Source organism: Trichosurus vulpecula, chromosome 4 (genome assembly GCF_011100635.1).
Source record: "Trichosurus vulpecula isolate mTriVul1 chromosome 4, mTriVul1.pri, whole genome shotgun sequence".
Taxonomy (NCBI): Eukaryota; Metazoa; Chordata; class Mammalia; order Diprotodontia; family Phalangeridae; genus Trichosurus; species Trichosurus vulpecula.
This window is the reverse complement of record NC_050576.1, coordinates 233,012,586-233,259,749: the sequence shown is the minus strand read 5'-3', so window position 1 is coordinate 233,259,749 and position 247,164 is coordinate 233,012,586. Positions and strand designations below refer to the sequence as shown.

Here is a 247,164-nt window from a genome sequence, read left to right as displayed (position 1 = left end):
CCAGCCGCCGGTCCAGTGCCACGTCCACAGTAGGCACTTCTTCAGGGCCTGTGAATTGAATCAAATGCACTTCTCTCCCCAGTTAGAGCATAAAGCTTTTCAATATCATTGACCGTACTTTACATCACTTTCTGCTTTCCAAAGAAGTTAATATGGCACGTGCACACAGTAGGCCCCATCGTTGTTCACATTCTGGTGGGATGGGGCCATTTTTAGGCTCGCCTCCCTGGCTGGACCCTTCTGTGATGCTTTATCCTTCAGTGGTGGAGAATTTGATTCTTATCAGAAACAGTTAGTGACTTGAAAATTCAGGCTATTGTGGTACACTCCTCAGTAATGAGCTAAATATGTCATTGAGAGTGCAGTGGGAACTGTGTTACTCCTTGTTTCGTTGGAAATTCATCTCCCCAGACTGGAAGTTCAGTGGCTGGCCACTCAGGGGCTCAGCATGAGAGCTTCACCCGTCCCATTTTTCTGACCTGGCTTGGTCTAACTGCTCCTTAGGCAACACCCCCACTCCCACCTCCCAGGGTCTCACAATCTTGGTGCCAGACTCAGTGAACACACCCAATCACCTCACAACCGCTCACAACTCCTGAGCTCAAGAGATCCACCCACATTGGTCCCCCAGAGGCCGGGATTACAGGTATGGGCTACCAAACCTGGCTGAGAGTCCATTAAAGATAAAGGATTTATATTTGATTCAGTGGGATTAAGGTCTTTAAAACACTTGTCAAAATAATTGGAGAAGAATCTGTTCTGTGATTCCCAGAACATGAAGGGACTGCCACGAAATGTTTTCTCCTTAAACTCAGAAAGTGTCTGGGTTAACTTTACAACCTTGGGCTGAAAACATTAAGAGTAAGAACACTTGGGCTCCAGTTCCCTTGTGGGCAAGGCCCACACTTCCTGGCTTAGTGCCCTGAATATAGGATTTTGTCGCTAGATGGCAATACCCTCAAACCAACAGCCAATGGGCCCTGTCAGAGGTTATTCAGGACACACATAGTGACTTTCCCAGAAACTGAAAGTATCCCACGGCTCACCAAGGGGGGGGGTTGGGATGTGAGCCCATAAGCCCAGACTTCTTCCTCCCATAGCCTACGGCTCCTAGCCCTTCAGTTACTCCTCCAGGTTCAACACAGATCTAGGAATATGGTCTATAATAGGGATGAGGGCTGGACTTATGATTTCACTAGCATAGGGAACTCCTGGGTGAGGAAACTCTCCTCTACAACTTCAAACACTGAAAAGTTAAGTGACTTGCCCAGGGTCACACCACCAAGCACATTGGAACTCAGGGCTTCCTGCCTTGGAGGCCAGCTCTCTTTCTACTCTATCCAGTGGCCCTCTCATGGCCGAGTTTATGCTCCAGATTGACTAAAATAAGAAAATCTCTTATCTCCATTGTCTGCACCCAACCACACATTTTAGAAATCTCTTGCTCTCTTGTTGACTAACCTTATTTATAAGCCTTAGATGATGGACTTTTCAGTTGTCATATAACCTATTTAGATTATAGTAAACAGCCATTAATGGAACTGTGACAAAGTAAAACTCAAGCGGCTTTGCACAGTTATTTCCCTTCCCCCACAAGTCCAGCCAGTACCTGGGAGAGATAATAAAGAAGGGGACTGCACCCCTGGAGCTCACCCAGAACAGCTTCGAAAGCAGAGGGAGTGTGGGAGAAGTACTTCACCCACTGCCTGCCCAGTTTCAGCCCAGATCCGGTTCTGTCCAGCCTGGCTTTGGATGCTTTGGATGCCGGGCCATCTTGTATCACCCATATACTGGCCCCATCAGCCACAACCACCCTCACAGCTCTCCAGGATCCTCCTGGCTCTTTCACGGCAACCCCAACAATCACATAGCAGGAACTTTGAGCAGCAAGCAGTCAGGGGCCCCCAGTGGGGTTGGCCATCTCTCCATTTCTGGCCACGTGGACAGAAAGGAATGGAAAAGGGGACGGAAGCCCCTCTCACGTTGCCCTCCTCTAGGCGGAATCCTGCTCTAATTCTCAATCTCTTGAGAAGCTCCATCCCAGGCTGCGATTCATCATGCCTGAGCAGTCCCACTTTTTGGAGGTCCTACTGACTCAGTTTCCCCTGTGGCAGTCCTTGGGACTCCTCACATTGCTACAGAGATGAGGCATGTTGCAAAACCTGCTACAATTGCTTTGCCAATTAACTTGAGCTCCTTTCCACCTCTTCAAAATGGGGAACAATTATATCTACTTCACTGTACCCAAGGGGTGTGCTGGAGCCAGCTCAAACTGGCTTAGGGAGCCAATCACAGGGCAGCTGGGTGGTGCAGTGAGTAGAGCACCGGCCCTGGAGTTAGGAGGATCTGAGTTCAAATCTGACTTCAGACACTTGACACACTTACTAGCTGTGTGACCTTGGGAAAGTCACTTAACCCCAATTGCCCTGCCTTCCTTCCTCCAAAAAAAAAAAAAGAAACATAGAGAGCCAATCATTAAATTTTCAGTGTATTTACACCTTGGAAATCTGTAAACCCTAAAAATCAGGGCTTTATTTATTGTTTTGTTGTCTAGACTTAAAGCATTAATGATGCAGATCAAACCTCAGAGTGTGTCCTGCTTATGTATTTTTACAGAGAGATGGTTGTTAAACATCTGCCAGCGCATCCCTGCCATACCCATGCAAGACATCAAAACCTGGGTGAACCAATAAACCCCACGCAAATTGCAAGGTATTTTTATTATGGCACCAGCAAATGCAGTAGTTTGAGAAAGCTGAGCTCTTAGGCAGGTATGTAGCTGTGTGAACTTGGGGAAATCACTTAACCTCTTTCTGCCTCAGTTTCCTCATCTGTCAAATGGGGATCATTAGCACTTGCCTCCCAGAGTTGTGAGGATAAAATAAGATGCTAACATAAAGTGATGTGCAAACCTTAAAGCTCTATATGAATGCCAGCGATTAAAGTGATCTTAACTAAGCCAGTGCAGTCTTAGAAAGGACAATCAACCTGATGACCAGGAGGTGGAGCTGTAATCCGGACTCTGACACTCCCTTTCAGGGAGATCTGTTAAGACCAGAAGCAAGCCACACTTGGAGCCTCTTTCCTCATTTGTACAATGAACGTGATTCTTGTACTCTGAATAGGTCATATAGGAATAAAATTTTAAAATACTGTATAAATATCAAACTTCTTTCTGAGGGTCAATTGGGGCTAAATAGGGCACTTTCCACAATTAATACCCATCTTCTGGGTGGTTTGGGGGCCACCACTCTGGGACCGTGCTGCACCAGTAGAGTCAGCTGCTGAAATACCAATGACCCGCTCTATCTCACTGGTCCAGATGATGCTTCTCATCCCAAGCTGGCCATCTACCCTGCTGAAGAGCGTACCCCACCTCCACCCCACCGTCTCCCCCTCCACCTTCTGTTCCAAGGATGATCATCAAACCATCGCTTTGGGAAGAGGCATGTCCGCTGACTCCCTTATGATGCCAGTCACCATGCCTGTGACTTCCCAAACCAAAACCTGATTCCTTGGCCACCAGTCCCTTATGTGAGAATGTAAGCTCTTTGAGGGCAGAGACAGTCTTGCTTTTGTATTTGTATCCCTACTTCTTGGCACATCGTAGATGCTTGTTAATACTTCTCATCCCATTCATTCATCCATTCGTTGGAAGGAAATGCCAAGTTTGTCTAGTCTGATCTGTACCTGAATAGGTATGTAGGGAGTGTAGAGTGGAGTTGCTTTTTTGTTTGCCCAGCTAGGCTGTGTGTGTGTGCGCGCCCACATGGGTCTGTCTAGATATGGCTCACAGGGACACAAGAATAGATATTTCTGGCATCTCCACCTCCCACCATTCTCTAAGGACAGCTTTGAATCCTGCCAGGAGAAGTAGCAGGAGGTTGGGCCAGTCTCTGGCCAGCCTCTCTGTTCTCCTCAGAGACAGGGGAGGTGTGGGAGAGAGTTGTGTCTATCTGCTCCCTTAAAGTCTAGAGGAAGTAATTTTTAGATTCAAGCTCTCCTCCTATTATTCCTCAATGGGAAAGGAGGGCCCCAAGATACACAGCCAAGGTATGACTTCCTTCTTACCGATGCTAGTTCCACAATGAACATATACATAGCAAAGAAGCTCGTTTATCCAGAGTGACAGCAAAACAGAAACCGGAGAAAGGATACGCATGAGAATATATGCTAGACAACACGGATGGAATGAGATAACTTGGCTTAAGAGACAGAGACAGAGAGAGAAAGAAGTGGGGTGGGCGAAGAGGGGGAGAGGGAGGGAGGGGGAGAGAGACAGAGAATGAGAGAGAGAGACAGAGAGAGAGAAAAGAGAGAGAGAGAGACAGAGAGAGAGTCAGTCCCAGGTTTTATCCAAAACTAAACTTCCCAAGCAAACTGGGGATAGAGATTTTCAGCTTCTCTACTTGTCAACTCCTTCTAAGTCTTTTTCCCTTCATAGACACGAAGACAGATTGGAATTGTGGGTCTTCTTGATGCTGGAAGTCAGAAGAGCCTGGATCTCTCTTTTCTCTGGCTCTCACCAATGCCCGTCTCTCATGGAGGGGCAGGGCACTGACCTCCACCAACAAGGAGAGAGTCGCATTCAATGGGCCCTTTGAGTCTAGGGTGACATTCCTGGGCTGAAACACTGCAGAACCTGAAAAGATCGGCTAAGTTTGTATGTTTGTGCTAATACTTTTGGAAGTAAATATTCCTTTGTAAAAATAAACATGACTGTTAACAGATGGACATGGGGTGCAAGGGACGCTGGAGGCATTGACAAAAAGCCAAGATACCCCCAAGTCCCTGCAATGGTACCAGAGAGCACTGGGCAGAGGGATGAAATGGAACTCACCTCTTCAGGCCCAATAACCTCAGGGCCTTGGTGGGGGGCAGGGTAGTCAGTGTTACAGGTGTAATAAGGAACTCAGCTCCCAAGGAGCTTACTCATCGTTGCTCCTCCTGGTTCCAGTTGACCACATGGGAGCCGTGGGGCCTGTTTGCAGTCATACACTGCTGAAGGACTGGCATTTTGAGAGGATGACACTATCACCTTATTGGCTACTGAGCCAAAGGACTCACTGGATCTTTTAAAAGGAGAGACAGCTTCCAGTTGGATCTCCTGGACTGAGTCATTGGTTTGTTTCTAGACCTTCCCTGTGAGGAAGGTGGCAGCGGGTGGAGGCGGTGTGTTCTTGGCCTCAACCCCACTCCCATGTGGAGTGATCTAGGCCTCAGCTGCCTTTCCCAGTTTCCCTTCCTCAGTAGGTGACTGGGGATCTACCCCAGGGTGTGTCTAGCCTTAGCTGATAGGTCTGAAGGGCCTGAGTCAATTGTGGGAGATTCTTCATCTGTCAAGACTAGCATAGTCCCAATCTTGGCCTCTTTTAGAGGCCATCAAGTCCCAGGAATTGTTTGGACCTAGCAGAGGCAATGCCTAATCAGCATTCCTGCTAGCCGATTTATATTCTGATGAGGTTTAAGTATCTGCCTCCTCAAATACCATAACAAAAGTCTTGTTAAATTACTGAATCCCATTTTAAGTCATTGTGTCTATGTGTGCTGGTGACAGGATTTTGTGTTTTAGTATTTCTGTTATGTGTAGGAATAAAATATCTGTTCATACCTGATTCATATTCTACATCGAGTACCCTTCTACTTGGGCAGACACGAGCCAACCACCCAAATCTTAAGCTTAAGGGGCCCTAATGAGCCACAGAGACACAATGAGAAAAAGGAGCCTTATCCCTTTTTCCATAGAGGCCAGACTCTCCTCAAACTGAATCTGGTCTAACTGCAGGCCTGAGACTAGAGTGCAGGAGTTCCTTAGGGACAGGGAGTGGTTGCAGGACCCCAGCCTTTATGGGTCTCAAAGTGGATCCTTAAATTAGACCAGAACTGATTATCTCTTGCCAACAAGGAGACATCCAGCTTCCTCTTGAAGACCTGGTACTGGCAGCAGCCTGTTGCGCTTTGGGGCAGTTCTCTCACTACTCAATTTTTTCCTTTTGTCATGTCCAAGTCTGACCCTTTGTCCCATACACCCATTACTCCTAGTTGTGCCCTGGAGCCAAGGGGAATAAACCTAACCTTTATTCTGGGTGCTGGCCCCTCTCATACTGGGGATGGAGAACATGCTCCCTCTCCTCCAGATGAAACATCCCTAGTTTCTTCAAACAACCCTCAGATGAAACCACCTCCACACCCGGTGCTGTCAGGTTTTCTGCTCCAAACACTGCTCAAGCCCTAATTCTCCCACCCATCTCAGGGTGCCTAGTGGACTGGGCCAAATCTCTCTGTTGGTTAATTTCTCTTACCTGGCTGCTGGTGAGCCCCACTATGGAGACACCAGTGAAAGGGAAGCCCCTGAGGAGGCCAGCGGTCTTTGTACCTCCCAGGGTCAGCACAGTGCCCTGCACATAGTAGGGGCACAATAGATGCTTATTCCATCCATCTTCCATCTCCACTGTATGCATCTTGTAGGCCCCTAGTTCCACAGGTATCTCCCGCATTAGAATAAGAAGAGCTCCTTGAAGGCAGCTACGCGTTTTGAGCTTTCTTTGGATCCTCGGTGTTCACTAAGCACAGTGCTTAACTGATAGGCTCGTCTAACGGGAAACACCTGAGGCCAGGGAGGCAGACGGCATCGATTCAGCACCCGGGCTCTCAGCCTGGGGTCCTGGAAATTGTTCTCTATTTCCTTAATTTATAGCTAGAGCCTTCTTCGGTCCCGGCTGAAATCCCACCTTCTGCAAGAAGCCCTTTCTGATCCCCCTAGATATTTGTCTCCAATCGATCCTTCGTACATTTATCGGGCTGCTTGTTGTCTCCTGCCTCAGACAGTGAGCCCCGGAGCCCAGGCTCTGTCCCCGCCTTTCTCTGTAGCCCAAGCACGTGGCACCCCGCCTGGCACGTAGTATGTATGAGCTTGAGAACGTTTGGTGCATTGACCTGACTGTTGCAATAGAATCGGCCTCCTTCATAATCCTGGGTCTTATACTTTATCCACTAAAAAGCCTGACTTTGAGGAGGGGACCAAAGCACCAGCCATGGGGAGAGCCCCTGGGCCATGAGCAGCAGCGACAAGGAAGGAAGCAAATATTTGCTATGGGGTTTCCCCTGGGCCAAGCACTTTACACATATTAACTCAGGAGGCGGGTGCTGTTAATATCCCCATTCGACAGCTGAGGAAACTGAGGCAGGGGCTTGGCCTGGGTCACCCAGCTCACACTGGCCGCGTCTGAACTCGGAGCTCCCTGCCTACTAGCACTCCATCCAGTAGAAAGAGTAATAAAGAGACTTAATGACAGCGGCTGGGATGAGAAGCGGAGCACACCGACCAGGGCTCCGCGTTCCAGAGCTCAGGCTCTGCGGACGTGGGAAGGCGAAATTAATCAGCTGCTCCCTGCGCAGGCGCCGCCGCCAGCACCTTGGCGCCTGCGCAGTCTCCTGCCTCCGCTCCCGCCCCAGCTGCGGCCGTTGACGGCCGTTGCCTTTCGAAAGACGCGCGCGGTTCGCCGGGTGCCGCGGGAGGGGGAGGGGGAGGGGGAGGTTATCTCCAGCGTTTGAAAAATGCCGAGGCGGCAGCGTCTGCGTCCTCGAGCCCTGGAAGCCCCGCCCCGTCCCGTCCCGCGCACCTCCCTGGCCCCAGACGGGGGAGGGACCGGGGGCGGGGCGGAGCCGGAGGCGGGGCTCGGGATCACCGGATAACCGGAGAGCCCCGAGGAGCCGAGCGGGTCAGTGTCCCCCGCCTGCGCCGGGAAGGAGGGCGGCCGACCTGGGTGAGTGCCGGTGCGGGGGGCGAGGAGTGGGCCGGGAGCGCACTCTGCACGTGGGGAGGGGGAGGAGAGGGGAGTCCCGGCCCCACCCCCTGCCTCGCCTCCGAGCAGCCCTTGGCTGCTTTACGCCGTCCTCCTGCCTCTGTTCCCCCTCTCCCCCTGCTTCTGTTCCCCTCTCCCCCTGCCTCTGTTTCCTCTCCCCGTCTTCTCTCCCTACCTCTGTACCCCCTCTCCCCCTGCCTCTGTTTCCCCCCATCTTTCCTCCCCCCTCTATTTCGCCCCTTCCTCCTTTTCTAATCCTTCACACCCCTTCTCTCCCTCCGGTGCCTGGATTCTCCTCCAGATGCTCCCTCATCTGCTCTCTGCTCACCCCGGCCCCCAGCCCCACGATCCCACTCTGGGCTGGGGGCCCCCCCACCCCCCCCCCCCCCGGTCCTTCGTGCTTCAGTTCAGCTTCAGCACTTGCCTTTCCAGGGAGAGAGGCCCCTTTGGGGGCGGAGGAGCCAGGGTTGGATCTGGGGTGAACACCCCTGGGCTCTTGACCCCGTGGGTGCCTCCTGAGCCCCGCCCCCCCCTTAGACCAGAGGGCCTCTAGACCTCTGTTCCTGACTCCTGGCAGCTGTGGCTTCATGGGCTGCCGGACTCTTGAGGAGGAGGTTTGTACCCATTTGGTCAAGGAGAGTTGAGGGGTCAGTGTTGTGAAAACCAGGGACTGTGGAGTTTGAGTCCAGAGCCTGCTCCATCAACACCGCTTGTTACCCAGTGTGTAGCACCCAATGGGCACTTCATAGTTGTTCATGGAATGGGGTAAGGCAGGTGCTCTCTGGCCCAGGACGTCCCGCAGCCCTGTCCTGCTCTTAGTGCTGGCTTCTTGGGGGACAGGATCTCTGCCCCTGGGGATGTGGGATGGCCTGGTCTCTCCACTCAGGACTGGTTCTCGAAAACTGATGATGTTTCATTTTCATTTTAGAACATGAAGAGCTGAGAGGGAAGAGGCCATCTGAACACAGGAAGGCTCCAGCCTGGGTGAGGGAGAGCATTCTAGGTCAGTCAGGACTGTGTGAAGGAGGTGAGTTCTGGGGAGCCTCCCAGGGAATGTCTGTGTGTGGTCGGGAGGGCAGAAACTGCTCCCTGCCTGAGGGGGAAGGGCTTAGGCTCCAGGTCAGGGGCAGTTTGGACCCGATGCCCAGAGCAGGGCACTTTGTGCATTAAAAAGCAGAACAGTGAAAATGTCAGTTTTCTATTTGATTTTACTGTTCAAGCTTTAGCTTTTGGGGGGTTGTGGGTTTTTTAAAGATGAAATAAGGTTACAGTCAGATACAAACAGAAAATACTTAAAAAGAATCTTGAAGGACTTTCCTGTGAGCAGTTTTTGAGCATGTTGAAATTATCATCCCATTGAACAACAAGCCAGCAAAACTTTCTCCCAAATAGACCCATGGCAGAATTAGACAACAGTTTCTTCCTAATACCAAAAATGTGTTTTGTTATTCTACACACAGATATTCCTAATAGAACAGTGGCAGATGAACAATTCTGAAGGAGAAAACCTTGGGTGCTCTAGCTTGTGTGGGTTGAAGGGAGCAGGGTGTGAGCCCCAATCTGGGGGTGGCATCTCCTGAGTCTGTTCCCAGGCCTCTTCCTCCTTAAATGTCCCCGGACATTTCCCTGAGACTTTTAAAATGTGGCCTGTATCATTTGTCTTCCTCTGGAGGCTATAAAATTTAATTAATGTTTTATAACTGCCCGTTTTTATAGATGAAAGGCAATAAAGTACTAGTATATTAAAATTTACAAAGAAGTTTTACTTTGAACAGAAGAGTAGGTAGTGAAATATTATTGCTCAAGCCTTTTATGTCCATTGAGTTATCATCAGTGAGTGTTCAGCCACATGCAGTGTAGGTAAGCATTATAATGTGTAGGAAATCTGCCCTTTTGAAGAAAGATTCCACCTGAGGTTCTGATCTGAGAAATAGAGGAGATTTTGTCTTGGTGTTGCTTGGTGTGATTTATTTGTTTATAGGACTTACAAGCCTGGAAGATCTTAGGGATCATTTTACAAATGAGAAAACTGACCCCTCGGGAAGCTGAATCATTTTCTCCCGGGCCCAAAGGTGGTGGGCAAGAACAGCTTATGTTCAGGTCTCGTGACATCCAAACACAGAGCTGTTCAGTGGGAAATCTGGTCCCACCACCATTGAGTTGTCAACAGAGTAAATAGAGAAGACATTTTTGCACAGGCCACACTGAACAATTATAGAAACATTCAGAATTTTGAAGTAATTCTTTAATATTACCACAACACTTAGATGCTGAACTGGTGTCCAACAAAATGGTTTAAATTTCCATGATGGCATGAACAATTTATACTAGATATCTCTATTTGAAACTGGTCACTGTTGTGGTCATGGTATATTCTCAGTCCGTTTTCTTTAAGCTACATGCTTGAAAAATTGCCATCTGGAAATCTGGCTCTATGTGGGGGCAGAGGAATGAGTTTCAATGACCCTCGTTTGGGGTGGGTGCTGAGTACTGTCTTACTAATGATGTTGTCCAGTGCATATGACTAGAAAGCATAGCCTTTAATGCGTTACTTAGGAAAAAGATACAAGACCATGTTAGTGACTGCCCTCCTAGAGTAAAACTAGAGAAGGAGAGTTAAAAAAACAACTTCCATCTAGAAGCCTCTGACTATAAGTCTGTTCCAGCCCTGTGAACTATGATTCTGGACCTAGTCGTTTGAGAAACTCAAGTTCTTCCAGATGTAGTGAATTTACTTTATATTTGTAGTATCCAAGGGAATTGTTAGGGATCTGTTAATGCCAGTTAGCAAAGAGTTTCTGCCCCCAAATTGGAAGCTTCCTGTTAAGAGCTATTTAACTTTCTAAAATAACAGTCGGTACCGGGTTATTAGCCCTGCTGTTTTTCCTCCTTTTCGCAAGATGGATTTTGTGGCTGTAGAGATTTGTGCCCCTGCTGCCCTGTGTTTGTTCTCTTGTCTGAAATCGATTTTAAAGACAGGTGCCTTAGCACAGCCACTGAATCACCTGACTTGCCTCTTTGTGCCATATGGAAAAAGTCTCTAACAAAATTATTTGAAAACTAGACTCTGGATTTTAAATTATGCTTTGTGAATGCACAAAAGCTTTTAAGGGTGTCTTTGTTAGCACTGATTTGTAACCTTTTATGTCAGAGTTCTAGCAGCCCTGCTTTAAGAAAGAATCTCTCATATTCCCAGAACTCATTATGGGAAAAGTAAATAGGAAATCTGGAACAAATGAGCACAGTCCTAAGTCATAGTAGCATAGATCTGGAGGACCTTAGGCATCTTGATAGATCAGATCCTCTTATTCTACAGATAAAGACAGGAAGTTACTTTCTTTGAGAGCAGGGCTCTTTTATATTTGTGATTTTTGAGGGTGTGTGTGTGTGTGTGTGTGTGTGTGTGTGTGTGTGTGTCCCCGTGTCCTTGCCAGAGTATTTTGGCAGGCAATAAGCATTTATTAAGCACATACTTTGCCTTTAGTTTCCAGGATGACAAAATCTTTCTTGAACTAAGAGGCAGAAACTTGCTCCTTCCAAGCCAGTCCCAGCTCCTGCCAGAAATTAGCCTAAGGCAGTGGAAGCTGTGTGTAGAAAGTGGCTCTTCTTTGCCTGTTTGAAATCTTGGAGAATCCCCAGTGGCCCAGCTTCATTTCCAAACATCACAGGCTTGACTTTTTTAATCCTTTAATCCTTGGGACAGATGATAGGATTAGTTGTAATCACTGAGTGAGGTCACTTTAGAAAAGGTAATTGCAGGGATCCCCAAACAAGACCCATTCCCCAACAATCTGGCCAAACCTGGATCCAAAAAAGGGCCGGGACAGCCACCAGCCAGCCTGGTTTTTCGTGGGTGGTTTTTCTTTAACTTTTCCACTGTGTAGGAAGAGTTTCAGTTCCAGCGTGTATTAACTTGCAAGTCTGTGAATGTCATGCGTTGTGGTGCCCGGTTATGTAAGCTTGCTAGCGTGCCTTACGGAAGGGTTGTCTTGGATGGACCGGGCTGTTAGCTTGTCTGTTTTTGGCAAAGTGTATTTTACTGCCTTTTAAAACCACCAGAAAATTCATCTCACCCTATCAGGTCCCTATTCCTGTGACAGCCCTGACCCTTCTCCTTGGCCAGCACACCTGTTTGCGTTGACTTCCCAATTAGAGGTCAAATGGGACCTCCTTGAAGGCAGAGACTAACCCGCTTTTTGTATCTGTATTCCCAGCTCTTAGAACAATGCCTGGTGCAGAAGAAACACTTAATAAGTGCCTGCTCATTCATTCACTAGTTCCCTTCATTGAAGTTTTAAAAGGCATTATGAGAAATATTTTGAAATCTCAATAGCTTAGGTTTTTATAAAAACAAGTCTTTTTGTAATTTCCTTTAGAACTTTATTTCTTCTAAATTGGCTCTTGGAATAGATTGGTTGGTCTACACTCAGAGTTCAGCAGTGTAATTTTACTGGACCAGCGTGTAAACATGGTAGAGTGGCAGCACATCTGGAAATTTGGCTGGCAGGGATGAGTCCCAGAAGCTACTTTTCAAAAATAAATTATTACTTATTTATTTTTAACATTCTTCCAAAAAAAATGGGGCTCTGAATTCACTACTTCCTGTACTCATTGAGAAGGCAAAAACTGTGATATCAATTATACGTGTGAAATCATGCAAAACATTTCTGTGTCAAGAAAAAAAGAAAAATCAAGAAAGTATGAAAGAAATGATGCTTTAAAGAGAAGCTACTTTTAATGCTCTGACTTAATAGTATCAAATTGCAGTCTCCCACCCCTCAAAATTATAAATCCCTTAAGCAAAATGGTTATTTTTCACCCTCGTTGGTTCTTTCTAAAACCTCTGTCCTTTAAATTTATCCACCCCATTTGATCCTTCTGGGAGTTAGATGCTATTATCACCCCCACTTCACAGACGAGGAATCTGAGGCAAGCAGAGGTGAAAGGTCTTGCCCTAAGTCACACAGCTAGTAAGTGTCTGGGGCTGGATTTGAACTGGAATCTTCCTTACTTCAGGACCACAGCTCTGTCCCCGGTACCATCTAGCTGTTTCAAAGCAATACCTTACAAAGATACTTGCACGGTTGTGGGAAGGGGGGATTACAGAAAGAATAGACCCTGGTCAGGAAGAGGAGCCTTGGACTCTGATTGGACAGAGTTGGGGGAGGGAAAGAGAAGTGTTAAAAATGACTAAGTTTTAGCACTTGGGTGACAGAGGACGGTGGTGATGTCAGCAGACATAGGCAGGTTTTTGGAGAGAAAAGAGCAGTTTTCAGGAAATCGAGAAAAGATTTTCCACTTTTGGCTTTAGTACCGACCCCTACGCCTAACTTGCCAATGAATCTGGCCTGTGTTTGTTGTGAGAAAACCAGGGTTTGACTCCAGGGCCACTTAGGAGACCTTGGGTGAATTTCCCCTCCTCAGGCCTTCATCTCCTCCACTGTCACAAGACTCCTTTCAGGCCCAGGTCTCAGGACCCCGTGGGTGAATGTTGAGCACGTTTCTGGGGTCTTTTCCCTTCTGGCCTCAGTCACTGGCTGACTAAGAATGGTCCCTGATGGAGGAGGCAGGCCTGCCCCAGAGGGGCCTGGCTCAGGCACAAGGACCTTTTCCACTTGTTGGAGCAGCCCTGGGCTTGGGCAGCATTGGAGAGAGAGAGCAGGGGCTGGGGCTCCTGGGGTGCCCTGCTTCCATGCTCCTCTCTGGACTGGCCAAAGACTGGTTAATCCGAGCTTGAGCCACACATTTTGTTTACTAGGAAAAGAGGGAGTTCTGGGCTCCAGGGTTCACCTGGGAGGGGCAGACAACTCAGAGGACGAGAGGCAGTGGTTTGGAAGGGAGTCACTCTTTTGATTGATTAAAGGTAGGCCCTTTTGTCTCCAAAAGGAGAGTAAACCATCATCCCTCCAGGTGAGGTCTGAATGCTTCACTTTAGCTTATTAGAAACCTCCCAGCGGATCATCTGGCTTGTTCGTCCACAGCTTTGTTAAACCAAGTCAGCTCTTCTTAGAGGGCTATTGAATCTAGCACATTCTGCATCTTTGGGACAGTTTTGCATTTTTCTGACACCAGTTTGAGAGCACCTTGGAGGTAACGTCAGAGACATAAGAGAATCTTGAATTCACCATCTCATGGACACCTCCGACCCATCTTGGCCAGAACAGGTGCAGTTACTGTTGAGAATGAGCATCTCTAGCCAGTGGCCTCCTGTGCAAACCGCAGCCATCATCCAACCTTGTCACTCCACCTGCACATCTCCTGTCTCTCCCCTCTGCCTGGACCATCATCATAAGCTTCTGATGAGTCTCCCTGGACTAATGGAGTGGCATCCCCCTGCAAGCCACCCTCCAGGCTTCTGCAACAGTGATTTTTTCCTTAAGTATATAAAGGTCTGTGCCATCCCCTGCCCACTCCCTCTCCACCTGAGGCTCCCAGTTTCCTGCAGGATCTGGCCCTTTCCTCCCTTTGCAGCTTCTGACAAGTTATTCTTCTCCTTCACACCGTGATGCAGCTTCGTGGGCCCACTCGCCTCCCATCTTGGTGCCCTGGCCTCCCTCTTCACTTTGGCCCCTTAGGATCCCGGGCTTCTTTTGTGGCTCTGTTCCAAGACCCTTTTCTGTCGTGTGCCTTTCCATGTCCCTCTTGCTGCTCGTGATTCTCCCTCAGAGGTTACTTTCCATCCACTCTCTAAGTCTTTTATGTACCTGATTGTTTTCATGTTCTATTATAATTAGTTCCTTGAGGGCTGGGATGGATGGTCTGGCTTTGTGTCTCCAGGGCCTGGCACATAGTAAATGCCTAATAAGGCTTATTGACTTTGATCCTTGATTGTCAATTTAAAATGCATATCTCTCCCCCACCCCCCATCTGGGTTATACAGGAAAACAAAAAATATTTAGGTTTAGAATTTTTAATTTCATTTTTAAAATCTGATTGGAGTATTGTTAGTTTGATGGACTTTGGTCCCACGGTTAAGGTTAGATATTAGCTTAAACTGGCCTTAGGTGATGATTGTCTCTATCTATCATTAATTGCTTATTGTACTTGGTTCTTATTAAATACTGTGTCTTTTAAATGATTAGCAGTTGGAGGTGAGTTCTGAAATTTGTTGAAATATTTAGAAATGACTTGATAAAGTTGATTATTGTTTTTTTCTTTATAGGAAATGCATAATTTTGAGGAAGAACTAACATGCTCCATTTGCTATAGTATATTTGAAGATCCTCGAGTATTACCATGCTCCCATACGTTTTGCAGAAATTGTCTGGAAAATGTTCTTCAGGCATCTGGTAACTTTTACATGTGGAGACCCATAAGAATTCCTCTGAAGTGTCCTAATTGCAGAAGTACAGTCGAAATCCCACCTCCTGGTATTGAATCGTTACCTATCAATTTTGCCCTGAGAGCTATAATTGAAAAATACCAGCAAGAAGATCACCCAGATGTCGTTACCTGTCCTGAACACTCGAGCCAGCCGCTCAATGTTTACTGCCTGTTAGACCACCAGCTGGTGTGTGGCCACTGCCTTACGATAGGCCAGCACCACGGTCACCCCATAGATGACCTGCTAAGTGCCTATGTGAAAGAGAAGGACACTCCCCCAAAGCTTCTCGAGCAGTTAACTGACAATCACTGGAAAGATGTTTGTCTGCTGATTGAGAAGTTAGAGGAACAGAAATCTCATTTAGAGGAAATTGTCCAAAGTGATAAAGAAGTTGTCCTCCATTATTTTAAGAAGCTTAATGATATATTGGACCTGAAAAAAGATGCTTTTCTATCTGCCTTGCATGATGTTAAGACCGCGATTGATGAAGAATACTCTCCACAAATTGAAAGAATGAAAGAAATAAGAGAACAGCAGCTTGAATTGATGTCATTGACTACATCTTTGGGAGAAGAGGAATCGCCCCTTAAATTCCTGGAAAAAGTCCATAATGTTCGTCAGCGGGTACAGGCCTTGAAACAAAGAAAACTCCCTCACATGAAGCCTCTTGAAATTTATCCACGGATTGGCCAGGTGTTGAAGGAAGAATGGTCAAAAACGGAAATTGGTCGAATAAAAAAAATTATGGTTCCAGAAATAAAGCTTTCCCCCCAAAGGACACTATGTGACCCAGCCAACAAAGAGGAGAGGAAAGCGGAGTTTTTGAAGATTTTAAGCATTTTTATATTGACAATTTTTTCAGGGATGTTGATGTTAATATTTTTGTTTAATGAACATATGCTGCCCATTTTAAATGACATGAGTTCAGTGTATTTCTCAGAAGTTTCTCAGTCTCTGTATCACACTTTGTCTAGCAACATGTATACAGTTAAGGAAACAGTATGCCACACTTATCATATGCTGAAGGGATTGATATGGGACAGCCTTTCTTGTTGTTTCTGAGAATTCAGATCTGAATTAATTATGTTTGCCTCTCTCTAGCCAGTTCTTAATTAGCTGTGTGAAGTAGGAGTGGGGACAGTGTGATAAAAAGCTCAGCCTTTTGCCAGGGCTCCCAAAATGGCAGTGTCACCTTTATTGCCTTGTCAAGGCTTGATGAGTCATGTTTTGGGAGGAGTGAAACAAAGGAGGGAGGAGGAGAATGCTCCAGGATCAACTCTTGAGTTACTCAAAAGTTGACTGTACTTTTTCATTATTTTGAGTCAAGATTATTCAAAATTTATTCTTCCATTTTGGCTAATAAAGATTGGCTTTTATAACATTGTGGCCTTTGCATGTGTTTCCCCTTCTCAGAATGATATATTCTGAAGTCCTCTTTTTTTATTTACCACTGTGGCCTTATTAATGTATGATCCATCCTCGCCATGACCCACAGGCAGCCCAACCTTGGCTTACCTGCTGCGACAGGCTTCTTTGCTCCTGTTTCCATGTCTCTGACTAGGATCATGGGTCTCGAGCTGGAGAGGACCTCAGTCTGTCTAATCTCACCACCTCTTTTTGACAGATGAGAGGAAATGAGGTCCAGGAACTGACTGCAGAAGCCAGTGTTCTTTCCACCGCACCCTAACCTCCCCTGGACCCTCCTCCTTGATTGAGTCTGTCACATTCCACACCACTGTTACTGTGATCTGTTTCTTCTCAAGGCTCCCATGTTCACCCTGTGCCTCCATCCTCAGCAATCTTCTTGAAGAAATAGAATAGAATAGAGTAGTCTTTTCTGCTAGTCTGCACCTTAAAAACCTTTATCACCCTCATGTCTTTGCTTTCGTCTCTGATGAAGTGGGTTTTTTCTTCAATTAACAAAGATCTATTTTCTCTTCCTCCCTCATTGGAAAAAAAATCCTTGTCAGAAATATGTATGGTTAAGCAAAACATTCTTCCCACGTTGGCCACATCTAAAAAAATAGATGACTCAGTCTGCATGCTGAGTCCGTCATCTCTGTGTCAGGACGTGGGTAGCAGGCCTCATCATGGGCATTCTGGAATCAAGGTTGGGCATTGTTAGTCTTTACTTTGTCCTTAGAGTGTAAATTGTTCGGGTTCTTCTGCTCACTTCACTCTTTGTCAATTAATATACATCTTCCCATGATTCCCCAAAACCATCCCTCTCCTCTTTTCTTAAAACATAATGTATTCCTTTGTGTTCACATGCCTTAATTTTTTCTCTGTCCTCCAGCTGATTTTCATCTGCTTAGTTTCCAGCTCTCTTTGTCACAAGAGCAACTATAAACATTTTTTGTGCACACACACACATGTCCTTTAACTTTCTTCTCAAGGCTGTACTTCAGACTTTCTATCGCTGTGTTTGTATTCTGAGCTCTTAGCTCAGTGTCTGGAACAGTGAAAACAATTAATGCCTATTAACTGATTGAATGACTTTCTTTGATCTCTATAGGCTTGATAGAGGCATTGCTGGGTGGAGGGCCCCACAGTTTACTAACTTTCAAGGCATAATTCTGGTGGCTTTCTAGGGGAATTCATAACTCCATCAATATGCCTGTTTTCCTCCAGTCATTCCAACATCTGTCAGCTTTGCCGATCTGTTGGATGTGAGCTGGAACCTCAGAGTTGCTTTAATCTACATTTCTCAATTAATGACTTGGCGCCTTTTTTTCATATGGTTATTAATAGCCTGGATATCTTCCTTAGAAAATTTCCTGTTCAGAGTCATGGTATGTATATATGATGGAATGCTGATGAACTGTAAGAAAGGATCAAAGGAATAGTTTCAGAGACACATGAGAAGACTTGTGTGAACTGATGCAAAGTGAAGTGAGCAGAACCAGGAGGACAGTCTATATAATAACAGCAATATTTATAAAGGCAAACAACTTTGAAAGTCTTAGGAACTCTGATCAACACAGTGACCCACCACAATTCCAGAGGATGCAGCATGAAAGGGACAGTAAGAAAATGATGAAAGGTTACAGCATGAGAGCTCCCTTCTTCTGAGAGAGATGTGATAAACTCGAAGTGTGGCTTGAGACCTTTTTTTTTTCCCCAGATATGGGCTATGCCAGAATTTGTTTTGCTTGATTATATATATTTGTAAAAGCAGTTTTGTTTTTCCTGCTTTCTTTATTTGAGGGAAGGGGAGAGAGCAAGGAAGAAGAGAATTTGGATCAGAAAACTTTTTTTAAAAAGAAAGAAAATTGCCTCTTCATTGTCCATTTATCAAGTGGGAAATGGCTTCCCTTTTCTTGTAAATTTGAATCAGTTCCATATACATCTTGGAAGTGAGATCCTTATAACTGAAACTTGCTTCAGAGATTTTTTCCCCCATTAACTGTTTCCCCTCTAATTGTAGTTGCATTGGTTTTGTTTATGCAAAAACTAAATTTTAAGTTATCAAAATTATCCACTTTATCTTTTGTGATCCTCTATCCTTTGTTTAGTTATGAACTTTTAACTTGACCATAGATCTGGAAGGCAATCTCTTCCTTATTCCTTGACATTTATGTTGTCACTGGACTTTGATAACTTTGAAAGAGACAGTGAGGGTGACTGCAACTCTGCCTCACTTAAGTCCAATTTGCTTGCAGGTCAGTGTCATCAGTCCTTTTTGAACACAAAGGACAATTTGTTTCTGATGTCACTCTTTATGTCTAGGCCACATATCCTTTTGGGGCTTATGGTGATATATAATGTGAGATGCGGGTTTATATGTAATTTCTGCCATACAAACTTTACACTTTTCCCAGCAGTTTTTGTTGAATAGTGAGTTCTTACCCTGGTAGCTCAGGTCTCTGGGTTTATCTGACCCTAGCCCTTCTTTCCTGCTTTTTATTTTTTTTCCCTTGAGATTCTTGATCTCTTCTTTTAAGTTGAATTTCATTTAAATTTTTTTTTTCTAGTTTTATAAAGTAATCCTTTGGTAGTTTGGTATGTCACCAAAAAATGAAATGTAGGTAGTATTTCAGTTTTCATTGTGTGACTGAGCCTATGCACAGTTACTATTTCTCTATTTAGGTTTGCATTTCTGAAGTGTCTTGTAGTCATTTTCATATAGTTCCTATGTCTTGGCAGAAAGACTCAAAGGTGTTTTATACATTCTGCAGTTATTTTTAATGAAATTCCTTTCTACTTTCATGGGGAGAAAGGAATCTCCTTGCCAAGGCTAATCAGGTTTCTTGTGGTCTTGATGCCTGGCCTGTTCCATCAGACTTCTCTTTTCGACTGCCTGCTAGGTGTCAGGCACTATGCTAAGTGCTGAGGTTACAAATAGGAAAAACAAAACAAAACTATACCCTCAAAGAACTTACAATCTAATGGAGGAAGACAACACTCCAAAGGAAGCTGACAAGTGGGGAAGGGTGGCCTACCTGGCAGGAGGCCGTGATTGTAGAAATCCAAAAGAACAAGGGTGGGAAATGGAGTGGCTGGCTCAAGAGCCCTCCCTTAATGGAGATTTTGGGGGCAGCTCTGGGCTCTGGCCTCTAGTCAGAGGAGTAGAGGGTACTGATGAGGTGACTCAGACTCTTTTTTTTTTTTTGGTAAATTTTAAAAATTTATTTTAAACTTAATATAGAAAATGAGAAAAGAAAGAAAAACACATTGCCATGTACGCAGCAGACCTTAAGAGAGGATTCAATAGAAAACAATTTCTAATTCAAGAAAACCTGTATAGTAAATACTACACATTGTTTTCAGAGCTGCTCAGCTTTTCTTTGCTTCTTTGTTGGGTTTCTTTTGTTCTCTGCTGTGTATTTTTTATCTTTTTCCCCTCCCTCCCCCTGCCCCATCCTAAACAAGGCTACAATTAAGCACATATATATACACACACACATATGTGTATATATATATATATACACACACAAGTACATAGATACCTATAAACACACATATACACTCATGCACATACGTGTAAGACCATACTATGCTTATTTCCTCCTATCATCTGTTTCTCTGAAAGTGGATAGCATCTTCCTTCCAAAGTCCAAGTCTTTCCATGTTTTTCTAAATCAACCAGCTCTATCATTTCCTACAACACAGCAGTGTCCCAACCCAATCACATCCTATCTGAGAAATTGTTTATGAAAGTTTTTCCCTCCAGTTTTCTGCATTCCTTCTAGCCTTGGTTACAGGGATTTTATTTATATAAAAATTTTTAATTTAAAATAATCAAAATTAGCCATTTTACACTTCAACAATGCTCTCACCTTATAATATAGTTTAAGGTCTGATACTACTGAATCTGTTTCCTTTGAAGATCCTAACCTTTTGTTCTTCCAAATAAACTTTGTTAATTTTTTTTCATAACTCAGTAAGATAATTTTTAGTGATGTAATTGGGATGGCATTAAATAGATAGCATAGGTAAAATTGTCATTTTTTATTATATTGGCCTTATCTACCCATGAGCAACAAATATTCCTTCAGTTACTTAGATGTGAGAGATGTTTCAGTCTTGCAGGAGAATGAAGTTCCTGGGACCATGATGGGAAAGTCCAGAAGAGTATAATGAGATGGGAATCCTGAGCAGAATGTAACCGAATTCTGTCCCTTTTTATTGATCATTAAGTTTTCATTATAGAGAAGTTGGTTATAAGCTGGAAAGTGTCCGTGGTGATCTAGTAGTGCATTGGTGTTAAACTCAAATAGAAACAGATCTCTGTGCATGATGACTTAGAAAACCACAAATTAATATCATCTAGGTTGTATTTTTATTGATTTTGGTAAACATTTCCCAATTACATTTTAATCTGATTGCTGCATTCCTTACAGCCTGGGGACTTGGATAGCTCTGGTTTGGTGACTTTGGTCCAATCATCAGTTGGAAGAATTGGGCCATGTTTAGTCTGAAGATGCCGGGGAAAGGCTCTTAAGCAGGAGAAAAATGGTTGTGTTGAACACAAGTGGGCAGAACCAGGAGCAGTGGGGGCTAGCTCAGTCGGTGCCATCTCTCTTCTATGTAAGTGACAGGGACTGGACCCCTGATTTCATTAGCACTGGGAATCTTGGGGTGAGGAAACCCCCTTTACAGGGCAGGTAAGCAACACAGTCCATGCCAAGAAAGCTGCTTAGAGCAGGAGCAGATATGGAGGAAGAGCTGGAACCCAGGGTTTCCTGGCCTTGAGGCCCAGTCTGCCCCTCCTCCTGCTGCTGCTGCTCTGGGGTCAAGGTGAATAAATCAGGGTGATCTTTCCTGTGGCTAAAACCCTCCAACCCTCCCAGTCTAGCATGGGGCATCTCGAAAGCCATTAACTGTTTGGTATCAAGTCAAACTGTGCACCCTGGGAGGAGTGCTTTTCCTTTGCTGGAGGCAGCAGGGCTGAGGCTGGGGAGTTAGTTGGGGGAGACCTCAGTTTGACCCCCAGAAGCATCACTTCCTAGTTGCATCCATGGGCCAGTCCCCCACCTGCGTCTTCATCCCTCAGACAGGCTAGAACAAGATCAGACACTTTCCAGTGTTAGGTCAGTGTCAGCCTGTTGAGGTTTAGGGGTGCTGAACCCCAAAACATCACGCTGGGTCCTGCCCGAATGAATTCGACCCAAGCCTTTTTTCAGCCAAAGTAAAACAAAGCTTATTAAAATCCACCATATTGGGTAGATTCTTACGGAGCCTGAGCATTTGTATGGCTAATGCCAGCAGTCAGATGGAACCTTGAGCCTCCTAATGCTGATGTAAACTGGCTAGGGAGAACCTGAGCACGGCCATGGAGACAAGATGGATCTTATATACAGCAAGGCTGAGGAAAGAGTCCAGGGCTGGCCTTGAAGCCTGGAGAATGGGAAGTAACCACAGGAAATCCAAAGATAACAGAGAGTTGGGCCTAGCCATAATGAAAGGATCAAGTAGGGAAATCCAAGGACATTTCAAGGTGGAGTTTTCCAGGGCCCTTTAGACAAATGGGACCTAAACTCTTTTGGGGTAAAGGGCAAAGGTCTTGGCTTAGGCCCATACCCTGTGAAACCCTGAGGGTCTGGAAGAGCAGGAACCTGTGTGTCATCTCTCCTAATATTCTCGTCCATCCCAGGGCTGCTTGAGTCAACTCATTTTGATGTTTTCTCTTGGTGACATTGCTAAAATGCAGGTAGGTCGAGGATGGCTTCACTAGTGGGTTCCAAGATACCTGCCTGGAGATGCCACTTTGAGAAGGTTCCCATTGTTTCAACAACACAAGACCAGTTGTCCATAGAGGATGAGGATAAGCACTAAAATGTGTATTTTTACCATGGATAATTCAATTAAAGGTTCATTATGGAATGACTGGGTTGTAGAAAATGGATCTGAGTTTAAAAAGGACACTTGCAACGTAGAATGTACCACTTTGCTAGTTATAGTAAATCAAACAAAAAAAGCACTGCCCCCCTTCCAAAGAAAAAAACCCAACACCACCAGAGGGAACTAGTTGGCTCTGGAGTCAGAGGCTCTGGGTTTAAATCCTACCTCTGGATGCTAAATTAGGAGAAATTAATCCACTTTCCTGGACCTGTTTCTCTGTGTAAAACAAAGGGGTGGGGGCTAAATTGGCCTCTGAGGTCCCTTCCAGTTCTCTCTCTGACCCACAAGATGGGAGCTATAAGCAGCCTGGTAGACACTGAGAGCTCAGGGCAGATCTCTTCCTGCTTTCACTGTCTCCCTGGCTGGGTCAGGCTCCTCTCTGCTGCTCAGGGGGGTGGGAACCTAAATGGGGCTATTCTTCCCCTGGCGCTGAGGCTCACTACCACTCAGGCCTGCTGCCCAGGTCCAGGAAACTTCTATATTAGCCCCTCCCCGAACATGGCCTTTCCCCAGAGAGGGCGGGTCTGTTGTAGGCTTTTTTCAGGTCTTATCTTAAAAGGAGAACTCCCATAGCTATCACTGAAGCCTGACAAAAAGCAAACAATGAAAATCAGATATATAAACAGTTTATGAAAATATATTTACAAAACTGGAAGACTATAAAAACCATAGCTCAGTAATACACACACACTGATTCCAAGTTGTCACAACAGACTCAGGTTCAGCTTTGGATTTGATGACTTTGTGGGTCTTGTAAATTCCAATGAGCCTAACGGCAATCTCAAAGAAGTTATTTCTTATTTTCTCCCTTCTCCCCCCTCCCCTCCCCTCCTCAAGACAGCAAGCAATCTAATATATGCTATAATGTACAATCATATTAAACATTTCCCCATTATTCATGTTGTGAAAGAAGAATCAGAACAAAAGGGAAAATCCATGAGAAAGAAAATAACAAAAAAAGAAAATAGTCTGCTTTGATCTGCATTCAGACTCCATAGTTATTTTGGAATTGTCTTGGATCATTGTATTGCTGAGAAGAGCTAAGTCTATTAGAGTTGATCTTCGAACAATGTGGCTGTTATTGTGTATAGTGTTCTGCTGGTTCTTCTCACTTCCCTCAGCATCAGTTCATATAAGTCTTTCCAGGTTTTTCTGAAATCCACCTGCTCATCATTCTTATACCACAATAGTATTCCATTCCATTCACATACCACAACTTGAAGTTCATCTCTTCAATTTCCAAAAAGAGCTGTTATAAATATTTTTTTGTACATGTAGGGCCTTTTCCCTTTTTTATGATCTCCTTGGGTTACAGACCTAGAAGGGGTATTGCTGGATCAAACCGTATGTACAGTTTGGTTGCCCTTTGGTTATAGTTCCAAATTGCTCTGCAGGATGGTTGGATCAGTTCACAACACCACGACAGTGCATTAGTGTCCCAATTTTCCCACATGTTCTCCAACATTTATCATTTTCCTTTTCCATCATATTAGCCGATCTCATAGGTGTGAGGTGATACCTCAAGAGTTGGTTTAATTTGCATTTTTCTAATCAACAGTGATTTAGAGCATTTTTTCATATGACTATAGATAGTTTTGGTTTTTTTCATCTGAAAACTGCCTGTTTATATCCTTTGAATATTTATCAAATGGGGAATGACTTATATTCTTATAAATTTGACTCAGTGCTCTATTTGAGAAATGAGGCCTTTATCAGAAACATTTGCTGTTAGAATTGTTTCCCAGCTTTCTGCCTTTCCTTCTAATTTTAGTTTCATTGGTTTTGTTTGTGCAAACCCTTTTTAATTTAACATAATCAGAAGTATCCATTTTGTATTTTGTAGTGTTCTCTATCTCTTGTTTGGTCATAAATTCTTCTCTTCTCCATAGATCTGACAGGTAAACTATTCCTCTCACCCTTTATGCTAAATCATGTACCCATTTTTTACCTTATCTTGATATATGGGCAAATGTGTTATTTCAAAGTGAAATGATCATAAACTGGGCATTTTTTGTTTGTTCCAAAAGAAAAAGAAAATAAGTGATTAGGTTTCCAACTTATATCAGTGACATTTGGCATGCATTTATATAAGCTAAAATTTTCCTAAATGTTTTCATAGCAGCTAGTTGTAATAAATATCCAAGCATCTGTCTTTGTTCATCTCCATTAGCACAGATGACATTCCAAAAATATTCTTAAACCTTCTGACCAGCCTGAAAACCAAAAGAATGCAGGACACTTTTCATCAGTGTAGGGTTACTAAGTAATTTACTTTCCTCATGATGAAACAATGAAATTTGTGAGCTTACTGGTGAAATTTTGTTATTGACGCATACATCTCATTAAATATAAGAGCTGTTTCATACTTCAAACATATTTCTCCTTAAGCCCATGGCTTTGAACTCTTTTCCCCCCACTCCTAATAGGAGATCAATGTCTGCATTCTCTTTCGAGTTTATTTTTTGGCCTTTATTAATAGTTAACTGATTGCATATTTAAACACAGCTATATACTCAACTCTGGAAAGCTGGCTCACCCAAAATAGGATTTCACTATTTCTCAGTGAAGAAAAAATGGACAAGAAAAGACTAAGAATGTTCTTTATAATTTTCTTCTCTCCCTTCATCCCCATCCCCATCCCCAGTAATCCCCAGGGGGACCAACAAGGAAGGGCTGGAGAGGTCAAAAAGAAATGACTGGTTTCTAGCTAAATTTTTAAGAGATTGCTACTGACTATTCCTTGGGTATCATGTTAGAATGCGTGTATTTCCAGCTCGGAAGGAAACCAGGGACTGAAGACTCTTCCATTTGTTAAATGTAGATTTAGGCTAAGGGAAACTGGTTACTACCACTTGGGTTTTCCTTAATCTAGAGAAAACATGGTTGTGACTGCAGTTCACATCTTAGTTATAGACATGAACTTGCTTTAAAACAACAACGTAGATAGGCTAGGGTTCTTTGAACCTCTTAGTAATATCTCCTGATCTCTCCTTAGTCTGTCCTTCCTGCTGTCTTCCCCATGGGGGAAGGGGTGGGAAGAGGGAGCCTTTTGCGGGAGGTGAGAGGGGCAGGAGACAGATTATAAGTGTTTGGGAAAGTCAGGCATCCATTTTAGCCTGGAAAAAGCTGAGTTTTTGAATGAAGAAACTAGGCCTAGAGGAGTGACCACTAATTAATGGCAGAATTGGGTCTAGACTGCTGACTAGGATCATGCTATCCCAGATGAATTCAGAAATGTCTCCTCTGATTTATCTTGTCCCTTAAAATATGAAAGACTTCGTGCTAACCTCAACTTAGCAGAAATATATTTATTTTTGGTATGTTAATATAAGGGGTGCTTTTACTTCCCTTTTATGGCACCACTTTTGGAAGGGTGTTAACAATAGGTTCCTTGAACTACAATCTCATTTAATATCTCCCTTTTGGTAATGGAAGACAATCTAAATGATGGTAAGGCCAAGACTCCAGACTAGCATCTCTACACAAATAAAAGGAATATTCATTCTGAATTGTCATGGTTTGGGCCCTGGTGAGAGCTGATGCTTCATTTGCTCAGCTTAAGAATGGAGCTGTGGCCTGTCCTCTATATAGGAGGTAGAGAATTTGGGCAATACCACGATGGCCAAGTATATTTGGGGCCTGGAGCAGCCAACCTTGCTTTTTAAAGAGGATTTTTAATCTGCCCTGAACCCATATCGATCAGGAAAATTCCTGGAAAGGTAGATTGGTTTCTACCCTTAGCAAACCATGGTGATGATACATGATCCCCAACCAAGCCAATAATACCTAGACACTGGATTACCCTACTCCCTATAAAAGTAATGACCTTAAGAATTTCATTGAAAAACTTAAAATGTGAGGGATCTGTTTTTCAGTCCCTCTAAGACCTGTTAAAGACCTTAGCTTAAAAAGACCAAGGACTCCCCCTGCACCTTGGGCCATCTTCAGTTCTCCTGACATATACCTGGCCACTGGACCCAGATGGCTCCGGAGGAGAAAGTGTGGCTGGTGACTTTGCATGGCCCTCCTTCACTTAAATCCAATTCGTTTGCATGTCATAGTATCTCCTCCCTGATGTAATGGAGTATAGGATTTAGACACTAAAGAATGATGAGATAATGTTGGATTCAAATCAGCATGTCTGCATGAGGTCATTTGGTTTGCTTGAGGGAACACAAAAAGTGGAGGCCAGCCTAGGCAGCTACGGAGCCCCTCCATCTGACCCACTTCCCTCTAGGGAGCTTCTGGGATGGTCAGCATGATTTGTAGAAACTACTTAGCTCCTCATTCCCCCCTTCTGGTTTCACTGGTTGCCTTACTAACTCTTGGAACAAAAACCAATGGATCTTGTTTGGGGTGCTCTGCAAGCTCCCCATTTTTTGTGACTCCAGACTTTTCCCAGGGATCCTGCCCCTTCTAACTTAAGTGAGTTGTGCCCTGCAGTCCTGGCCTCCATCTCCTTTGCTTCCTGGGCTTTTTTTCTTCTGTACTTTTCAGTATGCTCTCATCACCTGGGGTTTTTCAAAAAAAGGACCACCCTGAATTCCCCTCCCCCACCAGTGCTTCTTGGTTTCCCTGTGACCTTCCTCAGTCTCTACATTTTTCAAGTGAACGATTTATAGTTGCTACTTGACTTTGAGCACCAGGCTGATAACTAGTACCTAGTGCTTTGAGGTTTGTGAAAGCCCCTCTATCCTTAGCTCATTTGAACTTCAAACAGCCAATGAAGGTATTGCAAGCATTAATTAGCCCTTTTTACAGATGGGGAAACTGAGACAGGGAAGCTGGGACTTTGCTCTTGAAAACAGCCAATAAGTGGCAAGGAATTTGAACCCAGGTTTTCCTGTCTCCAAAGCCAGCACCAGTTGCTGTCCCTGCAGCCTCTTGAGAACTAGATTCAAATCCCAGCCCACCTATAGACTAATGTGGCCATTTCTCTAAGCCTCGGTTTCTTCATCTGCAGAATGGGGTCTGGCACTGTGTCCCGCACAGGGCTATATTGAAAGGCTTAAGTCAATGTCACCTACTCCTCTGAACCAGTCCCCACTAGACTTTGCCTTTCCAGCAGCTTGAGGAAAGTTGTCCCATGTCTAGTTGCTTTTGACACCTCATACCACCATGGCTTCTGTGGTCTACCAACCTACCTGTCCTAACAATTTTTTGATATTTCGGATTCTACCTTCATGCTTTTTAAATATTCCCTGGGGATTTCTACAGTTCCCACCCCCACCCCTTCCCAGTTCTCGATCCATTCTGCAGTGGACTCTGAAAACAAGTTATCATTGTGATGACTCTGCTAGGTAGTGGCCTCTGTATCTTATGATTCAGATATCTCTTTGCTCTCAGTCATAGCCTCAATTTTGTTTTCAGCAAAATGATCTTGTCCTATTCTACCTTTTAATTATGTTGCTGGAGTCATCATGTATATTGTTCTGCTTAATTCAGAAAATCAAGCCAATTAAATGACCCAGGTCAAGAAGAAAGAGAAATCTGAGTCTGCTCATGGGGGTGATCCTCAGAAACTATGTCACTTGGTGAGTCATGAGTTTTATGTTGTGGTATTGGCATAGTCGACACCTGCCAGTGATCCCTCCATGAGAGACTGCTCAGAGTCTGACCTGGCAGCATGAAAGGCCTTGCTCATGCCTCATGGTCACTTTCAGGTTCACCAAGAAACTCCAAGGTGCCAAGTTTTAATCTTTTGTAACCCGTAATTGTCACTCCAGTCATCACCACCTTTCATCTTGAAAACTTTGTCCTCAAATGCTGTTGATGTGCAGCTATTGTTGATTTAGGGCACGTTTCGATGTTCTTTGATTTTTGTTCCTGGGGTGTGTGTGGATGTGCGTTTGTCTCTTTTCCCTTCCTGGAATCATCAGGGCTTTTTGAGACATCACCTCTTTGAGCTCTGTTGAAGCTTTGCTTTGCTTCTCATATACACTGGGTTTATAGTGGACACTCATCACATCAATGCTCAGCCCAGCTTGAAGGGCATCCTGGCTTGTGGGTTCTTAGCAATACATACAGTGAAATGTTAGCCAGGGGTAAGAGTGGCTTAGGACAAGCCCATTTACAAAACATTACAGAGTTGGATGAAAAGAGTTTATAAGAAACAAACCTGGAGACAGCTTGATCTGAGACCATAGGTCTGCTTTATCCGCCCAAGGGTACCTATAGATAAAACTGGAAAGAGGACAATAAATCAACAGGAGATGGAACAGCGCTGCAGCGTTTGTGGCAGTATCGTCTCATAGCCAATAACTGATTGATCGATTGGAAACTCTCTTAAAGAAGTAAACCTTCAGGAATTCCAGGAAGATGGCATACCTTCTCCTCAATACGGCCTTTAAATCTGTGAACAGAAATACCCTCACTCAGAATTAGAATAAGAACTAACATTTCCATAGCATTTGAGGGCTTTCCGAGAGCTTTATATAGATTGTTCCTTTGTATCTTGCAATAATCCTCTGAGGCAGGTGATATTGTTTTCCCTTTGGAGGAGAAAGTTTCAGAAAGGTTAAGTGATTTGTCCAGAGTCACACAGCTAGTAAGTATTTGTGGTGGGACTCTAACATAGGTTTTTATGGCACTGTTTAGCGTGTTAGCTACTATATACTGGTTGATTTTGTTGAACTTCTCTCTCTCTCTCTCTCTCTCTCTCTCTCTCTCTCTCTCTCTCGCTCATTTCCATTCTTCATTTCCCCCCTTCCCTCCTTCCTTCCTTTCCCTCCCTCCATCCCTCCCTTCCTTCTTCCCTCCCTCCTTCCCTTTCTTCCTTCCTTCCTTCCTCCCATTTTCCTCCCTCCTTCCTTCCTTCCTGCTTTTTTCAAGCATTTATTTTCTCTTCCTCCCACCTCTACCTTTTCCCCAAACCCCACACCATTGAGAAAGAAATGTGTATAGCCAAACAAAGAAAATTCTCACTTTTTATCATAGTTTTTAATGATGTTTTCTGTTTCCTAAATCATTGGTTATCCCAAGTATCCTCCCTCTCCCTCCCAGAGAGTGATCTCATACAACAAATAGTATTTTTTAGAGAAGAAACTGCCTTCCTCCCCTCCCGCAACTAACTGATACGTTGACGAAGTATGAGAGCACATTCAATGGTATCACCTATGGACCTCCTATCTCCACAAAGCAGTGCCACATATCATGGAAGGCTAAGACATTTATCCAAGATGAAAATAGACATGCCCCAGTGGTTTAGAAATTTGCTTGAATTAAATCCCATTTGAAAACCTTTAGGTGATCATTGGGCAGCTAGTTGGCGCAGTGGATCAAGCACCAGGCCTGGAGTCAGGAGGACCTGAGTTCAAAACTGGACTCAGACATTTACTAGCTCTAAGACCCTGGCCAAGTCATTTAACTCTGTTGGCCTGTTTCTTCCTCTATAAAATGATCTGGAGAAGGAAATGGCAAACCACTCCAGTATCTGTCAAGAAAGCCCCAAATGGGGTCATGAAAAGTCAAACACGACTGAATAACAAGCTTATCATCAAGGTTACACTTGGGAAAATGGACTGTTTTCCAAAAGTGTACTTAACTGTATTTACTGTATTAAAAAAGAATATGTGCAAAACGTGGTGAACCCAATGCCAAATCATGTACAATAAATAATCAAAACAAAATCAGGATACGTTGGATAGGAAATACTTTTTTAAGATGTAAAAATTTGTAGAGTTTATTATATAAGTCCCAGGTAATATATATATATATATATATATATATATCACTGTAATTCTACCTTTCTTTTTGTCTGTTGATGTCACTGTATTTACAATGCTCATTTCTTAACTCCTGAGTTTCATCATCTTATCCCAAGATTCCTTCTTTATTTTCCATTACTATTATTTTTTTCCTATTCTAACTCTTCATTTTATTTCTTCAGCATGTATGTTGTCTGCTTTATGGTATCTTGAGGAGTTTTCAGCTTTTTTTGGGAAGGTTGATGTAATTGTGTCCTTATTTAAAAAGAAAGAATTCAAAATGTTTCAGTAGGTATTTCTTCTGAATTTTTTCTTTCTGTTCTTATTCCTTATTAGTTTTTCATTGTGTTATAGCATTTCACCAATTAGTTCGTTATTTTTGATTCATTATTCTGAGGATTTTTAAGTGTTTTCCTACTCTGGGGGTATTTCTATTCCTAGGTTTAAAGGAAATATTAAGGAGAAGGTACATCATCTTCCTGGAATTCCTAAAGTTTTACTTCAGTAAGAGTTTTCAATCAACCAATAAGTGATTGGCTATGAGGACACATTGCCATAGACCTTCTGGCAGAACTGTTCCATTTCTGTTGATTTGTTGTCCTCTTTCCAGTTATATCTACAGATGCTCCTGGGATGACAAAACAGACTCTACAGACTCACAGCAATCTCTGTCCAGGCTTGTTTTATAAGACTTCCCATACACTCCTTTCATCCTGCTCTGTGATATCGCATAAATGAGCTTGTTCTAATTCACTCTTGCCCTTGGCTCCCGTTTCTCTTTAGACTTGAGGGAGTTTAGATGTTATCTGACTCAGCAGCTCTGGCTTGCATGTTGTGCCCATCATTTGGTAGTAGTGAAAGTTCTCTAAGGCCGGTGAAATGAGGAGTTGGTTCTCATGCATTCACCGCTTTGGGGGCCTCAAGTGCTTGTTCAGACAAGTTGGCTGAGATTTCCTGTGTCATAGTTATTGAGTAACGAAGACAGTCTGGCCAGCCCGCAAGTGTAACAGGGATTTCAAGATGGAGTTACGATGCCTCTCACAATCTAAGAGGAGACTGGAGTTCCACTTTTGTAGATAGTATGAGCGTTTTAGCAGCTTCATGTAGCAGGGGTGGGGCTGGAGTAGGGTGGATCTATGCTGGCCAGGGCTGGACATCATCCCCCCCATTCTTCTATCTTGCAGAAGAGTATGGGGCTGGGAATTGCATTTGTCTATCATGCAGCAAATGTTTGCAGTCTGGAGTTAAGGATAAAAGCCACTTCTCCTCATTCCGGCAGGGGGAAGGAAAGCAGTCCAGCCCCAGACCTGGAGTGCAACTGTGACTTTAATCTAAGCCATCTTGGTTTTTCCTCCTGCCATATACTTATTACACAAAAGACAATCAAAGATAATGAGCGAGCATGTTTATCAAAGCAAGCAAGACAGCAATCAAAGATAACATACAGGTTGGTTTATGTGATAGAATACATACAAATAAAGGGGGCTTTGTGGTCTGGGAATGAGATGAAGTAGCTCAACCAGGGAGAAAGTGATCTCACCCGCGTCGTCCGCTCTTAGCAGCATCTAGAGGGATATGTATCGGGAATCGGGAATCGACAGACAGGCTAGAGTGCCCACTCTTCCCCACGTGCCTGTGGTTCTCGCCTTGTCCCCCCCAGGTCTTTTGCCCAGACATCACAGGGCTCCGAGGTCTCTCAGCCGATCAAAAGTCACATTTCCCTAGAGGCACGCAGCCATATGAGTATCGTGGAGCTATGCTTGGGGAGGGGGCCACAGGCTTTAATCCCACCTTTTGGCTTTTGCTGTAATGACACGATGATCTGACTGCATGGAAACATTTGATTTCTGAAATTACAGCCATGATGTTAACCAGTTGTCTCTTATCTAACGCCAGGAGGCTCTTGTAATAGTCCAGGTGAGAGATGAGGAGGGTTCGAACTCTAGTGGAAGTAGGGTGAGGACAGAGAGAAGGGGATGGAAGCAAGATATCTGGAGACAGAAACATGATTTGGCAATGGATTGTGCACATGGGTGAGCAAGTGACTAGGAGATGGTGATGCCTTTGAAAGAAATGGAGAAGATTGGAAGAGGGCTGGCCAAAAGTGCAAGAGAATCGGTTCTGTTTGGGGCATGTTGAACTGGAGATGGAGGATTGGCTAATGTGGAATAAAGTTTATAACTCCCATTAGGAACCAAAAAATGTCGAACTGTTTCCAACTAATGTCTAAGGACACATAGAAAAAGTCTTTGAAAAAAATGTTGAGTCTAACACCACCAATGACTGTTTTGGAAAAAAGAGATATCTTTCTAATAATAATAATAATAATAGCAACTAATGTTTATATAGCACCTACTATATGCTAGGCACTGTGTCAAGCACTTTATAATTATTATCTCATTTAATCCTCAGGTCAACTCTGGAAGGTAGGTGCTGGTATGATACCCATTTTACAGATGAGGAAACTGAGGCAAACAGAGGTTAAGTGGCTTGTCTAGAGTCACATACCTAGTAAGTGTCTGAGGCCAGATTTGAACTCAGGTTGTCTTGACTCCAGGATTGGTGCTCTATTCACTGTGCCACTTAATGTATATAATTCTCAGTTTTAGCAATTTCAGCAACAAAATATATATGTATGTATGTATGTAAATATATATGTTGAACTTGCTAAAGCTACTAAATACATATATTACATAATACATTATATAATATGTACATATGATATATTTTATATATAATAAAGAATTAATTATATAAATTATTTTAATTGATAAATAACTGTAAATATCAGTTAAATGATGAATAATTATAATATATAAATAATTATAAATGTATAAAATTAATATCACCACAATATGTTAATATATACTATTATATAGACATATACATGATATATATTTTCTTGTTGAAATTGCTAAAACTGCTAAATGCATATAATTGCTAAATACACATATATTAAACACCTACTGTGTGCCAGAAGGCATTGTGCTCAGTGCTGCCCTGAAGGCTCTTACATGCCAAGTGGAGGGTGGGGTGGGCATATGCAAAAGTAGAAACTTAACTGCAAATAAGCAAGGCTATTTGAAGAGCTAAAGAACCAGTATCAAATCCCCCCCCCCCCAGGAACTCCTTTCTTCTTTCTATCTCTTTTCCAGTGGCCACTAACATTCTAACATTGCTATATGAAGTAAGTTTGGCTGAATAGCCAGGGAAGCCAATAATCATTGTAATTATTATTTTTATTTATTTATTGATAGATCTATATAAATTCATTGTATTTATTAATATAAATTTATTATATTATTGTAAATTAATATTTATTATTTATTATATTATTATTGATTAGCAATCTTTCTTCCTCTTGTTAGTAATCGTAATGACCATCTAATAAAGAGAACAGAGCAAATTACTGAGGTGGAATCTTAAATGGTGAGATCAATCACTGAGAATGAAGTTGTATTGAGGAAAACATGGGAGAGTTCGGTGGGAGGCAGTGGGAAGAAAGAGGGAAGGATTTGAGTACACTGTGATCAATTTTGGTTGGACTTCTCAGAACAAAGGCTCAGAAAAAAGTAATTATTTAGGATCTAAATGCTGAGTAACTGTCATAATCTAGCTTACCCACAGAGGACTCCAAGTACGACATGGCAGCTGCTATGCTGACTGGTTTCCCTGTTACCAAGGAGGGCTCATCCTTGCGGTGGACGTGGAGCCAGAAATAACTTCAATGTAAAAACAAAAAAGTAGCAATACAACTTTTAAAAAGAAAGTTGTTATCTGTAAGAAATGGGAGGAGGAGTTTTGTTTCCACAGAACTAAAGGTGTACTTCCCTCCCCTCCCCCACCCCAGCTTTAGCAGAAACCAGGCCTCAACGTCTGTCAGGTGAGAGGTCAGAGGCTTGTACCCATGAGTGTGCTTTTTGAGAAGGCAGTCAGGGGAATTAGAGAGGCCAAACAGCTTGAACCAGTTCAAGCTTATCTAGAGTCTGGTCTTGGTCAAGAATCCAGGCCTACTGATTTGCATAATTTGCATATGTTAAAGAGGGAAAGTAGGGGAAGTAAAAGAATGTAGTTTAATCCTGAACTAAGACAAGGAAAATCTAATTAACTTCATTTTTGCTTCTGTATCCTTATTATCCTATCTATATAAACTGTATAACCTAGGAAAACTATGTAAAAAATAAGATTGTAAACTAACCATAACTCTAGCAGGAGTGGAGGAAATGGTTACCCCTGCTCCTACAGCTGTAACAGGGTGAGTGTTCCAGTGAGCACTACACCTGATCTCTCGAGGAACATAATAAAATGCCTTCCTCTGCCCACTCTGGTCCTGAGTTCTTTGGGTGAGAATGGGCAAATCACATGGATCTTCCTAAGGTCAAGTGAAGGGAAGCAATAAGCAGTGGAAGCTCATCTCAGGCTTACTTCCTGATCCTGCCTTGGGGTGTCCTGTGATTCTCACTGTGGTGTTAATATTTAGAGGGCTACCACTCTGGATTCCCTTGGGGAACCCTGTGGTCTGCAGTCTTCTTCAGGGGATATCACTTGGGACTTCTGGCCCTATCTTGGGAGCCTTGTGATCTTACTGCCATCCTAAGGGGCCATCACTTGGGTCCTCCTTAGGGTCTGACCCCTAGGAGGCCCTGTGATCCCCACAGATTAAGGGGGGGGGGGGCTACCACTTGGTCTTCCTCTGGGAGTCCTGTGGTCTATACAGCCTTCCCTAGGGATTATCACAGGGTTCTTCCTCAGGACTTTGGCCCTGCCTAGGAAGTCCAGTGATCCCCAAAGCCGTGTTTTCTCACAATTTGGGGAAGTCCAGTGATCCCCAAAACCATGTTTCTCACATTATCCATCTGTATTTCTATAGTTCCTGCATGAAACAATATATAAATGCTAGTTATTATTATTGGTCCAACTCAGTTTAATTCAATCTAACTCAGTAAACATTTGGTAAATGCTTCAGAGCCTGCGGATGAAGTAAGACCCAGGACCTTCCGTCAAGGAGTTTATACTGTATGTCAATCTCCGTTGTATCACCCAGTGCCCACAGGGGTGAGTATGGCGTAGAACTCCCCATTACCTATAACTGTTTTCTACTTTGATACTCTGAAATTCTGAAATTTCCGGTTCTTACCATAATCTCCTATTATCTCTCCTTCTGCCTCACCTAACCTAAACCTATCTTTTACCAAATAATCAGAAAACATTAAGTGCCTACTATGTGCTAGGTATGCACTGGGTATACAAAGTCAATTCCTATACACAAGGAGCTTACATTGTAAAGGGGAAGACAAGAAGTACATATAAATATGTACAGTTTGCTCCTTGGTTTGAGTTCAAATTCAGCCATAGTCAGTTGCTAGCTGTGTGATCCTAAGCAAATCACATAACCTCTGTTTGCTTCACTGAACTATCTAATGGGGATGGTAGCAGCATTTACTTCTCAAGGTCTCTGTGAGGATCAATTGAGACAATATTTGTAAAGTGTTTAGTACAGTGCTTTGCACAGAGTAGACGCTTAATAAATGTTTATTCCCTTTCCCCTTTTCTGGTCTATCATTCATACTCCAGCCTTACTTTCTCCCCTTTACAGTCTTGACCCCATGGTTGACCAGCTCAATTGCTATATTATTAAGGCAGAATTCATGATTTAAAAGAAAATCATGAATATGCCTGAATGGTCCAGAATCCCAGGATATAAGAAATTCTCTAAGCAGAAGGCAGAGGAGTTAAAGCATTTGTTGAAGCTCCAAAATAGCAGACCCATGGACCAGTGTCCCCAATTCGATATCCTGGCAAGAACCTTCCAAAACCAATAGGCCCATCTCACAATAGTGACCAGGAGGTTACAGAAAAATATTACAGCAGCAAGCCAAGCCATACTGGTGCTTCCCCTCAATGCTAGGGCCCTCCAGTAAGATTACCCACTGGCCTCAAGCATTTACTCAGAACTCTCTGGTCTGCAGGAGGGTCAGTCCTGTTTCCATACTGCCTGCCGCTGCTACTGCTTCTCCTGCCTCCACTACGTCTCAATCTCCAAGCTGTGTTCTCTCCTTTTATATAGTTGTCAGCCGTCATCCCATTGACTAAAATGTCATCTGAGCGACCAGAACTCAGGAGCCTACCCTTGGCTCCAGTCTTAGCCACTCCCCCAGGACCCTGAGAGGCCCCCTCACCCCCAAGCCTATTCAAATGGGTGGGAAAGATCTTCTCATTTACTGATTGCCTTTACACTACACATTCTCCTTGCATCCATTGCCTCTGTAAGCCATGCTCATGTATGCCCTGAGCCCCTTCTCCTTGGTCATCCCCCTTCTCTGCTTTTACCTCTATGTTGCTGAAAGCCTACAGAGGAAATCACCCCACTGCTGAGTCTACTACAAGGCCACAGCCCTTCCCCTTCCCTGACTGGCCCCCACACCCTCTGTAGTCATTTCTCTCCTCAAGCCCCCAGAACCACTTCACCCCCAATCTGAATGAGAAGAGTGCCCTTGCGGGCTGCGGTGTGTCTCCTGGTCCACAGCTCAAGGAGCCTTCCTGCCATCACTCTGGTCTGGAACATCTCTACTTGTGCCCTTGACCCAGGCTTGTCCTGTCCTCTCTGGGTGACTTATTCATTCTCTTTCTCTCTTTCATCTCCAACCTCTCCCTTTCCATCCCCTTTCCCGATAACCTACAAAAACGTCCAAGTTTCCTCCATTCTTAAAAAACCCTCACCTGAATCACCATGCCTTGGAGTCATCATCCCACACCTTTTCCTTATTTCTCCTAAAAAAGGCATCTATACTCACTATTTTACTTCTTCACCTCTCATTTGCCCCTCCTTAAAACATATTTTTAAACAAAACTATAGTTTTCTCTAATTCCCCTTCCCACCACTGAAAGAAAAACCCAAACCCAAACCAAACTCTTATAAAGGGACCACGATCCAAATGATCCTTGGTGCGTGTTGCCTCAGACTGGGAGCCCCCGAACTACTGTAGCCCAGGGGCACCCCGCCTGGCACGTAGCAGGAGCTTGAGAACGTTTGGTGCATTGACCTGTTGCAATACAATCGGGCTCCTTTGACTCCTGCGTCTTATACTTTGTTAACAGCCTGATTTTGAGGAGCGGTCCAGGGCACCAGCCACCGTGAGAGCTGCGGGCCTAAGGGCAGCACGAACCTAATTCAAGCCCCAGGTAAAGATCGTTCGTGGATGCATGGATTGATTTACAGGTGCTGTTCCCTCCCTGCCCTGTCCCATCCCGGCCACAGAAGGCACCACCCAGCGGTCCTCGCTGCCTGACAGCGGACCCAGCAAACCTAAAAAAGAGAAAGTTGGGAGCAAGGTGGCAGTAGGCTGGCGTTTCTTGCGCAGGCGCACTCGCCTCCATTGCCACAAGCACCTTGGCGCCTGCGCAGTGTCCTGAATCGGCTCAGACTCGCGGAGTCTAGGCCCCGCCCCTCTACCCTGGCCCCGCCCCTCCACTCCGGGTGGGTGGTTGCCGGGCGGTCGAAAGATGCGGCGCCTGCGCAGTGGAGCTCCAGAGGGGCTGGGCAGTGGCTCAAACGAACGAGGACCGGGGTGGGGCGCAGGGCGCGGGGCACGGGCATGAGCCCGAACGGGAGGAACCCGAGCAGGCCCAGGGCCTGGCGGCTCCGGGAGCCGAGGCAGCCGGGCAGGGGCCTTCCGACGTGAGTTTGTGTGCCGGGGCCAGGAGGGGATGGGGGAAGGAGGGGGCACGGGCACGCCCCGGGCGGGGGGCGGAGGGGGTAGCTCCGGCCCCCCTCCGCTGTGGATTCTCTCCCAGACTCCATCCCCCTCATTCCTCTATCCTCCCCCGTGCCTCCATCCCCCCATCCCTCTATTCCCCCGTGCCTCCATCCCCCCATGCCTCTATTCCCCCCCGTGCCTCCATCCCTCTACGCCTCCATCCCCCGTGCCTCTGTTTCCCCCCATGCCTCTATCCTACCCCTCTATTTCTCCTCCCCCACGTGCCTCCATCCCCCCATGCCTCTATTCCCCTCTGCCTCCACCCCACCGCGCCTTCATCCCCCTTGCCTCTGTTCCCCCATGCCTCCATCCCCCCGTGCCTCCCCCCCCCCCGTGCCTCTATTTCCTCAGCTCTTTTCCTCCCATGTCCCCCACCCCCATGTCTTTATTCCCACCCCCTTTGTTTTCCAGTCCTTCACTCCCCATCTCTCCTTCCGGTACCTGCATTCCTCTCTTTTCCCTCCAGCTGCTCCCTTACCTGGTCTCTCCTCTCTCTCCTCCCCATCCCCACCCCCCAGTCCAGCACTCCCAGCCTGTGCTTCCGAAAACAAGTCCTCCGTGCTTGGTGTATCAGCTGAGCTAGCTGGGGGCCAGAACCCTGCTCTGTCCAGCTTCTGTTAAACATTGACCAGCCCATCAGCACTTTCCTTTCTAGGGAGAGAGGCCCCTTTGGGGGTGGGGGAGCCAGGGCTGGATCTGGGGTGAACACCCCTGGGCTCTTGACCCCCTGGGTGGCTCCTGAGGCCCCTCCCTCCACCACCACCCCCAACCCCCCTACCCCCCAGACCAGAGGGCCTCTAGACCTCGGTTCCTGACTCCTGGCAGCTGTGGCTTCATGGGCTGCCGGACTCTTGAGGAGGAAGTTTGTACCCATTTGGTCAAGGAGAGTTGAGGGGTCAGTGTTGTGAAAACCAGGGACTGTGGAGTTTGAGTCCAGAGCCTGCTCCATCAACACCGCTTGTTACCCAGTGCAGCACCCAGTAGGCGCTTCATAATTGTTCATGGAATGGGGTAAGGCAGGTGTTCTCTGGCCCAGGACGTCCCCCAGCCCTGTCCTGCTCTTAGTGCTGGCTTCTTGGGGGACAGGATCTCTGCCCCTGGGGATGTGGGATGGCCTGGTCTTTCTACTCAGGACTGGTTCTCGAAAACTGAAGATACTCATTTTTATTCTAGAACATGAAGAGCTGAGAGGGAAGAGGCCATCTGAACACAGGAAGGCTCCAGCCTGGGTGAGGGAGAGCATTCTAGGTCAGGACTGTGTGAAGGAGGTGAGTTCTGGGGAGCCTCCCAGGGAATGTCTGTGTGTGGTCGGGAGGGCAGAAACTGCTCCCTGTCTGGGGGGGGAAGGGCTTAGGCTCCAGGTCAGGGGCAGTTTGGACCCGATGCCCAGAACAGGGCTGCTGGGCACTTTGTGCATTAAAAAGCAGAACAGTGAAAATCTCAGTTTTCTATTTGATTTCACTGTTCAAGCTTTAGCTTTTGGGGGGTTGTGTTTTTTTTTTTTAGAAGAAATAAGGTTACAGTCAGATACAAACAGAAAATACTTAAAAAGAATCTTGAAGGACTTTCCTGTGAGCAGTTTTTGAGCATGCTGGAATTATCATCCCATTGAACAACAAGCCAGCAAAACTTTCTCCCAAATAGACCCATGGCAGAATTAGACAACAGTTTCTTCCTAATACCAAAAATGCATTTTGCTATTCTGCACACAAACATTCCTAATAGAACAGTGGCAGATGAACAATTCTGAAGGAGAAAACCTTGGGTGCTCTAGCTTATGTGGGTTGAAGGGAGCAGGGTGTGAGCCCCAATCTGGGGGTGGCATCTCCTGAGTCTGTTCCCAGGCCTCTTTCTTCCTCCCTAAATGTCCCCGGGCATTTCCCTGAGACTTCTAAAATGTGGCCTGTATCATTTGTCTTCCTCTGGAGGCTATAAAATTTAATTAATGTTTTATAACTGCCCGTTTTTATAGATGAAAGGCAATAAAGTACTAGAGTGGGTAGTAAAATATTCTTGCTAAAGTCTTTTATGTCCATTATAATAAGTGGTTGCTTGAAATGACTTATGCTGGCTTCTGAGAGCCTATTGTTAAATCTCCAGGAATTTTGTGAGCTAGTTGTTAAATGCAGTCATTCTTTGAAATTAAATGATATGTAAACTTACAATTCAATAAATTATATTAAAAATAAAGGTAATAAACAGAACTCATCATTTCCTAATTATTTTACTGTTTCATTCTTATTTATGCTGTTGAGGTTACTTACATCTCATTTTATGGTGGAAATACTCTATAATGATGTGGTATACTGCACGACTTCCCAGCTCTGTGTCCAGAGCGATGTCACATTGGGTCCTTCAAATAGACCACAGCAATAGTATTTACGTGGTAGAAATTGATAACGTTACAAATCAGGGCTTGATTTATCATTTTGTAGATTGTCTGGAAAGTGACGAGGAGACATGAATCATGCAGATTAAACTTAGATGTGCTTCGTAGCTGTTACGTTGTAGCATAAAAGCATTTGGAAATGTTCATCGGGGATTCACAGACTGATCCAGTTCATCAGAGAATTGCTCGTGTCACTGACATGACACAACACTGACATGTCACTGACAAGTGAAGGGTCCAAATGCATTTTCATTGTCTCTTTCATCTTTCTCATGAACGTAAATGAAAACATGCCCCAACCTTCCTGTCAGACCCATGCTCGTTCAGCGATGACATGAGTGACTGGATTGTTGCATCAGGCAGTGATCTAGTATCTCTTCATGCTTGATTTGTATGAAGCTCTTTATTGTTGGTGATAAAATTATCAACACCAGCAGTGGGTTTTTGGCAAGAAATAGCAAGTTACACTGAAGTTACACTTGTAATATGAAAAAGAAGGTAAATATTTTAACCTAAAAATTTGTTATTTCTGAAATTACGTAAGGAAATCATTAACATACATTTTTACCTACAAGTGGATTTTACTAATGTAGTGTAAAATTAATTTTCAGATTCTGATCCTAAAATGCCAAAACGACAGAGTGATCTGTTCAGTCTTTTAAATGTGAAGAAGGTGAAAACAGACACAGAAAATGAGATGAATGAAAACCATTGTGGAGCGTGGAAGCCCAAGGAACCCACTTTTGAGCCTGTTGAACAGCTTCTTATTGAAGAAAAGCCATCATGTTCATCAAAGGAAGAAATCGAAATCGATAATCTTATGCTTCCAGATTGTTGGAACAAAAAGCAAGCCTTTCTATTCACACAGCAGTACAAATGGCTTGAGATAAGAGAAGGTAGATTAGGATGTAAGGATTGTTCGACCGTTCAGCACTTAGGGATGAGAGCAGAAAAGCATGTCCATGTCTCCAAAGAGTGGATTGCGTACTTGGTAACCCCAAATGGAAGTAATAAAATTACTAGACAAGCTTCTTTACGAAAAAAAATGAGAGAACACGATGTTTCTAAAGCCCATAATAAAATTCAAGATTTGTTAAAAGAATCTCCTTCCAGTGACTCAGTTTCCAGTTTTCTTCCTAAACCAAGTAACAAAAACATTGATGCTACTGTAAAAGTTTTCAATACTGTTTACAGTTTAGTAAAATGTAACAGGCCTTTATCTGACATTGAGGGAGTGATAGAATTACAAGAGGAAAAAGGAGTCGATATAGGCAGTTGTTTACATACAAGGTACAGTGCAACAAGAATAGCAGAACACATTGCAAAAGAAATTAAGACGAAGATATTTAAGAATATTATAGAAGAGAATGCCAAAATCTGTGTCGTAATCGATGAGACGTCTGCAATTTCGAAGAAAAGCTCCCTAGTGATTTATCTCCACTGTGCAGTCTGGTCAGCTCCATCACCTGTGGTGTTATTTGTTGCTTTAAAAGAATTGGTGTCAACCACAGCAGAGTGTATTTTCAGTACATTATTGTCTGCTTTAAATGATTGTGGCTTTCATAATGAATATTTGAAAGCCAACTTGATTGCGTTTTGTTCTGATGGTGCTAATACGATGTTGGGAAGGAGGTCTGGAGTAGCTGTGAAGCTGTTGGAGAACTTTCCCAAGGTCATCATTTGGCACTGTCTGAATCATCGATTGCAGTTGTCACTTGATGATTCGATATCTGAAATAGAACGAGTTAATCATTTTAAAATGTTTCTTGATAAAACGTATTCCATTTATCACCAGTCTAATAAAAATCAAACTGAGCTAGAAGCTATTGCTAAAGAACTTGAACTTGAAATTATTAAAATCGGTCGAGTCCTTGGACCAAGATGGGCAGCGTGTAGTCTACGAGTTGCCACTGCTGTATGGCGCGCATATCCTGAATTATATAGAAATTTTTCGCGTTCTTCTTCTTATTCTGGTTTGGCAAAGAGATTAACTAACATCAGTTTCTTGCAAGACCTTGCGTTAATGATTGACATTCTTGAAGAATTTTCATTACTTTCAACTGCATTGCAGTCAAGTTCAACTAACATTCAAAAAGCTCAACAATTAATCAAACATACCATAAGAGCTTTGGAAAATTTAAAGATTTGTGCTGGAAAGTGTGAATCTCAAATTGAAGGTATGATTAAGTCAGATAAGTTTAAAGGCATTCCATTTAATAAAAATAATAAATTTAATACTCTTCCTAGAAACATGTTATTAGAACATATAATTCAGCAGATGAACTCACGTCTTTTATTGGAGAGGAACAACGATGAAAGCATTTTAAGTTATTTTGATTTATTAGAACCATCTACTTGGCCTCATAAAGAACTAACTTCACCCTGGATAGCTGGTGAAAGAAAGTTGTCTCATTTGAATGAGATTTTAAAATATGAAATTGATTTGAATGATTTTCGGGATTTTGTAGATAATAATGTAAAATCAAACAATGCTCCAATCCCTGAAACCATACAAAAAGCTAAGAAAATAGTTAGCAGCATTGCTGTCAGTAGTGCTGAAGCAGAGAGAGGTTTTGGTTTAATGAACATAATTTGTACGAGGGTAAGAAGTAGCTTAAAAGTTGATCACATATCAGATTTCATGACAATAAATTTACTGGGAAAAGAATTAGCAGATTGGGATGCAACTCCGTTTGTCAAATCATGGTTGAAGTGCAACCACAGGTTAGCTACAGATACAAGAGTTCGGAAAAAATCAACAAAAGCATTCTATGAAAATCAACTAGCTCTGTGGAATTCACAGTAAGAGTTTTGTATAGCTTATTGTTATTTGTAAATGTATATACATACTTTATATCAGTAAAATTTATAATAAACTCATATGTATTTATGATACTTTTTTTTTCTCAGCCAGTTGTTAGACATTTGCTAGCATAATATTGATTATAAATTATTTTAGTGAGTATTCAGCCCTGTGCAGTGTAGGTAGGCATTATAAAAAGCTGTAGGAAATTGCCCTTTTGAGGAAAGATTCCCCTTGAAGTTCTAATCTGAAACCAGAGTGCATTTCATCTTGGTATTCCTAGCTTCTGGGATGTAGAGTTGAGGAGACCTCAGAGGTCTAGAGAGGTTGAGTCATTTTGTCAAGGGCATCCAGGTAGCAGGTGAGAAGAACCTGCCTTCAGGCCTGGACTGTCTACAATGGGTGGGCCAGTTCTCAACTCCAACAGCTGTGCATTAACGTACCTGTTCCCTATGACCCCTCCAGAATTTGTCATTTTCCTTTTTTTGTCTTAGCCAATCCAGTGGGTGGGAGGTAGTACCTCAGAACTGTTTTAATTTGCATTTAGAGCATTTTGGGGGGTATTATTATTGATAGTTTGGGTTTCTTTGAAAAAAATGCCTATTCATACCCTTTGACCATTTATTATTTGGGGAATGACTTTTATTCTTGTTTATTTGCCCCAGTTCCCTGTATTTCTGAGAAAAGAGACCTTTTTTAGAGAAACTTGCTGCAAAGATTACTCTTCCCCCTCTCCAAATCAATCTAATCAAACCTCTGCTCAGATTCTCAGGATTGACAAGCTCCCTGAAATAATCTAGAGTTTAGCGCTCAGTTTATATACTCAAAACATGAATGGCCATGTTTCGTTACTCCTTTTACCTCCTGTGAGCTTAATCTCATTTGGTCATGAACCCTTCCCCATCTATAGATCTGTTAGGTAATTTTTTTCATGCTCCACTGATTTGCTTATGATATCACCCTTTATGTGTAACTCATGTACCCATTTTTGAACTTCTATCTTGGTGTGAGATGTTAGTCAATTCTTAGTTTCTGCCAGATTCCTAATTTTTTGCTGAATAGTGAGTTCTTGCTCCAATAGCTGGGGTCTGTGGTTCATCAAACACCAGGTTACTGTGCTCATTTGCTTCTGCATGTTGTGTTCCTAATCTGATCAACCACTCTATTTCTTAGCCAGTACCAAACTGTTCTGATGTTTACTCCATTGTAGTATAATTTGAAATCTGGTACTTCTGGGCCCCCTTCCTTCACTCATTTTTTCCATTGATTCCCTTGACACTCTTAACCCTTTGTTCCTGGGGATGAGTTTCCTTTTTTTGCTTCTAGCTCTATTCAGTAATTCTTTGATCGTTTGATTGAACATTACTGAATGTCTACCTACACTGCACAGGGCTGAATACTCACTGAAATAATTCATAATTTATAATCAATATTATGCTAGCAAATGTCTAACAATTGGCTCTCTGAGGAAAAAAAAGTATCCAGGTCCTTTTCCTATTTGTATGATCTCTTTGGAATACAGCTCTAGAAGTGGTATTGCTGGGTCAAAGGGTATGCACGTTTTTATAGCCCTTTGGGCATAGCTGTACTTGTTTTCTCATGGGCCCCTCCGACTCAACTTGGCCAGAACAGGTGCAGTTACTGTTGAGAATCAGCATCTTTGAAGGCTCCCAGCCTCCCAAGCCAGTGGCCTCCTGCACAAACCCAGCCATCATCCAACCTTGTCGCTCCACCTGCACATCTCCTGTCCCTCCTCTCTGCCTGGACCATCGTCATAAGCTTCTAATGAGTGTCCCTGGACTAATGGAGTGGCATCCCCCTGCAAGCCACCCTCCAGACTTCTGCAACAATGATTTTTTCCTAAAGTATATAAAGGTCTATGCCATCCCCTGCCCACTCCCTCTCCACCTGGGGCTCTGATTACTTCCAGAAGCTAATAAAATCCTTTGTTTTGCATTTAAACCTTTGCTGTGCTGGCCCCTTTCTACCCTTCTAGCCTTCCTCCAAATTACTCTACGTGGCTACTGAGGTCCTTTTCAATGCCAATTCCATGACCATTTGGGGTAAGAGGCATCCCAGCAATGTAACAAAGTCTAGATGGTGCAGTCAAATGTCATTCCCAAGATCTAAGCCCAGGTTCAGAAATTGGGAATAATCTTGGTGCACAACCTTGATTTAAGTAGGTTCTATTTCATGACCTGAAACATGACCATCCATATTTTGTGCATAGAAACAGGACCAAAATTATTTCAGGGGGATCGTCAACCCTGAGAGTCTGGTTAGAGGTTGCGCACTAAATTTACAAAGACTTCCATGCATAGAGATTCCAGGGAATCTAGAGGATCTATCTAAGGATGTGAACCAAGAGCCTGTCTGGACTACACTAACTATGCTAACACCAAGAGGACTGGATGTGTACACAAATATGTGCATTAATGGAACATCTTAAAGTACTTATTGCTGTGTCTTTATTGGCATTCCCTCCATCAATGCAGATTACAATGCCCTTTTATACGTTGGTGGACAATGATATTATAATTAACAAGTACATAGGAAACCCTACAAATCTATGTTTCTAAATTTGAACATTTTACTATAAAACCATCATGAATTACCATCTTAGGGGGTGAAACCCTTAATTCCACAAGTCATTTTAAGTGTAAATTCCAGGTAAGAAATTTTAATGATTGGCATGATATAAAACATCCCTTAGTTATATTCTTCAATTCTGGTTGTGTTGGGTAATTCTGACAACTGAGTTTATTATATCAAAACATAACAAATTGTTTCCTTATTTTTATAAGCTGAAATAGATGAAATATGCTTCTATAAATTAACTACCTTAAAAACCAAGTTTCAACAACTGCAGGAAGAGTCTTAATGAAACATTTTAAAATGCTCAGAAAAATATAAATTTAGAAGGGGGCAGAAAGGCACAGAAATATTGGTACTAATGTGTTAGATTTATTTTAAAAATAAACTATAATAGATTGTTTCCTATGCAATCTCCATTTTCTGTCATTTGTTGTAATACTAATACAATTTGAAAGATCTTCCCTGCCCATTAATTTGCCTCATGTGGAGACCATTAAGGGAAGCTAGATTAGGGGAGGCTTGTGATACCTCTGGCTCTAAAAAGTCTATATATACTCAGAGGTTAGCATTTTGCTTTGGCCACTCACTTATTGAGAGAGCAGTAGCCAGAGGAGACTCTGGGTAGTCATTAAGGAGCACCCCCCCCCGCCCCCCCACTTAAAAAACCCAGATGTTGGTGCTTCTCTCTCTGGTAACTGTGTGTATTGCCTTGGTCAGACAGTTAGAAGTCCTGTCTGTTGTTCTGTATTTGTTTGTAATTTCTACTTACAAGTAGAAATCTCTCTATTTTCTTTGAAGTTCAGGGTGCTGACTGTCCCCTGAACTAAGTGAATGATATATGTTTAATGAAAGTAAGATTGTTGACTCCTTTAAAGTTGCTTTCCTTTAGAAAAGCAGATTGAAGAATCTGTGCTAGCAGCCCTCCTGTGTGCAGGTGTTATTGGTCTTACCCCACCACAGCCACAGCAGTTGCAAGTAGCATTGTCGTTATACTTGCAAATGATCATTCGTTATGGTGTCTAGTTCATAAGAAACGTAAAAGAAAGGAGAAGGAATGTCTTGGAAGCCAGTGGTTGACCATGAGGACTTGGCTATATATATATATATGTCATTCAGTAATGGTGGCAGAAGGTACAGTCCATAAGACAATACAGCAAATGGCTGTCCCCTGTCTTTGTGTGAAGACATCCACTTGTTGCTGGGGAGCCCCTCTACCTCATGGGCTGCCCTAGCTACTTGGAGGCTAGCTCAGCCGATGCCATCCCTCTTCTACATAAGTGACAGGGACTGGACCCCTGATGTTATTAGCACTGGGAATCCTGGGGTGAGGAAACCCCCTTTACAGGGCAGGTCAGCAACATGGTCCATGCCAAGAAAGCTGCTTAGAGCAGGAGCAGATATGGAGGAGCTAGAACCCAGGTTTCCCTGGCCTTGAAGCCCAGGCTATCCTCCTGCTGTTGCTCTGGGGTCAAGCTGAATAAATCAAGGTGATCTTCTCCATGCTAAAACCCTCCAACTCTCTCAGTCTAGCATGGGGCATCTTGAAAGCCATTAACTGTTTGGTATCAAGTCAAACTGTGCACCCTGGGAAGAATGCTTTTCCTCTGCTGTAGTTGGGGGAGATCTCAGCTTAACCCCCAGAAGCACCACTTCCTAGTTGCATCCATGGGCCAGTCCCCCACCCCATTCATCCCTCAGACAGGCTAGAACAAGATTAGACACTTTCCAGCGTTAGGTTGGTCTGGAAGAGCAGGAACCTGTGTGTCATCTCTCCTAATATTCCCGTCCATCCCAGGGCTGCCTGAGTCAACTCATTTTGATGTTTTCTCTTGGTGACATTGCTAAAATGCAGGTAGGTCAAGGATGGCTTTAGTAGTGGGTTCCAAGATACCTGCCTGGAGATGGCACTTTGAGAAGGTTCCCATCGTTTCAACAACACAAGACCAGTTGTCCGTAGGATGAGGATAAGCACTAAAATGTATTTTTTTACCATGGATAATTCAATTAAGGGTTCATTATGGAACAACTGGGTTGTAGAAAATGGATTTGAGTTTTAAAAGGACGCTTGCAATGTAAAATGTACCACTTTGCTAGTTATAGTAAATCAAACAAAAAAAGCATCTCCTCCCCCCTTCCAAAGAAAAAACCCCATCACCACCAGAGGGAACTAACTGGCTCTGGGTTCAAATCCTACCTCTGGATGCTAAATTAGGAGAAATTAATCTACATTCCTGGGCCTATTTCTCTGTAAAACAAGGGGGCAGGGGGTGGGGGGCTAAATTGGCCTCTGAGGTCCCTTCCAGCTTTCTCTGCCCTACAAGATGGGAGCTAAGCAGCCTGGTAGACACTTAGAGCTCTGGGGAGATCTCTTTCTGCTTTCACTGTTTCCCTAGCTGGGGCAGGCTCCTCTCTGTTGCTCAAGGGGCTGAGAACCTAAATGGGGCTATTCTTCCCCTGGCCCTGAGGCTCACTACTGCTCAGGACTGCTGCCCAGGTCCAGAAAACTTGGCTTTTTTCAGGTCTTATCTTAAAAGGGGAACTCCCATAGCTATCACTGAAGCCTGACAAAAAGCAAACAATGAAAATCAGATATATAAAACAGTTTATTAAAACAGTTTATGAAAATATATTTACAAAACTGGAAAAATATAAAAACCATAGCTCAATAATACACACATACTGATTCTAAGTTGTCACAAGAGACTCAGATTCAGCAAAGTCCTTTGGACGCGATGACTTTGGGATTTATCGCAACACTTTTTGTTATGTTGTGGGTCTTGTAAATTCCAATGAGCCTATCGGCAATCTCAAACATATTATTTCGAAGTGAAATGATTATAAACTGGGCATTTTTCGTTTGTTCCTAAAGAAAAAGAAAACAAGTGATCACAATGCTTCCAACTTATATTGGTGACATTTGACATATATTTACTAAGTTAAAATTTCCCTAAAATGTTTTCATAGCAGTTCTAAGAAATACCCTAGTATCTGTCTTTGCTCCTTTCCATTAAGCACAGATGATATTCCAAAAACATACTTTATTTGATTATGACTTAAAAAGAGATGGAGAAACCAATGTGAGTCAGTATAATCCCCAGTGAATGATTAAAAATTCTCAAAGAAAAAGCAAATCCTGCTCATTAGTACTTAATAACAGTCTGTGAGAAAGACAACCATGTACAAGCCTACTTACATATATGTAAAACGCCACAATGGACACATTTTTAAAATCAAGGGCTGCATCAATTTCATCCATGAAATAAAGGGGTGTGGGCTTATAATGGTGGAGAGCAAAAACCAGAGCCAGGGAACTGAGCGTCTTCTCTCCTCCTGAAAGATTAAAGATCTTCTTCCAACTCTTTTTGGGCGGCCGAACACTAAAACAGTGACAAAACGTCAGACAAGTGAAAATGCTGAGCCCCCAGACTGGTTGAAGGCACCCCAAGCCCTCCACCCATATGCCTGCTCTTGTTCACAACCTAGCTGGAACACTGAAAACATGAGGATGAACCCCAGGTCTTGTCACACTTGGGCCACACAATTCTCTCCTGGCTTCCTTTCCCTCCTGCCTCTGGCCTCTGTACACACTGTTCCCTATGCTTGATATGCCGAAGACCATTGGGGCTGGACCAGCTGGCTTCTCCAGAAGCCTGCCTGTGTTCCCAGAATCCCTCCTTTCAAGGCTTAGCTGCACCCAACCCAGTGACAACCCCTTTGGTGCCTTCTTAACGGTTACAGTTTTGTGCTGATCTACCACCAGGCTGAGGCCATCATACTTTAGACTTTACATCTTGATATTTAAAGTAATGAGGAGAGTGAAAGGGCTCAACAGGAGTAGTCATGACACACAGGCAGATCTGCCTTCATGCCCAAAGCCTGACATTTGCTCTCTTGCCATTTTGTCACTTTAAATTTGCTGCAAATTAGTTTACTGACATTTATGCTACCCAATTTTCCTCCTACTATCCTTCCAAAGATAAGGAAGCCTAAGCTGTGAGGGTTCAGAGAGAGATAGGCACGCTCTGCTGGTGGCATCACAATGACACTGACAAACCTAAACATGATGCCTTCAGAGAAGGGGTCCAAGCTGTCAACCAGCTCAAGTTCGGCGTCGCCTCCCAGAGTCAGCATCTGGTAATTCTCCTTCAGCTTGTTGGTTATGATGTTAAAACCTGCCATGAACTCATTAAGCCTCTGCTTCCGAAGGTCTTCGTAGGCCTGTCTGAAGCGCTCCCGTTCAGCAGTGATCTTGTCCAGCTCTGCCACTCGCTGCAGGTACAGTTCTTCCTGTAAAACAAAGGAGAACCACAAAAGCCAGGAAGACAAGGTAAAATATCACCTGGGTGGCAGCTAACGGCATAAACAACCATCAGTAAAGATAGGAAAAGTCACCTTCTTTTTATACTCTGCGATGGAACCGAGGTTTGGTTTCATTTCATGACACTGGGCTTCCAGAAGAGCAATTTGATTGGTTAGAGAATCAGGACTTTGTATTGCTTCGAGATCCTCTTGGCTTAGAACAGAAATCTCTTCAACTGGATTATCTTCTATTGGATGCAATGATATTCTTGAAATCTAAAATTTTGTTTTATTCAGGAATTTTAGAGAAAGCACAATTTTAGCATGTCAACATTTAGTAACAATCAGTAATGAAGACATTTATCACACTGACTCAAGCCACTAAATGAAGGACCTGTTTACAGAGATGTTTCCTTCTGAACAGACTGTTTTAAATTTATACGGTCTGTTTTACAGCTAACTGGTGGGGAAACAGCTGGGTACAGCAATTCATAATGTGACTTGTGAGCCCATCACCCCACATGTACGGGGGTGACTCAAAAGACTTACTGGACAGGGTTTCTCAAACTTCTGTAATGAGAGCTGAACACGCCGGGCCAAGGAATTCCTTTACTGGCTGATGTGTGTATATAGTGAAGATGGGAACCAGATCACATAGTATTTGTGTGACCCAAGGTTGCCTTCTCACTGTACTGAGATAACTGGTGTAAAAGTGGGAAGCTCGAAAGTTGGACAAATCCCAAGTATTTAAAATGAAGAACTAACAATGGAGATAATGTGATACTCATACTCTATGACAAGAGCTATCTATCATTCTCTTTTTTTTTGGTTGGGGGGGGTGGGGGGGGGCACGGCACAATTTTTAAAAATTTTATTTTTTTTTTCCAAAAAATTCCTATCCTACTCTGTCCCCAATTGAGAATGGAAGAAAAACAAAACCTGTTACAGATATGTATAGTCAAGCAAAACACAACTCTTCTTTTCCAGGAATGCTTGCAAGTCCTTTATTTCATCAATGTCCATTTACTCCTGTAGGATCATACTCAGTTTTGCTAGGTAAGTTATTCTTAGCTAGAAGCTCATTTTGTTTGCCTTCTGGAACATCATATTCCATGTTCTCTGCTCCTCTGTATTTTCATTTTAGGATTTCTTTCAAGAAGTGACCAATGCATTTGCTTTCTGGTTCTAAGAGAGATAGGCAGTTTTAAAGATCTCTTTATATAAGGTTCTTTTTTTTTTTTGTCATGGTGTTCAAGAAGTCTAATTATTTCCTCTTCGGTCTGTTTCCTAAGACAGCTGTTTTGTTAGGTGATACCTTATACTTTCCTCCAAGTTTTTAGCCTTTTGACTTTGTGTTGATGTCTCTTGTCTCACAGAGTCATTGATTGGCTTCTATTTGGTCCATTCTAATTTTCAGGAGATAGGTTGCTTGTATAAGCTTTTCTACCAAGATGTTAATTCCTCTTTCAAAGCTTTTTCTCCCCTATTTTTCTCCTCTAGCGATCACATTTCATTTATAAAAACACGTGTCTTGAATGTCTGTTACCATAGTAGTTTTTTTTATGTCTGGTGGGATTCCATTTTTAAAAGCTGCTTATTCTCCAAGTCTCCATCCTTGACTTCAGATTTGATGTTAGGACCTTTGGAGGGAAGGTCTGGGGTGGGCCCATTGCTGCTTTTTTTGGAGGACCGAGTGCTGTGTTATTTCAGGATTTCAGGGGACAGCTCAAGGCTTTTAGTGCTCCTAAAGCAGTCAGATCCAGGACCAAGTCTGATCAATGCCCACTTGGTCTCAGTCACGGCAGTCCCCTTTGGTCTGAGATCTTGCCCATGTCATTCCTCTGCAGGCTTGAGAGCTGGCTAGAATCTGGGCCTGACACCCTTCTGAGCCACATGGCTGATATTTGCTTCTGTACTTGCCTTGGGGGTGGCATCGTTCCCTCCCATGGTACTCCACCCTGGGCATAGACCTCTTTCTCACAATCGGCCATGAATCTGAAGCCAGAAGCTGTCAGAGGTGCCATGGGATGGTCTGGGATCTCTTGCCCCGGTGCACAGCTTCTCACTGGGCACTCTAGTGCTCTGTGCTAGGCCCTAGCACTACATACTTTTCTAAGCTTCCCTGGAAAAGTGACTTCTTATGGCTTGTTACTGGATTTAATCATGAAGGTTTGGCCTGGTGAATTTTCCAGATCTGCCTGGAGGAGTTTTGGGGAAAGAGGCTTGGCTATACTGCTTCTTCCCACTGTGCTATCAAGATTCTGCCTCCATCTGGATATGCATCTGTAATGATTATGATTTATACTTTGCAATGTGTCATCAATTAAAATTTAAAGTGAAAATTATCAATTGAAGATCCTCAAAAAAGGGGCTTAAAAAAGATGAATATGAAAATGCATTTATGAGTGATTATATTCAACACAGTTTTAATTAAAAAGTACTTATTAGCAGCCAACAATCAACCTTTTCACTAAAAATGTTCTGTTTGATGGTTTGGTTGAAAAGGGGCTTTCTTTCTCTCATTTAGTCTTGAGTGTTCGGTCTAGCCTGAGATTTTTGGTAAGAATATACAAATAGTGACTATGACTAGCGAGGCAAGGACAAGACGCATTCACCTGTGGCGCAGACTCACCTCCTTCTGCCAGTATTTTACTTTAGAATGATGCTCAGCAATGTGGCTGTCCAGCTGCTCCAGTTTTAACTTAATGCTCAGCGCATCATTTTGAAGGGCATGCTCATTGTCTTTTATCCCTTTTATTTCCTGAAGCAGGTTGTGATGCTCCTTTTGGATCTCGGGCAAGGACTCCTAAATAAATAGATGGTAAAAGCACAAAACCATCATCTGTTAAACAATCGTGATGTGCTGAGTCCTCTTCACAAACATTTTACATTTTTGGATTAAATTTAAAATCAGGCTTTATTATTCTTCTCCATCCCCTACAGAAATGAACCGCCAAGGGAGCACTCAACTGACCCCGGCTTCTTTGGAATTGTTCATGACTTCCGCTGCCTTCTCTTCGAGGTTCTTGAGTTCATGGGCTAGGTCTTCCACTTCCTTCTCATTGTCCTTTATTTCTTTCTCTGTGCGAAGGACAGAATCTTGTGCCTTTTTAAGATTTCTAAATGCAAAAACAATACCACAAGTTTCCATGAGAGCTACCACAGTACTCACAATCCATCAGTTTGTTCTGACAGGTGCACTGAGGAACATCTGGTGCAACAATTATAAAATATTCTTCTTTACAATTCCAGATATCTGTGAGAAACCCTTCATTTTCATTTACTTCTCTTCCAAAGAGCTCTTTGTGTATTTACCAAACCCTTCTCAAACACCCTGTCACTGCACAGGACAGAGGACAAGAACACAAACGTGTACTGTGTATGGCCTTTCTGCTTATACAAATTCCATGGGTCAACAACCCAAAGTAGAGAGAAAAGCAGACCCTCTTGGCATTACTGAGGCAAACACAGAATACGAGATAGTTCTACCTTGATGCAGACCCCACACTCTACAGGTCTAAAACTAAAAACATCACATCTTACTTCACCTTGATTCCTGATTTCTTTTCTCACTGCAGCTTTTCAGCTGTGAAACATTGTAAACTCTACCCCCAAAACATTTCTATTTAAATGACCCTAAGTTGGAGGCAGCATGATACCAGGGCAAAAAAAACTGGGGGTCTGGAATAAGACCTAAATGCAATTATTAGCTCTACTGCTACTTTATTATTCACGTGTGTAAAAATCTCATTATTAGCTGAACAAATAGCATTAAAACAGAACATATTTTTGCTAAAGCAGTTTTTGTAACTAAGACAGTGAAAAGGGTAAAACTGGATAAATCCTTTTTTTTTTTTTGTTTGCAACCAACTCCTTTTGATCTGAGGCCTGGGAGGTCAGGTCTAGCAGAGGTAAATGAAATCTAAGTCCTTACTTTAGCAATTTTCAACCTCCCTTCCTTCTCCTCCTCCATCAGATCATTCATTGAAATTGTTAACCAAAAACTGAGATTATTTTTCCTCTGGAGGAGATGCCAATGAGCAACCGAACACCAAAAGGTAGGCGGTTTGTAGGGAAAGAAGAAGCAAGGAAGCTCAGTTATGAACCAAGTTATACAACTGGCACCCAAACAACTTAGCAGGTTTTACTTGACGATTGTATGAACATTATAAACACCATAGAAAAAATTTAGAAATAATTTTAAAAACCACCATTGAAAAAGTTAAAAACTCTTTAGGAGGCATTTCTGGAAGAGTATGTGCGCTGGTCAATCTATTTCATTAATTTATATAATGTTAATGTAGTTCCTCCCTTTACATTTCCCCTTGGTTCTCCCATTTGTGCACTAGCATCTCGTCCCTCACAATCTCTATGGTACATGAGATAGTTACAACTTTTTCAGCCTACGATAATACTGGAATAAATCCCAGGACAACGGAAGAGCTTTGTTCCAGGGCCTTGGACGCCAGTTACTGGAGTTTTCCAGTTGGTAAAGAGCTAGAGAACAGTGTTAATATTTTGGTGTTTCTCTACAAACTTGCCATAGGCCTTTTGGAATTTGTGGTGTATGATAAAAGTGTACTATTGAGTAAGAAGGATTTAGAGAGAACTGGTGAACACCTGGACATACGAGCCAGTGGATGGCCTCCAGGCCCCACCCTGGTCAAGGGATGGTCCCTTTACCTGTCTGCTGTCTTTATTGCTACTTGGGCTTTCGTGATGGCAGATGCACATTTGTCCAACTGTTGGTTGATCTTGTCAACTTTGTCTTGCTGGGCTTTAAGTTTATGATTATTGATCTCCACAATTAAACTGTGCAGCCTTTTAACTTCGGCTTCAACCTTGCCAGCCTTCTCAGCTACATGTTCATACTCTGGGGAAGGAGAAAAAAAAAAAAAGAGCCTGAGTTTGAGATTCTAAGTGAAGAATACAGTGAGTTTTTTTGTATTTATGAATGTGAATATCAACCAACATGTTAACTTCTGTCATGGTTGCTTAAAAAAAAAATCTAAGTTAAATTTAACACTGTTGTAAGCAAATTTCAAAGGGCAAACATTTTCATTCAAAGTAATCCAAGCAAAATGGTTTAAGGACTCACAAGTAAGACTTCTTAGGGTATTTTATGAAGCTAAATAATCCTCAAAGGAATGCGATATGCTCAACTCTTTTTAACTTTTTCTATAGCACATATTTTGGTATTTAATTATACAATTCTATTATTCTGATTTCTCCATGTCTGTAAGTCGTTGACCAACTAAATTAACTAAATTGACCAACTAAATTAACCACCCTGAGGGGAGATCATTCCTCCGATTTCTTTTGTAAAGCCGTCAACACCTAGCACAATGTTATGCATGTACATCTCCAAAATATACTTGCCAATTTGAAAATAGTCACTTGTTCCAAAGAAATACAATTTCTGAACAATGCCTTGTTTTACTTTTCAAACACTTTGGATCTTAAAATATTACCTTGTGGTTTCTTTCACTTAATAGCTATTGCAATACCACCCTGTGGTCTGAAGGTCACTTGGCATTCTTGGAAATACTTCTATTGGAGCGCAGTCTCTGGGGGGTTGAGATGGCTTCAAACACACCCAGTTAACAGAACCAACCTAAGCCTAAGCTCATGAGAAGTCTGGCCATTAGGAAACAACTGTAATGTTGCCATAGCAACATTAACATGGAGGATTTGCTCACTCATTGCCAAACAAACAAAAAAAGTCACTTATCTCAAAGTAAAGAATTCTAAATTTGACATTTTACTTTTTAAAAAACATACCTTTCTTGAAAATACTTATATTTGTTTCTAGCAATTTCTGCTTTTTTTTGTCAGGGGCAGTATCACGGACATTGACTTCGAGCTCCTTGACTTGTACATCCAAGTACGCTTCTTGTTCTGATAGACTCTATGAAATAGAGAAGTCAGGTGATACATTGGAAGGCTTAATCTTATTTAGGTGAAATACAAAATGTAAACTGTGTTTTAAAAATAGGCAATAGATATGCAAAATGCTTTGCACACTGGAGAGGCCAGCTGCGCTACTGGCAAGGGTTAGATGAGACAAAGAACACACACAACATTGTCTGAGAATTCATCTGTTTGCCATGGCAGACACTCATTGAAAGGGGCACACCTGGATGCTCGCAGTAAACTTTTCCAGTGTGTTCTTCATGTCTTGCACGGTGTGACGGAGTTTAATTACTGCCTCTTCAAGCTGTGCTTTGCGTTCTTGGATTTGAACAGCTTTTTGGGAGTCCTTCTGCAATTTGGATTCCATTTGGGATACCTGTAAAGAAAATCAGTAGCTCTATTTCAGACCTTCTACAGACACATTTTTCTTCATTCTGTAAGTTGTGAATGCCTCCCATGAAGTTCTCCTTTTCTGTCTTTTGGGTAGTCTGCTGGTGGGGTGCCAGTCAGAAAGTCTTTAGTACTGTATAGTCCCTAGTCTAACTCCTGGCACCCCATTTGACAAACAATCAGCTGACATACTACCAAAAGACATCAACCACCCCCCCGCCCTTTTTATTATAAATCAAACAAACGAGAAGACTACTGAAGTGTAGCTTAATGGAAAATTCTCCCCAGAGAGCAAAACAAAGAGTGGGCAAAATGTATTTCACTCTGTGCTAAGAGCCAAAAAGCACCGCTTCATGACATGTGCTGTCCATGAGAAGGGTCAGGAAAAAGATAATGATAAAAACAATCACATCTGCCCAAGAGGATGAAACGGCAGAGAAACCAATCTCGTGAAGCATTGGAGATCTCTCCTACTATATTAATAGGCCATCTTAATTCCTGGTAATTTCAATCTGCAGGTGGGCATGGGAATGTGGCAAAAACTGTGTCAGAATAGGACACATAGCCTAGAAATGAAAGACCAAATTCTAGATGCATTTAGCAGCTTTATAAGCAACTTTCTCATGAATACTGACTTTAAATATTATGATACTGCGGCCAGGACAACACTGGGGTTGGAGCACATGACCATTTGCATGACATCCTGAGAATGACTGAAGGTTATACACATTCAAGTCCCTCACAAAATAATAAAAGATAGAGAAAAGTCTACAGGAAGCTTAGAATGAGATCCCTTAAATCATATAATCTAGAATACAGCTGTGGATGAGAAGCAGGGAGACATAAAATGGAAAAGACTTGATCTATTTTCCCTTTACTGAAAAGATGAAGTTATTAAGGGAAAACTGAAATCTTATTCAGCTTCCCTATAAGGGAGAACGACTGGAAAGGGTGCTAACAAAAATGGATAAAAGGGAACTGACACCCAAGATAATTAGGCAAGACATAAGGGAGCACCTAGCCTATCTTGATGAATTCAAGTTGAGAAAGGTAGAGAGGAAGTACAGGGGAGAAGAGAGAAAGAGAGGAGAAAAAGGAGCGAGAGGCAGAGACAAAGACAGAGAGGGTGAAATAGACAGAGAGGGAGAGATGGATGGCGACAGACTTCCTCTTTTCTTCCAGAGCATAGGGTTCAATGTCCCCTAGGAGGCCCAAGGGAATCCTGTATGGACACCCCTCTACTGTTTAGGTGGTATGTCTCTCAAATGTACAGACGGTAGGGATAAAGCTGTTGGGCTAATGCATCTGTACCATGGAGGAAAGTCAGAATTCAAAAAGATCTTTATAAGCCAGAAGCTTGAGCTGAAACTGCTAAGAGAAAATTTAAGAGGAACAAGGTAAAATGATTGACAAGTTAGAAAAAATCAACTTCCTAGGCACAAGGGGAGGGAGACATGGCTGGAAAGTATTCTGCCTGAAAAAAAAGTGGGCATTTTATTTTTACACTTCACACCCTTATACTTATATACTACAAAAAATGCTCACTGTTTTATCTGCCTGGACAATAGTTCATAGACCATGAAAAAGAAATAGTGCCAGAGGAGAAGAGTTGCCTTTCCTACAACTGCTTCTATCTCCCCAGGGATACTGGAAGACTACAAACTCAGTGCATTAAGACTGAGTGATGTCATTTAAGAAGGCCACACCAGGCTGCCCTATGGGAGGGATCATGTCCAAGATCGAGGAGCCTGTACAAGCCCATGGTATGCTTTCTTCAACAGAATACTGTGTTCAGTTTGCTGCTGCATTTTAGAAAGGACTTTGATCGACAGAGAACAGAAAAGAGAGTGCTGGGAAAAATGAGGGAGCTTTCAAGAGAATCAGATGTTTGCTTGATAGAAGCAAAAACTTCTGAACTGTTGAACTAACCCAAAGTTCAAAGGGCTGCCTTGAAGGTAATGAGCTTAAAATCCCTCCTTTGAGGTTTTAAAGCGAAACCAGGATCACCTGTCATCAGGACTTTCAAAAAGTGACTCTTGCTCAGAGTAGGTGGCTGTGTCACTCTGTCACTAGGTAAGTGCTACAGCATAAATAAAAACTGAGACAGGGCTTAGAATGTGAAGAAAGATTCTTATCAGTATATTTACACTTATGAAAAAGAAAAATTAATCCAATCACCACTTCAACATCCATCATGTGTACAACTTCATCTATACCAACCTCTTCTTCTGAGACTTCAACGACAAGTGAGGAACCCATTCTCCCTTTCATCTGCTTGCTTCCACCGCCAGTCATGGTACCTGGAGAAGAGAACAGTCAGTTTTATACAGAAAATTTAAAATTGTTTCTTGGGGATTTATGAAAGGATTTTTTTTTACCTGACTGTTCTATGATTTGTCCCTGTAATGTCACAACTCTCCATCTCTTATCTTTTTGAAAGGCTACTCTTGTTGCTTGGTCCAAGTTGTTAGCTACCAAAGTATCATGTAAAGCAAAGTAAAAGGCTTGGCGAATCTTCTCATCTTTTACTTTTACTAAATCAAACAACCGAGGTGCGTTTTCAGGAGTTTGGATTGGGTTCATATTTTTTTCTAAAACTTTAATCTAAAATGGAGTAAGGAAAATTAAGAAACATTTTTAGAAAAGAAGTCATAAATCAAAAACAGTCATTGTTCGTGCCTTAAGATAGTACTTTGATAATTACTGATGGAAATTGGAAAGAAAGGCTATTATAGGAATTCGGTTTCTGAAAACATATGAACTAAAATCGTAAGCAACTGGCTAGTTTGAAAAGCAAACAGACCACTTTTCTTTTGTCTGCATCTAAGGAAGGCTGCTGAATTTATAAAGGAGGCATTTCAAGATATTAAAACTGATTTCTTCCAAGGACTCACCTTATCTAACCCAATAAATGTTGCCACTCCTATATTTTGTTTCTTCAGGAAGTTCACACAGACTTGGGCTGTATCAATAGTATCAACAACAATGTAGTCCAGGGCGCCACAACAAGATGAAATGGCAATGTCGTATTTTTCATCAATGGCTCCCAAGTCTCCCTGAGAGGACAGAAGACATCTTGTTGCAATGAACCTAGGTCTTCAGATCTATCACCTCAACCACACTTCCTCTTGTAAATATATTCCATTTGTTAATCTTGAAAAGTTATTATTTATAAAAATCAAAAGTGTATACTCTACTAATTAAAAGTGTATTTTCTCTAATGGATTCTTCTTCAAGTAGATGACCAAAAAGAAAAGACAATTTAGGCATTTTTCCTGCCAAATCTTCTCTACAAATCACATATGTAATTAAGTGTTGCTTGATAATTTCAGTTTTATTTTTAGTTAATATTTCCTTTTTGATTTTTCCTTTTCCTATCTTACTTTGAACTTCAAATAAGTAAGCACATACAGTACTATGCAGAAAGCATTATGTAAAGTACAAAAAGGGGAAATGATTGATCCTGATCCAAAGGAGCTTATACGCTCCTGGAACTGACACGTGTAGCCACCCCCCCCCATATGCTCAGACATGTTTATCACAAGGTAGAGGGTGACGTAGGGAAAAGATATTCCCTCTAACTCCTGCAGGAGTGGCTGATCTCCAGCCATGGTTTTCATCCTCAACCTACAGTGTTTTCCAAACATGGTATACTCTGGATAAGGGTGATTAAGGCAGACTGTGTACATGGATCTCCAACTCCACAGAGTTTCTCATTATAACATCACAACTTTAAAGCACTATATAAATGCTTCCTTATTTTTAAGTCACAGATAATATTAGTGGAAGACTGTATCAACATAAATTTCAATGATTTTTAATGATTTAGAGACTTTTATGTCACTAATAAGTCTAAAACTTAAACCATAAGATGTTTATCAAGATTTGTTCTATAATATAATGAAAATTTTCCTCCAAGTCATTTCTAGAAAATAGCCTAACGCAAAGTTTGCTTTCATAAACTCCTAAATGGAGATTTTAATTTAGATCTAGTCACAGCTGATGCTTTTCCACCTGATGCTGAATCTGTAAAACGAGCACAAAATAATACAAACTGGCTACCAGAAGCCTTAACATTTTAAGGCACAGAAACAAAGCTTATGATGCAACCAGGTGATTGATAAGCAGATTATGCAAATGGACAAAAAAGTCTAAATTTGTTGTGATAAATATTTTGTAAATGTTCAACAAATATGGGCAAAATTAAACAGCATGATGTCAATTACAATATGGATAGACTTAGATGACAGTCAATTCAACGTAGAAAAACCAAAGGGGAAACCACCAGGAAGGGTTGACAAGACATTCATCATCACTGGACCCAAAAAGTTCAAAGATTTTGTCATTATAGACATAAAACCTAATTATCAAGTATTTTAAATTACCAATCTTCCATATATTCCTGGAATTTTGCCAGATTTTTTCTGCTGAATCAATGCATTAAGAACTTTTCCTCGACTGTGATTTGTTGCAAGAGAACTTTTTGCTTCTTCAACTTTTTGAAGAAGATCCCGAACTGAATTTTCAATATCTGCTGCTTCTTTTGTAAGTTTCTGAAGTTCATTTTCTTTCTAAAAAACAAAACACAAAAACCCCCTAACAAAACAAAATGTCTGAACAAATGGAATGAACAATTGAAAATTGAAAATAATGCCAGAATTACATCCTAAAAAGAGGTACAATTGTCATTAAGAAGGATGATGGAATATTAATCTAATTTCTAAATATACTACTGCATTAATGTAAGGAAAGAATGAAATAAATAATATAAACTAACAAAGGAAAAAAGAGCCTTTGTATAAGATACAATAATAATGTAGAAGTAGTAGTAGTCTGAATCCTCCTATTTAAAGAACCCGAATAAGGGAGTAGCTAATTTCACAATCAACAAATGAAGCTGAAACCAAAGATTAAGCCTTTAAAATTTATATCAACTTTTCAGAAAAACCGGGAAAGACTTACATGAATTGATGCAAAATGAAGTGAATGTAACCAGGAGAATGTTACACATAGGTAAATGCAATACTGTTCGATGAAGATCTGTGAATGACTTAGCTATTCTCAGCAATACAACAACTCAAGAAAATCCCGAAGGACTAATGATCAGGCCTCCAGGGAGAGAGGAACTGATACTATATGAATACAGACTGAAGCATGCTATTTTCCTTTCTTTCATGAGAAAAATTCTTTTTGTATAAAATGACTAATATGGAAATATTTTACATGATGGCACATGTATAACCTCTTATCTAATTGCTTACCATCTCAGGGAGGGGGTAGAGGAGGGATGAATAGAATTTGGAACTCAAAACTTAAAAAAGTTTTAACATGTAATTGGAGGACAAATAAAATACATTAAAAAAAAGAGCGCCAAAAATTACATCATAAAAAATTTTTTTATCAATGCTCTTTGAAATTGTGATCGACAGACCTGACAACCATATATTTAGCTACAAACAAAAAGCTTCTCATTTTGGTAGCAAAAATACATTTGGAGAGAAGAAAAATTATGAAAATAAATAAAAGAACAGTATTTAAAAGAGCCAAAGTCACTTATAAGTGAGTTATGAAAAACAAAACTTACCTCCCTTAGGTCTTGTTCAGTAGGAGGCAATTTAATTTCAAGATTTCTAATGGCAGCCTTCCTTTCTTTCAAAGTCTCGGAAGCTGTAGTTAAGGCCTTTTTGGCCTCACTTAATTGAGATACTGCAGTATTGTGGTGACTGAGGTAGATATCAAGCTCAGATTGGGCGACATCCATCTTAGACCGAGCTTCATTTACTGTTTTACTAAATTCCATGAGTTCTTTTTCTCGGCTCTGTTAAGATTTCAAAGAATCCATTAAAACTGAAATAGTTTTAAGCCTATGGTTGAAAAAGCCTATACATTTTTACATAAGGTCCGACAGTAATAGATCCACCCTCCAGATCATGTTTTAATACATGAACCGTGTATGGTAGTAATATCTGTGTAACTAGACATATTCCCCCTGGAGAGTGATGATTATTTAATCAGACACATTTTTGTGAATATAAATGCAGTACAGCTAAGTATAGAGTTTTAAGAGTTTACTTGGGGCTATGATTTGACATCAAATATTTCATATTTCCACATTACCTTCAAATATCTAAACATTTTAGGTTTCACCCAAAAGTTGTAAAATTGCAAATATAAACACCTAAGGAATATTATAGGAATCATTTGCAGCACTGGTTTTCAGACAGATGGAATGGCTAGCACCCAAAGCATTGTTCTCAGTTCCAGAGCTGAAGCCATCACAGAAATGTTCATTGATGGCCTTTCTTTGTATTCAATTCCAATGAACGCACATCAAAGGAGAATCTATTTTATGCCTGGCACTATTCTAAGTGAAGGGATTAAAAAGTTCATGTAACAATTTTTAGGGGCAGCTAGGTGGCAGAGTGGATTGAGCACTAGCCCTGGAGTCTGGAGGACCTGAGTTCAAGTCTGAACCCAGAACAGACATTTGACACTTACTAGCTGTGTAACCCTGGGCAAGTCACATAACCCCAACTGTAGTAAGCCCATGGAAACTTTCTGATTTGGGATCGATTCTTATCATATTAATAAGGTCCCAGACAGATGCTTGCTTGGGTTTTTCTTAGCAGAAATCAGGGTTACTGTTTACTTCTACACCTATGGATAGAAGCAAATCTTTCAGAATTTTTAAAAAAGGTAAATGTTACTGTTTTTCTAATACTGAACAAGCTCCCACTTCCCTGGTATAAATCCAACTTGACCACAGTGAACAGCTGTTCGGATATATTTTTTGTTTTGCCAGAATTTTTAAAAAATTTATATATTTATAACATCCAACAATGATATTGGCCTATGGTTCTCTCTTTGTCCTTCCCTGGTTTAGATTATTAAGACTATCTGTGGAGTGAAGATGGTGGAATACTAGGCACAAGTACAGCTCTGCTCTTCCACCACAACTCATCCATAAAGATGTGGAACATGCAAAAGACTGAATCCTGACTGGGAAATCCAAGCTAAAAAATCACAGTGAATCATTTTTGCAGTCCAGGCTGGCAAAGGAAAATAGGGTTGTGTGGATACTGAAGACTGGATCTAGTCGGGGCGTCTGGTCTGGGGTGTGCGACGCTGCTCCAGTAAGAGCGAGCTGAAAGAGGACTAAGCTTGTTCACCAGAGCAATAAGAGGCCCCAGCACATCCATTCTACCAGGGCAGAATGAAGAGGGGATCTGTGCACTGAGTGAGGAGTGGTCATGGGCTCTGGCCTGCGAACGGTGAAGGGAACAAGTTTAGAAGCAAATAGTGGCAGCTGTGTGTTCTGACCTCAGGAGGAGAGCAAGAACTTAGGTCTAGTCTCTACAGCTTTCCAGCTGGCTGAAAGAGGCTGAGACAGCCACAATCTACTGAAACTTGTACAATCAGGGACAAGCCCTCAAGTGTAGAGCTCAGATTATGAAGGTAGGATAAAGACTTAACACTGGATCATACCTCCTTTTCAAGCACCAAAAGCCTGCAGGTCCTCAGTCTGAGCTCTCCCTAAGATCCTGGAACATAAGTCAATACCCCAAGATAAGCAGGACAAAAGCTCAGCTTGGATATTCCTCCTAGAGGTGTACAGAGCCCAGTCCCAACATCCTGTGTGAAGTCAAGGAAAAGGCCAGAAGAATGAGAAAACAAAAGGGTTTCACAATAGAGCTGTTATGGTAACAGGAACACTTAAAGACACAAACCCAGAAGAAGTGATTGATGCCAAAACACCTATAAGCATAGCTTCAAAACCAACAAAAACCAAAACACAGGTTGGGCACAAATCCAGTCAGAGTTCCTACAAGATGTGAAACAAGAATTTTTAAGAATAGGGCTGAAAATAATTTTAAAAAACTCAACGAGAGTGCTTGAGGTAAAACATAGGAAACAAAACGAGCACTATGGAGGAAAGGACTGGAAAGTAAATTAACAGCTTGGCACAAGAGGTACAAAACCTTATCCAAGTAATAAACTTCTTGAAAGTTAGAATGTACCAGAAATAAGCCAACTCCACAAGAAAAAATGACAAAAACCAAGATAAAGAAAAAATAAAAATAGAAGATAAAGAATCTCCTAGTAAAAACAACTGTCCTAGAAAACAGAAGGTGGAGGAAAAAAAAAATTAAGAATCACTACCTGAATATCATGATTAAAAAAAGAGCCTAGACACTGCATGTCAAGAAATCTCAAAAGACAACTGCCCACATTGCTTTGAACCAGAGAGCAAGGTAGAAATAGGAAGATTCCACTTGCTTACCTCCTGAAAGAAACCCTAAAATGAAAACTCTCAGGAACATAATAACCAAAATTCAGATCCTTCAAATCACAGAGAGAATAGAGCAAGTATCCAGAAAGAAATAATTAAACTACTAAGAAGCCAAAGCCAGGATCACACAATATCTAACAGTCACCATTGCAAAGGGATAAGAGAATGCAGAAAACATTCCAGAAGGCTGAGTTAGGTTTGCAGCCAAGAAACATTTACCTGCAAAACCAAGTATAATTATATTGGGGGGGGGGGAGAGGGGAAGAAATGAACTTTTTAGTGAAATAAGATGACTTATAGGTAATTCCTGATGAAAAGAGAGTGGAGTAAGAGCAAAAAGAGAGAAACATGAATGAAGAATCTTAAAAGACTAAACAAAGAGAAGTGATTTACATTTAAATAAATATAGAGGCGATGCATGTATCCCTTCAGAACTCTGTCATTAGACGGTCATGAAAAGAGTCCAATTAATTAGATAGAGGAATTGTATGTTATGTTCTGATGACCTTACAAGAATGGAAAGGGAAGGGAGAAGGAATATACTGCGGGAAAGAGGGAGAAAGGAAGACGGAGAAAATTATCTCACTTAATTGGGACGTACAAGTTTAAGATGTTATGCAAACAGAAGGGTAGGGAAGGAAGATACAGTAAAGGAGAAATTAAGTTCCGAGACCATACTTGTCTCACAAACTGAGTTTGGTAGTATCTTCTCATTTTGACAATAATTTCATGTTCTTTAAGTCTGACAAAATTCTTGAAATTTGCCCAGTCCAGTTATTTTATTCTATAATGATTTCTTTATATCTAGTTCAATTTCCCTTAGTGAAATCCTCGTTGAGGTCTCTATTGGGTCTTCCATTAATTTGGGTATCTTAAATTTATGTAAAGGATAGTTTTCCACTTCTTTTAAATTATTTTACTGGCAAATAATTCTGCATATTAGGTCCTAATAATTCTTCTTATTCCCTCTCTATTGTAACCTCTTCTTGTTCATTCTTTGCTATTTTGATTTTGTTCTATTTTCTTTTTAGGTTAGCTCAAAATTTTATCTGTTTTGTTTCAAAGAGCCAGCTTTTATAGTTTTTGTCAGTTCTATAGTCTTTGTTTTTCAGTATATTTGTTTCTCCTGTAAGTTTCAAGACATCCTCTTTTATACTTGTTTCCTTATTTTAAAAACTGCCAATACATGTCATGAATTTTTTCTATTATGTGTATCCTAGAAATTCTGTTTTCTCATTGTCATTCTCTTTGTCAGTTTTTTGACATTTTTGGATTTCATTATATTAAATCCTAATTCAAGTCTTTATCTTTTGCGTATTTCCCCTATCTTTGCTGCATTGTACTCTAGAAAAAATATGTTTAACACTTCAGATTTCATTTAGCTCAGCAGTGTCTGCTTTTGTGAAAGTATCAACCATAGGGTTCTAGGAAATATTTATATTCTTTGATGTTCTCATTCAGAAGATACTATAAATCTTTCAGTTCTAGATAGTTTTCCCCCATAGAAGTGGCCATGGAGCTCACTGGCAGCTCCCACTACCGTCTCTGTGAAGGAGGCCGTGACTAGGTATCACAAGGTAAGGACCTGCAGAAACCACTGAGCTCATGGAGGGTCACTGCTACTCCTGCCTGGTCTCAATCCCTGTAACTAACAAACTCATGCCGTATTTCTCTCCCAACCTCTAAACAACAAGCTGCCTGTCACATCCCTCCTTTAACAGCCACTGTCACTCTCTCATGACTCTTCTGCTCAACCCTACTTTAAGTCCTTTCCACTGCACCCTCTGGAGCTTCTGTTACAGTGACATTCAGTTTCCCTTTGTTTTGTATTTCTTCCTCTCCAGCTCTTTCCAACTACTCACTCAGACACCTGACTATGTTCCCAGCCACTCTTTTTCTCCACCAGCTGAATTTTCTTTCATCCCTCTAAAATATCTCCAGAGAAGGGAAGCTGGAGCTCTCTTTGCTATCTTATGTCACTTCTATACTTTGCCACTGCGACTCAACAACTTCATCTTCTCTGGTGTTGCCCTATCCAGATCCTAAGAGCAGTCATTTCCTGGCCCCAAGATATTTCCCTCTCCTTTCTCAAAAAGTTCAGTAGCAGAAACACACCTAAAATAGTATCCTCCACACTGGACTTGACACCTAGACTTCAACACACCTGGCTAGGCTTTAAAAAAAATCTAGGCCTCAGTCTGTGAGAAAATTTCTATTATAACATTTGGTATTCCTGCCCTAGGGGCCCAAACCAGCAACCTCTAAATCCCAGACCAGGACTAATTTCCATATTCCAATGAACAATTTACTCAAATCACCTCACCCTCCGCCTGCTACTGCCAGTGTACCCTCAACTCATCTCCAGCTTTCTACCTCTCCAGAACCAAACACCGCCCCCTCCCTTGTCACTGGCGTTGATTTTACATGTTGTCTTTTCTTATTAGGACATAAGCTCCTTGGTCACAGTACCTGATAAATAGTAAGCACTTAAATTCCCCTTTGCTCATTTGCCCCAAATCAAGGATGTTGGTTTCCCATTGAACACGCTAACTTTCCAATTGCTCAGCTCTAATGACCTATGTCTTCTACTCTGCCTTGTCTCTCTACAGGGTAGTCAAACACTCGAGCTTGTCATCAGCCACCAGCATTCTACTTCAATGGTCAAAGGAAAAGACATGGAGAGTGGGCTTTGGTTTCCTTATTGGGAAAAAAAAAAAGCTGGGACTAGATCACTTATATGGGGCATTTCAGTTTGAACTGATGAATTGTTTGATTCACCATAATACCGATTCAGCAGTTATTATATGCAAGGTATTACATCTCAATTTTCAGCAGGCAAAACCAAATTGGCCAGATCTAAAGCTCTATAGAACCAAAGACTGCTATCACTAATACCCCCTACTCATTCTGTACTATCATTCAATTCAGCGGATTCTACTACCTACCCCCATGGGAAAGCATTCAAGTAAGTAAGTAAGAAAATGGAAAGCACTTTAAAAACAACTATCAAAAAATTCCGACTTCTTAACATGAGTTTTAAGTGCAGAATGCTTATAAAGCTATAGCAAATTAAAGAAGCCAAATGGCATTGTAACACAAACCCACAGCCTAATAAGATTAACAGAACATTTTACACAACACCCTTTGGCAATCATTTCAATGTAATTTGACAGATACAATATAAATGTCTAAATCCAAGAGATACTTTAAAACACCACTTTTGGTGAAACAGTACTAAGGAAGGCTGTCAGTTCAGCTCTAACATTAGAGAATAGAAGATTTCCCAGAGTATGGGGACTGAGTTAGATGGTTGTTGGGGCCCTTTTTGACTCTCAAATTTGGTGATTCTTCAATTCCAAACCTCAACAATTCAGAGAATAAAGGTTAAAATCTGTCTTTACCAAGATCTGAGATAATAACAGGGTTGAGATTGCAGCTAAAACATTACCACCTATAGCCCAACTCAGAACTATCATGGAGAATAGCTAGTGTTAAGTATTACACATAGCATTTGGTAAATGTCAAATGGGAAAAGTATTGAACTTTTGGTTAGAAGAGACCCAGGATCAAATCTTGCTTTTATTTACTAATGTGACTAAAGGCAAGCCATAACCTCTTGGAACCTAAATGTCTTCATGTGTAAAACAGGGACAGTCGTGGTAAGGCCCAACAAGATAAAATATAAGTAAACAACTTTGAAAACCCAGTTGTACCACATGTGGTAGCAACTACTATAATATATAGATAAATTTGCAAAGTATTTCTAAAACAAAATAAAACCAAAGGATAACAAAATAAACTGTTCACAGGGCTACTGTAAAATATTGAACCCTAGTATAGTGTTGGAGACAAAAAACAGGATAAAGCAATTATGGCTGTCCAAAGAGACTGGCCCAAAAGATTCAAAACGAGAAAACAAAACCAAAACAACAAACTCATTCAGATTTTCTGCTTTTGTCTTGAGTTTCAGAAACGAAGACAGCCAACTCTGTGTGTGTGTGTGTGAGTGAAGAGAGCTATAAGGATTGGCTTTTTAAAGTGAACGGTTTGTGTAAAGTGTCTAAACTCTTTCTAAGATATTTAACAATGTAAGTGAAAACCAAAATAAAATGATCACTAGGTCTGAGCTGGTCAAGGGGACAGTCTAGACAAAGTTAAGGACACTTAGAGATGAAGCTTAGTTATAATGTGTTCAATTGAACCAACATTTACCAACAACTTTACCATGAAATTATTAGTGGCCAGAGTACCTTCACCTGAGGGCATGACTGTACCTCTTTTCAGACAAATTTATTTCTTCTTTCCAACAGTTTAGCGTCTTCTACATCATTTGCACGACTTCTTCCATCTAGTCTTTACAAAAATGTTCCACAGGGCAGTAAAACTAAATACTATCAAGTCATATGTACCTCTTTCTCCTCCTGAAGTCCCTTTGTTTCCTGTTTAAGGCTGTCCATAACTTGCTTTAATTTTTCCTCCTCTTTCTCCTTTTCCTTTTCCAGAGTACTCTTTCTAGCTGTTGTTTCAGTGATTAACTTCTCACTGCTGGCAGGTATACCTTTAAATTCTTCAACCTGGAAGAGATATCAGAGCTATGATGATAAATATCTTAGGAGGCACATACAATCCCATCTTTCACTCTCAACAGAGAGATGTATGATTTATCATGTCTAGTCATTTACCAGAATAAATTCTCACCAATGAGAAACAATTCAGGCTGATTCAGTACCTTTATTTTTCAAGTGAGCTTTCTTGAGAAGAACATACCTTAGCTAGTTGAGCACATAAAAAGTGAGAACGAATCATAATAAGTTTTTATGTAACAAGAAAATGGGTGCATCTTATCCAACTATTTATTTCTCTAGACTTAAAATTAGGACCTGTACAGCACCCTCACCACTTCTTTTTAAAGTCTGGCTCCAGGATTTAATCGGTGTGGAAATTCCCTCCAGAATGAAGATGGGCAACTCATTTGTAGTTTAGCTTAGAAAACTACCTGAGCCTGAGGTTAAATGACATTCACAGCCAAGCAGCCACTAAGTCAAAGCAAAGTCTCTGAAGTCAGTGTAGATTGGTCATTGCGAAATCCACCTCCAACATGGTATTTGCAGAGTTTTATGCCACATGAAGGAAATCTAGGCTAATAGGTTTTCTTGCCTAGACTTTAGGATGAAGCTTGATTATAATGTATTCAATTCAACCAACATTTATCAACAACTTTATCATAAAATAACTGTTGGCTGAAGAAATTCATGTGGGAGCATGACTTTTGTTTTCCAAACAAATTTATTTCTTCTAGGTACTTTGTAACCACGCTATTAACTGTTTATGTGAAATATCAGCAGTTTCAATTATATGTCCTCAGTGATTGAAATTGTGGAGGGCAGTTACTTTCATGATAGTTTCACTTTCTCTTAACGTTTTATCGCCTAGTTAAACTCATTATTTGCATTCCAGCTTTTGAAAGTAATTGAAAGCAACGTGGAGAAAAATTAAGACAGACACAAACACACACACACGTCCTAACAAAATTAAATTATATACTTATGTGTTTTATAACTGAACTATCTCACGTAGTACTTACCTTTTCTTTATCTTTTTGGAGCTGCTTCTCAAGTTTCTTAGCCTTATTTTTAGCATGTTTCATTTTTTCCCTAACTTGAACATCCTCCAAATCCAGCTGTGTAAATTTCTCTTTGTTTTCCTCAATAAATTTTGTAACTTTATTGAGTTTCCTAGCAAGACCAAAAAAACCCAAGCATTTGTAAAAACAAAAAGTATCTCAAGCATAATACTACACTGCTATCTTCCAATATAAAGCTTAACTCAACTCACACAACAAATATTCTTATTTCTTTGCTCTTAGTCCTTCAAGTAAGTTTTCCCCAGAAGGAGAAAATTCTTGGAAATCACTGTTTGGCTTGATTTACACAGAGATCTCCTTTATAGGGTCATTTCCCCAGTAGGACTCCAGGGCTAATTTCTGGTTTGTGTTTTTACTTTTTACTCAATAGAAAAACTTTTCTCTCTCTTCCACCAGGAAATTTAGAACACTTTCATGACATGAAGTGACTCGTGAGAATGCTTTCTTTTGGTTTACTAATCTAGATGGGCTATATGGAGCTCATTTTATCTTGTGAATGAGCCATTTAGCCATAGCTTTAACATGAATTTAAAGCTAAGCCAAACACTTCTTAGAAAGAAAGAAAATTACTTTTCAATGTCTTTTAAAGCTTTAGTCTTGGCTTTCATTTCATCTGCTAGTTCACTGCTCTTCTTGTTAATATCTTTTGTATCTTCATGAATTTTTTCCTTCTGAGTTTCCATTTCAGCCATTCGTTTCTGCAAATCATAACTAAAAAACAAACAAAAAAAAAACCAGAAATATTTGGGATCACAAGATATCTCATCTAAATTTAACACAAATTTATGTACCTTAAAATGGTAGAATGAAAGGGCATCTCTCCCAAACCTTTAATATTCAGTCGACTCTTACTCACTTCTACTCCTTTCTTCATAAAGTGTATGTATACAATACATATAATTTGACATTTATTAAGCGCCTACTATGTGCTAGGCATTGTGCTCACAATTTGCTATCTTAGATAAATCCTGATGAGGAAATTCTTTTAGCCCCTGCAATTTAAAATGCTCTCCAGCCCCTACTTTTACATGTATAGAAACAAGAGCGCTTATTTTTGATATTGCCTTTGATCCCTAATGACTGGCTTTAGACACTGCTTTAAGTCTTAAGGTATTCCAGTACATTGTCACACATTCGATCTCATAATTTGATTCGCATTAAGTTCCACTTACAGGAGGCACAGAAGGGTTCACTGATCTGCTCGCAGCCACATGACCACTATGGGTCAGTGGGGAGATTTAGCCCTTGGTCTCCTGTGACCCTGTTATCACCCCAAGGGGGCGCCCTTGTCACCACCCAGCCATGGCTGTAACAGACACTAACACTGAAAGTCCACACCCAGCTTTCTTACATATAAAATTGACAGACGTGATTCTTCTTCTTGAAGACTTCATTTTCTAGGGTGAGGAATTCGATGGCTGTATTTTTCTCTCCTTCTAAGGCATCTTTTTCTTTCTCTACCAATTTAACTCTGTTTAACTACAAGGAGTAAAGTTTGAACTATGTGAGTCACAAACCAAATGCTCCCAACTCTTAAAAAATTAGATGAAAATGCAGTACAACATAAAAGCTATAATTAATCAAGGACTTAAATGAAATTACAGAAGTTTTAAAAAAATGATACTGTACCCATATTTGAAATGTCTAAGCTAGATGCTGTTCTTACTTTTAAGATAAAAATAAGATTGCAAAACATTTACCTTCTCTCCTCTTTGCTCATTTAATATTTCAACTCTTCGACATAAGACTTGAATAGGCTCTTTTAGCCGTCCACATCCTATTATATCTTCTAAATATTCAAGCATACCCTCATCATGTTCAGTCTGGCCTTTTGGTTTCATCATAGCAATCTGTTCAACTTCGCCCTTTAAAAAAAAATTCAAATTTCAGTAAGATTTAACACGTGAAAAGTCAGAAATGGGAGTTCAAGAAACCAAAGAATATAAACAAATAAGCACACATACTGCTGAAGTCGGCTTAAATAGCTGATTAAAATGAGGAACAAAAAAGGTTTCTAGCTACTGTGTTTGACAGCAACAGTATTCACTGACAGAAAGGGGCAAAACAAGCCAAAGAAAAGCCCGGTTTTCTTAATTTTTGAAAACACAATTTTCTAACTTCCCTTTTGAACAGTCTTCTCCAATTTGCTTTCTGGCATAAACCAAGGTTCTGCTGTTGTGTCGTCATTATTTAACGTCACCCACACACAAAAGTTGAACCATCATGGCATTGCTATTTTAATAATCATGCCATGTTTGGTGAAGAGGTCCCCATTGCCATGTTTTAAAAATAAGCTCAGTCTAAAGCAGTTTTAAAAAGTCAACGTACTCATTTGAAAAGTGTTTATGTGTCATATTTGTAAAAGTAAAATTCCACAAACACCTGATTCGAAGCACTTTCATGTTTAATGTACTTCAGCTTCTGTAGTATACTCTAATTATGTTGAAAATTATTCATCTTATCACCATAAAACACTAGCTGCAAATGGCTTTACCTACAATTCAGATGGAGTAAAAAAAAAAAAAATTTAAACCCAGGACTTAAATTCATTTTTAGTTCAAATGTAGCCTTTATTTCATTAAAATGCTAGTTATGAGAAAAAAAAATTTAACTGATTTAGCTTAACAGAAAATACCATCTGCCAATCATCTTACACATTCTATGAGAAATGCTAAATTCTTTATTAATTCTGGTTTTAACTTTAAAAAAATAGTACTTATGTTTTTCTTCTAAACAGCCAACTAACAAAAAAAGGAAGCTTTCATTTACACAATTGTAAGCCACCTCAATGCCCCTTCATGGCAGTTTTGCTAGGCAGCCATTTAGTCTGTTTGGGAAGAAAGATTATAGTTGAACATGTGCAGGCCTATTTCTCCTGCAGGGCAAAAGGCCTGCTGCAGAACAGGAGAGTGCCAAATATAGAGCAAGTTCCTCATCTTCAGACAGCACCCACTAGGTATGAGAACACTGAACCTTTAACAGTCATTTGATAATATATAGGTCTTCATACGTGTAACGTGCAATTGTCTCCCATCCCAGGAAGTACAAGAACCTCATACTGAGCACATCTAGTGAAAACGAAGACGGATTTGAAAATAGAGATTAACTATTAAAAGCCTCTCAAGGTAGTCTTAGAAGACAGGCCTTCCTTGAAGCAACAATAAATATATTCCTCATTTTCTTACATAAAGTCAGAATTTTATTCTTATTCTTTTTTCTTCTTCTATGTGCTTTAAGTAATAGCTTTAAAAATAGGTAAATAGTAGTGTATTGTGAATTGCTTGTTTTCCTGTCTCTTTAGAGTAAATTTGACAGGTAAAATAACTTCTGAAATGTTATCTACTCAAAAGCCTTTATTTCTTTCTACCCTAAATGTCCAGGTTCTCGCAGAGGATTTTGTACACACTTCTTCCCCAACACCTGCATTTGAAGCAGTCACACCATTTTTCAGCTTATGCTCCCTCTAATGAATAACTTTTGAGATAAGAGTTTTGGTCTCACATTACGTATCTGGACTAAATGAAGTAAACTGGATAACCAAAATTAACCAAACTTTAGCTGTACTTCAGAATAGTACCAACAACTATGAAAACTCCTCTCCACTGTTCCTCCCCAAACCCCAGATCAGATGTGAAATAGTCTATAGGGAAGAAAAAGCAACATGGCCATGGAAATTCAGCAGGAAAAAACAGGGGGCAAGAGCCCAAATTGTTTTAAAAAAAGGTGTGCGATGAGTCTGCTAGAGGGGGGAGCATACCCAGGTTTTAGGGAATAAATGCTCAAAACTGTGCTAATTCTTTTGGAAAACCATGCAGAGACTTTAGTAAAGCACTTTATTGAGTCTGAATAGTCCAATGAAATATGTCTGTAACTTTTCTTGCCTATTTCCTTTTATAAAATATAAATGCATGTGTAAAATTGGTATGTGAGGCATACATGATGATTTATTAAAATATATTTAGGCTGTACATAATTTGTTTATATGTATGTGTACTCTTTAATGTCTAAACAGTTTAGAAGTGTTGTGTACTGGTGGTCTTCTTTGGACTTCAGAATAGCTAATCCACATAATAACAGCTTACTTTATGGTTTACATAACATTTTAGATATTGGCCCTGATTTTGAGTAAATCTGGAGTTACGGAGGAAGTGGGATAACTAGAAATAATACAAACACTTATAATTTTAACTGTCCTTGGGATACTAATAGAAACAACAGACTGAAAATGGGAGCTCATCCCCACACACCTCATAATATCAATTTAAGATTCAAGTCATGTTTACAATTAATTGAATAAATTCCAATTATTTTAGACAACGCATGAGTTTGCCAGTGCTGGTAATAGACACATCAGGAAAATAAAATGCCAAATAAAGGTGCAAAGTATCATATAAGAAATGTAAATGGCTTATCATAAGAAGTATGCACAATTAATGATAGAATACTCCTTTCATTCAAAATATCACTTTAAAAAAATGGACAGGGTGGTTTGGTATGAGATGATGACACCTAGTGGCCTTTGTTCCTCCCAGCGCAAACACAAAGACAACAAGCGACTAAGGATGAGGGCTTCTGGATGAACGAATTTTCCAGATGGCTGAAATTTAAAGTGCTAAACCTTACGATGAACTGGTATCTGAAACACACTTTCTTAAAAAGACCTAGATATCAGTTTGCCTATTTCTCAGAGCCACTTGGACTCAATGGTAGTAATAAAACATGCCCAACTTGAGGGAAGTGCTTATTATTAATGACTTTAAGCTTAAGCCCTGAGGACACAAACAGAAAACTAACTCTCCCTTCCAGGGGCTCACATCCTAATGTAATGGGCAAGGCAGCTAAGATGGAAAGGTTCAACAGCAAAGTGGGTCAACAATGTGCCTCTTCATGTGTCCTTCCCTCTGATACAATCAGATCAGTTTCCGATTTTGAACTTTTGGACAGGGCCAGGATGTTGGTCATAAGAACTTTCTTTTCAGGATCTTCAAGAGGTGCCTGTGGCATCTGCAGGCCAACTGTCAGGCTGTCTCTCCACAGGGGCTGGAATGACAGCAGTGGGCACTCAGGTAGACACACTGCCACCTGAAAGCTCTCGGCTCCTGAGCTCTCTCCCATCAGGCTCTGTCATGGTGGCTGGACCTTCCCAGCACAAGCTGCTTCCTGTTTCTCACTCAGTGTGGGTTGCTGCCTCAGCTAGGCTGACCAGCCTGCCTTAGAGATGGCCAGCCTCTTCTGCAGAGGAATTGCTTCCCCAGATGATGACTATGAGAGCTTGTCTACAAGCAGGTCTAGGAGTCTGGGGGAAACTGTGCAAAGTCAGTTACTCTGAATCAAGAGTTTTGCTCTTACCTTCCAGAAAAATAAATGATCATTCTTCTCTGTGTTCTCTGACTTGTCAGTAGCATTGTTTTGTATTCTTAATACCTCCTTGGAAACATGACCATTTAGTATTATTTTTTAAATGTGCAGAAAAATACTATGGTTTGCATGATTAGTTTTATTTTATAATTTGAATGTGACCCTAGTAACTGAGTTGAATCAATGAAATAACTTGGTAGGTGAATGAATGGTAAAAATCCTGAGCCCCTATAAGTTTTGCAGTAATAATGTGTTGTCTGTTCAAGAACAGAAAAGCCTGTCAACATTAAGGACACAGTTCTAAAATGTTGAAGTACAAAAATTTCGGGAACGAAAAAACCCTTTTTATCCATGTGCATGTTTGTACCTTTTGAGAAAAGACATAACTTTAAAGAGAGCCTCTACCTACCAGCAGTGCAGGCAAGAAGACAACCTACCCTTAGTCCCGTGCCTCAAGCTCATTAGGATACAGGGATGGGGAGGGAATTGGCTGGCAAAAGGAAATTATTCAGGGGATGCAGTTTGTTTAAAAGTAAGTTGACAGAAGTCAAAATGACCAAATAAGAAATTGTGTAATGAACATCTTATATTGAAAAGCCAAAATACCCTCAGTTATATAACTGATGCAGAGCTTTTTATTGGGGGGTGAGGGGGCAGGGGAGCATTTAAAATTTCAATTGGATCCTACCAAGGGGCTCCCTCATAATTTTACAGGATTCTCCAAGCCTAATCACTGCAGTTTCTCCTCAGAGAACCCTGTCCTCTACACCTCAAGCACCTTTTACATAAAGCCTATCCTGATGCTAACTGCTAGAGTCCTTTCCTTGTTAACTACTCTGTAAAATGACCTGATAGTTATTATGCCCATATTTATTTATGGCCTTGCCTCTCCCATTAGAATACAAACTCCCTTCAAGTAGGAACTGTTTCATTTTACTGCATGGCAATGCTTGGCATCTGCTACTTGGAGACTGATTAGGTATATAAAGCGTGTGGTACTGAGCATTTTTAATAAGGAAATTATGATGTCATTATATAAATGGACAAAATTTTTCTTTTCACTTTAAAAATCATGCGTAAAAGAAAAATACTTACATATAGTGAGAAATTCAAGCTCCAGCTGGGACTACTTTGGGAACTAGTTATAATATTAAAATGTTAGTCCAGTTATTTAAGTATTTGAATTAAAATTGTAGCAAGCACGAAAATAATATGGAGGGTCCCTGGAAATTCTCTATAATAGGATTTAAACTATCAATCTACCTCTAGAATTCCATGACTTGATAAAACTAGATTACTTGGGAAAATTTCTAAATTTCAAAGTTAGTTAAATGGACTGAAATTCTATGGAATATGGCAGACAGCCTTTTGGATAAATGACAACATTTTGTCAACTCCTTATTCTCCTGAACTGAAATTGTGTGTATCTGTAGTTTATTATTTCAAAGTATAAAAGTAAAAAGTCAGAATGAGTCCAGGTAGAGGATGTAGTTGGACTAAGCAAGAAGGAAAATTTGGATTTATTTAGCTGTTGGCCCCTCCAAATGCTCCTATAGCTTAAGACTATTTTTCTTCAATTTCTAGACCCAACAGATACTAAAATGTACCACTTATTCAAATGATCTCAATGAAAAAAGACTTAATAGTAATTTAGAACTGTTCTGAGATAAAACCATTTATTTCCTTAGCATTAACAGCAAAGAGGTATATCTCAAGAGTAGATAAAAATGTATACTTGTAAATACAAAAAAATTTTATTCACACAGGCATGTTCATCATAAGGCATTTCACATAAATTACTTTAGCCAAGTTAATAAATCATTGTTATGCAGGAATAAGAAAGAGGATCAAGCTTGTTGGAATTGTACTTCAACCTGCTTTGAACTATGGGGCTCAGGAAGAGCTTTTTCAGCATGATCTTGTGACATGTATCTTGGCAGCAGAAGCCCTAAATTTCTTTTTTTGTTTTCAACTGTCAAAAAGGTGCCTTCTGAAAAATTAAGTTGTTATATAGTCAAAGGCCAAGTCCTATCTTTTTTATCAGTACAGATTTGCTTTTCTACAGACAAAATGTGGACATTGTTTTCCTCAAGTTGGTAGACTTTCTTCAATGACTTGTAGCTTTCTAAAAGCCACTATAGAAATGAATGCCCATAGAAGTCAAAGAAACCATTAAAGAGTATATGCATTTATCAGCATTCCTTAAGCACTTAAGTTAGGGGCCAAACTGGACAAGGCATTAAAATACCAGGAAGTTTACAAGGGTAATTAAACAACTAAACGGGCCCAACCCTAACTGGATAAGTGCTCTAAGTCGATCAATTCAAACTGGCCACAAGTTCCAAAGTTTAATGAGCACCAACCCGACATCCCCCGCAAAGGCTTGTCCACCAATCAGTTCACTGCCTCAGTGATCTCATCTTTTGCCTATTTCCCTGATGCATGTGTATGTTCTGCAGTTATTCTAAATAAAATAATGATCTCTAGGGTCCCTCTCAACACTTAGATAAATTTGCTTCCAAGTTATTGTTAAAGTCATGAGATCAGTCCATCTTTCATTTTTAATACATTGTGGTGAAAAATAAACTGCAGACTTCAAGATGCTGAGACCTAGGTTCAAGACTTGGCTCTGTGACTAAATAGTTGTGACTTTGGCCAGGCTTTTTCTCGCCTATAAAATGGAATTAGGATTAAGAATCAGATTGGGCAAGAAATTTTAGGTGTGTGAAATATTTCAGAAATTTGAGTTAACAATTGTTTGCTAATTAAGTCCATAAACACAACAGATTCAGATATCTCTAAGGCACTTAAAAATGCTTATTCCCTTCCCCCTAAAAAAAGCCAACACATGCCCCATAGTCACTAAAATTATCTGTACCAAATCTTTTAAGTAGCAAAAAACTGGGGAAAAATGTCTGTTTGGTGAATGGCTAAGTTGGATATTATGAATATTGGGAAGTACAGGAAGACAACTTGTATGACCTGATAATAAGTAGGCGGAACTAACAAAACAACATCCATAATGGCCACAATAGGAATGGAAAGCACAAAACAACTGAACCAAATGCAATGAAATAAGGTTAGCCCCAATGAAGAACCAGACTGGGTACTTTTCAGAAGTGGGGTACTATGGGTGTGCAACATTAAGTCAGATTCCCCCCATCCCATGTTGGTTAGTTTTTAATTCAATTGCCTTAAAAATTATTTGTTAAAGAATGCCAAGAAAAAAAGATTGCAAATGTAAAGACAAGATTATCCTTGACCTTGCCATGTTAGAAGAGAGTTGGAGAACATTATTTGTCCAATGTGTGTATGAGGGGATCATGGAGTCAGAAAATGAAAAGTGGAAGAAATCTCTTGTGAACTGAGGATTAGGAAGGTTAAGCAACTTGTCTACAAGTCATTTAGGTGCTAAGGCAAAGAGCTGAAGGACTTCAAACCTAGTTCCTTGTGACCAAATCGTGTTCTTCCCACTGTAACATGCTATTAAAGTAACCAAAACCTCTCCACGCAAAGACTTTGTTTTTTAAAACTTCATCTTTTAGAACACAAGCTTAAGCTTTTCATTAAATTACCAGGTAATTTACCTTAATTTACCTGGTTAAATTACCTTAACCAGGCAAGAGATTTAAAAGCTTTATCAATTATTTCTTCATTTGTAAGATGGGGAGCACATTCACTCACTTGACAAGGTTGGGAATATCACTCTCTCTCTCTCACACACACACACACACACACACACGCGCCCACTTTCTCTTTTTGAATTTGTATTTCATTTCTACTTCTCTCAGACCTGAGAATTAAGATTTAATTGTTAATCTGCCATTGATATATAGAACAAAGAAATACTTTGTTATTTGAAGATGACACAAAAATTCAAGTAAGCAAGTGAGACGTGAATATTAAAAAATAGTTTTTTTATAATTTAGGTGCCTAAATAAAACTTCTCAAAAACAAACTCTTTTATATGAACTAGCATGTCTTTATCTTTGAGCTCGATTAAATTACGCAAGCATTTATTTATTGAATTTATTTTAAATTAGTATTTATTAAGCTTATTAAAGCACATAAAGAAAGGCCCTAAGACTTTTGGAATAACTTGTATAGGGGGCTTTGCTAAACACTGGAGACAAGACAAAAAAAAGACCCTGCCCTCAAGGGGTTTATATTACTCTAAGAGTTATTTATATATACTCGAAACAAAAAAATCTTAAATAGCACTGAATTATTCTACTAGGAATCTCATGTAACTGAAAGGTAACATGTATTCTAAATTTTTAAACAACACCTAAATTCCTCAACATCCACCATGAAAATAAAAAACTCAATTCACTAAAGCAAAATGTGAGTTAGTAGAAGACTTCCTAAATCTGTAATCCTGAGAAAAATTTTTTTAGAATAAGTCTATTTTTGGAAAATCCTCCAAAAATTGAATGTCATAAATGTCAATGTTGCTCTACATATTGCCAGAAAAAAAGCAGGAATTTCCCCATCACTTTTAAAAATGCACGTGAAACTTTTAGGTTTTCCAACAAATTTATAAATCCTAATTTTTTGAAGTTATGTAGCTAAATATGCAGCTTGTGCTAGTAGCAGCATATATTCAATTAAAAAAGATCCAAATCCCATAGATGCATAGACTCCACAATGAAATTAATTTTTGTTGTTTCAGACCTCAGGTTTAAAGTTTTAAACAAAAAAATTCACTGTCAGGCAACCTACAGAAATATAAGTGAACTTTTATTAGTTATCTTCATTAATCTGAACAATATATTTTATACTATATCCCGATTCTGAAAAACCTGCCAGACAATTCAAACCCTTCCACGATCAACTCAAATATTGCTAGAAACATACAAAGAAAGTACACTTGTTTTTTAGACAACAATATACACAACAGAGGCAAAATAAATTTGGTTACATAATGCATAATAAATTAAGATTTAACCTTATATTCGTATATTGAATAACCTTTTACAAACAACTTCTCAAAGCAATCATATTTGCTTAAAACTGCCATGTACACCACAGACCAGCAACATTAATAAAAGCCAGAAAGCAGCACCTTCCTAACTACAGTACATTCTAGTCATAATTTCTTATAAAATGTGTGTGGGTGTGGGGAAATCAAGCAAGTGAACACTGTACATTTTACAATAATAATTTTGAGGCGAATTTTACTATCATGGTGATGAGATCACCAAAAGGAACCCATTCAATTATACAAATGTTTAACAAACACAAACCTAACAAATGGAAAGCAAAAAGATTATGTCCTTTGTGGCTGATACTAAATTTTATTTTCCTGAAATTACTAAACAACTTTTATTATCTTAGCTTTATCGCCACTTACAAAATAGTTGGTATAATTCATTCATTAGTCAAAAATCACCAATTCTGAGTGTTACACCTCGGGGATTGCAAGTTTGAAAAACCCAATTCCTGGCTTCTTCTCCCCCTAAATTTTGGGAATGATACCTCACATATACTATTTCCCCTCCATTTCCCCACTGGTTACAGTTTAGGCAATGTTCCCAATTCATTCGCTGTCACGTGTCCCCAAATGGAAATTTTTTCTAGTGATAATTAATAATTGATGAATTTCCCCTTAAAATTTCACCCCTCCTATCTATACTTAACCTCACCTGCAGGGGAACATTATTTCTTGTTAGATCAGGCCCGACTTCTAAGAAATACAGTTATAGTACTGCTGATTTCATAATAGCTTTGTTCATTTTTAAGACTGTTCTATTGAATGTCTAGCCCTCAGAAATCAGTTTTGTACAATGTCTTCAAAAATGAGACCTACAAAGTAATCTTCTATTACCAAAGGAAAAACTATCAATGTACATAAAGCCCATTTTCTTCATTCTACATGGAAAATAAATACCTTAGAATTAAACATATGGTCTATCAGGTCACCAGGCAGAGAAAATGGACTATTAATCAGCTATGGCACACTTTCTATAAAATTTAATTTACAAATTACAATTTAATTTACTCCCATTTTGGAATTTGTGATGATTTAGGGGGGATCTGGGGGTGAAATTGACCTTAGTACTGTCATCTAGGTAGGAAAGAGTTTATTAACCATAAAACTATCATTATGAAAAGCACTTACATGGATGTATATACTATTTGGGAACAAACTCGCTAAGTACCTTCAAGTATTTAGAATCACAGTAACTAAAACATTTATTCACTCTAATTTTAAAGTTAAAGAACAACTATTTCTGACATTTATCCCGTCCTTAAAAAAAGAGATGATTTTAAAGAAAATGGATGGTATAATTTGGACCAACCATCCTACAGAAACAAAATCATAGTGAAATTGTGCCTTTTGTTTTTATTAACTATAAATTTTGTTAATTTCTACCTTGTAAACAAGCTTCATATATTTACTCCTGAGTGTGTGTGTGGGGGGTGGGGGTGCTTAACCTCTACACAATTTATCTGTCCTACGGTAGTATTTACCACTTGTCACAGGATTGTATACATCAACAACAAACTAATATTTTTTTTCTCCACTTCAGACAGGCTAACAGCTGGGGGGCGGGAAGAGACAGGGACAGACAGACAGGGAGGGACAGTTCTTTTTATTTAGAATGGCTAAAATTAAATTCTAAGGTTTGCTTATCTAAAGGAATCAAGTACTAAATTAATGTAAAAGTTAGAAAAATATAACAGATTTTTAAAAAAGTGGATGAGAATAATGCTCATAAAAAATTAGTTTAAGAACTGAAATTTGTACCATGTTGTAAGATTAAGTATGAAAATTCTTTCTAAAAAATTTTAAAGCTGGTTTGATAACATTCTCACCTCATTTTCAAGTGAGGATAAGGAAATAACCATTTTATAGATGCATATTTAGACAAGGAAAAAAAATGTTAGTTGATAAAATTACATTATTCAAGTAAATAGATTTTATACAAATTCTACCAATCCTAGATCTGCTTTCCCTCTTTTAAAATCATAGTATTTAGTGGCAGGAATCAAATACACTATCAAGAGAAGTTTTACATATTTCCTCCTGGGGGCCCTCTGTCATTGTTTAAAAGAAACCCCATTTCCAAATCCAAAGAAAATGGAACCACACCGCCTGTTCAAGCCTCCCTAACTTAATTCAGAATCACCAAATTTGAAGGGTACCAAACAGCTACACTACCACAAATAGAGGTTTGGGGTTAAAAATTCTGTTCTTGTTATTCTTATTAGAAATGAATTTACAAGTAAGGCTGTCCAGGCAAACAAAGTATGGAATAAATGCTGAGTCCTTGGCAAAGCAACACAAATACACTAGACCGTCATTTTCTTCCAAACAATTTTAGGAAAGGAATTTCTCATTTTAAAGGAGAGAATGGAGATTTTAAAAATAAAAAGTGAAAAGAAGTTCTATTAAATATTATTGCATACTCCTTTCTGTCAAAGCATAAAAATTCCTAGCAATTTTCATGACGCTTTAAATCATGAACTAGCAAATAACTGCCCTAAGTTCCGCAGAATCTTAATTTTAGAACTGAATGAGATTTGAGGAAGTTAAGTTAGTCAAGTCTGTAGTCCTCATTTAAAAAAAATGCTCTGAAAGTCACAAGGGAAGAGATTATACAAGTCAGTTTCAGATGTGGCTGCCTTAAATGTCAGGAAATTAAAATAAAATTTCTGTCTGCCTAATTTAAAAAGCAGGCTTATTATTTTAAAGCATAATTACACACTCACGATTATCTGTTAGGGACGAATTCAGAGATTTTATATTTTACGATGGCTTTTCAAAAACAGACAAGCAAAAATAAAAGTAAGAAATGTTCCAAAGTTAACTCTAAAGTGCAGTGTAAAAATAAACAGAGAAATACAATGGTTAAAAAAAAAAGCTATTGCTGTTGTAGGCCCGCCACACTAAAGCAGCACAATAATATTGGGGTTTAAGATTTATTTCACTACGCCAATATTTACGTGCTGCTAGAGTGGAACAAGCACGTCACAGTCCATCCAGTTACATGGTTAAAAAAACTGTTCCCTCATCGTTTCAAAAACATGGAACACGTCCGTCTTGCATGGCTTTTTCCCCTTAAATTTCTAAAGCAGCAAATAATGATTCGCACCTTGTCACTAACATGTAAACCATGATGTGCTGCTATAGCACTTTAAGGTCCAACAATTGAGGCTTCTCCCCGGACAATCCACATCTTTCCTGCACCACCCCCGGGCCCCCCCAGGGTCCGGAGCCGCCGGGCCGCTCGGACTCACCTGAAGGATCAGGAAGCGGTTGTGGTCCAGGTCGATGCCGTGGCTCCGGAGGAGGCTGCCCACGTCCCTGAAGGTCGCCTTCCTCCCGCTGATGTGGTACACCGACGTGTTGTCCCTGTAGGCCGTGCGGGACACGCAGAAGGCGCTGTCAGGGATCACGTCGTAGTCCTCCTCTTCCTGGCGTGAAGGAGAACAAGAGCAGAGAAGCTGTGAGGGTCGGGCCACGAGTCTCCCAGAGGGGGGAGGGGGTGCCCTCAACCCCCCCCAGTCTGGCTCCCCGCACAGGCTGCGCTTCCACCACAGGGCATTAACCCGAGTCGGGTGTTAAAGTGCGCGGCGCGGGACTGGGAATGAGGGGTAAGAGGAAGGCGGTGGGCGCGGGCTGCGTGCGGGAGAGCCGCGTTCAAAACTTCCGCAAAGTGGCCCGCGGCTCCCGGAAAGGATCCTCCCCTCCCTCCCCGCCGCCCCGGCCGCGCCCCCACCTTGTCCACGATCTTCTGGAAGTGCACCTCCACGGTGCAGCTGTCCAGGTCGGGGTGCTCGTCCGAGTTGTGGATGAGCACGGCCAGCTTCTTGGAGCGGATCTTCTGCGCCCGGTAGCCGAACACGAAGAGCATCGAGTCGATGACGTTGGACTTGCCGCTGCCGTTCGGGCCGATGATGCACGAGAAGCGCTGCGGGGGCACAGCGCGGCGGGGGCTCGGGGCGCAGTCCCGCACGGCCCCCGCCCCGCCCCGCCCCTCCCCCGCCCCGCCGCGGACCCGCGCGCACCTTGTGGAAGGGCCCCAGCAGCTTGCGGCCCGCGTAGGACTTGAAGTTGAGGTTCACGATGTGCGTGATCATGAGACGCGGCGCTCCCAGCTCGTTGGTCATGGCCGGGGGCGGCGGCGGGGGCACGGCCGACAGGATCTCCTCTAGGCTGCGCGTGTCAGGCTCCGGGCCTGGGGGCTCGGCCGGGGCGTCGGGACCGGCCGCCTGCGGCTGCTCGGGCTCCTGCCCGTCCGACCCGTCGGGCGGCGGCCCTGTGTCCGCGCTCGGCTGCTGGGCCGTGGACGGCTTGACTCTCTTGCGGGGCGGCATGACGGCGGCTGCGACGGAGGGGCCGGTCAGACGCGGGGCTCCCTCGCCCCGTTCGCCCGGGAGGGTCCCGCGGGGCCTCCTCCCCCACCCCGGGCCGCCCGCCCCCCCCACCCCGGCCCCGACCAGCCCCCGCGGCGTCCCGGGCCCAGGCCCCTGCGCTCGCCCCCTTGAGCGGGGCCGCTTGCTGGGCTGGCTGACAGGCGGGAGCGGCCGCAGCTCCCGTCGCCCGAGGTCGCCGCCGCTGCCCGACCTCCAGGCGCGCGACCCGCCCGGGCAGCAGAGCGGACCCGCGGCTCGGACCCCGGAGCTCGCTCGGTACCTGCCCCGAGGCTTCGCTTCGCTCCCCGCACCTCCCCGCTGCTCGGGCGCTGCCGCGGCTCCGGCTTCTCCACTCGAAAATGGCGCCTAAAATCCAAACTCGAACGGAAATTCGTTACAAATGCGCGCGGTGCCTCCTGGGAAACGCCGATTTGAAAAAAGTGCGGCGCCTGCTACCATAGCCATCTTCTCCCAGAGGCACCGCGCACGCGCAGGTCCTGGGGCCAGGGGAGGGAAGGGCGGGGCCGGGCGGGGCTTGCAGCCCTAGACCTATGAGAGCGGCTCGTCTAGGGCACCGCCCTTGGAGGCGCGAGCGGCATCTTATTCCCCACCCCCCCTTTTTTTTTTTCAAATGTTTGAAAACGGGAACAAGAAATGTTGCAATTGGATTGGAGGCTGGGGGCGGGATTGGGCGGAGCGGGGCTGGATAGCCCCGCCCCCTCCAAACCGCCCACATTCTTTCAAGACTGAGCAGACGGAGGAAATATCGCGAGAAGAGGCGGGCGAGGTCGTAGGAAGTCACTATGGTTACGGGGACCTCTGGAGCCGCTTGCTGTGGAGCGGGCCCGGCCCAGGGCTGCAGCCGCTCTGGAGCCACAGGTACGGGGGTGTGGACGCGGGGAACGGCCCGAGACTGGGTCGGGGGCACCAGCCGGGGCGGGGCGAGGAGGGCAGCCCGGGGGAGGTGCCTACGAGGCCCTGGGCCAGGATGGGGACTGGCTGGGCCCGGGTACCCCGCGGGAGGGAGGACCCTGGACTGGCGGATGCTTCTGCCAGCTGCCCGGCTCCTTCCACCCTGTTTGTTCTCTCTGTACTCGGGCTGCCCCCGGCTTGGCGACCTTGGCTTGTCGAAGGGGTCCTTGAAGATCTTCTGTGTGGGCTCCCCCAAACTGCTTCGGGGTTCCAGAACATAAAATGGGGTAACAGCTCCTGGTCTAGAGAGGTCAGCCAGCCCAAGGCCCCTCGTTTTACAGATGGGAAAACTGATGCCAAAGGGCGAGACTTGCCCGAGGTCTTCAGCCCCCCACCAACCCTCTTGTCTCTCCATTTCATTAAGTTCAATAAGCATTTATTAAGCACTTGCTGTATGCCAGGCACCAAGAAGACAGAAGTAAAAATGCACACAACCATAAGCCTATAGCCCCCCCTCTCCTTCCCTAGTCTGTAAAGAGATCATCCTGAATTTGGTGGGGGGAATCTCTACCTAAGCGTGCCAATGCCAGAGACTAAACACGGGCAGGAGGGGCAGCAAGAGGCTGGTGGAGCGGGGAGAGTCTTGGGGCAGACAGACCTCGCCCCCACCCCCCCCTTTGCAGGAATCCAGACTTGAGGTGATGAGGGCCTGCACCAGAATGGTGGTAGTATTTTTGTATTCTTTGTACATTGAATTGCTCACGTTTGATTATTCAGTTTGTAATAAAGAACATTTTAAAATTAAATCGAATTGGATTGAGGCAAAGATGAGGGTTTATGTGTCACTGAGGACTGGACAAGAACTTTTGGATACCCGTGAAATCTTGCTTTGTTCTAGCAACTCTGCTAGATGCTGAGGATACAAAAGACAAAGATGAAACTGCCTTTGACATTGGGCTTATTATAGTCTGTTGGTACAGAACACAGATAAGTATTCGAAGGGAATTTGAAGAGGGATTAAGCCCTCCCGTCTGAGCCGATGAGGATTCTTTTCAAAGAGGAGATGATGCCTGAGCTGAGCTTAGAAAATGAGGATCCTAAAGGGGGAAGCGAGGAGGGGACAGCCTGGGCAAAGACCCAAGTGGAACCTGGTTGGCTGAGCTCGGGGAGCAGCTGCTTGGAGGAGTAGAGAGTGATGGAGTGATGGAAATGTTTGGAGCAGGGTTGTAGAAGACCTTCAGTGCCACTGTTACTCATATGGAGTTGGATGACCTGTATAGAACTGGCGTGTCCTCAACAGACATTTTGGGTAGGTAACGACCTGGCCCCAGAATGGTATGGGAAATGCAGGGCAGTCAGGTGGCACAGTGAGTAGAGCGCTGGTCCTGGAGTCAGGAGGACCTGAGTTCAAATGTGACCTCAAGACACTAGCTGGGTGACCCTGGGCAAGTTGCTTAACTCTGATTGCCTCAACAGAAATAAATGAAAGAATTGTATAGGAGGTAGAAAGTAGGCAGGGTTATATTTGGGGAACTGCATGCTGCTTTAAATGAGCCCTGAACTTATTCCTGAAATAAAGGCCCATCTTTTACACTCTGGTATTCTTCTGATATTGCTGCATAGCCACAAGTCACAAAATACCATGATCTCTGGAAAATTAGTCACCAAAGGGCAGTGGAGAGGTGCTTGGTAGTCGTGAGTGGGCTGTCCAGTTTGTGATCGCGCAGAATGAGCCTCATAGAGAGATGTATGACTAGAAAAGGAGATGGGCCTGTGATGCAGTGGGAATGAGGGAGCTTTGTGCTCCATTGGTAGACAAATGATGCAAATTCATGTGCAGAAGGGATTCTTCCCCTTTTTGGGTTCTGAACCCCTTTGGCGGTCAGCCTGGTGACACCTAGGAACTCCTTGTTTGAATCACGTATTTAAATGGGTAAAATGTAGTATTACAAAGTAAATCAATTATGTTGAAATACAGTTATCAAAATATTTTTTTTAAAAATGACTAAGTTCTCGGAGCCCAATCCCAATCCCAATCTAGAGGAAGCCCTGGAGTTTATAGGCTACGCTCTGTGGAGAATTTGTGAGAGGACATAGATAAGAACCATGGAGAATGAAATGTTGATGGGTCGTTAACTGGACTTTTGGAGGAAGTGCCCATATTGATAAAATTACAAAGTGATCAGAATTTTGAAGTGGAAAATGAATTGGAAATGGAAGATACTGAAGTCTGGGATTAGGAATCCATTTCAGTAGGCTAAGTGAAAAATGGAGGGAAGTAGCCATGTGAGTGGGAAAAAGGGGAAAGCAAGGAGAGGGGTTGTGAAGGTAGAATAGACAAAACTTGTTAAATGATTAGATATAATGGGCCAGAGAGGAGGAAAGGTAAAAGATGTCTGGGTTTGTTAACAGTGGTACCTCAACAGAAATAGGCAAGCTTGTAGGAGAGATGGGCTTATGGAGGAAGGTAATCAGGTAGATTTTGGGTGTACTGAATATGAGATGTTGGTCTTCAAGCAGGCAGTTGGCAGTATTTGTCGTCTGGAATTCAGGAGAGAGTACTGCCTGATATGTAAATTTGAAAGTCATCAGTGTAGGGACAATGATTGAACCCATAGGAGTGAATGATATTACAGAAAAGAGCCAGTCCACAAGCTTTTATTAAATCTATGTATGAGGGGTGTTTGGGGTGTTCAGGGTGGACTAGCACCTCTGGTGTGAGGCCGTGCTGAAGCCTTTTCAGGGCTGCTCATCCGTCTTTGGGGTCTGCCTGTCATCCAGCTCTCAGTTGTGGCTCCAGGAAGCTGTAGCATGTGCATACCTGCTGAAACCATCTCAGCAGACGGGCTGTATCTGGTTGTGGGCTTCAAACCCATCGGTGAGTTAGAGGGGCATCTACCCCAAGCATATGAAGATTTCCTTCTGTGGAATGTGTCCCAACAGCCATGAAGGTCACTGAAGTGGGTGCTGTCTGTGGAGTGCTCGGAGCTTGGTCAGACAGTGAAGATGCCAAGATTGTCCACTGCATCATGGGCCGTACCAGTCATCTTGACTTTTCCTCTTGCTACTGAACTTCAGGGACTATGGAAGAGAGTTGGGCTGATGACTTTGTGAAACTCTGCCTCACTTAAAATCGAAGGACAAATGACAGCAATATTAAATGCTGACCATGTGTCGAGGGCTGTGCTAAGTGCTGGGAATAGGAAGAAAGGCAGAGACTTAGTCCCTGCCCACAAAATAACCACAGACACTCAGGTTAGCTAGGGTAAGAGGAGGGTGTCATCAGAAGGTATCCTCACATCCATGGGCCTTGGGAGAGGCCTCCTGCAGAAGGTAGGGTTTGAGTTGAGACTTGAAGGAGACTTAGGAATCAAGAGGCAGAGATGAGGAGGAAGGCTTGTCAGGACAACAGCAAGGTAGTGAGTCACTAGAGCTTATTGAGGAGGAGGGTGGCATGGTCTGAATTACATTTGAGGAAGATTACTTGGGCAGCTGAGGAGGGTGAGTTATAGTTGAGACTCGAGGCCATTTCGAAGATAATTGCTGTAGTTCAGGAATGGGATGCTGAGGGCCCAAAGTACAGTGATGGCCGTGTGAATGGAGATAAGATATGGAAAAAAACTGACAAGAATTGGAAACAGTTTGGATGTTGAGGATGACACCTGGGTGACTTGGGAGGATTGGGGGGAAATTGGAGGCGAAATGCTGAATTCTGATTTGCTCCTGTTATGGTGGAGAGGCTTCTGGGAGTCTAGTTCAGGATGTCCATGGGGCAATTGGTGATGCAGTTGTGGAACTGAGGAGAGAGACTAGGCTAGTTGCTTAGATCTGGGAGTCATCTGCATAGATATTGGGAGCCAATGGGATCACCAAGTGGGAGAGCATGGAAGGAAAAGAGAAGAGGACCCAGGAAGGAACCTTGGGGGATACCCACAGTCATGGGTGTGACCTGAATGAGGAACCTGAGGAGGAGTGGTCAGACAGGTAGGAGGAAAGCCAGGAGAGAGCAGTGCCCTGAGAGGGAGGGGTGATGAAAAGGTTGGCAGTTGTCAGATGTTTCAGAGGAATCAAGAAGGAGGAAGATTGAGACAGTGCATTAGATTTGCAAATTAAGACATCATTGGTGACTGTGGGGAGGACAATTTCATTTGAAAAATGAGGTCAGAAGCCAACTGGCAGAAGGTTTAGGAGTGAGTGAGAAAAAAGGAAAAGGAGGCCCCTAGTATGGTCACTCAAGGAATAATGTGGAGAAGGCTTGGGAGGAATGGGGGGAGTGATGGAAGCCAGTAACTAGATGGTCAAATCTAATGGAAGTTTTTTTTAAAAGGTAGGGAGCAATGGATATGTTTGTGGGGAACAGGACTGGAGCTAGTAGTGTGGGCAAGAGTGGGGATACTAGTGAGGAAGATCTCCTGGAGGACATTGGAGGGGGTGGAGCAGCTGTGCATGTGGAAGGCTTGGCCCTGGAGCGAAGGAGGAGATTTCACATTATTCACCCTCACACACTGCATCTCCCACCAAAACTGGCTTCCTTATTGCTTCCTTGTGTGGGACATTTTGACTCCGGCCTCCATGCTATCTCCTTGTGCCTGGAATGCTCTTCCTCTCCACGTTTGCCTTTTAGAATGAATCTCTAGAGTCTTTCCAAGGGCAGTCTAGGTTCCCTGATTTCTCCAAGTATTGACCTCCCTCTCCTATTATTTTTGTGTTTACTTTTCTCTATCTTTTGTATTTAATTTCTCTGTGGATATGTTCTTTCTTCCCAGCTCCTTTAGGGCCAGAAATGTGTAGTCTTAGAGTCAGATCAGGGTTCTGTGCTGTGCCAGAGGTGGCCCTAGTCAAAGCAGGTGACGTCCTTGTTGGTGCCTTCTTACTTGGCTTTCTTTGTTCCTGCATCCTCAGCCCCAAGGCATTCAGTGCTTTCTAGCTGTCCAGAAGTCCTCTTGTTCTTACAGTGCCTTTCCCTGAGCTGATCTAACTAGAAGTAGCCTGCAGCCTCAAATGAAATCTTATTCCCTCCAATAATGAGACCTCTACTGCCTTTGGTTTAGTCATAGCAGCAAGGTGGAATTTCTGTGGCACTTGTGTGGCTTTGCTAGTCTCCTTAGGTGCCGCACCCCCTCTCCCCCATTTCCTGCTCCAGCATAGGACAGGGATCAGCAATTGAACATTCTGCTAAACATTTAGTTGACAGGTGATCAGCCTGGTGCTTTTTCTCTCAACAGAATATGTTTCACTGATCTGGCCTTTATTGTGGAGGGGCTGGGGAATATGTAAATGTGTATCTATGTGTCTGTATGTGTGTGTATATACGTATACACTCGTGTATGTATGTACACATACATACTCATATGTCATATTTTATATGTATGTATACACACACACACAAACACTCAACATCTCTTCAAGTGAAGGCTACACTTGAACACGTTAAGATGTTAAACAGGTCTTAGTGTTATCTGTAGGTAATATACTGAAATTCGTTGATATCTTCAGCCTGTTAGGAAATTTGTGATTTTTGTCATCAGTCATTCAACAAACATTTCTTAAGTACCTTCTGCCAGGTCCACAGAAATCTTCAGAATATTAGGAAAGACTATAATTCTGGTCTTGGTGAGTTGTGGTTAAAATAGATTTTTGCCTTATCCCAAAATTTATGAATAGAATTGATCAGTAGCATACTTTCAAATATTCGTCAATAAACACTCAAAGACATAAAACGGTATTCAATGCCATCATGATTACTGACTTGGAAGACTCTTTGAATGAGTGAATGAATAAATAAAACATTTATTAAGCAATTACTGTGTACAAAGCACTGTGTAAATGTTGAGGATTCAGATAGAAAAGCCAGACTGGCCCTGCTCTCAAAGAACCCACATTAGAATGGAGACAACACCTTGGAAAAGTCCAGTGGTCCCTAGGGTGTAGCAGCTAAGGAAATGTTCATGTTTCTTTTTTCATGTAATTTTCACTAAAATAATTCTTATCAATATCTGATATTGAAGTACTTGAGTATAGACTCAGTTAAGCAGTAGCTTTCCACTTGGAGGAGAGGCTTTTTTTTGTTTTTTTTTTCTTTTGAGATTCCTTTTTTTTTCACATTCTATAGTAATTTTATTTATTTTTTACAAGATTTCGAATGCCCATTTTTTTTCCTCCCTCCCTTCCCTCTTCTGAAGATGGTAGGCAATTCGATATAGTTTATACGTGTACTGTCATGTAAAACATTTCCATATTCATCACTGTTGTGGAAGAATAAACAGATCTAAAGGGAAAATAAAAATAAATTTTAAAATAGGAAATAAAAAGGTAAGTAAAAAAATATGCTTCGATCAGCAGAGTTCATCATTCTTTATCTGGACACGGATAACATTTTCCTCTGTGAGTCCTTTGTACTTGCCTTGAATCATTGTGTTACTGAGAAGGGCTGAGTCATTCATAGTTGATCATCACATGATGTTGCTGATACAGTATATAGTGTTTTCCTGGTTCTGCTCATTTCACTTTGCAACAATTTGTACAAGTCTTTCTAGGTTTCTCTGAAATGCGCCTGTTGGTCATTTCTTATTGTACAATTACATTCACATACCACAGCTTGTTCAGCCATTCCCCTATTGACGGGCATCCCCTCAATCTCCAATATTTTGCCACCACAAATAGGGCTACTATAAATATTTTTGCACATATAGGTCTTTTCCCCGTTTTTGGGGAGAGGGTTTTTGCACTAGGCTATCATTTGAGGGATCATTTTGTTTAATTAATTTTCACTTTGATGTCTATTGTTAGTCAGATGTATTTGTACAAATGTAGCTTTGGACTGAGGCACTTTAAATACTGCCTTGATTTTGGGGAATGTTAACTAAGTAAAAATCTTCTTTGTTTATGATGTTTTGTGATGGCTCCTGTGTTTAATGAGTCCCCCCTCCCCCTGCCCCATCCTGCCCCCAGTCTGTCCTTCTGCACATGTGTCTCAGTGACACTACCAGGTTCCTGCTAGGGCTCCATTGGTTTCTTGTTGCTACTTTGATCAAATGCAAGTGCCTCTGTTTGTGTTTAAGTCCCTTTCCATACTGGTTCTCACACATCTTTCCAGGCTCATCGCACAGGACTCTTCTGAACTTAATCTTCTTAACTAAAGCCAGACTTTCTTGCCGTCCTAAATGTTGGGCATGCCACCTCTTGCCTCTTTGCTTTCATCTGTTCCGTCCCTTGTGTGCAGTGGTTATTCCTCCTTTTGGAATTCTCTGGGTTTCTTCAGAGCTTCAGTGCTCAAGCACAAGTGCCTACATGACACCTGTCCTGACTCCTCACAGCTGCCATTGTCACCCCTTGGAAATAGCCTGTGTCTGGGTGTTCTGTGGTCATGCTCTTTTCCTTTAGGGACCATGGCTTCTTGAGGGCAGAGGACTTGGAATCTGAGTCCCACCTGTGCTGTTTCTGTCAGCAGGAAGCCATGGGGCTTGTCCAGGTCTCCATTTCCTCAGCTCTAGAAGGAGAGTGTTGAGCCAGAAGACCTCTAGGGTCTGGGGTATCGTTGTTAGGGACAACAACATGGTTTCCTTAAGTGTCTTGTCACCGGATAAATGTTGAGCACTTTATCACCTTTACCCCGGGGGGTGACACAGATTTGTACTCCTAGGCCTGAGCAGGTCTGGAGTCATTTAGAACCCATGAGAATCCAGTTGAGGGCAATGGCCAGCTCATAGAATCTGGCGTAATCCATAGGTACTCCAGTGGATCTGCTTTGGCCTGAGATGAGGTGACTTCTTGTCTGTATAGTAAAATTCTTTTGTGGGTTTATCCCATGGTGCTTCTGGGAAATCTTTTCTCAAGTGGTGACCTAGGAGATTCTAGTAGAAATAAGCCCTCTAAAGACTAATAAAACAGAACCCTTAGGGTTCTCCAAACCTCAGCCAGCATTCACTGTGAGATATTCTGGACCCTCAACATTGCCCAGGGTTGGCTGTGAATGGAAAGAGATCCCTGAAATAAATTGCTTCTCTAAGTTGGCCCATGAGACTGCGAGATCATTTCATTTATCTTGTCTAGGGGCAAGATTGGAACACTTAATATTAACCTGAGAGGCACTAGCCAGATTTTGTTTTCCTAGTAGCTGTCAGTATGGCTTAGTAAAGCCTCATGCTATAGGTCAGGCTCAGTGCTGATTCAGTTGTTTCCCTCTTGGTGTTACATTGTCCTTAGCCAGAGTTTGCACAGGGAAATCTAATAGAGCTTGTGTAGCCCATGTCCAAATCTGCATAAATATAGGTAAGAGCGTCCCCAAATCCCTTATAAGTCCTCATGGTAATGCTAAATATTGGATATGGGACAGAATTTATTCCAACCCACAGGAAAATGATAAAACAATATCAGGGGTTCAGAATAGCCCATACACAGTTGAGACAATTCTCCCACTGGCTCAGGTACACTTCCATGTGTTACCTCTAATCCCCAAGAGGGGGTGGGGAACCTGTAGCCTCGAGGCCACATGTGGCCCTCTAGGTCCTCAGGTGTGGCCCTTTGACTGAATCATGGTCTCAAGGCCACAGGTTCCCCACCTAGGTCCCATGCAATCCTCCAGAGTCATAATGCCATTCTGTGGTTTGAACTCCCCTTGGAAGGAAGCTAATGTGGGGTTGATAGGGAGGTGCCCCCCCAACATTCTAGTGAATCCCTTTGTCACCCTCAAGAATTCATGTAGCCTCAGCCTTATGGCGCTGCCCTAGGGGTGTGGACCTCCCCAGAGGGAAACATCCTTCTGGTTTTTTAGAAAGGTACTCTTCCCATTGAGCCCATACCATCTGAATAACTCACAGTAATGGCTGAGGGCAAAGTTTGGGTCTTTGGTTTCACTGTGTCATGGCTGTCTCTTGTGGGACTTCCAGCTTAGGGAGTCATTTGTGGGAGCTTCCTCCCTCTAAGAGGCCAGTCGTGGGGATTTTCTCTGTTTAGAAGGCTAGACCCCGGTTCATATTGTAGGGTGGTCCTGATTTAGGCCAGTCTGGTGCTCCAGGTTCAGAAGTGAAGCAAAGTAAGACCATGAAGAACCATCTAACAGTGAGAAAAAAGAGGTTTACTTTTATAGCACAGAACGGATGCTTAGCAAGGACCAGGATTGAGCCAGCTGAGCATTGCTCTCCTGTCTCTGCTGCCATGGTGATGTGCTGCCCTAGCCTGTACGTAGGTTGTACTTCATCTACCAGGAAGCTGTGGAAGTGCTCAGGCCTCAGGAAGAGTGGTTACTAACTTCACCCACATGGCAGGTGTTGCTCCCACCATACGTGTCCTCGAAGGCATCACTAAGGCTGGCTCTGCTCATGAATTTGTCCTTGTCTTACAAGAAGTCTAGATCTCTAAACTCTCAATACTCTTCCAAAAATTTGAGCTTTAGGATTCCCCACCATTTGGTGATAAGATTCCCTTCTTCGTACTTCCCATCTCTTGGGTTGAAGGTTTATACCCCTGCCTCTCTAAGGGGGTGGTTAGGGATTCATAGTCCAGGAACTCTATCTTTGCTCCAAGGCAGCAATTAATGTCTGGGAGTCCTGGTCAGTTTTTATCTCTGCTGCTTTCCTGTCTCTTCTGAAAAAGGAAAAGGCAAAAGTGGCTCGCTAGGCCTGTTAGCTCATTTTTTTTGTAGATCTTGCATGAAAGGGTGGCTATGACCCAATATTCGCTGGGTTTAAATGATAAGGTTAAATGATAAGGTTCCCATTCTATAAACACATCTAACTGACCAAAGAACTCCTCCAGTGTGTGTGTCTGTGTGTCTGTGTGTGTGTCTGTGTGTCTGTGTACTTTGCAGTGTTCTGGTGCTCCCTAGGGATAGTGGAATTGGACATAAGAAAGTTTTTACAGTCTTCTTATTTTATTAATTTATGTGAATGTATTTTCCTTTTATGCAGATTTTTGATGCTCTTCATATGTCTGTCTCTACGGTGGATATAGCCAAGCAACTTTTACATTCATTTGGAAACGGGAAATTTTGAGAAAATGAGACTGAAGATATCACTTCTAAGAGAACCAAAACATATCCTTTTTCCCTTAATAGAACTTATTTGGACCTTATCGCTGAATTATTTTACAGTTTTACTTTAATTGTTCTCTTATAGTTGGAAAATTAATTGTTTTTTCATGTCTCTTTAGTGATAAAGTTTAACTCAAATATTGTCAAATATTTATGATTACTGCAATCTTGACATAAGATTATCAACTCTAGAATCTAGCTTTCACCTTTTCATTGACATTTTCACCTGTTTCACTTGAGCACATAAATAGAATTTTTGTTTAGTCTATCAGGATCTTGAGAAAACCTTTGAAAGTAAAACAGTTATCTCCTTGTTCCAGGGAAGGTAGGAACCAGTAAGTTTTCAGTCTCTATCAATGATGGAATCTGTTGCCAAGATGCAATAGGGAATGGAGGAGGGGAAGCTGAAGAATCTGTACAGTCATAATTCTACAGTGCGGTTTTATGATTTTACACCATGATTAAGGATCTGCCATGCTGAGCTTAGACCCTGACTTCTCCCTCTGGCTCTAAGCATCAGAGGCGCCGAAGGGGATGGCTTCCTCACTGACACTAACTTTCTTTTAGTGGCCATTCAGGAATCTGTCCAAACTCTTTTTGTGTCCATTCATATTTAGTGATTGTCTCCCCTTAGAGCAAAGAGTGCGTCTCTGCCACATGAAGTTACTTTGGTCAGGTTACGAGGAGTCTTCCTGAGGACCGGTGGTGCTGTCAACCCTTTATTTGCCTCCATCACCAGCCCTGCTCATGATTCCTAGAGTTTATAAACAGGGAAGATTTAAATCTCTGCCTTTACTTTCCAGATGGAAGAATCCAAGTCTTTTAATTTGTTCCATTACAGTCGTGCCTCACTCCCTAATCTCTGCAGTGTTTTAATTGCTCTTCTCTGGACCTTCGTTTCATTATGTGCAGAGTTTCTGAAACAGAAAAGGGCATGTGTGATTCAACAAGACTGTCTTTTCCATAAAACTGGAGACTTAGCCTGTGATGGGACCTTGGAGGTCATGTGGTCCCCCCATGTGACTGGTCTCTTCTAGGATAAAGCACAGATTCTGCTGGTGGCTGCTTGCTGGTCTGGCTGCCGCCTTGTCTGGCCAAACTGGCCTCTTGGCTCTTCCCTGACAGCGCCATTCCATGTCCTTCTTCCTCCCAGTTCTCCCCAGTGCCAGAAAGGCTCCTTCTTCACCTGGTTATATCCTGAGCTCCATTCAAGGCTGTGTTCCAGACTCATCTTCGAAGAGTCCTTTCCTGAGTCTTCTGCTTGTTTGAGCTTTGCTCCTTATGTTCCCCTGCTATTGTAGTGAGTGACTGATCTGTGTCCAGCACTTGGGGAGCAAGAGCCTGGCATCTCATAGGGACTTAATAAGTGCTTGTTGGAGTGAATTTGCATTCTTTCACCCCATTTCCACTTCCTTAGTAAGATCTGAGTGCTTCAGATGTGACACAATGAGCCAATTGGTTGGAAGAAAATGAATGGGTTCAGTGATAATGAGAGAACCAAAGATTCCAGATAGAGGGGAAGGACAAGAGCATTTTTATCAGTGGCAAGATACTGAAAGGACTGAATGTTTACAAATAGGAGATTTGGGGTTTGGTAAATCCCCGCAATCACAGAGACTGGTGCTCAGGACAGTGGAAGATAGGGGCTTTTCTTCCTCCGTCCTTGTCACCTCTAGATAAATACCAGGAACTGGTCCATAGAGGGAAGCCAAGAAGCTCCCCCAACTGAAAGGGTGTGGCCACTGGTCTTTAGATCTTTTGCCCTGAATAAAGGGTTATCAGTCTTTTTGTTCTCTGCACAGTTTTCCTAGAGGCGCACAGAACAGTTAACTTGGCAGTGCTAGATATGGCAAACTCGTCTATCGGCCCCCTCACTTCAATGAAAGCAGCTATTTTTCTTTAGTTCTTAGCAAGTTCTAGTTCAAACGTGACTCAGTGTTGGTGCATACCTGTCTTGGGCAAATTGTATTGATTTTGTGAATATTGTACTTAACCTTTCTGGTCAAGTAACACATGAAGCAAAATCATTCATTCATTTTCTTTTTCCTTTAGTAAATGACCTCTAGAATTTTCACTGCATATGCAGAGAAACAAAGGGAGTCTGCCCTTTGGGGGCTGCTATACCCCATTATCCAGCCTTAGGTCATTGGGATAAGCAGATGCTGTGCTTATGCAGCGTTCAAAAGCCTTCAGATCACCCCCATCTCCTTTCCTCCATCTCTCACCTCATTTGCAGCGCCCTTCTTTATGGGCCTTCCTCTAGGTGTTCAGTGTCTTGCTGCTGCTGAGCTCTGTGCTTTCTTCTTGTCCAGTCAGGTTTGATTCGGCCAACATTTATTGAGCACCTACTCTCTGCTACGTTGACTAGTGATAGAAGCTCCCACGCAAGCCTGTGCCCTCAATGAGCCTGGGCGACTGGGTGTGCTGCGAAACAAGGAGCTTTTAGTGGCTGAGTATTCAGAAGTCATTGATCTGCTGGCCGTGTAGCCTCCAATGCAAGGGGAGTATAGCAGAGGCAGCTTTTGAAGTCTCAGGAAGCTGGGTTTGATTCTGGTCTCTCATGTACTCCCTGCGTGACTCCGCTGAGCTTCCGCAGAATTACATGCTTTGTATGATCCCACATTAATGGGAGTATTAGAATTTTAAAAGAGAAAGCAAATGTTCATTCCTGGTAGAATTGAGATACTTCTGAATGGGAGGTTTGAGTGTTGGGGAGGCTCCTGGATGCCTCTTGCTTAGGCTACTGCATCTGCTCCTCTCCACTTTCACCCTGCAAGCCAAAAAAATAAGGGACAATAGCTTGGTATTCCTACTCTCTGCAGTAGTAAGGCTTTGTATAATGCTTGAAAGGTTGCTCTTCTTATTACTTGGGAAGCCAGAGATGGTCAGGGCGTGTCTGGCTAGTGTCTAGGAGTCTAGGATTCATACATAGGCAAACGACTTTGCCAATATTGAAGTGCTGTATTGAGAAAGTTATTGTTTTTGTAAGTGCCACTCATTTAAAAAGTTTTCAGTTTACTTCCTTTAACGTGGATAATTGATTTACTTAAATTCAGGTGTTAAACATCTGGATTCAGGTTCTTTTTTTTTTTTTTAATTTTAAATCAGTGGACATTAAGCACTGACTATGTGAATTATTGGCCTAGGTTTTGGAGAGACAAAGATAAGAAATTCATCAAGTGGGGAAACTATAGAGACACATAAGCACCCCCTGGTAGGGGAGCCTGAGAAAGATTTTGTAGTGGGAAGAGCACTTGGTGGTAAGGATGGTTTCGACTTATGGCCCTATGTGTCACTTCTCTAGGTGGGCTTCTGTTTCCTCATCTGTAAAATAAAGCATATGAATGAAGACAGAAGGTTTTGCTGTGGTGGAGGTGAGAAAACTAGGATGTCTGTAGAGTAAGAAGGTCATCTGCTGGTTGTTTGAAAGTGGGAAAGGGAGTAATAGGTAGTGGCTGAGCTTTTGAAGGTTCAACATTGAATTGGCTGCATCAGCCCCTAGAGCAGGAAATGAGTGCAAAGATACCCGAGTGGTTGCATTTTTTCTTCCAGTTCATTTGACAGATGAGGAAACTGAGGCAAATGGGGTTAAGTGACTTGGCCAGGGTCACTCAGCTAGTGTCTGAGGTTGGATTTGAACTCAGGAAGATGAGTGAGTTTTTGCACCATGGCACCATTTAGCAGCCCTGAAATGAGTGCTGGTGTGGAAGAATCATCTGTAAATCATCTTAACCAGGAAGAGTTCAGATCATGGGAACTGGTCTACAGTAAGTGGACCTGCAGCTTTAAGATGTTTACTGCTTTAGTTTGACTGTGCTTTTGTGTGGAAAATGGAGAGAGTGACCTTCCTTATACGGTCTACACTGAACCATAAAACTGCAGATCAACCACACTGTGAAGTGGAGTCATAGTGCGGAAAGGGAGTATACATGCATACATACATACATACATATATATATATATATATAATATATAAATGCAATATATGAAAATGTATGTGTGTGTGTGTATAACACATCTAAATGGTCAAAGCCTACCAAAGCTCTTGGATCATGTATGTACTGAAATATATAACTTAGCATTTAACTTAGTAACTTAGTTGGATTATCATGTAAATACTTTATCATAAAATTGTAGAGTTTAGTTTTCAGTTAAAAACTGTTCTAATCGTGTGTGTTACTATAATAATGTCCGATACAAAGGTCATACTGTTTGGATATTCTTTGAAAATTACCATATTATATTTATTAAATAGGGCAGTTAGGTGGATCATTGGATAGAGCCCTGGCTCTAGAGTCAGGAGGACCTGAATTCAAATCTGACCTTAGACACTTACTAGCTGTGTGACTCTAGGCAAGTCACTGAACGCTGTTTGCCTCAGTTTCCTCATTGGTAAAATGAGCTGGAGGAGGAAATGGCAGATCATTCCAGTACCTTTGCCAAGATAACCCCATATGAGGTCACAAAGAGTTGGATACAACTAATTCACCGAAAGAATTTTTTTTAATCATATATTACTACTACTATTCAACTTTTTGTATGAAAAAAATGATAGGATCATAGGATTTAGTGCCTTAATGGCTCCTAGTTCTGATGAGGAAAAACAGCTGTAATAGCCAGAATTTCCCTTTTTAAAGTCATATTTTGCTTTTATTTCTTACTAGCCTATATAACCTCCAATTATTTGGTTTGTTAAAGCTTCTATTTCCTTGACAAATCACACATCAAGAACTAGTAAGTTGTGTGGGCTGGACCACTGCTGAGGAGCTGTATTCCTGTAGCGACGATCATCAGATTGTCAAATGGAACTTGTTAACAAGTGAGACCAGCCAAATCGTCAAGCTCCCTGACGACATTTACCCCATTGATCTTCACTGGTTCCCAAAGAGCATTGGCGTGAAGAAGCAGACGCAGGCTGAGAGCTTTGTCCTCACCAGTTCTGACGGTAAGGTTTTAATGCACTGGGGCCAGGATTGAAGCTTTGATTTGTTTTTCATGTAGCACAATCTTTTATAAAAGTTCTTAGGGTACAATTATCATTTTTATGAAGATGTTGCCAGTGATGTATCCTGGGACACTCTGCTAGAGGGTTTTGGACACTCTGCGTCTTTCTTGATCAGCTCTCAAACTTGTTATTTCTTATATACCAGGCTGCAGTGCTTAAATCTTCTCCATGTTTTTCAGTTGACCTCCCTGTATTATTTTGTGGGGAGTCTTTTAAGGAGGGGTTGGCTTTTTTTTTTTTGGTGGTCCAACCAGACCTTGGCTACTTAAGGGCTATTCCTAAAAATCAAGCCATTTCAGGTTATGAGCTTTTGTTTCCTCATCTGTAAAATGGGCATCTGCCTCACAGGGCAGTTATGAAGATCAGTTGGGATAAGATATGTAAAGTGCTTTGCAAACTTTCAAGTTCACATCGTTATTAAGATACTTATCTGATTATTAATGCTATCTATTACTACCAGCACTTCTGACTTAAAGCTATTAGCTTGAAAGTAACAGTCGACAGGCAGGCTTATTGTTAATATAATTCAGCAAACTGTCATTAAGTCTAACAACAAGGTATTGTGTGTATTTTATCTAATTTTATGTATTCATTTTAGGATTTGTGTGTTATTTCTTTTATAACTCAAGTGATGGTTGTTGGTAGAAACAAGAGGAGTGCTTTGCTCATACTCAAGTGGAAATCGAGCTCTGCTGTGGCTTATAATGCCCATTGGAGCTAAGCTGATGGATATCATATGTGCAATGTTACTGTCCGTGCGCTGAGGGTTCTTGTGGAAAGTTGTCCCTCTGGTGGAGACTTTAGCCACTATACGTGGCCAGTCCTCAGAACTAGGAGATGATATCATTTCATTCACCTTGCACCTATTTGATTGCCTATGAGCAGTTTAACAGACTTCACTAGGAATCCTTTCCTAGTCATCTGCTTACCTTGAGCCCCCAAGGCAGCTTGATGTTGTGGGAGGTGCATAGGCTAGGTAGAAGGCAGGGCCTTAGATGTGAGTCCAACCTTCATCATTTAGAGGACTTGTGATGTTTGATAAGTCACTTAGCTCCTCTGCCTCTCCTGCTCGAGGGCAGGAGTTACCCTTGGATTCCCAGCACTGGTTCAGTGGCTGGCAGTAGCAGTCACTGAAGAAAGGCTTCTTTATTGGTAGAGTTGTCATAAGGGTCAAATGGAATAATGAATATGGAAGCATTACTGTGTGATTGGAAAGGATCATATAAAGAAAAGGAGGTTGCTGGAGGGGATGATTACAGGTAGGAAACAAGATTCAAGGTTGATTTAACTACATTAATGATCTTGAGTTTATACAATAAATTCTTAGTATTCTTGTTAAGGTTATTGTATGGCTTCAAGAAAATGCCCAGACTATCCCAGCCTCCTGTTATGTTTCAAAAACTCTCTTGTAACAGATTCTATTTTTTTTTAAACTAGAAAAATATTTTACACAAAACATTATACAAACTTGTGGTTCTCTTCCACTCAGATTAGAATTATTTGGATTTCAGAGTAAAAAAATATCCTATAAGTGTTCCAAGAAAGTAGAAGAGTCAATCTGTGACTAGCTGGGAGGGGTTTAGAACCACTCCCTGGTCTAGGAAGCTTCACTGGGAGAACACAGAGAAAAGGGCTCCAGATCAGCAAAATTAAGGAGAGTTGAATTAAAAACAAGAAAATTAAGAAACTCCTCCAAGTTATGAAACTCATAATACCTGACGTTTTCACAGCACTAAATATGTTGGCCAATATTGTCTCATTGGGCGAAACAACCTTGAGGTAGATGGGCTGGTTGTGAAGTAGATGGACAGTTGAAAAGGCCCTTTTTTTCAGACGAGGAAATCCAGAGGATTTAGGGAAATTTAAGTGACTTGCCTAAAATTCTACTAACTAGGGAGTGGTAGAATCTGGCCTCTTTTGACCAAGTTTAATGCCCGTTCTCCTGCATCCTGCTGCCTTCTGTATTTGTATCTGAGAGAGGAGAATCAATGTGCGGAGGACAGGAGTTGGTTTCGCCCAGAGGCCTAGTTGATTTAATCCCATGAAATAAGGCAATATAGACTTGTTTTGGCTAAATCTGTCTGACATGTTAACGTCCAAGCTGCTGGATGAGAAAACTTTCTAACTAATAGAATTTCTCCTCTTCAATTGGAGAAACAGTTTTCAACTCACATTTTGTAGTAACACAGAAACAAAAAATGAAGAAATTCCAAAGCAATAATAAAATAACACAAGGACAGAAGTTCAGTTGAGATTTTTAGAAATACTAAACAAAGGCCAGCCCCTTCAAAATAAATGACTTTCCCCTGTAACAAATAGGTAGAGTCAAGTAAAGCAAATTCACAATGGTTGTGTCTGAAAATGTGTGTCTCGTTCTGGACCTACAGGCTCCGTGCCAGCTCTCTGCTTCATTTCATCATCAGTCTTCTGGAGTCTTCGTTAGTCATTGATGAGAGTTCTAAAAGTTTTCAAAGTTGTTTTCCTTTCCATCATTGTGGTCTTTCTATAAATTGTTCTCTTGGTTCTGCTCACTTCACTCTAAATCTGTTCATACAAGTCTGCTCAGGTTTCTCTGACTGTACCCCATTTTGTCTTAAGGAGCAAAAAGAACACTCCTTTCTATTCATAGACCATAATTTGTTTAGTCACTCACTTTGTTTTCAGTTTTTTGCCACTGAAGGTGTTGCTATAAATAATTTCTATGTATGGGTCCTCTCCTCTTTCTTTGCCCTCCGGGGATGTAATTCTGGCTCATCTGAGTATGCTCCGTTTGGGTAACTTGGAGGCCTCTGTCACCTATCACTTGGGTGCAAGTAGCCTGCTTTGGTTGCTTTTTTCTCCTGTATCCAGAGGATGAATATCCCAGTTCAGCCATCATGAGGATGCCATGAACTGAACTGATGAGAGAGGATGGACTTTCTTTCCCTTGCTCCCTTTCTTTAACCCAGACTCTGAGAAATGGGTCTGGGCGGTATTTATTTCTGTTCTGGGTTGTTGTTCTCCTCAGTTTCAGGTGCTGCAGGTGATTCCCACAGATCTGGAAGTTTGATGTCTGGGTACTGTGGCTTCTCAGGGCTTCCCTGCCAGGCTTTGAGGGCCACCCCACCCCACCTGCAATCCTGGCTCCAAGGTCCCTGGATCTGGGAAGGACAAATAACAGAACAGAAACACCTGAGGCCTGTTTCTTAGAGAGAAGATCAAATCCCTCCCCTCTCACTGATTCAGTTCATGAAATCTTTGCTGTTGAGGGAGCTGGGATAGCTACCCTCTGGATGCAGCACATGAGAGCCAATGAAAAGAGCAGAGCCACAAAAACCTGACTGGCTTCGTCTCTCCAGTTTTATAGATGAAGTCAGCCAGTGAAGCAGGCTGTCCCCATCCGTGTAATAGGGTCACAGGCCTCCACGGTGCTTCAGCTGGTGTGAGGTAGGACTTAAGGGTTGTTTTAACTTATATTTCTTTTACTGTTAGTGATGTCGAACATTTTTTGAAATGGTTGTTGATAGCTTGAATTTCTTCTTTTCCATTCCATTCTATTAAATAAAGTATCTGCCATATGGCAGACACTGTGCTCAGTGCTGGAGATACAAATAAGAAATAGACAACCTCTGCTCTCAAGGACCTTTCGATATAGTGGGCGAAGACAATACCCAGAAGGAAGCCGAAAAGGGGTGGGATGGACAGCAGGAGGTATTGGGTTAGAGGCATGATGTTTGTGGCATTGCAACTAAACAGAACTGCTGATGGAAAATGAAGAGTAACCTGGAAAGTTCTGAACCCTCTCGAAAGGAAGGCTCTGGGAGGAGCTTATTCTTCCGCCCTTCAGCCCTCTAGTCAGAGGGGAGAGGGAACTGTGAAGGCATGAAGTATCAAAAGCTAAGTAAATGTGCTTGGTCATCTCCAGATATCTGCTTCTGTAGACACTGTGTCCTTGGAGCCATTGGCGGAAAAGGAAGAAAATGAAGTGATGATAATAACTTCTTCCAGGATGAGACATACGAGGAACCCACTGTTCATATGAATGGAAAGGATGATCCTGGGGCTTCAGCATCAACCAGATAATCAGTAAATGTTTATTAGGTACCCACTGTGTGCCAGCCTCTGTGTAAATACTGGGAATATAAAAAGAGATAAAAGATGGTCCCTTCAAGGAGCTCACTGTCTAATGGAGGAGACAGCCTGTAAACAAATGTATACGAGGATAAACACATAATTAATAGAGGAAAAGCACTGGAATTATGAGGGATTGTGAAGGCTTCCCGTAGATGGTGGGATTTTTGTTGGGATATAAAGGAAGCCAAGGAGATGAGTAGTTAGATCAGAGGAGGCATGGGGGACAGCCAGAGAGAATGCCTGGAGCTGAGAGATGGAATGTCTAGAGGATTGCCTGATCAAATCCTTTGACCATTTATCTATTGGGAATGGTTCTTGTTCATGTGTATTTGTATCAGTTCCTTATGTATTTTGAATTTTAAGTCCTTTGTTGAAGAAATTTGCTGAAAAGATTTTTCCCAGTTAAACTTTCTTATCAATTTGCAACTGCATTGATTTTGTTTGTATAAAAATTTTATTTTATGTAATTTTATGTATTTTATGTAATTATCTTTTATAATCATCTCTCTTCCTTGCATAGTCAAGAACTTTCCACCACTGATATACTTGTGAAAAGTATATCTTTCCTTTCTTATCTAGTTTGTTTATGATATGTCCTTTTTTATCTACATCTTTTATCTCTTTAGAGTATATGGTGTGAGGTGTTGGTTTGTATGTGTTGCTTTTTGTGGTATAAGGGTTTTTTTCCCCTACATAATCAAATTCATTTTTTGTATCCTGTAATTTCTTGGTTGAGTAGGTAAGAATTTTTACCTTTCCACAGTTAAAGGTATATTATTGCATAATCTTCTATTTTTAAGAAAATTATTTTGAATATTTAGGTCAGTGACACTTTGTAATTTAATATATGGTGTGAGATAAGGATTTAATCCTATTTTCCTCCTTGCTGTTATCTAATTTTCCCAGTAATTTGTATTGAAAATGAATTTCCCATGGTTTTTGAATAATTGTCCATTACGTGCTTTTGGATTTAGTTCTGAGTTGTCTGTTCCCCGCATCTTTTTTTTTAAATTTGGTTTCAGATAGTTTTTATAATTATTGTATTATATTAGTACGCTTTTTTAGACTTTAAATTCAACTCGTTAATGTTCTCTCTTTCTCTATTATTAATATAATATTATAGGGATATAAATTTGCCTGAGTACTGCTTTGGCCATGTCCAGTAAATTTTGTTGTTGTATTTATATTGTTATCCTTAATGTAGTGTTTTATTGTTTCTCCGATTTGACCTTTAGCTGAAAAATTCAGTGAACATTTTTGGTCTCCATTTAAGCTTCTGTCTTTTGATCAGATTTTCCATGTTAATTGCTGGTTTTATTGCATTTTAATCACATTTTTATCTTTAATTCTTATTATAATGAAATTCAAAGACAAAAGTTTTTAGCTAAGTGAAAGACTGTCCATAAGATTCTCTTCAGAGAAGAAAACCAAAGAGTCGACAGAATTGATTTCATGTCATACCCAAGGGCAATAGAAAACACTTCAGTGGATATTAAGATATATCTAGGAGCAGAAGCATGAGAAAAAAGATCGTGGTGAAGATAATTGCAGTTTACGGAGAGATACTGAATTCCTTGTAGAATTTCTCTTCAGATGCTCTAAACCAGGGCTGTCCAAAATGCTGCTGGCTTGCACATGTGGCCCGCAGTTGCATTTATGTGGTCCATCAACAAGCATAGAAATTTATATAAATGCTTTAGTAAACGAAGCTGAGCTGCTGCAGAACTCTCACTAAAATGGCAAATCAAAATATATTGTGTGTTGTTTCAGTAACAATGTAAGGTTGGACAGCCCTGCTCTAAACTGTGACCGTGTCTGTTTATACTTTAGTCCTTAATGACTTTACTGCAGAGGTGAGAATAGGGGAAAATGGCAGAAAGTATGTTTCTAATTTAAAAACAAAAGAAACCAAGAAGCTTGAGTATACTTAGAAACTTCATTCCTACATGTCATGATTACTTTTTAAAAATACATTTTTATTGACATTTTGTTTTTGTGTCACCTACATTTCCCCCAGTAACTTTCCCCTTTACCGTTCCAGAGAGCATTCATTATAACAAAGTATAAAAAAAAATGGAAAAAACCCAACTACTTTCAGCAAAACTAACAAACCCAGCAAAAGCAATTTGACATCTTTGGTGTTTCACACTCAGTCTCCCTCCTCTGCATTTCTGTTTTAGGGCTACACTCGGACATTGTGATTTCACATTGTTTGGTTTCAGGTTTTTTTTTTCTTTTGCAGTGTCAAGTCATTAACTGTGTTGTTTACCTGGTTATCTCTCAGTGTGTCAGTTCTAATAGGTTTTCTTGTGCTTCTCTGAATTCCTCACTTTCATTGTTTCTTACAGTGCAGTAAGAATCTATCATTTGCATGTGCCACAGATTGACTTGTTTAGCTTTCCCCCAGTTGATGGATATCTACTCTGTGTCCTGTTACTTGCTGCTATAAAAAGTGTGGCTAGCATTATTTTGTTCTATATGGGACTTTCTTTTTATGATTGCCCTTCTTGGACTATATGCACAATAATAGAATCTTTGAATTATAGGGTGTGGACATTTTAGTCAATTTCTTTGCATCATTCTAGATTTCTTTCTAGAATGGTTGAACCAATCCACCAGCAGTGCATTAGTGTATCTATCTTCCAGATAGGGAAAGAATAAAAAAGAGTAATATTTAGAATTAGCTTTTTGCATTTTGTAATGTTCCCTATCTCTCATTTGGTCATAAATCCTTTCCTTCTCCATAGATCTGACAGGTGAACTGTTCCTTGCTCTCCTAATTTGCTTATTGTATCAATCTTTATATCTAAATCATGTACCATTTTGACCTCATTCTGGTATATGGTGTGAGATGTTGCTTAGTACCTAGTTTTGTCATACTATTTTCCAGTGTCGCCAGCAGTTTTTGTTAAATTGCGAGTTCTTATCCCAGAAGCTGAGGTCTTTGGGTTTATCAAACAATACATTACCATAGTCATTGACTGCTGTGTCTTGTGTACCTTACCTATTCCACTGATCTACCTCTCTATTTCTTAGCCTATACCAAATAGTTTTCATGATTGCTGCTTTATAATATAGTTTCAGATCTGATACGGCTAGGCTACCACCTTCCTTTGCACTTTCCGCCATTAATTTAGGGCAGTATTGCAAGGATATTGAAGTAGCCCGAGTGAACAGTCATTTGCCTTATTTGGGAGGTTGTGTGATAGTGACAGGATCAGGAGGTATGTTCCATCTCTGCAAAGGAAGGAGGGTGGCGCATTCTCTTTTCTCTTTGGTGCTGGAGTCATTATTACTACCCAGTGTTCAGTTTCTTTTTGTTGTTCTTTTACAGTGTTGTAGTCATTGTGTGGATGTCCTTTCTCTGCTTATTTTGATTTGCATCAGTCCTTGTGAATCTTTTCATATTTCTTTGTATTGTACTCATTGTTTCTTACATTATATTCTACTGCATTCATGTACCAATGTTTGTCTAGCCATTCCTCAATTTGTGGCTCTCTACTTTGTTTCCACTTCTTTACTACAATTAAAACATGCTGTCGTAAATATTTCCATGTATATGGAGCCTTTCCATCATCATCTTAGATAAAGGTGCTCCTTTATCTAGCAGTGGAATCTCTTGGTCCAAAGGTAGGAACATTTTAGTCAGTTTCTTAGTATAATTTCAAATTGCTTTTCAGAGTGGTTGGAGCAATTCATTGTTCTTACTGTAGTGTGTTAGTGTATTTCCACAACCCTTCAAGAATGGACTTCTATTGGGGCAGCTAGGTGGCTCAGTGATTAGAGCCCTGGCCCTGGAGGAAGCAGGACCTGAGTTCAGATGCTGAGTTCAGACACTTGACACAGTAGCTGTGTGACCTTGGGCAAGTCACTTAACCTCAATTGCCCTGCCCCCTTCCCCTCCCCCCCCACCCCAAAAGAATAAACTTCTATTTTTCACTGGCTTTCACAATTTCCTGGGCGTGAAGTAAAATCTCAAGAGTTGTTTGGATTTGCATTTTCTCTTACTGATTAATTTGGAATAATCTTATAGAGTTTAATAGTTTTCTTTCTTTTTTTATTTTTATTTTTTTATATTTAATTTATTTAATATATTTAGTTTTCAGCAGTGATTTTCACAAGAGTTTGAATTACAAATTTTCTCCCCATTTCTACCCTCCCGCCCACTCCCAGATGGTGTGTATTCTGGTTGCCCCGTTCCCCAGTCAGCCCTCCCTTCTGTCACCCCATTCCCCTCCCATCCTCCTTTCCCTTCTTCTCTTGTAGGGCAAGATAAATTTCTATGCCCCATTGCCTGTGTATCTTATTTCCTAGTTGCATGCAAAAACTTTTGTTTGTTGTTTTTAAAACTTTGAGTTCCAAATTCTCTCCCCTCTTCCCTCCCCGCCCACCCTCCCTAAGAAGGCAAGCAATTCAACATAGGCCATGTGCGTATCATTATGTAAAACCCTTCCACAATACTCATGTTGTGAAAGATTAACTATGTTTTGCTCCTTCCTAACCTATCCCCCTTTATTGAATTTTCTCTCTTGACCCTGTCCCTTTTCAAAAGTGTTTGCTTTTGATTACCTCCTCCCCCTGTCTGCCCTCCCTTCTATCATCCGCCCTTTTTTATCTTCTTCCTCCTTCTTTCCTGTGGGGTAAGATACTCAATTGAGTGTGTATGGTATTCCCTCCTCAGGTCAAATCCGATGAAAGCAAGATTTACTCATTCTTCCTCACCTGCCCCCTCTTCCCTTCCTACAGAACTGCTTTTTCTTGCTACTTTTATGTGAGATAATTTACCCCACTCTATCTCTCCCTTTCTCCCTCTCTCAATATATTCCTCTCTTATCCCTTAATTTGCTTTTTTTTTTTAGATATCATCCCTTCATATTCAACTCACCCTGTGCCCTCTGTCTATATATATATATACACCTACATATATATATATAGAAACACACATATGTATATATATGCATACACATATATATGTGCATATTCCTTTCAGCTGTCCTAATACTAAGGTCTCATAAATTATACACATCATCTTTCCATGTAGGAATGTAAACAAAACAGTTCAACTTTAGTAAGTCCCTTAAGATTTCTCTTTCTTGTTTACCTTTTCATGCTTCTCTTGATTCTTGTGTTTGAAAGTCAGATTTTCTCTTCAGCTCTGGTCTTTTCACTGAGAAAGCTTGAAAGTCCTCTATTTTATTGAAAATCCATATTTTGCCTTGGAGCATGATACTCAGTTTTGCTGGGTAGGTGATTCTTGGTTTTAATCCTAGCTCCATTGACCTCCAGAATATTGTATTCCAAGCCCTTTGGTCCCTTAATGTGGAAGCTGCTAGATCCTGTGTTATCCTGATTGTTTTTCCACAATACTCAAATTGTTTCTTTCTGGCTGCTTGCAGTATTTTCTCCTTGACCTGGGAGCTCTGGAATTTGGCGACAATGTTCCTAGGAGTTTTTTTTGGGGGGGATCATTTGAGGAGGCGATCTGTGGATTCTTTCAATTTCTATTTTACCCTCTGGCTCTAGAATATCAGGGCAGTTCTCGGCAGATGATACCTAGCCTCTTTTTTTGATCATGGCTCTCAGGTAGTCCAATAATTTTTAAATTCTCTCTCCTGAATCTATTTTCCAGGTCAGTATGAGATATTTCACATTGTCTTCCATTTTTTCATTCCTTTGGTTCTGTTTGATAATATCTTGATTTCTCATAAAGTCACTAGCTTCCACTTGCTCCAATCTAATTTTTAAGGTAGTATTTTCTTCAGTGGTCTTTTGGACCTCCTTTTCTATTTGGCTAATTCTGCCTTTCAAGGCATTCTTCTCCTCATTGGCTTTTTGGAGCTCTTTTGCCATTTGAGTTAGTCTATTTTTTTAAGGTGTTGTTTTCTTCAATATTTTTTTCAGTATTTTTTTGGGTCTCCTTTAGCAAGTCATTGACTTGTTTTTCATGGTTTTCTCGCATCATTCTCATTTCTCGTCCCAATTTTTCCTCTACTTCTCTAACTTGCTTTTCCAACTCCTTTTTGAGCTCTTCCATGGCCTGAGACCAGTTCATGTTTTTCTTGGAGGCTTTTGATGTAGGCTCTTTGACTTTGTTGACTTCTTCTGGCTGTATGTTTTGGTCTTCTTTGTCACCAAAGAAATACTCCAAAGTCTGAGACTGAATCTGAGTGCGTTTTCGCTGCCTGGTCATGTTCCCAGCCAACTTACTTGACCCTTGAGTTTTTTGTTGGGGTATGACTGCTTGTAGAGTAGAGAGTACTTTGTTCTAAGCTTGAGGGGATGCGCCTTTGATTTCAGAGCTATGTACAGCCAGCTCTGCCACACCAGCACTCCTTCTTCCCCAAGAACCGCCAACCCAGACCTGATGCAAATCTTAAGCAGGCTCTGCACTCCTGCTCTGATCTGCCACTTAATTCTTCCCACCTCGTGGGCCTGGGGCTGGAAGTAACTGCAGCTGTAGTTGCTGTAGCTGCACCACCCCTACTGCCCCTGGGGCGGTGGCCTAACTATGAACTTCTTTCACTCTGTCCCCTGCAGCTTTTCCCACTAACCTTCTCTGTTGTCTTTGGTGTTTGTGGGTTGAGAAGTCTGGTAACTGCCACAGCTCACTGATTCAGGGTGCTAGGGCCTGTTCCGCCCGGCTCCTGATCTGGTTGGTCCTGGCACCGCCTACGCTGGGCTCTGCTCCCCTCTGCATTGTGCGTGATAGACCTCACCCAGCGACCATCCAGGCTGTCCTGGGCTGGATCCCTGCTTCCCTCTGCTATTTTGTGGGTTCTACAGTTCTAGAATTTGTTCAGAGCCATTTTTTATAGGTTTTTGGAGGGACCTAGCAGGGAGCTCATGCAAGTCCCTGCTTTCCAGCTGCCCTTGGCTCCACCCCCCAGAGTTTAATAGTTTTCAGGTTTTTGTTTTGTAAGTGTGTGGGATGAGATTTTCAAATAATAGGAGAGACATCTTTAGGAGAAACAAAGTAGATTTATTTTACAAACCTTGCAAGATTTGGGCACATCTCCATAATGGAGGAGGCGAGGTAAAAGGGAACCTGCCTTAATTTATACTCTTAATGAAATGATTCCCACCCGCCTCTATCCCTTCTCACCATTGGCTGGGAGGTGGGCTTACAGTCTAGGCACAAAAACTAGACAGAGGACCAAGGTTGATCCGGTCCATTCAGGTTTTCCGTATCGGAACTCAACTGCCAGGGTGGTGTCTGAAAGTCTGGGAGAAGAAATGGGGGTGGGGGGTGGGAGGAGAGACCTTCCTGGAGCAGAGAATAGATAGCTCACAGGAAGTTCATTATCTTCTAACATCCGAGAGAGAGGGGGAAGGGCATGCCCACAGCTTCAGGCCCTGACCTTCCAGAGTCACAAGGCCAAATCCCAAATCTTTCCTACTCCCTTAGACATACCCTGTGAAGTCTTCACAATTATCCATCCCATTCCTAAGTGTTTGTTCATATCCTTTGACTATATAGCTCTTGGTGTTATGTATTTGAATTGGTTCTGTTAGCTAACCATGTTATCTGTTTTACATTTTTTGATTGTCTCTGTTAGGTTAAGGATCCTCCCTATCCATAGCTGTGAAAGTACCTGATTTGATTCTCTTCCAATATTTTTATGGCATGATTGTTGATGATCAGGCTCTGTATCCATTTTGAGCTTGTAGTATGTGGTTTAAGATGTTTATTTAAACCTGATTCTTGTTAAATACTTTCTTGTTTTCCCAGCAGTTCTTATTGAGTAGGGAGTTCATCACCAAGTAATTTATGGCTTATTGGATAGTCACCTGTGGAATTATCTCTTTGTTATTCAAGCTTATCTAGTCTCCTGTGGGCTGTTTTTCTGTTTTTTAGCCAGAATCAAATAGTTTTGATAACTGTTTCTAGGAAAATCTGATGTTTGCAAGTTCTTTTCATCCTTTATTGTCTGCTTTTTAAAGTTGTTTCCCTTGAGATTCTAAATGTTGCATTCCCCCAAATGAATTTTGTCAATATGATGTAAATTTATGTTAATATATTGTCAATATGATGTAAATCATTCTTGTCTTTGAAATTCTCACACCTTCTTAAAATCTGCATTCTTCCATCCCATCACCACATTGCTACATCGCAGTGTCTAAAGACCTGGCTTCGCTTGAATGGTGGGTTTATGAATGCACAAGTCACAAGAATTCCTTTGCCGGTGGCCTCGATACTGTCAATTACAACTGCCAGGAGAGTCTTTTTTCTTTTATTAGCCGTTTGTAAGATTTGTCATAAGTAGGAACTGTTTCCAGAGTGAGTGAGGGCACCTTCCTGCTTGTAGGATCACAAATGAGCACATCAGGAGCTGGATGGGACCTTCAAATGCCTTCAGTCCATGGAAGAGTCCATTGCTATAAAAATCTTTATGGCTTTTTTCCTCATCCATTTGTTGTTCTCCTAGTGTCATCATTAAATGTTCTCCAGATGATTTTGTTTATGTGGGCTCTTTACTAAACTTTTTTCAGTGTTTTTTTTTTTTTTGTGATAGTGCTCATGACTTCCCACCTTCCTTTTGTTGAAGATCCTACAAACCAGTTAGTACTCAACACTTGTATTCTTCTTGGCCGCTATAGCACTCTACCTGATGGGGATCCAGTGTTGGATAACTGAGGTCATTTCTACACTCTCATTTTTACCTCTTTTCTGTATTTGCTATTAGCAGATTATTTGGGCCAGGTTGGAGTTGCCTCAGTTGTATAGCATATTTCCTCATGTGTAAGATGCACCTTAATTTTGGGGCCCAAAATTTGAAAAAAAATGTATTACATAAAGTTACTGAACTCAAGTTTTATTCATCTGTCCATAGCTTTCAGGCATCTTTTGGGCAAGTCTGGTGCGTGTACATGTGCTTAGTCTATTCTGTTTCATGAACCTGAAGCACCAGTTGTGTCCTCCTTTGAAATTAGTAACTTCTTTTTCATCAGCAATTCTCCTTGCCTCGTGCTGAACCATCTTTGTGGACACAGGAATTCCAATTGCCCTTTGCTCTTCAATCCATATCTTCAATTCCCTCTCTAAATCAGGCCATTTTGCTGACTGCCTCTCATGGCCTTCTTCTGCCATGGCATTTTCAGTAGGGTTTCTTCCCGTAGCCAGACTCTGATTGTTTTCTCAGTTGGAGAAGGGTTCAGCAGCACAATTTCCATTCACTTTTGCTAACTGTATCACTTTTAACTTGAATTCAGCACTGTATGAAAATCTTTTCTGAGCCATTTCTGGGCAGAACGTGGCAAAACGTAACCTAATATACTGGTAACAAATGTGAGACAATGAGCACAAAGACAAGCATGAAAAAACAGGAAATGCAAGTAAAAAAATCTACAACAATGAGTGCAAAAAGAAGCGCAAAAAAGCGGGAAATGCAAGTAAAAAAAAAACTACAACCGCTGTATAAGATGCACCCAGTTTTTAGACCCCAAATTTTTTGCAAAAAAGGTGTGTCTTATACATGGGGAAATATGGTAACATGTCTTCAAATGTTAAGTCTTTTAGGTTAATACTGATTTCGATCTTTGTTTTGATAGTCAGTGGTCTGACTGTATGCCTGAGCCATCACCATCCAAAGATGGAGATGCTTTTGTCCCCTCTTTTGTTAGTGCTTATTAATTTTTTTTTTTTACAACATCACAGAAGTCATTATTAGTGGTTCATTGTCAGTATGGCAGGAGGTCTCCATTGGTGTCTCCCAGGGAGCTGTCCTTGTCCCAGTGCTGTTTAACATTGTTACCAATGACTTGGATTAAGGAATAGAGGGCATGCTCGTCAGATTAACAGATGACACAAAAATGGGAGGGTTGCTAGTGAGAGTCTAAGAGAGTATTAACAGGCTAGAGTATTGGGTTGAATCTAATAAGACGAGATCTCCCTTCTCCTCTTCCTCCTCCTCCTCCTCTCTCTCTCAGCTGGAGATAGTTTCCAGAGGAGGGCAGCTGTGATGGATGGAGGAGGTTCTTAAGTCTATGTCATACAAGGATTAGTTGAAGGAACTGAGTCTATTTAGCTTAGAAGAAAGAAGACCCAATGGGGTTATTTTATGGGAGCTACGTTTAAGTGTTTGAAGGGCCATCATAGAGAGGAGGTTCTGTTTGGCCCAAGATTCAGGAGCAGGATGTGCAAGTTACAAAGAGGTAGATTGAGGGTTATTGCCAGGAAAAGCTTGACAACCATTTCCAGAGCTGTCCAGGAGCTTGATGGGCTGCCCAGAGAGGCCGAAGTAGACAAGTAGAGCGGTGACCATTGAGCTCCCTTCTCCCCTCCAATTCTGTAATCGTAGTGAGGCAGAGACTTGTCATTGGTATGCTTTATAATATTTTAATATGAGGTAAAGCTGTAGTTTTTTCAAGTTGGTATTTTTGGAAGACTTTATCTGTCAACATAACCATTGTGGCTTTTGTTTTTGTTATTGATGTCGTGCTGACAGTTATATTAGTGTTGAACTCCCATTATTTTCGCAGGGAGATTACCTTCTTAATTATACTTTACTGAAACTAATATCAAAATTAATTTGGTTTCCATAATCATATATCAGCTGATGGTGAGAGAATGTAACTCCAGTGAATTCTGCGTGACACGGGAAGAAATTTGGAATGAAATATTTGCTCAGCATAATTCGGAATTGACTACGTCTATTAAATCATTATGTCATATAGAAGAATGGTAACAGTGTGTTAGTTTCATAAAGGTTTCTGAAGGATAACTTTTTGTTCAGGTAAATTTCACCTGATCTCGAAATTAGGAAGAGTGGAAAAAAGTGTAGAAGCTCATTGTGGAGCTGTCCTTGCAGGGAGATGGAATTATGAAGGAACGGCGTTGATTACAGGTAAGTTGTCTAACACAAATAGTATGTATTTTCAAAAAATAAGTTTTATTGATTCTTTTTGTTTCTCTATTCAGTAATTTCTAGAAGTATACCTTCTTCCTAGAATGACCCCTTCCTTTTAATGACAACCCCAATCCCCAAAACAATGAAGTGAAATCACAGTGGTTAGGTTTGACAACAGATAAAAAGAGAAAAGTAAAGAAGTCATCTTTGTGCAGTTAATTAAATATATTACTGTAGGGATTGTTTTCTTATTTGTGCTTTAAAGACTTTTTTCCTAATGTGTACTACTGATTTTTTTTTATTATTTAGAGATTAACTTGTGATTATTGTAAATGTTCTTTTAATGCATATTTTTTAGACTGATTCTGAGATTTTTTTTAATGGATGAAAGTCTAGTTATGATATTTAGGATAGAGATTGGATCTGTGATTTCACTGATGAATTCTCAAACCAGTGGTGGTTGGTACCTTCCCTATAACTCAGGGTCTTAAGAGAGTTGCCTATAGCATTGAGAAAGTGACTTGCTTGGGGTTCCACAATGAAATTTAGATTATAAATTACGTTTTAGATTAAATTATTGTTTTAAATGTATTTTGTAGTTATTTTTAAAGAAATTCTGGCAAAAGCAATGGTGCCTGAATTTTTAAAAAGGAATGAATCATTTTTGTTGCATCTTTCATTAATGTATATATTTAAGACTTTTCTTTCAAAAATTGGAGGTTATCAGTAACTGAATCATAATTTTTTACAGTTGGTGAAGATGGACAAGTAAAAATTTGGTCAAAGTCTGGGATGTTAAGATCTACTTTAGCTCAGCAGGGTAAGTTTTACCAGCAGCCAATCACTTTATTTTTTAAGTTGTACAGTAGAAAAGTTCTATAAGAATTTTAACAAAAGGCAGTAATTTTGTACATTAAAAGCTTAGGTTGATCTGATAAAGAAAAACCCCTTAATTTTTTTTTCATTTCCCTTTTAATCTGCCCCTCAGTTTCCTCCCAGCTTCGTTCAAATGCCATGAACATTTAAAATTTTTGCTTGAAACTGACAAGTCCTTTTAGAAGCCTTTTTGTGAAATGATATTTGCAGCAGTTTTTGAAATTCAGTGGTCAAGAATAGTTAGGCATAGTAAAAATATCGAAGTCAGTTAAGATTCAGAGTACATCTCCCTTTAGAAAGAAAATTTAAGGGACCTTCATCCCTTCTCATGTTTTACGAACTTTTGAGTATCCACAATGGCAAGGGGGAACAGACATGTTGATCCAAAATAATGGATAGTGGAAAAAACCAAGTAGAGTTGGTTTTTAATGACATCTACCTGTGAAAGGAGACAGTAATACAGAGATCATGCAAACAGCAATAGACACAATCCCAAATTCAGAGAGTTAGCTCTAGAAGGCATTGTTTTATTTGTTTATTTACTGTCCTTTGTTTGACTTAGAAAATGTGAACCAGTTATAATACTGACCTGAGTGCAGAGCACCTGATTTGGGGATTTCCTAGTAGATTAAGGTGGCAAGATAGCTCCTGAATATGGTCTTAACATAGCTGGCCCACAGGCTGTTCAGAAATCTGGGCTGCATAGGTAGGCACGAATGTTCTTCAGCAGTATCACTGAGTTCACAAAGTGACAGTCAGCAATTCCTAGGGTTGCTTTGCTGGATGTTATCATCAAGGCCCTGCCATTCCCAGTTCTGCCTCTCTCATCAGAAACTGTGCGGTCAGGGTCACTCGCCTGCTTGCATAGTCCAGGTTTCTAAACGCTCGCTGGGCCAGCTGTGGATCACATCCAGTAGCTTTATGCCCCTATTACACTCACTAGACTCTCTGGAAAGTAAGGACCCCTTGGGACTCAACAGATATTTCCCATTCGCCTTGAACTTAAACCATGTGAACCATTCACATCAGTGTTGTGGAATGTTGGCGTGTGCCCAGCTCCCGACCGCACACCAAGTAGCTTTAATTCTTCATCCGTCTGTTGGAGACTTCTGATTCAAATTCTCCTGTCTCTGTTTAGAAAACCTCTGGGCAGCGGTGCTCAGCTCATGGGCTGTAGAACTCAGAATTGTTATGAGGCTAACCCCCAAGTCTGGAAACATCCATTCTCAGGATTTCTAACCTCTCTTATGTGCTCTGAAAAGAAAAGAGGCAGAAGGAGGCATCCAGGACCAGGCTTAGGCTTTCCCAGGCCAGCATGGGCTGTGAACCCTGAGCTCTCTTTCTAAGCTGCCTTTCTTGGATCCCAGGGTTGGATGGAGGCGGTTGAAAAGATCTCCTCCTCACACCTTTAACTGCCCTCCAGTCTGGAGTGGACAGAGGGTAACTCTCTCCAAGGAAAAAAGAGTGTAACAAAAAAAGGGCAAAAGGAGTAGACATTTCACTATTGACCCTTTTAGACTACATGGAGGGCTGTCACTCTTCCTGAGCTGCAGACATTGAATCATCAGGATGCCATCCTTGGCCCTGGCACCTCCTCAGAGGATTTCCCTGCAGTCACACAGCTGGCTCCATGGGAAGGGTTCTCCTTGACAGTGGCCCACTCCTTATAATTGGGGTGCTCCTTGAAGTGGTCAAGGACCTATAGTCCCTCTACAGGAACAAAATCATTTGCTAAATTGGAGATTTTCTTTAATAATTGGAATAGGAAGCTTGGTATTTTGTGTGTGGGATGCTGGAATCTTCCAGGTGCTTGTGTATCCTGGATTGTGTTTGGCTTTTAAGGCCCTTCACAACCTGGCAGTTTTCCTTCCTCTCCAGCCTTCATCTGCTTCTCTCCTCTGCCTGTTCTCACAGTTCCTCCCACACCATGCTCTGCCTCTTTACTGTGCTTTTTCACTGGCTCTACCCTCACCTGGAATGATCCTTTTGCTTCTTTCTGCCTCCTGGCTTCCCTTGCTCAAATCCCATGCACTACAGGAAGCCTTTCCTGGTCCCCTCTCAGTGTTAGTGGTTTCCTGCCAAGATTACCTCCCGTTTATCCTGTATATATTTGCATGTACACAATTGTTTGCATATTGTCTACCCCATTAGAAGGTAAGCTCCTTGAAGGCAGGCACTGTTTTTGCCTTTCTCCTTTTCCCTGGGGCATTGCACAATGCCTTGAACATATTTAACATTTAATATATACTTGTAGACTGACTGATTTGTGGGCGGAATTACTCTCGCTCACTTCTTTGGCATTCCTATAGTACCTAGTGGTAAATGTTCAATAAATATTTTTTGCTTTGTTATTCTGTTTAAATGCTCTAGAAAAGTGATTTTCCAATTTTTTTCCTTTGGCCAAACCATTCCCTTGAAATACAACTTTCCCTGTAGTAAATAAAACCTTTGAGACTTGGGTGCTCAGAAACGGAAGGTTCTGTGGCCGGTCCCACAGCTAGCATGTGTCCTACACTCTTTACACTTTCTTCCACTGTGTGATTCTTGTCCATAGTTTTGCAGTGAATCTTACCTAGAGATTTTTAACAATCGTAAAAGTGCAGTAACCAATCCACATAACTCCTTTTCTGTGGCCTTCTCGTGGTAGAGAACTGACTTGTTTCCTGAAGGACAAGAACATGGCAGTGATGCATAAGTTTTGGCACATCCTGCTATTCTGCTGTAACAGCAATTTTGGCTAGCAGCTGCAGTAGGGGTGTAAGACCCAACAAGACCAGCAGCAAGAGCTGCCAGCACAGGTTCTTTGATCTGCTTCACTAAGGAAAGTAACTTTAAGGGGTTAACAATCTCACTTTAGTTAAACATACAAACATCATTCACTTAGTTCAGGAGGAAAAGCCAGCACCCTGAACTTCAAAACAACTACAAACAAATTACAAACAGAGACAATATAAACAGACCAAATCACAATACCATAGGTACCAATAGGTCTGGGTTAGCAAAGCCGGGAAGGGGAGGGGTGCAGTTACTATTGCTTGCCCAGGGTCCCACTCCACTCTTCCAGTGACTGAGAGCCCCCAAACAAAACATCTGGGTTTCTCCAAGGCCGGGGAGGGGTGGGGAAGCAATGATTGCCCAGAGTCTCCACATCAGCACTCCTCCATGAGAGAGAGCCCCAGACAAAATGCTAACCTTTGGGTTTTTATACCCTGCTCAGGCCTGCAGAAGGAGTCACACCTAATCAGCAAAAGGGTGTGAGCCTGGGGTTTAGTACCTAGTTAGCAAAAGGGCTCCTGGGGCTTTGCACCTAGTAAGACTAATCAAAGCATTTGATTACTTTAGCATTTCTAAAAGAGAAAACAATAAAAAAAAAAAGTCCCACCTTAATTACGATACATCTGGAAAGGAATCAGTCTTGGGCCTAGACATTGGCTTACTCTCTTCTCACCCAGGACAAATGTGGCTCGGCTTGGGCAGTCACATGACCAGGCTGTCTGCAGTATGATGAATTTACCAATCCATATCAACTCTTGACCATCATCCAGGGGCCGCTTTCTGTGTTGATCAAGAAAGCATCCACATGAACACAATTAGACATCCCTGGAAGACTGAAGCAGCTATCACTGGGGATGTACAAGCTGGTTAAAAAGAGGATTCATAATCATTTTCATTTTCTTTTAGGATATTGGTTTCAGCGTATCCCATTTTTGCATAGCAAATTCAGTAGCCTCAGTTGTTTTATTTGTACAGTCCTTCAGCTGCACCTTGGTCTAACCCCATGACCCTCTGTTTTTTCCCAGGCCATCATCACTGCTGCTCTCACTAGACTGGCCTTCCTTCCTTCCAGATCTCCCTGGTCTTGCCTCCTTTGTCCCTTTGTTCCTTTGCTGCTCACACCTGACAGCACCCACCTGGATAACATTCACTCTCTGCCCTTGTTATCTCCTCATTGGACCGTGAGGTCCTTGGGGGTGGTGCCTGGTTTTTTGTCTCTTTGTATCCCCAGCACTTAGCCCAGGGCCTGGCACACATTAGGTGCTTAATCAATGTTTATTGACTGTCGTATTGACAAGTAGCTGAATGGAGCTGGGGGAGAGCTTCCTGACTCCACTACAAATTTAGGTTCTTCAGTCTCCCCAGGGCCTGCAGTGCCACTCAGCAAGCTTTCTAGTCCTCCTCCTCCTGTTCCTCCCTAGCTGGTGCTCTGTGCCCTTCACGGCTGTGCTGGTTCTAACTGTGTCTCCTTTCTTCAAGCGCTCCGTACCACCCATCCCCCACCTGCTCAGTTCAGATGCCACCATCTGCCAGAGGCCTGGATGGGTCAGCTCCTCATATCTTTTCCAGACCATGTAGCCCACACTCTGGCCATCCTTGTGCTCTTCTCTCTGGCCCTGGAACCACCCTGGACTCTGATGGGTGATCTTTCTTCTAACTTAGCTTGCCTAGAACCAGGTATCCATGGCCTTCCTAGTCATCATTGCCAAACCATGCTTCCTTCACTGTCCGTTAGAATGTAAACTCCTTGCAGGCAGGGATGACATGCTTTTGACACCCAGGAGTCTGGCTGCCTGTGTCCCCTATCTCCTGTGCTCTTTGTATAGATCTGCACATGCCATTTGTGTTCATCTTGTCTCCCCTCTAGCCCTTAATCAGTGGAAAAATGGAAGGAACAAATAACCTCCTCTTGGTCACATGGCCCGTGCCAGCGCATCTCTGGTGGTCCTCCACATGGACCAAATGCATTGCCTCCCCCTGTGTGTGGCTCATTGGCTGTCGTACTCTCTGCAGTGTTTTTGTGGACTGCAGTAGAATTGCCATCTTAGAGCATAAGAGGCAGTGGGTCATAGTGGTTTAAGCAAAGGCTCTGGAGTCTGGAATTGGAAAATCACTTTTCTAGAGCATTTAAACAGAATAACAAAGCAAAAAATATTTATTGAACATTTACCACTAGGTACTATAGGAATGCCAAATAGGTTCAGGTCCTATTTGTGACACTCCCTGCCTGGGTAACCTTGGGCAGGGACTCTTTGGGTCTCAGTTTTGTCATCTGTAATATGAGGGGTAAGACTGGATGGCCATGTTTGAGGTTTCTTCTGGCACTAGGTCTGTGATCTAAGTAATGTAGCTTACAGACAGCGATATTAAGATTCTGCTTTCCTCGAAGAAAGAAACAGGTGCAGAGGGCTGTTTGTCATTTGAGGTTGGTGTGTTGGTAAGCAAAATGGGCTCCTTAGCATTTAGTTCAACCAAGTGCCCTTGAATAGTTGGCCTTTGTCTCCTTTGAGTAATTCAGTATATTTCATTGAGCCTTACTAGGTGCTAAGCCCCAGGCCCAAATCCCTATTAGGGGTGGAACCTATGGGGGTGTGGATTGGTGACTGGGGCGGGGCCCAAGGTGGGCTGGCTAAGGGGAGCTGCTAACCCCTATTAGGTGTTAACCTAACCTATGTGGATGTGAACCTCCCAGGGTCCTAAGGGGAGGGGCTAACTCAAGAGCCAATCACAGCAGCCTAAGTTCTGGTCATTCAGATGGCGTTTGATGACATCTGAAGAAGGGAGGACAGAGCCATTTGTGCAGGGCTCTCTCTCGAGATGGTGTTGATGCAAGAGACTCCAGGCAGCTGTAGCTAAGGGCCCTCCAGCTTGTAACCTGGATGCTGAGACTTTGTTAAACTCTGGTAACTATGTATTGGGATTTGAATCAGACAAGATCTGTCTGTTGATGTTTGTAATTTGTTTGTAATTTGCTCTGAAGTTCAGGGTGCTGGCTTTTCCCCCTGAGCTAAGTGAATGATATTTGTATGCTGAATTAAAGTGAGCTTGTCAACCCCTTCACGTAGCTTTCCTTAGTTAAGTAGATCAAAAGAACCTGTGCTGTTGGCAGCTTTCTGGGTGCTGGCTGTGGGTGGATCTTACACCCCCACAGAAGCTGCTAGCCAGATTGTGGAAACAGTTGGGCTGCTTCTGCAGGGACAGTCCTGGCTCTCAGTGACCTGCGAGGCCACGCAGGCTGGGAGTGTTGTGGTCAAGCAGTGACCTCCTGACCTCCCCAGAGCAGCTTTTTTATGTTCCCGTAGATGCTTCAGTCAGGTTTCTCTGTGATGAATACAGTCATCTTGGAGTAGAGCTTCCCTGTGAGGAAAAGGAAAATCAGGCAGTGATTTTTTCACTGCTTAATTGTTGCTAAAGGATTTCAATCTTGTTCTAAAAAGATTCTTTTCGTAATTAACCTTGCAGTCACAAAAGCAAAACAGTTTATTTCACCTGCCTTAGAGATTTCAGTTGCTATCATGCCCATGTCTACTGGATGGCAAACTCTTTGAGTTCAAGGACTAGGGGTCACGTCCTAACGGTTTTCTGCCTAAATTTGTTGATACGTGTCATGGAACACAGATACTAATGAAGATATCTGCCAACATTGAATACGACGGTACGATGAGACGTTTTTTAAACAGACAGGCAGTGGTCTCCTTACAGTCAAGGAAAGTCTTGGAGATTCTGACTGAGCCTGTTGTTTCATACATGTTTTACAAAAATACTAAAAATACTCTGGTCTTTTACAGACTATGTTAGGGCCTTTAATCAAATGTATGAAATGCTACAATTGACAAACAATTAAACTTAAGTTTTCAATTCGAGTTTGCCTCTTGGCTAAATTGAGAATTTGATTTTTTCACCCTTTTTGGCTGCTAAATAGCTGTATGATTTTGTATACAATTGTGGCATTTGAATTTTTCAGAATTTATGCCACTGCAGTTTTGAAATATGATTTGGATCCTTTTTTTGTTGTTTACTTTTGTGAAACTATCACTAGAAAGTGATCTACTAGCCAGATAAGGGAAAACATTGATTGGATCAGAAGTTTAGTCTAAGGCAAAACTGAAAGAAATTATGGAGAGTAAAATACAGAAGTTTGTGATTGGTTAAGTGTAAAGCAAAACCTTTGGAGGGGTGAATCCTGGAGGCTTCAGTAAAGAGGAGGGAGAAGAGACCCTTCCTGTAGGGGAGAAACTGTGAAATTTGGCATAAAATGAAATAACATGACCAAAAATTGTTACAAAACTTAAAATTGAGTAAACAAAGGACCCTTGTAATATTTATCTCACATTATTGTTTTTACTGGTGTCATTTGAGTCAAGAGGTCAGGACCAAATTAGAGACTTTATTTCTTAAAAATTGGAATCAGCTGTTGAAATAGCAAAAATTACACGGATACTTTCATTCTTTCTTGAGGGTTGTTGAAATCTCAGCTTTTCTTTTGTATTAGGGGGAGCTGTAATGCCTATTATATTTGATCTGTCTTTTCCATAAGAATAGAAATTTGTGGAATACTACTGGGATATAAGAAATGACAAGCTGGTTGATTTTAGAAAAACATGAAAAGACTTCCATGATATAATGAAAGGTGAAATGAGCGGTACCAAGAGAATGTGGTACATGGTAACAGAAATACTGTCCTAAGAACAACTTTGAATGATTAATTCATCTTAAGTATCATAAAAACTCAAACCAACTACAAAGGACCTGTGAGAGAAGATGCTATCCACCTCCTGAGAAAGGACTGATAACAAATAGAAGGATGTATAGTAATGATATATGTGTGTGTGATATGTGTTACATATGTACATATATGCACATACACACATATATAATATGTATATATGTGTTTAATTGTAGCCTTCTCTAAGGCGAGGTGGAGAGGGAGAGAGAAAAAAATAGAAAGTGTACATCAGAGAATAAAAGAAAACTCAGAAGCACAGAAGAACAGGGTAGCTTTGAAAACAATGTATAGTATTTATTACATAGTTTTGAAAAAAGTAAACAGTCTGAAATGGAAATTTATGGTTTTATATTGAACTCTCTTCTCTCTTTATGTTGTACTGTGTACATGGAAACATTGCCTTTTTTGTCTTTCTGCATTTAAATTAAAAATGAATAATAAAAAAGAATAGGAATTTGGCATTTGGCATTAGATTTTTTTTTTCTATCCATGTGGCTGATTACTTCTTTGGATTATTTTACTGCTGACTTTTCTGGTGTTCTTGAGGCTAAGAGGTCTTACTAGAAAGTACTCTAGACTCCTTAGATAGCTATAGTCACTCTTATCTTGTTGTGTTTTGTGATTTTATAAATTTTACCCTTTAGGTTTAGGTTTTTCTGTGCCCCAGAACGGAGTAATCACATAATCTTAAAAGGATATTTTCTAGTGTTTTTTTTTTTTAAGGCAATCAGGGTTAAGTAACTTGCCCATGGTCACACAGCTAATAATGTCTGAGGTTGGATTTGAACTGGGGTCCTCCTGATTCCAGGGCCAGTGCTCTATCTACTGCATCACCTAGCTGCCCCCCTTAAAGGATATTTTCACAGTTGTGTTAATTTTTTTAAAAATAAAGAAGCAGCCTTTCACACATATTCTCTCCATTAACATGCTTATGAGTAAATATGTTAAGTGTTCAGAGAATATTATGAATAAGTTCCTCCTTTTCCCTTTGTGAAGAGTCCTAAAAGTCTTCTCCAATCAGTTGCTAAGTCTTGTCTCTGCCTCCATAGCATCTCTTGCCCCGCTTCCCTTTTTTTTTGCTCTTATACCTACCCTATCACCTCATGCCTGGACCATTGCAGTAATGGCCCATGTGGTCTCCCTGCCTCAGGGGTCTCCCCACTCCAGTCCATGCTGCACACAGCTGCACAAAGGATTTTCCTGAAGCATAAACAAGTCTGACCAAGTCTGCCCCGGGACCTCTGGGATTCGATATAAACTCCTTTTTGACATTTAAAGCTCTCATTACACAACCTTTGTGGTCTAGCCAAACTGGCTTGTGGCCATTCCTCATATTGGCGATCTCATAGATCCTTGTCTTTTCCTAGCAGTCCTCATCTCTTCTTTTCTTCAGAATCCCTGCCTCAAAGGCCATCCTGGCCACAAAGTCTTTCCCTATCTCCACCCAGCTGCCAGTGCTCTGCTCTCCTAGTTGCTGGGATAGATTGACTCTGTGTCAAGTGATATATGTACTTGTTGTGTCCTTCTGGGAAAGTGTGAGTCCCGGGAAGGTGGGAACTGTGATTCTTGTTTCTTTATCTCCAGAGCGCTAAGCACATACGTGACGGCAGTTTAATAAATGCATAGGAATTGATTGAGGAGAAGCATTTATCAAATGCTTTATCCCCAGTTTTGGATAATAGCAAGGTCTGGAAAAAGACCTCAGTTTTTCTGAAAGAACACAAGTTGACTTTTTAAAAATTTGGTCGGTAGATTATGTTTTGGCAAATATTAGAACAGATGACTGTTGAAATCAAGGGCTGGCTAAGTAGATTTGAGAATCATCAGTATGAGAATGGTAAGTGAATCCATGGGAGCTGATGAAATCAGCAAGTGAAATAGTACAGAGGGAAAAGTCAAGAAGGTCTAGGATCATGCCCCATAACACACCCACAGTTAGAGGATGAGACCAGGGTGGAGACCCAGCAAAGGAGATTGAGGAGTCATCAGAGAGGTAGGAGGAGAACCAGGAGAGAGGGGTGGGCTGAAAACTAGAGAGAAGAGAGGATCTGGGAGATGAGGGCCATCAACAGCATCAGAGGCTGCAGAGAGATCAAGAAGGGTGAGGATGGAGAAAAGGCCACTGGACTTGGCAACCAAGAGATCAGTGGCAGCTTTGGAGAGAACAGTTTCAGTGGAATGACCAGGTCAGAAGCCAGACTGGAGAGAGTGAAGAAGAGAGTGAGAAGAGAGGAAGCAGAGACAGCGACTGTAGATGGTCTTCTTGAGAAATTTCACTATAAAAGACAGGATGGATATAGGACAACATAGGGATAGGTGGATCGAGTGAAGGTCTTTTTGAGGATGGGAAAGACACAGGTGTGTTTGTAGGCAGGAGAGAAGCAGCCACTGGATAGGGAAAGATTGAAAATAAGTGAGAGGGTGGGACATAATAGAGGGGGCATTTCATAGAGAAGATGGGACAGAATGGGGTTGCCTTGGCATCATCAAGCCAGACAGGTGAAGGACGAGATCATGGCAGAAGATGTGTGAGTGATAGAAGTTTAAGTGAGAAGAGAAGGGGGACCAGAGTTCTCAGCTGAGAGGGTGGGGGAGGGAGAGCCATAGTACATTTGAGGAGGGATGACAAGGTTTGGAAGTGCCCCTGTGGTGAGTGGGCTGCATAAGGTAGGTATAGCAGGATTGCCTAGTAGTGGTGAGGGCCCAGGGTGAGGATGTTTAACACAAATCTGTAGTGGATTCAGTCAGGGTGGGTTTGTGATTTTATTCACCTTCATTCAGCAACATGTGTAGGAGTGAAGGCAGTAGATGGTGGGAGTGATCCAAAGATGCCGATTGTATAGATAAGTTGAGAGAGTGATGGTTGAGGAGGATGCCTGGGTTGTGAGCCTGGATGTACCCTTGACAGTAAATAGGGAAGTTAGGAAGAGAGAGAGAGTTGAGGAGAAAGATAATGAGTTCAGTTGGGGACAAGTTGAGTTTGGCTCCTGGATGTTCAGTTCAAGATGTGAGAGTGGAGCATGGGAGAGAGGTGAGGACTTGATAAGTATATCTGAGAACTGCATAGAGATGATATTGAAACCATGGAGCTGATGAGATCACCGAGTAAAGTATTCTAGAAGGAGAAGAGAAGAGGGCCCTGAAGTTTAACAGGTGATCATGGAAAAAAGTCGTTTAGACATAGGAAACAACTTGTAATAGTATGGAAGTGGCTTATGCTTTGAAAGGAGGGAGAGTTTCAGAGGTTCATCCAGTTTGGCTGAAGTGTAAAGGGCATGCAAGAGAATAATAAGGATATGGAAATGTGAGGTGGCATCAAGATGTGAAGGGCATTGAATGTCAAGCAAAGAAATTTGAACTTTATTCAAGAGGCAGTAGGAAACCACTAAAAGTTTTTAAACAGAAAAGTGAAATGACCTGATCCAGTTCTTAAAAAGATTTTTCTGGCAGTGGTGAAAGGTGGATTTGAGCAGTGAGGCGGGAAGAGCTGTGAGGAGGCTCTTGTAGTTGTTGAGGTACAAAGGTGGGGGGATCAATTGGTGAGATATTGTAGAAATAGAATTGATAGGAAAGGATAGCATGTTTTGGGCTAGTCTCATAATTCAGGGAGAAAAATAGGAGCTAATTCTTAATATGTCTGGTAGGCAGTAGCGTGCTTTTAAAATATTTAAAATAAATTTTGATTGTTCTCTTTTTGTTTTTCTATCACTCACATTTCCCAGTGTGTTCCTCCTACTAACAAACAATGTGGCAAAACTGACCTATATACTGCAAAAAATCTAACCCACTCAGTGTTGTATATGTATAGATTTGAACATCACATGCATAGAGGTGATAGTTGACCCCATGGGAGCTGATGAGACCATTGAGAGGGGACACAGAGAGAAGAGGAGGCCTAAGGCCAGAGCCCCCTCATCAGGTGGGACACGGGTCACGGTCCTGCAAAGGTGACCGAGGGCCAAGCGCGTCTGGAGAATTCAGGGAGGAGAGAGAGTCCCTGGGGGATGGGGAGGCAGCCATCCGGGTCCAGAAGGTTAAGGCCCAGAGGAAAGGTCCTAGGATTGGGCAGTTCAGAGATCATTGGTAACCTTGAAGCGAACAGTTTCGGTGAAGCCAGATTGTGAAGGAGGGATTGAGAACTGAGTGGGAAGTTCCTGAAGTGGAGACAGTTTTTCTTGTCCTGTGGCTGGCCTAAACCTAGACCTAGGATATTGTCCTCTAATTCCATTTTACTGTATAGATCCTTTCCTCTTCCCGTCTCTGATCATGCCCAGCACATTTGCCTGGTGCTAGAGCAGGAAGACTTGGATGTTCCGGTCCTGTCTCTGGTCTGACTTCACCTCACAGTACTCTTAGACAGCTAAGACTGTAGGGGATTTGACAGGCCTTTTGGTGGAAGGGGTTTCCATTTCATGAATTCCTCATAGTGATGGATTTTTTAAAAAACAGAAAACCCTTTGAACCTAAGAGGGTGGTGGGCCCTTCTGGAGAGCCAGCTGAGAAGAGGGAACCCAGGAAACAGGAGGGTGGCAATTTTGGAAAGCCAGCACTGGTGTTGGGTAAGAGGAACTCAATGTTGGGCTTCAGGCCCTGGGTGGGGCAGCAGGGTCCCTCTCCTCTTCCCCTCTTCCAGCCTCATGGTGTCATGGAGTCATAGAGAACATCTATAATATACTATTGAAGTGCCACACCACAAGCATTCTCCCTGCTCGTTAGGGCTGACACATGCTTGCTTACTCATAATTTTCTATAATAAAAGTTGAGCTTTTTAAAAGAATACGGCTTCAATATTTATACTTACTATTACTAGTGAAATGGACATTCATGTAAAGCGGCATTGAAACCTTTTATGAAGAATTTAGCTGTTTTAAGAGCTAAGAAAAACTATAAAATGCTATTTTGCTCATATATAATTTCTCTAACATTCCATAAATTAAGGGTTATTGTGTGAACTGTCACACAAGGCAAGTCACCCCGCCTCGTGTCCTAGGGAATCTTCCAAGAGCTCAAATAGCAGAAAAGATGCTGAGTGTCCAGCACAGGTGAAGGGGGTAGCCCCAACCAAGAGTCAGACCTAGGTCTAGTCCCAGTCGCTACTTGTATGGATTTCACATATGGATTTCCAGGTCTCAAAGAAGTGGTTTTTCAAGTTCTGCTATGTATTATTTAATTTTGGGACCTTGGTGTTATGAAGGATATCCCTCCCCTCATTTTAAAGGTGAGGAAGTGAAGGTTTCCTCTGATGATAGAAGGGTCTTATAGTGTCGAGGGTCAGTGTTAGGAGTGTAAGAAATTACTAGAAATAGAACAGGCAAAAGATATTGAGCTTAGGCAGCCATGGGTGTGCCAGAGAAGTTGCTGTTTTCAGTTGCATAAATTCATCTTAAAAAAATCTGTCATTTTTGAGATCTTTTTTTAAAAACTAAAGTAGAATTCAGGAAAAAAATCTGGTTACTTGATTTTCTCGTTTTTTGGATTCTGTATAATTAGTCAGTGAATATTTATTGAGCATGTACTGCTTAAAGGTTCTAGGATAAATAGATATTTGTTGCATTATTAAGCAGCAGCACACAATATTGTATTAAAGACTGAAAAGTACTTTATGGTATGTCTCATTGTATACATTTACTAGTAAATAGTTCATTTCTGGTCTCATAAAATTGAAAAAAATTGGGGGCTTTCTCTTTATAGTGTGTATGTGAAAAACACAGCATATTTGAGTTATGTACTTCCTTAAAACAACTGAAATACATTTTTTGCCTCCACTCCTGTGGTTTAAAATGCCTTCGACAGGTTGAAAGAATTTAGATAATTTGTTTTACAGAGAGATAAGGGTCTGACATTTAACCCAACCCCAGGTGCATGTGGTTTCTTAAAAAATGTCAAAAAGGTCACATGATTTTAGTGTACAAAGTTAGAAAAACAAGATCTAGTTAAGTGTCTTAACTGAAATGGAACGTAAACCAAAAAGAAATTCCTAATACCCCCAAAAAGTTAAGAAAATTTTTAATGATTTTTTATAAATGCCAAGTAGTTTTCCTTTAAAATGTCAATATCTGATTACTATAAACAGTAGTTTAGCAAGTTAACATGAAAACTTGATCGTTTTTGCATTATATGACTGTGAAATTGGGAGTATGATATTTTAAATGAAAACTGTAGGTCAGTTTCTCATTTTGGAGAATTAAATTCCCATCGAGTTAGAAATTAGCTCTATAGTGTATGTATATCTTTTTTATCTAAAGACATCTCACCATCTTCGAAATGACTCTCTTCAGTGTTGCCAGTTGAGGTGCAATTTTTATGGCTATTTTTTAATCTAAAATCTATCTCTGCTTATGGGTAGCAGTGCCAACTTTTTGACTTGGTGCTCCTTAAAGCATAGACTCATGGTTATAGCAGGAACAGGCTGGATGTGGAGTTGGGAGATCTGGATCGAGGACCCAACTTTAACATCTCATGCCTGAGGGAAGAGAGAGGCCCAGGCTAATGACTCAGAAAATGGTGGTAATGGCACCACTCTCTACCTCACAAACATGTTGTCAGTTTTAAAGTCCTCGATAAATGTGAGTTTTTAGCATTGTGATGTAGCTGGCGCTTTCCTGAAATGTTATTGGAAGTTGTGTCATGGATATGGCACAGCAATAGGGAGCCACAATGCCTTTCCTTCTTCCTAATGGTTTGTGAATGTCCTGTCAGTGATGCTGAATCTTTGTGCTCTGCAGGCAGACGTGTGGCAGTCAGTGTCCTAACAAGATCTGAGATCTCTTTCCTCTCTAGGCTGTTTGCTCTCATACCTCAGTTATGCTGGGACCTTTTGCTCAGAACATTTTTTTTTAAGATTCATAATCATGAAATTAATTCTCATGATGTCATGAAAGAGAAAAGTGGCATTAACTGCCAGAAATTTGTGAGCTAGGTAAATGGTGACATGACCGACTATACCTGTCAAAGGTAAATTAAAATAAATGAGACTCTCACTCCTCTTCCCACGCTGAGCCAGCCCTTTATTGCTTCTGAAGGGCTGCATTCATTTTGTGGCTCGTTCACTGGGGGAGGCATTTTGAAACCCTTTCTTTGTGCAGGTGCTTCGTCAACACTGAATATAGGCCCACGGAGAAATGCTTGCTGAGGTTCAGTCACTGATGCTCAGAAGTTCACTTTTTGTCCACCATGGTATAGTTTGTTTTTTTAAATCTAATTTCATGTGTGAACATTGCATTTTAAATGCCTAAAATGTTGATTTGTGTCTTGTGGGAAGTCTGACAGAATGGAACTCTTGTATCGGCACTTCCTCTTTGAAAGCCTGCTTAGCTCCTGGCCCTTCCTTTGCGGAGAGTCATGTGTAGGTCAGAGCAAGTCTGTCAAATAGATAAGGGAGGGCTGCTTCAAGGAAGCCTAGCACTGATTTTGTTCCTGCTCCCAAGATCAAAGATTATAGGGAGATCACAGAAGGTGATCCTGAGGGTCATAGCCTGGACTTGGAAGCACTGTCTAGCCTGGGCCATGCTTCCTTAGATAGACAGGGCCTTATGACATCTAGTCTTTGGTCTTGACTTTTGTCTGTTTTTGTACAGCGCTCAAATTAGAATTTTTAAAAAATATTTTTAAAAGTTTTGTTTTTTTGCATTTAAAGGGGCAGCTAGGTGGATAGAGTGCCAAGCCTGAAGTCAGGAGGACTCATCTTCCTGAGTTCAAATCTGGCCTCAGACACTTACTAGCTGTGTAACTCTGGGCAAGTCACTCAATTCTGTTTGCCTCAGTTCCTCATTGGTAAAATGAGCTGGAGAAGGAAATGGCAAATCATTCCAGTATCATTTCCAAGAAGACCATAAATAGGGTCAGGAAGAGTTAGATACAACCAGAAAAGGCCTGAACAGCATCAGCTGTATGCAAAAACCATGCTCACACTGCAGTATGTTTGGACAGGATCTGGCGCTAAGGCTAGAGTTTGTCAGCCACTGCTTCTTTTTTTTCCCATTCCAATAACTTCTTATTCTATCCACTACAAATTATCTCTCTTCTTCACTTCATTCCCTCTACTCTGTAACCATTACCTATCTTCTCCCATAGTCTTCTTTCAGTCTGAGATGACTGTTGAAATCAATTTCTTTAATTTTTATCATGCTCTTTGAAACACCAGGCATTCCCAGACTAGTAAGCCAGAGGAGTTTCAGTGGCTTTAGTCAGAAAAATACATTCAATGAGGCAGATTGGTTATTAGTCTTTGAACCAATCATTTGTGGCTTGGCAAGTCTTCCAGCCAACCAGCCATTTAGTGATGGACATGCAAGAGTCATCGTTTTAATTAGATATATAAACTAACTTTTCTCAAAAGTGCCTACTTTGGAATACATTTTTTATTCTAATGGAACACCCCTTTGTTTACTTTTAGAGAGCAATCATATTCTGTTTTTGAGGAATTACTGTAACTGTACACAGTAGTGTTCTGTATCCCGCCTGCTGTAGTTGTCGTGGAAGAGAGCTGTCTAATCAGCTGAATGATCAGTCAGTTGATGGAACAACAAAACCTGTAATGCACTCAGTGTGCTCTTAGACTGGCTGGGAAAACACCTGGATTGTAGCAAAGAGCTAAGCATTTGATCCAAAGAATTTGGGCGAATGAATCCCGAATTGCCAGAGAAGTATTTAAGGTGGAATATGCCATTGGGCCCATAAGGGAGATAACTTTGGGGGGCCTCAAAATCCATACGTGCAGGGGTTTTCTCACCCTATACGTGAACTGGCCTTGGGACTGCAGGAAAGGGTGGGGATTAATGAGGAGGGGAAAATGAGAGGGGAGAGAAGGGGGTACCAGCCTTTGTCTTATTAAATTCTGTTCCTTGTTTGTTCAGTTATCAGCAAAACCCTCTGTGTGATTAACCCCCATAAAACATTTTAGTCTTGTAATTTGGCCAGAAAGCCCCAAAACGCTATAATTTCATTTAACCAAAAGTAAAGAAATTTTAGAAGTGTTGGTACACAAGAAAAAATTGTCTGTTTTCTTGCCCTCGTGTTCATATTTAGTAATCATTAAAGAGTTCTGGACAATTTCCAAATAAATATAACAGATTTAAGGTTTTATATGTTATATCTAGTACTTTGAATCAACCTTCTAAGGCACAGGTGGCAAAGGCAGACTTTGGAGAAAAACTAGCCAACTCAATGCTGAGCATCCTTCCAGCAAATGTGATAGTAATTTTTAATCATTGGAGTCTGTTAGTTTATCTTATTAGCTCTCTATGTGTCTCAGCTCCAGCCAAAACACAGTAGCAATTGAGAAAGTAATAGGTCAGTCAAGGAGCCCTTATCAATACCTGTTCTGTGCCATGCTGTACTGTGTGTGCTATATGTTGGGGATACTGACATCAAAGGGGTCAGAAGACAGAACTTGGGTGAGACCTGAAGGAAGCAAGGAGGTAAGGGGAGGGGGAGAGAGAGAGGGAGAGCATTCTGGGCACCGGGGACAGTGAATGTAAAGTAAAAGGTCACAAGCAGGAGATGTGGAGGAGCAGTGACAGAGGCCATTGTCACTGGACACAGAAGACACGAAAGGTTGGAAGGGGGCTGGCGAGGGAGACTTTGTAAGGACTCTCCTATGAAGTATGATCATGAAGCCTCCAATGTGAATAAATAGAAATCATACTTACTAGATCATGCTATACAGAGCATAGAATTTTAGAATTAAAAGGAAACTTACTGATTATCTTTTAATGTTAAAACAAATAAAACAACCTAAATCAAAAATCTTTCCTGTGAAGTAGGACTTACACAGTGGTGATATTTGCCATTGAGACCTCCCCCTGGCTCCCACCTTGGTCAAAAGGTAGAGTTCATAGGGAGCAAAACTCTCTTCTGTTATTTTAAGCAGCTGCTCATGATTTGGGAATGGGAGGGGAATGGAGTGGCAGTCTCTGCCCATTAGAAGAAGGTTAAGCAGTAGCTTGGGAGACATACCGCTATCCTCTGCCATTGAAAGCAGCAGCCAGAGGAGAGCCAGCCAGTGTGGTGAGTGAGATCAAGCTGTGTTTTTTACAGGAGAATTTAGCTTGAAAGTCAGCACATCCTGCTCCATGTGGTAGAGTGCAAAGGAGGAACAGGCATTCCAACAGCATTCTTTGGATTGTCATCAAATTGAACATAATTTAATTTTGACAAAGTTTCATTAGGAATCTCAGAATCTCGAGTAAATCTTTAGGCCCTGGGAACCAAACAGGAATCATTCAGATACTTGTCGTCTCTCAGATGCTTGGGGTAGACCATCACTTTCCATTCTGGCAGTAGCTATATCAAAAGGAGGATATAAGCCAATTTGAAATGAAAGGAATACAGATGACACCACTGGTTGTTTTTCCCCCACCATAGCCTTTTCAATCATGAGCAGTCCTGTTTTATGGGCATAGCCAAAAAAAAAACCCAAACCCTCATCAGTGTTTTTTTCTTTCTTCCTACAGGCACACCGGTCTACTCAGTAGCATGGGGCCCTGATTCAGAAAAGGTCCTTTATACAGCAGGGAAGCAGCTGATTATTAAACCTCTTCAGCCAAATGCTAAAATTTTACAGGTACTTTTTAGATAAAAGGAGAATCACAGTAAGGACTTGACTGGATTACTGGGCAAAAAGCCATTGGTTGTTGCTGTTGAGTCCTTCTGGGTGGTCTCTTCACCTCTGCGGGATGGATACTTTATTGCAATGATTTAGTGGCCTTTATTGCAGGAATGGACATTGCTGGCTCTGGTTTTCTCTTACTCTTACTAACATGATGGTAGTAAAATATAACTGTTCAGTTCGCAAAGCTCTGACAGTTCGGCACAGTGGGAACTTAACAAAAATAGGCATGAGTTAGGGAGCATCAAAATAGACTTGCCTAAGAAATTTCTGACAAGGCTTGCCTAGAATTCCCACGTGCTCTCATCATCATTGTTGGTAGCTGCTGCTTAGATTTGAGCCTCTGGCAGGCAGAAATCATAACATGTGAAGCATCTTCAGGAGTATCACCGTGTTAACAAGCATGGCGTCAGGATAGATAATATATCAGGATTCACTCAGCAATTATGTTTAAGCACCTACTGTGTACCAAGCACTGTGCTGGACTTGACCTACAGAGACAGACTGAAACCAGTGCCTGCTGGTAGCGAGCCTTGTGCTTTTTGGTCAGAGACGTGCTTCCCAAGTATGAAGTGAGTAAACACCAGTCCGTACCAAGCAGTGAAACACAAGAAGTTGGGGGATCAGGAAAGGCTTCATGCAGAAGATGCTGGCTGAGCTGCATCTCTTTGTAAATAGACATATTTAAAATGTAGTTTTAGGAAAATATAAGCCATATTTTATTAATCTGATTTTAACTTGAGAAAATTGTTTTGTAGCTCTATAACTCATTTGTAATGAGAGCCATTATTTTTATTTTTCCATTTTCCTCTTACAAGTAATGTTGGGATGTTTAACTGTGACAGTTTATTATACACATCATAGTTTTTAGAATGTGATATCAAAACAGTTGTGTTGAAAAAAATTCTTTCTTGAGGGGGCAGAGCCAACATGGCAGAGTAAGAGCAGGGACTTGCTTGAGCTCTCCCTCAAACCCCTCCAAATACCTGTAAAAATGACTCTAAACAAATTCTAGAGCAGCAAAACCCACAAAATGACAGTGAAACAAATTTCCAGCCCAAGACAATCTGGAAGGTCAACAGGAAAGGTCTGTTACACCAGTCTGAGAAAAGAGCACAGTCCAGCGTGAGCTGCGCTGACACAGACGGGGCCAGAGCAGGCCTTGGGGGACTAAATCACTGGCAGTTGTAGTGGTTTCTCAACCACTTAGAAGCATCTTCAGACATCTGTCATTACATCTTTCAAGGAAAATTGTATGATTTTGACATATGTATGAAGACATCTTGTTGGAGAAGAATCTTTAAGGTGATGCTTGACGACACCAAATCAAGTGAGTTTTTGTAGTCAACAATCGATGAACGCAATAATTTCTTGGGTAAGAAAAATTCTTTCTCAATGTTTGCTTTCTAATGAAGAGACATGAACAAGGCTTTGAGAGAATTAGGACATGCAGTTAGGTAGAGGCCATGCCAGTGGACTCTGAGCCCATGTATGCCGCCCCCATTGAGGTTCCTGGCATTGGCCCACACCCTTAGGGAACTGATTCCTGAGATGTGACTGACAGTGGGCTTTGGAGTGGGAGCTGGTCATTGTTTTTCTTTTATTCCTGGCTGTATTCCAGGACCGTGTCTAGCTTGCTGTTTGGGTAGATTTGGAAAATCGTTTCCTATTTGAAAGATCCTGTGGAGAGCTATTGTCTTGAAGCGAACAGGTGTGACCTGAATTGGCTTCGAGGTGTTAAATGATAAGATGATTTAGTCTTTTTGAAGAAGCCCTGCTTCTTTAGCTCAGCAACTCTGCCCAGGTTTCCCTGGAGCAAGAGAAAACATTTGATTATGTCCGGGTCCTCAATGGCTTAGTGCAGCTTGAAGCTTTAATAGCTTTAGAAATATATATTCTACAAATTTGCAAAAGCAATCATTTGAAAGTTTTAATTATTTCAGATTCTTTCATAATGATTTGGTCTTGTAAATTTTGAATAGCACATTTTAAATTTTAACAAACAGGCACCTTGTTACCATGCATTGCCTGTGTGACAGTTTCTGGATGACACTTCTCAGTCCTGTGGATCAGGAGAGGAGGGCTTCTTCCTAGACCCCTGTGGCCCCCTGACCACTTTCTATTAGACTTTCTTGTGGGATCCTATCCAAACTGGCACCTGTGCATCAAGCCTCATTCTCTGGATGATCTTAAGGCTAAGGCTAGGATTACAAATGTGGTCCCTTCAGTGCCTGAGCAGAAGCTGATGAAAGTTTTTACAAAGTTCAAAAATTAACTTTAGTGAGGTATAGCACAAGACAGTAGTTATGGTGAAATTTAATAAGAAACATCAATATTTTAAAATTTTACTTAACCTTTTTAATGTTGTTTTTGTTAAGTTTATAACCCTTATACTTCTGAAGTTATTAAAGCCTAAATTTGCACTAAGACTTTTGGGACACTTGGTATATATGATGAATGAGAAGCAGTAATGAATGGAGAGCTGACCTTGGGGCAGGGAAAACCTTGGTCCAAGTCCTTACTCTCAACCCATCCTGTCTGTGTGATCCTGAGCATTTGACCCTCAGGCCTCTAGGCAACTCTAAAGCCAAGTTGAAGAGAAAGTGTCAAGCTGCATTGGTGGAGGGAATTTCCTATATTATAAAAATTACAGTTCTAGTTCCTGTCCCCTATGTCATAGATTTCTACCTCTATGTCATGGACCCCTTGAAATATATATGTGCATATGTGTATATACATACATACAGAATACATACATATGTGTGTATGCACATACATACATATATACATACGTATGTATGTGTCAAATTCCCAAAGGGGCTGTGGAGAGATCTACGTGTGTGGGTGTGTATGTGTGTGATAGACACACACACTCTGCTCTCTCCTTATGCAAAGTGATGCTCAGTGATTGTGTAGGACACCTTCTGAGGCAGGGTGGGCTCAGGAGAGGGGTGATTGTGGTCGGCCTGTCTGGCACTCCTGACCAATGAGATGACTTCCTCTGAAAGGGGATTGCTTTGTATCCTCTAGGCCTCGTAGTCAAATAGGCAGGAGAGGCAATGAGGGGCACAGACACCCTCCCAGTCTAATCACATGTACGTGTGAAGGCCTTCCAAGGGTTTCCCGCCCCCTAATCCCCAGTTCTCATGTAACTTTCGGCTTTGCCCATTTTTCGTTTCCTTTTCTTTGAATGGAGGATCTGGTTCCCAGCTCTGCTCATGAGATCAGTAGCTTAGCCCAAGGTTGTCAGCAGTGGTTTACATTCCGTTGCTTTCGCAGCCTCAATCTCAGCTCTGTTTGCTCTCTGATAGAAATGACCTCCTTTTAAAGGAGGTCCCCTTCCCCCCTTCCCAGCTAAAACTATTTAAAGATGCTGTATTTTTAAAAAATCAGGGCTTTAAAGGGATTTGCAAGTCATTTTGACCATGTGAAATTTTCGCCTGACTTTAAACCTTACTCCTCCCATAAAAGTTCTCTTCCTTGTTTGGTACTGTACATATAGGTGGTCTTTCATTACTAGCATGTGACATTAGGGTGTGAGGAGCAAAGAGCTGCTGATGAAGTGAGTGCTGTGAGAAGGGCATGATGAACAGGAATGTGTGAGGAGAGAAGACAGGAAAGTTACCCATTCACTCCAGAGCTCCTTGCCTACGGGTGGTGGTTTGTCTTTATCTTTGTATCTCCCTTAGCACTCAAGCAGTGCTTAGTGCTTAAATGGATGAAGTAGAGGCTGAGCAAGACCAGTGAGATGGAGGAACCGATAAGGAGCTGTATCAGCAGGGGAGATGAAAGGGCCACGTGAAGCAGGCCTTGTGGCGAGGTCTCCCCCAGCTTCCTCTTTGATCACTTCTGAGGGCTTGATGTTTGGCAAAAGGGCGCTTTTCATAGACCGAGCACCAATAAAACACACAAATCTTGAAAGACAGGAACTGTTTATTGATCACATAAGACTGAAATGTACATGGATTACTTAGGGAAAATACATGCAAACTTCTGGCCTGTGCAGTTGAGACAGTTATTTTATAGTGTTTATACATAAAAAAAATTGCTGCATGCACATTCTCGCAAGAAGAATGGTGATTTTTTACGGAGGCTGGGACCAGAGGCCTGAGAGCTCCAAGGCTTCAGGCATGGGGATAAAAAAGCTAGCAAAGAATAAAAAATGGAAGGGGTTATGTTAGGTATAAGGAAAAGAGAAAAGAAATGAAGCAGAGAAAGTAAATCTCAAGGGTTAGGTGATTGACCGGTCAAATGGAGAGAAAAAGGAGAGCCATAAGGGGAAAAATGCCTGCTCCGGGGACTGGTGTCCCTCTGACAAAAGAAGACTCTATCGGACCTAGGCCCAAGGGTTGCTGCCTGTGGTTGTGTCTAGCCCATTGGCAGCCATCCTTAATGAAAGAGAAACGTTTGTACTTTATTCTTCCCAGTCTTTTGACCTGGCCACAAGTTATATGTAGGAGTCTAGTTATTCAGCTCTTTTCCCCTTGACTCCTTCTTTATTCTAGTACTTCTAGAAGACAGGTATCATAGCCGTACTGTTAGCTGTGGCCCTTTCCTGGAAGTCTGAACACCACCAAGCCTGCCAGGTCTGTCTTCACTGGCTTCATTTTGGAGACTGCTCCTCAAGTGAGTTTGGGGCAAAAGTTCCTTGCCCTGTCATCCAGAGAAAGCAGCCCCTTTGACCTACTAGAGCCTTGCATCCTCGGCCTATTCTGGAGAGAACAAAAGGCTTTATGGTTTGATCCAGGGTGCCGCTGATGGTGGGTGAATCAGCATGGTGGGTATGGATAGAAGACAGCGAGCCAAGATGACTGTGGATGGAAAGGAGCAAGGGAGAGCCTTGTTCTTTTCCTCCCTTTTTCCTTTTAGCAAGATGACTAATCTACTGCAAAATACCATTTTGGAAACTGTCCTTTTCTTAAAGTTATAAACCTCTTATTTTTTTTTTTTCACAGTGGAAAGCTCATGATGGAATTATTTTAAAAGTGGATTGGAACTCAGTCAATGACCTCATCTTGTCTGCTGCTGAAGACTGTAAATATAAGGTGTGTAACAATTAACTTCACCCTAGGATCGGAAGTATTTAATATATCAAAATATTTAGCACATAAAAACATCCTTAAAGGCCCTAACTTTAACCATACCCATAGCTTTAATAATTGAGTGAAATTCTGTTCCATGCTGTAATAAGTATTACCTTAGCAGCACCTCTCAGTATGCCAAATTTATATTCACAAACTTATTGATGTAAAAAATTGGCCTAATAAAATAGCAGTGTAATTACTGTTTCCATTTTTAGTTACTGTTTAAATCAGTACATTTGTGTTATTAAAGTCAAACCCACTGAGACAGTAAACATAAGGAAACCTTTAGCTTTTGACAAGAATAAATGTGTGGAGGAGAAGACTGACTTTATGTATAATTAGAGGAAAAGTAATCAGAATAAAACCCCATTGACAGAGTACTTATTAAGTAAGAGAAATGAATGTTTTAAGCCACAAACTGAACATTAAAAAAAGAGATTATAATCAAATTTAACGAGGCTTTCTTTTCTTTCAAGATAGGTTTCATTCTTAATAACAGTTAAATTTATATGAAATACTTTTAATTCTTTATGCTTTTCCAAACCTTTTTAGTAAAATGATTTTGCTTTTTGCTGTCATGAAATGTTCCTATATGTTCAACATTTGTACTTTTTTTTAACATTCCACAGAATGTAATTGGCTCCACCTGTCTATTTCTTGTATGTGCTATAAAGTCTATTGATAAATATGAGTTTTATAAAAAGATAACATTGTTTCTAAAGCTTAACTTGATAACACATTGGAAGAGTGCTTACATTTGTCATGGGGGGGGAAGTGAAAAAATGGACCTTGTTCCTTGTTTCTGACAGGTATGGGATAGTTATGGCCGTCTGCTGTACAGCTCCCAGCCTCATGAGCATCCTATTACCTCAGTTGCCTGGGCTCCGGATGGAGAATTATTTGCTGTGGGATCATTTCATACTTTACGCTTGTGTGATAAAACGGGGGTAAGTTACATTTCTGAGAAACCACAGACATACTGTCACATACATTTCTTGATAATGTGTAAAATATACAGAGCTTAAAACCATTTTTAGTGCATGCATCTGGTTGGATTTCTTAATTTAATGCTTTATTTAATTCTAGACTTCATGGGACCATGTGAATTCTTTAAAGTTTTAGGAATGGGGAACATTCTTTAGTATTTGCCTCTCTGGAAAGATTTTACTTTGAACGTGTTTAATCGTGAGGGACATCCTTAAAGGCTATTTTTTCAAAGGCACTATTACTCAAAATTCATGACTAGATCAATGTGTAAAATCCTTTTATTCCTTTAAAAAGTGTAATCCTATTTTTAAGGCAGTTCCTTCCATCATAAAGACTTTTTATTCTTTCATCTTATTTTTATTTATGCCTAATGTTTTCGTTTTATATTCATTTCTGAATGCCCTACCAGCCAGCCCCGCTCTGTCTCAGAGTTTAAAAAAGAAAGAAAGCAGTTCAGTGAGACTGAGGGCACATTGTCTCTCTGTGATGGTGCGTGCAGTACTGCGTGCTTCTAGTCCCCCACCTCTGCACTGAGGTCTGTTTTCTCAACTCTTGTTTAAGATTGGGCTTAATCATCAGAGGGCATTTGGTTTCTTTTTTGTTGTCACTATTCTTTCTGTTTATTTTTATTGTATGTATTGTACACATCTTTTTACAATAAAGATAGATATTGTAGTAAATTAATAAAATGGTTCATCTAAGTCTAAAGGACTTCTGGAATTTTAAGGTGGACAGTGTAAGAATTTTTCCACATGAGCACCCTCCTTTCACACAAGTTCCAGTAAGCTTTTGAACAAACCATCTCAGTGAAACGTGCTTAAATGTAAAATCTCTTTACCCTCAGGGAGTCAGGGTAGGCCCAGCAGCAGCAAGCATTCACCCTAGTTCTGGCTCACCTGCCCCCCTGTCTGGGTGACCCCACACCAGTCACTGGACCTCTCTGGACTTCATCTTGCTTGTGTGTAAGACCCCCTCCCCGTTATCCATGTGATTGTCCAGTCCAGATTCTTGTGGTCATGATCTGCTTGTCCCCTGGCCAGGTGCTGGGGATTCAAAGACAAAAGTGAAAGATGGTCCTTGCCTAGGATCATGCTGCTGTCCTCTGGCCTGGTGGGGCCCCACCCCAAGGCCCTGGGGCACTTAGAGTGTCCGGATAAGCAGGACTCTGGAGGGGAGAGGGGGGCTGATGCCTTTGTGCAGCCCTCCCTCACGCCCAAGTCCAACGTGTCCCTTGGGAGGTCATTGGTCCTCTTTGAGAATGGAAGATGAGCATCCACCAGTGCCGTGAAGACCCTGGCCATTGCCATGAGTATTGGAGCAGTGCTGCCCTTGCCTCAGGTCACCGGGAGATGTTGCCATCTCACTCAGGAAGTTCCTTCCATTTCCAACTCTAGTTGTGTCAAATACTCTTTTAAACCCCCCTCCCAGGGTTGTGAGGATCAAATGGGGAAATAATTGTGAAGTGCTTAGCACAGTGCCTGGCACACGGTGACCACCACCCCAATGTTAGCAGTCGTCATCATCGCTGTTATTATTTAACCGTTTTTACAAATTCCAGTTCTGCTTAGGCCCAAGGGATACTTGTGTAAATAGATTTTATTGAAATTCTTATGTAACTGCAGAAGTTTGACATTCTACCTGCTTTACCTTGCCCTGACAATTTAATAAAAGTTTTAATGGTTAAAGGAAATTAGAATAGATTAGCTTCTAAAGATATTTCTTTTTATGCAGTTTTTTTACCCTCAAATGTTTAACACAAACATTTCCAAAAAGAATTAGCCCTCCTAGAACTTGGAGAAGAGAGGAACCAGATAATTTAGAATAAGTCACTTAGCATCAGAGGGATTTGGAAAAAAACCGGGCTGACCTTAGCAGTCACGTCAGACATCGTTATTGTGTCCATTGTGTGTGAAGAGGCTGAGTTAGCAAATCGTCCATCTGGGAACCATCAGGAAGCTTTGTCCTCCCTTCGAGAATATAGCAGTTGAAGACATTTAATTCAATTAGATACTGTAGTTTGTAAATTAATAAGAAGAAGAACTTTGTATATGTAGGATTTCAGACAAATGTCTGACTAACTTGTTTTTTATTTTTTAATGTGTAAAATTCAGCTCATTGAAAATGGACTGCTCGGTTTAAGTAAGATGAAATTTTGAAAATGTTCAGGTTATATAACATCTGGGGAACAAAAATATTACTTGATACATAAAGAAAATTTAAATTGCAAAGCACTGAAATTGTAAACTATAACTTAATTTCCTGTTCTCAGATTGTGATGCATAAAAGTAATTTGAGAGAAAAAAGTTACATACAATATTACTTCATTGAGTATTTGCTTCACAGCGGGAAGACATTTATTTTCCGTATAATGAACTTTAAACTGTGTTCCTAGAGTTCAAATGTAACACAAAGATTTTTAAACACATGATTTAATTACAGAGGAAGAAGAAATCATGAAGTGCATTTCTGAGCTCCTTACGTTAGGTCAAATAAACCACAGCTGACACTTTGGAAAGAATTACGCTAGAAAGCATCAAAATCAGAACGCTTTCAAACTAAATTAATGGTTTAAAAATTTTGTTAATTTGCTTAATCCACTGTTCCTCAAACTGGGGGTTTAGCCCCTCCCCCCCAGACTAATAGGCAGTTTTAAGTTCACAAAGTCTGCATGTGCTGAGCTCCAAGGAGCTTTTCAGGGGTGATCTATAGAGTTTATACACACAGGGGGTTGAGTTGACGTCTCTGTCAAGTTTGGCACTGGGGCCCAGCCCAACCTCGTTCTAAACCGGCCCACCTGGTTGTTGATTCTCTTCTCCCACCTTCACACCTAGTCATTGCCAGAAGGTTCTCCATCCTCATCTAGCATCTCCCGGCTTCCTTGGCTTCTTTCATGACTCAGCTCAAAGCTCCCTTCTGCAGGAGGTCTTCCCTGGTCTCTCTTCCCCCCGCCCCCCCATTACCACCCATTTACACACTCTCTCCTTTTTAAGGACACAGTTACTTATGTGTTTTTTCCCAGGTTTGAGAGATACTTAGAATGAGTAGTGAGCAAGACGCGTCAGCTGGAAGAGATGCATTCACTTAAGTCAGCTGAGGAGTCAAATGGAGCCATCCAGGGGAGTGCAGGGCACTAGGGTGGCCATGGTGCAAGGGCCCAATGGTTGCTCTGTGGTGGTGGGTGCCTTGGGGACCAGGACCCTTGTTTGACCTTTGTGTCCCTGAATCAGCGCTTGTTAACTTTGAGCTGATGGAGTTCTCCTGTTTCTTAGCCCGCGTTTCCTCGGCCAGCTTCCTGTCTTCTTGGCCACCTTAGCTGACTCTTTCCAGGTGCTTGATGCCATGAAGCCCTCTTCTTTTTTTTCTCCCTTCTCTTTCCTTTGGCGTCTCCATCTCATTCATTCCCACAGTGTCAACTTTGACATCTAGATGGATAGTCCTCAGATTCCTGTCTTCAGACCACTGCCTGCCTACCAGCGTTTCCCTTTGGATATCCAATGGCAGCTCCAACTCAGGTTGTCCAAAACGGAATTTTTCTTCCATTTTAAATAAAATCTGCCCTTTTCTGAAACTCCTCTATTCTGGTCACTGAAACCACCATTTTCCCATGTCCAAAACCTGGGCTTCATCATGGTTTCTTCCTTCTCTCTTACCTCCTATGAGTTTTCAAACGTGTAGATTTTTACTTACTTAAATTCTTAAAGCACTGATAATTTTATCAATCTGTTTGTATCCTTTGCCAATCCCAGTCACTAACATTGTACTCTCCCTAGTTTGGGCAAAGAGTTTGAGGAGTTGATATGACATCTTTCTGGTGGTGAGCCTCTCTAGACCTAGCTAAGTCTGATCCCTTAGATGGCCCATATTCATCTTGTCCTCCAGCCACAGTGCTGGGTAAGTGACCCCCATCTACTTTCCCAGTGAGGCAGACACCAAGGTGGCATTCCAGCAGAAGTTCAGGGCCGCTCCCTCCCTCTGTGTTTTTTGTATCCACCCACTGCTTTGAACTGCTTCTCCTGTTGCCTTCTTGGAGGCCATCCTGCCACTGATGTGGACGATCCTAGGAGCTGGCTCCTATCAGGGCCTGCTGCTGCCTCCACTTCTCCTAGCCTGTCCCGCCAGGTGGATCTTCTCATGCCAATGTGATCATGTTACCCCAGGGCTCAGAATAGTTCCTTATCTGCTTGGTGTGAAATTTGGTGCTGCCCTGGCTTTGTAGCCCCTCTCCTCACAAGACAGCCTTGCAGACTCTGTGGAGTCCCTCACTTTCCTGCCCTCTGTGCTGTGGCTTATGCTGTTGATTCTCCTCCTCCCTGGGGCTTCACTCTCCCTACCCTGACCCTATCAGTCAGGAAGGAGCTTTTCTCCCCCGTTGGACCATGCTTAGCTCTTTGTGTCGATAGTGTCTTGTGGGACAAATGCTCCTTCCTGTTGGGGGAAGCAGTAGGAAGAGGTCAGGATTGAGGCTGATCAGGAGTGGAATTCGTTCCATCCGTGGCTCCTGTCGCCTCATTTGTAATTCTCTGCCTCCATGTTGAGGTGCTTGATTTTCCCCATTGGATTCATTGTAAACTCCCTGAGAGCAGTGACTATGTCATTGTTCTTTTTTGATGTCCCAGCCCTCAGCACTGTGCCTTCTCTTTGTATACCAAGGGTGCCTTATGCATACATTTGTGAACAACTTCTGTGTGACCCTGGGCAGGTCATAACTGCACCCCCCTCCCCCCCCAACAGTTTTCAAGGACTGCATGTGTTAGAGAAGAGTTACTCTTCTGCCTGAGGAAGGGAGTTCTCTACATTGATGACGTCACCCACCTGGCACTTCCTCCCATACCTCCCCTCCCAAAAAGGGGTCTTCCATTGAATTGAATGTATTTCCTGGGCCCTCTTTGGAAAGGGGAGCGAGGTCTGCAAGCATTGAATGGTGGCAACATTGCCCCCAAATTGTGGGTGGGTTCACAAAAAGTGAATGTTTTAAAAGCTGTTCATTAAATTATTGATAAGTTGATCACTGAAAATAAAGGGACTTTGAAGCTTAGTGATGGCTAGCTTTTGTTTATGAATCCATGCTGTCTTGTTATAGTTAATCCCGAAAGCAAATCCAGCCCCACGCATGAACTAGATGGATACTGTTTGTAAGGTCCACTTTGAGCAATTCCTTTAAATTATGAGTTATTATTTAGTATTTCCTATAATTACCTTTTAACTCATTTTGCTAGTGATGGCTATTCTTGCCAATCCTTTGAGACCCCCTAGATTTAGAGAGTGGGGAAGACAAGAAGGAAGAGCAGTAGTTTAAGGTAGAGGAACTAAGTCATCCCTCCACATTTTCGGGTTTTATATTTGAGTTTTGGTGATTTGAGGGTTGGCCAATAATAATTAAATGGGAATTTTTGGAGAATTGTGGCATACTTTGGAAAATCACAGATGATATGTGAATGTAAAGAAAACAAAAAATCTAGTAAGTCATAAATGCATGAATACTATATATTATTAATCTGTACTTTACTACTATAAGTATATATACATAAATTTATTATAAACAGTTAAATTTTGTTTAAAAATTTCAGTGTGCTTGAGAACTATGCAGGGCTGTGCCCTCTCTTTGGAAACGTCTCTTTGTCTCCCCACTGTCCTGATGCAGTTGTGTGATGGTTGTATCTTGTGCTTTTTGTAGGAGAAGGAAATCTGTGAAGCAGCTGCTGCAGCTATGACAACTTGCATGGTGTGCTAGATACTAATCTCTCTTGCATAGAATCGGTGACTCTTTTATGGGCGCAGTGTGCTGTTTTATTTGTTTTGTTTGTTCCATATGTTCAGAATGATTAGAAATAAAGGTTTAGGTGGGGCCTGTGCCTCTGGACCCCCCGCCCTCGGATGTTTACTGTCGTCCAGGGATGACTGTAAATGGATGGAGTTTTCCTTTCCCAAATGTGACCTAGTCTGTGTTAAGGATTTCTTCATTTTCTTTTCCATCACAAAGAACCGTATTTTCCCTCTTTCAGTGTGATTGTGAACTCCTAGAAGAGTGAATTTGTGTCCCTCTTCCCATTGTCCGCATTACATTAGGCATATTAGCTAGTTCTGAAACCCCTAATCAGCTGTTCGGAAACCTGCTTTTAATTTTCATTTTCATTTAAAATTGATCTGGGACCTTGGTGAAAGTATTTATTCCTGAATGCATTCACTTCTGTATTTCATTTCATTGGGTTTCCCCCTCTCTGATGACAGCATCCTTAGTCTAGGCCCTGATACTCCTCCCTTCTTGCCCCCTGTGCCCTTCTTCATGCCACACATTTCTTGTCCTGCCTCTTTCACCTGGTCTGTTAGAAGTACTCTTCTAACTCGACTTGACTATATCCAGGCTTGCCTGGTCAGCTCGTCCACTGCTGGCTTACCTTCCATGGTCTTTGATTGTTCCTGCCATGCTGATATGCAACCTTGCTTCATACCCAGTGTTGCCCTCCTCTGCATCACTAGAGAAGGGTGTAAACCCCCCCAACAAACTATGGAAACCCAATGCACGATGACTTCATGCTATCAAACCTCAAGTAAGTATTTGCTGTTGGTTGGCATGACCTTTGGCTCATTCCCTTAGCATCTCGGTTGGAAGTTTATAGGTTTTGGTTGGAATCCATAGTTTGCTCCAGAGATCAGCTCAGATGCTGTGTCCACTGGGAAACTTTTCCAGATCCTCCCTGCTGCCAGTGTCTCCCCACCCAGATCACCTTGTGTTGTTTCCCTCATTAGCAGCTCCCCGAGGGCAGACTTCCTTTTCCTTTGTCTTTGTACCCCCAGCACTGAGCAATGTGCATAGGCTAAAGCAGACTACCAGACTAAAGGGATAAACTCAGTTAGGACCGTGGAAGGGACCATAGAAGTGATGGAGTCCAACTCGCATCATTTTACAGGTGGGGACACCGATGCATGGAAGGAGCTAACATCTTACTAAAGGGTAATAAACGGCAAAGTTGCTATTAGAATCCAGATCTGCCGACCCAATTCAGCGCTTGTTCTGCTTCCTACAGGGCCTTCTCTCCGTAGATCTCACCATCCTGCAAACTCCACTGTATCTGTTGTTCAGAGGCTTTAACTGACCCGGCCTGTGGTTTGCTAAAGTGGTCAGCAGGTGGTGCCAAAGAATAAAAGCTTTACATTTTGATCTTTGTCTCCATGGCCCTTAGACATCTCTGCTGTTCTGGTAGATTCTTTCCAGAGCTTTGGATGACAAAGAATGAGCCGTGTCATGATGCAGTTGGATTTGAGATGCACTGCCCATGTGTTAGAAACCATAATTATAAATAGCTCCTCCTGCTGGTTTTTGAGATTATTGATGTTTATGTAAATAGGTATTCAGTTTTTAAATGTCAGTAAATTATTCTGTTTTGTTTTTGGATTTGGTCTCTCTAGGCAACTTGTATGGATGTTAGTGATATCTTCAGTACTTTATCCTGAGATAATTATACAATTAATAAAAGCCTTAGAGAAAAACAGTAGTATAAATTAGTTTGTAGATCACAACAAAATTAAGACTTTCTCTCTTCTGCTTTGTTTTAATTATTTTCCTGGAATTAGCGTTATAAACTAAATTTAGTGTACTTAGCTGCAAATAGATTTACACCACTTTTAATGGTGATATGAAAGGAGTACTAGAGGAATGAAATTGGCATTGTTAAGTTTGGGGAAAACTGAGAAATTTCTAGTTAGGTGGACACGTTTTGGAAATTATCAAGTTAAATAACTCTTCAAAGGGGAACAAAGAAAAAACAAACAAAACCCTTTTTGAAAGCTTGCGTCTTGCTTTCTTCAAAGCAGAAAAAGACCTAGTTTTCTCCTTTGAACAAATCAGATGCCTTCGTTAAGACTCCTTAATTGTGGCACAGCCTGGTGCGATGGAAAGGGGGCCCAGTTGGTATCAGGTCAGGGTTTTGTTATTGTTCAGTCACGTCCAACTCATTGTGGCTCCATTTGGGGTTTTCTTAGCAGAGATACTGGAGGGGTTTGCCGTTGCCTTCTCCCACTAACTTTATAGATGACAAAACTGAGACAAACTGGGTTAAGTGACTTGCCCAGGGTGATGGGGCAAATAAGCGACTGAGGCCAGATTTGAACTCAGGAAGAAGAGTCTTCCTGATGCCAGGCCTGGAACTCTATCCACTATGGCACCACCTAGCCCATTTATTAATTTAGATCTTACTTTAATAAACTAGCTCTTTCCCCAAATTAGTTTGCTATTTTTTACCAGTTTGGTTATCTGTTTTGGAAGCTGAGTTCAGGGCTGGCTTTACACACTGGCTGAATGAGGAAGTCCTCCTTCCTGAAAGATCTCCTTTATGTTCTCTTGAAGATATTTGTATGCTTGAAATTCTACCATTAGAGAAACATTCCTTTGAACGCATTTCAAATTTATTATTACTATGAGTGGAGCAGTAGTATTTTAGTGACTGTTAACTCAGGTATTAATTCACCTTAGTTTTAATTAGTTTATTAGAGCTTTTCCAAAAACTTGGCCAGTTATGAGCAAATGTTGATAGGGTAGCTGAAGAGAGAGGTTAGAATTCAGGAAGTGCAGAGCTGGAGGGTGGGGCCGGCTTAGCAAAGGAGGAGGATGGGAAGGTACAGAATTCTGAGCGTAGGAAAGCATACTAAGAAGAAGGACTCCAAAAAGAAGAGGGGAAGCTGCTGTGGATGGTTGTCCAGGGGACTGAGTGTGCCTAACATAGGCCAAATGTTACTCATGAAAGAGCTCTTGAGACTTTAAAAGAGAAAAACCTCTGTAGCCTTGTTTGATGAATGATGCTTTCGTATTCAAAGTCCAAATTAATTGTTGCTATCATATTGCAAATAAAGATCTCTTATAATAATTATCCTTATGCTTTTTCTATATCATTAGTTCTATTCTATTTAGATAAGTATAAAAGTCTTTTACAAGGCATAATTGTATTTTATGAAGTATGTAATAATTTTGATTTATTTTTTCATATTTTAAGTTCTAGAAGTGATGCTTGCCAGAAATACATGACCCTAGAATAGGGAAGTTAGAGTGGTGAAATTTAAAAATTGTATCAGCACAAACAAAAGAAATAAAGCTATAATAAAAGAAACATTCAATTAAGAAAAATATCTCTGATAAAGTTCTAATTTTCAAGATGTGCGGTGATTAGTACCATTAAGAGCCCTTCCTCCACGGATCAGCGGTCCATGGATCTTTAAAAGCTGTTCTCCAGATAAGACCTGCAGACTGTCAACCACCATGTGAACGATGGGGATGTTGTAGAATGAAAACAACACTGTGGCTGCGTCTCACACTTAGCAGTTGGCAAAGCTGACTCAAGATGGGCATAGCCAATGTTGGAGGGGTTGGGAAAACACAGGCACACTGATAGGCTGTTATTAGAGCTGGGAATGGGGCAGTTGGGAATTGTGGGGGATAAAGTATCTGAAATGCCAACACTCAGGGATCGTCTTGTTAAGAGATGACAGATACAGAGGTCACATATACATGAAAATATTGATAGCAGCCATTTTTATGGTAGCAAAGAGCTGGAAAAAGTAGTTGCATGTCAATTAGGGAATGACCGAATAAATTGTGGTGTGGGGATGGAATGGAATATTGCTGGGCTGTAAGAAATGATAACTATGAAGAAATATAAAATGCTTATAAGAATTATATAAAGTTAAAGTAAGCAGAACCACAAAAACAATGTTCACGATGACTACGACAATATGGCTAGAAAAAGAATAGTAAACCTCGGCCTCCAGGCAGGCTTTCCTTGCTCTTGGTGGTTTGGGGGTGGAGGAAGTGATTTCTGAATCAGTCACATTGATGTGATTAATGATAAGATGGGTGATGGTGTGACCTGGTGGAGAGAAGGCTGGTTGTAGAGTCAGGAAAAGCTGGGGTCAAGCCACTGTCTCTGCCATGTGTTGTTTGGACAACCCTGAGTCAGCCCCTGAATCTCTCAGTGTGCTGGGCCCCATCTAGGATGGGAGAAGTGGCAAAACTGTCTACGATGGTAGACCAAAGGTCCTCCACAGGCATTCCTTACACCAGTGCTATCACAGGTCTTAATAAATACAGTTGTAAACAACACAAACAAAACTGCAGAAGTGAAGTTAATGGAGGGACACTCAAGAAGAACAGGTTTGTTTTTTTTTTTTTTTTTTTTTTTTTTTTTTTTGTGCGAGTCACCAATATTCAGCAAGGACCATAGAGAGGAAGCATAGGGCCAGGTTTTTTAATTGCATGTCATGAACCCTTTTGGCAGCCTGGTGAAGCCTACTGATGATGGCATTACAGAGGAAATGGCCAGAAACCCTTGAGGTTCTTCCCTTCCAGATCTTTTTTTTTTAAAAGAGGCCATTCTCTCCCTCATTTTTAATTAAGCCTTAATCACTGAATGGATTCTGCCTCAGTCAAATTGAGACCTGTTAAAGACCTTAGCTTGAAAAGGCCAAGGTCCCCTGCTACATCCAGGACCATCTCCAGTTGTCCTAACCCATATCAGGCCACTAGACCCAGATGGCTCTGGAGGAGAAAGGCTGGTGACTTTGCACAGCCCTACCTGACTTAAATCCAATTCACTTGCAAGTCATGGCATCACCTCCCTGATGGCATGGTCCTCTTCAGGAACAAAGGACAAACAGTCAGACACTATGCTAAGTGGTGGAATTGTAAAGGTCAAAGGCAGCCTTGGAATCGTCCTCAAGAGTCAGGCCTTCTGAATGAGAACTGGCCTGATTCTCCTCATTGTTTTTCTCTCCCTGGCCCCCTCTCAAAGGACTGATCCCTTTGCATTTGTTGTGTAGATGTATATTTGTCTGGGACCTTGCTTTATCCCCCAGTGGATCTGTATCCCCGGTACCTGGTTGCTGCTTAATAGAGTGTTGTTGATTGAAATCTATTCAGTTGTATGTCTGTTGGTCTTCCGGTTTCTACTTCAGACACCCTTAACCTGAGCCAAAGTACTAATGTGAGAATTAAAAGAATTTAGAAAAGCATACTATTTTAAAATTAATATCAATGGGTTGCTTTTACTGTAGAAACTGCATTCCTTTGAACAATATAATTTGTAATTAACAGTAATATCCTTTTCTTTGCCATTCTTGAGCATGTACTGGTTTTTTTATATTCTTTCATTTTAGTACTTTACAGTTATGATGATATCTGTTTTTTAAATAAAATGATGCCAAGGTGAAGACATTGTCATTACTCGGATTATTTTCTTGACCAACTTGTCACATAGTAGGGGTCTTCAACTAATAGAATCTCTTTTGTTTTGTGTTCCCAAGTGGTCATATGCTTTGGAGAAGCCGAACACTGGCAGTATATTTAATATTGCTTGGTCTATCGATGGCACTCAGATTGCTGGAGCTTGTGGGAATGGGCAAGTAGTGTTTGCGCACGTGGTGGAGCAGCGTTGGGAATGGAAGAACTTTGAAGTGACCTTAACTAAAAGAAGGACCATGCAAGTATGCATTCATGATTGCTTGGAATGGTTGGTTTTCGGGTTATGGAACTGTTCCGAGATGTGTATCTTAACACTGAAAGACCTCAGAACTTGAGTCATTGTAGTGACTGGTAATGACTCTGAAGGACAGCATCCTTGAGGCATTGTCAGACATAAGGGGGGATTGGGATTGGGGTGCGCAGTCACTGGGAAGGGACATTGATGTTTAAAAAAAGTATTTACAAAATATTTATCTTAGGAAAAGATGATCGATGTAGTTCACAAAATAGACTGGTTTCAGAAAAACGGTAAATTAAATTTTTATCCAGGCAGTTATATTTTTTACGTGCTTCACTTGCACATCGAACATATAATTGTTTTTTAAAAAAAGATTTAATTTCTACACAGCTCATATACTTATTTACTGTGTTTATGTTTACCAGTCATTGCATTTTCACAATAATGACAATACTACTTGCAAATTATGCATACTAACAAATGACCAACCTACTCTGCCTCCTTTCTGGCCCCTACCCAGTGTACTGCTCTCTACTCACCCAGCCCTGCAGAGTACTCCTTCACTATAGCACCCTTGCTTTGGTGGGGAAGGCTTCCTGGTGCAAAAAGATTTGTTTCCCACCCTCTCCATTTCAGCCAGATGTTAAGAGGAAAGTATACAAATTAATTAAAACCAGATTATAAATGACTAATACTTTTTGAACTTTCTAAACATATTTTCAATTTTATAAGAGGATGCATGTTGATCAAAATCTCTAATTGGTGGAATTTCAGACAACATACCAAAAAAGAGAAAAAGTTAGGGCAATGTAAGGTAAGATGTTTTTGACCAAGAGAAGAGTTTGGAGACACATTTGACCAGCCATGTATTTTGCCCCAAGGTCTAGGTTTCCTAGCTTCTTCCCTTCTGCCATAGATTCTCTAAAAGTTCTGAGGTACATGGCAGACGATTCTGCCTCAGGGGATGGAGAAGACCCTGACAGGCAGGGCCTCTCAGGCTTCTGTACATTAGAATTGCCTGCATTTCTTCTTAAGCTTGGGCCTTACAGCTCACGTAACTAGAGACCAGATGAACCTCAGTTCTAGGAGAATAGCTTCGTAGACACAGATGATTAGCTCCCTTTTGTGATCAGGTTTTGTTTTCTCCAATTAAAACATTAAAATATCTGTAAAGAATTTTGTTACAGTAAAAAGAATGCTGCCTTGCAAACAGTAGGTTGCTTTAAAAGTTTTTGCTGAATCAAATGGTATTGCTGATTAAAGTTATTCATAAATAAACATAAGTTGGTACTTTTATCACAAATTTCCGACTGTTACCAATCACAACTGACTGAACCCTGGTTTTCATTTCATTGAATATAACCAGCCCTGAATCTTCCCGGGTCTGTGCAAGCCTGTCTACATCTCAGACTGGAAGCAATCTCTGACCAGTGTTAAACCCCTTGACAGCCACTTTTCTGTTACAGGCTTTTAACTCAGGGGTTTTCAGCCTTTTTGGCATCCTGGACCCCTTGGGCAGTCAGTCTGATGAAACTGTGGACCCCTTCTCGAAGTAGCATTTTTAAATGCATAAAATAAAACAAAAATAATGAGGATGGCAAAGGAATACCTTTGAGGTTCATGAAAATAAAGATGTAATCTTTTTTCACATCCAAATTCACAGACTACCTGAAATGTATCCATGGTTAAGAGCTCCTGCTTTCAAAAAGCCTGGATGGCCACAGTTTGGTCACTCTGACACTCTCACAATTGAAGTCCCCAGCCCTCCTCAGTCCCTTGGGACAAGGAAGAAACCTGTGTGGTTTAGCCAATGCCAGAAAAGAGATTGTGGCCTGTGGCCAGCACGAATCTTTGTTACTGTCCTTTCCTAAGCAGTAACATTTACTTAAAAAGAAGGATCTGTGCCTCCCTCATTGTGGATTTAGCTTCCACATGGTCACTGATTAATTTCTCATCTCCTTGCTTATAACTCCAACTGGCTTCCCTCTCAAACCTTTTCATTTTTAAGGGATTCATGGTACTCTTTCTAGAAAATACCATTTTAAACACATTGAAGCAGAATTTGGTGTGCTTTCTAAAAAGAGATGTAATGTAACTTCTTGATGATGTCAGAATTCCCAGGCCCATATATCATATTACTTTGGTAAATCCCAAAGTGTGATCTTGGCTTTTAACTCCAGTGGCACTAGTTTAGGGATGCTTTTTCCCCTTGTGATCAGCGATGACTTCTAGCTTAGACTTTTGCTATACATAAATATACCTGGGCAGTTTTTCGGTTTCTTATATTCTTATCACTTGTCTTTTATTGCTCATTCCCTATTGAATTTCCTTATGTTCTTAGAAGGTGATTTTCCCAAATTATTATGGTCATTTAGAATTTTTCCCTGTCTTCCAATTTGTCGTAGACCCTTCCTAATTAAATATTATTTGCACATTTAATGTGTATTATATGTTCTTTAATGAGATTTATTTTATTTTACCCACCTAGGTTCGGAATGTTCTTAATGATGCAGTGGATTTATTGGAATTCCGTGACAGAGTCATCAAAGCGTCTTTGAACTATGGACACTTAGTTGTTTCAACATCTCTTCAATGTTATGTGTTCTCGTAAGCACCGTGAATTTCTGAATAATTTAAAATTTCATTTTGCTATAGGAATTTGTACTAATAGACTTCATCTTAAACATAGTTTAGTTGTAAGATAAATGAAAAGTCCAAGAGACAGAGTTTCTGGATAATTAATGAGCCATTTATTAATTAGACTAGCAAATAATAAATTGATGGTCATTGGTTTCTCTCAGTGACCAAAGACAAACTATTGAGATGATTGAATGCTTAAATGCCTTTGGAAAAGTGGGTGTCCTTGACAGGTGGAGGTCAACCCTTGATTGGTGAACAGTCAAAGGTGGGGTGAACATATTAATGAGGAGGTGACCAAAAGTCTTCTGCTCTTCCTGCTGAGAACTTGATCATGAGACTCAGCTGCCTCCTTATCTGGACAAAAGGATCCATCTCTACCCAGACCTCTCAAATTGAATGATGGGTCAGGATTCATCTAGATTAGATTCTCTTTATACTTTAATCAGAAATAAGCTTTTCCAGTTGGGTGGAGTCCCCCAAGGTAGATGTTCCCGGGGTTAGGCCAGTCTCATTGTCAGCCGTGGCCTTCAGAGGATGCTTTGACCTACAAGGTGAGGGCTTTGAATGAGGAAGCAAGAAGAGAAAGAACCCTGGATCTTGATATTAATAATTGGTTATTAATAATCATTCCTCTCATTTGCCATTTTTAATACTTATGATATCATTGTCGTTATTGTAAAAATCTTAATAATTTTATAAGTATAAAAAATAAAATGACTCGTCTTTTGCTTAGAGTTCAGTGTTACCCAAAGTAGTCTATGTCATCTATTATCAGAATCAGTAGATAAGTACTATGACCACATCAAACCTGGCCTTTGTTGTATAACGATAAATGTGCATCTTGTGTCAGTAAGCCTGCTGCTCTTCTAGGGATGGAAGTTGGGTAACCTTGGCCACATGGAAGTTGATGAAAGAAATAGCAATTCAGTAAAGGAGGAGAGAAAAGAAGACAACTTCCACGCGACTTGTGTTTCAATACTGCCCTAGTTCAGCCCATGGTATTCACTTTTTCCTCACATTGAGGAAGAAGCAAATTGGCAGTGAAATTTGAGTCCCCATGAGACAGCATCTAGGGATTTGTAACTGCTGGGGACAGAGTCAAGGGCATTTAAAGAGACCGAAGAGTCCTTGAGGAGTCTGTTCCTGAAAGCAGCTATCCCCTTGGAGACTTGGAGCAAGTTTTCTGACTCCAGGCTTCTGTTCTTCCCATCCTACTACTTTTTCCTCGTCAACCAATGCTTTAATGCATGCTGTACTCCAGGCTCTACCATAGGCATGCTCTACCACCAGGAAGCTTTGAGTCTATTTGCAGGGTAGGGAGGGTGGGGTGGCAGTTCAGCATGCTCACAGGTGGTTCCTTTAAAAACAGCTTGTGGACCTATGTTCTGATTTCCTCTTATTTTCTATAATGGGCTAGGATGAAAACTCTTCTTTTGAATGTAGGTTGGTTGTCATCACCAAAGGGTCTTAATAAGCACACATTATAAGATTGTGCTGGACAAAGTATGGAGCAGATTGAATGAAGGAAATCATTGCCCTTAAGAAATTTAGAATGAAAACTTCTTAGGTCATCATCATCTTACTATGGATTTCACAAGGTAGCTGTTCTCTAAGAATGAAATTGAGGCCCATTTTAAAAAGGAAATACCAATGTGCAACCAAAAGCACTGCGTTTTCAAATTGTACTCTTGAAATAATCTATTACATCAACATGCCAGAAAAAGTTTTATAAAATATAAACTTACATAAAACATCCAAGTGAATTATTTGATTGTTAATTATTTTCTGCTTTTGAAATATTAACAAATGTATGTTTTATTTCTCTTTTAGTACAAAGAACTGGAATACACCACTCATATTTGACCTGAAAGAAGGAACTGTTAGCTTAATTCTGCAGGCTGAAAGGTAGTTTATTTATTTTAATATTTGATCATTCAGATTTGGGTTAAAATATGTATGTTCTCAGCATTCTTCTCAGACAGAGTGGTTCTTTAATACTAGGACCAAATGAAAAACAACATACACTTTTAAGAGTCTTAATTAAATTTCACAGACTGCTCTGTGAATATTTTACCTTATTGAGTATGGTACAGTTTTCCTAGCAGAATGTTTTTAAAAGGGAAGAAAATGAGCTTCTCAGAGCTATTTGCCTTTGCTTTTGACATCTCACATTAGAAAAGAGAATGATTTCATTTAGTTACCAGTTATTTTGGTAAAAGCTTAAAATAAAATACCATGAAACAGAAAATACACAGAATAAGCAATTATATTCTATTCTAAACTGTGTATGGTATGTTTTTGCTTTATTTGCTTTCAAAAAATCCTAATTTGGGATCTCTGTAACTTTAAAACACTGAACTTAGAAATAGAAGAAAAAATATTTTTCTTCAGGTAAGAGTTTTCTCAGTCCAGAAAATATACTTTTTATGTTGCTTCTGTGTTTTATAATGTAACCTCTGATATACACAGAATGCCAAAAGCCATATCTCACATGAATCCATTATTATTCTTAAACAGTATGTGCTCAGTATGTCCATTTTTCAATGAGTCAGAGAGTCAGAGGCCAAGTATGAGAGTAGCCCTATTACCTGGGGGTTATCAGGGACCAGTGAAAAAGACCTCTTCATGCCTAAACTTGCTCTCATACAGCCCTTGCTTTAAAGGCACATCTTGGATTCCTGGAATTCTTAATAGACTTGGCCATCAGGTTTTCCCTCCTATACTATATGCAAAACACCAGTCCAGAAGAAGAAGATTGTGAGGAACTTCTGAAGGATGGCATGGTATATTTTCACCATAGGGAATCATCTTGGCAGAGGTAGGGGTAGGGATATGCAGGATAAGTTCATGAAAAAGGGAGCAATTTGGTTTCATGGAAGTTTACTATAAATAGCACAAGAGTCTAGAAAGGAGGGGTGGACCCAGATTGTTGAATGAACTCTCTATAATATATTTTATGTCTACCAAAAGTGATTAAAATAAAGAAATAAACTTCATTTATCTGGAAATTTCACTTACATGGAAATGATGATGAATTCAATTCAAATTAACAAACATTTTTTACAGAGGCAAAAGTGAAACTTTTTGTCCTCAAAGACTTTGTATTCTACTGAGTTGATAATTGAGTTGTGACTATGACCAATGCATAGAACTTTTCCGTGTTTGTGGATTTTTAGTCAGAAGTGGTTAATTAAATAGTCTTAACAACATGCCTATATTTGTAATATTGCTAGAATTTTGTACAGAAATTGATTTCCTTTTTGTGGGATGACACACTGATTATATCAAACCCCAGAAGATTACAGGACTTTGTCAGTGGCATCCATAATCACCCAAAAAAGGTAAACAATACATACAGAAAATAGTAAATGGATGAAAAATGCCTTTTGTTCAGACTGTGACATGTAGTTGGAAGTTAATTTATTGAGGTAAGAGTATATCAATAAATATATGTGGAACATTCACCCCAAGAAGGCAGGTTAGGCTAAAAAAAGGAATAAGAGCATGCTAGATTTCTCTTAAGAAAACACACAATAGAGGCTGGGACAAGGCAGAGCCAAGATGGTGGAGTACATGCTGGGGCCCAACTCCCAACATTCCCCTCCAAACAACTTTAAAATAACACCTCACATCAGATTTTGGAGTGGCAGAGGCATTTATCCAGCCTATGACAACTTAGGAGGTCTGTAGGAAGGGTCTGTAACACCAGGGTAGGTGCAGGCTTGGAGCGCAGCAGAAATAACAGTGGTGGGCCTTGGGAGTGGCACCAATGGCAGCAGCTATGGGAGCTCTCACCCCAGAGATGGTAAGGTGGTCAGACAGCTAGTCAGAAGGAGATTACCAGGGACCTGGCACTAGGTGCAGCTGGGACTGGTTGGCAACTCTGTTGCCTATAATCATCTCTGAGTCACAGTACCATGGAGGAGAGGAGTGCTCGTGATGAATCACAAGGGAGCAGGGGCTCTTGTCATAGTTCCTGGGCCAGGAGGAGCACTAGCACTTGGCAGCTGCAGGAGACTAGAGGCCCTTTCTAGGTAAAGACCAGAATGTAGAGTGGTAACCACATCTCTCTCTAGATCATACTACCCTGGAAGCACTGAAAACTTGCAGACCCCCAGAACTAGCTCTGAAAACAGCATCACGATGAAGCCTGATGTTTGGGACAGGTCCTTCCCACCCTAGGTGAGCGGAACCCAACCGTAACATAAAGCTCAAAGTCAAGAAATTGGCTGGAATGAGCGAACAGCAAAAAGAAGAGGTCGACCGTACAAAGCTGCTGTGGTGGCCAGGAAGACCAAGACATAAACTCAGAAGAAGACAACGATGGGAAAACAGCTACAAGCAATGCCGCCTCCCCCTATCTTCCCTCGAAGAACGCCCAGCAAGAATACCTGGAAATGTGAAAAGGAGTTGAGAGAGGTAGAGGAAAAACTGGGAAAAGAAATGAGAGTAATGCAAGAAAATTATGAAAAGAGAATTAACAGTTTGGTAAAAAGAGGGGCCAATAAAAAATACCAAAGAAAATAGCACCTTAAAGGACAAAATTGACCTAATGGTAACAATAATTAACTGAAGAAAAGAACTCCTTAAAAAACAGAATTGGCCAAAAGGAAAAAGAGGCACAAAAGCTCACTGGAGAAAAGAACTCCTTAAACATTAGAATTGGGAAAGTGGAAGCTAATAACTCCATGAGATTTCAGAAAACGATAAAACAGAGTGAAAATGAAAAAGTAGAAGAAAATGCGAAATGTCTCATTGGAAAAACAACTGACCTGGCAAATAGGTGGAGGAGAGATAATTAAAAAATTATTGAACTACCTGAAAGCCATGATCAAAAAAAGCCTAGACATCATATTTCAAGAAATTATCAAGGAAACCTTCCCCGATATCTTAGATTCGGAAGGTAAAATAGAAATCGAAAGAATCTACTGATCTCCTGATAGAGATCCCCAAATAAAAACTCCCAGGAATATAACAGCCAAGTTCCAGAGCTCCTAAGTCAAGGAGAAAGTATTACAAGCAGCCAGAAAGAAACAATTCAAGTATCATGGAGCCACAGTCAAGAACACACAAGATTTGGCAGCTTCTTATTAAAGAAGTGGAGAACTTGGAATATGATATTCCAGAAGGCAAAGAAGCTAGGATTACAACCAAGAACAACCTACCTACCCAGCAAAACTGAGTATTATCCCTCAGGGAGAAAAATAGTTATTTAATGAAATAAAGAACTTTCAAGCATTCCTGATGCAATGACCAGAGCTGAATAGAAAATCTGGCATTCAAACAGAAGACTCAAGAAAAGCATAAAAAGGTAAATGTGAAAGAGTAATCTTAAGGGACTTGATAAAGTTTACATTTCTATATGGTGAGATGATAGATGTAAGTCCTAAGTACTTTAGCATTATTAGGGCAGTCAGGAGGAATCTACATCGACAGAGCGCACAGATGTGAGTTGATTCTGTTGACATTATTTCCAAAAACAAAATTGTAGGGGTGAGAAAGAGGGATGCACTGGGAGAAGAGGGAAAGGAAAAGTGGAATGGGGAGAATTTTCTCACATAAAAGAGGCTTTCCAGGAAGAGCTTTTATAATGGAGGGGAAAAAAGGGAGGTAGAGGTGGTGCCCTAGGGTGATACCATAGGGTGGTGGATTTTGGCCCGACATGGTCTTTGCAGAATTAGGGTTGTTGGTATACACACAGTCTTGGAGGTGTTATCATGTATATAGCATAATTTTAGTGACTTTCTCCACATGAGAAGCAGCATGAGGGACATCATTCAGGAAGTATATGATGTGAACAGGAGGGGCACCCACCCTGAGATATCAGATAATAGATCCAGGACTCCCTCAGGGTCCACTGCCTTTCCTTGTGAGGGCCCTTCTGTGGTGGACAGCTCATAGGCCTGCTGTGGTCCTGATTGGTTTGTACAGAATAGGGAAGGGGCCACCTGTGGGGAACGATTACAGGTCATCTCTGAAATGATGCACACACATATACATGTGCACACGCATACATAAGTGCACGTGGGCAGACATACGTCCCTGCTCAAGTCCAAGGTGAGGAGGAACTATTCTAAAATGAATTTAATGCTCCTGTTCCTTGGGGTAGGATAGCGTATGGCCCTGTGCTTTGAATAAAGCTATACATCTTTAAATGAAAGTATTAAATGAGCCTGGGATTGTGTTGTGAACAGAAGTGGAAAATCAGCAGTCACTGCTTCATTGAGGAATTATATATGGCTTTACAGGAGGAAGATCAATTATTGGGCTTCCCAGTGTAAGAATAAATGGGCTGGTTGTTTAATTTTCTAATTGTTCTCATAGAGGGACTAAAGCCCATGCTCTGTCAGCCATGATGTATTCAGATACATCAAATGTAGTATTCAAATGTTTGTTCGGTACTAACCCTGCATTTAATGAGCACCTTGAGGGTAGAGAGAAACATTTATTAAGCACCACTGGGGAGTTACACCCTTTTAGATAAGACAAGTTTATTTGAATACAGAGTTATGGGAAAGACCTTTGGATCTGGAGTCAAAAGGCCTGAGTTCAAATCCTATCTTTATGTGAGTGGGGGCAAGTCTCTTGGCTTTTCTGTGCCTCATGTAGACTTAAGGGGTTGGGTGAGTTGCTCTCTGAAGCTCCCTTCTCTCAGTCTCTGTGTCTGCAGTGGTGGCGGATAGGTCGAGGGGCTGGGAAAGGGACTATGGAGCATGTGCTGTGTGAATTGGCCATTGTGAATCCAGGGAACAATATGAGCAAAAGAAGGAGACAGTAAACTGGCCTCTCCCAGGTCCATCCTAACATATCTGATCAGCCGCCTCTAGGACAAATCATGCATCCATCCCTTTCCTTCCTCTCCCACAAGGAGCACTCTGACACTGACCCTAGCACCGCACCCTGGACTTGTAGCTCCTGGACGTGAGTTTGGAGTATATGGTGATGCCTCTTTTACTTTATAAAATAACAGTGTCATCCTTTCTGTTTCCTCGTACCATTCTGTCAGAATAACAAGATAATTAAGTCTTTTTATTTAACTTTTGCTTTCCTCGTCCATCAGGCCTGTCTCTGGCACCCACATGCGCACACGCACGCAGAGTTGGTGCAGAGCACACCCCAGGGCAAAACCATTTTCATTTCTTTATTACAAACAGGAGGGACAGGGAAGGTATGTACGTATAAAAATGTAAAATAAGTGACGCCCTCATGTTCTCTTCCGGTGGGTCTCCCACACATCATTTCCACCTAGAGGAAAGTTGAGACTTTGTCGTAGGCAGCAACAGCTTCTGTGACACTCTGATCCTAGCCCTGCCCTTGTTCATTGGCAGTGATATTAATGAATTCACAGTGTTTCTGAAAGCACTGTCTTCTAGGCAGATGCTCTGCTCTTTTATCTTCAGTGATTCCCTCTTGCCACACTGCTTCGCTTGATTTGGGGGCCTGCCTCAGTTTACCTGCAGCACACCTTTGCAGACTGATGGCCCATTTTCCACCTAAAGGCCCTCTGCTTGGCCATCCCTGTCGTGCCTTCATATCCTCACACTTCCCTCCAGATAGGCTGTATCCTTCCAGTTGAATCTAATGTTCTGAAATGGAGGGAATCTTGTTCATTGTCTGTGTTCCCCAGTACTCGTCACAGCAATTAATAGATATTTAATAAATGTTTGTGAATTGGATTTGGAATATGGAATATTTGTAAGGGAATAGTATGTTGTAACTCTGGCCTGATTGAACTGAGGGGCCTTGAATACCAAACTCTGTGTGAAGAAAGTTCAAGTGGCAGTGATGTGAGGGATCAACTGGAGGGTCGCCATTGTTGGGTAAGGAAGTTATTGTAGCCATACAAGGGGATGGCAGGGATGGCCTGTATGAGGACATTGAGTTATGGGGAGAGAAGAGGTGACCAGGGAAGGGGAGTCCTGAACTAGAATCTAGAGGGCTTGTGGATTGTGGTTGTATATGAGACAATAGGGAGAGAAAAAAACAGATAACAGCGAGATTTGCATTGTGGGAGACTCAATAAATGATGTTTCCAGTGAAAGAAGTCGTGATGTCAGAAATAGAAACACGTTGAGGAGGAAGATTAGGTTAGGGACCTATTGAGTTTGAGGTGCCAGCAAGTCTGCCATGTGGAGATGCAGACAGTAAAGACTGTGGCCCCTGGAGTTGTCAGGTTTAGAGTTAGAAGTTTTGGAGGCATTCACACGGGTGAGAGTCAAACCAATGGAGTGAATGACATTAGGAGAAAATGCTGAGAAAGAAATGACAGGAACTGAAGATAGAATTTTGGGGAACAGCTATTTGAAAGGGTTGGAAAAATGGAGAAGGGCCATGGAGGACACAAAAGGGTTAGCAGGAGAATGAACTTTTTATGTTTCAGAAACCCAGGGAATAGAGAACATCCAGGAGGAAAGAGTGGTGAGTGTTGTAAAATGCTATTTGGAAGGAGAATGAGGCTTGAAGAAAAGATGTTGGAGCTGGAGCTGTGGGAACAAGGGCGCAGAACTGAGGGGACTTCTATGGAGAAGGCTAACGCCAGCTCTCCCTCATCATTTCAGAGCAGCAAAACACAGCTCCAGATGATGTAGAAGAACAACATCCAGAGAGAAATCTGGAAAATTGATTTGTCCCTTTTTGTGTTTGTAGGCATTTTCTTCTTGTAGATGGAGGAGGCATCTACTTATATTCTTACGAAGGACGATTCATTTCCTCTCCCAAATTTCCAGGGATGAGAACAGATATTCTGAATGCCCAGACGGTGTCTTTAAGTAATGATACGATAGCAATCAAAGACAAAGCGGATGAGAAAAGTAGGTGTATTTTCTTTGTTTACCCACATTCAAGTAAGTTTCACTGCAAATGTGTTATTACTATTGAAGAATTACTTCTTGGGTTCCAAGGACCTGTGTGAGGACCCACAGATTGCAGACACTCTGTGACTTGGTGAATATTCGTCAAGAGTTGCTGTGGCCAGCCTCTCCAAATTTAGCTCTACTGGCCCTTGGACAGCAGACCTGCAGATCAGAGCCTTTCCAAGGGGTAGGATCCGTGTTGGAGTAGAGAACTTCTAAAAAAAAATGAAGTAACTGAAAGCATTATTTAAAAAAAATCCCCAAGTTTGGACTTGAGTCATAGGCAACAACAAATAGTAACAATAGTGGTAATTTTCTTGATTTGGGTTTAAAATAGATTAATTTTCAAATTTAAATGTTTACGTTACAACTCTTTCACTAAAATCACTCCTTGCAGACAAAGATTGTAAATCATCGTTCCCTTGCCAGCCTTACTGTGGTGATGAGTAGAGGCCGACAAAGGCTTTGTTAGCACTGCACATGCTGGTCAGTTCTGTTGGGTCAGAAAGGGTCGTGCAGACCCGGCAGCGGACCGCGCTACCAGGGACCAGCCTGGGGAGCATCACTAGGCCGACCACTGGATGTTGAATTTTTAAGCCACAGCAACTGGCAGAGAGACAGTCATTCCTACTTGGCTTTGAAATGTGTTAGTGCTTAAATATATGGAAGGGTTTTATATTTGTTAACTGTTTGGGGAATCTGCAGTATAGTAAAACTACTTTGTAAAGGGGCTTACCGTGTCAGAGAGTTGATATATCGTGGACTAACTTGTGTCTCATTTATTTAGTAACATGTGGCTGTTAGTGCAGCAGAGAAAATGTATCCCATGAAAGTTAATCTGGTCAGCCAAGCTGACATTATAAAGGTTCTTCAGATAGAATCTAAAGCTGTGTTGTAGGACAATAACTCCACAAAGAATTAGAAAGTCTCCCCTTATGGCCAGCTCCCTGCCAGCCCCCTGCAGCTAACCTGGTGATGTGACAAGGTAGCGTGAGATGCACCACTCAGAGCGAGGAAGTCGGGGGTCTTTAAGTACTTTGGTGTACCTTCCTGATAAGCTTTGGAGTCTATAGGAGTTGGAGTACATAAGAACAAATGAAAGTTATGCCCAGGGAGCACAGAATGATCCCAGAGGTAATGTCATTTGTCATGTACCTGAGCAGGAACCCTTCTTTAAACATACCTGACAAGTCATCCTCCATCTTGTGTTTGAAGACACTCCTCTTGGCGACTGGTCCGCTCATTAGCAAAGTCTTCCTGACCTCAAGCCCACATCTGCCTCTTTGCTCCTTCTCCCCTGTGCTTGTGGTTCTGCCCCCTTGGGCCAGGTGGAACAGGTCCAATCCCTCTTCCATGACTGCCCTTCACATACTTGGAGACAGCCCTTTCTGAGTAATCTCCTCTCTCAGCCTCAGGCTAGTCACTAACTGTGCTGCTCTGGATTCTCTTCAGTGCGTCAGCGTGGGTCCTTAAAGCACGGTGCCAGAATTTTACACAGTTTTCCAGGTGTTGTCTACCCAGAGCAGAGCAGGTTGTGAACACAACCTCCCTGATCCTAAGCGCTGCACCTCTGACAGTGAATCCTGAGACATTCCCCTTGTTGGCTGCATCCTCATGCTTTTGGTTCAGAATTAGCCTGCAGGCCACTGACCCCCAGACTAGCCACCTAGCGGCATCTTTTATCTTGGACTTAGGAAGTTGATTTTAAAAGAAAAAAAACCTAAAAGTCAAATGTAAGCCTTTATTTGTATCCCTATTAAATATTATTAGATTCAGTCCAACGTTCCTGTCAAGATCTTTTGGATCCCTACTCTGTTGTACAGTGTGTGAGCTGTTCTTCCCAAGTTTGTTATGTGCACATTTGGGAAGCATGCCAGTTATGCCCTTATCTAAGTCATTGGTAAAAATGTGAAATAATACAGGGCCAAACACTGTTCTCTGGGCACTCTGGTGGAAACCTTCCAACTCAGCAGCGAATCATTAATGTGGCTACACTTTGGGTCCAAGCATTCAAGTTTCAAATCCTTCTAATTGAACCATAATTCAGCTGACAACTCACCATCTTTTCCACAAGAATAAGAGACTCAGTCAATTGCTTTGCTAAAATTTAGATTGACTCTATGGCACATTTTTATTCTCCATCTCTGCTATCAAAAAAAATGAAGTTAATCTGGTATAATTTGTACTTAGGGAAACCATGCTGGTTCTTTGTGAGCACTACTACTTTTTCTAGGAGTTCTCTAACCACCCCTTTAATAATATATTGTCAAATTTTGCCAGGTATTTCATCAAGCTCGCTGTCCTTTAGTTTACAAATTCCATTAGCTTCCCTTCTTTAAGGATCAAAATATCCATCCATTTCTAATTCTACAGTACCCTTTAAGTTTATTTTATTTTTTTTTAATTAACGAAAATCTGTTGTTTCTGCTTCCCACTTCCCTGCAACTCCATTAGTAAGGGAAAAACAAAACAAAACAAAACCCTTGTCACAAACATACATAGTCAAGCAGAACAAATTCCCTGCGTCAGTTACTGCTCTGGCTGTCTGTTTTGTCATGAGTGCTCCCGAATCATGGTTGGTTATTGTGTCAAAGTTCTTAAGTCTTTCAAAGTCTATGATACTTTTCCCATTCTCCACAGTCTTTTAAGATCCCTGACAGTGGCTACTACTCACTCCCTACACTGCAGTCCTGTCCTTTCCTTGATTCTGTTTCTCTGATAATCAGAACTAAACTAGTTCCCAGGATAGTTGTATATGTCCAGAAAGCAAGGAGATTTCTTCTCCACTTCTGTTAACTTCTAGGTAACACAACTCTCATCACTTCTGTGTGTATGAGCCAGTGCTTTTAGAATACTCTTCTAGATTTTATTCCTTGTAGTGAAGTCTAGGGAAAACAGATCTATACTTATGGTGAAAGATAAATATTTCATGTGGCTTCTTTAAATATATATGTATATAGCTTTAAGGTTTACAGAGTGATTTACAAATAACTCATTTTCTTGTCACAATAACTTTGGGAAGTAGGTGCTAATTTTTAAAAGCACATAGACAAATTTTCTCTTTCTCCCATCTCTCATCCAATGAAAAAGCAAGAAAAACAAAACCCATTACAAATATGTATGATCATTTAAAACAAATTACCTCATTAGCTATATTCTCCTCCTGGCCTCTGCAAAAAAGAAAGAAAGAAAATATACTTTAATCTCTGTTTGGCATCCATCAGTTCTTTATCTGGAGGTAAAGAGTGTGTTTCATCATGAGTCTTTTGGAATTATTGTTGGTCATTGTATTGATCATAGTTATACAATTGATTATTGTTACAATATTTAAATTGTTTTCCTTGTTCTGCTTACTTCACTTTATATCAGTTCATACAAGTCTTCCCAGGTCTATCCAAGATCATCCCTTTCATTGTTTCTTACATTGCAATTCTGTTACATTCATATACTAAGACTTGTTCAGCAGCTTTCCAGTTGATGGGCATCTCCTTGGTTTCCAGTTCTTTACCACCTCAAAAAGAGCTCTACTGTAAATATTTATGTACATAGGGGTCATTTTTCTTCTTCCTTTGATTTTTTTGGGGCATAGACCTAATGATAGTATTTCTAGTTCAAAGGGTATGCACAATTTAATAGCTTTTGGGGTGTGGTTTACAAATCGTTCTCCATAATGACTGGACCAGTTCACAGCTCTGCTGATTGCTCAGTATGCCTGTTTTTTCCTACATCCTCTCCAGCATTTGTCATCTTCCTTTTTTTTGTCATCTTGGCCAATTTGATTGGGGGTGTGGTGGTACCTCAGTTGTTTTAATTTGCGTTTCTCCAATTTTTAGTGATTTAGAAAAATTGAAATTTTTTCATATAGTATTGATAGCTTTGATTTTTGCCTCAGAAAAACTGCCTATTCATAGCATTTGACCATTTATCAATTGAGGAATGGCTTTTATTCTTGTAAATTTGACTTAGTTCCCTATATATCTTAGAAGAGATACCTATACCAGAGAAAAATCTGGCGAAGATTTTTTCCCCCAGATCTGCCTTTCTTCTAATTTTAGCTGCATTGGTTTTGTTTGTGTAAAACCTTTTTAATTTTATGTCAAAACTATCCATTTTACCTCCTCTGAACCTCTTTATCTCTTGTTTGGTCATGAACTCTTCCACTATTCATAGATTTGACAGGTAGTTTCTTCCATGTGTCATTAATATGCCCTTTATATCTAAATCATTCATCCATACCTAGGTTATCTTGGTGTTCAGTGTAAGATGTCAGCCTATGCTTAGTTTCTTCCAGATAGCTTTCTAGTTTTCCTAACAGTTTTCATCAAATAGTGAGTTTTTTCTCCAATAGCTAGGATCTTTGAGTTTATGGTTACTGTGCTCATTTGCTTCTGTATATTAAGTATCTAATCTGTTTCACTGATCAGCCTCTCTATTTCTTATCCAGTGTCTAACTGTTTTGACAATTGCAGCTTTGTGATATAGTTTGAGATCTGATACTGCTAGTCTCTTTTCTCTCCCATTTTTCATTGATTCTCTCTTGATATTCTTGGCCTTTTGTTCTCCCATGTGAATTTTGTTATGCTTTAGCTCTATAAAGTAATTCTTTGGTACTGTAGTTTGGTACTTTGGTACTGTAGTAGTTTGGCACTGAATGAGTAAATTAATTTGGGTAGTAAACTTTATTATATTGGCTTGGCCTAAGCATGAACAATGAATATTTCTCCAGTTATTTAGATCATCTTTATTTGTGTGAAGAGTGTTTTGTAATTGTGTTCACGTAGTTCCTGTGCATGTCTTGACAGATAGACTCTCAAGTGTTTTATACTGTCTGGTTATTTTCCTTTTCCTTTTTTTTTTGAGGGGGGAAGGCAGGGCAATTGGGGTTAAGTGACTTGCTCAAGGTTACACAGCTAGTAAGTGTGTCAAGTGTCTGAGGCCATATTTGAACTCAGGTCCTCCTGACTCCAGGGCCAGTGCTCTACTCACTGCACCACCTAGCTGCCCCTGTCTAGTTATTTTAAATGGAATTTCTCTTTCTATCTCTTTCTCCTTGGTTGTATTGGTAATATAGATAAATGCTAATGATTTATGTGGGTTTATTTTATATCCTGCAACTTTGCTGAAGTTGTTAATTGTTTCACTTTGTTTTTTTTTAATTGACCCTTTAGGGTTCTCTAAGTAAACAGTCACATCATCTGTAAAAAGCAATAGATTTCTCTCTTCATTGCCTATGCTTATTCCTTTAATTGGGTTTTTTTTATGTCTTATTGCTATAGTTAGCATTTCTAGCACAATACTGAATAGTAATGGTGACAATGGACATCCTTGCTTCGCCTCTGATCCTATTGGACCGTCTTGTCCTTCTCCCCCAGCTTTTAGGTGGGTAGTCTGGAACCTAGTAAGGTCAAGTGAAGATTAAGGTCGGGTAGCTCAGAAGTGGTCAGGCCAGGATTTGAGCCCCATTCACGGAGAATAAATCAGTGCATGCGCCACTACTTCTCTACCAAACCAACCCACTGTCTAGTTCTGCTTATTCAGCCCTATTTACCAATGTTGCTAAAGCACCAGGAGTCAGTACGGCTTAGTGGTTAGGGTGCTGGCTTTGGAATCAGGAAGATCTGGGTTCAGATTCTACCTCCTAGCTATGCGAATGTGGACTAGTGACTTAACTTGTAAGGGCCCGAGGCAACTCTCTAAGGCTGTAAATGACAGATAGATCGCTTATCAGCCTTGAGAGGTTGAAACTTCGACATTTGTCATTTCCTACCCTGGTAAAATCAAATGTCTGTCCTCTCCAGAAAAGGACAAGCCCCCTAACCATGCGAGTGTCTGACCCATATCTCTCCTTTTTGTTTAATGTTAATCATTCTTTTGTAGCTAAATTTTTATTTGTGGAAAATGACTGTGGAAAAGTAATAGAAGATTATAAGTGTCTTCTGGCTATAACCTGAAGAAAGATAATTAATGTACTTTATGTGAGATAAAAACATAAAGGAGGGACTGGTCTTTTCTCTGGATTTTGTTAGATAATTAAATTCATTCTCACCATTAGGATATGGGACTTGGTTGTTTTTTTTTCTTAATAATTTCTCCTAAACACAGCACAGTCCACAAGCTAGATTTGGATTATCTGCTGTCTTCCTTGTGAAACATTGTCACCCTAGTTTTTAAAAAAAAATAGTTTAAATTCAGAGGATGTATGTTTTAGGAAATTGTATTCTACCCATCATTATTTTTATGTGAAGACTTGGACCATATTAGTAAATTTGAGGAGTACACTCAAAATATTTTGTATCTAGAAAGAGTTAAGGCAATTTTCATTAAGAATATGACAAGTAGGAAAATGACAAATGTTGGAGGGGATGTGGGAAAATTAAAACACTAATGTATTGTTGGTGAAGTTGTATACTGATTCAACCATTCAAGAGAGCAATTTGGAACTATTCCCAAAGGGCTAGAAAACCATACCCTTTGACCAGGCAATACCTCTATTGAGTCTATATCCCAAAGAAATAAAAAACAAAAAGAAAAAGGACCTATATGTACAAAAATATTTATAGCAGCTCTTTTAGTGGTGGCAAAGAATTAGAAATTGAAGAGATGTCCATTAATTGGGGAATGGCTAAACAAGTTATTGTATATGATTGTGATAGAATGTTATTGTGTTTTAAGAAATGATGGACAGGCTGCTTTCAGAAAAAAAAAACATGGAAAGACTTACATGAACTCATGCAAAGTGAAATGAGCAGAACCAGGAGAACATTGTACACAGTAACAGCAATATTGTATGATGATCTACTTTGAATAACTTAGCTATTCTCAGCGATACAATAGTCTAAGACAATTCTGTAGGACTTATGATGAAAGGTGCTGTCCATCTCCAGAGAAAGAACTGGTCGAATCTGAATGCAGATCAAAGATTCTTTTTCTTTCTTTTTCTTTTTTTGTCTGTGTTTTTTTTTTTCACAAAATGACTTACATGGAAATGTGTTTTGCATGGCAACACATTTATAACCTATGTCAAATTGCTTGCCTTCTAAATGAGGGAGGGAGGGGAAGGAAAGAGAGAATTTGAAACTCAAAATTTGATAAAAAAGAATGTTAAAATTGTTTTTACATGAAATTGGAAAAAATAAAATATTAAATAAGAAAAAACAAATAAGGATATTTGTGAAAAGCATAAGCAAAGGCAAAAAAGAACATGACAAGTTATTGAAATTTACAAGTGTAAGAAATGTTACATGATACATTAATTGATGTTATGTTTTTTAGTCATCTTCTTATTTGAGGCATCATCAGGAAAACCACTAGGTGATGGAAAAATTCTTTCACATAAGGTAATGGACAATTCTTTCATGTAAGATAATGGGTGTTAAAAAATTCTTCTCTTAATAAAATGTATTGTTTATGTATGTGAACCTTTAAAATACTAACAGTTTTGCAAAGGAAAATGAATATAGTTGAACTGTACAATTATAATCAGTGTTCCCTTTACATGAAATGTTTTGCCTAGTAAAGTATCACAGTTTAAAAAGTCACTGACCAATGTCTGCAATAGGGAAAACAAATTAGAAATTAAAGAATTGGGATCTCATTTATACCTCCGTTGTCCAGGCTCATAATTTGTTTCATGTAAGTGAAGTATTCTTGACTTGATTAAAGTGGTTGGTTGTCATCAGCAAATGAAGCTGTTTGAATATCAACATGTCTTAACATTCGTTAGCCTTCATTTTCATACTATGGAAAAGTTGATTTAAGCTAGAAAACGAGTATCTTCCTCCACAAAAGAACAAAACACTAATTTTGATGAATTTACTAACTTAATTTAGTTGCTACAGACTTTTGGTGTGGTCAGTCTTTAGCTTTTAACTCGCGACTGTTGTGTGACCTCCCAGGGACTCGGTTTCCTCATATATAAAATAGAGACATTGGACTAAATGACCTCTGAGATTAACTCTAGTTGTATCACAGTATGGTTGCACACTCTGATAGATCTGATTTCATCAGTGTAGGTGCTTTCCTCTCGGTTCAGAACACAGTGAAATTCTCCATCTATACAAATCCTCCACAGAAAACCCCACCATGATGCTGGATGCCTTTCTTGAGTCTATTTTCCTTCCCTTTCCCTTTCCCTTTTTCTGTCCTGCCAATTTTCAACTAGTTGTCATTGTCAGTAATATGATGTAGCACACTTATGCCCACCATGTTGAGTACCAGCAGCTCATCTGATGTTTATAGATGGTATAAGAATTGTGTGAGACATAGTACTCACTGCCCTCTTTTCTCCATTTTCTCTCATTTGCTGCAAAGTGGAACAGAATCACACAAGACTGAGTGTTAGTGTGTAGTTTTGTGCATTTGATGGGTCATCATAGCTAAAATAGAACTCATGAATTTTCTGGGGATGAGCTGCTCCCTATCTAGCTAGATTGGCCCTCAGACAGACGACACATGTTGATGTGTTCTCATTCATGACTTTCTTGTTTGGTAAAAGTGGTCCAGGAGTTTCCAGTGGAGAACTAGGGTTGATGAGAAAAATCATTTGTTCTCTTGAGGGATTCCTCTAGTAAAAGGCTGGCTCTCTCTTCAGGATGCCCCTTTAGTTCCTTGACCTTGTCCATGCAGGAACCTGGATTTAGAGCTAGAGCAGATCTAGAGATCACCTCTGCCTATCCCTGTCATTTCCCAGGTAAGGAAACTTGGCAAAGTGACTTGGCCAGTGGGGAGTGGCAGAGCAGAGACTAGAGGCCAGATCCTCCCTCACTCCTCAGGGCTCCAAGTGTTCATCAAAATTGTATTTCCTCTGGCTTACGACTCTTATAGATATGGTTATGCCTGTGTTTCCCCTTTCATTGGAGCTGATCTGGTAACAGAGGAGCAATTCTTTTGGGCCATTAGGATTGAATTAAAAGATGAATTGCATCTTCATCTGTAAGTGTTAATAAAGTGTATTTGCATTATAAACCTCAGTGCCTTTGAGGGAGTTTTCCCCAAATGATTGGAAAAATGTAAGTAAGTTCTTCAACCTAGAAGTCTTCTAGTTCGTTCTTCACTTAACTCCATTAATGCTCTCACGCCCCTTTACTTACACATATATCAGTTTTAAACAGTTTTTGCTTGCATATAATTTTAAATGGTAAAGTCACACAGTGACTAGAAAGCTGGCCTTTGAGCAAGACGGACCTGGGTTTGAGTCTTGGCTCTGACCCATCTTGACTGTGTGACCCTAGGCTAGTCACTTCACTTTCAGAGCAGATGCTAGTCTGCATCATTCAAGGGCCCCTTCTCAACCAGGAGTTCTCCATATCCTACAGCAAATCGCAAATCTAATCACTGTCCCATAATTTAAATAATTGTTTAATTTGATGTTAATGTGAGAAAGTTTGCAGGGACTGTGAGGAAGTAGCAACACTAATGAAACTGCAGATCTCCCAAAGGCATTTAATTTATATCCTGAGTGTCTTGTTATGCTGTAGTATTGCCTGTGATATAACACTCTTCTCCCTAGCCACTTCAGCTGAGTATGTGCATCCCACAGAGAGGAGCTCAATGCAACATCCTGGCTGTTGCAAACTCCCATTGGCCCGTCTCCTGTCTGCTGCTGATTCCTACACCTCTTAAACTCTCTTCCCTTCCTTGCTATCAGTAACCTCATCTTCTCTGTGCCATTAATTTTCCTTTAGACATCTCTCCTCAGTATACCATCCAAGGTGGAGGGCTTGACCCCTCCCCCACCTCCATCCCTCCCTAGGCAGGGCAGGTGGAAGCATCAGTCTCATGCTCACCAGGCTCTTCCCTGCAGACCAAGCTGGACCACCTCCAAATGGAGAATACTTGTTTGCAGGATCAAATTTTAGCCACAAAAGACAAAGGCACTGTTCCTGGCAGTAACTGTAGCATCCCTTCCAGTCTCATAGCCACTTGAGTGAGTCTACCAGAGAAAGTATCCACTCAGGCTGAAGAGGTACCCAGATTTGGAACCCATGACTAATTCTCCAAACTGGACCCACTGCTCTGCTCCCAATCCAACCAGGATGGAATTTATGCTCCTAGCTCTAGAGGAGGGAAGGACCTCAGGCCATTGAATCCAGTGTCCTCATCTCACCAAGCAAGAAATTAGGAGGCACTCTCTGAAGGTCACCTAAGGACAGAGTGGGGGCTTGAACCCTGCTCCTCCAGCCCTTGACCCAGCACTCTTTTTTTAAAATTTAATTAATTAATTATTCTAGTTTACAACACTCAGTTCCACAAGCTTTTGAGTTCCAAATTTTCTCCCCCTTCTTCTCCTCCCCCCTGCCCCCCAAGACAGCATGTAATCTGATATAGGTTCTACATATACCTTCACATTAAACTTATTCTCCCAATGATCAAGTTGTGAAGAAGAATTATAACGAATGGAATGGCTATGAGAAAGATGTAACAAAACCAAAGATAAAATAAAATAACAAAGAAATAAAAAAAGAGAGAGCAAATAGTTTGCTTCAATCTGCATTCACACTCCATAGTTCTTTCTGTGGATGTGGATAGCCTTTTCCATCATGAGTCTTTTGGAGCTATCTTAGAACCTTGCATTGTTGAGAAGAGTCAAATCTCAAAGTTAGTCATCACAGAAGCAATGTGTCTGTGGTTGTGTACAGTGTTCTTCTGGTTCTGCTCCCTTCAGTCGCCATCAGATTATGTAAGACTCTCTGGGTTCTCATGAAGTCCATCTGCTCCTCATTTCTTATAGCACAATAGTATTCCATTACATTCTTATACCACAATTTGTTTAGCCATTCCCCAGTTGGTGGGTATCCCCTTGATTTCCAGTTCTTTGCTACCACAAGACTCAGCACTCTTGTCCACTGGATTATTTTGTCTTCCTGAAACTCGCCATTTCACAATTATCCAGGCAAGTGCTTGATGTGTGTCATAATCTGCCAATCATAAATTGTCATTTGCTGGGGAATTTAAAAATTTTATCTTAAATCTCAAGAAAACTTTTGAAAACCTAGTATTTCCCCAAGCTAGATATAAGTCCTAAAGCCCCAGCAGAAGCATTCTCAGTGGCAAATATTCTAACACTCTGGAAATCAAGTCAGTATCTAGTTTGGAATGAAATCACAATGATCATGCAAGTCTTTTTTATTTAAAAAAGTTTTTTTCAATTACCAATTAAATTTTTCCCTCCCACTTCCCTCCACCCACTGGGGAAAAAGAGAGAATCAGAGAGACAAAGAGAAATGAAGAACCACTGAATCATGAACACAGCCAAGCAAAATATTCCCATATCAGTCACGTCCAAATATGCCTTTCTTATTTTACATATTAATCCATCTGTCATGAGGTGGGCAGCATTCTTCTTTATCTATTCTCTAAAATAGAGTCGAATATTTAGTTGATCAGAGTTCTTCAATCATGTTAATATCATAATATAAACTGTTCTTTTGGTCTGCTCACTTCCCTCTGCCTGAATTCATATATTCATCTTTCCATGTCTCTTAGAAACCATCTTTTTCTTTATTTCTTATAACACAATAATATTCCCTGACCTTCATATACCACAATTTGTTTAGCCATTCCCTAGCTGATCTGCAACAAGGCCAGACTATATACTCCTACCAGGACAAACAAGTTCAGATTCAGTTGAACCCTGCAAAACATGCCATTTTTATTCAACCTATGGATTTTGCTATTGATTCTTTCCATCTTTCTGCTTGACTGCTACCTGGAGTTGAAGGTCAATCAGAATGGAATTCAGGACTACACTGGACATCTCTGCAACTGCATATAAACAGGCCCCTGACTGCCATCTGACCCCTTAAAAGCCCCTTCAAATTGAAGAATGGCATTGCTTGTCAACTCAGTCTTCTGTCTTCCTGGACATCTTTCAGTCTAAAAGGCAGAGCTGATCAGCTGGTGATCCCCCAAAGGTGGTTTTTTTACCTGAAACTTCCCAACACTTGGTGATTCACAGAGTTTTTCACTGGTTGCTGCTCTCAAAGGCCCATGGGGACCCAGACTTCTACCCTCCAGCCCTGTAACCACTTCTTTTTTGGTCAAAACCTGGAGGGATGTGTAGTCAAGGAAGTACACAGCTTCCAGGTAGAATTGGGGGGTCAGGGGTAGAGGATAAGACCTGCAGGCTTGAGTGGGTTGGGGTATCTGTGAACCACACATGGATAGATGGAATTTTCTTTTCCTAACCTGGAATTTGTCTGTGCAGGCCCCAGGACCAAAGCTGTAGGGCCTTTCTGGACATCTTAAGTGGAGGCAGGTGCACTTGTGAGGGCTTGTGGTAGCTCTGCCAGCAAAGGCTCACCACATAGCAGCCATTGCCAGCTCTCCATGTTTCCAGTCTCCCTTATTTGAGCAGTTTTGTCTTGGGCCCTCACTTGTTTGTCTTGCTTGGGTTCCATCCATGCTCCTAGAACCTTCTTGTCTGTGACTTGGCTCCCTGGAACACTCATTGACAGTGTAGCTTTGACCTCAGCTTAGCCCTCTAATGACCCAGCACCTCTCCCCACCATTTGCCTCAAGTATAACCTTTTCCATGAGGCCTTCCCTTGCTCTCCGGCTGAAATAGATCTCTTCCCTCCTAATGTTTCTGGATTTCTGAGTTGCCTACAGTGGAATGTTAATATATTCTACTTTGTATCAAACTGTTATGGGCACCCCCCTCTCACTGACAAGCTCCTTTAGATTGTAAGATCCCTGAGGGCAGGGAGCATTTTGTCTTTCATAATGTATCTCCAGTTCCTGACCATGTTAAAACATTTGTTGAATTGAACAGAATTAAAATGTTAGCAGTACTAAAAAATTATTTGATAGAAATCTTGTGATTGTGAATAATGAAGTAACATCTAGTTGTTCACATGTTTAATTGGGTCATGATTGTGATTTTTCCACTAAAGTCCTGCTTTGATGCCTGATTGTGATGTGGAGGTAACCCTTGGTTGAACAGACTCCACGAAGCTGGGAAGGCAGGCTTGAAGGTAGACTTCGTGGCATCTAAGGAGCAGCCTAGCTAGATTCAGAGAGGCTCAGCATCAGTCTGGCCACATGGCCAGCCCCATGAATTTTTTGGTCATAGAAATCATTGCAGACTTTCTACCAAGTCCTAATGAAGTTCAGATACGAACACTTTCAGGGGAGAAAGTGTCCACATCGGTGAGCTCTGGGATCCTTGAAAGGTGTTTATAATTAGAAAGTCAATGAAATTTTCTTCTGCGTAAAAGTTTAAAATATTTTTCAAATAAAATTTTTATTGATGTCTTATTTTTACATCACTTATGTTTCTCATCGTATCTACCCACCCGCCTCCTCCCAGAGAGCTGTCCCTTATAACACAGAATTTTTAAAAGGGGAAAACGTTTGGTCAAACTAACCAACATATTAACATTATAAATTTGTCATCATGTATAGTGTACATAAAATATAAATTGACATTTATACTCCAGGGAAAAACTCTAATCATCCTTTTTTTCCCATTTTTTAATCTTAGAATGAAATCTTGGAAATTGCTTTGGATCAAAAAGGACTTACCAATGAAAGAAAAATTGCTTTTATTGACAAAAATAGAGATCTTTATATCACTTCAGTTAAACGTTTCGGGAAGGAAGAACAAATTATTAAACTTGGTAAAAAGAACCTACTTAAACTAGTTACCATTCTTTCAACAACTGCTTTATCATATGGAACATAAACTTCTCAAGGGCAAGACTATTTTGTATTTTTGTCTTGGTATCCTAGTGTCTGAAACATTGCCTTACACATAATTAATGCTGTTTTAATTTTGAAAAGTATATGTTAATATCTGGCTTATTCCAATAAAAATGTGAATTAAGTGACTCTTAATTTTAACTAAGAGACATTTGGCTCAATTCACAAGGCTTGTTTTCTGTTTCTGTGTCCCAGAGTTTGGCCTTGCCAATTGAAAATGTTATGACTCAAGACAAAACAGCTCTATTAACTATCATTCTAATTTTTAAGGAGGAATCATTCAGAAAATTTATGTTTCATTTATCATACAGTTGTGAGATATGAGGAGCACATAATAGGATGGGATGGGGAGGATGGGGATTGGATTTGAAAAGGCAGATACTGTATATCTCTTGTGCATGGCTTGCTTTTCTTTTAAGGATACAATAAATTTAACCTGTAACTTTCAAAAAAAAAATACTAGGAGATCAGGACATCGCTGACTTCAGCTGCTTTAGAAAGATAAAAAAAAAATGCGCGCGCACACACACACACACACAGATGGCTTTAAAGCCCAGAAGCTCTGGGTCTGAATTCTGCATCTGCCATATGTTGCCTTGGTGATCCTGGGTGAGTCGCTTAACCTCTTACTGCCATAGGTAACTTTCTAAGACAAGCCATTGTGAAGAAGGTGCCAGCCTGAGGTCATGGAACATGTGTCCTCAGCCAGGAGTTTCTGTGCCATTGAGACCAAGCCAAGGCTTATCCTCATAGCTCCTGCTCCCCCACAAACCTTAATCTTCAAGGAAGGTGCTGGATAATTTTAAGTGACTGAAAATTTTTTCATAAAGTCGCTTTTAATAATTCATTTTACAAACATCTCTAAAAGAATGTCATTAATGATAACTAACAAATAACAATTACCCACGTAGTGTCAGTGCAAATCCCATGTAGCACAGTTGTAATTGTCTTCTCACACGCAGGTACGATGGTCCATACCCTGGCATGGTGTGACACGTCCAATATACTTTGTGGGCTCCAAGACACTCGTTTTACGGTTTGGTATTATCCCAATACGGTGTATGTTGATCGAGATATTCTGCCCAAAACGCTGTTTGAAAGGGATGCAAGGTAATCTCTCTTTTGCACAAATTAGTATTTACTATGGCTAAGAAACATACAAAAAAGTGCTACACCTGTGTCTTTACGTAGAATTCTAACTAGGGAAAATGTTTCACCTGTCAGATTCAGCTAAATCATTCAGCTCATCCCACTTTATCTTACAGGTAGAGGACATTGTTTTGGGAATATTAAATTGGAAAGTGTTGGGTGATATATATTTCTATATATTTATGTACGTGCACACATGGCTATGAAAAATTAATACATATTTACATTTATAAAAATATCATGGGTATATGTAAACACATTTCTAGATATAGACACATATCCCCATGTGAAGGTAGATAGATACATGTAGATATATACAAATAGATTTTCCTTCCCCCACCCTGAGATGAGGAACATAACTCTCTAGATTCCCCATATCTTTTTTATTTATTTAATTTATTTTATATATTTAGTTTTCAGCATTGATTTTCACAAGAGTTTGAATTACAAATTTTCTTCCCATTTATACCCTCCCGCCCACTCCAAGATGGCGTATATTCTGGTTGCCCCGTTCCCCAGTCAGCCCGTCCTTCTGTCACCCCACTCCCCTCCCCTCCCCTTTTTCCGTACTTTCTTGTAGGGCAAGATAAATTTCTGTGCCCCATTGCCTGTGTATCTTATTTCCTAGTTGCATGCAAAAACTTTTTTTTAACATCTGTTTTTAAAACTTTGAGTTCCAAATTCTCTCCCCTCTTCCCTCCCCACCCACCCTCCCTAAGAAGTCAAGCAATTCAACATAGGCCACATGTGTATCATTGTGTAAAACCCTTCCACAATACTCATGTTGTGAATTACTAACTATACTTTGCTCCTTCCTAACCTATTCCCCTTTATACAATTTTCTCTCTTGACCCTGTCCCTTTTCAAAAGTGTTTACTTTTGATTACCTCCTCCCCCATCTACACTCCCTTCTATCGTCCCTGCTTTTTTATATCCTTCCTCCTACTTTCTTGTGGGGTAAGATACCCAATTGAGTGTGTATGGTATTCCCTCCTCAGGGCAAATCTGATGACAGCAAGATTCACTCATTCCCCCTCACCTGCCCCCTCTTCCCTTCCTACAGAACTGCTTTTTCTTGCCACTGTTATGTGAGATAATTTACCCCATTCTATCTCTCCCTTTCTCCCTCTCTCAATATATTCCTCTCTCATCCCTTAATTTGATTTTTTTTAAGATATCATCCCTTCATATTCAACTCACCCTGTGCCCTCTGTCTATATATATATACGTGTGTGTGTGTGTGTGTGTGTATACACACACACACACACACACATAATACACACACACACATACATGCACACATATACATATATTCCCTTCAGGTCCCTAATACTGAGGTCTCATGAATCATACACATCATCTTTCCATGTAGAAATGTAAGCAAAACAGTTCAGCTTGAGCAAGTCCCTTGTGATTTCTCTTTCTTGTTTACCTTCTCATGCTTCTCTTGATTCTTGTGTTTGAAAGTCAAATTTTCTATTCAGCTCTGGTCTTTTCACTGAGAAAGCTTGAAAGTCCTATGCTTTATTGAAAGTCCATATTTTGCCTTGGAGCATGATACTCAGTTTTGCTGGGTAGGTGATTCTTGGTTTTAATCCTAACTCCTTTGACCTCTGGAATATCATATTCCAAGCCCTTTGATCCCTTAATGTAGAAGCTGCTAGATCTTGTATTATCCTGACTGTGTTTCCACAATACTCAGATTGTTTCTTTCTGGCTGCTTGCAGTATTTTCTCCTTGATCTGGGAACTCTGGATTTTGGCGACAATATTCTTAGGAGTTTTCTTTTTGGGATCTTTTTCAGGAGGCAATTGGTGGATTCTTTCAATTTCTATTTTACCCTCTGGCTCTAGAATATCAGGGCAGTTCTCCTTGATAATTTCTTGAAAGATGATATCTAAGCTCTTTTTTTGATCATGACTTTAAGGTAGTCCAATAATTTTTAAATTATCTCTCCTGTATCTATTTTCCAGTTCAGTGGTCTTTCCAGTGAGATATTTCATATTGTCTTCCATTTTTTCATTCCTTTGGTTCTGTTTTATAATATCTTGATTTCTCATAAAGTCACCAGCTTCCACTTGCTCCAGTCAAATTTTTAAGGTAGTATTTTCTTCCATGGTCTTTTGGACCTCCTTTTCCATTTGGATAATTCTGCCTTTCAAGGCATTCTTCTCCTCATTGGCTTTTTGGAGCTCTTTTGCCATTTGAGTTAATCTATTTTTTAAGGTGTTATTTTCTTCAGTATTTTTTTGGGTCTCCTTTAGCAAGTCATTGACTTGTCTTTCATGGTTTTCTCCATCCTTCTCATTTCTCTTTCCAGTTTTTCCTCTACTTCTCCAACTTGCTTTTCCAAATCCTTTTTGAGCTCTTCCATGGCCTGAGCCCAGTTCATGTTTTTCTTGGAGGCTTTTGATGTAGGCTCTTTGACTTTGTTGACTTCTTCTGGCTGTATGTTTTGGTCTTCTTTGTCACCAAAGAAATATTCCAAAGTCTGAGTCTGAATCTGAGTCCATTTTCGCTGCCTGGCCATGTTCCCAGCCAACTACTTGACCCTTGAGTTTTTTGTTGGGGTATGACTGCTTGTAAAGTAGAGAGTACTTTGTTTCAAGCTTGAGGGGATGTGCTGTTGTTTTCAGAGCTATTTCTATACAGCCATCTCTGCCACACCAGTGCTCCTCCTCCCCCAAGAACCGCCAACCCAGACTGGACTCAGATCTTAAGGAGGCTCTGCACTCCAGCTCTGATCCGCCACTTAATTCCTCCCACCAGGTGGGCCTGGGGCCAGAAGCAACTGCAGTTGTAGTTTTGTAGCTGCATCACCTCCGCGGTGGTGGCTGAACTGGGAACTCCTTTCATTCTGTCCCCCGCAGCTTTTCCCACTAACCTTCTCTGTTTTCTTTGGTGTTTGTGGGTCTGATAACTGCCACAGCTCACTGATTCAGGGCGCTAGGGCCTGTTCTGCCTGGTTCCCAGTGTGGTCAGTCCTGCCACCACCCATGCTGGGCTCTGCTGGGCTCCGCTCCCAGCTCCGTGCATGATAGACCTTACCCATTGACCATCCAGGCTGTCCTGTGCTGGAGCCCTGCTTCCCTCTGCTATTTCGTGGGTTCTGTAGCTCTTCTCTGTTGTCTTTGGTGTTTGTGGGTTGAGAAATCTGGTAACTGCCACAGCTCACTGATTCAGGGCGCTAGGGCCTGTTCTGCCCGGCTCCCAGTCTGGTTGGTCCAGGCGCGGCTCACGCTGGGCTCTGCTCCACTCCACTCCCAGTTCCATGAGATAGATCTTACCCAGTGACCATCCAGACTGTCCTGTGCTGGAGCCCTGCTTCCCTCTACTATTTTGTGGGTTCAGAGCCATTTTTTATAGGTTTTTGGAGGGACCTGGTGGGGAGCTCACACAAGTCCCTGCTTTCCAACCGCCATGTTGGCTCTGCCCCACCCCCACCCCCCAAATCTTTTAGGTTTGGCCATTTGGTCATGAGAAATACTAATAAAAATATTTTTTCACTCCAAAACTTCTCTTTTAAAAAACAGATTTCGAATCTGGTTTCTAGTATGGTTTTCACATCAAAGTTCCATTTATTAGTAGAACTCACCAAAATGTGTAATTTGTTTCAGAGTATTTTGGAAGTTGGGCAACTAGGTGGCTCAATGAATAGAATGCCAGGCTTAGAGTCAGGAAGACTTATCTTTCTGAGTTCAGATTTGGTATCAGGCACTTACTAGCTTTGTGATCCTGGGCAAGTCACTTAATCCTGCTTACCTCAGTTTCCTCATCTGTAAAATGAGTTGGAGAAGGAAATGGCAAACCACTCTAGTATTTTTCCCAAGAAAACCCCAAATGGGGTCATGGAGAGTTGGACATGACTAAAATGACTGAAAAATAACAAAAAAAGTTTTGGAAGTTATTGAAAATCCTATTGAACTTGACCTTTTAAAAGATTTTGTGGAATATCAGTCCAGAATCATCAAAGTCACCCTTTGTGCATCTCTTATTATTATAAGAAGGACATAAAATTTGCAGTTCTCTTATTTTTATTAGTTCACATTTTAATAACTACGTTTTTCTCGAACTCGAATGATTTAGTGTTGAAGTAGTAGAAGCTCAAATGTTTTGAGTCCCTAATCCCAAATGCTTCTCAGGCTGAACCCCAAACATGTGCTGGTATGTACAGTAAGGTACCTTTGAGTTTGAGGGTTCTGAAGGCAGTTAACCCTGTGTGGATAAGGCAAGATGGACAATTACCCCAGATCTGTAATAGTCTTTCGAAAAGTTTGTTCTTGGAAGACAGTGCCCATTTTTCATTTTGAAGTAATTTAACACATCGACTCTTTTAACAGTGAGTTCAGTAAAAATCCCCACATCGTGAGTTTTGTTGGAAATCAGGTGACCATAAGAAGAGCAGACGGCTCTCTGGTTCACATCAGCATATCACCATATCCCGCTATTCTTCACGAGTATGTTAGCAGTTCAAAATGGGAAGATGCTGTAAGACTGTGCCGATTTGTCAAGGTACGTTCAGTCGAGTTAAGCTCAAATGAACTGCATTGATCATGTCCTGTTGGTGACTAGCAAAGCTCTCAGGGCTAGAGCAGAGCCGACAGTAGAGGGGCGAAAGACGGGACCCGTGTCATCAATTTCTCCTTCCCCAAAAGGGGCTTCTTGGAGTCTTTCCTTTGGGCAGCAAGCTGGTGCTGGGGAGAAGATCCCCCTTCAGATCCTTGTTATCTCTGTGGCCTTGGAACTCAGTTTCTGCATCTGTAAAGTCAGGTTGGACTCAGTGACTTCTGAGGCTCCTGCCTAGCAGCAGGAGCAGTAGCAGCAGCAGCAGGAATAGGGTCATTTTTAATTCAATAAATTAATTTCTTTTGTAATTCAGAAAAAACTTTTTTTCAGAAATTACTTTTAATTAAAATGAAAATCTGTATTTGGTGTTTCTACACTTGTCCAAAGAGACTCTCCATGAACTAAAATTATTTTGAAGTTTGCCATTTGACACACTTTGTTAGAGAGGTTACTTTTCAAACCCAAACAGAATTTTAGTTCTGGTGCTTGTTTATTTTAATACAACGCAGCCATTAAAAACTAAATGTCTTTTTGAATTCTCATTCTCTTACTTTGCTTTAGGAGCAGACAATGTGGGCTTGCCTGGCTGCCATGTCAGTGGCCAATAGAGACATGACAACTGCAGAAATAGCCTACGCATCCATTGGGGAAGTAAGCTCACAACGCTCTGTACTTTGGCTGGATTTAAACCATCCGTCTTTTCTTCCCCCTTTCACATATGTCTTCTTCTCTTTTCCAGATTGACAAGGTGCAGTACATCAATTCCATCAAAGACCTTCCATCCAAAGAGTCCAAGATGGCCCACGTGCTGATGTTCAGCGGCAACATCCAGGAGGCCGAGATGGTCCTCCTTCAGGCAGGCCTCATTTACCAGGCGATCCAGATCAACATCGATCTTTACAACTGGGAAAGGTACTAAACAAAGCAAAGGGAGTTGGGTCAGGCCGATGGGGATCCTCCCAGTTGAAGCAGTGATGGGATGAGGACTTGGGAGAGTTAGAAGAGACTCCCCCTAACAACAGCAGGTCCCCACCTTCTCTGCCACTTGCCAAGGGCAAGCAGAGGTCAATGTCTTGCAGTGCGTCAGAAGCAGGACTTGAACCCAGGCCTTCCTGACCCTGAGGTCAGCTCTTGATCCACTGTGCCATGCTGCCTTCTAGGCAACTCTAGGAGGCAGAATCTTTATCACCATTGAGATAACAGATTTAATAGCTAATAACAGCTCCCATTTGTATAGTGTTTACTGTGTGCCAGGCACTGCGCCAAGAGCTCTCCCATTATCACATTTGATCCTCACAACAAACCGAGGAGGGAGAGAGGTGCTGTTATTATCTTCATTCTACAGTCAAAGAGACTGAGGAAAACAAGTTTAAGTGGCTTGCCCCGGGTCGCACAGCCAGTGATAGGCCAGATTTGAACTCATGTCTTCCTGACTCTGTTCGCCTAGCACTCTATCCACTGTGCCATCTAACCGCCCCTGGATTTAGGCTTTTACTGGGAGGCAGTGGGGGACCTCATACAGTTTTGAGCAGTGATAGGAGTGATGATCATGTTAACATAGTGGGCAGCTGAGGGTGGATTGGAATGGAGAATGACAGGAGGGGGTGCTAGGTTAAAGGCCAGGGCAGGAGGCTGGAGGTGGTTGGATCCTAGTCAAGCTGACTTTGAGGTTTTGAGCATAAGTGGCTGCGACAGTGACAGAGATGGGGAAATCACAAAGACAGAATGTCTCAGGAGAAGCTCAGTTTTAGTAATTTTGAGCTTGAAGTAGTAAATCAAAGTGGGACCATCTGAGAGGAAGGTCCGAATTAGTGATAATGATTTGGAAAAGAACTTCTTATCTGTATTGCTAATGTGGTAGTTGGCTGTCTCCACAATCCTGCTCTAACATCATTTTCTAGCTTTCTCATCATGCACTTTCTGAGCTAATTAAAACTGCACTGTTCATGGAGACCCGACCCCATGCCTTGGTGAATGGCTCTGTCCTGCTGAAATGGAGAAGGGTGGAAGACGTGGGGTTAACATTTGAAAATAGAATGAGCCGATGCAGGGTTTGAAGTGTGTGTGCAGGAGAGGGAAGAAAGTTACCTGGGAAAGGAGCAGGTGAGAGCTCTAGGCAGAACGTAAAGGGAGAAGAGAACCAATAGCTAAAATAGCTGACAAACAAAATTGTGGTGGTGTCATCCTCCCTGAGCTCTTGGCTGTTCAGCTTCTTGTTGACAACTTGGTTTGGGTGTGTTTTGTTTTTGTTTGTTTTTTGTATTTCTGTAAGAGGACAAAAAAAAGGTATTTCTTAGTTAATTAAGGATGTTAACATACAAATAGAAATTACTGAAATTTCTCCAAGGTTTTCAACTGAGAATCTTTTTCCTGTAAGTAGTTTGTTACAATATGGGTTATGGTCTATTTGTGAAAAGTATGGCTAGGGAATGTGCCTCTTGCCCAGCTCCAAATGGGCTAGATGATCCTACTCAAATGCAAGTAGCATTTAGGGCCATTCAAAACCATTAGGATTGTTGGCTCTGACCTCAGATTTGCAGGATAGACAAACCTCTTGGCAGGAACTAGTTCTACTTTTCTCTCTGTTTCTGACTCATCATAGCTAAGTTTTCAAAACCTTAAGGTTTTCACTGTTTTCTTTAATATTTTTTACTTAAGTGCCAGAAACTTCACACTTACATTGCTCATTGTCCTCTTTTAAAATGTTTTGACACTTTTTTAGCATTTGGTTTCAGGACTTAAAGGGAAAAAATACATATCCTACATATATAAGTTAATACATGTACAATATTCATAAAGATGCATCTGCCAATTTGTATTTGATCAGCCAAGACCTTATTAACCTTAATTCACAGTTACTCAATATAGAAAGGCATTTAAATGTTCCTTTTGGTAATTTGACAGTTTGCAAATAAACTAAATTTAGAATATTGGAAAAAGTTGCTTTAATTTTTAAAATAAAATATATAACACAGCCATCTGAATTACTGGATAAGCACTATTGAATCTCTGGATAGAATGGCTCTTTAAAGTTTAAAGCTGTTATTCCATCCCTTTGGCGCTGTCCTAGGTCTCAGGAGCACCTCCCCAATCAATGTTCCTGCATTTCTTCTTTGTTTTCTTAAAATGTGAAAACTAGACTGTTGTCGTAATGGGAAGAGTACTTTAAAGTTTATTTTTAAGTCTGCTTTTATTGAGGGAGAGAAAGATGGAAAAAGTTACATGGAGTTGATGATTATTCAACATAGAGTAGTGACTAATAAAGGAAATCATTTTTTCTTGCTAGTATCTGAAAATAAAATGCATTTGTATTAGATAACACTTAAGTTTATTTAATTAAGTCTGTAAATTATTTAGACTAGACAGATCATTCCAAGTGTAGGCTCTGTCTTGGGTAAATGTGGGTCTCCAATCCTTTTACCCATCAGAAGGAAACACTTAAATGAAAAAGAAAACCAGAAACAACATTTTTTGGGGAGTACTTTGCTAATTCTTTGTAAGCTTACAATATTTTCTAGTGCAAAGTGCAGTGGAAAGTACGCCAGATTTGGAGTCAGAGAAGGTTGTGCTTAAATCCCATGTGCTGACTGGCACCTGTATGGCCGGATGACCCCCAGGCTCCCAGAATTCTCCAGCTTGGCCTTTAGGGTGTTCTGGAATCTGGCGTGAAGACCTTACATTTGTTGGGGCGCTGGCTATATGATTTCATTGAGGTAGGAATCGCTGGGTGAGGACACTCTCTACCAATGAAGATTTGCAGCTGTTCTGCAATTTATCTATTTAAGCAGTTGCGTAGGGGGTCCTTGAAGTTCTAAGGGATTTGGTGGTGTCAGCCAGCCAATAGGTTTCATCCATCACTTGACCCCTGAGTCCAGGGCCAGCTTTGTGTCCACCCTGTTGTGCTGCCTGTCAGCCTTAGTAACTGACCTCCCCAAGATGCCTGTCTCCACTCCTAAAACCCCAGCCCCCGGCCTCCCCATCTGCTGTAGAAACAGATTTTGGTTGTTTTTTGGTTGTTTAGCTGCCAGATAACCATTTTTAGGACTGGAGACGTACTGCTTCTGTGACTTGTGCATAATTTGGAGTTAGCTGTCTCCTAAATGTGGTATCATTGTCAACCCAAACTAGGCTTCTAGAGAACATTTTAAGTAGCAGCCCAGCAGGAAAAGAACATTCTATCCTGTCCAGTTACTTTGTTTCCACATGATGCAAAGTATACCTTCGTGACAATTTTTTAAAAATCTGGGTTCAAACACAGCCTTATGCTTAAATCCATATCTGGTACGGGGAATTGAGTGCTGTGTTTTCCTACTTGGAGAACTGTAGCTAAAAGGTTGTTCCATCAAGAACTCCCATCCCTCCCCTCCCCTCCCCTCCCCTCTTCCTCCCCTCCCCCCCTTCCCTCCCCTCCTTTCCCCTCCCCTCCCCTGCCCTCTCCTTCCCTCCCAAACAGTAGAGGCAGAGTAGGGAGTGGAACATATATGAAATCAAAATCTCAAAGCTCACAAAGTACATTTTCCTGGCCCAAAACCATAGGACTGGACTCCTCCTCCCACTGGTTAAAGTAGGAAGGAGGAATGATTCTCTTGTTTGGCACCTCCCATCTCAGGCCCCTACTTCAGAGCCTGTGCAGACCCTCTCCCTCCTCATGGACAGTCCTCCTCCTTTGATCTCCTCTTCCCCTGGGGCTTAAGTGTTGGATGGGTTGGGTTTGTAGAGTAAGAGGGAGCTGTTCCAACTCCTATCAGATGCCCCTGAATGGTTGTATATTTATTCGTGAATTCACATAAGCAAAATGTGAGCTCCTTGAGGATAGGGATCATTTTGTATTTGTTTGTTTTTTCTTTATGTCCCAAACTCCCTGCACAGAATCCTGCCCATCAGAGGGACCTAATGAATCTTTGGTGAGATGAATAAGAACGTTTTATCTGTCTGGCCATGTTGTTAAAAATAATATACAGTAAGAAATGAAGGAGCATGGTTTTTTGTGTGTGTGTGTGTGTGTGTGTGTGTGTGTGTGTGTGTGTTTATTTCACTAATGAAATGCCCAGATTTGGGCCATTTAGTTAGATTTATTTTTTCATTAGTGAGTTGCCTAGCAAATACTTAATTTCTATAGCGTAAATCTCTGGAGCCAGACTTTTGTTTCTTCCTATTTCATAAATGTTTTTTTTTAAATCATAAGCCACAGAATTGTAAAGATGGAAGAGAACTTAAGAGGTTATCTAGTCCAGTCACCTTTTTTAATAGATGAGGAGGTGAGGTCTCAGAGACTGGCTGTGACTTGCCCAGGATCACACAGGTAGGACCCAGGTCCTTCAGCTTGAGAGCTTTGCCTCCACGGTGGAGTAGAAAGAACCCTGGCCTAACAATGTGAGAACTCTGCTGCTTGTGGACTGTGCAGGGTGGGCAGGCTGCTCAGCCCCTCTGAGCCTCCCTTCTTCCACCTGGGAAAAGGCCAGGCTGCCTAAGATGATCTCAGCTGCCAACTCTTGGCCCTGGTGTTCTAATAGATCCTCTAAGTCTAGAGATTTCCGGAGACCAGATGTGATCAGAAAACAGAATAACGACTTCTGGGGATAGAAAGGAACTTATGCCTGTATAAAGGTTTGCCAGCATTTGAGAAGTGCTGGGGTTTGTACAGTATAGACCCTCTCCTCATATTGATAAGAGAGATTATAGTGAGCAGTGCTAACATTCTGTAGACCATAGTGTTACATGGAGCTGTAATCGACGCCTTACTTTTCAGTAGGTAGCACCATTTTTAATGTGGACCAAGACCCAAACTCAGGTGCTATGTGGAAAGGGTGCTGGTTCTGACTCAGATTCACCCACCCACACACACACACACATGACCTGGGTGGTCTCAGACAAGACTCTTGACTTCCCTGAGCCTTGGTTCCCTCATCTGTAGAATGAGGGCAACTGGACTATTGGCTGTATCTTAGAAGGGCCGTTCCTGTCCAAAACCTATTCTCCCATGATCCATTTAGTTCCCCATTTTCTGTTTGATAAAGTGTCCCTTAGAGAAATAACTTCGTTGTTCACATATGCTAGATGAAGTCCTTTTAACTTGAAGGGATTTTGTTAGTTATTGGAATAGCTCAGTGAATATTCATTCTTTTTCAAAGAATTTAGATGAGGATTTTGATTTTAGAAGGACAGTTTTGCCATATCCATTTTAACCTATTAAGGCTTGAAAAAATTAGTTAAATTTGCCTGCTTCCAAAAAGGCTTTGAAGCTGCTGCCGAATTGTTACTACATTATAGACCGATGGCAAGAGGTTGATTTTTAAAAAATTAAAGTAGTTGAAAAAGACCTGAATTTAGAGTTTAGCTGTCTACTCAGCAGGAGAAATTGGCCCAAATTGATTAATTATTTACCACATGGAAGAAGTACATGAAATGACTCAGAGTGATCCAGCGGTTATGTATTCCAGTCTGGTAAGTCAAAGTGAAAACAAACAGGGTTGGTGTGGGCAGGGGCTGCAGCCTTGGTGGGCTCAGCCTGGGCTCTTCATCCTCCCTCTCTGTTTCTTCCTGCAGGGCCCTTGAGTTGGCTGTAAAGCACAAGACACACGTCGACACAGTTCTTGCGTACCGGCAAAAGTTTTTGGAGACGTTTGGTAAACAGGAAACTAATAAACGATATTTACAGTATGCAGAAGGGGTAAGTATTAGTAGAAATTAAAATGCTGATGATATCTTATATGAATATAAGTAATAATTGGGTTAAAAAGATAATTTTTCATACCTGACTATAATGTATGTCCTTTAAATTTAATTACAGCCTTTCCTTATGTCATGGCCCCAATTTGACTTGTTTCTCCTGATATTCTGGAATCTCCATTATACTGTGACTAACCCTTATTTTTAAAAATCATCCATTAGCCACATCCAGACTTAATTTGTCATTAACCCATGCCCTCAATGCAGCTTTAGAGGACTTTGGGATGATTCCCTGAGCACCTAATTCCAGAGTGCCTACAAGGAGTCAGTCTCTCATTGAGTCAAAGGAAGAAGTTACTACGAAGCTGGGGTCAAAGTGGGACCATTAGATTGTGGGCTGCTTGAAGGCAGGGACTGTCTTTTGCCTTTCTTTGTGTCCTCAGCGCTTAGGACAGTGCCTGATACTTCCTATCTGTTGGCTGACCATTAGTACATGAACGACCTGAAACCGATCTCTTTAGGAAGGGAGACCTTCCCCAGCCCGAATTCAGACCCTCAAGATAATTCATTAGGCTCAGAACTCAAGGCACTTCCTAATCTGTCAGGTAGATCAAAGTTCCTCATTGCACTGCAGTGCTAAGCATCTAGAAAACTCCTGGCCCACAGGCTAGAGGGGAGTGGGAGGCTACGAGGGGGCACCCCCCCTTGCGGAGAGTGGTCTGCAGTTGAGTGTGCAGTGCTATTATTCTTTTCCATTGTGGTCGACATTTATCACTATATTGGTCTGAATGTAGAGTGCACCCCCTCCACCCAGAGCTGCTTGTGTAACACCTGAGCACCACCTATAACTTGTGTTATTATTTTCCTTTCAGAGAGATTGCATTTTAGTGCACATGGCCTACATTCAGAAATGTCTGATCAGTGTTATGTTATGCCCTTTAGAGAAAGTCTCTGCCTTCCAGGAAATTGTATTCTGTCTAGCAGAAGCATGCATTCTTACTTGGTTTTCTGACTCACAGCGCTACAAATCCTTTTGAAATAGAGGGCTTCTTAGTATCAAGGATTTATTTTATTGATTTTTGTATTTGTCATTAGTAAGTCAAATGAGAAGTTAGGAGGGAACTTTTTAACACAAGGAGTGTCTTAAGTATTTTCTGTCTGTGTATCTTTTAAGTATAGGTGTTACTTTTATTCTTTCCACCACTGTGTTTCAACTTCCTACTTTTTCACAAAAATTTCAGAACCAGAAGACATCTCAGGCTTCCTGTCTTCCCCATTTCCTTGTTTCCCATTGGAGAAAACTCAGTTTTGAAGATAAAGGTTTTATTTCATATCAGAACCCAAATTGAAACACAAATAATTCTGAAATTAACTTAAACTATAGTCTGTTTCAAAGACCCTCTGTCTGAGAAGCAGTCTGGAGTCGGTTGTTTGATAACAATGACAACCTTGCTTTTAAGGTGGGAATGGGTAGATGATTCCATCTGACCCACAAACAAGGGGTTACAGAAGGATATGGAGGAGAGGACTAATCTCTATACCATGTGGGCTTGAATTGATCAGTATAGAAATGGAGACTTTTGGTTTCTTGTCTGATCAGCTTCTAACATTATTTTCTGAAAGCTCCATGTAGATGCTTCTTCTAAGAAACTCACTGTACTTCTGGGAGTCAGTGACACCTGGGACAGCAGAGTCTGAGTTTGGCACAGACCAGTCCCACTGTTCGTCTTGCTAATGATTATTATGTGACATGGTAGAGAAGGTGTTGGCCTTGGATTCGGAAGGCCTGCTTGGGGTTCCGGCCCTGGTGCTTCAGCCGTGCCTTGGCTCTGAACACATCATCTCACCTTTCTCAACTTTGCTATTACATATCTATTATACAGATATGATAATGGTTATGCTATTTCAAAAGTTGTGAGAACCTTTGTGAAGCTTGAAATCCTACAGAAAATATGCTGCTCTAGTTGTGACTTCTCCAGAATTCACCATTAACAAGATTCCTTCCTCCATGGTCTTTAGCAGTGGTCCAAAATGGGGTCCATGGAGTCACCCGTAAGGGCTCATGGCCTGATCCCAAGTGGGGACCAGCCAGTCAGAGGGTGAGAAGATAGGTCCCATCCCACTTTCCCTTCAGCATCGCTAGACCTGCCTCTATGCCCCCAAACACCCTCCCCTTCTTCTCCCTTCCATCTCCCCATTTCAGAGTCAGCTGTGAGCACTCCCCACGGACAGCTGTTGCTCAGGTGCTTTGGGAGCATTCTACCCTCAGATCACCTCATGACTGAAGCTGTCCTGGTGGCAGTGATCAGTGAGCAAGAACTTCATGCCTTTTTGTTTTGCATAGGTTAGAGTAAGCCATGCAGGCGGAGCAGGCTTAAATGGATTGTGAGCTGGACCTTTTTCTCCAAAAGCCTGCCCCTCTTCCAGACTTCCCTATGAGTGTCAAATAAAACCACTGTCCTCATGGTCACCCAGGTTTTTACAGCTTCCGTGTCATATCCAACCATGTATCTATCCTGTTAGCAAATCTTGCTGCTTCTGTCTTTGCAACATCTCTCCCATACACCCCATCCTCTGCCACCCCCTGGCACATGCCCTTACCGCCTTATACCTGGGCCACAGTGATAGCCTCGCATGTTGGTCTTTCTGCCTGAAGTATTTGCTCACTCCAACCCATCCTTTGCTTGGCTGCCAAACTGATTTTTCTAAAGTGGACTGACCACATCACTCCTGTACTCAGTAAACTCCAGCTTTGGCCATGGTACTCCCAGTAGGGAGTCCACACTCCCTGTTGACCATAGGAGTGAATATTATTTCATCTTTATGTCATCCTTTTAATTGGCTATTTTGTGTAAGTGTTATAATGTACATAATTGTTAGCGCAGTAGGACATGTATATAATTAACGTGTAAGTATAAATAATATACACATTGGAGGCATGTGCTCAGAAATGTTAAATGACAAGGGTTGGTGATCAAAAACATTTAAAACTGCTGGTCTGCAGTGTCAATAAAAATATCTTTCACAAACTGGATAACTGCCAGGGTAAAACATTTATTTTCAATAATATAATGGCTTTCAACTGGCAGCCTTATTTGGAGGATATGAAATGCCTCGTGTGGATGTAGGCAATTTCCTTGATGACTTCTGGTGAGCGACAGGTGTCTAGTGGACCATCAATAAATGGTTTTATTGTGATTGATTTCAGAAACATTGGTGAGCTAATTTAGATCTGGAGGATGACCAAGAGGTTCTGTCTCCCTCTCACAAATGGTTTTGTTTAATGTGAACAAAAATAATTTTGCTATTTTTAAAAAATTGTCACAATCTCAGTGAAAAATGAACCTTCAGATACTTTAGTGTTTGTTGCCCCTTTCCATGAGGTGTCCTTATGTCTTGGCACAGACCTACATTTAGTACTAACAGTAATGGAGCCCTTCTAATTCCGTTCATTGGATATAATATGCATAACGTATATGGAGAATATTTTTTTGTCTCATAAAAGGTAAAACTATTAACCTTTAACTTGGTTCTATCAGCATACAACATGTATTTATATGTGCGTATATACTTAGATATGTACATACATCATTTATTCATTCATTGACATATACATACATGCAAACATGGCTGTTGTCCTTCGTTCTCAGAGAGGACCAAAATGACATCAGTATGCTAGAGTCAGATTTCCTGGTGTCTGACTGGCTGATTAGACCAACATGAGCTCAGAATGCTCCACCACAAGTTGGCCACAAATTGTCCATGTACGTACATACATACATACAGTCCGATCAGCCACAGTCGAACACACTGAAACTGACTCTGGCATAGTGATGTCATTTTGGTCCTCTTCAAGAATGAAGGACAACAACCAACCATATACATATACATATGCATATGCATATGCATGTTCTAGAGAAAGTGCTGGGCAGTCAGCAGACGCGGGTTTGAGTCGTCTCATGAGAGCTCCATGACACCTGGGTGATTTCTTCTCCTTCTCTTAGCCTAAGCTTCCTCAGCTGTGAAATGAATGATTTGGACTAAATAACTCCTAACCCCCTAAGGTCCCTTCCCATATTAAATCTAGGATCCTGTTCAAGTGAAATTTTAGAATGTAACTCTTAAAAAGCCATCCTGACTCACCCCTTTACCCACTACCTGGAGCCATCTGCCAAAGTGATTAGTAAGTAGAGCCAGGAAACACCTGCCTAGGCTTCTTCGAAAGCTAATAAGGCCTAATCTGCAAATAGAATCCCCTGGCTATCATAAATGCATCTCATAATTATTATTAAAATTCAGAAATTCAATTAAGCAAATATTTATTAAACCTCTGCTCTATGTAGGGCATGCCAAACTCTAGGGATGCAGAATAAAAAATCAAACCCTCCTTCCCCTCAAAAAGCTTATATTACGCTAGGCTTGGGGATTACATAAGTGAATATAAGGTGATTTAAGGATGGTGCTAACAACTGGAGGGAGTCAGAGAAGACTACTAGAGGAGATGACAGCTGAGCTGAAGCTTGAGGGATTTGGAGAGACGGAATTGAGAAGGGAAGGCATTCTAGGCATAGACAAAGAACAGCTCTAACTTGGATGCACGGTGAAATCAGGCTAAAGAAGTAGAGGGGACCCAGACTGTAGAGGGTGTTAAAAGCCAGGCTGAGCAAGTTTGTTTTTCTAGCAACTTACAGGAAGCCCCTGAAAGCTTCTGAGACTTGGTCCAAGTTAGATCCTTGAGCTCTAGAAAGATTACCCTGGCCCCACAATCTACTAGACCATAGAAATGCAGCCCCTCAGTTTGCAGGAGTGTTTTCCCAGAGGATAGCTATTCTGGGTTCAAGTTGTGCACCTTGTGTATTTATACCCCTCCAATGCGAGCCCAGGAGTGCCTGCCTATGTAATAGCAGCATTTCTGTAGCGCTTCAGGCTTTACAGAGGACTGACAGTTGTGATTTCATTTGATCCTTGCAATAGATGCTATTATTTACCCCCATTTTACAGATGAAGAAACTGAGACTGACAAGGTTAAGTGGCTTGCTCAGGGTCACATGGCTAATAAATGTGTGAGGTGGAATTTGAACTCAAGTTCTAGACTCCACCTTTAACTCATCAGCCAGAGTCTAAAATTAGCTCAAAGCAAAGACGTTCACTGGAATAGCATCATAAGAACATTTACAAAAAAACATTTCTCACCGTAAAGGAACGATGGAATGAAATAAGCCTGCATGGAGTCCTCGCTATGTGCCAGGCATGTGCTAAGAGCTCTACAATTATTATTTCACTTAACCCTCACGACAACCCGGGAGAGAAGTGCTGTTACTATCCCCATTTACAGATGAAGATACTGAAGCAGACAGGTTCAATGTCTTGTACACTTTTCCACCAACCTGAGTGAGCCAGAACAGAGACTGCACCTAAGGGCCCCCAAAGGAACATTGGGTTTTTATAGGCTTATTTAAATAGAGTTGTGACTTAGGTTACACAACCTCACTGGGCCCTCACTGCACCCAAGCAATCCTACCAACCCTCCTTTATTGGCTCACTGTCTCAGGCTCTGCAGAGCCTCCTCCAAACCTTCTCCCTCCTCCCACCTCCCACGGCTCCCCTTCTCATCACATGCAGAACACTTCTGGCCTGTTCCATCTTATGGAGTACGCCTTCATTCCTAGGTATGTCTCATTGGCTTGCCCCATGGCATGAGATCCTAGGAACCTCTGCCTTCCACCCACACGTGATGGTGTCCTGTGATGTCATTGAGACTGACAAGTTTCAGGAGTGGAGAAAGAGATCTGGAAAGACTTTTATGAAATAATGAAAAGTAAAAACCAGACAGGATGAAGGAAGGATGCTCTTGAGTGTGGCCTGCACAACCAGAGAGGAAAAGCAGATGAAAACAGACATTAAAGCATTCATCTGGATAGAAGCCTGGGAAGGAGGAGGCCACTGAAAGGTTGTGCTTTATGCATTGAAATTAAATGTAAATGGTTCCTAAGCAAGATTAGTGGGTTGGACTAATGTTCAGCATCACATCTTCAACAAAATGTTTTTTAAAAACTCTCCCCACAACAAGGGGGGTGTCTCTTGAGTGTGTCGTTTTCCTACATTGAACCTGGTGTCTGGTGATCTGAGAGCATGATTTGAAAAGTCACAATTGCCTCTGCCTCCCCAGTCACCACCAGCCCAGGCCAACTTGGTGCAAATGACTCTTATTCTCAAGAGATTTGTTGTTATTTTGAGGTACAATTACTACTCACTATGCAACTGCACCAGAAATCTCTGTTGCCCCCTGGGTATAGCCTTGAAGGTGCTGCTCTCTGGGACTCTGTCCTTTCAAAGACACAGCCCTCCCACGGTCAGCTTGCTACGTGAGGGAAAGTGTAATCAAAGGCAAAACTAACATTCTTCACCTCTCCCTTTCTGCAGCTCCAGGTCGACTGGGACAAAATCAAGGCCAAGATTGAGATGGAGATCACTAAAGAGAGGGAGCGGTCCTCCAGCCTCTCCGGCAAAAGCCTGATGGCCAAGCACTGAGCACTCAGGGTCGCTGTCCATGGTGGGGAACCCATCAGAGGGAGGCTGCTTGTTTCCTGTGAGCTTTCGGTCCCCCAGGCCACTCATTAGCAGAGGGTTTCTCTCCTCCCATAGTTCCAAGGTGCCTACCTAGCCATCCCTGTCCCAAGAGTGGTTGGATGTTGGCCTTCTCTCTGCTGCTGTTCCTGACTGTCTGTGGCATAGAAAGCATTGATGCTCTTCTTCAAGTTCTGAACTTCTTGAAAAGAACTATCATGAGCCTGTTCATTCAACTCTCCAAAACTGTACAATCCTCCAAATTGTTGTTAGAGTGAAAATTAAAGGAGATGGATTTGTGAAAATGCCAGGTGGATCATTAGCATTGGTGCTTAAGGTTTTCCTCTAAAGTAAAGAGAGTATCATATAATTTTTCTCATATATACACAGTTTTTATTGAAATCACCAAGAAGGGATATGAAAAAGCTCTAAAGCTATGTCTGGACCACATTAATGTGAAACACAGGATTCCCAAATCTGAGACTTTGGAAGTGGCCTGTGCAATGGGTGCACTAGATTTGGCATTCAGTATAATTTTCACCATTGTTTCTTGCAAGATGTTAGAATGCTTTTGGAAAGTGTTGTGAACAACAGTGCTGCTAATTGGGCACGTTTGCCTCCATGCCTAGCCCCTAGCATTCTGTGCCTCACTTAAGTAAGATTTTACAGTGAACTCTTTTTGATTAGTCTATCACAGTAACTTTTCTTCAATTATTATGGTCTTATGAGTTGTTAAAATTTATATAAATGAATCTTTACATACTTATTTCCTATGTTAGCACTAAATAATTTTGTACCTTTTGCGAACTTAAATGTGATATAATGATTGCAAATACTGTTAAATACAAATATTTCTTCACCTTTCATAAATTTATTAAATAAAAGATAAGTTTATCCAATAAAGTGCATTTATACTTATCACTTGATGCTTTCACCAAAGAGACCTAAACTATTTTAGCTAAGTATCTTTAGGATTCTTTTTCTGAAAACTTGTTAATGAATGGTGTTAAAATACTGAATGTAATATCACAGAGGGCTGCGTGGCTTGTGCAGCTGGCATATTTAATCAGTGACAGCTAAGTTTCTGTAATAAAAGAAATATGTAAACAGGTTAGAAATCTGAGACACTCCACCTATTTCTAATAATATCCCTTCCCCCACAAAAGTGAGCTGTTTAAATGGTAGGGGTCAAGTCCTTGTGCTTAGATAGGGCTTCATCCCCTCCAAGTCACTCTTCAGCCTCTTTGGTTCTAATTTCCCTCTTGGCCCTATTCCTGACTTCGCAGACTTCCGTCTGCCTCTGCAGCTGGCTCATCCTCCAATTTCCCTCAGCACCTGGGGCCTCACTGCTCCCACCTTAGGAGCCCTTCTCACTCTGTGATGGCCCTTTGCAAGGCCCCTTGCCCTTCTCCCATGGGGGATCCCAGGCCCACCAGCCTTTCTTCATTTCCCTTCCAGCTCTACCTGACTTTTCCAACTTCAAAACCATGCCCACTGTGGGAACCTCCATTTCTATGTCTCTGTCTCTCTCACCCCTTTTCAGTTCCCTTTTGTGGGTCGCCTTCCTCCAAGAGAAGATAAGCTCCTTGAAGGCAAGGAACGGTCTTTTTTATTGTCTTTGTATCTCAGGGACTAGCAGAGTGCTTGGCACATGGTAAACATTAATAAAGGTAACCAGGGGGTGCCACAATGCACACAACTCAGGGCCAGGAATCAGGAAGATCTGAATTCAAATGTGGCCTCAGACACACTGGCTGTGACTCTCAGCATGTCATTAAATTTCTGTCTCAGTTTCCTCAACTTTAAAATGGGGATAATAATAGCACTTCCCTTCCAAGGTGGTTATGAGGATTAAATGAGATAATATTTGTTAAAGGATTTAGCACATAGTAGGTGCCTAATAAATGCTTGTCCACTCTCCCTCCCTCTTCCTTCCTCCTTCCTTTCTTCCCTCCCTCCTCCCTCCATCTCTCCCTCCATCCTTCCTTTCTTCCTTCTTTCCTACCTTCTGTGATGACATTCTACTGTTCAAAGCAGTATTCACTGTTGATGCTACATAGAAATCTGATAATTTTCCATTTTCTGAAAATCATGAAGAATTGTGTGCTGGAAAATTCACCAAATGTATATTTTTTTAAGAATAGAGACTTAAATTCAGTCTAACCGGATTAGATGGGCAGAGCCTTTTTTTTTTTTTTTCAAATTGTAAGGGAAAGGGCTGAAAGTAATTGCAATGTAATTCCTCTCAAGGAGACATCTTTTTAAAATGTTTCGGGTTATTTTTATTGACATCTTCTGTTTTAGCAGCACATTCATTTCCACACTTCTTTGTCTCCTACCAATGAGCCTTTCCCTGTAACAAAGATGTAAAGAGAAAGTGGTTAGACGTACTTACCAATGCATCGACCATGTTTTCCAGCATAGATGAGATTCCACACCAATGTCCCCTTACCTCTGCAATAAAAGGAGCAAAGTAGGTTCTCTCTTCTCCAGGGCCAATGTTCATTGCTATAATTATACAGCATTTAATTTTGTTTTTATTCATTTCCTCCATTCATCATCCCTTCAAAGAAACAGAGAAGCATCCCAGGGTCCTTCAAATCTTTTCCTCCATCCTTTCTGAGGGCACAGAAATATTCCATCGCAGTTATGTGCCATAACATGTTTAGCCAGTCCCCAACCAAGGAGCGTGTGCTATGTTTTCAGTTGTTTGTTGCCACAAAAAGCGCTGCCATAAATATTTTGTTCTATGTGGAGACTTTCAGTCTTTGAGGTCTTTGGTAAGACAGTCAGTTAACAAGCATTTACAATGTGCTAAAGCACTGTGTAAGTGCTAGGAATACAAACAAAGGCAAAAATAAAAGGCAGAAACAGTCCTTGCCCCGATAGAGCGTACATTTTATTTAACAGGGCTTGTAACATGTAAATTTGTATGCAGTTGGAGTGAGGCTCACCAGCTTCATCCCCACAGCACCCAGATGCCCGCTTGCATTGTCCCCCTTCACTGTTTGAATGTTTCCTTTCCTTGGGTGGAGCCATGACAAGACTGATTGAATATGGAAGACAAGAGAGTAGGACAGTAAGAAAAAACTTCATTTATTAAGTGCCTACTATGTACAAGACAGCACTATAACCTACTAATAATAGCTAGGATTTATGTAATTCTTGAAAATGTGCAGAGCTTTACATATGTTATCTCATCTGATCCTCATAACAGCCCCATGAAATTCCCATTTCACAAATGAGGAAACTGAGAAATTAAATGATTTGCTTAGGTCACACAGCTGGAAAGTGCTTGAGGCAGGATTTGAACTCAGATCTTCCTGACTCCAAGGTCATCACTCTTATCTTCTAGAGATGTCAAGGATGTCAGACTTAGCAGCTTGCATTGCATGTTAAACAAACTTGGAGGTCTGAATTACTCTTCCATATTGCCTGAACCCAATTAAAGTATATTTATCAAGTAAAATAAAAATATTATATTAACATAGGTAATGTTAATATGTGATTTTCTAAGCCAAGATGCAGCCTGCAGGGATCATTATGTATGGTTTAATGACTCTCATTTCTATTTGTTTGACACCAATGTTCTATTTTCTTAGTTATCTCCATCTCCATTTCAAAGGGAACCAGGAGAAAGGAGTGTCCTGAAAATCTAGAAAGAAGAGAATCAAAGAGGAAAAACTGATCAATAGTGTCAAAGACTGCAGAGAGGTCAAGGAGAATGAGGATTGAGAAAAGTGCATTGGATTTGGCAACTAAGAGATCATTAGTAACTTTGGAGGGAACAGTTTTGGTGGATAGATAAGATCAGAAGCCAGATTATAATGGGTTAAAAAGAGAGTGAGAAAAAGCAAGTTGAGGCACCTTGGCTAGGAGTAATTGGTGATTGTCTGGGGATTTGAGAGGAAGATAGAACAGATTGAATTGTTCACCAAGGGATCAAGATAAGGAAAAGAAGAGAGAGTGGCTAGTGCAGGGGAGATGGCCGGAGAGAGAACTGAGGTTTCAAGGGATTGGGGGTCATAACGCAGATGAAGAGTAGGGCTAAAAAAAGGAAGGCAGAGGGAGAAGTAAAAAGCCAACAGATTATGGTCAGATGAGCATATTTCTTATGGCACAGTATATTTATGCACCAAAATTGTTTATTCTCCAACTGATTAAAAATCCATCTTTCTAATACTGATATTCTTCTTTGGCAATGTTATATGGTTGTGACTTATGGAATACTGTTATCTTGGGAAAAACAAAATTAAGGATAACCCAGGAAGCAATGGGATGGTACATGGCAGGGGCAAGTAGGTCCCAAAGGTGACTTGTGAGGACAGGAAGGACTGGAAAAGAAAAAATCATATAACAAGGATGAGAGACAACAGATAGACAACCTGAGTGGTACTTTGGTATCCTCAGGATACTAAAAGACCAAGGTCTTCATTATATTGGGAAGATCTTCTGTGTAGGATTAATGGGAAAACGTAGACAATCGCACATGGAACTGATCCAACCATTCTGGAGAGCAATTTGGAACTATGCCTAAAGTGCTATAAAACTGCATACCCTTTGATCCAGTAATACCACTATGAAGTCTCTATCCCAAAGAGATAAAAGGAAAAGACCTCTATGTACAAACATATTTATAGCAGCTCTTTTTCTGGTGGCAAAGTATTGGAAATTGAGGGGATGCTTGTTAATTGGAGAGTGACTAAAATGATTGTGATGGAGTACTATTGCACTGTGAAGACTTACATGAACTGATACAGAATAGAGGAAGCAGAGCAATGTGCATAGTAACAGCAATATTGTTTGATGACCAAGTGTGAATGACTTAGTATTCAGTGATCCAAGACAATTCCAAAGGACCTGTGACAAAAAATGCTAGCCATCTGTTTCAACAATCCGGCTAGCGGCTGTTGTGGGGGTGGAAGACCAAGCCAAGCCCAACAACAAGAATGCTACCAGCACGCTGCAAAAGCACAGGTTCTTTTGATCTGCTTAACTAAGGAAAGCTACGTGAAGGGGTTGACAAGCTTACTTTAATTCAGCATGCAAATGTCATTCACTTAGTTCAGGGGAAGAAGCCAGCACCCTGAACTTCAGAACAAATACAAACAAATTACAAACATGGACAGACAGACCTTGTCTGATTCAAATCCCAATACATAGTTACCAGAGTTTAACAAAGTCTCAGCATCCGGGTTACAAGCTGAAGGGCTCCTAGCTATAGCTGCCCGAGTCTCTGCCTCAGTACCACCACGAGTGAGAGCCCCTGCACAAATGGCCCTGTCCTCTCTTATAGGGCTTTAGACATCATCAAACGTTATCTGAATGACCAGAACTTAGGCTGCTATGATTGGCTCTTGAGTTAGCACCACCCCTTGGTACCCTGGGAGCTTCATACCCACATAGGCTTAGCACCTAATAGGGGTTTGGGCCTGGGGCTTAGCACCTAATAAGACTCAAGACAGGCATAGCTCTGGAGTTAGCACCTGCCCTTAGCCAGCCCCACCTTGGGCCCCACCCTAGTCACCAATCCACACCCACATAGGTTTTACCCCTAATAGGGGTTTGGGCCTGGGGCTTAGCACCTAGTAAGACTCAATGAAATACACTGAATTACTCGAAGGAAACAAAGGCCAACTAAGTGCTAAGAGCCCATTTTGCTTACCAACACATCCATAACCCAGATGCTGAGACTTTGTTAAACTATGTATTGGGATTTGAATCAGACAAGGTCTGTCTGTCCATGTTTGTAATTTGTTTGTATTTGTTCTGAAGTTCAGGGTGCTGGCTTCTTCCCCTGAACTAAGTGAATGATATTTGTATGCTGAATTAAAGTAAGCTTGTCAACCCCTTCACGTAGCTTTCCTTAATTAAGAAGATCAAAAGAACCTGTGCTTTTGCAGTGTGTTGACAGCTTTCTAGGTGCTGGCTGTTGGTGGATCTTGCACCCCCACAGAAGCTGCTAGCTGGATTGTTGAAACACCATCTCTGGATATGGAACTGGTGAAGTCTGAATGCAGACCAAAGCATATTTTTTTAAAAGCTTGATTTTTCATGTGGGTTTTTTTTGGTCTGTTTTTTTTACCTGACTAATACAGAAATGTGTTTTGTATGACTTCATATGTATAATCTATATCAAATTGCTTGCCTTTTCAAAAAAGGGGAAGGCAAGGGAGGGAAAGGAGATAATTTGGAACTTAAAATTTTTTAAAAAGTGTTCATTTTTAAAAATATGATTGAGAAATATTTAATGAAATAAATAAACATATATTGGGGGGAAAAAGAATCACACATGATGAGAAGGTATAGCAGGAGTGCCCAAACCAGTGGAATTATGCCAAATGCCAAGTGTCACTGCATGATAAGCTAAGATATTGTGACTTGTTCAAATATGAAGACAGGGAAAATCAACTATCTTGTCATTTGTCAATTAGCAGCCAAAGTAGTCATTATGGAAAAGCAATTATCAAAATCATTAAGGATATCTAATTTATGCTTTGGTTATTGAGACTAATTTATAATTGAAGGAAAATGTTCTTCCACAAATCCCTGTGAGTATATAAAAATTATGTTTGAATTTCCACTGAAAATTTGAATTCCATAGTGGGGCTCCAAGAGCTTTAAGACCAGTGCATATTAAAAATTGATACTGAGGCATAAAATAGTACTTAGTTTAAGATATTATTTTCCAAAATAGAAGTCTCAATAGAATCCAATTCTTTAATTTGGTATTTTTCTTCCCCATCATGTGCTTGGGCCTTTTATGTCATAGATCATAGGGCCATAGAATTAAGTACATCCTCTCTCATTTTACAGATGAAGAAACAGCCTCAGAGAAGGAAAGTGACTTACTCGAGGTCATAAAAGGAATAAATACCATTGACAACAACAAATTCAATAAGCTGGAGAATTCATTTTTATCCTTAGAATAAAAGATTCTTGTTTTTTTTCTTTCAAAAAGGGATCACAGTGTAGCCTCCCCCCCTGAGCTCATTCTTCCAACTTGCACTAGCAGACTAGGTCACCAGCGGACAATGACCACCTCTTCTTCCATCAGAGTTCTATGGGTAAGCCTGAGAGGTTGGTGCGTCTAGGACTTTTGCTCTTGGGCCTCCATCCAGTGTGCTTTATTGATTATCAGCTAGACTTAATGAGTTTTTAGTAAGGGCATTTGCTATAGTAAGAATAGTTGGGACAAAAACATTTCCCCCAAAAGTATACAAGGGAAGAGAGGACTTAAATCTCCATAGTATTATCAGGTAGCAAGGCACATGGGTAGAGAACATGTTTAGCCAAAATATAAAGTCACAATTCCTGGTGACTGGAAGCCCTTTCTTAAGTCCATAGCAAAGAGTTCTTTTCTGGTTCAAGGGGTCAGGTGTCTTGAAGCTATTTTCTTGGGCGGTTATCTTTCTGTACCTATCTGAACCTGTGTTTGTCCTTAGCTTGTGTGTCTCTGCTGGGCTCTGAGGGTTGGTGCCCTTGCGAAGTCCTGAAACTGCCTTTCTCAGTGTGCTTCATTTGCCTCTGGCATGTCTTTCAGCTTTCGGTGGCCTTCAGCCAGTTGCTCCAGAGACACTGTTAGCAGATTCAGTTGTTGGTGAAATCTTTCTGATGGCCTTGATGGATCTCCTGAATTCACAAAGTTGCCTGGTGTAGGAGGTGAGGGGGAGGAAGGAGATAGAGACTCTCTCTTCCTCCCCCCATTCCCGACCAAAGAGATTCCCTCCCAGGGGTTTGATTGGACCCACTACACCACTAGACTGTCTGCTGTTGGAACATGGTGTTTGTCTTGTGTGTGTATGTGTTCATGCATGTGTGTATGTGGGGGGTGGTATCTAATTCTTTCCACCAGCCTCAAAATCTTTCCTGTGTGGCATCACCTTCTTCCATCTAATGATCTAAGTACTTCACTCCTCTCAAAGTAATTAAGGCCTCATTTTCACCTACTTTATGCCTTTGAGTGACAGATTCAGTGGAGAAGTCTAGGTTGCCTGTGTTTATATTAATTGGGGCAGGGGCACAAAGTCCTTCCCTTACAATGGTAAGGTAAATGTAGATTTAGAAAGGAATCCAGAGGCCCTATAGTCCAAGCCCCTCATAGAGGAAGAAACCAGGGAGGTTACACAAATTACCCAAGACTTCACAGGTAGAAAATGTCAGAGGGCACTGCTGAATGCGGGTCCTCTCATTACAGAGTAATGTTCTTTGTCTTCTTGTTGGAGTAGAAAAGATGTCCAACATTTCCTTTTTTATATTTAAAATTTTTATTTTAGTTCCCAATTCTCTCCCTCATTGCACCCCCACTCCCCACCCATTGAGAAGGCAAGAAATACTATGCCAATAATACACATGTTCTTTAAAGGCAATGAAGCTAAGTTGGGAAAGAGGCGTTTCTGATGATGCTGATCATGGCAGGAAACTAGTTTCTGAGACACCTATGAGGACCATTTTATCTGTGGAGAGTTTCCACACACACAGAAAGACTTTTTTTTTTTGAGTGGTGTATGCAGGTCTCCAAGCAAGGTGCTGTTGTATTATTGGTAGTGGCTCCTTTAAAGAGTAACTAACAGATCAGGACTCATTTAGCACATGAAAGGCAAGAGTTGATGCTGAGGCTTGTAGAACACACACAACTCCTGGGCACAAATGGGAAGCGATTAGGTCTTCATTCCAAAAGGTTGAGTAGCCTGTGACAATAAGTGAAAATGGCACCAGGAGGCATTTGAGAGCTTATGACATTTAGAGTTATCACATCAGGGAAATATTCTCTTCTCTGAAAAGGAGGGCCTGAAATGAAAACTGGACTCATTATAAACTTGCATCCCTCGAAATAGAGGGACTCAGTCATAGGAGCCAGGTCTGAATAATAGCTCTATTCTTTCTGGCAGCAGGGTACAAAGTAAAGGGTGCTGGTCTCTGGATTGGAGACTGAGGACTCAAGTCTGGACTAGATTGCTTTCTACCTATGTAATCTCAGAGCAAGTCATCCTCACTCTAAATCTATGATTCCCTCTGAGTGACCTTGGACAAAGCCATTTCACCCACTGGGACTCAGTTTCTCCATCTGTAAAATGAGTGGGTCAAGCCAGATGGTCTCTAAGGACCTTTTTAGATCCCAAATGCTGTGACTCTGAAAAAATAAAGTGCCAGGATTTACAAAACATGTGAACAGCACAGAGGGCACATGGACGAGTAGGGAGCCTGCTACTTGAGGCTGGAGCCGGGTTCTGCTCAGGGCCAACAGTAGTGTGTGGTAGGAAAAACAGAAGAGGGCATCGGAGGCCCTCAGTTCTAATCCTTGCCTCTGGTGCTTACTACCTGTAGTAATCACTTAACCTCTAGGGATTTCAGCTTCTTCATCTGCAAAAAGAAAGGGTGGGCCTTGGAGTTCCCTTTCACCTCCACATCTATGATCCAATGGGCCCAAAATGGAATCTTAGTCAAGTCACTTAGTCCTGTGCTCATGCATAAGAATCATAATACCTTCCCTCTCTTTCTCACAAGGCTGTTGTTTTGAGGATAAAATAAATAATATGTGATAACGTTTTGTAAACGGTAAAATTCTAAGCAAAGCAATATTAATTTATTGAGCTTGAGATAATGAATAGAGAACCATCTTGGGAGCCAGAAAAACTTGGGTGCAAATCCTGCCTCTGACACATACACTCTATGTGAGTCACTTAACTTCTCAAGGTTCTAGGCCAGAGGTGTCAAGTACACAACCCACAACACTTTCAGCCTGAACGAAATTAAAATGTAATTGGGAAGGAAATACTTAATAAAATAAATAAAAATACAATAAGACATAGATAATGTTAATATGTGGTATTCTAAGTCAACATGTGACCCTTTGGGTCAGTGACCCCTTTTTCTGTTGAGTTTGGCCCCACTGTTATTGGTGACTCTAAGACTGGAAGTCTCAGAGAAGTTATGGATGCCATTGGGAGAGGAGGTTTCTTCATAGAAGGTGTCCTTATGAATGAAATCACAGTCCCATCCTAGTCCTTTCTCTGGCTACATAGACTCTAACTCCAGTTCTGACCTATCCCTTGAGCTCCAGACCTAAAACTGCCTGGAGGACGTCTCCATCTAGGTCTCCCATTGGCTCCTAAAATTCAAAATATCCACACCAAGCCTTCTAGCTTTGGCCTCAAAGCAGCACATCTTTCTGATGTCACAATTGCTGTCAATATTTACCCTTTGTCCCACCCTTGAACCTTTGGGGTTACCCTTGACCCTTCCCTCACCACCTCTTACATTCAGAAGCTTTGCTTCTCCAAGAACTCCTGTATGCAGCCCCTCTTCCCTATTCCCCCCTCCCCTCCATCCTTTGGTTTATATTGTAAGCTCCTTAAGGACAGGCAGGTCTTTCTTCCTCTCATTTGTATCCCCAGTGCTTAGCACAGTGCCTGGCACATAGTAGGTGCTTAATAAACATTTAGTGAATGGAATTGAATTAATGCAGGACTTATTCACCTGTGTAATTGGAGTTATCTTCTAATAAATTGGCCTGATTCCAATCTTCTCCTGGTCTAGTCCATTCCTCGTTTAGCAGCTGCACTTGTCTTTCCTGTTGACAGTTCTGGATGTGTCACTCTTCTGCTCACCTCCTTGAAGTGGCTCGTCATTGTCCACCAAATAAAGTTCAGATCCCTTTGCCTGGCATTCAGTGCCCTCCACTGTGTGATGATACTCTACCTTTCTACAATCTCTTACACCAACTCCTTCCATGCATGCTATACCCCAGGCAAACTGGCCTATTTACCATGTTTTACGTGCATCTTTGCTCATACTGTATCCTAGAGCTGTAACCAGGGTAGGGCAACTGGGGCTGTGCTCCAGATTATTAACACCTGTTGGGGAAGTGCTCTTCCTACCCTCTAAAGTCTTCCAGTTATCTGTACTTGTGCCTCATAGTTTCGTACCAGCTCCACACCATGTAGTATCCTATCTCTCTATCTGGACCTGCCTTTCTCCCTTCCCCACTTTATTTCCTGAATACTATTTCCCTTCCCCCCTCCCACCTCCATCATGCACTTCCAAAGTTAACATCTGTGCTTTGGGGTTGGGGTTGGACTCTGGAAAGGTACAAGCCACTCCTCTTCCCGATGTTACAGCCTCCGACTGGGGTTTTGTGCACAGGTTGTCTTGTGGGGTCACAGGCTTTCCATGAAATCGTCCATTTAGAAAGCATTGGTGGTAAAGGGTGAATCAAGAGACCTAGAAAGTTGGCCCATTTCTTCTGACCCACGGAATCCTCCAATCTTAGGGAGACATTGTCAAGCTCCTGAGTTCCAAGTTCCAAGTAAGAAAAATAAGTGAAGCAAAGGCTATACGGTCATAGTTATGTGGATAATGTAGCGGTTCGGCTGAACCTATGCTTAGAGTACCCTCCATCTGTCTCACCACTGATGATTCCTATCCAATCTTTTAAGTCTAGGAAACATTGTGAACTTCTTTATTAAGTTCTCCCTAATCCTCCAGTTGCTAAAGACCCTTCTCTTTTCCATCCTTGAACTGCACAAACATTTTACTTAAACCTCTCTGGTGTATCCATATCATAGTTGTTTATGTATGTGCCCAGTTGATTATAAAGCACCATTTACTCAGGATGACATCTTATATAAACATTGTACAAACCCTCCACCTTCACCCCATCATCTACCACAATTGTCTGTACTCAGTAGAAGCCTAATAAATGCTGAATTCAGTTGAATTCTATGACACTTTTAAATAGATTGTGGCAATGTAAGATGAAATCATGTAACAATCCTGTAACAAATATATTGATTTATGATTGTCGTACTGGCCTCATTTCAGTTTTATTGCTTGTGTAAGCATGATCATAAAAAGAAATTTCATCTCACCTAAACCATTGTTATCTCTTTCCTGTCATTAACCTCATGAAATAAATGTCAGTTGGTTCTTTATGGTTCAGGTAGCAGACTATATAGCCTTCGCTTTGCTTTTTTTTTCTTCCTTAATTTTTTTTATGTCTTATGCCTCTGACCTATGAGAACTAAGGTAAAATTCAAAACCAGTGAAGCTTCTGAAGTAGGCTTGCCAAATGCTTTGGAACTTGGAACTCGGGAGTTTGACAGATTTTATGTTGACTAAGATTGGAGGATTCTGTGGGCCAGAAGAAGTGGGCAAACTTTCCCTTTACCACCAATGCTTTCTGAATGGCTGATTTCATGGAGAGCCTGTGACCCCACGAGACAACCTGTGCACACAAAACTCAGGTGTCCTAGAGAAACTCAGCAAGTGGTATCTGTTAGCCAGCTGGGGACCACAATAGGAATCAGAGGCCAAAGACACAGAGGCTGTGGGTTTTCTCTGAGGAATGTGTATGTGTTTTGGTTCAGATCTGTAGAGTTAGTCTCATACTAACCATCTGTGTGCTATACATTGTCAGCATCCTCAGATCACACACACACACACACACACACGTGTGTATATACACACAGACATATATACAATACACATACACACAGACCTGTCATGTATACATATATGTACACACCTATACATTTATATTTCTATGTATGTATGGGGCAACTAGGTGGTTCAATGGATAGAAAGGTGGACCTGGAGTCAGGAAGACCCACCTTCTTGAGTTCAAATTGGGCCTCAGATACTTGTTAGCTATGTGACCCTGGGTAAGTCACTTAGCCTTGTTTGCCTCAGTTTCCTCATCTGTAAAATGAGCTGGAGAAAGAAGTGGCAAACCACTCCAGTATCTTTGCTAAGAAAACCCCAAATGGAGTCATGGACAGTCAAACATGACTAAAAAGCAACAACAATAAAAAAGTATGTATATGTGTATATGTGTATGTGTCTGTGTGTGTGTGTAGTATATATATATATATATATATATGTACACACCTGTCTGTCATCTATCAATCTAACATCAGTGCCATCTCTGACATGGATCGCTGACCAACCCCTCCGTAGTTTTTTCACCACACAGGGAAACGAGGGCAATGATAAAGTATTATCCATTCCCTCTGTTCTCAGATTACCTTTAGGGGTTTTTTTAGCCTCGTATTTCATTGAGGTGGTAAAGGAGGAAGAGTGAAGGGTAGAGAAGAGTTTCATTCACCTCTAAACCGATACTGAACTTTTATTCTTCATCACATGGCAATGGCGACCTCTTTGGGGCTTGATTGGGGCCTGTACAACATTCCTATCTGGGTTTTGCCAGAACTAAGGAACAAGGCAACAGCCACAACAATGAGCATGCCGTTAATGGCAGCTGTTCGTAGCATAACTGTAGCATTGATAGCTACTAAGTTTTTCTGTGACATTAATTTTTTACATAATTTTCAACTCTCCCAAGTTACTAAGACTAAGAATAACTAGCATTTATATAATGCTTTAAGGTTTGCAAAGCACTCTACATATATTAGCCCACTTGATCTTCACAACAACCCTGTGAGGTCAGTGCTGTCATTATACCCATTTTATAGATGAAGAAACTGATGTTGAGAGAGTCACATGGTTAGTGTGTGAGGGAGGAGTTGAATTCAGATCTTCCTGAATCCATGTCAACCTCTACACCCTAAAGAAGGGGTTCTTAGTTTAATCTCTGTGTTTGTTTGTTTCATGGATCCCTTTGTCAGTTTGATGAAGCCTGTGGATCCCTTCTCAGAGAAATATTTTTAAATGCTTAAAATAAAATATATAAGATTATGGAAAGGAAACCCATTATATTGAAAGAAAGGTGTCATTTTTTCCAACCAAGTTCACAGACCTGCTGAAATCTACCCAGATTAAAAATCTCTGCCTGAAGCATGCTCTCAATATAAGTATGATAAACAGACTAGCATTTACTCAGGGCTTTCCTTTAGTATTCATATTTGCAGCGTGTCTTGGGTCAATGAAATCGATCAGTAGGTGAGTACATGGGGCCACCAAAAGGCACCAGCACATTGACAGAACTAAATATTAAAAAAGAAAATGCGAATTTTATATCCTTGTTCCTTTTGATTGGAGAACCAAACTGAACTTGCTGGGATCTTGTGGTATCTTTAAAAATTCATCGAAGAACATTGTGTTAATCTAGAGAGCAGCGAGGTTAATAAAAGATCCTTTTTCAAATCAGTGTTTATCTTTTCCTCTGATTTCAAGTTTACCTCCCTTTAAGAGAAATTATATATAAGAGCATTAATCAGCCCATCAGCATTTATTAAGCACCTGCCATATGTCAAACATTATGTTAGGCACTGGGGGTAAAAAATAAAATAAAAGAACCCCGTCCTTAAGGAGGTTACATTCTGTCAGGGGAAACGATAGGTACTGCTATAAGGGTATCAGATTTTGGACTTACTCTCAGCTCCCATTTGTGATGACTCACCGGTCAGGTCCCCAGAGCATGACAGGATGAGGCACTCCTGAGGAGTTAGAGCATCTTTCTAATTCTATTGGTTTGAGCTCTTCTCCAGGGTGTTTCACCCCAAATTCAATTTCCAGTCTAACTCATGTTTCCTCAATACCAATGATGCCATTAATAATGCCCCATTGTCAATTTAGCCAGTTACTATTAATTAGTTTTTACAAAGGGATATTAACTGAAAAGAAATAGCAAGATTAGAAGTACAAAGTATCTTTCCTAGGTTTGGAGGCACCCTCCAACCTCCACATTCTGGGGAAAGTGGATTCAAAGTTAAAATGCTACAAAACATTCACCCACCAAGTCCACTTTTGAATGCAACATTACCAGTGGTCAGAGTCACTCCCTTACTTACAGATAGAGCAGGACTTCATCCTGCTAGGCTATCTCCTGTGGGTCACTCCTTGGGACTGAGCTCTTTACCTGCCATCTGCTTCTAGCAAACTCTGGGATGGAATTAACTTCCTTAAATGTTGAGAGCACACGAGACCAATCCCTGACATAGCCTTGCCTCGGAGGTCCTGCACTCATTGGCTCTCCTGTGGAGGGAAAGAGACCCACCCTCACTGGCCCCCCAGAGCTCAGACAGCCATTCTTACACTTGTGGCCATAAGGAAAGAAAGAATAATCATTTCTCCATTGGAGTCTGACTCTCAGTTCCTCTCCGACGGTCAACTGAAAGGCCTTTTCATCATCATTTGTCAGAGACCTTCACTTGAAAAGGCCAAGGTCCCTACTGCACCATCCAGGGCCTGATCTACGTGTTGCCATTGGACCCAGATGGCTCTGGAGGAGAAAGCGAGGCTGGTGCCTTTGCACGGTCCTCCCTCACTTAAAACCAATTCACTTGCATGTCATGGCATCATCTCTCTGATGTCATGGTCTTCTTCGAGAATGAAAGACAAACAGCAGCAGCAAGCTGAGAGGAAACGATCCGAGAATATCTGTAGGTGCTCTAAGGCAGGGCTGTCCAACCTTAGGTTATCTTAGGGTCACTTTAAAATAAATTAATTATTCGAGGGCCACACTCAGAATAAAAAATACAGTACACTAATAGAAAGGGGGGAAACGTGTGTCATCAATACGACAGGTGAGGGTGCAAACGCGAAAGCAAACACAAAACAACAAAGCGACAACACAACAATATAAAGGTAGGTGCATACTGACTAGTCTTCATCGGACAGACGGAACACATCCCACACATTGGCTGAAAATTCCATGCAATATTTTCCGTCTGTAATACTGCTTAAAAACACCAAAGAAAATTAACATCGAGATTATTTATTAGTGATGGAATTAAAAAAATTCAATACGCATTCCTTTCAAATTATTGTTTTATTTTTTCACTCATGAAAATTAAAACCCACAGGCGGGCCCCATAAAATTGCACTGTGGCTGCATGCGGCCTGCAGGCCGTATTTTGGACAGCCCTGCTCTAAGGAGTGAGTTGAGCCCCTCCATCCCACATTATCATGAACTTCCTGAAGCAAGTTCATCAAATATCCATGTGGGTCCTACTGGCATGCTCCCAGGACTGGGCTTTCATTTGGGGGTCAAATGTTAGACAAGAAATTCAACACAAGGGGGTAAAAACTAATAAATTTCATGTAGGCTGCTAGGTGGCACCGTAGTGCACAGAGCTCTGGAGCTGGAGTCAGGAAGACTCATCTTCCCAAGTTCAAATCTGGCTTCAGACACTTACTAGCTGTGTGACCCTGGGCAAATTACTTTACCCTGTTTGCCTCAGTTTTCCCATCTGGAAAATGAAATGGAGAAAGAAAAGGCAAACAACTCTAGTATCTTTGCCAAGAAAACCTCAAATGGATTGACAAAGAACTGGACACAACTGAAAAATGACTGAACACACATAGGAAGCCCTGCTTGAGTTAAGCCCTGAAGAAAGTGGGAGATTCTAGGCAGAGGTGAGAAAAGTGTATTCTAAGCATGGGGGACAGTCTGGTAAAGGCACAAAATGGGAGATGGAATAGCATAGAGGAGTAACACCAAAAAGGCAGATTTGAATGGAGTTTGAGTGCATGAAGGGGAAAAATGGATAATAACCCTGGCGGTAGGTTGGAGCCAGGCTGTGAAAGGCTCTAAAGGCCAAATAGAGGAGTCTGTCTTGGATTCTAGAGACAGAAGGAAGCAATTAGACTTTAGTGAGCCAGGGACTAACATCATCAGACCTTTGCTTTAGTAATATCAGTTTGGCAGTGGTGTGGAGGATGGATTAGTGGGGACAGGGTTGAGGCAGGGAGGCCAGTTAGAAGGCTACTGCAATAGTCCAGAGGGTGAAGGTCTGACCTAGAAGGATGGAAAGTGAATGGAGATAGTAGGACTAACCAAGTGCCCTTTAAGATGTAAAGTGAAGACCTTTCCTTCAGAGTCTCCTCAGTCTTTGCAGATTTGTTCTGCAAATTCTGTAATTCTGTAGGGCCGGGCTGGGGAGCTCCATGAGAAGAAAACCTATAATTTAGTGTAGACCTGAGCTGGACCCTGGCTCAAGCAATAGAGGCATATAGCCAGAGGGGACTGAGACCAGATGGTGTAGAGCTGGCAAATAAAAGAGTGGTCTGAGGTGTTTAGTTCATGGAAATCAGTGTGTGGCATCCTGTCCAGAGGATGAAATAGATACATGAATGAATGAATAAGTAACATTTATTAAGCAATCACATCGTGTTAAGCTTTGGGGATCTAAATACAAAAGTGAGACAAGCCCCGCTTACACTCTAGGGGTGTAGACAACATATAAAGGTCACAAAGAGCAAAAAGAGACATGAAGCTTGAATTTTAGCAAGCAGACTACCCTCAGTGACTGAGAAATCTCCCTTTCCACTGTGGTGAAGGGCTAAGAGACTTGTGGCAGAATTATTGGCAGCCTGGCTTTTCCCATCCCTCTCAGAAGTAGCAAGAGAGTGGCAGCATGTCCCTGAGGAGTTCTGAGGAGGCTAAGTGGCTTGCTTGGGTTATGGGTGCCAGAAATGCTGCCTACTCATATCTTTTCAAGATTGTACCAGATGTGCTAATTTGCTTTCACCACTGGGGGGTGAGGAACCTGTGGCCTCCAGGCCTTCTAGGTCCTTGGGTATGGCCTTTTGACTGAGTCTGAGTTTTACAGAACAAATCCTTTTGTTAAGGGGTTTTGTTCTGTGAAGTTTGGATTTAGTCAAAGAACCACACTTGAGGACCTAGAGGAACCACATGTAGCCTCAAGGCTGCAGGTTTCCTGTTCCTGGCTTAGGTGATTTGTGAACTCCATGCAAGATCTAAGAGTCATTCCTCCCTGGGCCTTGTTTTCTTCATCTGTAAAATAAGAGCATTGCACTAGCCAGCCCCTGAGTTTCTTTTCAGCTCCAGATCTAGGATTCTACAATTATTAAAGGGGGGAGGGAGTTGTAATGAGATGGGGGCACATGGACCAATGAGAGTAGAACCTGGGAACAACAGGGTCTGCGCTCCCTATTGCATTATAAGGGGGTCCCCATTCAATTCATGGGGGAATCCTAGTTCATTATTTAGGTAGAACAACCTCTATCCTACTCTGTGACTGAAGCTTCTTCACTTTTGCCAAATGCTGGTGATTAATAGGCCTTTTTATTGCTCCGTTAGGGAGACATTTTCCTTAGGTTGATGATACTGGTCAGGAACAAAGAAAGGTAAAAGTACGTGATCATATTTGGGGGATGGCATATTCCTAGATATCAATAGCATTTTCTTTGTGGTTGTTGTTCAGTTGTGTCCTATTCTTTGTGACTCCATTTGAGGTTTTCTTGGCAAAGATACTGGAGTGGTTTATCATTTCCTTCCCCAGTTCATTTTCCAGATGGGGAAACAGAGGCAAACAGGGTCAAGTGACTTGCCCAGGGTCACACAGCTAGTAAGTGTATGAGGCTGGATTTGAACTTGGGAAGATGAATCTTCCTGACTCCAGGCCCAGCATTTTATCCACTGTGGCACCTACCTGCCCAGCATTTTCTGAAGGACCCAGATAGAGTTCTGGCAGAGCCAGGAACACTATTTACCCACTTGGAACTAATCTCTGAAAATGTTTAGGACTTGAAGTGTTATAGGATTATGGAGGAGAGATAACTTGCCCAGTGTCACAATAGTAGTAAATAGAAGGGGTCAGGATTTGAACCCACACCCTCCAACTCTAGATTGAGTTCTTTTTCTGCTGAACCATGAGCCTCCAGCATTTTCATACTTTGTTTCTTGAAAATCAAGGCCAAAGTGTTACTCTTAGGGAATTTGGACCCCAGGTGTAGGTTTGGTTATTGTCAATCAATTGACAATTATTAAAAGCACCTACTCTGTGCCAGTCATTGTGCCAAGTACTGGGGATATAAAAAGAGGCCAAAGATAGCCCTTGCCCTCAAGGATCAATCTGTGTATTTATTAACCTTGCAATCTGTCCTCTTGCCCACTCTCATCCCTCTACCCAAAAAAATCCAAACCAGCTTCCACAGTCTGCCTTATGGTTATTGGCATCCTGGACAAAGCAAACATTGGAACCCTTCAACTGCACTGTCAAGGCATCCCTTAACACAGGGGTACCCTCACTAGTTTCCCAGGGCTTTGAGTTGATGCTGCTTTTACCAGCCTGTTTCCTCATGATATTTTAGGAGGACAGTCACCCACAGTGTTACCCCCTAGAACCCTGAAAGAAGTAATGATCACTCATCCCACTGAGGGTTCTACTTGTCAGTGCAAGTTTATAGAGTGAACCCTAAGAAGAGCATTGCTCTACAGACGTTCATTTCTCCTGAGACAAAGCTGCAAACATTGCTTTATTTGAATTTAAACTTTTATCCACAGTACTTGCAAAATGAGTTACATTTAATCAATAAAATTCAGGGAAATATCAAAATTAGAACCAAATAAAAACATCTTCATTAATCAGAGAGCTCGGCAGAGGTAGCCATCTGGAAAAACCAAACTCATCTCCTCAAAAGGCAATAGGATGTTATGATACATCTGGTGTCAAGGAATATAAATGGCATTATGTGTGAGATGGGAGGAGGAGAGAAGAAGCATTTATTAAGCACCTACTATGTGCCAGACACTGTGCTAAGCCCTTGAGAAATCTGATCTCATTTGATCCTTACAACAATCCTGAGAGATAGATGCTGTTATCACCATCTTACAGTTGAGGAAACTAAGGCAATCAGAACTGACTTGCCCAGGATTACACTGCTAGTAAATGTCTGATGCTGGGTTTGAACTCAGCTCTTCCTGACTCCAGGCCCAGTGTTCTGTCCAGTGTGTCACCTAGCAGCTATTTACATGGAGAAACATAAGATCATGGCACTTAGCACAGGAAGAGACCTTAGATCCTTCCCCTTGCCCACCCCTACCTTTTTATACCTGAAGAAACTGAGGATCTTGCCTGAAATCACATGGGCGAGGAGTAATAAGACCAGGCCAAGGACTCTGGCTCCAAACTCAAGGTTCTTTCCATGCTGCTGCTGACCTAACCCACATCATAATACCGTAAAGTATGAGGAATAATTTAAGTGCTTTATCACAGAACCATAGGGCTGAGAGAGCCCTGAGAGGCCATCAGAGCCAATAGACATTGTGGCTAGGGGGCACCACAGTGCATAGAGCCCTGGACCTAGAGGCGGGAAGACTTGAGTTCAAATCCAGTCTCAGACAGCCTCAATTTCTTCATCTGTAAAACAGAGATACTCATGGCACTTACTTCCCAGGGTAGATTTGAGGATAAAATGAGATGATATTTGGAACATCTTTTGCAAAGTGCTAAATAAATTTTGGTTGTTTGTTATTATTGTTTAGTCATTTTAGTTGTGTTCAACTCTTTGTGAGTCTTGGCAAAGATATTGGAACAATTTGTCATTCCCTTCTCCAGCTAATTTTACAAATGAGGAACTGAGGCAAATAGCATTGAGTGACTTGCCCAGGGTCATGTGGCTAGTAAGTATCTGAGGCCAGATTTGAGCTCAGGAAGAGGAGTCATCCTGACTCCACGTCTGGGACTCTACCCACTGCACCACCTAAGTACTTCTTGTTGTTGTTATACCTGAATAAGAATCCCCTTTACAATGTACCGTTACTGATCCTCTAATTATTAATACTCTCTTCCTCTACAATCATAACATATTTCCTTATCGGTTCAAGTGTGAAACCCTTCCCATATGATGTAAGCTTCTGGAGGACAGAGACTGGTTTTCTGGCATCTTTGTTTTCATCTCTATTCCTAACACAGTGCTTTCACATAGTAGGTGCCTAATAAACGAGTCCCTGAAAAGTAGTCAATCAATCTTTGTTTGAATGCCTCTGGCGAAGGAAAACTCACTAGTCACTAAGGCAGCTCATTATGCTTCTGGATAGGTCTAATCATTAGGAAAATTTTCCTTGCATGACAGTCAATTTTGCCTCTCTGAGAATTCCCATCAGTGTTCCCAGTAATGTCCTTTGGAGCCAGGTAGAAAAATTTGAATCCTTCTTCCAAGTGACAGGCCTTCTAATAGTTGAAATATTTGATACCAGTCATGTTTCACCCTGTCTTCTCTTCTCCAGGTTATAGATGCCCACTTCCTTCAATCAATAGTCCTATGGCATGACTCTATGGCCCTGAACCACTCTGGTCACTGTCCCCTGGATGCTCTCCTTTTTATCAATGTCCTTCCTAAAAAGTGGTGCCCAGAACTGAAAACAATACCCCACATATGGTCTGACCAGGACCAAGGACAGTGGCACCATCATTTCCCTAGTCCTGGATATCAAGCCAAGGTTTTCCTCAGGGTTTTACTGTAATTTGAATTATTCAATAACAAATTTTCAGTTCTCTGTATATGTACAGTATTTCATTATTATGGCTACAATTTGGGATGTTTCTAAAGCTGCATCTATATTTGCCCCAAATATCCCAGCAATTTGAAGAATATCGTAACTTGAAGTTCAAAAAATGATGTTGTCTCCTTTACTGGATCAGTATTAATATCATGGCCTCTTACTGTAAGGATAGCCTGAGATTTTGTTCTGGGCCCTCTTCTTTATCTCAGTGACCTCAGTAACTTTCATGGGTTTACTTATTATCTTTATTCAGATGACTTCTGTATCTCATAGCCAGCCCTTGTATTTCTCCTGAGCTGCAGTTGTCAACTGCCTACTGGGCATTTCCAGCTGGATATCTATAGACATCTCCAACCCAGCAAGTCCAAAACTGAACTCCTCTTCCCCATCTCAGCCCCCAAAGTGTCCTTCTTTCAAACTTTCCTATTTCTATTGGGGAATTCTTCCAGTCATTGAGTGCCATTCCTAGCTCCTCAATCCCACTCAGCCCACATATCCAGTCCATTCCCAGATCTTATACTTTTTACTTCCAAGACATCTCTTATTCTATTTCAAGCCCCCATCACCACTCCCCCAGGCTAGTGGAATAGCCTTCTAATTGGCCTCCCTGTCTCAAGTCTGACCCCCACTCCAATTCATCCTCCATGTCTGACCATTTCACACCCCAACTCAATAAACTCCAGTAGCTCCCTATTAACTACAGAATCCCCTGACATTTAAAGTCTTTCCCAACATGGTCCCAGCTTACCTTTCCTGCCTTATTACACATCATTCTCCTGCATACTCACTACAGTAAGCCGAACTGGTCTTACCCATCTTCTGCCCTATGTCTTACTGATGGCTGTGCCTTGTGCCTGAAACACAGTCCCTCCTGACCTCTGGCTCTTAGCATCCTTAGTTCCTTTTGATACTCAGATTAAGTGCCACCAAGTGCCACCTTCTCCATGAAGCCTCAGAAGCCTGTGGCTTTCTGATCAAATAATCCTTATATTTATTTAATTTTGCATATACTTTAATATGTACCTGTTCGCTCCCTGGCAAAACTGTAAACTTCCTGGGGGCATGGACTGTTTTGCTTTTTTTCCTTTTCTCTCTGGTATTCAGCACATACCTGCCACCTGGTTGCCTTCTTATAAATGATTATTCATTGAGTGATTCATTCTTGGGAGTAGAGGTAGAGGTGAAAATAAGTATTGATAGAAGAATATTGCTAAAATCACAAACCTTGAGCCTAAGTAACAAAGTAACATTAATGCTCATGTGATTTTCTTAAATCCTGCATTATTTTGCCCAGCATAAACACAACTATCAATTTTAGACAATTTACCATTTAAAATTGCTTTTAAACTGCAAAGGTGTTTTCAGATGTTAGTATTCAGTTATATAATACATTCACACGTATAAAAATATGTGTAGAGAGAGACTTTAATGCTTTACTATATTTAGCACACTTCCAATGTTTTTCAACTGATGACAAATGCACAAAAGTGTAGGAGTTTCAAAATAATCAGACCTTTCTTTGCAAATACATTTGTGACATTTTCCAAATTCCTCTAACAGAATTTTTAAATACAAAGAACAACATTTCTAGATATACATGTTAGACTTGATAATTACTCTTTCTTGGGACAGTGTTTACCATTTTTTTCCAAAGCAGAGGGACTTTGTGCCCATTTGTCCATTCATGAACCTCAATATCATAATTTGAACATACAAGCATACATTATTCAGAGCGTATACTGTACATAGACGTATGTATATATACAGCATACAGAGTGCATCCAGCCTATAGTGGCATTTCATATTACTATTTATTTGTAAGACATTCCACAGAATGAAAGAGTTGATGCAATGTTGCAAATTTTATGCTTACAAGATTATTTTATTATTCACAAATGTTACACCACAAAGCAATTAGTGTGTGTTTTAAGAGATCCTGTGTCACAGCAAGAGGTGTTAGGATGGAGTTTGTGGAATGTATTCCAAATGAGAAATGATAGAAGGATGCTCCATGGCAGGGCATAAATAGAGCTATTATCTTTATAATCTGTAACCTATGGGATGATGGGTACAATGGAGGCCTATTGGAGGCTAACAATAGACTACATAATATGTACAGTTGCTATAAAAGTTATATCTTATACCACAGTACTAAAAATAAAATATATTCCTCTCAAATAGTGAAAATAAGGTTATTATCCTCAACATTTATTTCACATGCTTATCTCTTGTTCATATTTTTTTGTCCTAAAGTTTTCTTTTTCCTAATGAACCAACACCTGATGTATTCCTGAAATCATCATGACAGCCTGGGAAGGTAAGTTCCTGGCAGTCAGTGGCTGGAGGGAGGAGATAAGCATTATCTAGTTATTTAAGTAGCAGAAATACCTTCCTCTTGCATTAAATTATAAAAATATAAATAATAAAGAGCAAATGAAGGTAATTTTCTTTTTCAGGTATTGAAAAATGAAAAGGCCAACTGCATCTTATTTTGAATACAATCTTGGAAATATACAGTAACTGGTCTTCCTCTGGATTGATGAAATAAATTATAAAAGATTATATGGACTTCGATAAATAAACAGTAACACTCGCAGTATTTACTTAGTTAACATTCTGTGACACTCTTAAAGATTACTTTTGTGTCTCAGTTGTGGGAGGTATCCCAAACTTGGCATTTGTTCACTAACAAACCCTTTTCTCCACCTCTTCTCTTCCTCCTCCTCTCTTCTCTTTCTGTCTTCTCCTGCCCTTTCTCTTCCCTCTCTCCACTTTCTCTCTTTCCTTTATCACCTTCCTCTCTCTTATTTCTTTGTCTCCCCCCTTCTCTTTCTCTCTTCCCCCCCTTCTCTCCTCCCACTTTTCTTTCTGTCTCCCTAGGCTTTTTCCCCCCTTTCCTCTCTTCCCTCCATTCCACACCTCCCTCTTCTGGCTAGCAACATCAGCTAATTTGACATGATTTACTAAAGACACCATTTTTAGAAAAACTCACATCCTAGCAGAGGATTTACTCACTGAGAAGACTAGTCACTCATCACCCTGCAATCCAAAACCCAAATTTAAACCTTGGGGGTGGGGGGTTTGGGGAAGAAGGTGGGGAGACAGACATATTCATTCCATCCCTTTCTTCTTCGTCCCTGTAGAAAAGCTCCGCAAGGCTGTGAGGAGATGCAGGTCTTTTAAACTGACACTGTGATGCTCTAGTAACCAGGCACTTACGATAAATACAATTAATAGTAAAAGCTTAAGGGAAGTGGGTCATTCTCCGAGCTGCTCTCCGAGGTCCTGGGTCACACCAATGGCGTTAAAGAGCTATCCACTGGACAGAATCAAATCTGGGGGAACTTCAGGTCCCAGGGAAGGGCTGGGGGTGCTCCCCCTTCCCCAATCTTTTCATGTCACGCGTGTCTCAAAGGTGGAGCAAGAGAACTAAGGTGTAAAGCTGGGGCTGATAAAGAAAGCACAGGCGGCGGGAATTTTTGATAACTCCGCAGTCACATTGTTCCCGGAAGCAGCCGCGGCTGGGGTAGGGATGGGGGCAGCTCCCGGGTCTCTGGCCGCCCCTCGCCCCGGCAACTTGCCCCCTCCCCTCCGTAGTAGTCACTGTGGGAGGCAACTCCTAGTTCTCTGGGTGCCCCTCGCCCCTCCTAGATCCTTAGCCTTTGTAGTGGTGGTGGGGGAGCTCCTAGGTCTCTGAACGCCCCTTGTCCTGGTACCTTGACCCTTCTAGAGCCGCAGCCGTTGCTGGGGTGAGGGTCAGCTCCTAGGTCTCTGGATTCCCCCTGCCCCGGTATCTTACTTTCCAGAGCACCAGCCCAGGGAGGGGGTTCTCTGGCCTTTACCGTCTCAGCTAAGGCAAAGGGCATGAGGGCGGCCAAGACTCCCAGAGCGCGGGAGAGACGGTTCGAAGGTCGGGAGTCTGGGCACTCAAATGAGTGGGTGTCTTCCCTGGGCGCAGCCCGAGTCGCCCCCTCGGGGCTGGTCGAGCACGGCCACCGGCAGGACGAAGTCCTTGGGGCTGCGCGGCGGCTGCTCCTGCAGCAGAATGGACTCCTCGTACGTGGGCAGGTATTTGACCTCCTCGTAGCTGGGCAGCTGGAGGAAGAGAGGCGAGGACACGGCGTGCAGCTCGTGCTCGGACGAGGCTCCCCAGCGGCCGCTGCTGCTGCTGCTGTCCAGCAGCGAGTCCTGGGACGTGGCGGCCGTCTCGTGGAGCAGCGCCGGGGCGTCGTCCGGCTGCGGTCGCCGGCCTCCGGGAGCGGCCGCCAGCTGCTGGGGGGGCTGCTGCTGCTGCTGTGGCTGGGCCGGCTGGCGCCGGTTGTACCTGCGGGGGCTCGGGCAGATGATCCTCTGCAGGAAGTACCCGATGGCGAAGAGCACCAGCAGGATGAGGAGCCCAGAGAGCTTCCTCACGAACCAGCCCACATTGTCCAGGAACGTGTGAAAGGGCAGCTTGCAGCACTTGACCTCTGTGTACGTGACATTGCCAAAGTCGCAGCAACGCTCCTTGTCCCCGCAGGTCAGCCCCCCGCAACTCCAGCCCTGAGAGGACGGCAGCAGCAACGGCAGCAGCAGCGGCAGCAGTGAGGAGGCGCCGGGGCCCCCGAATCCTGCCGCTGCCCAGGGCGACCACATTGCCCGCCAGCTCCCCCTCCCCCCCCCCGCTCCCGCCCCCTGCCCCACCCCACCCCTTTCGCCTCCTCCGGCCCCACCCGCCCAAGGGGGAAATTGGCTGGCTGTCAGTCCTGCCGTCCCGTGGTCTGTCTGTCTGTATGTCCTTTGTCTGGCTGACTAGGTCTGGCTGACTCTGTCTGTCCCGCGTGCGCGCCTGGCAGTCAGTCTGTCCACTGGTCCCCCAGCCCACACCCACCGCCGGGAGGAGCCCAGCTGGGCTTCCTCTCCCTCGGTCGCTCGCTTCCTCTGTCTCCCTCTCTGCCTGTGTCTCTCTTTCTCCTTCGTGGTCTCTCTGTCACTCTGGTGTCTCCCTTGCCCTCGTTCTCTCGCTGGTTCTCTCTGGGCAGCGCTACCTGCCAGAGTCCGGCTCACATCTCCAGGGGCTGGCTACAGGAGGAGGAGGAGAAGGAGGAGGAGGAGAAGAAGGAGGCGGCGGCGGCGGCCGGGATGCCGGGCTCTTGCGCTCTCTCCTCCCAAAGCCCTGATCGCCGCGTAGAAAAACCGGGTGACCTTAACCCCGCGGGCCCAGCCGCGTCTTGTGCCGCCCAAGACAGCAGAGGCAGTCTGCGCTGAGCTGCCTGGGGAAGGCGGGGAGTGGGGCAGCCGGGGACATCATGTCCAATGCCTCTATCCTCTTCACCTCCTCCTCTCCTCCCTCTCCCGACGCCTTCCGGAGAGAGAAGGGTTAATGAATCCGCGCTCCTTCCCCGGGCCTTTAATCTTTATTAATATATCTGTCCTCCTCTCCTCTTGTCAAAGCTTGGGGCTTTGGGCTTGGGTAGGTTTCTGCGTTTAAGTGATTGGATTTCCCCGTGACCGTTATTTAAATTTACTTGCTACTGGGATTCGCTTACCATACTTCTGGTTTTCTTTCTGATTAAAAATTGATGGTGACCATTTAGTGGATGTTAATGGGCTTAATGCAGCTCTTGGTCCATCAGGGAGCTGGGAGGAAGAGACTCGCTGGGTAGGGTAGTTCGCTTTAAGGAAGGGCCTGGGGCGCTGGGGCACTGGGGAGCCGGATCAGAGTTCTCTGTTAATTTGGGCAGAGAATCCTCCAGCCCAGCTAGATACGTGACAGTCATGTTTTGCCCAAGACTCTCTCTGCAGGTGCAGGAGGAGAAATAGCTTTAGGCAAAAAGAGATCTAGCTAAGACATACTGGCCAGAAAGTTGAAGAGGGATCCCAATCAGAGGGGTCAGAAAGATAAATATGGGGAGTGGGATGCTTCTAGTAGCTGTTTCAGTCATGTCTGACTCTGCGACCCCATTTAGGGTTTTCTTAGCAAAGATACTAGACCAGTTTGCCATTTTCTTTTCTAACTCATTTTACAGATGAGGAAACTGCGGCAAACAGGGCTAAGTGACTTGCCCAGGGTCACACAGCTAGTAAGGTTCTGCGGCCAGATCTGAAGGACGATGAGGCTTCCCGACTCCAGGCCTGGCACTCTATCCGCTGTCCCACCTAGCTACCCTGCTTCCTGAAGAGGAAGGCCTTGGAAGAAAAGGAATTAGCCCCGAATTGTACTATGTATGACTTCATAGAAAGAGGCCTGGGTTTGGTTTGTGTTGTTTTAACGCATATGAATGGAAGCAAGTGGCATCATTTTTGGAGAGTTCAGTTTCCTGATCTATGAAATGGAGGGATTAGCTTAGGTAACCTCTAAAATCCCTGCCAGCTCCAACATCCCAGAAGGTTAAGATGCTTATTAACACAGATTGAAATATAAAAATGATTTTGTCCAATTGTGGGTTTTAAAACTAATTTACTCTGGACTTTACTTATAGGATGCATTGATTAGAATTGGAAGAGGAAATTTCATGGTGATAGACAGAAGTAAGAATCTGTCTGTCAACAGGAATTTGTTAGGCACTTACTACAAGCCAAGCCCTGTCTAAGCTCTGGGGATACAGAGAAAGGCAACAACCATCCCTGCCCGCCCCCCAAGCTCCCATTCTAATGGGAGAGATGAGATGCAAATAAATATCCCTCTTACATGCACAGAAAGATCAATTCAGAGCAGACCAAAGGTAATCTCAGAGGGAAGGCACTGGGGACTGGGATTAAAAAAGAGAGGGGACCAGGAAAGGCCCTCAACAGGAGGGAAGCTGGGAGACAGAGGGAGGAAGAAGAGCATTCCAGGCATAGAGGACAACAACTAGACTTCTTTTTTTTCTTTTTAAATTGAGGGGAAAAAACTTAAAAGATCCAACTTCTAGATGGGGTGGGGAGCAAAGATTTCCCTTGGAATGAAATAAGAGAGGCACTGGGGAAGTGTATGATATCTGGCCTTGGAATCAGGCTACCTGGGGTCCAGACTGGGCTCTCTCCTATTCTGGCTGTGTGGCGTTCCGGCCTCACTTTCTTCTTTCAATTCAACAAACTCTGACTAAATGCCTACTGTGTGTAAGGCACTATGCTAGGGGCATGGGATATAAAGATGAAAAGTGCTACAGTCATCCCCTCAAGGATCTTTTAGTATCAAGGGAGACATTGTTGCTTGTCCTTTGTTCTTGAAGAAGACCATGTCATCAGGAGGTATGTACACAAATAAATACCATACAAAGTAGAGTGAGAAAAGTGTGTGAAAGGTCAAAGTTGAAAGAAATTGAAGAGGAGTGGGTGACACTCTAGCCAGAGAGATCAGAGAGAGCCTAATGGAGCAGGGGCATCTGAGCTCTGTCTTCTAAGAAGAGAGGGACTTCAGTACATAGAAATGGGAAGGCAGACTACTCTAGAAATGGAGGCTGTCCCAAGGAAACACATATGGGGCTGAAGAATGCCTCCCAGTCCAGTCTGAGTGGGGCACAAAGTTCATGAAGAGGAGTAACATGAAATAAGCTTGGAAAGATAAGTTGATGGCAGAGCACAGAAGCCCTTGAATGCCAGACTATGGAATTTGGGTTGTATCCTGGATAATGAGGTATCCCTGAAGGTTTTGGGGCAGGAGAATATGTCCCACCTCACTGTGCATTAGGATGACTGAAAGAGGTGTGTGCTATGATAGCCAAGGCCATGGAATCATACACTTAGAGATCCAGGAATCTGAAAAGTCATCAAGTCCCACCCCTTCATTCTACAGATGATGATATTGAGTCCAAGAAAGAGTCTTGTCTAAAGTTACAGAAGCAGTTAGTTGAGGAACCCAAGTTTTCCTGATTCCAAGACCATCATGTCATCCCCCATGTCATGCTGTCTTACCATAATAACAACATTCATGATAAAGTCTCCTATTCAAAATTCTAGGCTGTTGCCCAGATTGAGGAAGATTAGTTTCCAAGGCTCCATGATGAATAGTTTGTGGTGATACAGATTATCATTTTCAATTTCTCTTTTGCTATAGCTTGCTTACCTACATACCGTATTATTAATCTGTTTTGTAAATCCTGATCAGTTATAGACTTCCAAGCATATCGAGATGCTTGGATGAAGTCATAATTTGATTATGAGGTGTATCTTGCCAAATTCATCTATTCAACTAATTTTTATTGAAAACCTATTCATGCTGCCATTGCTAGGAACTTATACAAGAATAAGTCCCATGAAGGCAGGAACTGTAGCTTATCTCAGTTTTGTACCTCCCCCAACACTTAGTGCTATGTTCTGTATGCAAGAAGTGTGTTTGTTGAAGGCAGGAAGGAGGAAAGAAGGAAGGAGTGAAGAAAGAAAGGAAGGAAAGGGAGAAGGAATGATAGAGGAAACTATGAGTAGCATCACACAAATGTGTCCTTTAATGTTTATTGTTTGAAATAAATCTCTCATAGACTCCTTTCTGAGGGAGTTTGTTTTTTCATGTCCTACCACTAACCCATTCATTGGAATCTGGGCAAATTTGAACAGTGGAGGTTAAAACCCTTACTTGTGAGCTAGCTTTGTTTTTATGATAGTAAAGAAAAAAATTCAATTCTTGAAGACAAATAGTTTCCTAGAATAGCTTATATAACTGGCGGTGGGTCCTGTGTGTGCCATTACAGAGAAAGATGACTTGCTGAAAGTTCCCATTTGTTATCTGCTTTTCCAGAGCAAGTACAGCTGGGTACTTATGGGAGATTATGAGGGAGACTAGGAAGGAGTGAATCTAGTAAACATGAAACTTAAGCAAATGAAATAAAATACAGTACGATACAAGAGGCATTTATTAAGCACATACTTCATGTAAGACACTGGAGGTAGGAAGATAAATGAAGAAGCATTGTGCTGGGGAGATACACCATCTAAACACATAAGGATACACGTGATTATTGGAGGGAGAAAGGACTAACAGCTCAGGTTTTAGTAAAAGCTTCCCATAACCTGAACTTTGAAGGAAGACAGGAATTCTAGGAGGCAGAAATGAGGAGGGACTGCATTCCATGCCTGGGGGACAGCCAGTACAAAGTCAGAGAAGTGGAAGGTGGAATTCTGAGTAAGTTCAGGGCATAGTAAGCACATAGGCCAGTTTGGCCAAATGGAAAGCTCAGGAGTCAGTTGACAAACATTAATTTTATTTTATTTTTTCATATTTCCACATTAGTCATGTTGTGAAAGAAGAAACAGAACAAAAGGAAAAAACCATGGGGGGAAAAACAAAGAAAGTAAAAATAGTATGCTTCAACCTTCATTCAGACTTCATCAGTTCTTTCTTGGGATGTGGACAGCATTTTCCTTCCCTAGTCTTTTGGAATTGTCATGGATGATTGTATTTCTGAGAAGTTAGCTGTCAATCATCACACAATGTTGTGGTTACTGTGTACAATGTTCTCTTGGTTCTGCTCACTTCACTCAGCATCAGTTCATGTAAGTCTTTCCAGATTTTCCTAAAATCCACCTGTTCATCATTTCTTATTGCACAATATTATTTCATTACATTCATATACCACAACTTGTTCAGCCATTCCCCAGTTGATAGGGCATCACCTCAATTTCCAATTCTTTGCCACCCAAAAAGAGCCACTATAAATATTTTTGCACATGTAAGTCCTTTTCCCTTTTTTTATGATCTCTTTGGGATACAGACTTAGTAGTAATATTGCTAGGTCAAGGGATATGCAGTTTGATTGTCCTTTGGGAATAATGACAAACATTTATTAAGCAGTTATTATGTGTCAGGTGCCTTGATAAGTTCTAGGGATAGAAAGAAAGAGAGAGAGAAAGGAAGGAAGAAAGAAAAAGAAAGGAAGGAAGGAAGGAAGAAAAAAGGAAAAAAAGAAAAAACAGTTCCTGCCTTCAAGGAGCTCATATTTTAATGGGAATAATGAAATAAATCCATAAAGGGAAATGAAGATCAGATTGGAAGGGCTTTACATATTGTGCCAAAAATGTGTTTAAAGTATTCTGTTTTTTCCTTTAAAAAAAGAATTAGAAGAATTCCAACAGAGTATCTCGTCACCTGAGAAACAGAAACCTGGGGTGAATGAGGACTAATTGATTCTAAACGATTGAAGAAAAGGGTGAGATCTAGAACCCGGGGGAGACTGGGTTTTCACTAGATGTCTTTTCTTTCCTACTTAACAGTCCCTAAGCATATCCTTTGAAATATCCCTGCCAGAGCTGCTGCCCCATCATTTCACCTTTTGATCTCAGTTTCCCTTGATTCATTTTTATTTTCAGTGCAATTTATCGTGAGCAACATGTTGAGGCAAGAAAAAAAATTGTTGGCTTGAAATACTCTAGGGAATGAATACATGATCTCCTTTCCTCTGAGTTCTCATTGCCCGCCCTCATGTTTGCTTAAAGCACATATGAATGAGGTGGCTTTATCTCTGAGAAAACCATAAATTGGAGTGACTCAGGGAGAGAGGCTGGCACTTATGCCACATTCCCTAATCAGTTTGAAAGGGATGGGAAGAATGCTGGTTAAGTACAAAAATGAACTGAGACTAAAATTGGACACCCTGTGAGATGAATACAGAAATACTGAGACAAAGAATCAAGCGGAATCGGGCAGGAAATGGACATTTGTCTATCATTGTCAATTATAGCCAAGCTTTCTAAAGATGATGGATCTGGACTGCTTTGGTTTGTTCCTGAAGTACCTCCAATGTCTTGTTTGTGATTGTTCTTCATATATTTATTCACCTCTCTCTCTCTCTCACACACACACCCACACACACACACACACACGCACATGCACATGCACACGTATACACAGACACACACACACTTTTAAAATTGTGACCACAGAAGAAAATAATTAGCATGCACCCAGACAGATGATTTATTTTGCCTTATGCGGCATGGCCCCTGAGAGCTGGAGGAAAGCAGCTAAACCCACAATGTGGCCTGCTCTTCTGTAATGTGATACTGAGTCCATAGGAGGAAATGTCCTCTTGCTATCAGTAAGCAATCTGCTCCTGTCCTCCAGCACAAGGAATTATATCCCTGTCTTTTTTCTCTCATCTCCCTCTACTATTGGTCTTGCCGGTGGTTTTTCTTGTCTTACTCCAAATCATGTTGTCCTTTTAGCACTAGATGGCTAAACAATGAATAAATCTAAAAATATACTAGAGAAATCGAATACAGATATTGCATTGAGGGTGAAAAAAAACCCACCAAGGAAATCATGGTAGCTCTGGAGAAGTCTGACTGGCAATTTCCAAGAGCTTAAAAAGAAACAACCTGTGTGGTTTCCCCAAGGAATCTCCCTTAGGAAATTCCTCTGTGGTAAAAATAGGATTGAGAGACAGTGTTGACTAGTAGATAGAGACCTAGCCTTGGTATCAGAAAGACCCAATTTCAAAGTATCCCCTTTGCCTAATACTGGCTAGACAAATCACTCAACCTCTCAGTGCCCTGGGTATCTCTATAAGTCGGTGACTTGGATATGAAAGGAATTTCCATACCAAGAGTTTCCCACATTGATGAATTAATAGCTCTGGACTGGCTTGTCAGATTTTAGATTTTCATGAATTGGGGGCCTTGCAAATCACATTCTCCTTATTAGAAAATGATGATACTAGATAATAGGTCACATTTACATGACATTTAAAGATTTACAAGTACCGTAACTTTCCTTAAAGTAATCCTACAAGGTAGGTATTCCAAGGACTATTATCCTCATTTTACAGAAGAGAAAACTCTTAAAAGAGGTTGAGTGACTTGTCCAAATTCACACAGCTAATAAGAGGCAGAACCAGGATTTGAACTTGGATCTTCTGAGTCAAAGTCTAGTTTCTATCATCCCACTTCCATTGCCACCATCCTGCTCCCATTCCTACCACCCTGCTTCTCAGGGCTTAGAAAAGGGTCTGTTTCGGCCACTTCTGCTAAAGCAACATTCTAACTTGCTTTAGAGTCACAGAAATGTGAGTATGTTAATAATCATAATTTCCTCATTTACAACATTTATAAAATTTCCCATAGTCCCTAGAAAAGCGTAACAGAAAGCTTTCTTGTATGTGCATGTGTGAAAGGTGATCATGATGATCAAGGGAACCCCTGTTTTGCTGAACTGGGGCACCTCCCAAGGAGCTAGAGCTCACATTGAGTTCCATGGCAGATGCCTCATTCCAGCAAATCAGAGGTTCCTCGGATCATCCCTACTGTCCGTATATAAAGTATCTCCACACAGCAAAGAGTTAAGGTACCCCTTCCCAAAGTGCCAACCATCTTAATGACTTATGGTCTCGGATTGTCTGCATGATGAAGAATAATTGGCTCCAATCTGTGGTTGCCCACTATATAATCATAACCAAGGGAGCTATTCAGAGGCTGTTAAACAGTCACAGGTTAGTAATACTTGGAATAGAGACCCAGGATAGAGTCCATTAACAGTAACAACATGGATGTACTTAGCACCTTTCTCTGAAAGCCTCAGAGCTCTTTCCAGACATTACTTAATCGATTCACAAATCATCCTTGAGCAGTTAGGTGCAAATATTGTATATTTTCAACATCCCCAAATATAGCAAGGGATATTTCCCTCCAGGGTAGCTTTTAATCCGATCCTAGCAATATCCCAAATCATGTTATTTATTTATTTTAATTATTTTTTTTGTTCAGACCTGTGATTTCATAGGGGAAATCCTGGTGTGGAAAGTCCCTCCCTGGGTGCAGATGGGTACATCCTGAAGATAGGCACCTAAGGGCCTGGGAGAATTGTCTGTGGTACTGAGAGTTTATTTGAAACCAACTTTTTTCCTGACTCTGAGGCTGATTTTCTCCATTCTATGCCCGTGCCTCCTCTCCCAAAGTCCTGTGGCTTTGAGAGACTTGAGGGTGATCTGGGAGATGTTTAGTATTTCATCTGCAGTCCCTGTTCCATCTTCTTTGGCTCATTTTTCCCCTTCGTAATTGGTGCCAGCCCTCCTGGGTCCTGAGGGGAGATTGGATTCGCCCGCCAGGCTTGATGACTGACCCAGGGGAAGATCAGCTTCCTCCCTGCTGCAGTGGAGGTAGCTGCCAGCTTAGCCTTTCAGGAAGATCTGTGCTTGAAGTGAGGGTGGAGGGAGGGTCACAGCTCACATTCTGGGAGCCTTTCAGGGTTTCAAAGGGCTTTGCTCCCGAAGACCCAGCAAGGCAGGCATGTCAGGCAAGGTGTGGTCTTTGTGGGCTTGATCTCACAGTTTGGAAGGACCCTGGGGCCATTAGAATGTAAGCTCTTGAAGGGAGGGGACAGTCCTGCTTTTCCTTTATATTCTCAGTATTTAGCAAGCCCTTAATAAGTGCCAGTTGCTTGATTGGCTCCAATTTCTGAATTTTACAGATAAAGAAACTGAGGCTGGAGAATGAATTGTTTTGCCCAAGGTCACACAGGTGGTAAGCATCAGAGGTGGAATTTTAATCCAGATTGTCTGACTCCAGACACAGCTGTTCCTACTGTATCATGCTTAGTGAAAATGGGATTTGAACCCAGGTAGGTGCCACAGTAGATAGAGCACTGGGGCCTGCAGTCAGGAAGACCTGAATTTGAATCCAGTCTCAGACACTTACTAGTTGTGTGACCTCGGGCAAATCACTTCACATTGCCTCAGTTTCCTCATCTATAATATGAGCTGGAGAAGAAAATGACAAACTACTCCAGTAGCTTTCCCAAGACAACCCCAAATGGGGTCACCAAGAGTCAGACAGGACTGAGCAGTAACTTCTGATGATCTGACCAAGATGGCAACCCACCCCCTCCTTCTAAGCCTAGGAGTTCCTGTCCTTGTCCTCCCAGGAATCCTCCACAAGAAGTCTGCCTGATGCTGCGGGGGGTTCCTCCAGTCCCTTCAAATTTTGTGGGTCGCAGCCTTGGGCTTTCTCCTTGTGTTACCCTCTACTCGTGCTGTTCAACCAGCTCATGAGAGGTAAGTAATGGAATTATCATTGTGTTCATCTTATAGCTGACCCTCAGAGAGGTAATAGAACATATATTCATGGTCAATGACTAACAAGTGGGAGCCACAATTCAGAGCCAGGACTCAGGTCTCCACAGTTCCAGGTGCAGTGCTGTCTCCACGATGCCACTCTGCTTCTTGGTAAGAAGTCAGGCAGTGGGGTGATGGGATCCTGGTCCTATCTAGTCTATCCCTTTCACTTTAAAGTTGAAGAAACTGAAGCCCAAAGAGCTAATGTCACAGGCAGTCAGCATCAAACACAGCAGGCTTTGAACCTACATCCTATGTTCTTTCCACTATAGGTTTTGTCTGTTTATTTCCCCCTAAGTAATTGGAAATGAAAATAGGAAGCCTTTTTCTAGTGGTCAAAATGAGAGAAAAAGAAGTAACTGAGGAGTTCCATGTCCTTCTCAGGGTAAACACTAATGCCTCAGTTTTACCCAATCTCTTTAACCTTTCTGAGCACCTCCGAAGAGCTCCTTTTATCATAAGACCCTTGCTCTGAGATGGGGAGGAATTCTTTTTAGAGATAAGGAAACTGAATGTCAGGGAATTTCAGAGACTTTTCCAGGCCACACAGAAAAACAGGAACAGAATCTGGACTAGAACCCAGATCTCCTGAATCTAAGCCAAGTGAAAAGTACTAGAATGACATCACAGCCCCTCCCACTCCTCCGCTCCTCGGCTTCATAGCGCTGCTGGTGTTGTTTCAGAAGCAGCCGAGGAAACCTAATGGAGGGTCCAGATTGACTGGGCCTCTTTCCAGCACCCACCACCAAATTTCTGAGGCCAATTTATGAAGAGTTTAGAGGTTAAATCCTGACTCTGATACTTGGTAGTGAGACTTTGGGCAAACCACTTTATCGTTTGCTGACTTTTCAATTTTCCTATCTGTAAAATGTTAATCAATACATGTGCTATTCACCTCCCAGGGTAGTTGTAAAGAACATATCTTTGTAAACCTGAAAAAATGCTATTATTAACCTGACAAGCTATTATTTTGTGAATAATCATAAATAAACCTTATATTGTTGTCAATTGTGTCAACACTTTTGTCATTAGAGAGAACAAGCTAAGATCCTGGTGTGACTGGGAAGAGTTCTGGGTGCTTTGGGATCTCATGACCAAAACTCTCTAGAAGGTCAGTCCAGAAAGAGTCATTAGTTCTCAAGGATAAAACTGTAAAGGCACAAAGAGAAACAGTTCCATCGAGGAGAAAGCATCTCCCCATGCCTGCCATGATCTCCCTCCTCATCTCTGCCTCTTGGAATGGACAGTTTCCTTCAAGGTTCGCCTCAAGCATCACATCATTTTAGTGCTTCCAGACTCCCCACCCCTCTCTGAAAAAGGTTATTTTGTATTGATTCACCCGTGTGTAGTGTTTTCTCTCTCTTCCCCTCCCTACCCTCTTCTAGAATGGAAGCTCCCCGAGAGCAGACTAATACCATTGGACTCTTCTGTCTGCATTCTCAGTGCCCTGTGCTGGAGGTACTTAATAAAAACTTGCTAAATAAATATATTGAAAGTGTGTTTTTATGACAGAGTAATGGACGGAAGTTTCAAAGTGGGGAAAAACAGGCTTGATGGAAGGAAGACTTCCTAATGATTATAACTACCCCAAATTGGAACAGGCTGGGGGAGAGGGGTGGGGTATGGCCTCTCACTGAAAGTCTTCAGTCCAGTCTTAGGTGACCATGTACCAGGGATACCAAAACAGGCATTCTTGCAATCCCTTCCACTTCGGAGTTTCAGTGAAATTTCTGTGAATCAAGAAACATTTTCCTCCTTCATCTACATCTGATTTTCACACTTGAGGTAAGTCATCTCAATGCCATCAATATGTGAACATGCCTATCCTAGGAAAATGATATATTTAGCTTCAAATCACAAAACCAAATTGGCAGCATTTTTTTGTCACTTACATAATGTCCTCTCATTGGAATGGCTTTGCCACAGTTTGTCAGCTTTTTATCATCACCTTGTGGGCTTGGGTTGGTGTTTCCCACTTTACAGCTGTCTAGCTCTGAGCTCCTGGACAAGAGGGACCTTTTTTATTTTTTGCTTTTCTTTGTATCCCTTGTGCTTAGCACAGTGCCTAGGGCATAGGAGACACTCGATAAAGGCTTGTTGACTGACTGGAGAATCCAAAATGGTCAGTGTTACTAAGGGCGATACCATGAGGCCTAGAGGAGTTATGAAACCCTCTCTATCTTTCCCAATTGGTCACATTCTGCCCTCACTGTTTGACCTTTTCAAAGCCATCAGATCTGAAAAGGTGGACTACACCAGCTCACTTAATGGCCAAAGCTCAAGCATTGACATGGGGTAGGATCCTGTGGAGTAGTTCTAAGATGAGAGACATTTTAAATGGTTGTTGCTTCTAGGACCCCCTTTGGGGATCAGGAGGAAGCAAAGGCCCATCTGAGGTCCTTTTAGCTTTCTCTCTGTAATCTGAGGCCCACAACCCCAGTTCTAAGATTACATGGATTGGGTACATGGCAAGGGGGGTTGGGGTGGGGGTTGGAAATCTCACAAATCACTTTCCTTTGACTCATGTTCTCACTCCACATTTCCTTTAGGAATGACAATATTTGGCCCATTTGCCCTTACCCAGAGTCTCCTTCGGGAGACATGAGAACATAGTCATATCTAAGTTTCTGCAGATATAGATAAAAAGAGGCTTTAACTCCCATATGAGCATTTAAGCTAAATATGTATTATATATACATATACACCCATACAACATCTATATCTATCAACATCTATAATACTGGACAGCCTTTATTTTGACCCATAGAGAAATATAAAAACAAATAAACAAGCACAGAAAACCAAAACCAAAACCAGAAACTACAAAGGCCTCATAGGAAGCCACAAACAGTCCAGATAGTTGTCTTTCTCTCTCAAATGAGTCCCATCTTCCTCCACAGAGATCCACGCAGAGAGACTGAGAACACCGTGCGATGACTGAGACACTTCTAGGCTGATGGAAAGATGAGGTTTTGAGCCTGAGAGAGGAGAGTGGGGCTCAGTGAAGCATCGGGGTGACCTCTGGTCTTGGGCTTAGTCTTGGTTCTGTCATCTCATCCAGATCCGTTTGTTCCATTTTATAAGCCTGAGCCCAAGGATGCTCAGATCCTCAGCAGCTGTGACCTGTGTTGGCTGTTTCTGTAATGAGCTGTCTTCAAAGGCAGGACAGAGGCCTCATCCTTCAACCTTCAATTAGAGGCTGGATGACCGCTGGTCAAAGGTATTCTAACGGTTATTCCCTGAATATATGATTTGCACCAGAGGCCAGTAAGATTCCTTCCAATCCCCAGATTCTGTGATTTCCAGGGGCATTGAAAACCTTCAGAGACCGATAGAGAATTCTCTTCTTTCAGTGGGCATGTGCACAGAATCTAGGTCTTTAAAGGACAAGCAATTATAATCTCTGGAATAGAAGGGAAACAATTAGCAAGTTTTGTTACTATATTTCTATGTGAATATTGTCCTTTGATTTTTTAAATTTTACTCATTCAAATACAACAACAAATAGCTGGCCACTGTTTCAATATCTTTCTAAGTTGCCATTATAGATTGGTTTTTATCCTTCTTAATCTATATTTCAGATTTATATATATGGAAAAGTGCTCAGGAATAAATACTTTCTCTTCCTAAGCATAAAAATCAAAACAAAACAACCACCTCCTAAAACATTGCTTAGTTGTGTGTCTTATTCCCTTTAAATCTATTTTTAGATTGATTTCTGATCTGACCATCTCTAAACTGAAACCGTGGGGATATGATATCGGGCAGCTCAAATGTCACATTAGTAACACAATCATTGATTTTTAGATTTCCATTTAGACCAGCAGGCTTTAAGCAAAAACAATGAGATGCCTGCCATCAAACTCAAACACTTCCTTTGACAGTAATGAGCTATTTTTATTCAATATGATGGACATATTTCTTTCCTGATGCCTTTCCTCCCCAGCCCATATTGAGTATCTGATTCTGTCATGAGCAGTCTTCTCAGGCTCCCATAAGCCATGAGCCTTCATGAAAAGCTTGGTCATGCATGCACTATACAGTCAAAACCATACTCTCTGGGAAATTTGCTTGTGTAAGCAGTGAGGACCAGACTTGTAAAGCAGAATTGTCATAATCTATGTCTAAATGAAGCCAATCAACGAATGACATTTATCTATCATTCCTACAATGTGTTGCCACATGGAGAAAACCTGGTTAGATTACAACATGCTCTTTATACAGTGAGCCTATATTTTTGGTAATTGCTAACTTGCTAATTTGATGTCACATAATGCATTCAAGGACAATTTACAGTTCACTATACTCACACTACAAGCTTAATGGGCTTCAATTTGGTTTTGCTGATATAGTAAGACCAATTACAAGTTCGGTAGAGTGATAGTAACTCCGGGAAAATTAACTTTGTGCTTCCCTTCTTTCATAGAGAAACTCTTGGGGGAGTTATTGACAAGGAAATTGATGGTAAACATTTTCTTTCTTCTCTCTGTGCAAATATGTTTTAAATACAAATAATTATAAGCAGATATGATAATTTTTCTTTGATATAAAAATGCTCATCCTGCTCTTTCTATTTCCTGCACCTTCTGGATAAAAATAAATGTACCATGTCACTTGAATCTACTTGGTCCTTCAGTTTATTTTTAAATTCCAGTCATTTTTGCTACTTTTGCAGTTTAAAAAAGAACCTGCTTTCTGTTATGTTATTAGGAGTTGAGTCCACTTTGTTGGTACTTTGTAAGTGCTTAATAAATGCTTGCTGATTGATTGGACTGTTCTGAGCAATAGACAGACTTTGGGTAACAGAAGGGAGAATTTTGGCCCTTTGGTGTATAGCACAAAGACCCAGTGAAGCCGCTCTTCCCACCCCAACTCAACCTGGCAGATCATGTCCTAGAACGACACTATTTCTCATCTTTAGGGTTCTATGGGTAACTCAAAGGCGCCGGGAGATTGTATGAGCCCCTAAATAATTCATCTACTTAACCATCTCCCTAATATCCATTTGACCAGTTACCCCTTCCCCCAGCTAATTTGCCTGTTCATTACTCCTCCATATCCACTAACAAAGTGATTACTGCTCCAACATCAGTTAACCAGTTAATATCTCTTCAATACCCTTGATAGCAAATTAGCATAAGTTCTTGATAGCCAATTAGCATGTTAGTTTTTACAAAAGAGTATTTACTGAGAAGATACGCAATAACCAAAGTAAAAATCATTTCATCCCCTCTCCCAACTAGTGCACACCATCCCTATTAGGTCATGTAGTTGATAGAATGTTGGGACTGGAATCAGAAAAACCTGAGTTCAAAACTGTCCTCAGAAACTCACTGGCCATGTGACCCTGGGAAAGTAACTTCATCTTTCTCATCCTCAGTGTCTGCAAAAGTGGTTAGCACAATGCCTAGCACATAGTAGATACTTAATAAATGTTTGTTCCCTTCCCTTCTTCTCTATACTTCCTTCTCTGGAGAGAGTACACTCAGACTTGTCTAGTGGTAATTTCAAAGCATTCCTCACATCAAGTTCCTTTCTGGGTGTTGCACAGTCTATGGATGAATTGATTCCCCCTCTATAAGATGTGGTGTCTTGACTGGCTGGTCAATCCGCTCTTGGCTTGGGTCACTGCTCGGGGTCACTTTGGCTCTTGAGGCTCAGTTGTTATGGCCAGGATAGTATCTTCTAGGAATCCCTACTGCTGGACCACTGGTGGCTCTTTCAACCAAGGTTATTCCATGTCTGATCCTCACTTCATATCAGGCAAGAATAAATACAACAGGGCCAAAAGAAAGAAAAGTACTATGTGGTTGAGGCCATGTTGCACCTAGGTGGGGAAGGCATTCCTCCACTTAGATTTGATTTCTTCCTCAATCAAAATCCACCACGGAAAGAAAGGACAGGTTTCTCCTTTGGGACCTTGTGTATGCACACTCGCTTCCGGTTCAGCGGCCAATTAAAAAGACTTTTCATCACCATGTAGTAAAGTGAAACAGTCAAGAAAGGTCTAGGTCTGCTTTGAAGAGAACAGCCTCTTTCATTATGCATCATCGTAGCTCATTAGGCCTCCAGGTGAGTTGAAACCAGGTAGAGCACATTTCTCATACTATAAGGGTCAGCTCCTCATCGGCCAGTCCTCTCTCTATAAATGAATAGACCCCGAAGCACTGCCCAATATTTACTGTGCTGGAATATTCTCCAGGTTGCAGAAAAGGTGGGTCTCACTCTGGGATCTCAGAGTTATCCAAGTGGTCAAGGCTTTTGAAGGAAGGACATTGAGAAGAGGGATTGCACGACAGGACATGACGAGGTTGGGACAGGCCTTAGGCTGACGCCAAAGAAGAATGATTACAAGAGAACAAGAGAAAATTTGGCAGGTGAACAGGCAGATAGGCTGGTATGATAACTGTCTTCAGGTTTTTGGAGAGCTCTCATACAAAGGAGAGAGGAGAATGACATAGTAGATGTAGTACTGGTCTTGGAGTCAGAAAGATGCAGATTCAAATCCCAGCTCAGACACTCATGATCCTGGACAAGTCACTGAATCCCTCTGGGTTAATGTGTCCTCTTCAGAATAGCCCCCACCTCTCAGAATTGTTGCTAGGTGCCAAATGGGGCACCATTTGTAAAGTGTTTTGCAAACCTTCAAGCCTATATAAATGTCAGCTATTAATATCATCCTTGTGACTCTAAAAGGGGATTCAACTTGTTTGGCCTGGCTTAGAGCAATGAATGAAAGTTGGCCAGAGTCTGACCTTCATGGAAAGAGAAACTTCCTAAGAGAAGAGCTGTCCAGCAGGATTGGGGATGCTTTGGGAGGTCCCAGGTTCCCATGGCTGAAGGCCTTTCAGGACAATCTCTATGACCTCTTGTCTGATAGGTTATCAAGGGGACTCCTGTTCAGGGATCGATGGGCTCTTGTGACCTCTGAAATCCCTTCCTCCATCTCAAAACTGCTATGAGTCATAGGAATCTCTATCTGTATAATCAAAAATAAAATATTAAAGCTTGTTAATAGGTCTTTCAAAGTGATATTTTGGCAAGCTTTCTAGACGATGTTTACTGCATCATTGGTTTAGAATTACAGTAAGTCAATATGAACATTTAAACATAATTTGGAGTCTATACAGAAATATTGGATGCTGACATCAATTTTGACTTATTTAAGCAATAAGTGTTACATGAAAGCTGTTATCAATTCAGCAACAATAACTAGAGAACATAGCTGCTGGCTTAGGCAGCCAATGAATGTGACTTTTTGGATAGCTGCTGTGCCCAGAGTAAAGTTCCAGCAATATGGTGAATTGATGATAACTGAGCATTGTGAGGTCTACAATGCTCTTGGCATAAATGATCTCCTTCAATTCTCATAACAGGTCTGTGAGGTAGGTACCACCCATTTTACAGGTGAGGAAAATAGGGCAGGCTGAAGTGAAGTGATGCGCGATTACATAGCTGGGAACTGTCCAAGGTGGGATTGGAACCAACATCGCTTAGGATTCCCAGTCTTGCTCTCTTTGATATGCCTCGTTCCCTTTTAGAGTATCAAGGTGAGGTTTAAAGCTTGTATCTGATTTTTAATCTTAATCTTGTTTTTAATTTTATAGACTAAAAGGCGCAATAAAGCCACACAGTGGAAAGTATCACTGAACATGTACAATGTGACCGTGACAATAACAACAGTAAGAGCTTACATTTATATAGAGCTAAGGTTTGCCAAACATTTTCATGGAGTATTTTTCTTGGTCCTAACAATAACACTGTGAGGATAGATGCTGTTGTTATCCCCATTTCACAGAAGAGGAAACTGAGCATTTGAAAGGCTAAAGCATTTGCTCAAGGTAAGTGTTTGAAGCAATACAAGAACTTATATCTTCCTGACTCCAAGTCCGGCACACTCTCCATTATGCTAAACCGCCTCTAAGCACTTGAGTGCATGCATGTTTGGGGGCACATGCACACACACGTCATAGTGTAGCATAGTGACCATAGCACTAGACTTAGTCAGAAAACATAGGTCTACCTCTTACCTTCTACCCTTTCTCCCTATGTAACTCTGCATAAGCCACTTTGCTCTTCAGAGCCTCAATTTTCTCACCTATAAAATGGGGGTAATGATAATACATGTAGCATCTACTTCACATAGTTGAGAGGTTCACATGAGATAATGGCTGTCAATGGCTTTGTGAATCTTAAAGTGCTATGGAAATTCCAATATTGATGATGATGATGATGATTTCCTTAAAGTTTGCTCATGCCTCATTGTTGCGATTCTTGAAGGCTGTGCCTGTGGAAGTCACTGAGCTAGAAAGGCTCTGTGAGGCCAATCAATAAGTGCAAGATCTTTCCTGCCCATTCAATAGGCCTTAGGTGGGGTCAACAAAGGGCAGCTTGATTAGAGGCAGGCCTACTTCCTTTACTTACTAGGCACTAAGCCTTAGGCCCACACTCTTTTGATGAATGGGCTGAAGCCCTCGGGCCCTAAAAAGAGTATAAATACCCAGAAGGTAGCCAATAGAACTCAGAATCTGCAGAGCTACAGAAGTCGAAATTCAGCCAAAGGAGAAGAAGCAGGAACTTGGAGTCCACAGAGCTACAGAGAGAGTGCAGAGCAGAGAGTGGAAAACAGGGAACTGCAGAGACCAGAGAACTAAGGGAGGGAGAGAATGCAGACAAGCAGATAGTTAGGATTCATGAGTGTTTACCGGGAAGGCCCTAGCAGGGGGGAAGGTTACAGGATGACTTGGTTCCTTGCTATAATACTGTGTTATAATTTCCTTGTTGCTACATTGAGGTGGGCTTACTGTTTTGGAATATAATTACTACTATATCGAATTGGAGTCATTGGTCTTGGGATTGCATGCTCTGGTGTCTAAATAAATGTTATACTTCCTCTGCCTTCTACCTAGAGAGTTCTTCATATTTTGTGATTCCGAACCATATAGGCATGTTCATGGTCGTCCTCAAGGTCATGAATCTTGCCTTACTAATACAGGCTCCCAGTGTGGCTTGGTGAGGGCCATGTGACTGTTGTCTGAACACCAGTGCGGCTAAGTTTGAAGGACGCCAGAAGGCTGTCCACTAGGCTGTTTGGCTTGGAAAGGTAGCAGGATTGATATCTGTGTTAGCAAAGATGCCATTATAATAAAGTTGTGAGGATTGGGTTGGGGTCATAAGACTCATAGTTCTAGATCTGGAAAGGATCACAGAAGACATCTAACCCAAACTCCTCATGTTATAGATGAAAAAATTGAGGTCCAGCATGCAAAGGAAAGCACAAAACCCCCCATAAAGAATGTGGAGAAAGATAATATGAGATATAGAGGAGGTGATCTTTGAGCAACCCATTCTTTGGCTAGGTCAAAGGCCAGGGTCTCCTTTGTTTGTTTGTTTTTTTGGCAGGGCAATTGGAATTAAGTGACTTGCCCAAGGTCACACAGCTAGTATATGTGTCAAGTGTCTGAGGTTGGATTTGAACTCAGGTCCTCCTGACTCCAGGGCCAGAGCTCTACTCACTGTGCCATCTAGCTGCCCCCAGGGTCTCCTTCTAATGGAATCTAGGAACTTGTTCCAATGCCCTAAAGGGATAATAAGATGTGGCTGTATCATTACAGTCAGTTAGATTCTCTTTACTTCCTATAATTACATCTTGAACTATCTGGGCTAGGGGGTTGATCAAAGATCTACTCTCCTACAAAGATATGGCTAAAAATCAGGGGACATTGCTAGATAAAAGTAACACCTGGGCTTTATTTTAGCACCATAAAGAAATGGAATTTTCAGAAAAGAAAAATGGCATGCCTACATTGCTGCATAAGGATGATTATTCAGGTCCTGGGAATGAAAAGAGAAGAGAGAAAAGGTGGAAAGATCTATTCAAGACTATCTGAATATTCTAGGCAGGTGGAAATGAGAGGCTGAACTAGGATGGTGGCAGAAGAAGCAGAAAAAAGGGAACCAATTCAAGAGGTGTTAGGGAGAAGGAATTAACAAATGTAGGTGACAGCTTGGATTGAAGACGTAGAACAGAGGAAAGAGTCAGTGATTAGGAACATGGGACAATGAGTGAATTGTGGTGCTGTTGACCAAAAAAAGGTGAAGTCAGATGAAGGAAGAGAACAAGTGGGAAAGACAACTTCTGATTCAGATGCACAGACTTGAGGCACCAAACATCCAGGTATGGAGATATGGGTTGGGTGTCCAGAAAGCATCTTGTTGGAAGCCATGGGCAAGAATGAGATGGGTAAGGGAGAGAACATGGAGAAAGAAGAAGCCCAAGTGCAGATCCCTAGGGGACAAACACAATTCCAGGATCTCAGAATTTCAGAGTGGAATGGACCTGAGCAGTCATATAGTCTAACCTATGCCCTGCCAAAGCCTCCATGACAATATGCTTCATGAATGGCTATGTAGCCTTTGCTTAGAAGCCAATGCCTCCTGAGACAGCCTATATCACTTGTGGACATGTGTAAATGTTCAGAAGTTTTTCTTGAAATCAAGCCTAAATTTGTCTCTTTGCCACTTCCATCCATTCTTCCTGGTTCTCTCCCCCTGGGGCCTAGTAAATCAAGTCTTCCATGTAACAGAAGACAGTTATCATGTCCCCCCTTGAGTCTTGTCTTCTCCAGAACAAACATGCCCAGTTTCTCCAACTTAACCTCATAAACCCAAGTCTTGCAACATTCCTATGGTCTTCCCTTGGGAATCTGCCCCTTTATCTATACCCTGACCTGGAGTGAACTGAAATCGTGATGTCCAGAACAAACCCCATACTTAAGCTGTGGTCAGAGTAGGGATAGAGGATGAAGCAGATGCACTGCTGCTTTATCCCTGGAAACCACGGAACCCAGCTCTCACTGGCTTCTTGTGACTTCCCTATAATACTGTAGACTTCTTTGGGGCTTGCAACATACTAAAATCCCCGACCTTTTTCAGAAAAATTACTGTCCACCCCTGCTGTTCCCATTTGTACTTGGGAAGCCACTTTTGATACTTTTGAACTCAAGGCTATGACTTTGCACTTGTCCCTAATGAATTTAATTTTATTAGACACAGTTTGATGGTCCAGCTTATCAATATAGTTTTGGATACTGACTCTGTCATTCAGTGTGTTCACTAACTTTGTGATTCTGCACTCTGAGGTACCAATGGGACATGTACATAGAAATTTCTCTTTCAGAAATGTGCTATCTGTCTAAGCCTTTATCCAAGTCAATGATAAAAATGTTGACCTGTACTGAGCCAAGCAAAGATTCCTGGGGCACTCCATGGGAGACTCCACTGGTGATCTCATCAGTTCCCATGGATTTAATTAGCATCTCTCTGCTGATGATTCTCAAATCTAATTATCAAGCCCTAACCTCTTTGCTGACCTCCAATCTCACATCTCTAATTGCCTATTGGACATCTTCAACTGGGTATCCATAGATATCTTAAATTCATCATGTCCAAAACGGAGCTCATTATCTTTCCCCCAAAACCTCCCCTCTTCCAAACTTACCTATTACTATGCAGGGCACCGCTATCCTCCCAGTCACCCAGGCTTGCAGCTTAAGTGGCATCCTGGACTCCTCACTCTCTTCCCTCCCTCCCCTATATTCAGTTTGTTGCCAAGTCCTGCTGATCATAACATCTTTCACACACATCTCCTCTGACACGGTCACCACCCTGGTGTGGCCCTTCATCACTTCATGCCTGGCTCATTGCCAAAATCTGCATGGTGGTCTTACTGCCACAATTCCAGGCTATTCTTCATGCAGCTATCAAAGGGATTTCCCCAGAGTACAGATCTATCTATGTCACCCCTGTGCTCAATAAGCTCCACTAACTCCTTATCAGCCCCAGAATCAAGTACAAAAAATCCTCTGTTAGCTGTTTAAAGTTCTTCCTAACCCTCCTCCCCCACCTTTCCAGTTACCTTACACTTTGTCCTCTCATCTCATACTCGATAAGTCAGTGACACTGGGCTCCATTTTATCACCAGATTCTGGGAATTTTGGCTGGCTGTCCATCCCCCATGCCTGGAATGCTCTCCCTTTTCATCTTTTATTCCAGGTTTCCATGGCTTCCTTCAAATCCCAGCTAAAATCCCACCTTCTGTAGAAAGCCTTTCCTAATCCTTAATTATAGCGCCTTGCGTTTGTTGATTATTTCCAATTTATACTGTAGTTCGTTTGTACATATTTGTTTACACATTCTCTCCCCTATTAGACTGGCAGCTCATTGAGGGTAGGCACTGCCTTTTGCCCTTTTTTGTATCCTTAGCACTTAGCACTGTTCCTGGTCCATAGTGATGTTGTTTCATTTTCAGTCAGATCTGACTCTTTGTAACCCATTTGGGATTTTCTTGGCTGAGACACTGAAGCGGTTTGCCATTCTCTCTCTGGCTCATTTTACAGATGAGGAAACTGAGGCAAACAGGAGTAAGTGACTTGCCCAGTGTCACATAGTTAGTAAGTATCTGAGGAAGGATTTGAACTCAGTTCTTCCTGATTCCAGGCCCAGCACTCTATCCACTGTGCCACCTAGCTGCCCCCATGGTAGGTGCTTAATAAATGTTTGTTGACTAATTGACTTCCTTCCAAGTTAAGACTGAAAGATAATAATAATAGCTAGCATTTATATAGCACCCTGAGTTTGCAAAGTGCTTTAAATATGTTATCTCATAGAATCCTCGCAACAGCCCTGAGAGCTAGGTGCTACATTGTACTCATTATACATATAGGGAAACTGAATACAAGAGAGGTAAAGTGACTTCTTCAGCCTCATATAGTTGTATGTCTGAGTAAATGTCTGAGGCAGGATTTGAATTTGGTTCTTCTTGTCTCCAAGTCTTACACTCTGGCCACTGTACCACTTAACTGTCTGGGAAAAGATGAGAAAGATGGATGACTACTCTTTGGATCCAGTTATTCAACCAGGTCTAAAAGCATCTAATTATATTAGTATCGAACCCACCCTTCTCCATCTCTCCCATAAAACCAGCGTGACTTTGTCAAATGACCCACGCATTGTTGTTTGTCCTTCATTTTCACAGAGGACCAAAACCATCTGCTAAAATCTAGGTGAACTACAGATGGTATTACTGCAGTGTAGTGACCCTGTCAGAAACGAGGTTAGCCTGGCATCAGCAAGGGCATGAGGAGCCAGTGAGGCAGACAGCACAAGGACAGTCTTTAAAGAAGGAGAACAAAGAGAAGAAGATGTCTCTCAGGTCAAGAGAGTAGATGATGGCCAGCAGGAGAGGGCAGCCAATGATGCTAAGAGCTGCGGATAGGCCAAGGAGGCTTGGACAAACTCCAGGCCATTTGGTAATGATGAGGAAGTCATAGGTGACCTTTCAAAGACTGATTCAAGTCAAGGGATAGGTGCAGAATCCAGATTGTATATTACTAATAGCAAATGTATGGGGCAACCTTGATAGAGGAAATAGTTTCATCCTGTATCCAATCAATTGCCAACTTCTTCACTCTGCCTCCACACCTCTCTCATTCCCCACTTCTCTCTACTCATAGGATACTACTATTGTACATCATTCTCTCATTATATCTCAGCTGGGTGCCTGCAATAGCCTCCTACCTGGTCTCTCAACTTCCAGTCTCTTTCATCTCTAAATCACACCCCAAAGAATTGCTAAAAAATTCTTCCTCAAGCATAAATCTAGCCATGTTCAACAACATTCAATGGCTCCCTAGTGCCTCTGGGACAAAAATAACTCCATTCAGGTTGACATTTTAAACTCTCCATAATCAAGTTTCAAGACTTATATTACTCTGCTTTCTGTACTCTATATTCCAGCCCAACTAGCTTGCTTTCTGTTTCATGGGTTTGACTTTTCACCCCACATCCAAAGTCTAGCATGGGCTCTCCCCTACATGTGGAATGCATGCCCCCTTCATCTTTGGCTCTTAGAATCCTTAGCCTCCTTCAAGGCTCGAATCAACTTCTACCTCTTAGGAAATGCCCTTTCTCATTCCCCTAATTGTTAGTGCTTTCTCCCTCTTCAAATAATCTTGGATTTTTATTTCTCTTGGATTTGTATAGTGGAAATACATTTACATAGTTCATTTACAGATTGTAAGCCCTTTGGAGGCAGGGATTGTATTTCATGCTTTCTTTGTATCCCCAGCACCTATATGGTATCTTGCACAGATTACTCACTGTCTAAGCTATTTGCTTAATAAGTGCTTGATGATTTAAATGTATCACAGGTTTCCTTGCTCAACCCTGCCCCCATTCAACATTTTATCAATAGATAATAATAATAATAATAGCATTTTTGCAGCACTTAAAAGTTTGCAAAAACTCTTTATACCAGTTGTCTTATATATTCCTGATGAAAAGAGCAGAGTTGTATAGGAAGATTGAAATTCAAAACAAAGATTAAGAGAAACATTAAAAGATGAGTAGGAATGAGCAAAGATAAAGGATGAAACAAGAATAAACTTCTAACATTCTAACATAAGGAGATCATAGTGTGTTCTCTGAACACAATTAGCGTGAGGAGTCGTGAAAGGAGTCTAATTAGACAGAAAACTTGGAAGCAAATGTTATATCTTGATGATCGTAGAAAACAATAGAAAGAAAATGAAGAGGAATATGCTGTGGGAGAGGGAGAGGAAGGTTAAGGAAGATTATCTCACATGATCAGACTTCACAAACAGATATATGAATAAGGAGAAGGGGTTGGGGGAGGGAGTGGTTGGCACTGGAACTTCACTCTCACCTAAACTGTTCAAAGGAGGAAAACACACACACACACACACACACACACACACACACACACACACACACACAGAGCTGTGAAAGAAAGACACCTCACTCAACAAGGAAATAAAAGGGCAAGGAGAAGAGAAAAGGTATCATTAAAGGGTGCGTAGGCTACAGGAGGGATTAGTCTTAAGCAAAATGAATTCTAAGAATGTACAAAAACATTTTCAGTTCTTTTCAAGGAGAATGGGAATCTGAGGAGGTACCTATAAATTGGGGAATGACTGAATAGGTTAAGGAGTAAAAGCCTGTGGAATACTATTCTGCTGTAAGAAATATTGAAAGGGATGGTTTCAGAGGAACCTGGGAAAATCTGTACAAACTGATGCAGAGTGAAGTGAGCAGAACCAGAACAATTTGTACAATGACAACAACATGGTAAAGACAAACAACTTTGGAAGAATTATGAACTCTGATTAGTCTTATCCCAACCATTATTCATGAAGTCTAATGGCTAAACATGCTACCTACTTCCTGATAGAGAAGCAAAGGACTCGGTGGAGAATCAAATATATTTCTTTTGGACATGGCCAACGAGAAAGCTTGTTTTCCTTAACTATGTATGTTTGTAGCAGGGTTTTGTTTTCCTTTTGTTCTCAGTTGGGCAGTGGTTGAGGTAGGAGGGAGAGAA

General features: G+C 41.6%; 5 protein-coding genes across 8 annotated transcripts; 3 read left to right on the top strand and 2 right to left on the bottom strand.

The window, feature by feature from the left end:
- The first annotated feature begins 7,676 nt into the window (after positions 1-7,676).
- TRIM59 (tripartite motif containing 59) lies at positions 7,677-16,508 on the top strand. 2 transcript variants are annotated; one of them, XM_036756633.1, is made up of 3 exons: positions 7,677-7,766; positions 8,734-8,832; positions 14,968-16,508. In XM_036756633.1, the coding sequence occupies exon 3, from the start codon at positions 14,971-14,973 to the stop codon at positions 16,189-16,191; it is 1,221 nt and encodes a 406-aa protein (XP_036612528.1). In that variant the 5' UTR covers positions 7,677-7,766; positions 8,734-8,832; positions 14,968-14,970; the 3' UTR covers positions 16,192-16,508. The 2 variants fall into 2 exon arrangements, with proteins under 2 accessions (XP_036612528.1, XP_036612529.1); XM_036756634.1 differs by lacking the exon at positions 7,677-7,766 and adding an exon at positions 8,341-8,419.
- An 18,650-nt stretch (positions 16,509-35,158) lies between these two features.
- On the top strand, positions 35,159-43,198 carry LOC118847930 (E3 SUMO-protein ligase KIAA1586-like). Of its 3 annotated transcripts, XM_036756631.1 has the most exons (4): positions 35,159-35,234; positions 37,278-37,361; positions 39,110-39,204; positions 40,937-43,198. In XM_036756631.1, the coding sequence occupies exon 4, from the start codon at positions 40,951-40,953 to the stop codon at positions 43,129-43,131; it is 2,181 nt and encodes a 726-aa protein (XP_036612526.1). In that variant the 5' UTR covers positions 35,159-35,234; positions 37,278-37,361; positions 39,110-39,204; positions 40,937-40,950; the 3' UTR covers positions 43,132-43,198. The 3 variants fall into 3 exon arrangements, with proteins under 3 accessions (XP_036612526.1, XP_036612525.1, XP_036612524.1); XM_036756630.1 differs by lacking the exons at positions 35,159-35,234; positions 37,278-37,361 and adding an exon at positions 37,650-37,857; XM_036756629.1 differs by lacking the exons at positions 35,159-35,234; positions 37,278-37,361 and adding an exon at positions 38,723-38,947.
- Positions 43,199-48,308: 5,110 nt separating this feature from the next.
- Positions 48,309-85,380, bottom strand: SMC4 (structural maintenance of chromosomes 4). Its single transcript, XM_036757359.1, has 23 exons — positions 85,261-85,380; positions 84,633-84,949; positions 84,344-84,535; positions 83,862-84,038; positions 71,960-72,124; positions 71,611-71,738; positions 70,830-70,970; positions 70,200-70,350; positions 69,025-69,189; positions 61,910-62,143; positions 60,711-60,896; positions 59,220-59,381; positions 58,704-58,929; positions 58,546-58,625; positions 56,159-56,311; positions 55,804-55,930; positions 54,706-54,895; positions 52,997-53,141; positions 52,655-52,828; positions 50,116-50,298; positions 49,778-50,010; positions 48,917-49,100; positions 48,309-48,586 (listed from the first exon to the last, which is right to left on the bottom strand). Exons 2-23 carry the CDS (start codon positions 84,939-84,941, stop codon positions 48,434-48,436), a joined length of 3,858 nt encoding a protein of 1,285 aa, XP_036613254.1. The 5' UTR covers positions 84,942-84,949; positions 85,261-85,380; the 3' UTR covers positions 48,309-48,433.
- A 397-nt stretch (positions 85,381-85,777) lies between these two features.
- IFT80 (intraflagellar transport 80) lies at positions 85,778-197,470 on the top strand. The gene is made up of 20 exons (XM_036758235.1): positions 85,778-85,859; positions 95,801-95,925; positions 100,646-100,867; positions 115,774-115,884; positions 116,639-116,707; positions 134,719-134,828; positions 139,829-139,918; positions 140,767-140,904; positions 152,234-152,413; positions 154,898-155,016; positions 156,880-156,954; positions 163,696-163,859; positions 171,174-171,238; positions 177,385-177,520; positions 178,565-178,712; positions 183,092-183,263; positions 183,879-183,968; positions 184,057-184,229; positions 189,864-189,987; positions 196,410-197,470. Exons 2-20 carry the CDS (start codon positions 95,889-95,891, stop codon positions 196,515-196,517), a joined length of 2,331 nt encoding a protein of 776 aa, XP_036614130.1. The 5' UTR covers positions 85,778-85,859; positions 95,801-95,888; the 3' UTR covers positions 196,518-197,470.
- Positions 197,471-221,691: 24,221 nt separating this feature from the next.
- On the bottom strand, positions 221,692-222,399 carry C4H3orf80 (chromosome 4 C3orf80 homolog). The gene has a single exon (XM_036755668.1). It carries the CDS (start codon positions 222,397-222,399, stop codon positions 221,692-221,694), a length of 708 nt encoding a protein of 235 aa, XP_036611563.1.
- Positions 222,400-247,164: the final 24,765 nt, after the last annotated feature.

Bases quoted from the DNA above. Each gene is read 5' to 3' on its own strand.
- TRIM59 (XM_036756633.1), top strand. From the start codon at position 14,971: ATGCATAATTTTGAGGAAGAACTAACATGCTCCATTTGCTATAGTATA.
- LOC118847930 (XM_036756631.1), top strand. From the start codon at position 40,951: ATGCCAAAACGACAGAGTGATCTGTTCAGTCTTTTAAATGTGAAGAAG.
- SMC4 (XM_036757359.1), bottom strand. From the start codon at position 84,941: ATGCCGCCCCGCAAGAGAGTCAAGCCGTCCACGGCCCAGCAGCCGAGC. The intron at 55,931-56,158 runs GTGTGCCCCTTT...TCTATTTCATAG, and splicing joins AGTTTACTGCGAGCATCCAG to AGTCTATCAGAACAAGAAGC. The intron at 50,299-52,654 runs GTGAGTCTGCGC...ACAAAATTTTAG, and splicing joins TAAAATACTGGCAGAAGGAG to ATTTCAAGAATATCATTGCA.
- IFT80 (XM_036758235.1), top strand. From the start codon at position 95,889: ATGAGACTGAAGATATCACTTCTAAGAGAACCAAAAC. The intron at 139,919-140,766 runs GTGTGTAACAAT...TGTTTCTGACAG, and splicing joins CTGAAGACTGTAAATATAAG to GTATGGGATAGTTATGGCCG. The intron at 183,969-184,056 runs GTAAGCTCACAA...TCTCTTTTCCAG, and splicing joins CCTACGCATCCATTGGGGAA to ATTGACAAGGTGCAGTACAT.
- C4H3orf80 (XM_036755668.1), bottom strand. From the start codon at position 222,399: ATGTGGTCGCCCTGGGCAGCGGCAGGATTCGGGGGCCCCGGCGCCTCC.